Here is a 239,926-nt window from a genome sequence, read left to right as displayed (position 1 = left end):
CTTGAAAATGGCGGTGTACCTAATGGAGTGTCCGTGTGACGTCACAGATCAAACAGCCAATCAGAAAGTGGGGGTGAGGGCGGGTGTGGCACTTTTCACTTTCAGTTAAGCTTTGGCCATGATTTTTCCCTAATGAAGTGGCCTGTTATTAGGTACACCTAAAAATGGCGGTGTACCTAATGGAGTGTCCGAGTGATGTCACAGATCAACCAGCCAATCAGAAAGTGGGGGTGAGGGCGGGTGTGGCACTTTTCACTTAAACCAGGGGTGTCGACCTCCAGTCCTCAAGGGGCCGCGTTCCAATATGTTTTCCAAGTTACCCTCGTTAAACACACCTGCGTGAAAAGTTGAGGGCATTTTCACGTGCTGCAGGAGCCCAACTTTTCACGCAGGTGCACTTAACGAGGGAATCTTGGAAAACATGTTGGAATGCAGCCCCGAGGACTAGAGCTTGACACCTGTGACCTTTGACCATGATATTTCCCTAATGAAGCGGCCTGTTATTAGGTACACTTGAAAATGGCGGTGTACCTAATGGAGTGTCCGTGTGACGTCACAGATCAAACAGCCAATCAGAAAGTGGGGGTGAGGGCGGGTGTGGCACTTTTCACTTTCAGTTAAGCTTTGGCCATGATTTTTCCCTAATGAAGTGGCCTGTTATTAGGTACACCTAAAAATGGCGGTGTACCTAATGGAGTGTCCGAGTGATGTCACAGATCAACCAGCCAATCAGAAAGTGGGGGTGAGGGCGGGTGTGGCACTTTTCACTTAAACCAGGGGTGTCGACCTCCAGTCCTCAAGGGGCCGCGTTCCAATATGTTTTCCAAGTTACCCTCGTTAAACACACCTGCGTGAAAAGTTGAGGGCATTTTCACGTGCTGCAGGAGCCCAACTTTTCACGCAGGTGCACTTAACGAGGGAATCTTGGAAAACATGTTGGAATGCAGCCCCCAGTACTAGAGCTTGACACCTGTGACCTTTGACCATGATATTTCCCTAATGAAGCGGCCTGTTATTAGGTACACTTGAAAATGGCGGTGTACCTAATGGAGTGTCCGTGTGACGTCACAGATCAAACAGCCAATCAGAAAGTGGGGGTGAGGGCGGGTGTGGCACTTTTCACTTTCAGTTAAGCTTTGGCCATGATTTTTCCCTAATGAAGTGGTCTGTTATTAGGTACACCTAAAAATGGCGGTGTACCTAATGGAATGTCCGAGTGATGTCACAGATCAACCAGCCAATCAGAAAGTGGGGGTGAGGGCGGGTGTGGCACTTTTCACTTAACCCAGGGGTGTCGACCTCCAGTCCTCGAGGGGCCGCGTTCCAATATGTTTCCAAGTTACCCTCGTTAAACACACCTGCGTGAAAAGTTGAGGGCATTTTCACGTGCTGCAGGAGCCCAACTTTTCACGCAGGTGCACTTAACGAGGGAATCTTGGAAAACATGTTGGAATGCGGCCCCGAGGACTAGAGCTTGACACCTGTGACCTTTGACCATGATATTTCCCTAATAAAGTGGCCTGTCATTAGGTACACTTGACAATGGCGGTGTACCTAATGGAGTGTCCAAGTGACATCACAGATCAAATACCCAATCATAAAGTGGGGGTGAGGGCGGGTGTGGTACATTTCACTTTCAGTTGAGCTTGGCCCATGATTTTTCCCTAATGAAGTGGCCTGTTATGTAGAGTAAGGCATTTTGAAATAGAATGTTTTTTTTGTTTTTTTTATAAAATTATGACCATTTATAGTAAGCCTTTTTTGTAAAAACAAACAAGAAAACCCATAAAATATATGTAAAAATATAGTCAGGCCATTTTTGTAAAAAAAAAATATTTGTAGAAAAAAATGACCTAGTAAGGCTTTTTTTTATTGATTTATTAATTAGTACAAAAAATGACCATGTATAGTAAGGCTTATTTTAAATGAATGAATGAAAGACTGAATGAATGAATGAATAAATCTTTATTTCAAACATGATTTAAAGAATAAAAACAATAAAAAACAAACAACAAATTGCATTTTTTTAAAATGATCATTTATTATTAAGGCTTTGAATAAAACTTAAAGTAAGGCTTTTTTTGAGTAAAAAAAAAAAAAAGAAAAATCAATCATGTATAGTAAATTGTTTTAAAAAATAACCATGAACAGTAAGGCTTCTTAAGACATTGCTCATGTTAAGGCGTACGACATACTATATAAGGCGTTTTGAAAACATCTTGGCTTATTTTTCTTGACCTCTCCTCAATTTTCTTCTTTGTTTTTCCTCTGGAATGAATGCCTGTTTGCGTGTGTCATGCTTTCATAGAACAGCATTTGAAATGAAGGTACGCGTCTGATACAGAAACTAAAAATAGGTCGTGGCAACTTGCGGTCAGGTTAAATTCTGGCTGGTGGCTGGCTGCGTGTTGCTGCAGCTAATAAGATGATTGATGACTAAGGTTGAGTCATCCTGACATGACCCCTCATTGTTGTTGTCCTTTCCATCTTACGGCACACAAAGTCTCGCTGAAGAACAGAACTTTAAGAAAAATTACATTTAGCAGAGAAAAATCGAGAAACACTTGGAGACTGTTGTTTTTTTTTGCACGCCGTGTGACGGCCACAACCTGAGCAGCTGAGAGGACAGAAACGTGGCGGCGCCGCGGGGAGGCGGGATGCGAGATGAGCAGCGGGGCCTGTCAAACTATTAACATCACGGCGTGACGCCTGAGGCGACACGGAATGTAATGTTTATGCTTTTCAAAGAATCACTAAGGCGTGTTGTGTTATGTTTTTGTTGATTCGTTTCTTATAGGTTACTGTATAATGGCGTTTGGAAAAAAATATTTTCACGGTTATATTATAATCCATATAGTGGACACAATTCACTGGAATAGGAAGTTTCGAAGTAATTAGCATTCACATCCAGAGCTTGGTAACCTTTCTCAGTCTTACCATATCTTCACGGCTAATGACATTTCTGACACGTCGTATGTGGACACGGTCCCATTTATATCGGAAATTGCATCCAAGCTGCTCCGCAGGGGAGGGGTCATAGCGCTCGGGTTGAAGCGGAGGTCAATTATTACAAAAAACAAAAATATTACCCATAGTGTGCTAAAAATATGTACACAACTGTGGTTACACATCTTTAGTTAGCTAGTTTTATTAGCCAATGAATCAGAGAGCATATCGGTGACAAAATACGACATTTGGCTCGGAACTTTTGAGCTGGAGTAGACAATAGCAAAATGTGGCCAAACAAAACAAGCTGGCTGCCCGCAGATACACATGCACACATACAATTTAGGGGATATTATGTCGCGTTCCCCCCAGTTTTATCTCCGATTCATTTTAATTAAGTGGGACACTGCTTTCATTTACTCTTTGTAATGTTTTGTTTGTGTTTTTCCTCCCCATTAGTTTGGCCTAATCTCAGAATTGCGCAGGCCGACACTAAATTTGCCTTCTCATGACAACAGCTAGAATACATTATTGCTTTTTCTTTTTTTTTTTACTAGGATCAAGTTGGCGATTTGTTCCCAGGCAACTCGGACATAGGCGTTTTTGAATTTGTGGAGCATTAATAGCGAAAGGTGAAAGCAGAGCAATCCAGGTATTTGCAAAAACATTCCTTTATTATAAATAAATCTCCTTTTGGTATCAAAAGCGGCATGCGTCACCCATGTTGTGTTACAGGTTCACAACCCGGTTAGCCAAGACAGTGGGAGGGAACACTCATCTCAGTATGCAAGGACGATTCATCGACAACGGTGAGACAAGAATGGAAAAACTTCTCACGACCACAAAAATACTAACAATTAGAGAAGAACAACAAACATGTTTAGTCTCATAGATTTCTCTTTTTAAATAACTATTTCTGGCCCTTATGCATACAATTTTTCTGTATTTTTTTTTTTTTTGTAGTCCAGTCAAGGCTTATGTCACATTGTCCTTTATTTTTTTTTAAAACATAAACTTTTAAACTTACGGTTGGACCAGCGAATGGCAAGAACACCCCCCCTCCCCATTTAAGTGAAATGTTACAAAATGTCTCATGCTTGGATTCTGCCTGTTGGTCCATTGGTCCGCTAAGCTCGTCATCTCGTCTGGTTTCAGGTGGCGTGATTGCTGTAGCTGACATATGTCGTCTTCGTAGATGAAGCTGCGGGACAAACCAAGTAACTTTTTAAAGGCCGCGTCTCACTGAACAACTGGAGAAATTGTTTGCAACTGTTTGCAACCTTTTGGGAATCCTGCCGAAATAGCAACATTTGCTACGGGAATTAGCAGCAGTAAAAAGAAGCCTTACTGTTGGTCTCCATGCTCTCACACAGCTCAGTCTTCACTTCTCCATTGGGCCGATCTCCCTTCTGCGACAGCTTCCCCGACATGGCGGCGGCGGTCACAATGGCCTGCGCCGTTAGGATTTGGCAAAAAATTCAAGTGAGGCTCTGAAAAAGCGCCGGGCGCAGATTTTTTTTTTTTTTTTTACCTTGAAACTGCGCTTCCGTTTGGGCACGTTCTGCTCGGGGTGGAAGAGGATGATGTAGACTTTGGGCATGTAGAGCATCCCCAGAGAAACAGAAGCCGACAGACTGAGCGAAACGGTCAGGGTGGTAGTTTGGATGTACATCTGCAAAGAAAAAGCCACAATGGCCGCTTACCACAGTGATCTTGATTGGACTACTAAAATCTAAATAAATGATTAAAAAAATTAATTTGAAATTTTAAGAGCCCCCTGAGCCTGCAGATACGATTGTATCTTAAAATCTTGGCCATTATTCCCATTTCCAAGAACAGTTTTTTTAACGACGTATCACATGTTACCACAAGGTGGCGCAAATCTCCTGCAAACTTGTCAATGGAACAGCTGCTTTGTTTAGAGTTTACAGAGGAATTTGCGCCACCTTGTGGCCACTTGGCCATGTGATACACTGTTAAAAAAAGTTCGTGAAGATTTGATGATTGTCCAATGTTTTAAGGGACAATCATATCTGGAAGAACATCAATCAGACAGGCGCAAGAACAAAAAACAGGAGTAGTAAGGGGTTAACGACAAATACACTTCACTTTCTCATTCATAGGCACATAAAAGTATGCAACGGGCGCAAACACATTCCTCGCTGTGTTTATTTTGCTTGGGCTAAACAAGCACACACTTTTAAGGTTTATTAGCTTCCCATTTTCAGGTGACAGCAAGTGGTTCCACAAGGCAAAATGGCCGCCTCCTGAGATGCATTTAAAAAAACTGGTGGAGTCATAACCGGCAAACTCGCAATTACTCAAAACATCGTGTTTAGACGAGTGGGGAAGCATAAATTCTCAGCAAGCCCAAATTCTATTCATATTGCCACCACCGACTTGATTACACGGGAGCGTTTTAATTGCCATCTCGAGAGGAGTCGCCGTCTTTTGTGTCAATGATAAAAAAGTGCTCGGGATGATTTAACCTTGTTATTTTTTAATTAGCGCTCCGAGTGAAGCCTCCAAGCAGACTTTATTACAATGCTCCGCACAATCATGACAGAACATGATAGTTGCGCTGCTCGTTCAGAGGCCCTTAAACGGTAAACGCGTGTCCTAAAAGAGAAAAAAGGAAGCGTTGTGATGTTTTGTCCTCGTACTGGATTGGATTTCAGACAATCTAATGTGCCCGCGACTATGAACAGGATAAGAGCTATAAAAAAAAAGTCGAAAAGTCGTTTTGCTTAATCCTTACTCTCGCTTTACAGCAATTACGTTACCGTGGCGACATATCTGCGCTGCCTTCCGAAGCGTATTAAAGTCAGGGCGCGTGATTGGGATAAAATCTAATTCCCGTGAAAACGTGCAGAGTCGTCGAGATGACGTCGGATGATGTCAGGATACCAAAACGGCGGCATCATCTGCAAAAGTGGTGCCTTGAGATAAGCGGGAGCACACTTTCATTTGCATAATTTAAAAAATAAAATACTTTGGCAGATAGTGAACAATTCTCCGGAACAAGACTTCAAGCTTTTTTTTTTTGCCACTCCCTGTTAAACTTTGTTGTCAAACTAAATGTAAAGTGGTGAGAATTATTTTTTTACCAAGTCACTTCGCTTAATGCTAACACGCGATTAATAACGCTTGCTGCACTGTGGTAGCTTTAGCTTTGAGCGACATATATAACAAATGGCAGCAACACATGTAGACAGACAATATAACAATGCTAGCAGGGTTCTATTCTTTATCCTCTGCAAAGAGCAACCAATATGACTGCAACTGACTAAGCATTTGAGACTCGCCTTCGTTTCCAATTTGATACAAATATTTCACAAACTCATTTTTACACATGCTTCATTTGATGAGTTTTAGGGCGTTGAGGATTCTGTAACATTAGCCATACATCATACTACCCCCTGGTGGCCAAGGCTGAAAAAGCAGCACAGTTTCCATATGAAATGAAGCAGAAAAAATGTGGCTATCAAATGCACGCCAGCTTGCTTGAATATGCGAGATCCTTTTAAAACTGTCATCACGCCTCTCCTCCCCCCCGTGAATTACCTTCTGTCGGAGGCTGCTAAAATTCACTGCCTGAGCAAATACCGGGAGGGGAAGACAAAGCCGTGATGCAACAGCTGCCTGCACGTGAGCCAAAGTCAACCGAGACAGGTCGGGAACACCTGAAACAAACTCCCACGATTCGCTTGCGTCAACCTTCTTTCGCTCCCATTTCACTCTTTGCATCATTTAGCATGGCGCTAATTCGTTTAGGTGTCCTTGGCAGGTGCCTGTCCCTGCGACAGTATAGGACGCCTCCGGGCCCTGCGAGGGAACTGTACGGCCATTTTTATTCGCGGAGCGGGACCGAGCCGCTTTGTGGATTTAATTGACAGCCAGTATCCGTCTCCCACCGCCCGCAATGGGACCACTCATCATTTTAATGGGGGGCTCGGGAGATTTGACTTGGAATTCATTTTGTAGAACGAGGCAAGTCATGATGGGAGCCATTTTGATTTGATTTATCTTCTAGAAGCTGCCATTTGAATTCCGTGTTGTCTATTTGTCCACTTCGTTAACCTTTACCGTCATTAATAGCAGGCGCTTTACTGAGCTCATTGCTTTTTAGGGTAAAGCACAACAGGCTGATTGGGAAAGCGGTTTGGTAAAGGTCAGACAATTATGAAGAAATAGAAGAGACCACTTCATTCTTTTCCTTTCCTGTTTGGTTGAAACGTCTGCTACTGTATGTTAGTTAGCATGTAAACTAACAGTTGCTACTGTATGTTAGCATCTAAGCTAAGCAACTGATGTTGGTTAAAATTGTTTAGCAATAACCAAAACAATAAAAAAAACATTCATTCTATGTATTACTATTTTCTATATAGTTTGAGGGTGACAAAGTTTCATCCCTCCTTTTGTTTCGGACTCAGCGATGATTACATTGACAAACTAAAAGACTCCCATCACCCAGTTGACATTTTTTCCCCTTCAATATGACACGGTGATATTAAAAAGAAAAAACACAGGCCTAATAACTCTACGTTATGTCAGGGCATCGCTTAATTGGGCCCCGGCGTGGCTGCTTCTGTCCACGACGGCTTCATTATCTTCTACAAAAGACTACTTAGAGATTTCCGGCTACTTTGTGTGGATGTAAAGGCTTCTTTATGTTAATAAAAAAAAAAAAAAAGGACATCTTTGTGCTCTTACTGGACACAAGATGTGAGGAGGCCCAGCGCCCCCGCTTTGCACGCCACTGCTTAAACGACTGCTACAAATAAATAATTCAATGGCACATTTTTTTTCCTGCCTCTTGTACACTTAGTTTAGTTTCCCCGAGTTGATTTCACCACCCTGTCTGCTTCTCCTTTAGCACTTCACACGACTTTTGGATTGATTACTTTGGCGAGCCATGCTTAGGGGATCGGATTGGTCATTCGCTCTCCAGAAGGACCGCAGCCGCCGCCATAAATCTATCTGATGGATTTGTGTGGAGCCTCAGAGAGATTGGACGGCATCCGTTTGCTGTTCCCTGCTCAAAAAAGGGGAAGATCCTGATTACGTGCGTGTCCGTACTAATCGCGCTGCCTATAGCTGGGGGAAAAAATAAAAAAAGAGTGAAATGTGCGCTTGACTCACGCTACACACTTCACCTCTTCTCCCCTGTGTAATTTGTCGAGTCCCTTCAACCTCGCCTCATTCCTCCCATCCCACCTTGCTATTACGACACTACGGCTCTTCTCGCCGCTCTCATCCCTCCCCGCGGCACTCGTCCGGACCCACTCGGAATGCTCGACGCGGCTCTGAGTCACTGGCTACGAGAGCGATGAAAAACAAAGCGAGATGGGAGAGGGAAAGGTGTCAAGGCAAGTATTGTTTGGAAATGGGTCAAAGGGAAAGATTTAGAAACTTTCGTATTTTCTCCAATTCTTTTTGTGTATTCCTCATCACGCTTGTGCTTGCCTTCCTCATTTCCAGACATTACTTCCAGCAGTCGGGGAAATAACATGCAAATGACTTGGCATTAATCACCAGCCAGCCTTCTATGCACAAAAGCTACGCGCCCAAATTCTTAATCATTCTTCAAGCGTAAATTATCCAAAATTAAAGTGGAAACAAGTACTTGGGCATGGATCAAGATTCAAGTAGAACTAAGGCAACATTATTAAAAAAAAAAAATTGAAATCATGGTCACAGTTGCGCAATAAAGCGCAGGAAACGTAGTCATTTTTTGCAGAGGATAAAGAATACATGCCTCAAATAAATAAAAAACTATCATTGCAAATTGTGTTAGCATGGCTATGTGATAGCAATAAGCTAACCCTATAAGGCATTTGTGTAATTGGGATTAAACATGTAATCCTCTTTTGTTTAATATTTAGTTTGACAGCAAACTTGTGGCATTAAAAAGCTTACAGTGGCATCGTTTGTCTTCGTTTCCGGTGAGCTCGGCATGACGTGTCAAATCGCTCCACGGGCGTCTAATTCCGCAGTAAATATGAGTAATCGAGCACAGATTACTTCTGTCATTGCCGTTACGACAAGCTCGGGCGGGAAACGGTAGGTGATGACGACAGTGCCATTTGAACGTTGATCATAATGTGAGCCCACCTGAGCGTAACTCGACTCATTAAAAGCCCCCCCCCCCCATCAGCAAATCACATCATTACCTGTTTATTCCCTTCCTCTTCCCCTCTCAAGCAGCCAAACGCCTCGCATTGGACACCGTATTCCAATTAGAAGGGACACATAAAAGCGTCCACTTGGTGGATATCCCAATTACACACAGCACGCCGGCGCACAAAAACACACAAAGTCGCGCAATCTAATTAGGTGAGTAAACGTCAAGAGAGCCGATGTGAGAATACGCTGGGAGATATTAGGTGTGTTGCCTAAATGACACCCAGGTGGCAAAATGTATGCGAGGTCGTGACCTCATTAGGTGTGGATCAGCAGGAAGAGAAGATTTGAATATTCATGAGGAGGCGTGTCCGGGCGGATTCATCGAGTATCAAAACTCCCTTAGCTAAAGTTAGCGACAGCGTGAAAGATGCGGGCTTCTAAGTTGCCACGGTTACAGAGCGCTCGCTATCCCGTATAAGCGCTTAGACATTGTTTCTCTGTCAGCGCCAGCCTCCGGAGAAAAATGGGGCCGGGGTACAGGCAAAAAAAAGGGATGAATAATAAAAAAATATATCTATGTAATAAAGGCTTGAGTGACACTCCGAAGTAGGGAAACATTTTACCCGCCGGCTCTTCCTCGGTAGGAGTGGGAGGCAAGTCGTGAAGCTTCAGCGGACTCGACGGGAGCGGGCTAGTTTTCAAGAGGAAGATGACAAAATGGGGCGGACTGGTGACATTTTCGAGTGCACGGCTCCAACCAAAAGAACCCTTTGGCTTTTTTGAAGTTTTATTTTAAAACACACCATTGTTAGATGCCTTGATTCACGTGCAAATCTAAAAACTACACGCGCTTAAGCTCAGCCGGCTAGACTTGACATATTAGCAGAGCGACAACGGCCACAACAGAATCGCCTAAAGCGGCATATTTGATTTCCAAAACCGGTTTCGGCGAGGGAGAGAGAACGCATTCGTTCCGCACCGGTGACGGGCGAAAATCCATAACTGTAAAATGAAATGTAATAACGTTGTAAAATACGCAGAGGAGACTTTAGCCGTACCCACGGGAAGCCCATAAACATATCGTGACCACTAACCTGTCGCTGACTTGTTGATAAGATAGGCACAAAAGTATTGGGACACCCAGGTGCTTACCCTCTCCGCAGACTGCGACGTTCCAAAGAAGATGGGGATGAAGGCAAGCCAGATGATACAGGTGGTGTACATGGTGAAGCCGATGGGCTTGGCCTCATTGAAGGTCTCGGGCACGCCGCGTGTCTTGATGGCGTACACCGTGCAGGTGACCATCAGCAGGATGGAGTAGCCCAAGGAGCAGATGAGCGACAGATCCGAGATGTCGCACTTGAGGACCCCGCGCGCCGACCTGGGGTCCTGGGTCCGCTGCTCGCCGTAGTCCACCACAGTGTGCGGCGGGTCCACGGCGAACCATAAGAACACACCCAGCAGCTGGACCGAGATGAGGGAGAAGGTGATGACCAGTTGCGAGGCCGGGGAGATGAACCTGGGACGGGAGAGAGAAATACAGATGTTGCTTTCTATGGGTGTAAAAAGCAGGGCGGACAGGAATGAGCATGTCTCCAGCAAAAATTAGGTAATAAGAAACTAGGAAATAATATGCCGCCCTCTAGTGGTCGATGGTGAAATTACACCCAGAATAAACAGGAAGCGGAATGTAAGATTTATGTATCTTTTGTGACACCATCAGGCTCATGTGTTAATCTGGAACGGAGCATTGTAGCCTAAGACTCGCATGGTTGTGCAACAGTCAGGTCAATTTTAACCCTGGCGAGGAAACTGCTGGTTTCCTGCTGGTACACACTTGAACCTGACGTCCATTAAAGCCGACGTTAACATTTCAGCCGCTGCGTTGACGCCGCCTGCCAGGAGAGTCTCCCACCGAGCGCAAACGGTGATCCCGAGTTCACGCCTGATACATAATGTATGACTAAAACATAATGATGAATAATGACGGCAAGCCCGGACAGACTGAGGTGAAGAGCGAGCGGCGATCTTCACCTGGGCGCCGTGACCGACTTCTTGCCCTGCTCAAAGATGCGGTGGATCCTGTTGGTCTTGGTGAGGAGCGCCGCGTAGCTGAAGCACATGCCCAAGCCCAGGAAGATCCTCCGCAAGGAGCACACGCCAACGTCCGGAGCGGCTATCATCAGGAAGGTGATGGCGTAGCACAGGAAGATACCCGTGAGCAGCACGTAGCTCATCTCCCGGCCCGAGGCCCGCACGATGGGCGTGTCGTTGTAGCGCACGAAGGTGACGATGACGAACGACGTGGCGATGATGCCCAGCATGGAGAGGAAGACGGGGACTACGGCCCATGCCGAGTGCCACTCCAGCTTGATGATGGGGATGGGGACGCAGCCCGTGCGGTTGGCGTCGGGTCGCATTTCGTACGGACAAAGCTCGCACATGAACTCGGAGGCCTGCGGAAGTCCAGATACGTACGTCAAACAACAATCTAGGATTCAAATAATTCATTCAACTGTCAAAGTATGAAACCAAGACTCTGCCTCATAAAATATAGTTTCAATCTCATCGCTCGGTGTGTGGCGCAACAAGCTAGCTAGCGTTGGTGTGTGATGCTATTGTTTAGCTAACACTGGGAAGAGACTAACAAATGCTAAATTAGCTAACAACAACTATAAAAATAAACACACCTTGCTTATTTGTATTTTCATTCAGATTGGACAGAATTTTTGTTAGAATTTGTGTTATTAGTCATTAGTGTAACTGACAATCCAGTCTTGATGTGTACAGCGCACAAGATAGCTAGCTAGCATTAGCGTGACCTTTCTCAAAACAACACCTTAGCTAAGGATGGAAACAGACAAAAAAAAAAGCTAAATTAGCTAACGACAACAGCAGAAATAAAAAACCCTGGCTTGTACGTGTCTCTTTTTTTTTCAGGTTAGCCAGAACTTTTCTTGTCAGTGTAATTATCAAGCAATATGTAATGGCAGCCATTTCTTTTGGGGTCTGCCATGTATGCAGTGCAACAACGCACCAAAGGTCATTATCTGCGTCCGTCAAGTGACTTCTATGGGGCGGCGCATGTGGCACATTATTTTTCTCTGCCTGCTTTATTGTGGCGCGCTTGTGTTTTGTCATGGCGCCATACCTAATTCCACTCAAGTCCCAAATCTACAGTAAATGTGTCAGCGCATTATTGATCTGCTTGCTGCTGCTCGTGTCAGCAAAATGAGTATCGATCTTCCCCCCCATGCTGACAATCGTCAAGTTGCTGTTATGCTTGGAATTTTCCTTTGACACGTCGACGCGCTCGCTTATGGCGTGTTTGTTGACTGGTTATTTCGTCATCCACGTACCTGGTAGTGGTACCCCTCGCATCGTTCGCAGTGCCAGCAACAGGGTACCCCCTTCACCACCTTCTTCCTTTCCCCGGCACGGCACGGGAGGCTGCACACGGAAGCCGGCAGCGATGGGTCACCCCTTTTCCAGCGCATGGCCTCAACCTGCGAGGGGGGTGATAGAAGAGCTGTTAGAAATGCTATCAACCAGTTTAAAAAAAAAAACATGACTGGAGAGAATGGAGAAAAGAAAATAAATCTGCGTCCAAATGACATCTTTGAACTGAATTTACAAGTGGCGACGCTAAAATGAGAATTCAAGAGTGTTTCTCATCCGCCGCTTGGCAGTTTGCTCTGGGGATGCAAATATAACTGTCAAGGAAAATAATTACTTCACGTCCTCATGTGTCGGCGCGTGTGCAGGAGTGCAAATGAGAGTGCTTTGGAAACTTTTTTGAAACATCTCGCGCCGCATGATCGCTTCTGACAGACTACATTCCCCTTATCTGATTCATCCCTTATTCATTGACTTCCCAATTTTTGGGCAGATAAGAGTAACTAAAAGGATTTTTATAGTGTTTAGTTTTGCTTTTGTTTTGCTTTAAAATGTACAGATTGGATGTGTTGTTTATACCCAGCTAAATGGTCACGTCATTTGCTACATCATTGGATATAAAAATGAAACATGAAACACCTAGCAAGTGTATTTCGAGGGAGGGGGGGTCAGTGCCCTCGCAGCCCCCCCCCCCCCTAGCTCTGCCAGTGTTTTTTATTAATTCCCTTCTGGAAAAAACATTTCAATGATTTATCTTGGTTTCATTTTCTTAACACCACAAAAACCTGGTGTTTCACCAGGGGTGTGCAGACTTTTTATATCCAACGAGCTATCCTGTTAATGACTTGATATCACACCTGCCAGATTTATGCACAATAACAAACCATATGTTCTATCACACTCAGCTAGGCACCCATCATGCAGAAAGTATTTATTGCCCATTAGTCTTCTCATCTGTCTATTTTTTATTTTTTTTTAATTAATTCCTGTGTGGATTTTAGTGAGTTTTACACTTGCAAAAGTAGTGCAAAACTCTCACCTTGAGGTGCAGTTTATTGGTCCAGGAGCCGATGACTCTGTACTCGGCCGTGGACCTGTTGGTGATCTGGTACTGGAAGATATCGTATCTCCCCGGCGCGTCTCCGTTCTCGTTGAAAACCACAGGCGTGCCGGCACTTCCTGAAAGGGAGGGGCGGGGTTTAGTATACGGTCATAATTAGCCCGCCGCAGTCACTTAAGAAGGCCGCACTCCAAAACTTTTAAACAGTGTTTTAATGGCTAGCATGCTATATTGCACATTTGAGGGACGCCGGGAGCCTCGTGATAATATTTTTATGCGATTTTCACTAAAGTGCTTTTTCCATATGCAGGTAAGCACCAACTCTTGGCTTCGCTCGGCTTACAACGGAAACGGCATACGTGCTCATGTGTGAATAAATACACGCATGAGTCCATTTATGGCTTTGCTTAGCTCGGCGCCAATAACCTTTATTTCTCTTTTTGTTCCGTTTGGGCTGTCCCTTTTTCTTTTTATGGCGGCGCGGGCCAATCGGATGGCGGACACGGACGGAGCGCAAGAGGAAATCCAATTACGGCGTACATGCGGAGGAAGCGCCGCATTATGGAAATAAAAGCCGGCGACTATAAGTCATTGATATGGTGGGATGCGGCTGAGGATACTTAAATCGGAAAACAATTGGAGAGGCGTTGAAAGAAGTTGAAGCTTGGTCGCGCTCGCTTTGGAGGTTCTTTGGTTCTGCGCTGGCCGTTGACGTCAGTGGAAAAAAATGTCAGATGAGAAATGATTCACCACAGCAACCTTGCAAAGTACATTTAAAAGATATTATATTCTTTTCTTGCCTGATATTTGACATCTTTTTTTATAAGCGAGAATTATTCGAGCCCCGCCTGCTGTTTACCTTGAGCCGAAGACAATAATTCAATCTTGAGCGTTCATTTTTGGCAAGGTAAATAACGGTGTGCTTTTAAAAGCTGCGGCAATTTGTGCAAATTGACACGGCGGCCGGCGGCCATTATGTCGGGAAAGCATGCCTGTTGACAAGCTCGCATCATTTCTCGTTTCGATTTTGCTCTCCGGCTGTCATTTGCTTTATTCAACAGGACGGGAAAGGAAACCAATGAGACGACTTTCAGCTCTTTTGTCTCCAGCCGAGGTGGAAAGCCAAACATCGAGACAACTGCAGCTTTTCGGAATTTTGCCATTTACAAATGGGCATTTTTAGCAAGTCTGTTTGGCGGTTTCAAAGCCACTACTGCCTGGCACAGCAGCTGCTTCTGCCTTCTCATATTCTCGCCTTTCTATTCCTCCAGTCTGTCTCGCCTTAACTTTTTTGTCTTGCTTCATCGCGTCGTTCCCCTTCTGAGAAAAAAAAAAACAAAAAAAAAAAAAAACGACAGAATGGGAAAAAAACATGCTCATTGTCTCGCTTGCTTTGCTCTGTTCCTCCCCACAGCCAACATTCTCAAACCCCTTTTCAAGCCTTCAGCCTCAGTGGTATTATAAAGCTTGTGTGGGCTTAAATAAAGGCCAGTTTGGAGGACAACCAGAGTTCATTATAGGACAACAAGAAAACAGTTTTTACCGTCCCATGTCCAACAATGTACACACAAAATAGAATAACTTTGTCCACTGAGCCTAATAATAATAATAATAATAATAATAATAATAAACAATGCAAGATGTCGTATGCGCAACAAACGGTGCAGCAACACATGTAGCTTAATGCTAACTCATAATGAGAAACACCATAGGCGAGCTAACAATGCTAGCGTCAACACCGTGGTAAAAGCTTTGATATTTTTTTTTAAATCAAACAGCAGCAACAAATGCACAGCTAATTGAAAAATACTGCTGGGCATATATTCTTTATCCTCACTTAAAACAACTTCTTTTAATTACTGCCACCTGGTGAGGAATTGTAACCAACGTGTTTTTCTAATTGTCAGTCTTATCTTTGCGAGCTTTTGACCGTTGAAGCAGTTTCCCCGCTGTTGTCGTTATTTGTCTTGGCTGCTAATCTGGCCCAAAGAACATGAGAGGCGAATTAAGCTCCTCTCAAAAGTTTTTACTGTAGTGGGATCGATTTGGCGTCGTGACGACAACGCCGCCAGATGCTGAGCAAGTTTTTCGCTGGCCTCCCTCCAATCGCTCTCAAGGCGCAAACTGGCAACAGCTCCGCATCGGCAATTTCTCAAGGCCTTCCAAACACTATTTGCCTTCACCTCTGGAAGCGGCGGAGAAAAAAAAGAAAAAAAAAAGGTAAAAACCTTGAAAATGCGGCCCAGTGATGTAGTCATCGTTTCAGTGATAGGTGAGGCAGAGTGTGCAAACATGATGTCAATAATCCCGACTTAGTTATTACCTGCTGCTTGTACAAGAGCAGCAGGCAATAAGAAGTGGATTAAATGTCAGTCTGAGGAGTTATTCATAAAAAATGACATGCACTCAGTGGCAACTCAATCAGGTGCACAATCTAATGACGCCATACTAGTTTATAATATTTCTAAAAACGTTAAAAGTAATTCCGACAAACGTGGTTGCAACCGAACGGGGGTATGTGAAATTGGCGGTTTCGATCCTTTGAACGACAGAAACAAAGATTTGCGTACTGTGTCGCAACATTTCAGACAGTTTTGGACAGAAATAACTTGACATGCCATGAAGAAGGATATTTACGCAGAGCTCCAGGCAAGGATATGCTAGCTGAATGCAAGTTCCATAAGAAGAGAGACACGCGAGAAGGCAATATTCTCACTAGCACTGCATTTATTTATTTATTTAAAAATGTCTTTAATGATTGATTTGTCTGATTATTTATTTAATTTTTTGGCGCAATTTCAATATCAGGTACAGGATAAGATTTATTTGACGGTATCGGGTACTCGTGGAGGCTGTCGATATCAACTACTTGATGAAATTTCATACGTCTCTCTCTTATTATGTCTTAAACTTTGCTTCGCAAAAGTCAAGGTGCCCCGGCAAAGTGCTCATTAAGTCCTCAAGTCATATGTCACACCAAGTCGTCTCTATGCCAATGGCGCTAAATGGGTCGAACATTTTCCGTGATCTTTCCCCATCAAGTTGTTACGGACGCCATTTGTCGAACAAGCTGTCCGTCACCTCATTACGTCCATCGGCTTTATTTCTTCGCGAGGTCAGGTCACTACGATCACTTTGGCTTGTTCTTCCTCTTCGAGATCATTAAGTTCCCGTCCGGTTCAAGCAAGTAAATTCCACTATTACGGACTACCGCACGACCTCCCTCAGGTCATTGTGAGGAGGCAAGTTTCGTCTCCAACGCACAATTTGGCCTGCATGGAATTCTTTCATATCCGCGCAGAAGTTGATTTTCGGTGTCCCGCCAGCCGATTGAATTATCACGCCGGCCTTTTCAAGGAGAATCACATTATGCGCTTCTGTTTCATTTGGCTTCACTCCTGTATTCTCTTTGTTGTCACACTTTTACGGAGGCTAACTAACACTGGCAACGTCGGCATCAGACGATGGCACGGACGAGCCGTCGTCATGGTAACAAGGAGGGGAGGGGGCACGTGTGCCGTGTTATGACAGGCAGGAGAGTAACCAAGGTCTTTGTGCACTGCGGTTAACTGAAGCCGCCACATCAGGGAATAGATTTTTTAAATTATTATTGCGATTTAAAACGCGATTATTTTTTTAAAGCTGACTCAGCATTTTTTTCTCTGTTAACTTATTTAGACGCTACACCAACAAATACATGAAATATATCTAAAATTCCAAAATGAACTAATTTTTTTAAAGGAGCGATTTGAACATTACACTGGAATTCGATTAATTGTCGTACGAAATAAATGCTCCAATGACGTTTCGCTGTTGACAGATATCTATCAAGTGAAAATTCATCTCGACAGGCATCCTTTCACTTCTAAGCCGCAGGAAACGGCGTCGGGAAGTGCGCAATGACTTATTTACACTTTGACGACATTAGTGTGAATTATACATCTTACGGCGCCATCAAAACATGGCGGCCTCTGTGATTGTAGCAGCGTGACACGGCGGCTCACTCACCAGACGGCGGCTGCGATACACCATTGATTTTCATTCTACTGCCTCAACACGCTGCCGGGAACGGGCGGGCGCGGTGTGCTGTGCTAACCGAAGTCACTCAAAGGGGTTAAGGGAGGATCTGGCGCTCGCTAAGCCGCCAATAACTGAAAAACGCCCATCAAGTCCCTGTCGGCAGACAGCGGCAGAATCCAAATCCACTCTTTTGTTTCTAGGAAACGCTTTTTTTTTTTTTGGGAGAGTTCTCATCATATGAATTCCTCCCTGCGTGTCTTGTTAACTAAACGGAGGCCATCTACGCCGCACAATGCTTCGGGGACCCCCGGAAATGAAAAGTTGGCAACGACATCGGGGTGGGAATAGCAAGCCGAAGAAAACATTGCTAAAAATAATACTATAAGGCGTCTGATATTATTTAGGAGGAAATGAGGGAGCCCAATTAAAATTGTCTGGAGGGGGAGGGGCAAATCACAAAGGGGGAATGAAGGATTTAATTCAGCACCTGCGTTGGGGCCAAATCTGCTGTTTATTTTTGAAAAAACTTTTCAAGTGACAACTTGGGACGAGTGCACTTGTGACAACTCATTTACTCCTCATTACATGCCCAGACATTGGACGTATAATTATATATTACTATTAATTATATCCCCGCATTCTGCTAACTATAATACACGAGATTGTGTCGGCCGTCTGAAATGACACTCTTGGCGCAATTATGAAGAGGCTGCAGTCAAACAAATGAACTGCCGGCAATCCTGTTATATTTCTAATTGCATTACGGCGCTTTCATTTATTTCAATCAACCAGCCGGCGAGGAAGAGGGCCGGAGAAATGTTTTAGAATATTGTACCGCGATGAATGGATTCTAATTATTTCGTAATAGATTCACGTGCCACATCGGCCGATATAAATGTTGGATTAGAATTCAGCCTTTAATTGTTTCGGTTAAAAAATGATGGCCGTCATGGAACCGGCACAACCAAAACATTAGCGTCGCCTCGAACTCAATTTGGGCGCTGTGATGACTTTCTGCACGGCTGACAGAACGCTATTTCGTGTCAATGACATTATATTTATATATCCCAACTCACCGTTGAAGTTGACGGCGCGGATATGGCCAAGCAGCTCCTTCCCGTCGATGCTGTTAGCCATGCGCGGGCACAAACCCGGGTAGCCGTAGCATAGCTTGCGGTGCATGTGGTGTAGCGCGTGGGCCATGGCGTACACGGCATCCATCACAAACTGCACCTTGCCCTCTTGCTCGTAGCTGGAGTCGCGGCCCACTTTCTCCAAACCTGTCGGAAACATTTTGCATTCCGCATAAACATGGCGGAACGTACTACAAAACAAAGGGCAAATAATCTGTGTTGAATTATGAATATGGCAAGTCCTTGGATGGAAAAAGCACTCCCTGTAGTCCTTTCACGCCCCGGTTGCACGTGGAGATGCCCTCATAATGGTGTTTTCGTGTATGACGACAAATTCAGGACACGATAAATGTGTGGCCGCGTTTTGAACCCGACCATTTGTGTCACGTTGTTATCTGACCGCGGTGCATAATGTACACGATATAAGGCGCTAAAACATTTACATGGTTTCTTCAGCCATATGGAGGAATGCGTCTTAAACTGCATCACTATTTTAGGACTGCGGTGAATAATTAAGCACAACAAGAAGCAATTAAAAACATACATTCACGACAGTTGGCCTTTAAGTGTCATCCTTGGCCAATGCGACCCATTTTAACTTTTAACACACAACTGCTCGCCTCACAGCCGTGGCCCTTTTTTGCGTCCCGGGAAGCAGACGGCAGAACTGTAATTGGGTCTGAAAAGAAAACATTCCAGAACACCGATCGACAAATCAACAAAAGGCCCTCGAGCCGGCTGCCGGGTGACGTGGCGCAAATCGCAAAGCTAATTACCCTAACGGGTTATAAATAACGCCAAACAAGGTATTCATACGGTGACTTAGCTGCTCAAAACAGGAGGCCGGCATTATCGGGATAGACCGGCTCTCCATCTCCTGAGCAACGCTTGTTCGCCCACCTGCTAGAATAATGTTTGCTTTTCCAAAATCATCACAGAATACTGAAAATGGTCAGCAGCAATTTAGAGAATATTATAGAAAATAGACATCTTCTAACGTAGCGGTTGCAAGGTTAGCATGGCCAAAAGCTTTTTAGCTATTCATACATAATATTAGTCATTCTTCGACGAGGATAAAGAATATACGCCAGTGAGTATTTCTACATTTGATGCAAAAAAATCCATTGCTACACTCTGATGTTATTCGTTAGCTCGCCTATGGAGTTTCCCATTATGTGTTAGCATGAAGCTAGCAAACGTATAAGCAATGTTGCTTTAAATGCAGGTGTAAAATGCAAAAAGTTTGAGAAGTGTGACTCTTGACCCCGTTCTATGTGTAAAGGGCCTTGGGATATTTTCTGTAGCGAATTGGCTCCATACAAATAAAATTGCCTTGACAAGTCTAATTAATCCGACCTCCAGAGACAGATATTCAGATGCAGTTTTGCTCCCATGAAATATTGTCAAAATTATCTTTCCTGACCTTTCGCCCCTGAACTGCTAAAGTAACAAATTGTAGCCATTCATTAGCACAACAGTTCCGGCGTGGCGTGCGCGCTGCCGACGTCGGGCTCCAAGCGCCGCAATGTCACCCAATAACGAGAATTTCTGTGCCGCGAGGACAGAGTGCGTCATTTATCAGTATTTTGCAAGAAAACGCAACCGTGCCTCAAGACGGCTAAATGGTCGTCCTTATGAGCGCCGCCGCCGTTTCTATGGATTGCATCAGGTGTGCGTGCTTTAGCGCAGTGCTCGCCCCACGGTGGACAGTAAAATTAAACTACACATCCGTCCAAAAATGAACTTCGCAACTGTACAAAGTGCCTCGTGCTAGTTCTGACCTTGAGTGTCAGATTAAAATCAAATCCAAGTTGATATTTATGAGAGTCCAGCTACTATCGACTTCATCGCATTGTGACCTCCGCAGATGAAATCTTGTGTCATATTCAAACAATATCCATTTCAAGGTGCTTCTCGAGATAGAGAGCCAGGGCAAGGCTGGATTTTGCCGATTTGTAGAATAACACATTATACGGACTATTAGCACATTTTTTGTCGGGAACGGCAGGGCTGTGATAAAAGATGATGGCAGCTTACATAATATTTATCTTCTTTGTCTGTTCAATTACGCCACAAGTTTCTTTTCACTCTCAATGAAGATGCCCAATAAGCACCGGAGAACTGGAGCCAGCATGAAGGGACAAAGAAATAATCTCATCCATTTCTCTTTTTTTTTTTTTGTGACTACATATTTGTCTTATTTTAAGACATGCTCGTTATCCAGTAGATTATATGGCTACACACCTCGTTTGATTCTGGAAAGTGTTGGGTAGCTTCATACTAACAAAGAATGAGAAATATCATTAGACGGGTTAGCGGAGAGCATTTAACATATTTGAACACAAACGGTGAAGCAACACATGTCGACAATATATTACAAGCATGTATTCTTTATCCTCTGCAAAGAATGACTAGCCAAAACGTTCCATTGAAACGAGCCAAAGCTTTGATATTCTAAACACTACCCTGAAAAATCAATTTAATTTTTTTTTAATACTGTTGTGCCGTTGTTAAATGACGTTTGGTTAGGTAAGCTCGCTCAAAAACCCTGAGTCGCGGCGGCGCCTTGATGGATGCCTTCACGGCCCAGCGTGCAAAGCGGTATTTACGTTTGCCGCGCATGATTGATGGCTTCGCGCTTGACGGCCCGACTAATGATTTCAACCAGCTCCTTAATTAAACATCAATTAGCAGCGCAAATTCAATCCGCACCTTCTCCATTTTGGCCCATTAAAGAAGTCTCTCCCCCCCTCCCTCAACAGAAAATATATATGCCAGTGTTTTGTTTATCGGACCCATTAGGAATAAATACAGAGGGGAGCTAAAGTGAGCAATCTTCCGAATAAAGCACACAATCATTTGGAATGGTCATGAATACATTTACATTGATTAACTTTTCCGCAGAGACGTGTGCCCGCCCCGCCGCGCACAATCCGAGACAGAAACTTTGAGCATTTTTTTCATTCATTATTATGATGAAGAAAATTAAAGTAGAAATGTAGTCCTAAAAAACGAGTAAGGCTTTAATTCCTCCAAGAATAACACAAAATTGTCAAAATAAACAGGAAGTGTCCGCTAAAAGACAATCCACTGCACCACTTTCTCTGACTAATGCCACGCTGCTGACATAAGCATTTAATATATATTACATGACTTTGTTATTATGCGTATATATTACGGCGGATACAAAGAGCTTCAATAAAATATTCATGAGTCATTATTCCTATTATGCTGCATCACCGTGCCGAGCTCGACTGTGTTGCTTTTCTCAGCGTGCCTTCCGTTTCACTTGATTCCCCGTTAGATCTCGCTAGCTGCGACGCGACTAGCTAACAGGAACGTCACGCTGAGGGATCGCCTGTTTGATGCCAAACATGAGAGCAAATAAAAAAATAAAAAAATAGGGAGTGGCGCAACACCAACTCGGTAGCGGATATCGCAACGAGAAAGGTGGAGGCAGACGAGGAGGTCGAGGCAAATAAACAAAACAAGAGTGAAAACATATTCAAGTGAAATCGCATTAGCTGAATAGCAGCTTGCCGCACTACGGAGTGCGTGCTAGTGTGTCAAGGGGCTTTTTAGGGAAAGAAACACAGTGGCGCAGTGACAGAAGCGTAGCCTGGGGACACGAGGAGGAGAAGGGAAAATTACAATAAATACATTCTAATGATCACTTAAGCAGAAAGTTCACTTCGAGTCAACGTTGAGCGTTTTAGCGGGATTAAAGCCATTCATTGTGTCTCGACTGCGGGACTGAAGAAGCACCACAATAAAAGCAAAGCAACACTCTCAACAGGTGTATCTACAGTGGTATTAAAAGTCTACACACCCCTGCTCAGGTTTTGTCTTTCATTTTTTTTCCGACATGGGGAGATTGTTGTCGCGTGTACTTAACAGCCAGCAATTCCTGCAGCGCCTTCGATATTGCCCTCGGCCTCCTTCCTTTTCATCAATTTTGAAGCGAGGTTCAGCCAGGCCTTTTTTTTTTCTCCCTCCACTTGTGCTCCAAAAGTATGTTGAATCCCTTGGAAATTATTTTGTGCTCTTCTCCTGGGCACACAGAGTACTCCCCAATGAGATCCCTCTACGGGGGACTCTCTCTATAGACTCATAGTGACGACAAAAATAGCCTCCTAGAACATCTGAAGTTTAATCAGACGCGCTTTGAATGGTGGCGCAAGTGTGCTGACTCAACTCAGTTACGTCCCCCAGTTACATGAGGGTGTGCGCACTTTTGCAACCTAATTATTTTTCCAAAAATCACAAAATTCTGCCATTTGAACAAGGGTGTGTAGACTTTTTATATCTATAAATCTATAAACCCAGTGTACATCCTTTCCTTGTCTCCCGAAAGCACTCCTAAGACATCGCGGTGCGTCCGCGTGTTTACGACCGTCGTGATCGATGGATGTTTCAACGGGGATGCGTTGGACTACAAAGCATAAAGCAAACGGTGTGCGCACACGCTTGCCCCATCCGGGCGGGGCGCCCATTAGTCACGCGTGAAGGCGAGCATACCGTGCACGTCCTCGACGGGACTGAGACAAAAGATAATTTGGCGGTGTCTAAACGGCGCTTGAGCTAGTGGGGGGTGACGACAAATGCAACGTCTTTGCGTGCGTGGCCACCGTTGTGTATCGAGACGACCATCTGTCTCCGTGCTTCACTTTCAGGCTTTCACAGCCCGATAAGCCTGCAACGGCTCTCCCCCACCCCCCAATCCACCTTGTTAGCATACGCTTGATTTGCAACTACTTCAGAGTGTGCCGCACGCACACCGCAGAGGCACTGGTAGCAACGGGGGGCTTTGTATCTTCAAAAGCACAGCGCTTCTTAACAAAAAAAGAAGTTGGACGCATCAAAAAAGTTGGAAGAATTGGGTTGATATTATAGGACCAATCCAATCAAAAAAAGCACGTTTGATGTTATATAATTCTCACCCCCCCCCCCTCCTTCTCACCTCCATTAACTGCTGCTAGATGACCTAAGTGAGGAGTTATTGGTTCCACTGACCCAGCAGGCAACACTTAAACACATTTTCCTCTATACATTACGGAGACACGCAACATTGTAAGTGTCACAGCAAGCGGCTCAACAAATTGCCTTTTAAAAACACTCACTCACGGTAAACGTGCTAACAAGCGAGCTAACACCGGACTGACACTGAATCGACACTAATTCACTATAGCGCCCTCTGTCTTCCAGAGTTTTGGCGTATTCAAATGTATCGTGACAAAAAATAAATCTCACAGCCTGCTCAGCAACACTCATTTAGGTTCAATGCTAGTGCCGTTAGCCAGCCTATGGTATTTTGCATTGTTATTAGCATTAAGCTAGCTGACTTACACCAGTTATATCATTCAACGTGCAATTCTTTTTATGTTATGCAGTAACCTTCATCTGGGACTGCTGATAAATTACTTGTAGGACGAGGTGTTCAATTTAATCTTTCTTTTTTGGGGGGTTTTCGCACATTTCACTTTGATTGAAATTAACAGCACCTCTTCACTTCCCCCAAAATGACACTCTTGATTTTCTATTTGCTTCCTCCCGCAGGCCATAATAACCACGCTCATTTCCATATGCTCGCCATCAGGTGTGTCGCCGCGTTGACCTTGACCAGAAGGCGCTCGCCGACCGGCGTCCGTGCGTCGATGATTCGGAGGTCGCAAACTGCGCCACTTGGAATTAATGGAATCCGCTGTCCGACATCGGGGCCCTCGACACGTGCACGCCCGCTTGCACAAATGCCACGGCGAGTAATAGATGGTCAATGGGAGTCGCAGCCCTGGCAAACCTAATTATGGGAACTAATGGCGGCCGTCAGGCAGGGGGATACCCGCTGTGACACACACAAACACACACCGAGACAACCACTGAAAAGGATTTACGCTTCATATTACACTGAACCATAAAGACATATTGAATGGCACTGCTGACTCGGCTTTAAGTCACTTGAAGCTACACTCATATAATGACACACGTGGACAAACACACACACACCTACGGCTTGTAAACACACATCACATGGGTTAACATCTCAGTTCCGCTGCTTGGCTTTGTCTTAAATAACAAGCTGCGAGCGTTTTGACACGACAGCGGAAAATATGGACGAACGCAGGTGCGAGCCAACACAAGCAAGTGACCGTAAGCATATTTTAAAAGCAGAAACTGCCGACAGCTGAACATTTTGAATGGCTAAATGGTCGGCCAATATGATGAATAACACGCGTCGTATTATTTGACATTTCTGTTTTCTCACCTGTGCACTTCTTCAGGATGCCCAGTCGTTTGCCGTGCATGCCCAGCTTACAGTTGAAGTTCTCCTCCCAAAACTCGGCAAACCAAACGTTCCTCCTGTTATTGGACAGCGAGCGGCTCCGGAAGTAGCGGTCGAAGGCTGTGAAGGGCATCAAAGATGATGAGTCATTGAGGTTATCGGGTTTTTAGGTTCCAGATTTTTGGTGAGCTCTGTAGTACGTCCCCGCACGGTGTGAGCAGACTCCATTGCGTGCCGCCAGACATTTTTGCAAAAACAGCAAAAATCCATTGACAGCTCACTCCGCTGGGACGCCATCGGCGTGTGAGTGAAACCAACTGTAGCGGGCGCGGGGATCCCTGGAGTGTACCAAACTGACGTCAGACATGCTGTGCTTGACTTGTGGTAACCGCTGACAGGAGCTGCTTTCATTAATCTCCTCGGCTGTCAGGGTAACGCACCTCCGGAGCTTCTCGGGAACTTGGCCCGGAAGGATCGACGGGCCTTACTGGGGATCAGTAAGGAACTAAAATACCCAAGCTGTGCATTTACAATGCTTTGGAACGTCGGAGAAGTTGAAGACACTGCTTGACTTATCTAGCTCAGAACCTGGCCGAGGGATCGGAAGAGAGCCAGAGGTGACCCGAGTTTGGGCCACGGTCCTGGAAAAAGCGCTTTTAAATCCTCAAAGTGCTCTGGGCCATGGCACCTTGATTGGATTTCTCCTCTAAGAGCCCAATAAACAGATTTCTTCATCTGTCTTCCTTGTTTTCATTTTCTACCTTGTTGCTTTTGTGTCCCTCCGAGCATCAGCGCTCTAATAGAAAAATCTCTGGGAGCTGCAGATGACTTTTTAACAACTCTTAAGAAATGTTCAGCCTGCTACTTTCCAACACTTACCGTCAACAGATGCTCGCTTGGGAAGAATAGTGATGGCTCCCTCCGCCACTCTTTCCTGCCCAATCACGGGGGAGATCTTGGACCCCCAACTATCGGAGCCCACCCATAAAAAGTGGCCCGTTTGGTTGTTCCGCTTTGCTGCATCCAAAACGCGCCTGCCGACAAAACGGTGCGTCAACAAAATTGCTCAAAAGATTTGAGTGGGTGCGGAGGCAGCGGGACACTTGTTGGAAGTCGGCGTTTTACCGTATGTCGTCCTCATTAGCGAACATAATGATGGCCCTGGCGTTGGAGGTCTCCAACAGACGTCTAATGATCTTGTCAAACTCCCCCGGCTTTGGCTCCCTTGGGATCTTCAAGGATTGCGCGATACAAACACCACCTGGAAACCAAAAGGTTGCAATGCTTCAACAGCTAACATTAACGGCAGCGGCGGCCATTTTGTTATTCCCCATTGTCCGCGATTACAACAATAAGACACGAAGACATTAGCAGACGCGTCACATTTAAGCTGTTTTATTAGTTTCCCTTTATTGTATCATTAGTCGAGCTCAAGGTGTGAAGGTGTGTGTTTGTGTAGGATTACGTCTTTGTGGCACATTAAGCCTGCCAGATCCTCAACCGGCAGCACAATATGGAAGTCTCCCCGCGTCTTATTTGTTTGCGCTAGCGAATGAGACCATTTGTTGTTGCGTGTGTACAGTCTGTCGTCGTCGCCGCGCCGCTCCTCTTAATCACAAGCCTCGTACTCGAGCGGGCTCGCGTGCACGCAAATATTCATTAGCCTCCAACTGAAAGCCTCCCGGGATCATTCCAAATGACGATTTTGTGTGCGGGCGCCAATGACGGAATACCGAGAGCAATACTTCCTCTAAATACTTCCCCAAGGATAATCGGCTACTTGACGTGCACTTTGGTATTCATGGGCTTGTGTAGCCAAAAAAATAAAATGTTACAGAGACAGACACACACACACAGGAGCATTGGTGCGTTCTCACCGCGTTGTCCTTGGAGCGGTTTAGAAGTGATTAAGCCACAGTTTGTTTGACTCGTATCATCAGTAACTGTCTGCATGCAAAGTAGACTTATCAAATTAAGTCGCAAGCAAAACCCCAGCGCCAAATCCGACAACATCCATCCTTGAGCGTTTGTCATCGTTGTCGTGAAGTTATTGGAGAGAAATCGACTGTATTTCGAATATGTCAGATGGGAAATAAAAAAGGGGCATTGGACAATAAGCAACCCGACCTTCAAATGAAAATGTCGTCATGGTTGTTATTCAACGGTACAGACAAAAACTGTTTATTTCCGATTGCTTCCAAAAAGTTTTGAAATCAGGAACTGAACAATCTGCCTCGAGCTAACACGATTTGAAAGTATTAGCCAACCAACCAAATCAAAAACGGAAAGAGCTGATTTCCCCGCACAGCTGACGTTGATGATAACTGTTTTGTTTTCTGAGCAAATTGCGTTGATGTTAATGTCTTTGCGGTGAGGCGTGCCAATCACAATCATTTGCAGGAACGCGACAACAAATTGTTTGGACGTGCCGAGTTGAAAATTTATGCTTTCTCAAACTTTGCTGCTATTGTTCCAACAAACAGGCCTTGATAACAGAATTTACAAATGGCGGATGGTTTCAGGAGCAGCCATTTTGTTAGCACGTACGGTAACGGTCACGTTTAGCATTGTATAATTTGAGCTCGGCTTCCGCTGAGAACCACAAGCTCTTCGTTTATCTCTAATAACCTGATTACTGAGGGAATGGATTGTGACTAAATTGTAATTTAGACGCATTGTGTCTGTTAACATGCTGATTCTTTGGCACGTGTCACCATCAAGCTGTTTGCTCAAATTTATACATCGACCCCTCCGGACTAAAACAAGTAAGCTCTCCGACTGTAATTAACTCCATTGTGTTTGGAACGCCATTGTTTTGCAATTTGAAAGGCTGCTAATTATCAATCCGCCCACATTCCACCCATTTGAAACAATTCACAAACTAAAACGAGTGCTAATTAATACACGAGTGGCGTGCGAGCTTTGTCCAACTTCCGATGGATGATAATCGTCAGGTACGCGATGTGTAAATTCGCAAAACGTTGAGGCCACTGAATATAATCCATCATTTGTGGGAGTGAGTAAAAGCAGTCGTTGGAATCAATGGGCCTTTATTAAAAAGACTTTGTAGAAAGTATGTGACTTAGCCCACGACGCCGAGACAATGAGCGGCATTCGGGAGTTTAGCTAGTCGCCTTTTGATGAACCCGCCCACAAGTCAATAGAAACTCGGCTATTATGAAAGTCTCTCCTCGCTGCCGCTGCTTTACAATTCAAAAACGCGCAGCTTCTTGAGGCTTTGTCCGTTGCTAGGGGCGCTGCTGCGTGGGCATAAGCAACAAAGACTCATGTGACTGGGAATCCGCGTGTTAGCCAGCTAGCGTACATTCCGCTTGTCGCGGTTCTTTGAGTGAGTCTAATACTCAATGTGTGTGTGCAGGCCGGGCTGCCTTCACCACAGGAGTCAAACAGTCTAGCGCACAAGTCAGCACTTCTCGAGGTCTGAGGCGAGACGGGTGGGCACCGACTTTTAATGCCCACAGTGTGATATGGAAGCGGTTTTAGCCTCTTCCCCTCGGGACTCTCGAGAGCCATCATGCAAACAAGACGAAACCCGAATTGAGTCGACAAATTCAGTCATGCGATGGTGACAGACTGAGTCGTCTGACCGGCTAGCACCTTTCCGCACGACACCGATACCATTCTTGCAATCCAATCAACAGCCAGAATCCCACCGGCTTTCCTTTAGTCGGACGACGGGCTCGGTCGGGCTCGTCCGTACCAGACGTAAGACGATATTGAGGCGCGATTGGTTGGGGTGGGGGGGGCTTGGAATGAAGGGAGAAGAGGCAACAGGAGAAGATGAAAACTATAAGGTGGGAGGTGAGGGAGGAGGAGATAAGCAAGGGATGATTGGATGTCAGAGCACAGATAAGAAGCACAAGGTCAACGTTAAGCTGGGAGATCACAAAGAGAGAACATGTCCTCTCACCGCCGACACCGCGCATGCCTCTCTTCCCCTCCGTGAAGATTTCTCTCTCCTTTCCGGGCAATTCGTCTCCTCACACTCGCGCCGACTATCTGGCAGTAATCAGACGTCCAATTACTGCCGAGGCCATGTGGCGGGATGAGTATGTACAGCTATATACGTGTTGAAGCACTTTGGGGGAAACAGCAGTCGGCCGGCAGTGCGTCAGAATGGCTTTCTTGGGTCCTCGCAGGCAGGGACCCCCTGCTAAAACCCAGCTGGTCTTATCTGCTGGATGGAAGCACTCAAGTGGAACTCTTCAAAAAAAGACGAAACTCAAAAGACATGAAAGATCTGTGTAGCTTTGGTTGGCAAACACAGCGGTGTCCAAACTAAAGCCTACGGGCCAATTGAGGCCCGCCATCCATCTTTAATTGGTCCGTGATAAATTTGATAAATATTTGGCTCGCCCTTCAACTTTTGCCTGACTGTATTGCATTTTTTTTTTATTTTAACACCATCTGAGGCTGCTGTTCTGAGAATGAACTACCAAAGCTTTTTCATGAATAAATCAATAAAGATCCCGAAATTTTAATCAATGTTGCTTTTAATTATATTCAACAATAAAACTTATTTGTCCACTTTTAATTGATTTTTGTAACTTTAATACACCTAAGGCTATAGACCGTATATGGCCCTCATTGAAAAAAGCTTGGACACCCTTAGGCTAACACGTAGGGATTTATTCAAGCTAACATTCTTATCAAGTTGACCGAATCTTGTGCTGAATCCAATTTTTATGACAAGTATGCAGAGCGGCAATCACACACAGCTGTTGCGCCTCCGTCAAAATTGATACGTCTGGCAAACACAGTTAACCGTTTATCATCGTTTATCTGCCTCAAATCAGTAACCCGGGGAAACACACAAAAAGCCAACGGCGGCCTGACAATTGCACAAGTTGATGTCGCCGCCCGTACGTGACAATTACGCCATTTTACAAATAAGACACTCGGCGCATTGGGATTAAATATTCACAAGACCCCTCGCCGGTAAGTCGACGCGGTGCGCTCGCAGCTGGCCAATCAGCCGCCATACAATATTCAGTCGGTAATTTGAATTTTCTCATGAACAGAATATCTGTATGACATTATGTCTCGTGAATAGCAATGACCAAACAGGATTTATTGTTGCTGATAGCATCTGTGTGGGCAAACAGCATGCTTGAATGGATGACAATATATTATGTGATACAAATGGAGGATATTATGGGCTATGCTAATATAGAGCCTTTTTCTTCATAATACATTTTGGGGAGTGGGCGTTTTGAAATACTCATACGAGAAATGTGGAACTTCTTATGACCTATTTCCATTTCGGTAACTGCTCTGTATCGCAGAATACACAGATAAGGCTGCTCGAGTTAGCTGCTTTGAAAAAGTGGATTTCGAAAGCGCCAAATTTAATCATTCAAATTTACCGCTGTTGTGATTCTCGCCTCTGCGGTGTGTCAAATTTACAAGTCATTTATTTTCACTTTGCGAGGGACTTTGGTGACATCTGTGTTGACACATACCCGTTGAAAAGGGGTCTCATACAATAAGCAGTTTTCTTCAGCGTCAATATGAAGAGGGCCTTGGCAAAGGTAGCGCATAGATTTAGCCGATCGATACGCTTTGCGCATGAAGTATTCTTCAGGTATTGACTTGGTTAGCCCGAGGCTTCGGTTCTTGCCGTCACCCCGTATTTCTTCAGCCGAGAGCTACGAGGCGTTTCTACAGACCGACGGCGCTCGCCAAATGACACACAAAGGTTGCCGTCTCCGCCGCAGCCGTTTGCGTTTCGCTGCTGCCCTGACCGCACTCAGAGCTGGAGGAGCACTCAAGTCGGGTTATGTCACGGGGAAATGATACCGCTACAGTAAGTGGATGTGGCATGATGGTGATATGGAGCTGGCCGACGTCGGGCACACTGCACGGAAGAGGCGCTTCATTTTTTTAGAACCCGTTTCATATTGTGTGCGACACAATTTGTTTAATATTTTTCTGTCCTTACTGGGTGTGTTTTTCCCAAATTGTAGCTTCAAACTCTTGTGGCAGCGCACCTCAAGCACTTTAAAGTTGTGTGAAGTATCCTCTTCCCTGTCTGCTCCATTAAAGAACCTCAGGTGTGATTTGTCTCTCTCCCCGATGCTCTTTGACCCGGTAATCCGGGAAGTATGGCGCTAATCTGCTCCTCGGCGACCCCCCCGTGTGGCTCGGGGCCAATCAAGTGGCCACAAAACGCCATTATTTGAAAGGGTGTCTGTCGGCAGCCATCGATTTTGCCCCGGCTTTTTTAATCCTGCTCTCCGTTACTTGTCTTTTCTCTCGGTATCGGCACCTTGTCGCGCGCTCTTCCCTCCCTCCGAGCGCTGTCCATCCATCAGGTTCGGGAAGGCCCTCGCAGCCAATGAAACGGCAGCCAGCCATTTCGTGTTGATTAAAAGTGTCAGACAGGGAGCTACGCGGGGAGAAATACAAGCAGTAACGGGGGGGAAAAAAAAGTTTGCGAGGCTTAAGTGTTTCCCGCTAACATGCTAGCATTAAGCTAGCTGACAATTTTAAGATGAAGTTAATAATTCTTATAGTAAACCTCAACTACTGATATCAAAATGAAAAAGGTTTGAAGGTACTTTGCAAGGCTAAAGTGTTTCTCGCTAACATGCTAGCATTAAGCTAGCTGACATTTTCAAGATGGAGTTAATTAATCTTATAGTAAACCTCAACTGTTTATTATCAAAATGAAGCATATAGACACACATAAGACACGAGAAAGGGACTTGAGTCACTTTCCATCAGCGGGGCAACCCTCGAGGGCGTTTCCTCTGGAGGCTAATGTTCTATTAACATTACATTAAGAGCGAGGCCGGCGTATGACAGCTCGACACGGCTGGCGCCATCAAGTGTTTCCCTTTCAATTACGATGATGACAGAACGTCCGCGGGCGAAGCCGTCTGGCCCATTCAAGAAAAGGAAGAAATGTTTGACAGCGTGTCCGCAACTGATCGGTTTGAATCCATCAGAAAAGAAAAAAAAAAAAAAGACAGTAGGGCAGAAACAATCGATGATTTTGAGTCCTTATTACCAAAACGCAACACGAGCTCTACGAAGCCCTTTTGTGAATTTACTAACAAAGCATCAGCGTAGTAGACAGACAACAATTTTGCATTTGTCATTATATGGAGGTAAGAATCCAATTTAGATGCAAAAACAAACCCGAGCAATTTTCCCAGACAATTTACGAGCGAGCGCTCGTTTCCAGATCCTTTCCTAACGACTTAAATTCCCGCTAAAGTAATCAGCTCAGACTATTCTGACACAAGAGATATATATGGAAGTGCAGCCTGATGTCAGATAACTGTCGAAAATCACCAAAGCAAGTTCGAAAGATAATAGCTGAAGTGAAACCATTAAAAGTCCTCTCTGGTCTAAACCTATAAAGAAAAAAAGGGTCTGGTTCATCTCTGTGGGATTTTGAGGTTGCAAATGAGGGCAACATCAAACTGCTTTTGTAACCTTGAATTTGATGTTCAAGTGAATATCCATCCAAGGGAAAATAAATAAATAGATAAATAAATCAGCCCAAGAAGAAATGGTGCAGTTGAATATTGCAAATTAGCTGACTTTTCAGCTCCCTAGCAACACATTGCGAGCTCCATAGCAACGGCATACATATCATTTTATGGCTTTAAAGTCCATTTAACAGTGAAAATATTTTTTTTTTAAACACATCACAAACAAGAATTGTCAACAGACCACAAGTGTTGAAGACGCGAGAATAGAAATGCTTCACCGTGACAACGAGGCGCTCTAGCACTTCACCCGCCAACTGTCAAGTTCGACTTGAACTTTTTTTTTTAAATCTTGCCAACATCACTAGTATTTTGAGACAATAAATAAATATTTTTTCCTTAAAATTGCATAATCTCTTCTTCTAATTTCTAGTTCGATTGTAAAATGGCTGCCGCAAGTACCGATACCTTGAAACAAGGCCGATACAAAGTATCGATACTAGCCCAACTTTAATTTATGTATAATAAATATAAAAGTAAATCTCCAAATTGACTTTACAAATCAATTATAGTCCAACACAAAAAATATTCGGCACCCAGAGCAGCAGAGTGGCAACATTGGCTCCCTCCATAGCTCATTAGGCGAGGGGCCAGCATTTCAGTGGGCTGATTCTGCACCCAACGGAATCAATAAGCTGATCAGAAAGTCATTCCGAGTCTTATTGGCAGCCTGAGTCCCTCCACAGTGGATCAATGTCTGTCTTCCCAGAAGAACCGACGCCACTGCTGCTGCTGCAGGTACCCGACTGTTCCCATATTTCTGTTGACATATTTTCAATACATTTACCATTTACCCAATCAAGCGGCGAGATTTCTGCACTTTCCACTCGCTCCCGAGTTATTCCCCCATAAAAAAAGGGAAATTGTTTCCCCCTCTTTTTTTTTTTGTCTTCAGGTGTCCCTCTGGCGGCTCTTATTGCTTGTAACCAGCTGGGTAGCTGTAGGGCAATAAATAAAGTCAGGGGTGAGGAGAGGAGTGGAGGGGGGGGGGGCTGTGAAATGGAGGAGGACAGGTGGAAGAGTGAGGTAGATTTGACAGATATTGTAAAAGACACGAGGATTCATTAAACATTCACATTGTGCACTGGAGAGCCCTGCAGGCTGGTGGTAAAAGAGTGCGCGGGGATTAAAGATGGAAAGAGAGGCGGAGAAATGGCGGGCAGGGTTTTTAGGAGGCGTGTTGGGGGGAAGCAAATAATGTGGGGGAGGAATAGAAACAGGTATGGATTTAAATGGGGGGAGTAAGGATGATGGCATCGGCGAGGAGATGAATACGGTGATTTTGCGCGGGGTTGCAAAATGCAGGAGGGGGCGAGAGACGCCCGTGAGGGGAGGGGCGGGGCGAGTGACAGTGAAGAGGAGAGCAAAAGACGCCACGAAACAACTGAAGGGACAAAGTGGCAGCGCTGCTGGAGGGAAAGACCGACTCTTGGCGTGCCATTAAAAGCCAGCTGGATGACACTGGATCCCCCAACAGCCGCCCCCCCAGACACACACAAACACACACACACACACAATGTACCTCTTCATAACATCCTCACGTACTGTGTGGCTATTTCCTTTCTAGCACTTGGAGCAGAGGACATGAACATTTACAAGGCTCTTGTGTGTCTATGCTAGTGTGTGTGTGTGTGTGTGTGTGTGTTGGGTGGTTTCAAATATATTTCATAGGATTTCACACAAAAATAATGCTGACAAATTCAAACTCCTTAAATTTCATCTGGAATTACTGAAACGAATGGAAATGGATTGAGTAAGCCAGATGAGTTGCTCTTTGCAGAGGATAAAGAATAGATGCCCTGTGTATATGGTGATTATTGTCTGTCAACATGTATTGATGCACCGTTTGTGTTCAAATATCCGCTATAAAAACATGGCTCCTATTCATTAACGTGTACTTTTGCATTGATTGTTAGCACTCAGCTAAGCCACTTTTTTTCCCACGACTCGATTCTTTTAAATCTGTAACCCAGCTGAGTTGTCTCTCTCCCCCACCCACATCCCACTTGAACGTGTCAACGTCTTAATCAAGACTCGCGGGTTGCTTCTCGAGCCTCTTTAAATCTTCTCCAAGACATCCAACGCGCAATGACAAAAGAAACTCCGGCAAAGGCAGAACTCATCCTTTACTCATTTATTTTAATGACTTATTGATTCATCACTAAGGGAGATAGGACAATGGGAGATAACTGCGCTTCTTAAGCGTTATGAATGGCGGTGTAAGAATCCCAGGCAGAGGATTGCTATCTTGGAGGATAATTTGCTTTAATGAGATAGAGATACGATTAGAAATGTCCTTGTATTTGTCTCCATTGCAGCCTGCGGGGGAGATGTGATGAAATTCGGCGTGCCCCTTCAAATCGTTTTACAGGCTTCATCTCTTTTTTTTTTCCCAATCGCTGCATCTATATTTGCGGCACTTTAACTCCACCTGTCACTCGCGTGTAATCCGCGCTTCTTTGGCTTTTTTTTTTTTTATCTCCCCCACCGCATTGCCTTTATTACGACGCGCCGCTCAATCCCCACACGAGAGGCCGGCGCGTCTCGCCGCCCCGGCCTCCCCGCGGCTGCTGCTACTACTCCTCCATATTTCCTCCGCCCCACCTCCCCAGGGCGTCGGGAATAGCAATCGGTTCCTCCCGATCGCTTGGCGGGCCGACTCGCCGATGAGGCCGGCTCCAGTAAAAGATTATGAGGCAGATCCATAACAGCTATCAAAGCTAACAAGGGGAAGACAGGCGCACGTGCTAGCGAGCTGATTAGCCCGGCGCAACACGCCCACCGGGGCAGGCGAGGGAGATTTATGAACACATCGCCTCGACTATGCATTTAGGGACCGGGGCTTGCAATCTTTTTCATTGCGGCGTTCTTCCCCCCAATGGCGGCAATTTCATTTATGTGATTGCAAATAAACCTGAGCCGCAAAGTCTGGGAAGGTTTAGTTCAGGATTTGGAAGCGCTATTTAGTAGTTAAGCCCGCCGCCGCTTAATGGCGACGAAACGGCAGTCTGGAGTCAAAGCTCAAAGACGTTAGCCAATGAAAATGGAGCTGCGGAGTAATTGGCTTAGCTTTTTCATGTTTTCTTGTGAACGGGGCAGCGGGAGCAAGTTAGTGTCTTGGCTGATTCACCAAACGACAAGCTAAAGTGGTTCCTCGCCACCTGAGAGCAGTAGAAATGACAAAGCATCTTACTTTGACACTTAGTTTCCTTCCCGGACTCCTTGCTTGTTTTAAATGCAGGCACGTAAATGTTAATGGCTGCCTATGTTAGCGTTAGCCTTAAGCTAGGTAATTTTAACACTCATGTCATCGTTATGAGCCATTTTTTTATAAGCTAAAGATTGTTCAAATAATCATACAAAAAACAAAAATAATTGGTTCATAAATAGTAATCGGGGGAAAATATTTTTAAATAAATTATTTGAATAATAATAATAATAATAATAATAATATAATAATTGAATAATCGATTCTACAAACAACTGATTTGGTAAAAATATTTTTAACAAATAAAATTGTATCTGATTCTTCGATTGATTGATAGAATAATCGATTCTACAAACGTTTGATAGTAGACGCCATACAATTCGCTGAGTGGGAGCGGGTCGAAAAGTGCGTATCAGGATTGTTGCGAACCCAATGCCTCGCAAAAAAAAAAAAAAAGGGGGGGCTCGGCTTTGCACAGCCTGACTCACCAGCTGCTGAAGCGAGCAGGCACAAAGAACCCATAAAGGAGACGCAAATGGGCTAAACAATATTTACAGCACTTTAACCGAAACGTTTGCTCGGAAAGGGACACGCCCCCCATCTTCTCCACACTTCGCCCGCCGTGTCTTTTTTTTTTTCCCCCTCTTTGCCTTTCAAGTGTCAAGGATAGAATAACAGCCAGGTGCTTAACTCGGCCCCAAAAGGAAAGGAACAGAATGGGAACTGGACGTGTGGGACGAATACAAAGGGGGGGGCTTCTATGAAAAACGGGTTTTAGTGGTGATGGGAGGGGGCGGGGTTACTCCGCTATAACAACCGCTTCTCTCCAACCCTTTGCATTAAAGTGCCTCTTTCCTTTGCGAGCCTCCCGTGTCATCCCTCCCCTCGGCCATGACAGAAATGCAGAGAGGTCTCGGCTTTGACACCGGCGGGATTTTTGCTCCCTCTGGAGTGTGTGATCTGCCGCTTCTTCTCTCGCAATTTCAATTTCAATGGCGGCGCCGCAGCCGAGCGTTATTGGCAGAGCATCAAAAAGCCTCTCGCCCGCTTTGCTAGCCCTCCTTTTCGCAACCCCTGCGCCCTTCTGTCTTTCAGTCTCTCCATCTACCTTTGCAATTCAGTCAAGTGGGACCGAAGCACAAAATGCAACGCAAGCTTGTTGAAAAGCTCTAGAGGAGATGCAAAGCCGTGCAACAGGTGGAGCCCAAACGAACCCTTCGTCGGATGAAATCGACAAATCTGGACGTTGTGATTGCGAGGCGGCTCCGGGTATTGACCGGCTCTCCATTGACCGAGCTCTCGTGAGTCTGATTGAGATTAGCTTTTGTCCCTAGTCGCTGAATCAAAAGTATCCACACCAACCCAAGAACACGTCTTAATCAATCCGTTACTGTAAATAAGATCTCAGCTAGCTGGAGCTAGCATCCGAAGAAAAGATAGAATAGCAAATGTTCAAATGGTCTCGACCGTGAGGTGAGGCTTTAAATACCAAGGCCTGCGCTCATTTGTAAAAATCATAGCAAGTTTCTACGAAATCCTGACAGGAACGTGACCTTTATAACAGAGACGGCTTGCCCAGACATCAAGTAAAGGTTGCAGCTTATCTTTTGATACTTCGATAAATTAATTCCATCAGTCATGTGTCAGACACCTTTTCACTTTTCACTTAAAGGCTCAGTTTGTTTTTCCGAAGGACGGCATCAAAACCCTCGTTGGGTATTTCGAGTCCGGTCCGCCAAGATCGGCTTAATATCCCTTAAAGTCATCCAACCTTCTCTTCACAGACCATCAACTTCACTCTTTATGTCATCCCTCCAAATCTGTCTCTGTTAAACATTTCCGTACGTTTGAGTAAACACACTTTGTCCTTGCGTCGCTAGGAGAACAATATTCGGTAATGGTTTCGAGAAATTCCAGGGAGGAAGCGATAATGGCGCCGAAGACGGACTCAGCTCGGAGGAATGCGGGTTCTTGGGCCTTTTCCATAGTCGCTGTCATTTTAAGTTGAAGTGTTATTTATCTCTCCGATGTACCTTGCTTCCCCTCGCTGCATCACTCTGACATTTACATCAATATTATTAACCGCTCGGCATTGTATGGCGCGAGGCAGAGAACACAGAGGGGAGGGGGCGAGGATTATTACGGATGAAGGAAATCAAATAATTAACCGAGCACCTGCTGCTCATGTGCGAAACATCTGCATGGAACAATGCGCTAAAGCTCGCTCAAATTCCGTGCCAGCTTGTCGTGTTTTTTTTTTTTTTCTTCTTCTCTCGAACAAAAGCTGAAAAGAGCTGGGAACATTAACTGTACACGCATTTAATAACACACACACACACACACACACGTTTGTTGGCTGGTAATTAAGGCCATGAAAGGACAACATAAGCTGCTATTGGCTGAAAACGAATCAGGCTGGCCAGACGCACGTCGCAGTGGGCTTCCAACTAACAACACGCGCACATGCTTATTAATGAGTACACACGCCCGAACAAAACATTTCACGCCGATAAAAGGCACGCACGCGCGGAAACACGCCACGCTAGTTAAAACTGTAGCGTCAACGGATTAGCCGCCATTCAGACCAACGCAATTCTTTTTTGTGGAATTTCCGACGCGGGGCTCGGATCATTCAGTGGATCTTCACACGCACACACGCGCAAGCCAATTAAGAAGCTGATGGGCGGTTGCTGGCAATTAAATGATTATTAACAGGCGAGGTCTGACAAGATGAAGCATGAAAAGGCGTCTGTGTGCACAGCGCTAACATGTAGCTAGCGAGCGAGCGAGGGAGGGGTCCAATTAAACCGACTCGCTTGCTTTTAGACTGTCAGGGCGCATGATAACCTTTAAAAAGTCTGCAGTAAGGTGAATTTCTGATTACATTTTTATTTTAACCAAGAACGCTTACAACTCCTAGCAAAAAAGAAGCACGACGACCCAAGGCCTATTTTTAAAAAAACAAAAAAAATCACAGTTGTTTTTCATGCCTTGATGATATATTGAAACCAATTAGGAGCCTAATCTGATTTTGTAATCATCAAAAGATCCAATCCCCAAGCTCGTGCTGTATGAATGATTTAACGCACGGCGCCTTCATCGCCAAACATTAATAATGCCGCCATGAATACGGCCAATTGGATTTTATCTCCGTTGGCGCAAAGCGCTCCCAGTTTGCACTCAGAACAATCGGCGCATGTGTAAGAATAAAAAGCATTCCGTCGAGTTAATAAAACATGTTTACATAGCCCTTCCTGCTGCCAAATTGTCGGGCGATGAAGACCTTTGTGTCGACCCCACGTTCGGCGCCACGGTGAGGGGAGTCGCCTTCTCCATTTTCTCCTGGTAAGCACTTCTCCCGCACCATATGATTTATTTATCACCCTTTATTTATGGCCATAGGGGATGTGTATGTATTTATTTATTTCATTTTTAACCAGGCTCTCCGTACCTGAGAGCAGAAAAAATCATAACGACCGCCATTCCTATTTCCTCCCAATCCAATGAAATCATCTTCAGGATGTCACATGGAGGAACGTATCCCAAAAGGTTTTATCGCCGAGACGTTGAGAAGACGTTTGTTGACCCCATCAAAGCGAATGCTCCGGGTCCCGTGTGATGAGTACACGCCGTGTGGCGTATGTGCTGACCTCATGAGACACGCTGGCATTTCAATAAAGGAAAGGACACGGGACACTTGACTCGAGCGCTCCCGGCGGGAGGTGTTTTGGAGAAGGGGCGGGGCGGGCGGGGTCGCCACGCGACGAACCGGAGAATTAACAACAGTCGGCTGTGAGGTAAAAAAAAGAAAAAAAGGGAGCGTTCGTGATGAGGATGGCAAAGCGAGGTGCTGAGGCGAGAAAAAAATAAAAAAGGAGCAGGTGTTGCTTTCACTTTCCGATGTCTCTTTCAATCATTACGGCTGGGAACCAGTGGCGGTGCCATTTATAGGCTGGGTCACACCTGGTGTTAGCGGCGGGAGAGCGCCAAGCGTGAGTCATTCCGCTCTTCTCGGGAAGAATATGATGAGATTCCGGGCCAACGCCGCTCTTAAATCGCTCGACATCTGCTTTGGACTGATTGAACAGGATTGAATTGATCAAGGTTTTTTGTCGGGGAACTCGGTGAATTAGCGGCATATACATAAAAATGGCTCGTAATGTGAATTGAGAACGCCGGACCGAAGCGATCAAAAGAAGTTTTGGCGTGACTTCATTTTCAGCCGTTCGCAAGGTCAGACAGTGGGAAACGGTTTTGGCTGTCAGTCAAGGAGAACACGAAAGCTCGTTTGGGCTTCAGTCCAGACTGAAAGTGTAATTTAAACAAAAAAGTCAAGTCGATAGCTCGGCTCGCTTTGATGGCGCCTAAGTGAGGCAAAGGTAATGCCGTTTGATTCCGATCTGACTCGCGAGCCGGAGATGTAAAGGCGGTGCAGTTGAATGGATGCTCTGCACTTAACTCATAAAAAGGCATTGCGACATATCCCGCGGGGAATCTTTTGAATTGCATCAAATCTCCGAGGAATTATGAATGTCATAAACGGATCAAAAGGGATGTCGGGCTTTTTATCTGGTCTGCTCTGAAGCAAATGTTCAAGTAGTTCAATGCGTTCCGGGTTCTTTTTTTGGTCTAGGCTTGTAAAAAAAAAAAAAAAAAATCAGAATGCTAATGTCTAACGAACGGTAGATGTCAACTTTGACTCAACTTTACCCAAACAAACATGAATTGAAGCACTCGAAAGCTAGGCTACTTGAGCCGAGAGTCAAGTGCGTTGTCGTTTGCGACGTGTTCCGACAAATTACATTTGTATTCTCCCGGAAGGGCAACATGACTTCTTTGCTCCATTTATAGTCTAACAAGCACCTGTAATTGACTGCGGGGCTCGTCTGTCTCCGCTGATGGTAAACAGCGAGAGGAAGTGAGCGAGCGGAGAAGCTTATGAGGTTTCTCTTTACCGCGTGCATCGCTCATCTTTCCACCCCGCTGTCCTCCTTCCCATTCTGCTCCGGGCTCTCCCTCCATTTCTCAATCTCAATTTGTTTGAATGAGGGGGGAAAAAAACACAGCGGGAGAGCAAAACACACAGCATCAGACACCAAACGCCGGAAAGCGTGCCGATAATAGAGCAGACAGGCGCCATTTTGTATGCCGGGGCTGCGTCGGTGATTAATTGGGCTGGCGGTGCGAGCCGCACGACTGCTGCAGTGCGCGTTTGACTCGCTTTTGTTGTCGGGGAATGGCAAGTTTGGAGATACCGTGGTCATTTGCAGCTTGCTGCTTGAATGGAGACTTACAAACTAGCCTGTCTATGGGGTTCTCCATTATATGTTAGCATTAAGCTAGCAAGGGCGTTCCCAAGGGAATGTTATGTTTGTTTTAAATAGGCAACATGTTATGTTTTATGTTTACTTGGATGGAAAACAAATTCACTGCCCCCTGTTGATTCGGAGTATGCACTACAAAAATAGTTATGAAATCGATAAGTTGAAAAAACAAAATATCTCGCTTGAGTGAATATCATCAAAATGTGAATAAATTCAGACCGAAATGAGGCGACCAAATCGTTAAGTTGAAAAAACAAAGTATCTTGCTCGAGTGAATATTATTAAAATGTGAATAAAATTAGACCCAAGTGAGGGCCTCTTCATATTTTTCCTATCCTACAATTGCCTGGAGGGTAACCAAATTTCAGACCTCTCGATTGCAGAAATGACTCTCAAATGAAGGGCAAACTTGACAGTAATGCCAAAAAATCCTTGCCTTCATGCTAATGCATTTGCCATCTAGACAACAAATCTTTTTTTTTTTTAAAGTCAACCACAACAGAGGCACGTAGCACCAAGTATCAAATGTAGCTTCCGTCATAATAAATGAATGAATGAATAAATAAATATATAAATAAATAGTGCCAGTCACAGTGATGCTTCTTGGAGAGGAATAATGATCTTGCACTTCTGGAGAGATTATCTCATTGTCTGCGCCACACATTTGGACAAACAGCTACGCTACCAATTAAACACATTCAAAAGGCGCCAATTTTAATTACTTATGACTACATTGCACTCGATATTTTTCTGCTCAATCATTTATTGACTGCATGTATACGAGCATGCTTCGATTTAAATTAGGAAAAAAATAAAGGTTTAACTGTGTAATTCGACAGGGAACAAGGGGCTTCATCATCACGCTGTTGGGATTTGTCGCCAGCGTATGCACCTTGGCACATGCGAGTGTTGACTTTTGAATTTGCAAATACCTGAACAAGCATGCTGGAGCCAGAGGAAACAAACAAGCAAACAAGCACTCAGAGAATTGCACGTGTTTGTTCTGGACTTGACTACACTGTCAGGAATTCGAGTACATTCGGAGTCCGTTTCAAGCCCATGAGGTCAAATCTAATAACATAAGTGGATTTGTCTCCCTAAATATATAGTTTTAACACTCAAACAGTTTTGACCGTTGGAATTTCATACAAACATACAGTGATGCTATTAGTTAGCCTGGCTATGGCGTTTTACATTGCTCCTTAGCATTAAGCTAAGCAAACTTTTCAGAAGCAAAGTTATGTAGTAGTTGTTTTTAAAACAGATGTCTTCAAGTCTAGCATTTAATTTGACCAAACTGGAGATTTTTTTTTTTTACCCTCAAACTTAATGCGCTCATTTACGATTATAAAACATATGGCCATAATTATTAAACACAAAGATGCTTTGCTGAAAGTTCTACAATCAACGGTGAGAGGGATTTTGTGTAATGATGACAGTTCCAAAAATTTCAAAGTCAGCACTCAAACTCCGCTAAAGCGTACATTCATAGAGATTCATAACTGGCCCTCCTCCAAATCTTCATCCTCTTCTTTGCTGAGTCTCCAAGTCGACGGCTAGGACACGAGACGATTTGCATACAAGTGTGCCTGACAGCATCTCGGGGACTTTAAACAGTTTAAAATGATCTAATTATAAACAGTGCTAATCAGGACGCTCGCACAACCACACGGAGCCGTAAATCGCGTCGACTTTGTATTTTTATCTTTGGTGCAGCCAAGCTTTAAAAAAGTAAAGGATCCGCGGTTGCCGTGACGGGCGGGCATGTCATTTCGCAAAGGTTCGTAACGCGATTACCGGCTCAGAAGTTGATTTGACATCAAAACACGGCCGGAAGGAAAACTTGCAAACATTTTGTCGTGATTTTTAAGACGAAAATCTGCTTGCAGAAAATAACACAACAAAAATAACGAAAGCTAATACTATAGCATCGGCGGGTATATTTCCAGAAAGAAGAAATGTTAAAGTTTCAGCCGCAGCTGAACTTTAAAATCTTGCCTGTGCAGAAAAAGGCCTTCCAGTGCATTCATCTCACTAGCGGGAGGCTTCTTGTGAGCAAAGACGAGTCAAACCGATCCTGACGTTCCCAGCGCAATATATAAATATATATATAAGCCCAGAGAAATCAGATCAATGGGAGATTTTAAGACAACTTCCAAAAGTTTCTATGTAAAGAAATAAAAATCACAGTTGACTTCTTCAATTTAACAGGCTGCCTTGGCGCCATCCCGCCAAGAATCAATGAGTAGCCGCAGAATAGGATCTCGTTCTTCTTTGTTGGTATCGCTCGGCGGGAAATAACCGACTGACAACTTGTCAAAACCAAGTATGGATCAGTTCGTTTATTTTTTTTCATTCCTCACAGCTGGAATTCGGTCTATAAAAATCCAGTGGGGCGGCCATTTTGTATACCCGCCTCGAGGTTGAAACGGGACATATTCCAGATGTAATCTACGAAATAATGAGCCTCGCATTGATTTTCTGCTAAAGAAAGAACTGACTACTATAAAAAAAAAAAAGAATTATATCTGCGACTTCATCATTCGCTTCATAATTCCGGCAGTTAAATGTTTTCTTTTTTTTTTTCTACCAGGCGTTGTGAGTCAGAAAAGAGCCTGATCTCCAACTCCGGCTGTTCCCAGGTATTAAATTCCTTCTGCTTCGATGATCAGCTGCCTGTTACTCATTCCCGCATTCCGCTGCGGGGGTTTTGCATTTTCCACGACGCACACGCTCGCTAAAAAAATATATCATTAAAACTCCACTAAATGCATCTCCCGGTTGTGGTAATGAGCAATATTCAATAAATGCCGTTCAAATTTACGGCTGCATCCTAAACCGCAAGGATTAAAAATAAGAAATAAAAAAAAAAGTATTGCTCTTGGCGGTAAAAACTTCCAGAAGCCAGCGAGGGTGAGACAAACAAGAAAAGTGCAGAGTGAGACAAAAGCCATCTATTTTTCTCTTTCATTAAAGGTTCTCTGCATGCTGCAATGCTGGAAGAACAGCCGCGGGCGTGCGCACGCACGAGAGCGCTCGAGACCGCCGCGCCACGGCCAATAGACACTCGGCGCACACGCCAACTCGGACGCATAAGCGGCGGAACACGGCTTGTCGAGCGAGAATCGCATTTTGCCGGTTGCTGCTGGTGCTGCGTTTCCTTGGATTTTCTACCTCATGAATTTGGAATAGGGTCGAGCCTCTAGCGGATCCCTTCCTCTTATTTTCTACCCTTATCTTGTTTTTCTCTAATTACTTTAAACTCGAGAAATGACCCAAATGAGTCGAGGCCCCCCCTCGAGGCCCTGCTGTGAGCGATAAAGCTCCGTGTTACAAATTAATCTCCGACGCTTGACGGCATATAAAGTGTTGTGGTTTTTTTTGTTTTTTTTTTTGTTTTTTAGGGGGGGTCCGGCGTCTCTGGTGGCATCTGACCGCAGCGTGGGTGGGAAGAGGAGAAGAAAGTCGCTCAGACGCAACAAAGAATACACAGAACAAGTCCAACTACTGGTGGAAACTTTCTTCTTCCCCTCCCCGCTCTGCCTGGGCTGCCACGGCAACACGGTTAAAGTAATGACTAAATACATTATGTGTGATGGGGTGAGGTATTAAAAAAAAAAAAAATCAATGCATGTGTAATGTCAACGTTTTATTGAGCGTCCATCTAAATTTACTCACTTTGGTCGGCCATCTGTCAGCTGAATAAAGACAGCCCGGCAGCCCGAGTTTAGTTCCGAAAATTTTCCATTTAAGAAACTTTGACGTGTGTGCTTGAAACGAGTGGCTGGCAGCGGCAGATTAAGACCTTGGATAATACCGTGGAGGTCCTGGCTGAGAACGAGGGGTGGAGGATGACGCATTTGTCAAAAAAATGAGAATCCAGTCGAGACAATGGGAGATTAACGAGGCTGCAAATCTAATAAGAAGCCCTGAAAACAGCGTAAAGAGAAGCCAGGGGAAAATGCAAGCGATGGAGCCACGTACGATGCTGTGTAAATTACAATTTCCCGCTTTGAATAATAACAGACTGGCTGTGGAAAGAAAAGCGAACTTTCAAATTAGTGGGTTCAGCGGCGCCTCTGTCAAAGTTTGGGGGGGGAAGAAGCGGCGACGGAATGTTCCGGCCGTCATTTGTCAGGTTGGATTGCAGAGCGGCGTAATTGGCCCGTACATCCATTTCGATGTAAATATGGCGGCAGCCGATGGAAGGGAAAGAGCAGATCTTGAATTCTTGACATTATTTTCTTAATGACAACAAACAGATTAGTTTGCGAGATTTGATTTGACATCTAGCTCGATTGAGATCGATCCAATTAGTAGTTAAGCCAATGAGTCGATTAATCGGCTTCAGTTCCTCGCGCTGACTCTTAAACCTCCAAGTCAATAACTGACTGCGTTGGATCGAACGTGATGGCCGCAGTTCTGTTCGGATCGAACGGTTCTGTTTAATTTCAGAACTTTTTTCCCCTCCCGGAGAATTGACGGAGAGGAAATGACGATGGAGAGAAACGAGCAGTCAGACGAGATGGATGGAGAGCATCGATCCCCCCGTCGCACATCCCGGCGTTCCGACTTTCCGACACGGCTTGTTGCTAACGTAACAATGCAATCGCCGTGCCGACAGAGTTGTAATTCTGGTCCAGTCACTCGGGCTAATCAGCCTCGTGCCGGCCCGCCATCCATCAGCCGGGTCCTGTCGGAGGACGAGTGTGCGTTTGCAATCTTTGGAGAGAAACGACGAGATGTGTGCACGCCTCGTTTGATTTATTAGCAGCAAGACCGGGAGTAAGGATCTACAAATGGAGTGTCACGCGAGGGTACGGGGATATTTAATCAGATTAAAAATACAAAAAAACGCACAGTGTTGGACAACTATTGGATTTCAATGTAGGAATTGATTTATTCGATGAGTTGAATGCTTAGCCGAAGCGTTTTGTGTCCGGCCAATGAAACCACAGTAACCAAAGCTCACTGAGCTGGGAACAAATCAATTCAGGAAAAGCAGTAAGGGGGGGAAATCCTATTGGTCATCATATCGGAGCCAACTGATAGAAATTGGCAATTTGGGCGAGATGAGATGAAAGTGGCGAGGGTAATAATCAGCGTCTTTTAATGTCCTGTGGAGACGGCAATGCGATTCCACAAAGGGTTGTTAACTCCTAATGGATATTGTCGCTTTCACCCAGCTGGGAGACGGCGACCATAAGGCTGGCATCACCTCTATTTTAATACAATCGTCTGTTAATGACCTCTGGAGCATGATTTAGATTGAAAGGAATTGCAAAAAAAGGAGGTCGGACAAAAAAAAAAAAAAAATCTTTTGCAAGATGCCAAGGATGAGCTAGCAAAGAGCTCGACGGAGCGCGTGGGCCTTGGTTCACATGAGCGTTCTCCAAAGACAGCTTCACCTTGAGATGAATACCAAGGCCGCTTTAATTAGTTACACATGGATGGCTTGACGCTTGTACGACACCCACTCGCTCAAACCCCCTCCGAGCGTCTTCGGGCGCGCGTGACTCAGCGATGCGGGCCTCGATGAAAAGTCGAACGTTTCTAATGAGTCTAATGAAGGACATGAAGCGGGGAGCTAAATTGACCCGAGGGACAAAGTTGCGCATCCTTGAGAATCAAGGGAACATTTTTTTTTATCAAAAGCATCGTGATCTAAGCGTCAAAATGTGCACAATTGAGTATCGTTAGCATCACTAGCGGAATGGCTGAAAAATGGTTAAAACCGCCGAGACAACAAGATGGGTAAATAGACAAAAGTGCCAAGACTTGAGTTTGGGCAGCTGGTGCGCAGGTGTGTTTCTCCAGCAGCCATTTAAAAAGAAATCTCCAGACACAGGCTGGACAAACTGATTCACAGACCTCGAGGTTAAGGTGACATCTCCGCGCTAGGACCATTAGTCGCATTAGGGGGCGGAAAGCATTCCCTGCAGTACCAAGAACCTTTGTCCTTGGTGACTTTCAATTACAAGAAACGATAGAAGAAAAAGAAAAAATAAATAAATAAAAAACATATATAAAATAATTAAAAAAAAAATTAAATAATGGTTTTCATTTTTTTCTTATTTTTTATCATTTATATTTATTATATATATATTATTTATATACTGTGCATATTTTTTTAAATATTTGTAATTTTTTTCAGTTTTTTTCAATTACAAAAAACGATAAAAAAGAAAGGAAAATTATATATATATATAATTTAAAATTAAAATAATGGTTTTAATTTTTTTATTTTCTATCATTTATATTTATAATATACATTATTTATATACGATACATATTTTTTTAAATAATATTTGTCATTATTTCCTTTTTATTTTTTATTTTTTTATTTTTTTATTTTTTATATATTTAAGTTTATATGTACTATTTTTTTTTTATCGCTCGGAATTGATATAGAGTGAAACTGGCCCGAAACTAAAGACCAGAAGCTCCTGCAAAGCGCGGTGGAAAAAGGCGGCACATCAGTTCAGAGCCTGAGAACTAATTAAACGAATCGGGACATAAATGATTAATTACACTCTCATTTTCTTGCTTTCGTCGTCGAGTGCTGGCCTTTAGTTTGTCTATGTGGGTCATAGAGGCAAGAGTAGGTCATGGCACGTTTGAAAGCATTTCTGTTATTTGAAGCGCGTTTTAGCTTTCCGTGTGGCGTATTTAGCAATTCCCTCAGCAGGAGGGGGAGAGGCTCCCCCTCGGAGCGAGAACACCTGCATCTTTTGCTGAGCAATAAAATCAGACGGCAACACAGCGGAAAAGCTCCGCTCCACTGCGGATTTAAACTCGCTGGCCTTTCCCCCCCCGCCAGAGATAAGCCCTCCTGTTCCGTTCAAGAAATCCGACCGCATATCACAGATGGGGAAGTGAATTATCACCGCTTTGAAGTGCAAAGCGACACCGCTGACGGAAACGGGACGCGAAAGCGCCGCCTTGGATATATACGAGCGCCTCGGAAAGAAACAAAGTCCGTTTTTCATGGTTTGGCGTGGAGTTTTATTAGGTCTTGAGTGGGGAGGAAAGGGAGGCAAAAGCATCTAATCTACGCAGGTGACAGAAGTTTGGCTGCAATGTTGTAAAGCTTTCCCAAGACCTTAAATTGAAAAAGCGGCGGGAGAGTTCAGACCTCTGCCAAGGCTTGCGCGTTTGTCAACTGCCGACTCCGTTGACGGCCGTGATACATCTCCATAGCTAAAAAGCGGGTCAAGTTACATCCTGTTCCAGAATCTATTCCTCTTCTAGAACCTCGAATGTGTGTAATCTGGATCCGATCCAGATTAAATTCACAAATTCAGCTTCAACATGAGGATCCGGGATGCTCCAACGTCAAGAAAAAAAAAAAAAGCTATTTTTAGTTTGCGCCTACAGCAGTCATTTTTAAACGCAAATTTTTTTTTTGCTGACTGTCATGTGGACTGAAAAATTAGCTGCGGCAAACTTTTTCTCTCCTCCGGGGAGCCGAGCTCGGCAGCGGCGGCGGCACACGGAAGTAGGACATATCCCGCTCGGGACGCAGCGGCATCCTTCCGATCGTCATGACGACGATAAACCACCGCCTCGGCCACCTTTAGGCCCCGCTCGTTTATGGCCTGCTAACGACATTAGCATGCAAAAAACGCTCACGGAGGAGAGTAAACAATGGTGCGCCAATTAAAATGAACCCTCGCCATTAGCATGCGGAGAGCCTCGTATGGGCTGTAATCATCGCGCCGCAATCACAAAATAATCACAGACAAATTCCCGGCGGTTCACAGAAAAATGGCAAACGGTCCACGAAACTCCGCCTCTACTTAGCGCCTCAATTTTGTTTCAATCACCACCTGGCCATTGTTGGCTGTTCGGGCCCTGACATCGTCTTACGTGCTCACATGTGTACACAAGCGACTGCTGTCACAGCATGTCGCGCACACACACACACACACACACACACACACACACACACACACACACACTCGGAGGGCAAGAGAGCGAGCGCACTATCTGCTGACTCGTCTCCAACACACACACACACGGTGATGTGACACCGCGGTAAACATCGATGTGCTGACTGCCGCAGCTCGCAGCCCCGAGGCGAGCCGGCTCCAAACATGCACACAGAAGAGTCGGAAATGGACGCTCGAAAAAAAGAGAGGGGGGGTTGGGGGAGCGAGATGGTTTTTCAGACCCGTCAGTCAGTAAATATTTGCCCAAAGTGATGTTTCGCAATAAGACAAGGAAGCCGGGGCCCATTTCGCATCCGTCAATATCACTCGGCGCGTTTCGCGAGTTGATGCGAGGCGGCGTCTCGACAGATTCCGGTCTCGTTTACTCTCATGCAATTAGCTTGCTCTCTCGCCTCACCACTTGCTCTCTCGCTTAATCCGGCCGTGATTGTGAATTGACTCTTAACGCCATTCATTGCTAAGATGCTTTTAAATAAACGCGTGAGCAAATATGAAAGAGCCGAACGCACCGACACCGCTTGGGGGGAGGGGGGGGGGGGAGCACTTCGATACAAATGCAAGTGGCCTAGATTGTATTTGTTTACTTCCGCGTCTATTTCAGGTTGGGAGGCTTGGAGATGAAAAGAGACGGAGAATAAAACCACATGTTGGCATTTCCCTTCCTTTTTACTCACCTTTGAGATGCAACATCACAGATAAATACGCATTTGATATCAACATTTTTTTTTTCAAGTGCTACCGGTTCGACATCAAAGGAGGCTTTGGTTAAGACTTGAAATGTAGAAAAGCACCCGACGCATCTGAGGTGATCTTAGAAGCTAAACTTTCCAACAATTCTGGTTTAAATCACCTGGGCGCAAAAAAAAAAATTGCGCCTTACCACAGCCCAAAATCTATTCACAAAAATGCAATAAAAAATAATCTGGTTCCTTACCGGTTTCCCGTGAGATCTGGACGAAGGCCTCCACGCCGCTTTCGCCGTAGTTTCCCTCAGAGGCCAACGTGGACACATAGTTCCACTCCATGGCTGTCACAATGTCCATCATGGCCTGTGCCTGGTAGGAGTCCGGCGGGACCACGCGGGAGAAGAAGTCGTAGCGGGTGTTGTCGCTCAGCTCGGGGGCCGTGGAGGCGTAGCTAATCTGTGGGATCTAAAGACGGCGGCGAGAGAGAGAGAGCGGGAGAAAAAATGAGTAAGGGATGAGAACCAGAGCACGTCTTTAGAGCTGATGGACTCTCACACATAGGTATGTGTGAGAGGCTGACAGGTAGATTGATTTTTCCCACCATCAAGGGCTGTGCTGGCCGCCACGCACGCTAAATAGACGTCTCATTAGCATTCGTTACAAAGTTTCGGCAAACATACATTAAAGTGTCAGCTGTCTGTCACGCGCACATCAGAAGTGCTGAGCGCAGCCGAATCGGGATCAGGATGACGGTAAGCAATTAAACATGGACGTGTGTGTGTGTGTGTGTGTGTGTGTGTGTGTGCGTGTTTGATTTTCAAATGCCTTTATTCCCTTTTATGTGAAGCCGCTGCCACTTTGCATCTGCACGTTGGCATTTTCTAAAGGTCGCCAATACCTCGTGTGACTTTTTTTTTTTTTTATGACATGTCCAGCTTCTTCCTGTTCCAACACAAATGATGATCATTTTTGTGGTTATTTTCTCTGTATGAATTTTTTTAATTTTTATTTTAAGCGCGATATCGTCGCAGTGACAGCGTATACATAATTCATGGAGGCCACAGATGGCAAATAACCCAAAACTCAAAACAATTGGCGAAACAACGCGTGCGCGCTCATGTAAGTTAATGAGCATTTTCGCTTGTCCTCTCGCTCTCGTTGCAAATAGACACATCTCCATTTCAAAGGGGAAATAAAAGGCACGGCGGCGTGGAAATGCGATATTTATCTGTTTACGAGAGCGGCGCAAACGCGACCGGGTGACCTGTGCAAACTCTCCACTTTGATCTTTTGTTTATTTTAGATTCTACAAATGTGCAGAGAATGGAGAAGTATGCAAATCGGCCGTGCTTTATTTTCATGCACCTGTTAGACATTTCATAATACTGCAAAAAACGCACTCACTGGTGGAGCGAGGAAATTCTTAAAAAAAAATAATAATATTTGATGTATTTTCCCTACAGATGGAAATGTAGAAAAGGGAAAAATATATAAAAAACATTAAAAAGTCGACTGAAGCTGTCCAAGTATATTTTGAGGAGGCCTATGCCCCTGTGGCCCCCCCTCTAGCGCCGCTTCTGGCCGCACTGAAAACATCAAATTTGTCATGAATACACTCCAAGTCACTTTACAGCGCAATTATAGCACAGCTGAATTTCGAATCCTGGGTCGCCAATGTGGCGCGAGATGTAAGTTTCGCCTCCAAAATGAGCGACGTTGGGAATTAGCGGCGAGGAAATTAATGGCTTGGTTCACCCACATCGCCGGGGAAGGAGATTACACTTCCAATCCTCCTATAATTCCATTTGCTCTAATGAATGTGTGTGTGTGTGTGTGTGTATGATACAGCGCGAAAAAGGATGCACTGCTTAAAAGGGAGTTTCAATTAGCGCTGGAAACACTCCTTTGCATTTATATACCTTGAAGAAAAAAAAAAAAAAGCTCAGTGCTGGCTGAAAGGGCAAGTTTTGTACAACATGGTCACACTAGTCTGACTTCCTTGAGTTCAATTCATCCCAAAAAAAAAAAAAAAAGTTTGTCTCTAGTGGTGTTGCGGTACCATAGTGAGAAATGTCAGCACACTCCTTTCTTCAGCGACCTTTTTCAAATCCCTCTTTGCCAGGGCCCGGTGATACCGAGAAAATTTGAGGTCCGAATTTGCTCTTTGGAAAGAAAGAAGTCCAGCGATTTATATGATAATAATTACGTATGATCACGGTGCGCACGTGTGTCCAATACATGTACTGTGTGTGTCTTGCGGTAATGGAGCTGTCGTGCCCATCGCGCGAGCGAGAGCCTGATTGATCACCCGGGTCGGGAACTAATTAACCCGACCGAATCGCAGACTCGCTTTACATTAAAACACACACAGTGTCATGTGAAAGTGCCAGCTGGCTCATCACGATGATTTACATTCTGAATTTATTATTTGACGACGGTAAATTTGATGTATTTGGCAGCCGGGTCAGGACTTTCAGCTACAGCTTAGAAATCAATGTTGTAGCAAAAAAAAAAAAGGGAAACGTTGGCTGAATTTACAAATTTGACAGCCAGGAGTCAAGCATCTTAAACTTTAATTGGCACGCCGAGTTCCAAGATGGCGGACGGGCTCACCTGCTGTTGATTTTAATTGCCGCGAATGTGACGCGGGCATTGGACAGGCCAAGTCGGGGTTCAGGGTCTAATTGGGAAGAGGGGGACCTCCACACACTGCGGGGGCACAAAAGTCCCCACGTGTCGCACGAGACAAGAATTGTATCTCCACTTTTGGATCTTATTTGAGGAATCCCCAACCGTTGAATTCTTTTTTTCTGTATCGACAGAAAAATCTACTGACTGATGAAAGCAAAAAAAAAAAATCAGATGGTCGTTTTAAACCGCGGTAAATTTGCAAGCTAAATCAAGCTAATAGACGGCCAATATTGATCAATACCACACACAAGTCGTTCCCATTACTCCTTATTTATGACCGCAACCTTACAGTATTTCAAAAGCTTGTTAAGCGTTGTTTACAGCGGCAGGCTTTTATCCAAAGACAGGTCAAATTAAATAATGCGACTATATAACATATTGATTGCGAGCTGAGAACGCACGGCATTGACTTTGCACTCGCTCATTTTCTTCGCTGCTTTTATTTGCCGCAAAACAACATTGGCGTGCCCCGCCGTTGCACCGAACATCACAGAGAGCGTTGAGTTTAAAAAAAATAAAAAAAATGTTGACAAGCAAATACGCAAGGATGAAGGATGAAAATTGGGTAAGGTGGGGGGGCGGTAAAAAGGAAGCTACCTGGAGAGGAAAGACAAACAACAGAAGACAATAACAAAAGGACAGCTTTTTAATAAGAGCCAAAAAGGAAACAAGAAAAGAAGAGAGAGTGACGGACGGATTTACAGGTGTAATTATTGCCAATGCCAAAATGCAATCAAAGATCGGGACGGGAGGATGCAACCAGCGTGAAAATCAACACAAGTGACATTGATGAGAGGGAAAAAGCATGAAGGAATGCAGAGACAAAGTCGCTTTTGAAATGCACACGAGTGCTCGGGTTCACCTCCAATGTTAGTGTAGGCGCCCTTCATATGAACCGGATTACAAATTCTTTTTCAAATCTCCGTATTAAAAGCGCCAAGCTGACTATTAATTAACCATCATGACGACTACTAATACTCACTTTGGGGTTGGCTATTAGCGCTGCTAGCTTAGCAGCACTCAACTTCTCACTATATCAAATAAAATGGCTTCTTGGTTGATGCAATTCTTGATATTTTCTTTAAAACTAATTAATTTATTTATTTAATATCTTTTAATATATTCTTGATATTAGTGTTGTGTTAGATGTTATGCTACTAGCTTAAATGGTATCTAGCCATTGCTACTTTTGCAACACTGGTCTTCCCACAATGGCTTTTACACTGGTCAACAGGTTTTTATTATTCCTCATTTTTTAAACTCTGAAAATGTATGAAATTTACTTTTTATACCATGGACATGACATTTTGGAACGCTTCTGTGGTTAGTTTTATTCTTGGCACTGCTAGCAGAGTGGCAATCTATTAAAACAATAAAAGTAAGTTTATGCACATACGGAATTTGACATTGAAACTTTAAACAGTACAGAGTTTGACAAAATAAAGTTTGAAATATTAAATCCTGCTATCGTAATGTTAACATTTGCTCCGAAATGCCACAGATGGCCTACTCGAAATTAGCATACTTGTACATGCCGCGGTAATTATAAACCGCTTTTCTCGGCTTATAATCACGCTGCATTTCTTACTACGCTCTGTATGTTATGGCACACAACTCTAAATTCAAATTTGCCTGGATACTCTAATTTAATTTAAGTTTCGTAATCTTAATCACATTTTTACTGGATAGCATTCCCCTCAATTAACTGCCAATTAGCCGAGGGTATCGGCCACCGCGCCGCGTGTATAAATAAATAGCACAAATCGTGTGACATTCTCCTCGGTGTCAGCACACGGGTGGCGAGGCACCGGCTAAAACTGAAGGCGTCACGCAGCCGCGGGGGCGAGGGGGGGGGCTACATGCTAGGCGTTGCGCGGAGCTGTGATAGCAACTCATCGCTTGGGTCAATTTGAATTTCAAGAGGAACCTTATTAAAAACTGCACTTATCTGCAAGCAATTTATGACCGAGGTGATGAATCTGCACCTGCTGCTGATCAAAAAAAAAAAGGTCACGAGAGGGAAATGAAGTGAATCATATGTAGAGCAAACAATCGCACATCATTCCGATTGTGACCACGCTCGATTCTCGATCCAAGGCGCCCACCTGCGGCTTCACATCTTACTTTTGTTTTTCCCCGCCGTGAAACAAAAGTGCTTTCTGACACCACTCCATTGTCACTTTATGCATCTCTCTAAAAGTGTGTGCGCGCCAAGACATGCGTGCGTTCACGTGTGTGGAGGCGGGGCATGGACGTGAGCACTCGACACCTGCCGCCATCCATGCGCGACGTCGGCGGCGCATCTGTCTGGTGCCCTGGTGTGCGACCGGCGCCTCAAATGTCATGAATTCATAAAAGAATCTAAAGACTTGCAGTGCCGCTTTGCTGATGGAAAATAGATTACACACACAAGTAAGTGTCAGGAGAATTACTCATCGGCGCTCAGAGTCAGATTGTTATGGAGCCTCATTTATCACAAAACGGGACCGATACAAGATAGATTTGGACATATTTTAGTTGAAGAAGCCCAGTTTGTAAACGGAATAAGACTCCATTGTGAAGGGAGCATCCAACTAAAAGCCTCGATTTTTAAAAAGTGCTCTAAAAATAACGATAAGACAAAGAGTGAAAGAATCGTCATTGAAATTTGAAAGCGAGGGGGGGCACTGCCCCAGGTGCCAGGCCAGATTTTGGGGTATTTTTTGAAATCTTTACAAGATTTTTTCACCACATTTCCACCATAGGAATGTATAATGAGGGGATTAAAAATAAATTGACGATTTTATGTTTAAAAACATTTTTTTTTAACCCCCCCGAGATATCCTTGTCCACCCCCGTCAGGAAAAAAATAATCCTAGCACCGCCACTGCGTTTACTAGCCAACAACAGCGGCTATTTATTTACTTCATCAGATGTTTTCACTTGTTAAGATGTTGCGCAAATCTGCATCAACAGCAAGCGCCCCCCCCCCCCCCCCCCAAAAAAAAAGTCCACTTTGATTCAACACTTTACAGGTTTCCTCGGCCGCAGTTGAGGGCTGCCCTTCATCCCCGAAAGGACACGTACACAGCTGGAGCTTTAAACCCACCAATTTGAGCGTTAGCACGGAGCGCGATTGCTCGCTCGCTGTTTGCCCTCCCCGGTTTCCAAAAAGGCCTTGATAAGACCAAGCCTTGAAAGTAAATCGTGCTACTGAGCTGAAATGTAGAAAGCGGGAATCTATGAAGGTCATGATTAAAATTAGGACGTCGGCGGCCGCTCCATCGATTGCCGTTGCGTACCGAACTTTTCTCGCCGTGCCTTTAAAGAGGGCAAAAGTGATGCGAGCGTGTGGCGTTTCGCAACAGCAGCTGGGCTTCATTAAAGCGAGCGACGGTGGCAATATGGACGCTTTGCCCGAGCCGCTGGGGAGAACGCCGTCAAGGCTGTGGGAGGACGGGCCTCGTTATGTGCTCCGGGTTCTCTCGAGGCTATCATTTTATTTTTAGGCAGGCGTGCGCCGGGGAAGCCATTTTTTTGTCCAATGCAACAATTGACGCAGCCCCTTGCACACTATTTGAGTCACATGATGACAAGCTACATTTTTTTTTTTTTTAAATCATCACAGTTCATCGAAGGATTATTTCATGTTCATCCCGTGGCACACAAAGGCGTCAATTCCATTTTAGTCGGCAGATAAAACCGCTCAGGTGGCTTACAAATTTTATTGTGCGTGAAGCTTTATAGACTGCTGAAAAATAACAAAGTAATTACATTTATGTACGTTGAGGCCATTTTTGAGTCATTAGCGAGAAGCAAGCCAGACCTCTGCCAAGGCCGAATATTAAACAAGCGAGTGGAACGGAATACAAAGCAACACAATTCACTTAACAGTCGCAACCCGTCCAAGAGCAAATAAAACGACCACTAGAGGGCGACGGAAATGAAAGCAAAGTAGGGAGAGCTTGAGATCGTGAATGGATAAATGGATTGTTTCATGGGTGGAAGTGGTGGTAGGTAGTCAGGAGGGGGCGGGGCTTTTTTTCTCAGGGTTCAGTGAAGGGGAGATGATGAAAGATTTGACAAAAGAAAAGGTGGGATGTGGAAGCTAAGCAGTAATTGAGAGAGCTTGACAGTGGATAAATGTCAGCGAGGATACTTGAATGAAATATGCAGAAGTCCAAAAAAAAAAAATGAAGACAGATGAGGTGAGAAAAAGACGTGCAAATGGCGTTGGGCGATGTGACAAATGGGATGACACTCAGTTGAGCAAAACAAAAAACAAAAAAAAACTATATATGAGCTTGTTTTTGAGGGGGAATATTATTGCTGAATTTATTCCGGGGCAAATAACCAGCTCATTTGTGCGCCTCCGTACGAGTGTTTAATTAATAACCGCTGACATTTTCCCTCACAACACATGAATGCCACTTTTGCCAATTATTATTTCGGTGTCATTCAGGGAAAGATGGAGAGTCAACCTGTAGCCAGCTGGCTTTTCGGAACCAGACGACCTTTTCCCATTGTGCTCAGTTTATCCGCCGTTGTAGCTATAAAGCCGCCGCGCACATGAATGGCTTCATATTGCTAATTAAAAAGTCATCTGATGTAGTATGGCGGGAATATATTTGCTCGCCGCTAATCTAAAAACATCCCGTGCATCAAACGTGACCTCATCGCCACCGACCCCTCCCTCCCGGCTTTTTCATCTTCACTCCCTTGTTCCCCCGCCATCACGTCCTGCTTTTATTCGTCGCCCGGCTTATTTACACCTCTGTCCCCCGCGGGTGTCCTGTGTCGTTCTGTCCTCAGAGCCCTCGCCAGCCGCCGTGCATTTCGGAGAGAGAACTAACGTGATAAATTGGTTGCAAGTATTCGTGTGGGAGGTGTTGATTGGCTTTGCAAATGGAGTAGCGACACGCCGATTCTGATTAATAACCGATTAATCGATTGTATAATGAATACAATGAATCTCTTAAAAATATGTCGCAATATGTCCAAAATATCCCAAAGTATATGGTGTAACTTCCACTAAATTAGGAACAGACAGGATTTTTTCAAAGTCAAATTTAAAAATCGGAGCTGTCTTCTGCCCTCTGATTGGTTGCTTTGAGCAAAACTTTTGAAAGACAAGTTGACAAGTGAATCCGATTCCACAGTAATAAAAGTCATGTCGACAATATTTCGAACGAGGCCTCCGCTCAACATGCTAACAGTGTTGTTTCCTCTCTCGCTATATGTCATTCTCACCAATTCTCACCTCCTCTCTTCCATTCGCATCTTCCTAACAATCTTCTTTCCCCGTCACACATTTAGAGCGTGGCGCCGCTTTCTTAACGCTCATGTTTCATGTGGCGCTTGGAAAAAAAAAAAGAGATCACAGAACCAGCAAAATGTTTTAACTTAAGAAGGGTAAAAACATGCATTTGTGTATTCCCCACCCGCGGCGTCGCTAACAATTCTCTCAACTACTTGTTAGCGGTCGACCTTCGAGTGACACCTTATCAAACGGGCGGGTGATCGCCTGAAGGAACATTTGATGGAAGTCAGCGTGGAAAAGCAGAATTATTTTTATTTATTTCCTTTGTTTTACGTTAAAGTAGAACTATGCTAGGACGCTAAGTTTAGAGTTCGCCTTATTAGCATCAATGCTAATTTTGGTAGCCGATCTACGGCGTTTGAAAATTGCATTTAAAATAGTTTAAGCACAGCCGTTAAGACTGTGAAGGTGTACCTAATGTTGTGGCCTTCAACAGCAAGAGCGTTCGCTCCTATGTCATCTTGTCAGTCGGATGAGTTCACTTTAGGGCTTTCAAATCTTTGTTAAAAAAGACTCATGAGTCAGCTTTTAATGAGTGCTGTTAAGTGGCTCGAGTCTGGCACGTCAGCAAATTTGGAAGTCAATCGGTCAGATAGGGTTGCGCATGAAGTTATAGCTAACGAGCTAATCGTCTGGCGAGTGCCAATCTGATGCTCAATGAGGGAGCATAAAACTGAGGAGGGCATTTTTTTCAGACTGAAACGGTTTTGTTTGAGGAGTCTGTCGAGTAAAATTAGAAGAATAAAAAAATCATGTTGAACGAAGAGTCATTTTCCAGCAATTTCCGAAAGCACGTCACTCTGACAAACGCCTGCGGAAGAAGCGAAGCTTGGGGCGCAACTTTTTAAACAACACAGAGAGCCTTTAAAATTCAAGGAAGACAAACAACGAAAAAAAAACAAACCAAAATCTCCCGAAGCATCCCGTAAGCCTCCGCCGCTGTGTCATCATCCCTCCCCATCTCGCCTCGTCTGGCCTTAAGACAGATGACTTTCTGACTTTTCGGTGATTTCTGTCAGTCACTCTCAGTCCATCTGTCAGTCTTGCGATGGGGATAATCAGATGATGTCTGTCATGCGAGCGGTCTGTCGGTCAATCTCGCTTTTGTTGGCGAAGACGACTCAAATGTGCTCGTACGACTTTGCCCGTCAGTGAGAATACATTAGTGTCGCTTTGGCGGGTAGTGTATATCAATATGAAGCGTAGAAGCTAACTTATTTGGAGGACGTCCAACATTGACACTGTACACATATAAATTGAGTAAAAATCTTTAATTTATTATGTATATTTTAAAGCTAATCATTTCAAAAAATATATAAAATATACTAATTATGTTAAGTTGCTTGCCAGCCCACCTTTAACATCGTATGTTAGCATTAAGCTAGCACCATGTTTCGTTTAAACACGCTTTCATGTCGAAATTGACATTTATGTTGCTTTCACATGCATGCAACCACTTTTCGCCCTTTTACGATGATGCGCTGAGTCTCCAAGTGACACGATCTTTTGCTATGATCCACAACCTCAAGCTCTCCCAAAGAGACAGGGAAGGAACGAGAGGAGATGTTTAATTCATGGCCTTATGTCATTAAAAATATATCTGGGCATTGAGGCACGGATCCGTTCGACATGGGATGAGCTGAAATATGAAGGAGGCAAAAGATGCACGAGCGCACGTACACACCCCTCACTGTACGTGTTGGGCCAATACATCTTATTTGGCCGGCGTGATGGATGTAACAGTTTGCAGCGTGGCGGAACGTGTTGCGGAAATGTGTTTAGAATTGCTTTGCGGCCGCGCCGAGCGATTTTTTCCCAAAGAGGTTCCGAGTCAGGGATACGATGCCATTGTGGTGTGAGTGACTGATGCACAAATGCAACGCTTTAGGTTGCATGTTGATGCGATGTGACGGCTGCATATGTCGCGCCGCGCGGCAGATTGACGAGCGTGCTCGTTTTTGCATTTGTGCGCATCCGCAAATTTACGGCGCGCTCGGCGGCGTTGACACCTCGCGATATCGTGCTAAGTGGGGAGTTTTATACGGTTTGTCACCTGTAATATGCGGCGTGCTGGGAAAGCTCGCATCCCAAATTGGATTTCACAACTAGATTTGATTAAGGTTTGGATTTTTTTTTCCCTCTCCCGCTATCAAAAGGAAAATGAAAGATTACTGGAGCACCTCGTGGTCATTTCAGCTGGAACTGTGACTTATGATAGGAGGCTTTTGCCAATTTCAACTCTCCACTTTTCAAGCAGTGAGAAGAAAAAAAAAGTGCACAGCAGTAGCTGAATTCTTTCGATGGTGCGGAACTGATTAATCAAAATTGGAGTGGAAGACTCGGCTGGAAACAACATAGGCGCGAATGATTCGGTCAAAGGTCTGGTCTCACACAAGAAAACATTCAAGTGATACATTTCCAGGAATTAGCCGGGCTCTCTATCATTCACAGAACATTAAAGGGCTACTTTATTGAACCTGTTCCGGCAACAAAAGTTTAATTAATTGACCTTTTAAAAAAAACCATTTCGCTACCTGCCGTCTACTAAAAATAGTAACAGCCAATCACGGCTCATGTGACGTTTACAAGCTGAGCCGTGATTGGTCGTCACCTGAGCCATTAGCGCATCATTAAATTCAACATGGGGGACTGCAGTATAGATATTAGATTAAGCCGCATTATGTTAAGAGTACAATATATATTTATATGTCGCACGCATGAACGCGAATCACTCCACGCATGCGGGGTTTGTTGTTAAAATAATAATTTTTTACCGAAACACACACAACAGCGGCATTTACAGTCACGACCCGGCGAAACTCCCGCTCACTGTCAACTACTTCCGGGTACTGAGAATACGTTACAAACATCACACACTGTCCATGTTCTACGCAAAATTATACATTGTACAACCGTAACCGTATGTATCATATTCTCAATCAATAATTAGCTCAGACTACCAGCAGTATTGCAAGTTCTGATCATCATCTTTTCAACACATTTACTCACCTGAAACACACCCAACAGCGGAAGTTACAGTCACGACCCGGCGAAACTCCCGCTCACTGTCAACTACTTCCGGGTACTGAGGACCCATGTAGTTGTCCCAGGTGCCTTATTGAAATCCCCAAATATTCACCACTAATACCATACAGTACTATTTGCAAATAACGGCATATAACGTGTTCAGAAACATCACAAAGTAATTAAAAAAAAATAACAAATTGTGTTTGTATGAATGTTCATTCAAGTGTCCCAAAAACCACTATGGGCCCCACATATATTTATATATCTTAAACTTGGTTAAGAAAATATACAATAAAATGCTGCATAGCTATAATATCCACTCCGAACTATCGTTATGAGTGGACAGCTGAGGCTTTATCATCCGTGTTGCTGCTGCCTAAAACGCACAACGAGTCAGGCAGGATATAAAGCCGCAGGTATCCTTGGTCTAACCTCACTCGGCCCGGGGCCATGCAGGGCCAATCGATGAACCTCATCGAATTGTGTCATGCAGATGAATCCTCAGCCTTGCTTTGCCCTAAAGCAAATACACCCAAAAAAAAAAAAAACTACAACTAAAAAACGACAGTTTTTCCACATCGGTATTCTAATGATGACCTCCTCAAACTTTTCCCGACAACACGGATGACGCCGACCCCGAAGGGAACGGCGGTGTGGTTTGAACATCTGCCGCCATTGTCGTTACACGAGGCCGCCACGAATAATTCAAGGCCCGCTGATAGCCGAGCCAGCGGGAACATGTTGGGTGTGATCGCGAGAGAGTCCCGTGTGGGATACCATCGCATACGCAACTGGTGCTCCAAAATACCACTTGAAATGAATATTGAATCGCACATGTTTAATTCAGGTTGAGTATTACACAGCGATGACGGAAGGGAAAGGGAATTCACGCTGGGAATGCGATGAGGATCCCTTCAAGTCAGATGTGGATCGACGGTAAAAGACGTCAATCAAAATCCAATCCTGGGGCTAGTTTGAAAATAACGTTGGGTTGCTCTCCAAACACGCAATCATACATAAGATTTGTAGCTATCTGCTGGAAATCTATTTGCTGTTTATATGCTCAGGTTTAAAGCAAGAAAAGAATAGGGGCTTGTGCGAGCAATCAAAATTCAATTACAATTAGTACACTCCACCATCGAAAAATTGGCACAATCGGCAAAAAAAATTTGATACAAGAAAACCATAAATTTGCCTTTTTTTATTACATCAAAATGATATTTTTTAAAAATGTTGCTAGGTTTACATAATAAAAATAAATTATTTTTTTATATTTATTGGTATTTATTTTATATTTATATTGATTTGGAAATGATTGTTTCAATAAATCAATTACTACCAAAAATAATCGTGATTAATATATTTCTTCCAATAATCGAGCAGCATCAGTTCTCCGCGAGAATTCCGTTATTCACCTCAAATAATGCGAGTTGGCAAATTCACTGGAGGTGCAATTCGATATCACCGTGTCGGGGGCCTGTAATCACATCAGCGAGTTGGCAGCGCAAGCGCCCGTTATAAAGCATTCTTTGATGCCGATGCTCTTTGGATGGACCGTCGCGACCACTGTGCCAGACCACACTGGCTCGAGTTAATCCCTCGCAGCTGTCGGGACGAAAGTCGGAAAATCGGAATTTAAAAAAAAAACAAAAAAACTCCATCGGTTACAATTACCGTTCCGCGAAAACTCCATTTACGTCTGTGTTCATTGTTCGGGTCATTGTTGCAAATGAGGCCCTTCAGGAAGACGGAGAGCTCCGAGCGCCATCTCAAGATGAATCACTCGGCGCCGTTTGACGGCAAATCATCATTATAAACAGATGACAAGAAAATGATTCCTCATTTCAGTCCAATAAAGCGAACTAAGCCCGCAATAATAATGATTGAATATTTTCACAGCCGTTTGTTACCGCCAACCCGACTTCCAATGTCATTAGATGGGAGCGACCTTCCATTGATTTCCCGACAACAAATAGTCGAGTAAAAGAGACTTTCTGAGCGTTGATTTGTGTTTTAATCGGACCTCGCCGTTGTGCCGTGATATGATTTATACGTCTCTGCCTGGATGAGGGCGGACGTTTGGGGATTGCTTGTCGAGGCGGCGTGCGGAATGGTAATAAGCGGAGATGAGTCACTTTTGCGACAGACCTTTAACACACACATGGCCGCTGACACACACACAGTTGTTGCTTCTCCACAATTGTCGCACTGCACATGTGCATCTCATTGTGGACAGGCGAGTGAAGGTCAAGGGCGGGTATGAAAAGAGAAAAAAAAAAAAAAAACACTCCAACAATTTCTATCCGCCTGTGCATGAATGATGAATGATCGCACACCCTTTGAGTGCGTATCACAACGTAATATCGCCGGGCAGGTCGGAACCAGCGGGGACTGACAAAACTTCTGATGTCTCTTCCCGAGCACCTGGTCCGACTTGAGAATGAATATTTATGATAAGCAAAATCAAAGATACTAATTAGAATATTGGGCCGACTCAGCAAAGTCGGCTTCCGGCACGCAGCGGCTTCATCGTGGGGATCTTTAGCCTCCCCGCTGAGGAGTCGGGAATTGTCCCTCCTGCTTTCTTTTACTAATCAATATTCATGAGGGAGTCAACAGAGCGAGGAAACTTTCATTGTTGAACGTACTCGCTTGCAGGTGTGTTGCTGTTGCGCCCGTTTTACAAGTAATCAAAACTCGACATTCCTTCAATTTGCCACTGTTGTTATTGCACCTTCTGCTCGGCGCCACCTGTTGCTGACGCATTAACATTCCCGCAAATAGATTTCCCAGTCGAAAGTGCGAAAAGCAACATTGAAAAATATCGCTTTAGCCAAGGAAGAATCGTTTCCTTGACAACGTCCTCGAGATAGCACGAGCGCCGCCTTCGAGGACCTACTGTAAATATCGCGTGCGTTGAATGTCATGGCGAGCAGATGGCGAGATGGCCGAAGGGAGGCAAAAGAATGTTTACAAGGTGACATGAAAACCGCAACGGTGTCTCGAGCATCCGCCTCGTTCAAACACACCTGCACGTAGAAGACACACACATGTAAGCATATGTCCACCGAATGGACAATTTACGCTGTTGTTCAAGTATTAAGTCCTTCACAAAAGAAGAACAACCAAGAGGGATTTGAGGCGATGTTGGTCAAGCGACAGATGGTCAGAATAAAAGGAGGAAGACGGATTCAGAAAAAGAAGAGCTTTGGACCGAGTCCAGATAAGCAGACATTTTGAACGGCACCTATGAAAGAGCTTTCTGATTGGACTCGCTCAAAGAACTGTGCCATGACTTACGACAAACCCAAAAAAAAAAAAAAAAATCTGGTGAAGTCGAGTGAAAAGCACAGACTGGTTCTTGTCGGTGGTTTGGTTTCCGGCACAAAAATGCAAAGTCACTCTGGGAATTTCAATAACATTCTCTCGGCAGCCGTGTTAGCGCACACAAAGCAAAAACACTTGTGCGACTAAACGAGCCCGCTTTTCTTTCCGCCGGCCTGATCTGGCTTCTCCCGAGGGGGGGGTGGGCATCCGCTGCCCCTGACTCAAGCGCTCTCAGCCTCTTTCCACCCTGTCAGGGGCCATTTCTTCAGCTTGGCTGGTCATTTCCAGACCTGCAGGAACCCCCCTTCAAGCCTCAGCTTCCCCACCAGGCAGGGGGAGAGAGCTGGAGCACCTCGTCGCGTCGGACGTAAGCTAGCTTGTTTCACGCTCATTAGCATGCAAACACCGTTGCGGCTAGCTAGCGCTATTTTCTTTCATTCCGCATCTGGAGGGTTGGGGAAAAACAGTGAGTTTCAAATTGAGGAGGCGTCAAATGACCTCCGACGAGGTGGAGGATGTCTCTCTGGAAAGATCTCAGCGGGGGGGGGGGGGGTTGATCAATACATGAGTTGCCTCAGCTAATTGAATGTGACGTTCATAATTGCAGGAGCTACAGCGAACATGTCACGGAGCCAAATGCCAACAGCCGCGTCTCGTCCTGGCTTTTTATAAGACAACGGGCGCTTTTATTGGAGGTCACGTCGGGTGGAAGCCATTACTCCGCATTGATTCCGACGCTTAAACACAACGGCGTGATCATTGGGAGACATGCGGGTTTATCTAGCGTACAATAAACAAGTATCAATACTTGATTTATAGATGGAGGTGAAAAAGATGGATGGCGTTGCAAGCGGGGGAAGGAAGAAAAGTGAGTTAAGACGGATTCCGGCGAGCCGGGAGTGACGGGAACAAGGGCTGAAGGGACACGGGCGGAAGACAAACAGATGAGTCGGCGGCCAGGCCGGCAGCGAGGACGCACAGTGTGATGATGGACGAGAAAATAACATCTCCGGTCCCCTCGAGTGCGACCACTGTTTTCCATCCGCTTTCTTTTTTTGCATCTGCGATTGCCTTAAGGGCGCCATTGATCACAGAAGACACGGCGACTACCATCGGCTAAAGTTATGGGACACTTAATCAATCGGGGTAATCAATCCAATCCTGATGCGTTTGTCCGACTCGCGAAGAAATCCAGAACATCACTCTTAGAGGTTGGTGACATCTTATCTTGCTCACCCGGGCATACCACCAACTACAATCTCATTCATTCACAAAGTCTGCAGTACTTAGCTGGATAACGAACCACGAAATAAAATTAAACCTCTTGCCCTTTTCTACGTGTGGGGAAATACATAACAATAATATGACACCGGGAACCTCAGCGGGTATATTTATTCCGAGGTTTTATCTCAACTCTGGAGTCTGCGGGGAGGTCCAATTCACACCCGCGCTCCCCAAAAAATGCTGTCTCAGCATTTTATAAAGCTGTTCCTAACGTACTCTGGCAGTGGAGTCGAAACACAATGTAGGCCACGAGGGGGACGTATAAAACTCGGGAGCGGTTATTGGTGCGGCGTGGCACGTAGCGAGCGGCTAACGTCGGAGAGGAAAAAATATTATTTTTATCACGAATAGTCGGCTGCGGAGGCACACGTATGTTACCATCTGTTATCTCGCACATCTTTCATTACTCTTCTACCGAGGTAAAGGAGTCCCCATTTTCTTCTTGACCTCCAAGGTGTCCTCGAGGACCCCCCCCCCCGCATCTGTTATCTGTTAGCGTCTTCAACACCGCTTCTATTAGCATCTTCTCCTGCCTAACAACAATTTCCGTTGCTCCATCACTCAAGCGTACCTCCGCGTGAGGAAGAAGGGGGGCTTTAAAAAAAAAACATGTTTTTTTTTTGTCACTTGTCAAATGAAATTTAGGAGGTGTTGTCTTCAAGGGTATTTTCATCATCAAATTTCATTTCCTTTGCAGACTTTTAGCCCTGACAGACTGAATGAGTGACTGAGCGCCTGCGTTTTGCATTTATCTTTATAGCGTCGGAGACAATATCCATACTCGGGAAAATTGCCGGAGGCGGGGTCACATTAGAGCGCCGGGTTGGACTCGCGCCACACGGAGGTAACGTGGTTACGTGGAAGTAATTCCGTCACGATATGCAGTGTGGAGAACAACACAGCCAGGCAGAGGAATAACAATGGGAAAATAATGTCTTTATGTGCGCCATCCCAGCTCATTTTAGAGTATTAGTAGTAGCCGCTAATCCATTCCAGTCTTAGATTGTGCTCGTGCTATTTAGCCGACAGTGGGCAGTATATAAATTGACACACTAAGACGAGTTTCACAACCGACTCGGTCGTTTTTCCGCAATGGGAAAAATTATTTTGTCTGTCTACATGTGTTGCAGCACCGTTTGTGTTCAAGCATCTATTATTTAAAGCGCTGCGATTACAACAACGCCGATGCTAAATTCGTTAGCCTGTCTATGGTGTTTTGCATTTTATGTTTGCATTAAGCTAAGGTGGGTATTATATAAAAACCTCTAAACCGTAAATGACAAATGTGTGTGGTCAAACATGAGAGGGAAAAAGTGTGTTCTAAATATCCGTGTTCATGTGGCAATGGACTAAGTGTGTGTTGAACACCCTCTGACTTTTCACAGCATGGTGTGCGTGTGTGTGTTTGCCCAACAAGTCGAGGGACAACCCTGTGGTGAATGACCAATAACTGACTTGGTCAGTGAGCCGGATATCCCTTTGGCACACTGCCCTCAGCGTGAAACAAACACACATGGCTGAAACTGGGAGCACTGAGGAAAGCAGACAGTTGGTGCGCCATGATACTCCCAAAAAAAAAAAAATACAGCGGGGGCAGCACTGCTGAATTTTTTGCTTCGACTTAAAAAGAATCAAATGTGAAGGTCTACTAGCCTAATGCTAACACATAATGCAAAACACCATAAAATGGCTAACAAAACTAGCATGTTATAACGACGGCTAGACCAATAAGGATTTTTTTTCGGCCGATTCTGATATTTGGCAAAATAAAATTTCGATTATTTTAAAATGCATATATCGACTAAAATGGTTCCTTAACGCTTGCAACAATTTGACTGTTTTATAAAACACTTTGTCCTTCACACACATTACAAAATGTTTTCTCGAATCAAACATTTTGCAGTCCTGTTTAATTGCAGCGCATTCCACTCCGACAGGCTCATATTGTTTTCAGTAAAATCATAACAACAATTTCTTTTACGTCTCCGCCGAGACCCAAAGAGCTGGCACGACTCATCTGGCACGCAACAGACACCCAGGTGCCAGCGATCGACGTGGAAGACTGTAAAGCCGCGTCGCTAATTGTTTACTTCATAACACCAAGTTATGTTCCGCGCAAGGAGCTAATCATGCTGTTAGCGAAGCGGGGAGGGAGTTAGATTTTCTCGCATGTCTTTGGAGAGCTTTCAAATGTGTTTTAGCTAAATGTAGCTGGGTTGGATTTTTTTTTTTCCTTGCAAGATAAGGCTGATGGTAGATTGTTGTCACGTACAAAGCAGCCAGTACTTGCCACAAATTCCTGCAGCTCCTTCAGTGTTTAAACAAGAAGCTAATGAAACTGTTAGCAAAAAAAAAAAACAAACGACTCTCAACTTTCTTGTGCTAACTCCATTTCATTAGCGTGAAAGCTAAATAACCTTTAACACCGATAACTCGCGCAGAGGTTACGCCGGTGCGGCCACATTCATATTTGATGCGGGCTGGTGAAATATGAATGAAAAGAAGCTAGAGGACTACATCTCGGCAAGCTGCAACAGGGGAAGAAAACAACGCCAAAAAAGGTCCTGAGAGTTATTTAAGTGGACAGCTTCAGAAATAGTGAAGGCGAGCAAATTGAAGACTTCATTTGGTGCTTTGCTTACTGGAGTTTTCCCGTTTGTTGGCGGAGGCTCAAAGGTTAGCCTCCTGGCATTCAAAGCCAACTTAAAATGTGAGCAAATCAAGTCATTTATTAATCGGAACATTTATTGCTTTAGGTTGTTAAAATATTACACGGGAATTGCAGTATTGAAGGCCAAATAAAATATTTTTGGATGGAAACGTTCCAACGGTAAACTTTCCGTTCTCTTCACCTTTCAAAGAAACGCATTTCCAAAGAGCTCAAGGGCTTCTATTGGCAAAACATCTCCGTGTTATCTAGATAAAAGCAACACGAGCGCACAAAGAAGAATATTGAAGATTTCACTTTACAACTTGTGACGGACAAATCTCCCGAGAACAAAGTGAGCTGCGGCTCGCGTTAGCGAGTATTAAGCACCCGGGGTGCGCTAAGCAGCTAGATGTTGACTTGGATGCTAATTCCTATCATCCATCTGACGATTCCTTCCGCGCCTATGGAGGCTTTTGACGTGTTACGATTGACAGGAACTGTGAGGGTCGAAAAAAAAACACACACACACTGATTCGCGCCCTGCTAAGAGGCTAAACCATGTATCATGGGCGTGCAGATAAGGACCACATAAGAGAAAATAATCAAAGCCATTGAGACCACCGTGAAAGCATCCGTATGCAGCTAATGAACTCCCGTGTTTGTATGTAATTGAGAAAATAATCACAAATCTACACAGGCAGGTCCTCGCATGGATTTGTGGGAAGAAGCACTTCCTGCATGCTAAACCTAGTGGGGGGGCTTCTCGTGTGAAGCCGAGCTGTAATAGAGATAAGCGGGTTCACGGTCCCACTTGACAGATTTGGATTACGCCGCCGTTTCCCCAATCGTTAGCGAGCCAACATACAACACCGTACTGTCTAAAAACGTACAATAAATTAATCTACGCAGAGGATAAAGAATATATACTTGCGAGTAACTGAATATCTGACCACAGCTATTGTGGCGCCGATGCTATCCGTCAATATAGTGTTTCCCACCATTAAGCTAGCTCGTGTGTTACGTTGGAGTCATTTGAATATTCTATTTTGGCAACACACACATGGATGCAGGCGACCTACAAAAAGTCTGTTACTGGTCTTCCTTTTGTTTTTGAAGTCAGGGAAACAATCTGCTCTCTGCAAGCCCTCGACTCATTTGTTCACATCCCCCGTTCGCATCAGCGGGGCTCGCCACCCACTCCCTCGCGCACACACACGCACACTTCCGGCTACTTAGACAGAGATGCTCTTTTATCTGTCTCTCCGAGCTCCTGGGGGGCAATGGTAGCTGAGTGACTGTGTGTGTGTGTGTGTGTGCCTGCCCCGCTGTGAATGTTTTCACTGTGTCACCCAACAGGAAGACGGAAGTTCCCTCCAGCGGCTCCCATCTTGGAAAACAAAACTATAGATGGGTGGCTTTCACTTAAAAAGTGCATTAAAGCAAGAGACCCAAAAAAAAATAGTCCTTATAAAATCCGACGGGAAGGAACCCAGCATTAAAGATGCGATTAAATGTAACCCCGCTATATTATGTGGCCTTCGTGAATCGGAGGGGCAAGTTAACTATATTTTACCCCGAGGAGGGAGCCTGCTACTTTTGCCGCACGTTAATGCAATTCCGTAATGTCACACCAGAGGACTATATTGCACATAATCCATCTTTTCATTATTGGCCACTGGAGCTGATAGCGGTGAGCAGGTCTTTGAGCCTCTAATAATTTCATCATGAATTAGGGATTGCCCAGATGGAGACGTTGCTCCGACGAGTGGGAAATGATTGATTGAAGTTAGTATGGATACATTTTGCATAGTTGGTATAATATATTGTGTAGTAGAGTTGAATCGATTTTTTTTTTAGAAATCGATTCGCGTATATTGAATTTTTCTCCACTTGGGGTCACCGTACACTCATTGTGGCTGGTGAGTGACGTGGGCGCCGTCCAATTGAATAGTTTTGTAGTTGAGTTATTCGAATAATCGTCTTAGCTCTGCATGGGAGCAAAAGGCCAAAGGTCCATTAATTCAGGCTCATTTGCTCCCTAAATGGGTCGCCGCAGGAATCCAAACAAGCACAATTAATACGGAAAAGTCTCTGCACCCCCACATGCTAATATCCTCAATTATATTCGGGAGGGTCGACTCATTTGAACGTTTTTATTTTTTTGACAGCGGATTTCAACATTTAAATTAAAGGAGGGTCCCGATTTCCATTTTTTCAGCCAGTAGGCTTAACATTTTTTTTTTTTTTTTTTTTTTACACACACTTTCCATTGCCTTGTGCATGAAATCAGCATTTTTCATACACAGTTTCACCAGACAGTCAAAAAGCCCAAAAGTCGCTTTTAGTTGCATGATACTGCTGAAACGAATCTGCAGTAATGGAGACACACCAGCCTCTCGCTCTCTGTCAGTGTGTACAATCGGTGAAATCTGTCTGCCTGTCTCTCAACCACACACACACACGGACACACACTCCTGGGGACCACAGGCTGTATGGATTTCCAAGCACTTGCAATCTCAAATAACCTGCCAATCAATGAGTGCTCTTCAATTAGCCGGTCCCACGTGAATGGGCTTTTCGGGGGGGGGGGGGGGGGGGGTGCTGAGGTGCTACTTGATAGGTGCTCTCGAGGAGACATCAGACCCCGAGCTTTTATAAGCTTGCTTCGATACTTCTTGTGTAACCAAAAACGTCTTTGAGGACAGTTTTTCTCGATAAGCATATATTTTTCCTTTTGAGCAACACAGCCCTGTGTTGCAAATATGAACAGCAGGGGGCTTAAAGTTGAACCCTGAGGAACACCGGAGCAAACAAAGCTAACACAAGAAGTTCTGCCAGGGATCCAAGCCACTCTAGAGTGCTACCGCTAATTGCCACCTAGTGCAGCAAAAGCGAACAGAATAATTGTGAATCATAAAAATGGGAAATTACAGCTACTTAAAATAGCCAATAGTTATTATCGTTAAAATGTACGTCAGCAAACCAGTCTAATGGTGAAAATTGGCCCTCAGCGATTTTTTCTTAACACGTTAAGAAAAGAAGAAGAGGAGGTGATGGACAGCAAGTTCAACCCAGAGCAGAAAGGTTTTGTCAGAAATGCCAATTAACGTCCAGGTAGACATCAGAAGCTGACAGCTAACAGATCCCTGTTTTTACAACACACTGTCACAATCCATCACAAACACACACACACACACAAGGACCTTGATCTCCTCTGAGGAATTTAATGCAACACGACAGCCCGACTTAAACCGCTCACTTCGCCCCCTAAATTGTGGAAAAAAAATAGCATTTCTCTAAAATAAGAAATATGCATGAATATGCAGGCTGCATCCAGGCCAATTAGTTTTTTTTTTTTTTTTCTCTCTATACGGCGTAACACACACTGGGAGGCTGGGGCATAACAATGAAAGAGATAGCGCAGGCGACAGCCAGAATGTTAAAGGGCCAAAGATGAAAGCGGAGAAGAAAAGAGGACGACGCATTGACGTACAATGCCGGCGAGTATGAGCGAGTGGCCGAGGCTCAATTCAACACAAGTCTATTGTTGGAGGGAAAATCAGAGTCTTACACACATACTGACCTAGATGCATTGGGTCAGATATCGGTCATAAAAAAAACCAAGGTTCTCCTTCTGGCGTCCATCAATACGTTTGGAATTACGCGCCATCATTTAAAAAATGAGTAGGGTGTTCAATTGTCGCCCCGGCAAACACAAATCAACTGGAGACGGCCGATAAGCCGGCAGATCCCTTAAAACGTGCGGGTAGATAACCATCGCTGTCAAGTGCGTGTGCCTGTGATTAATCCCGTGTTATTAGCGGGAGCGGTTGACGCCCGTTGGGCTTTACTTTGCGATCTTGACAGCTCAGGTATCGCTTTTCTATTCCCTCGCTTTTTATTGCTTCTCCCTTTTCTTCTCCTCCACTTTTAATTACTCTAAAGTTCCACCTCAGCGTCTCGCACTCTCCATTTCAATGTAAATCCCGTTTTTTTTCCGTTACAACCGAGCGTCTCCGATATCGACGATCGTTGCGTTTACCGGCGTGGCATTAAAGTGTGTAAAAGCCTGAAAAATACAGGTGTGAAAAAGATACACAAATCCAATATGTCTCGCAGCGCGACATTTAAAAAAAGGTCGCCTTTTAGGTGTTGATACATTGGTGCAGAACGACCCCGCCGATGGAGTCGGAGGAAGGCTCAAGCGTGACCGAATCATTTCGCTGCTGTAATGTGAGCAGAAAAGCCAAATATTGGACGGCATCGGGCGAGGGGACTCGAAATGATTTTATCGATCGAGAACAGCGAGCGGTAGAAACCTTATTAAGGGATGAAACATTCCAATGTGCCTTTGAGTATGTGAATTCAAACAAAGTTTGAATTCAGCGTTGCATATTGACGTTTAAACTTGGAAGGCTAATCAACACTTGGTTAATCAACACATGCATGGCTGGCGCGTCAACGTGTTAGCGCTGCCGCGCGGTTCCATGTGTGTTTTTGCACGTTTGTCGTCAGCGCCCCGTGGAGAAGGAAGCTGCAAATTTCCGAAACCAACTCGCAGCTTCCCTGCCAAGTGCGACACGATGTCGACTTAGCAAGTTGTGCGCATAATATGGTAATTAGGGTTAAAAAACAAAATGGAGTCCCTTAAAGCAAAACCCATGTGAGGGTTAAGAGTGCCCTTCAATTCCCCGCTGCCATCCTCCCCTTCAGTTCCCATCATTCCCTCATGTCCTCCCGCATCACATTCTCACGTCTTCCTCCATTTGGAATTTATTAGCTATGACAAACGGAGGGAACACAAAACAAAGCGGCTGTCATTCACGAGGGCGCTCAATGGGAAAAAAATAGATGCTGCTGGGAGCTGGCGATCTCATTTGCCAAAAACAAGAAATATATATGATGGCTGAGCGGAGGGGGGGGGAGGGGGGGTTGAAGATTCTAAAGCGGGAGCTGTGCTAGCTAGACAACGAGGCGCAAATGAGCTGGATGGAGGGATGAGGGAGGGGAAAATCAAACTTTTCTTTTCGATTTCTTATTCTTCCAAGAATGGATTTCAAGGCTCATCTGCTTTGGGTGATGTTGTGATGTTCACGGGCGAACGGTCCCTCGATTAAAAAACAGCCTTAGCGAAGAGAGGGAGGGGGGCCGCGGCCCGCCTGCCTTCCTGCCTGCCAACGGGGAAAATAATGGATTAGAAGATAATGAGAGAGAGAATGGAGGCGACACATATTGGAGCGGAAAAGTCGACAAGTTATAGACGGAGAGGGTGATTAAAAAGATGGAGGGAAGGGGCGTTTGGACCTCCTTAAAATCCGCAAAACATCATTGCGACCTCATCTCCGGGCATCGCCTCATAAAAGCACTTAGCCGACTTTGAATGCATTCGAACAAAGAGAATTGAAGTTTACAACTCAATCTCGGCGCCTCTCTAAAAATTTACTTCGACGTCCGGGGCGACAATAAAAATAGAATGAAAACACAGGAGTGCTGATAGGAGCCGTTAGCCGGGAGCTAACGCGCGAGAATGACCGCCGACTGATTTGCGTGGAGCGCACGCAGGTGTCGTAAAGCGACATGCCGGTTTATCTGCACGAGACACACAAAAAACAATAATTCGGTGTTTGTGTTCCGGCCTCGGAGGTTCCAGTCGGCCATGACGGGAGAAGAGAATTAAAAAGCCGCAGGCCAGCGGGGACCTTCTCGTGCTTGCGTACGACCTTCTCGGCAAACAAGTGTCACAGACGGACGGTTTTGGTGCGACGCTGATACGAGGGTAAAAATTTGCTCATCGAAATCTAAGCTATCTTGAAGCACTGTTTACAAAATGATTAGTTAGTCTGTATAAAAACATACAGAAATATTTCTCCTATAAGGGAGGGGCACAGTATAGGAGTGGGAAAAAAAATCTCCGCAACCGCCACATGAATTTGGGGGTTTGGTGCAAAACCAAAACCCCACAAGTCACTTTTTTTGACCTCAAGAAAACAAGTTACCAAAAAAATTCACGGTGGTCAGACCACAAAAATTTTGCCGGAGTTAACATCCCAACCTAAACCCGACGTGCGCAGAGGGCGGAGCAAATTGAGCGTCTCCATTTTCCCACAAGTCCTCACCCTCCCCTAGGCCACCTGTACTCAGGGACCACTGATGAATTTTTCAACTGTACGCGCTTCGCATCTTTCCGCTCGCTATAAATAGCGCCAGGCGGTGCACAGCCGGTTCAATAATACCTACCGGGTGTAAAAATCTGTATATTCAAATCACAGCGAGAGTAAAGCACATTGGGACACCTTCAAAAATACTCGAGACTTCTATCACGAACAAGATCTCCCCGTTTATGTCGACGTTTGATTCGGCGCTCACCTTTACTGCGATGCGGCCTTTACTTTGTATTCACGTGAAGCACTGAGGAAGCTCTCATGCATACATATTTAAATTCAGACACGCATGAATTTCTCTCTGGTCCCAATTACACATCCATAATCACTGCCAGGAAAACACTTTAAAAAAAACTAATAATAATTGGACTACATATTTCATGGTATTAATGTGGCGGGGTCTTTTGTGCCCTGGCCAGGACATGTCAATACAAGTAATTGAGCCCCTCTCATCATAAATCCCTGACAAAAAGCTCAATTTAAGCTCAACTTGAAATCAACACATTGGAACAGTCCCTTGTTTGATGGTAACATTTGCGTTTAGTGGCCATTACGCGGCTTAAAAAAAAATGCAAACAGAGCCGCAGCCAAATGGAGAGACTTCCAAAATGGAAGAAGCCCAATAATTCCTCTTGGAAGGGTGACAGGCGAGAGGGAGGGACTGGAAAAAAAACCCAAAACATAATCCACATCATCCTGTTTGCTTGGATGGGGAGCGACATTTCTACTGTCACATGACCACCACCCCCGACACCCTAGGCCGTTACAAGTTCAGGAATGGCTTTTCATTTCTAAGAATAAAATAACAAGTATTGCATGTGCAGTTCCTTTAATAAATCATATGATTATTTTTTGACAATTAAATTACCCGTTTTGTATTTCGCACAGTAGCAGCTCGAGGCTAGCAACCAATGCTAGCAACTCATGCTAGCAAACCAATACTCAAAACATGTAAACAGTACTCAGAAGGATATATTCTTTCTCCTCTGCAAAGATCGACAACAATGATTGCGGCTTACAGAGAAGCTGTACGTCCGTGTTATACTGCCCCCATGTGGTAATGGTAAGGTTTTACTTTATGAGCGTGGTCATGGAACAAATTAAGTTCAATATCTCAAGGCGCCACTGTACTTAGTTTACAATGGCGGCAAAATAATCTCAGGTATAATACAGATGAGGCTTGGATGACAGCAAATACAATGCACTGTCCACAGACACACACACACACACACACACACACACACACACACACACACACACACACACACACACACACACACACACACACACACACACACACACACACACACACACACACACACACACACACACACACACACACACACACACACACACACACACACACCACACATATACACAAGTGTCAAAAAGATGCTACGGCAGCAGGAATGTGACAAGGGCTCAACTTGACGCTGCTCTTTGATTGCGTTTTCCTTTTCCCTTCTTGACATCCGCTGAATCTCAAAATGTGTGCCAACGATGTGCGTTTGTTTAGTATCCAAGTCTTCAGGAAAAAAAAAAAAAAAGGCATGTGCCGAGAAATACTCCTGGGTGCGTTTCATACCTCAAGGCGGGCCTGTTTATGGCCAATTGAGGGATAAATTAATCAGGATCCCTTCAGGCTTCTTGACCGGGGCTCTCGGGCACTCACACACACACACACACACATGCACACGCATGCATAAATATTCCAGAAGCTTGGCTTCGAAATAACCCACATAACACCTTGCAGGGAAAAACAGGGAGAAGGTGATAGATATTCTGTAAATCACAAACAACAGCCAATGCGCATCACATTTGTGAGTGTGAGGTTAATGGGATGGAAATGACAAAACTGTGGCGAGCGAAAAGTGCAGTGGCAACAAGTTTAATTTGTTCCATGACCACGCTCAGAACTTTATATCTTCCCATTAAAATAAATTGTTGCAGTGCAATTCATTTTTTGTAGAGGATAAAGAATACATGCCTGTTGGGCCGGTGGTATTGGGTCGATACTGGCCTTATTTTAAGGCTGCCGATACCAGCCAAGGATACTTAATGCAAAAAAAAACAAAAAACTTTGAGAGTCCTTGTGTCTGGCCTTGAGTGACGCCCAGCTGGCAGATACAACGCAAACTTATCAGACTTCTAAACATCCTCTTGGGCTCGTGTACTCTAACCTACACAAAGACGATCCTGCTGACACGGACATTTTTATTCGCCGGCTTCCGCCGCTCGCCCTAATGGCAGACATTATTCACCGCTGACTTCCCGATAGCGGCGTGATGTTGTTGGCGCGGTTGCGCGCGGTTTCAAGCTATTAAAAGCGACCCTTGTCTTGGGCAAGTACTCTTAATGGGCTTTTGGAGTTGAAGATGTATACAAAAAGATGCCGTTCGGCACATTTACCAAGCCTTTTGACTAACAAATTGGACTGATAGTAGCAAGAACTGTTTTGATGCTAACGCAGACGCTAATGGAGATGCTAACAAGTGCCTATTCAGAACCAAAGCGAGAGAATCGGGTTTGTTGTTATTGTTGAGTGTCGTGTAAAGCGTGTTCCCGTCTGCGCTGTCATTTTTTCTTCCTCTTCTCAGCCTTAAGCTGACATTAAGTAGCACCTTTAAATACCCCAGAGCAGCGTTTATTTCCGTCACATCTTAAGTTGAATGCATGTCAAAGCTTGTTTTAATGCATTTAGCTAAGCCGCTAAGAATATACTGGGGGGGAAAAAAAAGAAAAATGAAGTTTGGAAATTGTCACACAAGAGTTGGCTGAGAGGGAGGTGAACATGAAACACTTGGCTGACGGAGACGATTCTCAATTTGCCAGGGGAACAAAAAAAAAAAAAAAAATTAAGATGTTTTTCCAAACGGAATGCCAACAGTTCTAAAGCACAAGATGATTTCATTTGTCGGGGCAATGAAGAAAACGATGCCAATAATCGAAACCATTGCATCCAATTCCGTCGTTAAAACAAAAATGGAGAAGCGTCTCATCTTTAGAATGACGCTCAACTGGCTTGGACAAGTGCAAAGATTAACTGACACATACGATTAATTGATTAATCGACAAAATAATCAACAGCTCTACTGGCTTATAATGCTGGAACAAAATATTTTTTTTTATATTTTCCAACGATGGAGGTCATGTGGAGTCCACCAAAATTTCAAAAACTATATTTGGTAAACAGAAGTGAGTGTGCAAATGTCTTTTTTCGTCAGCCGATATTTCAAACTCAATCAGCAAAGACGACATGATCTCGATCTTGATACAAACCAAAGCGGTTTTCAGTGGGCGCAAACGTCTGGCTCGGGTCCAGCTTCCACTTGGACGGCGCTCAGTGAAAGGAGGGAAGGACTTGTCTCGTCTTAGCTGTTAAATCCCCGCTGAGACGGCGAGCGAAACGCGAGATTTACACACGACTTGTTACCAAGCTTCCTTTTTAATTTTTTTTTTTTTTGACAGTCTCTTTGCCAACAGGTACTATCGCGCCCGGGCTCTGACAATCTGCCGACTGCTCCTCAACAGTCTTGATATCAAAGTTGATATCTCACATTGCTACAAATGCAAATGAAGCGTCGCCTCGAAATGATGTACGCTTGTAATGCAATTATGCAAATGCTCAGAATTGGCTCAACGGGAGCACCTCAAGTGTTGCGGCGATTAATAGAACAATTTTAATAGCAGCCGATGGCTCTATTTTCGTAACGTTCTACAGAATGGTTTGGCATAGTTTTTCTATGTCTAATTTTTTTTTAATTATTATTAAATTGTCTGAAAGCAGAAATAGCTGAGGGCGGGTGGAGGGACTACCGGCGATAATTTTACACAGAATTGAACAAATGTGAGTTTCTTCAAAGCGCACTACTTTACTCCCGCCAGCAGAGGCGCTACTGATTCACTCACGCCTATAAAAGTTAACCGAGAGCTGCGACAAGATGGCGCCAAAGTGCTTCTTCTATACATGACAAGGTTTTGACCTTTGTGCAAAAAAAAAAGGAGGACCGAACAACGGGTTACCGTGGCAACCTGTCAAAAAGACAAGGGGACAATTTAGCCAAATCAAAGCGCAAATCCCATCAAGCGTAAACTTTCATCGGCGCTACATCAAAGCTGCCCTAAATGTCAGCATCATTATCAATCAAAGACACAAATACCAAAACGCTAAAAATCTGCACGCCTCGAGGTTTCTTTCGTCACTTAAGCGCTCGAGTGAGTCATCTCTCCGAGCCAAACTTCTAAACTGGAGTGGCGCTAACAGGAAATGAGGCAACCGACGTGAGTCAGCGCGACTGACTTGACGACTGGCAGGCGGCGGTAATGCGCCAACGTCAACTTTGCTGACATTGACATTTAAGTGCCATTGCTTCCTTGGCGCCTCGTTGCGATAAATAATTACTTGGACTCGGGAGTCGCTGAAAGCTTCCATTTGTCTTGTTTTTAATTTCACGCAATTGATAAAGCGCCGTCAAAACCAATTCCGTGCTCGGCTGTGCAACAATCTACCGGTATATATGTATTGGACACATAAAACGCAGTAGAGTCAAGTATGGCAATAACACAACTCTCAGCCGTATAACACAATGTAGTATTAATAAAACCCTGCACTGTGGCCGAAGCGCATTACACGGGCCAGCTCCCCCTGGAACCGTCCGGCATAAGGACGAATAAATAACAATAAAAGAAAAATAGAATCCTAGCTAGTAGAGCGCAACCTCCGCCGAGGCTGACCAATCAAGAATATGGCTGTTGGATTTGAAAATGATTGCGCAAACTTCACCATTGGTGAAAAATTGCCCATTCGTTCGTGTCGTAATTCTGAAGAATGTTAAATGCTAAAATTAGGGAAACAATTGATTGTATAGATGGCATTTTATGATTCTCTCATTTTGGAGTGTTTTACCGCCATCTTGTGGCAGCCAAAGGCAATTACCAATCCCAGGGGGGATTTTTGATGTTCATTCGAGCGCGAGCAGTTCGACTAAGAGCACGCAACTCTAGGGACGAGAGCGGCCTGCAAAAGGTGTTGTTACATCTCGCCTCCATGTTGCATTAGATCAGACAGGCGAGGTGGGAGGGAAAAAAACAAAAAAAAAGGAAACAAGGTTAAGTGTTTGGCGTCTCCGCGCCACCGCTCGGCTGCTCTTGGCATCTCTGCGTCTATCCGTCTTCTTCTGTTGCTGTCCTGCGGCATGTGAAACGCTAGGCGCCAAATTACGTGAATAAATAAATAAATAACCTCAGCAGAAGGTTTTGAAAATCTATAAAAATGTCCCGGGCGTTGACAGGAATCATGTCTGAAAATAGAAGAGAACTGGATATGGTCCTTCCGGTCCTGAGCAGCCGTTATAGACAACATCGATTAATCGATCGAGTCGTGCTAAAATGGGATGATTTGATTTCTTTTTTTTTTTTTTTACATTTTAAAAACGTCTTGAATTAAATTTTAGTAGTTTTCAAAACACATCATTGAATTTAATGTGATATCAAATCGGCCGTCTTCTGTGTCACCCTTGGCGTCCCAATGAACATGTCAAAATAAAAATTAAATAAAAAAGCAGGCTCATACTCTCCTCAACTCGTGACTTTTTGCCTCTGCTCCCGCCATGTATATTTAATGGCCACGCCCGCCACGCCTTGAATAATGCAGCGACCGTGAGTGAGACAAAAGCGAGGGAACGGCCGTGATGGCGGGATGAGAGAAGAGGAGTGTGTAATCACAGCCAAACCTCTCACCTCGGTTCCCGGCCTCCTCCTCTCCTTCCCTCCCTGATATTTTATCACCTTTCCCCTCCGCTTCTCTTCATTCCCATTCGAAGCGCCACCGCGCCGGTTCCCCAAGAATTGCTAGCAAGGAGCGCGAGTGCAGATGTGTGCCTTTTTACGGATGGCGGCAGATGCTCGTTAGCAAACGCTGAGGCATATTCATAGCTCGGGGTCACGGGTCGGACAAAATAGCGGTATGGCGCAGTATTAGCACTCCCGTGGTACAGCGTGGGATACCTTGTGGGCAAATGGTATTTTTGGTCACGATGTACAGATGTAGGGAAATCAACCGATTAATAAGCGCAAGGCCATAAGCAAAAAAAAAAAAGTTTTTGTATGTATATTTTTGCGTTGGCGGCAATATGCTTTGAAGACTTTTTCCGTGTCACTGGAGAAAAGTTTGAGCTGAACTTCATCGTCAAAGTGTTAATTCGATGTTAGCATATTAGCGATGCACTTGCTATTTTTTTTCATTGACTGCCAATGACACTCTTTGTAGTCAAGGTCACATTTTCGGATTAATCTTAAAATTTAATTCTCGTTAATAAATAAACGTGGGGAAATAATGTATAATATTCCTCACTTGATATTTATTTTATTGTTGGTCTTATTTTGGAAAGATGCCTACCCTCTACTGAGACACCATCTCAAAGCTCCATCCTCTCTTCTTATCTGGCCTACTTTTTTTTTTTTTTTAAAGAAAGCGATACAAAACAAAAGCCTCAAAGTACATTTTTGATTCTTTGAACTATTTGGGGTGTTCCCGTTTCAAGTTCCCCGAGTATATGCATCCTTGTCATCGCAAATGTTGCTTGAAAGAGAAGGCACGCTTTAGCGAGCGCTCTTCACCATCCCGGATATTAAAAATGCATTTAAATACTCTTTTTTCCTTTTTTTTTGACCTCCATCCCTCTCTATCTCACACACATTTTCTGCCAGCATCCCAGTCAGAAATAATCCATGAGCTGGCGTACCTTTGATCTATTTTAGATCTGTGCTTTTAAAAAGGTATCAAACCCGATTGAGTGACGAGTTGGACGTGGGGGGGGTGTCCCACGGCGCCGTGTTAAACTTCTCACCGACGCGTTCATTCTGTCACCTGCGGTCCCAAACAATCTGCCGCAACCATAATTCGGTAAGACTGAAAGATCAGACCGCTGCGAGCAGGTAAAATACTCGATTGGGTTTGAATCTGGAGATTGGCTCTAAATTTTCAGCAAAAATGAGAACGACGTTAAATAACGTCATACATCACTATTATTTTGTCAACATTACTTTGTGTTAAGAGTGATAGCTACCGCAATATTGATACTAGCTTTGCTAGCCCATCGTATGTTAGCGATACTGTTAGCATGCAGCTAGCTAACTTCAGACATAAACAAGTTAGCGTGTTGCCGCTGCCTTACGAGTAGAAACGTCCCGAGACTTCACGGCCATTCCGCCCAACCCTCGTCTAGGCTGCGAGTGTCACATTCAACAGCGGCGCCGTTTTCTTATTGCAAAGCTTTCTATAGCAAGTGTCAGTCTCGCGCCACATGTCACACCCGTTAGCGGCGCTTTAGCGGTCGGGAAAATGACTCCAGTACTTTTGCGTTTCAAAAAGGTCAAAGGCTGCGCTCTGAATGCAGTTTATGTTGGTCGTTTGCGCTTTGCGCTAACGCGATTAAAAGCGCTTCTTGTCCTATCTGTATCGTAAACACAACAATTCAATTAAATCCGCCGGGGACAGCCCCGTCTCGCTCTCATTTGGGCGCGGCACGATCAGGTAATTGTACACATTAACGCTCGCACAGTCAGCAGTTTGCTTGCACGTAAATGTAATGATCTCCTGGTTCTCATCAGAGAACTTGATTAAACTTTCATTTAGTGTGTGTGCAAGAGCGTAATGGACTGCTAACAGGTCTGCTGAGTTCACTGCTGCCCTGCTTGTTTTTTTGGGACGCTTTTACAACCAAATAGAGGACCGAGTTTCACCCACTACGAACATTCTTATCTCCTGCAGCAAGCGCTTAGTCAGTATTAGTATTATTGAGCGGAAAAAAAGATTTTTACGTGAATGAATTACAGTCAGGGCCCCCCCAAAAAAAAAAAAAAAAAAGCATGAATACATTCTTCTAGGACAATTAGGTGTGGCGTCAAAGCACACCGTCTCATTAGGTCGCCATTGTTAAAGGAGGTTTGATCGCCATGGGAGTGCGCCCGGAAACAAACGGCGAGTCCACACAAAGCAGGAGGCCCTAATGAGTTTTCCAACTCGCTGCTGCATCTTCATCACCATCATCATCATCATTATCAGCTTAATGCACAGCGTCTTGACAAACAAATCAACCACGCTCGCTAGACTCATCCTTTTGCTTCCATGTGACCCATAATTTAGAAAAATCATTGTTGGGGAGGTTACGGTTATTGTGATTGCAAAAGTGTGCGCACCCTAATAAATAGGGACATGGGTAATTGCTTTAGAACAAATATCAATCTCTTAAAGTTCCAAGAGAGAATATAGCCGGGAAAAAGTTTCGAGGGAAGCTAAAGGCGCATATAGCGGTCACGTGGGAAAGAGTACAGACGCAGATTGAAATCCTCGGAGAGCGGCGGCGCTCAACTCCCTCGACAGACGGCGAGGTGAGCAGAAGGCTGACTCAAGGAAGCGATCAGCAAGACAGCCGCTCGTGTGTTCGTCGCGCTGAGATGAGAAGCAAAGGAACGGCGGCGCGGGGGGGCCGCGAGCGGGTTTGCGGGGAAGACCGTGGGAAAGACTTTTCACTTGTGACTGACCTCCGCCTCGGAATGCTTGATAAACAAACAGCAACGCACATTAAGAAGCCGACGCAACACGAAAGGGATTGCTGAAAGGGCGGATGGCGTCCATTTTGTTAAGTCATCATGGCTGTCTGCTCGCAGGATGACAAGTAAACAATTTAAGGCTTTCTTCTCTGTCTCCCGCCGAAAAGAAGCATTGCCCATTACGATAAATAGAAAAGTCGTTAATCCGTTCCAGCCTCCCCCAAAAAAATAGCACAAAAATGATTGCTAGCATTCAGCTATCAAGACATACCTAAACTTTTTGCTAGCATGACAAAGCGAAAAAAAGTATTTTATAAGTCGGTCGATTGTTATCGCAATGCACCACTGTACACAAAAATGCATAAGAAATGCTTCGATATCAAAACATCTTTCGCTATTTAAATATATCACAGAGAATCCCATTAAATATGATCACGCTCAGATTTATATGCAACCTAATCCTCGGATTTCTGCGCTCTCGTTACATCACCATCTGACACGTTCCAATGCGTTACGTGAACGACTTCCAAAAGTCAAGACACTCGCTGCTCTCTTTGTGAGGATTATTAAATTTCATCCCAGTACGTCTTGTGTCATCGCCACTGACTTAACACCGCATGCTTACCGCCCAACACCAGCTGATAAGGATAATCTCCAGAAGAGAAAACCAAAAAAAACATCCTAGATAGCGTTCTCAGGGGACCCAGATAGTTGCAAGCTAATCCAACTTCGAACCTCGACGACATTGGAAGTTCTTGACGAATAAATCTCACCAGGAGATAAATAAGACGCATGCAGATGCTGATAGCAAACACAGATGCTATCAAACGAGCTTCTCGCGGTGCCAAAAGACATTTTGGTGGTGTTTTCAAGCTGTGATCACTCGCGCTTTCGAGACGACGTTCGTTTCCCCGCACGGCGACATCAAGCTATTGCAAGTGTGTTATTTACTTAAGGATTTGGAAGACAATCTGTTGTTCGAATCACTTTTTTTTTTTTTGTCTTCCCTTCTCAAAAGCGCACTCGCGCACTGCTGGGTTTTTGTGAGCCAGCCCCTCGGGTTGAGTGGGCGTCAAGCTGTGACTGCCGCTGTCGGATTGGAAAATAAAACCACATATGTTAGACTGCATCGTTGCCATGTCCTATATATGTTTTCAGTCCTTTTGATACAATCGCCGAAGGACTCGGGGTGCCCACGCGAACACGCTCGCGGAGGTTTTCTCATCAAACATACACGCATGTACATATGCTCGCAAAAAAAAAACAAAAAAAAAACAAGGCTGTAAATCGCATTAGGCAAATGAGCGCCGGGCGGAGAGTCGGCTCCGTTCGTTTATTGTGACAGATGCGGGCTTAAAAACGGGGCTGCGTTTTAATATGCAAATCTTGGCGCCCGCAAAAGCGCGAGATTGGGCGGAAGGATGGCAGGCGCGTCAAATGCCGGATGGGATGAACTCACCAAAAAAACAAAATTATCTCAACCACATCACACTCACCCAACCAACTCTCGCTTGACCTCCATAGTCCTCATCATGGCCTTGCAAAAAAGCTCTCCGGCAAATGCCCGACAAACAAACAAAAGCGACGCTCCCAAGGGGAAACTCAATTAGGCCCACTCGTCACACACACAAATAGACGCCCACGTTCTCGCAAAGCGTCAAGAGGCTGTTGACACGTTTCAGACGTAATTGAGTAGCTGACATTTCGATTTGGGGGGGGGGGGGGGGGGGGGGGGATTATTTAGCGCACGGCAACACATGAACATCTCACTTAAGGCGTCCAAGGCTACCTGAGATGATTCTAGACAAAAACAATCCAAAAACAAGTATTCACATTTCATATCTATGGACTATATAATGCAGCAGAGGTTGCAAGTTTCAGTCAGGTGTGTCAGAAAAGTTCCAGGACAGCGAGATTTATTTCTCCCCCCCCTCCTCAGTGAGCACCAGAAAATCAACCGGCACATCTCCTAAGACCTCCTGCTGCGTTCGCTTCTTTTCAATGAGGAAAATTGCAGCAGAACAACCAGGAGAATATCTTGAGCATCTGACAGTTCCTGGCCGAGAACATCCGGACACACTTGTTTGACATGATCACTTCCAGTCTTTGACGGGACAAATACAGATTTAGAAAAATACTGACCATCTTGCTTCCATAACCAACAGCCTAACATTGCCAAGAAGTAATTTCTGCAATGTCAGTGTGGAAAAGTAAATTGCAGAGTAGACTGGACTTGCTTGTCACAATAACAGAGTTCCCACAAACCACAACTACATTTTAACTTGTCAACGACTCATGGGTAGACGAAATGTTGCTGACGGCTGACTGAGAGCTTTCAATCAATCTCTAAACTGTCAGACAGATATAAAAATCGAGAAATGAAATTTTGGTCTTACCTTGAAGAGGCGCAGTATGTTGGCCACCATGATGGACACGGAGCTCGCCGCCGCTCCGATCACGCCGACAATTTTATCCGGCTTGGTGAAGATGGGCGGGTCGCCGTTGGCGCAGCGCACGTCCGAGCCGTCCCTCTCGATCAGGGCCTGCACGAAGGTCAGCGACTGCTCCAGAGCGTACGTGTCCCTGGAGCAGGTATCCAAGATCCGCGCCCCCAGCGTGATGTTGGGCAACAACTCGGGGTCCTTGTTGATCAAGTCGATGGCGAACATCATGGCCTCCAGGCGGTGGATGCCCTTCTCCTTCTTGAGGTCCCCGCAAGGTGTGCCGCGGTCTCCCCGCGAGTGCACCGGGAACAATCCGCCCAGGATGATGTCGCCGTCCAACCGGATGGAGTGGGCATACTCCGGCGCGGCCTGGGGGTCGATGGGGAGTCGCTGTGGCCGGGCGACGGGAAGGAGACAAACGCACAAGAGGGCCAGCGGGACAAAGACGACGGGGTTGGACTGCGGCTGACGGTTCGATTGAGGCTCCATGATTGGAGGCGATCGCGGAAGGGTTAAGGATTCCAAAAGTAAGGGCGGGGGGGGGGGGTTCTACTGGTTGACAAGGGTGTGGGGGAGGAGCCAAGGGGTGAAGCTAGCTGAGCCCCAAGAGTGAGTCATATTCCAAACGAGACGCATCTAGAGGATAATAATCTTTTTCGGCCGTTTGTCCACTGGTCACATGTTCAGTCGAGCCTGGTGGGGGAAACAGAAGAAGAGAGTCTTAATTCTGCTGAGAAATATGAACCTGAAACTTTTGGCACAAAATTGCAGTGGGATTGAGACGGACCCCTTAGGCGAATAGGAAAATTCCATGAGAAATTGACGCCCCCCCTAAAAAGGTTACTTCGAGATTGCATAATATTGCGGCGTATATCTCTCTTCGCCACAAGATGGCGCCAAAGTAAGGCCGATCGTATTTGCCAGTCGACATTGGCAGCTCCGCGGTTCCGTGAAAAATACCTACTGAAATATTTTCCCTCCCCTCACTTTGGCTCCAATGAGCCGCGTATGCTTGCATCATTAAGAACCCGCCAAAAAGCCCGATGAGCGTTTGTGACGTTGAGGATTCCAACAGACGGCGTTGCACCTGTTCAATCAAACACATCGATTTAACGTGTCGGCGTGTTTCCGTTGGCAGCTGGGGTTCACGAAAAGGAGCTCGCACCTCCGTCCCTGCGAGGAAGTCATAATATCTGGCATCACCCCGCCGTGGCTGGCGCTGAAAATTGCTTGTGACAAAGCGACTGGCTCCTACATGACACGAGTGCTAATATGCTTTCATGAGCCCGGGCCCTCGGGAGTTATTCTTTTTTTTTTTGGGTGGGCCCAATCCACAGTCACTTGTTTTATTTATTGCACTGATGCAGTTTTAAGTTTTGAATTCACTATATTACAGGAAGATATGCTATATTAGGGTTCATGGGTCAAATGGCGGATTTTTAAAGGATTGTCTTTTTTCGTTGGGTGATGGCCACTGGACGTCTTTTATTTATGGGCGTCCTAAAAAGTGCTGATTTGCCAATTAATTATTTTTGTAGCTGCGGTACAAATGGCCCGGTTGCAAAAGAGTCTTGCAAGTCAAAGAAATAACTGTGCTTGTTTTGCCTTTACTGCCCGCAGAGAGTGAATGAATGATAAATGGCTTTTGGATCGCCCCTCCAAGCCCCGCAGGCTGCCAATGCTAAGCTAATTAGCCGCTTTCTGTGGTTTAATTAGGAGCGCAGCGCTACCCTTGGAGCCAAAGAAATGAAGGAACGGGTCTGCCATTTTCTCACAGTGAAGTAGCGTTAATGGGCAATGGACAGGGAAAAAGGCAAACAAATCAAAAATTAAACATGTCTTTGCTTGAGCCAAAAGTTCCATCTTGAGTATTTGAAAATAGCAACTGCACACGTCCTAAAAAAAAAAGCACTAGTGAAAATGAATGTTTATTTTTGGGTCTTTCCCATTAGCGTTTCAAGCTAGTTAACATTGAAAATTAATTCTCCAATGTTTTCAAAAATTAACGTTATTTTTTGGGGAAATTTTAAGAGTACAAATGGTATCGGTGCTGGGTATCAGTATCAAAGTGGTATCGAAAAAAGACAAAGCTCTTTTTTGCTTTGGTGCCACCTTGTGGCAGGTTGACGTCACGGAAACAAATTGGATTTGAGGAGCTTCATTCAGCCCAAAAAAAAAAAAAAAAACTGCCACCATTTTCTGGCAGTTTTACTAAATTACAGATCGTTTTAGCGTGAACGTTAATTACTCGGTGATTTTCTGCGATACACTATTTGCAGCAAATAAAAACTTTTCAAACCAATTAAATGGAACTGGATAATTTCCCAGGGCGTACCTGATTTTTCACAGCTCACCGATTGGAAATCCTTGAAATAAATGACGATAACTGAGAATTTTTGCTTTGGGTCAGATCACCGATGAGGGACTTGAAACTTTTCGGGACTTCTTCATCACATCTTCGGGCTAATCCAGCATGGGAGTTCAACCACTTGGCATCTCAAGAAAAAGTACCCGTGCCCAATTTCATCTTGAGGGCTCCTAATAGGTTTAAGACTCCAGTCGCAGCCTGAATATCTTCCACTCTGGCTCTCGTTTTGCGGATCCAGCTCTAATTCAATTGTGTCCCAATTAATTCATCACTTCCTCGCCTGTGAATGGAATGAGGTCAAAACCACGACAGGACATACGAGGGAAACGGACTGCGATGATGAAGAAGCCGCTTTTATGTAGGTTAGCCAGATCTGCTAGCACGGTACAATTTTAGACCCTGAGCACGATTTTGTTTATTCAACACTTTTTTTTCCAGGGCGGATCAAATGTCACGATATGATAATCCTATTGTGTTAGAATACACAAACATGTGGAACTGCCAACAACCAAATTACTGCAAAACAACAAAAATATAAAGATTTAACATGAATATTCATTGAAAAAAATGGGATTAAATTTGATTTTTGTATTAAACAACAAAAGAATCTGGAAATTCCAATGGATACAATTTGATTGGCTAAACTTTCATCAGAGGATTCTTCTACTGATCCAAATTTCATTTTCATGTTGAAATCCAACAAAAACCAAACAGACAAGTGCGTGACTGACTCATCGTCCCTCTTCATCGGACTGGCAGCGGTGAGTTTGGCTCACTTGTCGCTTCACTCTACCTTGTCCTCTTTTATTCCCGCCACCGTCTCCCTCCGCGAGACTCCGGCATCCCCCCCCCCCCCGCCCCTCGTCCCTTGTCTTATTTACACCCCCCGCGTCCCTGCCTCCGCCTCCTCTTCTCCATCATCGCTCCATCACTCTTGCGCAGGCCTCCACTCGTCTCCGGGGAGCTCGCTGCTCTTTTCAGCAAGTGACAGTCCTCCAAACCCCAACGGTGCAACCCCCCCCCCCCTCCCCCCCCCCCCAGAAACAACCCCACCCTCGCTCCAAATCACAGCAGGTGTTACTGCTGCGGATCGGATTCTCATCTTTTCGCCACCATTCATTGCTGTTTTATCTGCGCTGCTTTTTCTAGCATCTGTGACGTATGATCTGGTGGGAGAGCAAGATACGACCAGACCCAAAGCAATAACTCAATGCGTAAAAAAAAAATTTACAGAGTTGCTTCCTGTCCCACATGTACAAACATGACACAAGTAACAATTAACAAAACTTGTTGACACAAAATGAAGAAAGTAAGAGGAAACCATTTTAAATCAAATTATCCCAAGGAAAATGTCTTACATCATATTTACGGAGACGATGTGCCAAATTGAAAACAGCCAGATCCAGACGCTACTAGTAGCACTGCTGTCAGTGTCAGCTGAAGAGGATGCAGTTGAGATGAAGCACAATATGTTGATTAATGTAATCTAACACTAAAAGCGTTGGTGTGATTCACTTATTCCATAAAATGATTTAATCCAGTTGAGCAAATTCAATTGGAACCAATTCACTAATTTATTTTGATTGATAAAAAATACGGGTCCCACTGCTTGAATAATGACCAACACTCCACCCTCATATATTACACAAGGAAGCTTCGACAGTTACAACAATATAAGTTCTCAGCAATAGAAACAATGACAGGTAATATGATAAAAAAAATGGAAAATACTCGCCCATAATCTGATTATGCAGCTCATATAGGGTCCCATAAGATCTGCATGCAGTCTCATTAAATGAGACAGTGCCATCCTCTGTGAAAGATGAGGAAACACCACTGCAATATTCCCTTTGAGGGGGAAAGCTCTAAGGTGGGCTTCTGTTACCCACGCACGACGCAAAGAATGGTAATGTTGGAGTCACTGGTGGAATGTGAATGGAGGAAAGAAAATACCTTAAAGTCTTCAGAGTGTGGAAGATGAGGAGTATCCTCCCCGAGTGGACTTCCAGTCTTCTCTCGTGCGGGGGTCCCTCCAAGAGAAAAAAAATAAAAATAAAGCAGTCCTCCTTGAGTGTGATATCCTTATCCACGACAGTTTAAAAAAAAAAAAAACGTAATTGAAGACGCCCAAATGTTGCTAGAAGTGCTCCTTGCTTGTGTTTACAGGTAAATATCGAACGAAATACCGTCCGTGGGACGAGCGCAGCTGCCTCAATCAAGCGCTCCCCCAAAACGTGCGCGCGGCCACGAGAAGGTAGAGGGAGTGCGTGCGCGCGACACGGAGAGAGAGAGTCAGACTACGTCACGACACGTCAATAATCAGAAAACACCTGCATTCGTTTCACGCGTTACGTCAACAGCTGGGAACTCAATTGAGCCGCACGAACGTCAATCAAGTTTATCGATGCGTGTTGATAGGTTAGATAGTTAACGGGGAGAATATGTTACAATTTTACACGAGCGCGTCAATATGTCAAATCCGCCCTATTGATTGCCTCAACTTGAGTCAATATTTTTCGATTACGCCCATTGATTGTCATAAGCACCGCCCACCGCGAGAAACAGGAGCGTCATGGATCTTGGTGTGGGAGTGGAATTAAAATAAATGAAGCGCATCCCATCTGCGTTGTAATAACAATTTGATCAGCCGCGAGGAACGCGATTGGAGGAGCCCCACGGGGGTTCGCTTGTGTGTTGATTGGAGGGTGAGGGGGGGAGGTGAGGGGGGGCGGAGTGCAACATGTTCAATTTGATGGTTGGGACTCCGCTGCGCCTATAGGAAAGAAATATGTAACACTAGCGTTATCTTGAGGCCAAAAGATGCCATTGCAACAAGTCTCGTCGCCTTAATTTAGCGTTTTTTTTTAAATTAGGCTTAAAAATTTCGTTTTAATCAATATATCTCATTACGTATTGAAATTAAAAAAATATTTATACCATTTTGCCTTACGAGTTAAATTCAAAATCAAAATATTTACATTTTCACCTCTAACATAGTGTCCTTGTCCATCCATTTATTTTTTTAAATTCCATTCAAATCCACACTTTGCCCTGCAATGTATACACGATGGAGGAATATTCAAATTTGATCCAAAACAAATTCCTCGCATCACGCTTGACAACGTCAGAAGAATGACTTCACGACACACAAAAATAAATCAAAGCTATATCGTCGAATAGGAAATGACAGGCAAACGAGAAAATGGAAATATGGGCAAAAGCAATCGCAGTCACGGTAAATGAAGTCTGTCTGTGAAAGAGATAAACAAATATGATGGATGTGGCTTTATTATTCATACCTGAGAGCGACAAAAGAAAGTCAGACGAAAGTCCCACTTAAAAGTTTGAACGTTTATTTGTGTGTGGTTTGTACATTCTAGGAACATTTGAAAGATACCTTAAAATGACAACATGTAAAAGAAACTATTCCCTGGCTAAACTTTTTAATTCTCATAACACGCTCGCAAAAAAAAAAAAAAAAAAGCTCCACCTGTCAGACATAGAATATGAACTATTGTACCTATTTCAATTAATATTAACATATCCAACGAGGAAGAATAATTCCTATATTTCCACCCTTCTCATATCAAACTTGTTGACTCGCACATCTATTGTGTAAAAATAGTTTCCAACCTTTGTTCCATTCCTGGCTTCTTTCTTTTCGAACATTATTTACATTTGGTCTTCATCTCGCCAGTGTTTTGCAGACTACCTGACCACCTAAATTGATTTAACTAAATAATTAATACGGGGGGGCAAAAGTAGAAATGTAAGGAGTGTGGCAAGAACTCAATACATTGGTCGCATTTTGTAATCCAACCTTCAGATCTTTAGACTTCTTCTAACTGAAATGCTACAGATTATCTCAGTATTTAAATGTAAGGAAATAACCTATATATTTATATGTATATATACACATATGCTCTTTATATAATTTACGAACTGACGTTTTGAATGGGTGCGTTTTCACCCCAAAAAAAAGAGAGGTGGGGGGGGGCTGTTCATCTTCATCCATCAATGGTTCTTTCAGAATATAAAGTTTTCATAGGTAGCAGCACCATCTTCTGGCCACTTTTTGCACTACACGCTGCTTTCTTCTGGAGTTCCTCTTTTAGAGAAAAAAAATATTAAAAATGTATTTCTCCTGGGGGAAAAAAAAAAAATAGGTGGAAGTTTGTCCCTGTTCTTCTTGTTTGTTTCTTTCGTGGTCCGCATTTTCAATCGACTTCCCGAGGCGAGCATTGTGCCAGCCGAGCAGACAGGAGACGGAAGGTGGGAGGAAACACGGCCGGAGGAAAAAGGAGGCACGAGACAAAGAACTCCATTTCACAAAAAGGAAACAGCTGGGAAACGTTTTGACTCAGCTCTTCACGGGACCTGTATTCTACATACTGAGGGGAATAAATAAAGGGGTACAAACGCACCTCTTAAGCCACTAGCTCAAGTACGCACTCACATTTTTTGTGTGGTGAATGTTTTGGCCCGGGGGGGACAGGCGAAGGGGGCGCGATGGGAAAGAAAGGAAACATTTGGGAGGAGCAGAGAACTGGTTTCTTACGGTGCATTTCTTCTTTACCACACTAGCGATTTGGAACGTGTGCTAACTCCTTTCCTCCTGCTGCCCGCTGCCGTTGCTGCGTTGCGGTGACTTCGCTTGTGAGACTCCAGGTACAACTGGAAACAGACAAAATAATAAATGTTGTCAAAATAGGACTCATTGTTTAGTGGCTTAAACATAGAAAATGTGATTTTGGTTCACAGGCTCCCTCTTGTGGTAAGTAAAAGAAATCGCCAAATTAAATATTCAAACAGTGGCTTAAACTTTGTTTTGTAATCCAGCCCAGTACATTTGTTGAGCACAATTTGATTTATTTAACCCAGAAATACATTTGCATTTCATCTAAGATGGTATGTGGAGAGTGAATAATTTTTAAAGTATTTCTTTTAAAGATCTGAACTTTGTGACATAATAAAAAAAAGAAATGTGACGGATGAAAGGTGCTCCTGAGGCGCTGCAGTGTGATGGCATTTGTGATGTCAATTCATCAAATTGTTTTGCTTCTGATTCAAGTCAGGACAAAAAGAAAAGTGAAAAATGTGAGCGTACCTTCTTTGCAAAGGCACGTCCACATTGGTCGCAGGCGTGCAAGGAGAAGTTCTTGGTCACTCGGACTTCGGTGGAGGTTGATCCGGAAGTGCCGCCGCTCTCGGACGGCGCGTCGTGGCGGCGGGTGTTCGTCGGCAAGGCGGAAGATGGATTGCGGTGATGCGAGTGCTTGTCGCTGCGGCGGGTCATTGGGGGGCTGATAGGCCGAGGTTGGGCTTGTTGACGCTCTTGTTTCCGCGTAACGGGCGGCGAGGGGGCGGGAGATGGGGACGGCACCTCCGGGGTTTTCCGGGCGGAGGTGGAAGGCGGCGCCGCGTCTTGCTTGCGGGTGACGGGAGGTGACGGGCAAGGGGAGGACGTAGTGGAGGTGTGGCGTCCGTTGACTTCCCCCTTGCTGCTGCTGCCAGCCTTCTTGGGGTTGGTGTTGCTGAGGACGGCCTCGGCGAGCCTCTTCACCGCCCGGCTCTCCAGTTTGGGCATGATCTTGGCCAGATAAGGCGACGACTTCTTGTGCACCACTGTCACGTGACGCAGGACGTCCCGCTTGCGGCGCGACTCGTAACGGCAAAGTGGGCAGCGGTAGAACTTGATGAAGATTTCGTTGCCGTCCATGTGCAGCTCGATGTGCTTGGACAGGTTCTGACGGGAGCTGAACTGGCGTTTGCACAGCTTGCAGAAGAGCTGCTTGAAGTCGAAGCCCACCGACAGTTTGTTTTTGGCCGCCGGACTACCGGACGACGTGCCGGCTGCCGCCTTGGGGCTCCACGCCGTCTCCTCCTCCTTGACTTTCAGGGTGGCCGAGAGCCCGGCGGCACTTTTTGACGATCCGGTGCTATGAGTGGGAGACGCAGGTGGACTTTGGTCCATTTCCTCATCTTGCTCGTCTTCTTCTAAGGGTTCAACCGCTTCTTGTTTGACTTGGATACTGTTGCTAGGCAGCACTTTGCTGCTGCTGCTGCTGCTGCTGCTGCTGGTGTTGGTCACAGGTGGAGTTGGCGTTGTAGCAGTTGACGTGGTCACTGATCGGTTACTTTTGACGCTGTATATCTTGTGGACGATGCGCATGTGTCTTTTCAACATCAGCTAAGAGACAAACACTTCGCATTAGATCGACAACAGATTTACAGGGTTCCAAAAGTAGCCTTAAGGATTTTTAAAAATGGATACAGTGAAAACAGCAGGGGCCCCAAAATTGAACCCTGTGGAACACCGTACGATAGGGCAACCAAGACTAACCTGCGAGCTGTAGTTCCTCTTGCACAGCGTGCAGCGGCTCGGCAGTTGGCTCTGAGATGTCGTCTGAGGTTGACTCTGAGGCTTTGCGCGGTTCTGGTTCAGAGGTGCCGCTTTGGCGGTGACAGGGCCTGACTTGGAGCTGCTGCTTCGCGGCGGCGAGGCACTGTTGCCCTTCTTGGGTGGGGTGGCCTCCAGAGAGAGTGGCTGGCCGGGCCGCGAGGCGATGGCGGGGGTGATAGTGTCCCGTCGCAGACCGCGATGCACCTCGTCAAAATGGCGCCGCACGTTGGTTTTGGTGGCGAACACTTTGAGGCACACGGGGCACGACTTTCCCGGCGGTGTGCTCAGTGACTGTGGCCGACCTTCACAATAAGACCACATTTTAGTTATCTCAAAAAACACAAACGGAAGACAAGTGGGACTAACCTTTCACCATCGAGAGCAGGCTCGTCGGGACCGTCCGCGTCTCGGTGAACTTGCGGAGCTCCTCCAGTTTGGTCTTGTGCATTTTGCGGCAGTGGCGTCGGATGCTGCGGCGCGAGTTGAAGTCTTGACCGCACAGACAGCACGAGATCGTAACGTCCTCCACCTGGACGGACAACTGGCATTAGGTCTGACTTGATGATGTCATTATTATAACCTCACCTTGACGTGTGATTTGCAACACCTACCCCACTAGTGGATCCCTCGTCCTCAGGCTGTGGTGCCGCTTCTTTCGCCTCCTCCTCTTCCGCCTCCCACCTCTTCCTACCCTGGCTGTGCGCTGGGCTCTCTGGACCACGGGGCTGGCTGGTCTGGTTGTTGTCAGCCTCCCCAGTTTCTCCTTCCCATGCGACTGGACTCTCCCTGGCACTGGAGAATGCCACATGTCAGTGATGAAGAAACGACAAGTCAGTTCTGGCGCCACTAACAGTACCTGGGCGCTCGCGACGGATACCGAGCCAGTTCCTCTTCGGTGGTGAGGTACTGGTACACGGCCTTGCTGGTGCTCTGGATGGGCTCCAGTCGTACGACATAGTCCGGTCGGTCTGCTCTGTGATAGATGATGTCTGTCAAATCCTGAAGGGCCGCGCTTTGTCGGTCATCGCCTAAAGGCACACAAGTCGAAAGTTGAGAGACAAAACATTAGGTACGCTACATCTAAATAACGTTGACACTGTCAGGCTCACCGTCGTGTTCCGGCAGCCGTGACAAACAATAGTAGTCTTTGTGTGTGATGAGGTTGGGCAGGCCTCGGAAGAGACTTCGACACACCTTACACTCAAAGATGGTGTCCACCTCCCTCAGCAGCATGTGCCTCAGTTGGCTGGTGCCTGCACGCACAAAAAACGATGTCGGAAATTAGAGCACCGATACAGCGTGTCGGCCATTTTGTAATTGATGAGCGTTACTATATCGTGCACCGTGTAAAAATTGGTGCCTTGAGATTAGAGCTGAACAATTAATCAAATTCAAAGCGACAGCCCAGTGTAGCAGAATGCAATTTAAAAATTGCAAGGAAGCAATTAGGCTGGAAAAACTAAGGAAAAAAAAAAATCAAACCGTGCCCCTCGATAAGTTCTGTGCTGAAGTAGTGAAAAAGAAAAGATGAAAGTGATATTATTCAAATAGAGACAAAATCATTCAGCCTTACAAATGACATAAGACTTGCGATATTAGCATTCATATCATATATTCTTTATCCTCTGTAAAGAGCAACCAACACTATCACGGCTTAGCGAAGACTTGTGACGGGCTTTACATTTTATTTCATTTGATTTTATGAATTACGATTCCACTCATTCCATATTCAGTATATGACTATTTGGTCAAGTGTGAATGTGTGTTCCAAACCTGAACGAAAGCATTCAATAATCTGATGGATTCCAGATTTGGAGGTGTGCAGGGGCTGCTGGAGCACAGGAGGATCTCCGGGCTCCACGCAGTGACCTTGAAAGAGACAAAACAATGAGACCCTTTGTTACTTCTAAGTGGGGCCATTCATCATTTCAGAAAGTTGGGCGATTGTTACCTGCGCTGTGAGTGCCAGGGGTGGTCTGCTTCAGCCAGTCCTCGGTCTGACAGCTCTGGTCCCGGGTGTCGGGGGCGGGTCCCTTGTCGGGCTCTGGGAGCAGAGGGGGGATGGGCTTCCACAGCGGCTTGGCCAGGGCAGAGCAATCACCCTTTGCCAGGATGTCCGCTGGGGTTTCTGGAGGACTTTTAGCCGCTGCCTCGGTAGGAGGGGGAGTGCCGAGGTTGTCAGAGACGCACTCCGGCGGCGGAGTTGGTTCCGTGTTCGAACTGTGTGGAATTTCCTCCGCATCTGGTTGGGGGGACTAAACCAACGAGGAAAATAAACAAAACCAAGTGAGGAGGGTTATAATCACAAAATGCTTATGCTAATCTTGGTAGCCTGTTTATGGTGTTTTGGATTACATGTTAGCATTAAGCTAGCAGTTGGTTTTTAGTGCACTTTTTTTTTATGCAACAGTTTAACGGCTAACTTTAACTAGGAGTGACAAACACATTTCATCGGCTGCATTCCGCTCCACTGAACTAAATTGACTAGTCTGACCTAGAATGAATTCCGTGCATGTAATGTCATCAATCCTTCGTATCCAGGGGGTGAAAGTTAACCTCATGACATCCACACACACCTCAGTAGATTAGTGACATGAGCGTGCGTTGGTGTGTACCAAATCGGCTGCACCCGCCTGATCTTTTCTCCACCTCCACCCACCAATTTATCCTCATCATCTTACTCTCACTGCCCCTCTCGTCTGTCTCTCTCACGCAGCACGTCCCCGCTGCCCTTGAAAGGGGATAAACAACTCCCACACTGTGGCGCCTTGCTGAACATCAGTACGGCGCAAAGTGGCCCAACTGGACTCGGAACTGGCGTGGATTCAGCAAATGACTTATGTTGTGGCAAATAAATGTATGGAGGAACGAAGGTTTCTGGTGCAGTTTTAGACTTTTTTTTTTTCCCCTGTACCTGTTGGCGGACAGTGTGAGCGCTCTTCCTCCCGGCTGACTTGGTCTTCACCATGGTGCCGACGCGCTGACTTCACCTGTAACATATGACAACAGAATTGGAAAATTTAGTGGATCTGTTTTTTTTTTTTTAAATATACTTCGTCATCAGAAAATTAAATAAAAGTGTCCCAGGTTAAGATTTTCATATTGAGCTTTTTCATCAACAACCCTGAATGTGAATTTGGACTGATGTCTCCCTCTAGTGGACGTACAATGCACTATATAAGTGTAAAATAAATAATTTATACTAAATACAGATGCTCACATTGTTTTACCAATTAAACAGCATTCATTGTGTCTCTACTACCATCAAAACTAGTAAACCAGTCCAGCTACCCCCCCCCCTTCCCGTTTCATCCACCATCTGTGTCTGCGCGTCACTTTTAATTATAACAATAAAAGTGATGAATTGGCAAAACAAAGATAGCTAACACCTGTGTGATTACGCTATAGTTTTATGATTATTTACCGGCTGACGCTAAAAGATCAGCAAACTGTTTATGTAAATAGTAGAAATCAAACAGAAAAAAAGAATCAGCTTAAATAAACAGTAGTCAGCCATGTTTATCGTTGTAGTTCACAGAAAAGTCCATTAGAGGGAGACAAAGCTGCTACTAAAATGTTGTTGTTCCCCCATAAAATGTAAAAAGTTGAGTTGTTTCGTTCCGACTCCAACAGGGAAGACACCTGTTACCCGGAAGGACAGAAAAGAGGATACTGAGAAACCATGCAACAGTTTTTTCTCTTTTTTCTTTCTTTCAAGAATAGCTCAAACAAAGGATGACATCAATGAAGTAAGTCAGCAGTATTTTAATGTGTAACTCAAACTGACACTAAGTGGGTTCATTTGAGTGCTTGAGGCACTCTCGCACTGAACACAAAGGAACCCATTTATCTCCAAATTTCAGCGGAAATCTTGAATATTTTTTTATCCCGCTAACCGACCAACACACGACCCTACAAACCTAACCTCAACAAACCCTTCCGAGCCAGTCGACCGTCCGTCTCCAGTCTTAGCAAATGGATGGTTTGATTGCGAGATCATGCTGAAATGTGTCTCCCAAATCCATCTCTAAGTCTTGCCAGTTACATAATTTATGAGCAAATACGTGATGCTGCATCCTCAGTGATAATCCACGGCGCGGTTTAAGCCGGCGAGGCGAGACACAAACCCCGAGAGACGACGTGCAAACGGTCAGGGACTCGAGAAGGAAGCAGTCGGTGCGTCCCGGTGGCCATGGAGAAGAAATCCAGACAGGACTTCTTCCCGATGGAGCGATGCCACACTCTAGAACCGATGTCAATTTTTTTTGACCAATTAATCACCCGATTAATTTTAAAAATGCTGTAATGCATGAAATAATCAAAAAAACGTCCTTAAGTCATATTTAAGGACAGAAAGATTTTTATATAGATTTACATGGAATAATTATTTTACCCAATGTTTGAAGGGCCATAATTGCTCGATTTAATATTAAAAATAACCTCCAAATGTGCTCCAAAAGCCAATATTGAATTTATCTTCAGTTTACAAAGGGGGAAAAAAACAGTTTACTGACACAGCTTAAAATCTCCAAACAAAAGATGCAATCAGACGTCTACTGCTCGTACGTACTCGGTCTATCTTCCATCTGTTTACGTTTGCTCCGGCGACAACACTTGATATATATACAACCTGTCAACAGTGTCTGATAACCGACAGACAAGCAGCTCATTTTCATTAAAAGCAATGACGATTGAGATAAAAACAAGAGAGGGAGGAGATAAAATAGTAAATACCCGTATTTGCATCACGTTCAAGTCTTCCTGCGGTGTTCACAAAATCTACAAAGTCTACACACCCCTGTTCAAAATCTCTTCTCCGCCATTATTGGCATATAAAAGAAATTATTGGGAGGGGAAGCAAAAATAAACAAGACAATGTGGTTGCACAAGTGTGCACACCCTCTAATAACTGGGATGAAGCTGTGTGTTAAGTGCCTCTGATTAGCCCCAAACAAATCGCTGCTCTTCTAGTCGTCTTTTCCTGACATGCCATATTTTCTCCACTTTCTCCATCCCATGTTTCAGTATTACAAAAACAGGCATTTTAACAGGGGTGTGTAGACTTTTACATTGATGCAAAGCATCCAGAAAAAAAATGCACTTCTCGCTTGAGGTGGTTACGAAGTTCAGGGCGCTTTACTTCGAGTGTAAGTCAAGCAATGCAAACGCTGGTGGCGTTTAAAAACACAAGCGGTAACGCGCGGCGCGTCACGGTGGTGGAAGCAAACAAACCCACGCGTGACTTCCCCTTACCCAGCGCGTTTACGGGGACTAACGATCCACGCGTGATCTACCCACGACGCGAATGGTCGAGGGGAGGAGGAGGAAGAAAAAGAAAGGGTGGACCGTTCAGCTCTGGCCGGCCTGCTCACTTGAGATAACTGGAACTCGCTTTCGATACAGGGCGAGGAGGTATAGAGCCGTGGCCGGCTTTCGAGCTCTCTTTTCCGGCTTGATGATACTTCCGATACCGGAGTACTGGAGGGTGTTGCCGGTCGGGCGCATTGTGCAAAGCCGCTCCAGCCCGGCTGCATAAACGGGAGGGCCGTGACGCAAATACAACCGGGCGATTTAGAAATGACACATCCCGTGTTGTGGTCGCGCGTAGAACCGGATGATCAGATCACGCACGCTTTGGATGCATTACTTCTTTTTTTTTTTTTAATTAAACTCAAGGCGTATATCAAGTGATGCTAAAATGTCGCGATAGATCGTGTGCTTGTCTAGTGGAAACATGCAAAGTGAGTCGAGTGGCCTCGCCGTGGTGGCCGCTAGGACGCATGCACTGCCTGATCCGGCAGGGGTGGGGGGGCGGTGGGGGGACAGCCCGAGTGGGACTTAGGAGCGCATTGACGGGCCATAAAGGGGGCTGGCGCGGTGACTATTGTGCTCCCTTTTTTTTGTGACCAAGAGTCCCAACTATTTACAAAAGGTTGGCCGGTGCACGGTTGGCGGTTGGGCCAGCTGCGCAAAAAGCAGCAGCGCCACCGAGGTGCTTGCGCAGCGGTCGGACTTCCCCACTTTTTGTGCAAACTCTCCCCACTCGTATTTTTGCGTAAAGCGAGTCAGCGCGCGGGGTTGTTTCCTCTCCCGCAACGGCCCGCATTTCCCCCCGTCACCAAACGTGCTCAAAATCCCCTTTTAGTCGCTAAAATGGCGTTTAGAAGCGACAAAAAGCGTGTTAGCTTGGCTCGAAACGCACCTTCCGCGCCATCGTGGTGGAGGCCCCCCTTCGTAGCGACTGCAGCATGGCTGGGAAGTGCGGCGTAAAGACGAGTTGAGCCGGATAAAAGCACGCACAGACACCGAATAAACACGACATCCACCTCGGTGTTAACGCCACGGAAGCGCCCCAGGCCGCCCGGGCTGGCTTAGCCCCACGACGGCGGTGCTAATATGCGCCAAAAGCTCCAGCACCTTTTCCAAGAGGCAGCAGCCTGGCGCACAGAACCGGTGACCCTTCCATCTTTGCGCGTCCTTCCACCGCACGAAAGCGTCGGCTAGCCTCTGCTTCGGTCGCCGATCTCGCTTAAAACACGCCATCGAGGCTGTGTGCACATCCCGCGGGGCTTAGCGCGGAGTGTTTGGGCTGCCCGAAGCCCATGGAAGCGTGCTCGCCGCGGCCGGGCAGAAACGAGGGCGATGACGCCATTTTCTGCAAAAACAAGCAGGCTCGGGAAGCCCGAAGCGGAGGCGCCGAGAGCCTTCCGTGCATCGCCAAACCGCATCAAAACGACTGCTTACCGTGTATCTCCTGCCGGGTGTTGTGTCGAGGAGGCTACGCGAGCCGATTCGGCCGATCCGGAGCGTATTCGGCGTGGCTGGTTCGCTCGTGCCGTGCGAAGTTGCACTGCGTGCCGCTGCCTTTGTGCACCCAGAGGAGCCTCTCGGGCGCCGAGGCTGCCTCTGCGCAAAGGTGCACCCTCTTCCCCCCGTCCCACACGGGCTACCAGACGATCAAGGGTGACAACAGATGAGAATTGATCAAGAGAAAAAGCAAACACATGAAAGAACAACGACGCGTCGTCGTTACGATCCCATTTGATTTCTTTGCAGCTTTAATCCAAAGGCCACACACGTCTAGCGCCAAATTTGTGTCGCCCCCAAAACGCGCAAGCGAACCTTTGACAACACGAACTCTCCAACGGGGCGCTTTAAGCTGTACGTCAAAATCAAACTAAACGTACTTATATGCGCAAAGTTGTGGCACGACAAAAAAGATTAGTCAAGAATAATATTTATAAAAAATAAAAAACGTTCCACTTGTGTATTATTGATTTTACTGACAATAAGTCAGAGGTGACTGAAAAACATTGGTAAGATCAGAAGTTATGATTCAACTAAAATAAAGTATAGCATAACAAGTGTTATTCTTTAATATATCAACTGAATTTAGACCTCAAGCAACCCCCCAAAAACAATTCTCTAATAGAATTTCCACACTTTTAAGTAGGTTAAATGTAACAGATTGAGCTGATTAATCATCTAGTCAACTTTACTCCTGTGCATCGATGTTACTTGAAGTCGGTTAATCGTGCTTGTGGCATCTCCCCTTTTAACTGATTTGTCAGAGCTAACAAAAGTACTTACTCTAAGTACTGATTCCAGCCTGGATTTAAATGATAAAAACAAAAAAAAAAAATCAAATAGAATTTCAAACAGGTTGAACGACTAATCCACTAGTCGACGTCATTGCTCTGATTTGAAGTTTAATTGAGAATCCTATGAACTAAATAAGGTTTTTGGCATCTCATTTACCAATCTATTTACAAAAAATAATAATAATCTGTGGTTTTGATTCATGTCTATATGCTGGTCCGTCAAACTGACCATTTTCCATGGAACTATCATTTATTTCATTTTTTTTTACCGGCCTTATTTTAATTTCATTCCAGGAGGAAGACCAAAATTAATACATCATGCGAATTTATCTACTTAAAGTATTTTCATTGTGATGGACAAGGTTGAAATAGAAGAGGTTAAAAATACAATTCACATTTTGAGAACTTGGCACAATAGAAACAAACAGGGCACACAAAAGTTGTAAACTGAAAATACACAATTAGAAAACTTTTTATGATATCCAATTTCAGTGCTACTGTCTTAAACGGACTCATTTTAGCAAGTTACCATGACCGCAATGCTAACGTTTGTTAGCTTAGCTCAAGCTAGTATCACTGAGCTGTAGCTTGTTATGCTAACTTCCAAAACTTTGACCGAGTAACACAACTCGACTTGAGTTACTGTAATGCTGCTAATAATACTAAAATACGAACTTACCTTATATGCTTCCGGAAATTAGACTAGTTTTAGTCAAAGGTTGATATAAAGTAGACATGTTTAACAAGAGTAGCACTTGTAAAATCAGGTGATGCTAATAAAACTGGCTTCATCCAGGTGCGCCAAACAACTTGCATATACTTTTTTAGGGACTACAGAAAATAAATGACTAAAAAATAATTTACGAGCTTGTTACTATTAAAACGTTCAATTAAAAAAATCTTTTAGAAACCATGTGTATTATACTTACAAGTTCAACAACTGAACTCTCCGAAGGCAGCGATTCTTTCACGTACCACTAGAGGGAATCTGCAAACAATACTGAGAAAGACTTTTACAAATGGGGTGGTAACTAACAACAACAACAAAAAACATGTTCTACGAGTGTTCCAACTATCTTTTGGGTCTTTCCTAGAGGAGGATGAAAGCAAAGCTACAAAAGGGGTGACACAATATTCTTAAGCACCGGCATTAATCCATTATCATAAGAATGCTGTTTGCATTGAGGATGAGTGGGCTGAAGGTTTTGTGTTGGGGGTGCCGGGGCGGGCGTCGGTGCTGCTTGGAGAATTTTAAAATGTTAAAAATAAGCCAAAATATTATTATTGAGCTTTTAGAATTAAACCTAAAAAAAAAAAAAAATCAATGTCAAGTGTGCATCCATTACGAGCAGACTTACCTTCCAGAGGTCAACCGCGACTTCAGTATAAAACTGTACGGACATAAAAAACTTCCACATTTATAATTCCAGATCCAAGGTGAAAAGATTCTCCAACGAGTTCACACTTTAGTTATTTAATTAAAAAAAAGCTTTTCCTTTTCAAACAAGTGTTTCGAAACAACTTCCGGTCGAACGGCAGTGAAACAAAATACCAAGGCGAATTTGCAGACATTCAACTTTCAGCACAGTTTGCAATCCTGAAAGAAAAGAACAGTGCGCTGGTATCAGGAGGAGGTTTCGCTTTTCAAACGCGGCCTTCTTATTTACTGCCAGAGACGTACAAATATAAACTTTGAACGTGTCAAATATATATATATAAATACAACTTGGTTAAAGATTTTGTTACAAAGTGCAAACACTGAGGAAGGGGAAGCATTAACAACAAGCGGAGAAAATGACGTACAAAAATCGGTGAACTTTGTCATTGTTTTCTAGATGCGTTGTCGCAATGTCGCCCTCACGTCGGGCTTCCTATGAAGTAGTTGAGAAGCTCCCAGATTATTAACATAGTCGCCACCTCTCCAGCTCAGTAGCTTTTCCTCTTTCCCCAAAAAAATAAGAATTGTAATCCCGTCTTTTTGTGGGGTAAAAATGGGAAAGACCAGTGACAAAATCAGGAATGTGAATTTTTTTTTTTTGGAATAGAACGCCTGGTTTTCCCCATGAGCTATTTAAAGTCTACACACCCCACATGGTTCAAATGCTAACATTTATGTGACAACCTGTAAAACAGGGGAAAAAATTAGGCTGAGTAACAACAAAAAAGTGGTTGCAAAATTGTGCACACCCTCTTACTAAAGTGGATTCATCTTTGTTTTTTCCCACAAAAACCAGGCATTAAACCGAGAGGGGTGTGTAGACTTTTTCTATCCACTAAACTTTAATAGGGTTGAAAGGGGAGCACAGAGGTAATGGAAACAAGAAAAGAAATACTGATAAGACACTTGTCCAAGGTGTCAAGAGATATTCAGACTCTCCAAAGTGTTGCTTGAAAAGCACCTGTTGTATGACAGGCGGGTCACGTGATGACAAACCACGCATCACGCGTTCCCCACAAAAGCATTCATAGTGTATTCTCACTTACTCCTCTTACGATGAGCAATGCGGTGAGCGAGTGAAAAGGAAGCGCTGCAGGGAATGGCGATGAAACATTTCCCCCCCGTTTTTTATCTTTCAGTAAATTGAGTTGAAATAGTGCATGTATGAAGACGCGTGTTGCTAAAAGGGTCAATAGACGCACTTGAACTTGACCTGTTATTTAGAGTGGAGCACAGATTAGGAAATAAAATTATAAAATTCAGGAGAGGGGAGGCAATACCAGGCTATTGGTATTCAAATTATAGTTTCAATCCTGCAGCTCAATACAAAAGGGGAACGTAATAAATACCAAAGAGTAAAATAATAAACAGATATGGACACATTTTCAACATTTTTTCAAAAATGTCAATTATTCCTTTCGCTCCAACCTTAAATGTACGTGGCACCCCAAAAAAAAAAAAAAAATTATTAACAACTCCAGTTCACACTTCCTCCTATATTGAAATACGATGCATTGAACGGCATGGTTAATTTTTTTTTTTCATGTAAATATAGATGTTTTTTTTAATGTGAAGGGGGCCCTAGGGTGGCACTGCTGGAAGAAGCTGCTGCGAGGGAGGACGAGGGCAGTAAGAGCACTTTAAACACAGCCATGCTGGGTGTACACAATGCACACGGGACAAAAGACCGCGAGGAGAGTCCGCGTAAAAAGCGGCTTGATATAAAATGGGGAGTAAAAAAAAAAAGGAGGGAGGGAGGGCCAAGAAAGCTGGTTAGAACCCAACCGAAAAAGTTTGCAGTCAAGCAAACATCACAGCAAGAAAAAAAAATATTGTCGAAGCTGACGTGCCAGTCCTATAGGAGTTCCTTGTTAGCTGACCAGACTAGAAAAATGGAAGAAAATAAAATAATTCCTCATGAACATTTGGACTCCGCCGTCTCCGTTTTTCCTGTCTACGTCCTCCAAAGTCGGGACCGGAGAATGAAAAGCAGACCAGAACGTGGGGCCTGGAACGGAACTAAATGGGGAGACGTCGCTCCCATTGGGTCTGTCAGTGAGGGGAGGGGGTGAGAGGGCGAGGGGGTATGAGTGGTGAGGGTCATTACCCGACATTCTACCAAACAGGTGTCAGTGATGCAACTTGGCCTGTGGGGAGAAAGAAGACTTTTCATCCACAGCAAGTTTTTTTTTTTTTTTTTTTTTAACACTGAAACAAGTGGCAATTTTCTCATCAATCTCCATTTGTTAAGCTTTTGATATAAAATATATGCAACTAGTTGTAAAATCTGACATAAGAGCAAGGATATAAAATCAAAGCTCCTGTTGTTCATGTTGCTAACCATTGATGCTAATTTCAGTCAGCCCGTCTAAGGTGTTTCACATTATACATTAGCATTAAGCTAATGTGCTTGTGGTTGGTTTCGCTTAACCTTTTGTCGTTTTAAATATACATTTGATTTTCTTCTGTTTTGCGTTTAACAATAACCTTTATTGCTATTTTTTTGTTTTAAACTGTGGGTTTGCTGCATTTTATTTTTTAAATGAAAAGATAGCCTACCTGTCTTTGGGACTCGCTGTCGTTCCGGTTCCCAAAGAAGCCGTCGGCAGCTCCCAGCCGGTTCACCTTGTTGCCGGTCTTCCCTTCGTAAGCGCCGGCACTCTTCCTCTTCCTCCCCTCGGCTTTTTGCCCGTAATTCAAGGCTCCGGGGGAGGGAGCGGCTGCCAGCTCCCTGCTGGATGAGTAGGATATATTGGTGCTGCCAAGATCACTGGGGAGCAGACGAGGGGAATTTGCACTTGATGACATTTAGTGAGCTCTAACTGGATCCTGACGTAAAAAACGCTGCAGACCTCCACCTACCTGTTATTTGAGTTCTGGCCTTGAGTGCCGTCAGCTTTCGTTAGCCAGTGGCCGCTGTAGCCCCAAAGTCCGTTCCCCGCCCGACTGTGTCCCTTTTTAGCACCCGGCCCCGCCGATACTCCGTGAGCGCTGGTCCCGTTCCGAAAGGAGCAGGCGTAGGAAGAGTTTTTCCTCCTTGCTTCCGCTATAGAGTCCTCTCTCTCTTTGGTGGGGCGGCTGGCCCTGTGCGCGCTGTGGCGGGGTGCGCCCAGAGTGGCATGAGGCTGAGGGGCATCTCTGAAAGTCAAAGCTCCGGGTGATGACGCGGCATGAGGGAAAGAGGGACCGGACGGAGCGGTAAAAAGGGAGGAAGTGTCCGACGTGGGAGAGGGAGGGGGCGCTTGTTGGGATGTGCCAGAGGGTGAAAGGGTGGGCAGGCTCTCAGCAGCTGGAGGAACCTTTCTGGAACAAGATGCACAAGGTTTCTTTAAAGGGAGGGCTTTCAACATTTTTAGAAGACCAAAGATACTTTTTCCAAGAACCACCTTGTGATTCTGAATATAACCACATGTAATAAAAACAGTCCTAAAATGTCATCAAAAAATAAATAGTTGCCTGTTTAAAAAGGCTGGCATATTTACATGGATACAAAATTGGAATGATAAAGATTAGAATTAATTAAGGATTAGAATAAAAAAAAAAATTCTGCTCCTTTCTACAAGTATTTTTGACATTTCAGAATAAAATTACCCTTTCAAGCATCTCTAGTCAATTCATTTGACCATATTGTTTGAATTCTCTTTTAACCTTTGTCTTCCTGGTCACCATCTTAATTAACTATTTCATACTTTTAATTGAATGAGCTTTGTATAATTAAAGATTTAAGAAATTATCTACTGTACAAAGAGATAGGAGAATACACACCAACCTCCACATTTGTGCATTGAGGTGCTTCTCCACCATGTTCTGGAGCGCCACCCTCATCCTGTCCCACCGCCGGTCAAACACGTAGTGGCCTCGTCCCATCAGCCTGCTGCTGAAAATGCAAACCTGCGTCCAGAAAAGGCGGGAAAGAAAATATGAGAAATTACAGACTGATATTAAATGTCATTGACTGCTAAAATGTCAGCAGCTTCAAAATAAATTTGTATTCACCCCGGAAGGTTGAGGATGGTGGTTCGAAACGTGAATGGCGGGTCCGTGCGCATCCTCGGGAGTCGGTGCGTCGCCTTCGTCGCTGGAGAGTCGATCACCATCCCCGCTGGATGTGGTCGTCCAAGGCTGAGGTGAAAGCTCCGGGTGGGAGGGTGGGACGGGTGCTGGGGCAGGAAAGGTTGCTGGCGGTGGAGGCTGAGGCATGGAAGTGGCGGTGCCTGGAACCCTGGAGTAGTTACAAAACATAATTATTATATTAATGATGATTTCAGCTATAACTGGTTTGAGTTTGGTCACGTAATTTTTTTTATTTTATCTGCAAGTGTAAAAAAATAAATAAAAATCACATACATTTTCGTTTACAGCACCCCCTGGTGGGGAGACCGTGAACAGCAAGACTCCCCCTCTTCTTACCTGGGGATGTGTGCGTTTGCCAGTTTTAATTTCAGCGTGGACAGAGGGCGTCCGTTTGGGCAGTGCAGCTTGCTGGGAGAAGCGACGTCTTGCGAGGTGACACTTGGACTGCAGCCGTTCTTGTCCTTCTCCTTCTCCTTCGTTCTGCCTCTGTGTTCGGCCAGGAGGACATCGAAATGTTTCCTCCTGCCGGGAACGGCTCGGCGGTGGGTTAGGGAGTGAGTCTGAAAGAAGAAGGAACATTTGATGCCTAAATTTAAAAGTGATTCATTTAGACACATTGACATCTGTTATTTACAATACCTTGCAGGTGAGGGAACGCGTGCACGGCTGTTTGGTCTCAGGGTCCTGGACGCCACAGTGCTTATTCGGGTCAAATACTCTTCCTGGGAAAAAATAAACAAACGACTGTCACAATGAGCGCATTTACGATTTCTCCATCTGCATCTGGTTTACTTGCTGCAACTCATATGAGAAAAGAACAAGCTAGTTTGACAATAAACCACTTGGACTTAAACTCCAAATTCGTTCGTGACTTTCATGACATCCCGTGTGTCAACAAGTGAGAACTGAAAGCACCCCCCCTAAAAAAAAAAAGATTTAAAAAAAACACACTAGCGAAGCCTCTGTGCTTTTCCTGTGCCAACAGCAACAGCAAAGAGAAAATAAATTATTAAAAATATCAAATCATGACTCAAGAACTGAGGAAAGGCTGAAAGATGAGCACAATATGGACCTGAGAAGAGAAAGATAGCTGAAGAGGGGGGGGGACAGATTTTTTTAAAAGTCAGACATTTTGAGTATAGTTCTAAGAAAAGTAGTTAACAGATTGGAAATCTGGCAGAGGGGGGCAGGGGAGAGTGAGAATGTGTGAAAAGAGGAGGGAAAGTCTCCCTCTGGCCATCTTGTCTGCAGCCAAATATTCAAGCTTGGACGCTCTCCAAACGTTGCTGAGATAAGAATGAGTGAGTGTGTGAACTGATGACGCGCATGCGTACACAAGCGCAGGAATTCCTCTGCAAAGTTGCTCATGGAGACAAATTCACTGCAGCGTGAAGGCACAAACACGGCACAACTGCTGACCTGAGAGTCTGGAAGAAAAAGCCTTGGTGCCATTTTGATTCTTCTTCTCTGAAGGTGACGGCGATGACAGCTGAGCCGGCGGCCTGTGAGCGGGAGAGGGGGAGGGGCACGACGAGGAGGCCGGCCGGCGGTCGAGAGGGGAGCGCGCTGGGCCGGAGCGCCCGTCTAGAGGCGACGGCGAGGAGCGCGGCGTGGACGGCCCGCCGTTGCGCATCTTCTCATTGGGGAATGCGGTGGGAGAGGGCAGCGGGTGTTTGAGGGGGGACGAAGAAGGCGAGGACGAGGGGGTGGCGAGGCGGACTTGGGAGGTGGAGTTTGCTCGGCTGAGGCACGGCATCTTCTCCAAGCTCACGACCGGAAGAGAGACGCTGGAGGGAAGAAGAGGCCGGGCGTCATTTCATTTGGACAAGCCAGCATTTGTGCGGAAAAAGAAAGCTAACGGCTATGATTGCATCATCTTCCGAAACTTTATTTCAAAGGCCAGAGGTGATGCAATAAAAGCAAACGAGCCGACTTGGCAAATTATCCGAAATGTATCCGATCGTCAACTGACCTTCCGAGCTTCCTTCTGCAACAAAGCAGACTTCAAACTAAAAATAATAAAATTTAAAAACCAAAAAATGGGCCTCCTTAAATGTACCTTTCAAATATTTTTGGTAAAAATAAAATATCGAGGCGACGACGCTGAAAGACTCCCGCACGGAGAATTGATAAAGTTGCTCTTTTCATTTCAACAAAATAATAATAGGTGCTAACCATGGTTTGTTCCGAATTCCCTTTGGAGGATAGACGGCGAGTGGTGCTTTCCTGAAGCGCGAGTGAGGGTAGTCTTTGGGGATCCGGAAGGGGAGGCCGTCCCCGGGACCGCCAGCCATGGCGGGGGCTTTGGCCTTCATGAGAACCAGCGGGTTCCTCGAAGGGACGGGAGAGCTGTGGCGCTTATCTGAAACCAGACAAAAGAAGCGTTTACACAACGACGTCAAAAGGTGTCCTTGCAAAACCCCCGGTCGAGCTGCGACTGCAAACTCACCACGGCCATCAATTATAAATACATTTTGGAGCCTGAGCTGATCAGCGCGCACGAGCGGATGCGGACGAGCCAGAAGCGGGCAGGGGAATAAATCAAGAGAAGAGGAGCTCACACTTACGGTTCTTGCTATGCATGTCTTTGTGGGAGCAGAGTGGGGAGGGGATGGAAGGGGAGGGGTGCGGTCCAGGATTCTTGCTCTCACTGGGAAACTAAACCCCAACTACCTGAATGAAGGGACACAGAGGAAACGGAGAGGAAGAGGTGGGGGGGAAGAAAAAAAATAAACACAAGCGTATACACACGAGTCATGATGAGATGCGTGCTTATCTGTCGGCATGATTAATTTCACGCGTGTGCGGATGGGCAGGTGAGTAAACAAAACTGGAAGCCGAGGTTTAGAGGCAGCTGTGTTCAGAGAGAACAAAGTCCACAGTCGCCTTCGCAGGTATGCAAGCTAGCGTCGTGTCAGATTATTTCACACTCGGCGAGCGTAGGAACATCAGAAGCTCATCCGGCGCTGCTCGGGAACTCGGTGTACCGATTTACAATAAATGGACGGCTGCCCGGGCAAGGTCGCTAAGCCACTCGACTGCAAGGGCACGCCGGCGACCGTCGTTATGGCGATGCCGTCGACCTCTCCAGCTGCCGATTGGCTTGGACCGGGTGCGTGGTGAGGACGCCCAGCTGGGTCGTTTACACAGCGAAAAGGCCCGGGAGAGAAGGGGGGGCGGGGGTTCTAAACGCTGATCAATACTTTTAAAAAGGTAATCAAGCAATGTCTCCAACCCAAACTAAACTTGTTATGACATAGTGTTGTGTGCATGTATAACGAGTGTGTTTTAAACCTGTTGTTCCCCCACCCTACCCGATTGTGTGCGTGTCAGCAAGCGGAACCGCTGCAAACAAGGCATGGAAGGGGGCTGGGCTGTCGAAGCGGGGACAAAACAACAGTGGCTGCCAGGACCGTGCGTCTGTGTGTGTGCGTGTGCACCCTCACAATACCACTGACCTCTTTCCGCTGAGAAACTCAAAGTAAGAATGCGTGCGCATGCAATTATGCCGGTGTCGCTCGTCTCTCTCAGGAATCAGTTTGTGTGCGAGTGTGTGTGTGTGTGTGTGTGTGTGCGAGTGTGTGCGTGTGTGTGTGTGTGTGTGTGTGTGTGAGCCCTCGACCTCAAACAGACGTTGAGGTTGAAGCACGTGCCGGGAGCAGCAGCAGCTCGCAAGCTGATGAGAGCGAGCCGAGTCGCAATCGGCAAGCGCCGATGAGAGTGTACGTACGATTTAATTGGAGTGCTCGGCTTTTCGTGAGAGCAAACAAAATGCGGCAGTGGTCAACAGCTCATTGAATCCAATATTTTTAGAATCAATTAGTCTACCGATTACGCCATCGATTAATCGAATAAAAATGTTGCATTATTAAGGCGCTGAGATCATTCTGCGGCTTGGATTGAGCCGGTGAAAAAACGTTAGCAAAAATACTCAAGAGAGTTAATCTTACCGTAGTGTGTGAGGAAGCCCCGAGGAGTGACCACCTGATTGCAGACATGGCAGACAACGAGATGAAAGTCCTCCAGCACTGGAAACAGACGGCGGTGGAGCATCCCTGAGGACGGCAGCGAGAAGCACACAAAGCGGCCAATCAATGATTTCCTCACGACTCTACACGGAAACACACCATATAAATTTAAGACATACTTTTGACCACTAGAAAAAAAAATCATTTAGATATCAAGTCTTCATTTATTAGCTTCAAGAGAAGACTCAGCAAGGAAAAAAAGCTCCACTCTGGCTCTGACTGGAGATTAAGCATGTGTGGTCGTGGAGGGGGGAAGCGGGGGTGGTATTTGACCAGCCTGTGTGAAGACTTTCCCTAGCCGCGTGTTTATTTGTGTGTACACGAGGGCTGCGGCTCTGCGGTGATTCAACAGAGTGACGTTCTGCGCCTGGAAGTATTTATACCAACAAGGTGTGAAGGAACTCCTCCGAAACTCCCAAAGTGCAGCATTCGGACCATACGAGATATGTTATGAAATAATCAAGTAAGAGTGATTGATTTAACGAAATATTTGTTGGGTAATCACAAAAAAGGTTCTCCATTAGCTTGTCCTACTTCTACGCTGTCGTAAAGCGAAGTTAGCTGCCGAAAAAGTGCGGCGATGATGTGAAAGTAATAAAAGGACAATTTTTCTCATCGTGCGAGTGCTTGTTTTGTTTCCCGTATTTGTAACAACTTCATATTTTCTGTGATAAAAAGAGAATCAAGTAAAATAAAAGCCCAAGCTTTTTTTTTTTTTCTCGACAACGGTGTCATTCCTTGTTGTATGTCAAAGGTAAAGTAAACTGCCGGTACATTATGAACATATCATTTGAATAAAGTCATAAAAATAGACGACTAATCTATTGTTTTGAGTTTGAAAGACATTTTGCCCGATTTTTGTACTCTTTAAAAATGTCATTTAACATATTGATAAAATGTAAACAATTTTTTTTCTTTCTACCTACATGTAAACACAATTTTATTTTTTACCTGCATTGTTCTTGTTCACATTAACTTAAAAGTACAAAGTGGATTTTATATTTTTGAAAAACCACGACTGTTCTATGAACTGCAATCGATTTTGGTCGACTTGTTGACAATCCAGTAAGCCGAGTGTGCTCCAACACGCGGCTTACTCGACAGCTCCAAGTTCTCCCGCTCACCTTCTTCATTGACAGCACAAAGCTCTTCGTGGCACTTCTCCAAAAGCGAGTCTGCGTGGAAACAAAATGTTACCATCAACTCCAAAATAAAGACGCATACAAAACTTTGTGGCCTGGGGAGGTGGGAGGGTGGGGGGCACGTATACACAGTAGTTAGCATTAGCTTGTTAGCTCGCTCCCCCGCCCCCCTTGTTGTCGCTGTCAAAAAAAGCAGCTACCAAAGTTCCGAGTAGTGGATAGTTCCAACATAGTTTCGGTACACTGAAGGAGTCAAGTGGGCCGAAAACACGCAGCGTCAATGTTCGCCTCGCTGCCTCGGTAGTGCGTGGCCCACACGTCGGGCTCTCCATTGGCCATTTGGTGCTCGTCTTTTTTTTTTTTTTTTTTTTTTGACAGTTACTTGGCTGCTTTTGACAGACAGTGGAGGAGGCGAGTCAATCACAGAACACTTGGCGGGTGGAGGTGAGGGGGGGGGGGGCACTTCCTGACACTTTGCCCGTAAAAAAAAAAAAAGAAAAAGACAAGCGTCAACGACCGCGCACCTTCGGAACTTACCGTCAATGAGACGCAGTTGAGCCGCACCGACGAATGAAGACCAAGGCTCGCTGAGGAAGCTATCCGGACTCGGTATGAGGCGAGCCAGTGTCGCCATTGCTCTTCCTCCTTGTTGCTTTGCCGCGAGCCGTCCTTCCTCTCTCGCTCCTTCGCACGCAGCAGGCGAGGGGAACGAGCTGGTGACGTCATCTCCGGCACCGTTCGGAAGAAGTCGGTTCTTGTCGGGAAGGATGGAGTGACAAGCGAGGGTCACAACTCTGTGAGGTCAGAAGTTCAGCGTGGAGAAGAAATGATGGAATGAATGGCTTGTGTTGGGTTTTTGTTTTGTTGTTTATGAATAATAAATGATTTAATATGACCTGGATATTCTCACTTAGTCACCTTCCTCACATCTCAACAAGGTTGTTTTCCTGGATCAAGAAAAAAAATAATTGAAAAAATGAATCATACTCACCAGAGATGCTGAGGCGATTTTTGCTGATTGAATTTGCCTGAAACATTTTTTCTCAGGCAAAACAATCGGAGCACATAAAATGCTGACGTCATCAAGGGCGAACGCTCTTTCCTTGTAAGGATGGGTTAGAAAGCAGATTAACAAACCCATCAAATTGCTTATATCGTTTTAGTTACATCTGCCAGAATTGATTCTGGATGTCCTGGGCAGATTAGATTAATACAGCAAAATGCAGGGGCTGGAATCTGATTGGATTTTAAAAAAATCATACAATTTCATAAAACAAATAGTAAAATTCAGGTCACCTACCTCTTACATTAACCAGGAGCCAGTTCTATTAAAAGGGTTCCATGTGCTGTACTCTACTGCGCTGACCTCTTGTGGCCAAATTAAGTAACTGCACTTCATTAGAGAAGTGAGCTCATTGTTCTCACTATATATAGTACGCTAGATATTAACACAAAATATATTATTAAAACATAGATACATAACGACATTTTTAATCTTTTAAATAAATATAATTGAAATGGTAAAATAATTGAAACACAATCTTAGCTATTTGGGACACAGCATGTGGCGGGGGCATCACCGGTATACCCTCCCCATTTTTATTCCACATCCATATTTACTTACATTCTAAGCAAATTGCAACAGATATCAAAATACATTGAACAGCCATCAATGCAAACAAATCAGGCATGCAACAGTACAAAAAGAGAAAAAAAAACTGTGACATGGAAATGTTTAATGAGGTGAAAACGGGGATGCTAATTACCCAACATTTCTTTTTCGACAGTCTGCCGCTGTCACCTCATCCATAACTAATGGGATGGAAATAACATCAGAGATATTTCCTTGACAACCGAGGCGACGATGTATTAAAAAAAATCCTAATGCATAAAAAAAATTCAGCATGCACGTAAAAAATAAGGAATTGAGTTTTTAAGCGTCATAACGAGTACCTGCCAAGTACCCTAATGAGGACCCAGAACTTCTTTGGTCAAGCTACTAAATGAACATAAAAAGCTGTAAGAAAGTAGGAATTTGATATTCTAAAAATGCTGCTGCACCAGAAAATAATTTGTCAATTGAAGTGTTGGTTTCCGGCGTGTGTATTAGATTGCTGCCGGAACCTGCTGCCTCCCCGGTCCCGGTTGGGTTGAAATTTTTTGCGAGTGCCAGCGAGTCTCCTTGTACACAAACCAGGCGTTGCCAGCCCACACGAACATGTTGAGGTAGCCAAACACCTGAAAGCAGGGAGGATTTAAAAAAAAAAAAAAAAAAAAGAATTACTAAAGATAGTTCAATAATATGTGAGGATTTCCTGGCTTGAATGTGTTGCATAAGTCGTGAGGAGGGAAGGGCGGGGTGATGAAAGTCTCATGATTGTCTGAGTCAGGATGCATGTGCTTGAAAAAAGCGGCCAGTAACACTGAAGCATAAAAAACAATAGATGGCGCTGTTACAAAAAATTATATTATGACCACACTCACCACAGAGATGTTGAGCGTCCGCAGGTTGGCGTACTCGGTGACCTCGCAGGTGATGTTGTTCCCCTTGCAGACCGCCACGGTGGCGTCGATGCCTTCCGTGTTCGTAGCGTCCTTGACGTTCTGAAGACCCTTAGCCCACGCCGACGAGCACACCAACCACAGGAAAACGATGATCGCCGTGATCACAAAGTCCTAAAAGTGGTCGACACGTTCCTTAATCACTCTCAATGTGACCAGTTTGCTACTTTTAACATAACAAAATTCTCACCAAAATGGGTCCGAAATCAGAGTTTTTATAAACGTGCATGTAGCCCAAATAAACCAAAAGGGCGGCCATGCTGTAGAGGAAGCAGAAGACGGCGACGCCCACGAAGAACTCAGCGGCCGAGGACGAGTCTCCCATCAGGTAGGTGGTGCTGACGGAGTGGTTACATATCGTGGAGTTGCCCTCGATGAGCGGCACCTGGCTTATCCTGACACAAAACACAGTTTCGCCGATTAAATGCCAATATATTCTCCTGAAACTGGCACCTAAAGGATTCTCACCTGAAGGGGTAGTGGAAGTTGACATTGAGAGTTTCATTCCTGCCATCGCCGCAGAAGATGGACACAATGTTCTTGGCCGCGAAGCCGCCGCAGCTTCCGAAAGCAAATATGGCCGTGAGCTGTTTGGAACAAGATGCGTCAAAAGCTAATTTGAAATAATGTTCACGAAAACAGATGATGTCACAATCTCGTGTTATCTTTGATGCCCTAGAACGCATGTCGGGGACTAAAGCGTCAACAAGAAAATTATTCCACAGTGGAATTCCAAGAAAGAATGGGGGCAGGATTTGATTTAGCGTGGAGGAGACCATGTGATGCTAACGCTCACGCGCACATGGCATTCTTAAGACGACATGAAAAAACATTTATGTAAGGGATGTGTGTGGGGGAAAAAAACTGACTTTTATTACTTCCTGTACATATACAAAAATGGGTCAAATTGATTCCGAGCGGTAAGTAAGGGTTAAGGGTGTGTTCGTTTTAAAAAGTGCTGACTCCAGGCGCAAGCGTTAGCATTTTAGCTTGAGCCCTCAAGAACCACATGTGCACTTTAACGACACACGCCTCGAGGCCTCGAAACAGATGTTTCTCCGTATGTCACCGGCCCCCAGCGCTTCCTGCTAAACCGCTAAATTACCCCCCCCCCCGTACATTATTAAAACGTGAAAGCCATATGGAGCACATATGAGACGACAACATGGCGGCAAGGAAGCTCGCAGGTCATTTCCCCCCCCCCCCCAACATCTGGGTCAACATCCTCCTCGCTTCCATGCATTCCAGACTTCCTGTTTACATTTGAACGGAACGGAAGCACAAGCGTTTAAGTCTATTTATTCTCGCTGAGAAATGACATCATCGACTTCCTGGGTGTTTTTCCCGTAGGTCATCATATGACATCATTTCACAACTACCGTGTGACCCATTCGGGGAAAATAAGGCGACTCACTTTCTTCACTATATGTCGAAATACGCGGTACATGTAAATACTATTCCCGCCAGACTGTTATTCCACGAGGTGAATTATTATCGAGCCTAGCTTTAATCTGTAACCATGTCATTTGGAAGCCGGTGAAATTGGACACCGTTTCGCTTTTGCCTTCTGCTAGCTTAATGCTAACACACAATGCAAACCGATAAATCAACATGTACAGCCAATACAAACAACACTGAAATGCATATATTCTTTATCCTCAGAAAAAAACACACCAGTTAAATTAGTTTGCTGAGTCACTACTTTGGCACTGTACTACATCGCCCTCTTATGGCCATGTTGTATTTTATCATAATGCACAGATTATTTAACAAAGCTTGATTACAGAGTGTATTTTTATATACTGAATATGGACTTTTTTTTTAAAGGAAAGATGATTAGAATCAAATTGCACTAACAAAAATGTTACTTAATGAGTTTACATGAGGAAGGAAAGAAAAAACCGCACCTCCCTGTCCTCTGGTTCTGACCCAGTTACTTGACCACACACGCACACAAAGTTTTTTTTTTTTTTTTTTTTTTTAGACTCACCCATTCCACTATTTTGACGAAGCCAAGCGGTTCCTTCAGAGGCGAGAAGTTGAGCCGAAATCCGGTCATCATGACTTGGATCCAAAACTTTTTGACGATGCCGAACCTCGAACTGTGTAAGAATCGGTGACGTTGGTCCCGCAACACGGAGGCAAAAAAAAAAAAAAAAAGAAAAAGTGGGAGTGATTTGACAGCGTGACGTGTTCTGCTGGCTAACGCTGCAAAAAAAAAAGAAAAAAAAAAGTGACGAGAGAAGAAAAAGGTAGTCGATAGTTTTTGTTGATTCGTTACCGTAACTACAGGAAACGTTTTACATGACAAATAACAACAAAAAAAGTTTTAATTTCGTACCGTCTGCATTTTTGTTACGGCTCAAGTTTACGCGTGCGCGTCCTCGACACAGCGGGTCATATGACAGCTAGAACAAAAGGCGAGTATTCTTCAAAATTAGTCATAAAAAAATGGAAACACGTAATCTTTAAAACCTGAAAGTGTTATGATGCACAAAACACATTCAACGTCAACATGCACGAGCATCAAATTAAGTTGCTATGACGTTTCAACGGCCGCACCCTTTAAATTTAAAACTATACCAACAACTAAATTATTTTCAAAATGTATCGCTCTGATTTGCTTCAAAATTAGGTTTGGTTATTTTCTTTCGAGGTTAAACATGTTGTGAAACTGTAGAAGCGAGAAAATATAATTAGGACCGCAATGCATTATGGGAAGTGTAGTATCCACGTCAATACAGCAAACGCACTAGTACGAAAAAGAACAATTGGACTATAATATTTAATTGAACCTAGATAAAAAAGTTTAACGTAACAACCTGTCCTCTAAAATGAAATTTAATTTATCCTTATGGTGGACAGTGACTAATTCAATAATTTAAATCCCAGGAAAAAAAGAATCAAAGATGGTCAAACTGACAGGTGGATTGTTTAATTGTTGTGTCGTCAACAAAGATAGCGATGTGGGTTTGTCTTAAAGTGTCGGTGAGGTTCCGGGACAACCGACGTGAACACACACACACGCACCCACACACACACACAATGGAAGTCAACAACATTAGGAAAGAGATAATTCACAACAACTTGATCATCCGTAATACAACACACACACACAAACGCTTGGACAGTATGAATATTTGTGTTGGTACAAAAAAAGTGTTCTGAACAAAAATATCTCGTGTGGTGGTCTCTCGGACTCGCCTCTACTCCCCCACACGGTCTAACCCTCAGTCAAACTAGATGCCGTATGTACAGTTGAGAAAGGCAGTCAATGGCCGTGCTGTCCGTAAATAAGAATATTTACCGAAAGATACAAAATAATAATCGTCTGCGGTAAGAACAGAGTTGAAAAAAAAAAATCAACATTAAGTATTCAAAACGCGCTGCGAAGTTATACAAAGAAACAAACTTGATTTTGTTAAACAGCAGTTGTAAAATCAAACAAAATGGAGAGAGAGAAATCAAGTTTTTTGCAGCGTGATGGCGTGAGGGGATCCGAGTGAGTGACATCACAGGTCTACAGCCACGCTAATGCTAATGCTAGGCCATTGTTTTGAAAATAATATGGGTTTTGCCACACTAGTAACACTGTTATCCTGTTAATATCCCAAATATACAGAAATGCCATACAGGAGTGGAAAGCAGCAATGGAAAATGGATCGAAAAACAGCTTTCGATATGAATCGTGGCAGTTCTAGCTACTCAGTTTGATACCTGTGAGGTCACCATCTCGTCGTTCCCTCAACTTGGCTGATCCGAGGAGACGCACCACGTTAAGGCAGTGAAACTGACACTGTTGTGGGGGAAATTTTCAACTGGAGCTTCCCCTTCACAATAAATACCTTGCTAGTGAGGAAAGAAAAAAGGAGGGAAAAAAAAATCCCAAAATTAGAATTTGCATAAAGGAAGATGGACAACGCATGGGAAGCGACACTTAACACACACACACAGATAGACAGGAAGTCATTCATGTACTCCGATCCTCTTCATTCCGGTGAAGACGTTTTGTGCGATGTATCGACTTGGTCGTTTGGAGAACGTTGTCCCCCGCTTCGAAGACCTCAGAGCCAAACAACAGGAACGCTGGAGCTGCTGTGTTTCAGGGAAATGCCTCTTTTTTTTTTTTAACAACTTCACAAACGAAGAGGGGAGATAAGATGGCCGCGTGATGATGGGAATGCTTGTTGAGGGAGACGATAGCAATTTTTGGCTTTTTTGTTGTTGTTGTTGTTTACATTTTGGCTGGAAGTGAACTGAATCTCACGATATTTAAAAACCCTTCGCAGCAAAGACAAAGCCAAGGTAAGATCAGAGAGGGCGGGTGAGTGGTTGTCATGGAAACAAAGCATCACATGGGTTTGCTAGGTGGGCGGGGCAGCAGCTTGGAGATCGCTCATCCTTCCACCGGCTTGCTGCACTTCTACATTTTTTCTTTTAAATAACGTTTGTCATCAGAATGAGCGAGCTCGGTGGAATTCCAGTGATTTTTTTTTTTTTTTACGGAAGTCACAGTTTATCGAGGAATTCAGGGCAGGGTGTATAATCAGTGCGCAAGGCCTCGTTTTATTTTCAGTGGGGGGGGGGTGATGTCAGAGGCCGAGGAAAAAGGGGAGGGGCTTGGAGGGGGGGTTAATGACTGGCTGACTGATGGACGGGGGGGGGAGCTAGTCAAGCTCACTCTCCTTGAGCTTGGCATTGTCTCTGACTTGGTCAAACGTGTACGTCTGCACAATCTTGCCGTTCTGGAAGACAGTGTGCAACAGGTCCTGGAAGGAAAGAAGAAGAAAAACGTGATGAGGAGCAACAATTATTGATAGTGACTCATTTTCTAATCAACTCACCACTCCGTACTCCTCCAGGTCACCTTTACCCTCCTCGAGAGTGACAAACTCCCCACTTTGAGTCCGGTGCAGAGACAGGCGACCTTTCTTTGACCTCTTGTTGGGGTCTGCCACGGGGTCCTTGAACACGTTCACCTGGCAAGAGGCGGGCAAAACGCTTACTCCAGCTTGACCTCATACCCAAAATGGAAGAAAAGTATTTCCAATCATACCCCGAGTCCATTTGTGACCACGTAGCTACATTTGAAGGAGCAGTTGAGCAGATCTCTGGTCAATTTCTGCAGCAGCGCGCCGCCGGAGCCGAAGGAAACGTTCTCAATGGACCAACGGTGCTGCTTCATCCCCTCCACTATCTGCGAGGAAGAAAAAAAAAATGCATCAAGGAGGATTCACACATCCACAGTGAACTTGTTTGTACCTCCTGTAGTGTATTAATGTCCACGCCATCTCCTTGAATGACTCGGATGTACGGAGGCAGAACCTTGAATCCTTTGGAATTCTCATTTGGGGGGAACTTCTTACCCAGGATTTCCAAAACCTGACACGTGATCATCCGTGAAGTTTTTTTTAGTAAGTCAGAAATATTATTTTCAAAGAAACTAGAAATAAAATCACCGCACCTTCAACACCGTATCGAGGGGGTTCCCCGAGTCGGGCCGCACGACGAGCGGCGCGTCGGCGCTGCGCGACTCGATGAGCCCGCGCAGGTCTTCGCCCCAAATCTTCTCGCAGGCGTTGTAGATGTCGTAGCTGTCGCTGACGATAGAGACGGGCACGTTGGGGAACTGCTTGATGATGTGCTCAAAAGCGTCCTTCTCATGGTCCTTGCCCCACGCTGTGATGGTGCTGAGAGACAAAAACATTTTTACTTGAGTTTATAATAAAAACTATTTGAAAACAAGCCCAGCCACTATTCAAACACTGCATTCCCCAAAACATATCAACCATGATGATTCTTTACGGTGCAATGGGTCCCTTTGCTAAGGTAAACAGATGAATGTGTCATTCTATAGCGGTTGCTATGGCAACAATGCAACCGTCCTACATTGCAGGATGAATCGAAGCGGGAATAACTAGTGAGAAGGAAGCCCCTGTGTGCGCACGCCATAAATGGCCCAGTGCCGTGAAACAAAAGCATGTGTACACAGTGCCACGACTAATCACAATCTTTCCAGCCAATCACAGCACGGGGAGCCAAACACACAACAGATGTCTTCAGGTGGATTCTGTACTAAGGCTGAGAAATTCTGCCAAACAGCAAGCGGCTTTGCTATCGTGAAAATTGGTAGTCGTGACAATATTTGATCTCCTTCATCATTTTTGTTTTTTTAATCCCTACAGAGTCGAACAGTCCAATAGCTTCATGCTAGCATATAATGCAAAACATCATAGACGGGCTAATGGAAATTAGCATAGCTGTGATGGGTGTAAACTAAAATCACGCAAGGGAGCACTGCAGACTGAAATATTTTTTTTTTTTGGACCACAGTGTGTGTGTGTACCTGTGTTCTGCAGCAGGTACAGAGAACCCCGGGACTGGGTCCTTGGTGCCATAGTACTTCTTAATCACACCGATGCCGGCGACTGTGTCCGTGCCCTTAAAGTTGACCAAGTGAGCAGAAGCTCCAATGCCGGCAGTCTGAAGAAAAGAGCAGAAGATTATGTATTATAAAAAATGACCCCATGTGACTCCACCATCTACAAAAATGTCCTCAGTACCTCTTGCGAGGAAACGCCCCGGTAGCCAAAGTCGTGTAGTTTGTACTCGAGTCCTTCCAAGTTCCCGCATGTGTCCAGGAGATACCTGGCCAGAATCTTCTTCTGCTCCCTGGAGTTGGTCGCTACGGTGATGGGGTACCAGATCTGCACTAGGATGGTCTAACAAAAAGAAGGAGGGAGTCACGTGAACCTTAAAGCGACATTCCAAATAATGGCTAACGCATTCCTTGATCTTGCCAAACGCATTCCAGGCCGACAGCAAAAAAAAAAAACAAAAGCGTGCCCACGTGTATTTTTGAATAGTCGGCCATTGTTTGTCTGTTGGCGGGATAGCGGAATATAAATAGCGGTTACGGCGGTATCGCTAAACGAGGTGTGCTGTTAAATGACTGCTAAGTAGGTAACAAAGAAGAATGTTGCGTCTAATTATAGCATCGATGGGGATTGGAGTGGGCCTGCGAGTGGGTCCGACGAACAGCTCTACTCCCCCCCCCCCCATTTGTTCTTAAAATACATATTTTGTTACAGAATAAAAATGATTTTTAAATCTCTTCCTTCATGGACTTACCTCCACCCAGTTGGTGAGCCAGTAGCATTCTGGATCGGTGCTCTCCACCGTGAACAAGACGTTGCCCCGGGGGATGACGCTCCCTTCCGGGACCGCCTTAATTTCAATGGGCAGGTGGCCGTTGTATTTCTAGAAACGGACAAACAAAGGCGTCAAAGCTCTCTTTGAGATGCTGAAACTCGAAACTGGCTCACCTCCAGGATGTACGTCCAGCCTTTCTCGTTAAAAACGTCATCCTGGAAGTGTTCCCGGTAAACCTCCTTGGCTTCCTGGATCTTCTCGGGAGTGACTACTTTTCCTGGACACAAGAGGGAGTATGAAGTAAGAAAAAAAAAAAAAGAAACCCAAGGAAGAGGAATGCCATTTTACTGTCCATGCTTGTAATCCAATTAGAAGGATCCTACAGGGCTTCTTTGTCCTCACACTCACTTCTTGATATTTTCTAATTTCTCGCTTCCGCTAAAGAGCAAAAAGATACATTGACTGCTATTCTACATTTGGGAGAAGCCACTATTATAAAAAACAAAATTCTGGGAATGTTGTGGCTGGTAGACTCGAAAATTATCACAATATCAAAAAAAATATACATCAACATGCTAACTAATTGTTTTTTCATGTCTGTGTGGATTTTCAGTCATCCCGGTGATTATCCCAAAAATTGATTTCTGCAACTATGCTAATAGGCTAACGCTACAAGTGGATTTCAGAATCCTTAGGCGTACTTAGGGTCGAAATATTTGTGGGATCAACGATGCAAATGGAAAGGTTAATCATTGAGGAGGGGGAGGAGGCGGCGGCGGTCGTCCACTCTCATTGGCTGAAAGGACAGCTGCGCTTTTGTGTCCCACCTCTGCCGCGCCACACCATGAAATCCTCTTAGGAGGCCGTGGAATTTTTTTTTTTTTTTCTTAAATGGTGAAACACTTAAATCCTTTTTCACGTGTATGGGCTAAATTGTGATTATTTCCCAAGAAGTTGAAGAAACTCAAAAAATACAACCGGACTTACCTTGGAGGTATTTGTGAAGGATGTACTGAAGACCATAGAAGACCGTTTTGTCATATTTGACCTTTCTGCTTTTGGTGGCATCCGTCCTCTTCTCGCGGCACTCAAAATAGGAATAAACTTTGCTGGTGTTGGGGGGGTATTGTTTGTAATGCGTTACCTGCACGTACAGAAATCAAACTTATCACAAGGCCACAATGGATAGTCAATAAACATTGGAACAAAACTTTATCTGACCTTCAACCTTGACGCACAGTTCAATGTCTGACTAATCTAGTGAAGTGTGTTTTATCAAGTGAGAGTCGATGGCAAAACTATTCAAGTGTTAAGAAATATGACTACAATGTAACCGGGTCAGACTTTGTCCAGCAGAGACATGTCTGGGCATATTCCCAAAGAGGAAAAAAAAAAACAAAAAAACAATCCCGCATTGGTCCTCCATTTACCGTTACAGGATTTTATCTATTCATTGTGATTAAGCCAAACTTGTTTTCTGTTGGTTTTGCGTGGCCTACGATTGAGATAAGCGGCCAGGAAGGGTGTGTGTGTGTGTGTGTGTGTGTGTGTGTGTGTGTGTGTGTGTGTGTGTGTGTGTGTGTGTGTCGGGCAAGAGGTAAAGACAAATGTCAACGACCAACTCAGTTTATTTGACCCATGCCGGTGCCCTTCCAAGAACTCAAAATAGACTCAAGACGTGCACTAGGACACACACACATTCTCTATTACTACGATCCAGCTTTATTCTGGGCTATTCTAAAAACCAAAGCGCACCGACTTAAAATGCAGCTCTCGGAAGGTAATGTGATCGAGCCAAACTAAATAAAAATAATAAGATTAAGGTTACTTCAGGGCTCGTTCGGACTGTACGTGCTTGCAAAATGAGTTGCAGCAAACAACACCCCCTCCCTGTGTCTACACTTTTAATGGCGCATGTTTCCAAACAATAGGTGTGTGTGGTGAGGCACCAGATTTTTTTCAACCATAAATGTTGATTCATAATTGACTAAAATGAGTCAGGAACTGTCAGATGCTCAGGATATTGTGTAATTTACAACCTCTTCTCACCCACAAATAAACTTTATGGAGAATGTTTAGCTCGAAGTGAAACGGAAAACTTAAGTTTGGGTTTGAAATGAACCTTTTGCAACATCAGGATTGGAACTTCTCTGATGCTGCTTTGATTTAGAATTTTATTTGCATTGGATAATAATACACGTAATGACATAATGATGACGAGAGCTATAAAATCACGTGACCACATGGCAACTAGCCTAACAACTAACTGTCCAAGCGCTCAGCATTGAGTCGAATTATTATTATTTTTTTTATGAATAGTCCGCGATTTTGTTTAATACAATGTATGTTTTACAAAGATAAAAAAACTATTCAAACGCTATTTGGTACGCAGACAAAGTAGCTACGGGGCGAAGGTCATTTCCATTTCAACATTGTTTTTCCCCCTCAAGTTTAAATGTCCACTTGTCTATTTGGTCTAATAACATTGTAATAACACGCCCTCCCGATTTAAATATTTCCCACGGAGGAGCACAGCGGACTACTCACGGAGCACTTGCTAGCTCGATGCTAACTAATGTTAGCTTGATAATAGCTAGTTTCCCCATTGCTTTACACGTAACTTAGCACGTTAGCTCATTTCGATTATGAGAGCAAAGCTAGCCGAGCACCGACCGGTGCGGCAGGGGGAGGAATTGAAAGCCGACAAGGCGATGCTTTGTTTCAGTTGCTCCCACCCCCCACCCGCATCCTCAGCGCTACTCGGCCTGGTGTCGACCACCTCTGTACGGTGGCCTTGGGACTGATGGTGGAGCCACCTTGACTGAATGCGTTTCCATTCATCCATGTATTCATCCATCCGTGAACCCCACACGCCCCCCCACCGTCTTCCCTCTCCATCCCGTCTAAGAGCGACATCATCCCAGGGACGGTACCTTGTAGGAATCGGTGGCGAGCAGGATGTTGAAATCGACGTCCCGGTGCTCCATCTTTGCCACCCTCTTCGCTTGTGAGTCAGACACAGCTGTCAGTGGGTTGCTGCCGTGCCGCTGCTGGGGACTCCAGGCTAATAACGTAGCTGGGTAAAAAGGGGGAGGAGACGCAGGACCGGAGAACAGGGGCGGGGGGTGTCGCTCTGAAAATTTCGAACCGGTTCGGCTCCACTCGGTTCTGCCCGGCAACGTCACGACGCGAGCCAACCAGGAAGCGTGTAGTCGCCCAAGATCGTAAAGTTACGGACAGACGGTTCGTTCTGCAAGAGAAGCAGGGCAATATCAGATCATAAACATCGGACGCCCGCATACTCGAGGTTCGGTGGATCCCAGCTATTTGCGGATTTCAAACGCCGCGGAAAAATCAATGAACAATATTCATTATTATTCATGATCAGCACTTGATGAGTGGCAACACAAGATGGCTGCCAGTCAGAACACAACAGCCAATCAGCAGCAGACAATAGCGATCTTTGGTTGGTTGAATCAGAACATACCGATATTTTGAATTTTTAAAACCCAAAACCACGCCACAAAATACAGGCAAATGGCGACGTTACGAAATGTATTTAATAACACTTCCAAAAAAATAAAAATAAAACCCGCGATAGATTCTTCTTCGATAAAGACACCATGCAAGTACTTAAAGTCTGCGCAAGAGGGCAGTGTTGTCTACATTTAAAACAATCTGCCGTATAAATAAATCCAGAAAATGCTAACAAAACAGAAATGTTATTTAAAAACTCAGTTGAATAACGGGCTGTGTGTCATTTCAATTAATTTTAGCACAAAACAGACTTTAAAAAGCCTATTTCAAATGCATTCCATTGTGTGGCTCTCAGTAGCGAAGTGCACCATATTATTGTGCCCAGTATGCGTAACAAATGAATGTGACACACTATTGTGAGCTGCCTGCGTGGTTGATCGTGGGGTGGTGGTGAGAGATTCCAGCCAGATTCCAGGAGTTGCTTCTTTGTGGAAGATTTCTGTAACGTTAACGCTCTGTTGTCCTAACTTTTACAAGAAAGAAAAAAAATAACAAGACTTTCGGTCATGTGATGCCCCGCCCGGAAAAACTGCATAGTCTGCACGGAAGCGCGACGCACTGTGAAGTTCTTGGATCCGATATTCTTTTACACCAAGTTTGGGCTGTGTTCTTATGTTAAAACTGCAGCCGAAGTTTGACCTGCGCAGAGATGTGGAGGCTGATATTCGGAGGAAGGAGGCGGCGGTGTGCAGGGTGAAAGGTGAGGCGTTCACGTGGTATCGGTTAAATGGAAATTCACAATATGTAGCATAAAGTTTTGATTTGCTGCCCTTTCTCAAAAATATAATATCTTTCTATACTCACAAAAGAGCCACTTCCCCATGATATCACATTTATGATTTATTTCCTAAAACGATGGGTGAAATCTGCATTTACACTTAGTGTTATTGATCCCCAGGTGTCCCTGAAGCACACAACACTTCAAATGAGAGTACGTACTGTGCTAAAATGATGTTGCAGCACTGGGGCAAATGGAAATGATTGACGATGTCAGGAACCTTTAATGGTGCAATATTTAAAGCTTGGAAAGAAATAGCTCATGTGTGTATGTCAGTTGTTTTTCAGAAGTGTAGTGCTCTTTTTGACAAGTAGACGTTTGCAATGTATACTGTTGGAATATAATAAGAATAATTCATATGTATGTCAGGGCACACTGGTGTTATTTACCTAATGATGCTGTGTCTGCAGACTACTCAGGAGCGGTGGAAATTTTGATCCTCAACACTGAGAGAGATGGGAGCATCCTTTACTCCTGGAAGGTTATTATCGTTGTCGTTGTGCAAAATTTTTGATTTCATTGTCCCTGAAGAAAGTAAATGTGTTATGGTCTGATGAAACCAAGGTTAAAATTCTAGGCGAGAAAGCCTTGAACGTGATTGGTTGACTCCAAACACAGACAGGGGTGTGCACACTTCTGCAACATCATCTCAGTTTGATTCCTTGTTTTTCTTTTTTTGAATTTTATAGATTATAGGTCATCATTAATAGTGGAACGAGTTTAAAAAGCATTTAACTTGCTCTATTTTTTTAAAAATAAACACCTGGCATTTGAACAGGGGTGTGTAGACTTTTCATACCCGTTGTGTTTGCTGTTTTCATACTCCAAAGCAATTTAAATATTACTTTGGCGTATCTTGATGCCTGAGGAACTAGCTTGAAGTGAGTTGAGTTTCATTTGAACAAAAGTAGTCTTTTGCCGCCATCTTGTAGCATCAATGCTAAATTAACCTTCGACTAGTCGCAGATTTGCGCTAATTGTGACAGGGCTTAATCCAAATAATATTTTTTTTGTGTAGCATATCCTCCATGGAGTTATATATTATATTTATAATAAGATGGAGGAAAAAGCTAGCCGAGTTGGTTATCATTGTGTGCGCGTGCCACGCATCAAATGGACTCAAAAATCAAACCGCATAAAGCGCACGTTCCCTCCTGATGATCCCGCTTCATATAAACTATATGTGGAGATTTAGGAAACTTTTAAACCCTCCGTGAATAAAGTTATCTTCTGAAACCGCTCGTCGCGGCATACATTTTTAATAACACACCCGCTAAACAGATTTTGGAGGTCAAAGAATGCCCTGCAAAATTATTATTTTTTTTTCTAAGTTGCTGCTTTTTAGTATTGGATCTACAGCACTTGAATTAATGAGGTGCTGCAAAAATAATTTCCTATCTACTCGTAGGGATCAACAGGGACCACCAGAGTCGGGAAATATGATTCGAGCACGAAGCAGAATAAGGTCAGAGTTCATGTCACTGTTATATATATATATATATACATATTTGTATATATATATAAAACTACACATTTTCCCGCCAACAGCTCCTTTACACTTTCGACAAGCAGGTTTATGTCAGCAGCTGCTCCCTAAACAAGGAGGAGACATTATTAGGTGAGCTCATTAGCAAATTTCGCTTTACTGTGCCGTATAAAATTTAAGATGATGACAAATTAAAGGGATGCATAATAATTTTTCCTAATTTCTTAGCTGTTAGCTTGGCGCAAAACACCCATGGAGAGGAGCACCTGAAACCAAGTAAGACCTATTTCTTCGTTTTCCGTGCATCATTTTTTTATGTCTTTTATTTTTTCTTTACAAAGTGTCTAAGTGCTTGACGCTCCTGATTGAGATCCATCCAATCAACAACACCAAGGTCTTAAAGGCGGTCGACTGCAGGGTCAAAGTTCAGGTAGAAGTGAAGAGATGTGGATCATAAAACAAGCATCTTTAAATATTTTTTTTTGGGGGGGGTTTCAGTTCCTCTATCCCGAAAGCGAGCGTGGGTCAGTGCACGAGAGCCACCTGTTGCTTTTAACTGAGGACGGATGTGAGTATCACAAAAATAAAAAGGTCCCGGGTGGAGAAGATCCTGACTTGGGTTTTTGTGTGTGCGCTTCAGATGTGGATCAGTATCACGTCCTGCTTACCAGACACGACGGTTACAAAGTGGTAAGATGAACTCGGCACGCCTTCGCGGTGATAACAGGCTCCCCCATGAGTGCTTAACATTCCAAGCGTGAATCGGAATGTTTAATTCTGAAACACGCTCGACTTTTGTTGTAATTAATTCTCCCGGCGCCGTTACAAATCAAAAATGTGTCTTTTTAATTGCTTCAATTTCACCTCAGACAAACCGGTAATACGGTTCGTTGTTGCAATTACGCAGAGTGACTGAAATTATAAACTGCAATTTGCTACGTGTTTTTCGGGGGATCCCAGGTGCTGGCCAATCCCGAGCGTTTATCCAAGATGGCCGAGCGGGTGGTGGAGGATTTTTGCTGGGTCCAATGGGACGTGCACACGCAGAGGCTATACTATCTCACCCAGGCGGTAATGTGACGCTCATGTAAGTTGTAAAAACATGATTAGAATTTTTTAAACCTGTTTTCCGTAGGACAAGTTCCTGCTGCGATGTGTGCAGTTTTACGACAACCGCAATTGCGAAACTGTGGTAACTACAAACGCACCACTCACTCACCGGAAAATGTAGATATTAATTAAAAATATCTATATTATTATTTTATTATTTATTATTATTATTTTACTCTATTTATTTAGATATTTATTTAGTGATAAAATATTAACAAATTATTGTAAATAAATGATAAATAAATAAAATAAATATTAATTCATTAATTTAGACAAACGGTCGTTTATGCACCGTGGGTTCACGATTTCGTGCATGCTAGGTGTACGGTGTTGATGCTTGATGAGCCTCTCGGTTTGAATTGCTTTGGCGCCCTCTTGTGGTATCAATGAGCAACTCACAAATTTTTGCTTTCCTTTGTGTTGCTATCCCACAGTTGGAGCTCCCATTAGAGATGCCGGCTAATGCTTTCTGCGCCATCAAGTAAGGCAAAAAATGATCTTTTGCAACATTAGCTTAATCTTAGCAAATAGTGAACATAAAAGTGTGTGTGTGTGTGTGTGTGTGTGTGTGTGTGTAACAGGTTTGTGAACCTCGGTTTCGACCACCATCACGCGGAGAGACCCGAGCGAGTCAAGATGGAAGTATTCACAAACCGATTAGGTAACACTTATTTCTCAGGTAACGAAACACGAAAACGCCACTAACTGACATCTTGTTTTGTTTTTTCCTCATTTGGAAAACAAGAACGTAAGTCACCCCCCCCCCCCCCCCCACCTGACAAAATGAAACAATGATTGGATTTTCACCATTTGATTAAAAGCCGCTTGAATCTACTTTCACGTGGCCCGGCTGATTGATGCGTTTTTAATTGCGAAATCCTGATTTGAATATTTGAATCAATTCACTCCTACACAAACCGAATAACAATCGTAACATTTATCTATTTCATCCCAGGAAGCATGTGCGTGTGCTACAGCCGACCCTCTCGCGACAAAGCCGAGCTCATCTATTCCGTGGTTCTTATTCACAAAGGTGCGTGTTACCTGCAGTCTCCCGCATATCAACTCATTTTCCTTTTCATCCTCTTTTTTTTTTTTTTTTTCAGACTGCAGCAAGACTTTCCGGGTCACTTTGGGTCAGCCCGCTCGAGACGCCCTGCAGCTCCAGCCGCTTTTCATCCCTATAGGTCAAAGACACACACATATAGAAAAACACACAAAAGAATTTCTAAATATGTATGATTTGGATTAATTAATGTCTAAACAGCGGGGGTTGTTGTTTCCATATGTAGGTTACTACGTGGTGGTGTATCTGCATAAGCGCTTCCTGCATTGCATCAACAGCAGGCAGCAGGAGATGCTGTGCCACTCGCTCTTCCTGTCTGGTAAGATAAAGTGTTGCGCACTCTTTTTCTCATTAAGTCTTATCCCGCTGTGCTACATTGGTTTTGCGTGCTAGGTAGCGGGTGACTTGTATTTCCTTCTTAAATGAAAACAAATTGTTTGCTCTAAAGCATGAGTGCCCAGATTAGTTTGAATTTATTGTCGCACAAATCAATAAAAAATACTCTACTAAATATTTCTTGCAATATTTTTAAGTATTTGGTGAGTGACGTGGGTGTCGAATTTGATAAATCATTTTCCCAATTTTTTTTAATACACTCGAATGGGAATAAAATTGTATCCGATTAATCGATGGGGAAAAAAAATCGATAGGATAATCGATTCTAAAAATATTCAGTAATGATGTTTGCATTGGACGTTTAGGAGACGATGCCGACTTGGGCCTACCGTCAAAGTCCGGAAGGTTCACCGTACTGCACAAAGAGGAGTCGTCAAGCACGGCCATGTTGGACCCGGTAGGCGGGACTATCCACGATGTCCAACTCAGCTCCGCCCGCCTTCTGCAGATCCTCCATTCACCATCTGGGTGAGCGCCACCTACTGGAAGGACACGGAAGTAGACGGTCAAACCTAGATTTTCTTCTTGTGTCCTCCATCTATTATTCAAGGAGAGCCAACAACATGGCCGACGCTCAACGCCTGGCCGCCCTTCACTGCCTGCTTCTTCACAGCGGAGATGACCCAAATGTGGAGCTGGAGGTTAGCGCTGAAGCGGAGAGGCTGGCATTTAAGCACCCTGGCGTGTCCTCTACACATTACACTAAACAAGCTTTTATGTTAATTTTTTTTTTTTTTTTTTTTTTTATGCCTGCAGATAATTGAGTGGCTGTGTGACAATTTAAACGTTGTAGACTCTTTCAACCAGATTCAGGAGTTCATTCTAGGTGAGTGTTAAAAAAAATAAATAAATAAAAAATAAAATGAGTAAGGGTGCTATGATTCTTTTTTTTTTTTAACAGCATCTTTATACAAAATAAGCTACCAGAGGTCACTCAGCCTGGATAAACTTCTGCCTTGCTCCTCGGTGTTTGACATGAAGGTCGCCTCCACACCCGCCGTCCCGACAAAACACCTGGTTCACACTTTCGGTTTTGCAGGAGGTACCGGCGTGTCTGGTGACGATCCCCGGCGTGCTGTGCACTACTCGATTGCATATCGAGTCGGTTTTTAAAGGCCAGGTAATGACACGCGTGAAATTTCTTTCACAAGTCACTCTCTTGGAATGCATGACAAAAGATACACCTTGGTTGTATTTGACCGTGAATTTCCAGTTTAGCAGTGATTCTCTCAATGTGATTTTATTTATTTATTTATAATTTTTTATGTATTTATTTATTTTTTAATTAATGAATTAATTTATTCATCTATTTTCTTACCTGGGTTACAGTAGACACAGTTCTGTGCTGTTTTTAAAATTTATTTATTTATTTATATATTTATATATTTATTTATATATCATTTTTTATGTATTTATTTCTTTTTTAATTAATTAATTAATTTATGTATCTATTTTCTTACCTGGGTTACAGGACACACAGTTCTGTGCTGTTTTTTTGTTTTTTTTTTGCTGCAGGCCAAGAGTCTCCAGGGCTTCTGGTCCGAGCTGCAGTGGAACACAGAAAGGACAACATATTTCGAAGTGGATCCCAACCCCAGATACAAAACGTCTTATATTGAAGCATACTGGAGCAAACTTGTAAATGAAAACAGTTAAACACCGTGAAAATATTTTAGGGGGCGGAGCCACGCTCATTTTTGTGTTGTTTTCTTGTAGATGGCTGAGGAAGCATCTAGTCACATGACTCATGTGTTGGAGAACACTAAGAAGTAGGTAGAATAAATACAGTTATATTTATTATTTTATTAGTCCTTACAATTTTATTTTTTTAGGGTCTTTGCCATGGTGGACACTTGGGATCTTGGTAAGTCAGTACCAAGAATGTGTTTGGTCACATTCTTTGTTCTAACCACACCACGCTCTTGTGGTTTAATAAAAAAAATAAAAAAAAGAGTGATGAAAAATGAAGTAACGGAGAACAGGGAGTGGTGAAGAATGCCCAGATGTTATAACATCGCTCCTGTTATTGGGCCTCCTGCGCAGCTGTTGAGCATCAAGCCAAAAGCTTGACTTTCTTTATGTTATTTGATTTATTGAGACTTTATCTGTGATCTCATGGTGCATACCGACTGGCGTAAAGTCATAACATGCGGCCCAGAAGTGATGATGGAACACAGATTTCTAACATGTTCCATGTTGTTTGGGCATTTGGGAGGAAAAAAATGGAGCTACTGAGAACTTCAGTGGGCTTGCGTCATTTTAAGTAAAGTTTTTTTGTCATACATTTTGATGTAAAATAAAAATGTACTGGATTAATCGATAGAATGATCGATGGAATAATCGATTCTAAAGAATTTGATAGTAACAGCATGAGTTTTAATTTTGACATACTGCACTCATATTTGACATATTGTAATACATTTTCACGCAAAATAAAAATGTATCTGATTAATCGATGGAATAATCAACAGAATAATCGATTCTAAAAATTGTGACGGTGACAGCATGAGATTTAATTTTGACATATTGCACTCATATTTGACATATTGTAATACATTTTCACGTAAAATAAAAGTGTATCTGATTAATCGATGGAATAATCGACAGAATAATCGATTCTAAAAATTGTGATAGTGACAGCGTGAGTTTTAATTTTGACATATTGCACTCATATTTGACATATTGTAATACATTTTCATGTAAAATATAAATGTGTCCGATTAATCGATGGAATAATCGATAAAAATCGATTCTAAAAATTTCGACAGTGACCGCGTGAGTTTTAATTTTGACATATTGCACTCATATTTGACATATTGTAATACATTTTCATGTAAAATATAAATGAATAATCGACGGAATAATCGTTTCTAAAAGTTGTGACATATTGCGGTCCTGCAAATGCATCTCAGGAAGTGAGGTTCAGAGATTGCTCATAAATAAATAGCGCTTAGGCGCCAAGGCAGATATCTAATTGAATGATTTTAAATACCGTTTTTTTAATCGCAACTAAAAACACATTTACAAAAACGCCACCATTTCTGCAAAAATAAGCACAGAGAGGAACAATTCTTGCCCAATAAATCACCAAGATACTGCATAACCTCCCCAGAGTTTACTGCTGCCATAAAATATTAAATCACTCTCGTGTAAAAAAAAGACAAAAATTGATTCAGCCCACTCTAGTTATCCGTGGCTAACGCTCTTAAACTCATGTTATTCATCCACGTGTCTTCCGAACTAATGTGGAAAATTTGATTATCATCTGATAGACTCCATCATTCATTCTTTCATTATTCATTAAACCGGAGGCTTTTTAGCAAAAAAAAAAAAAAAGTCAAAGGAAGAAAGGAACGCCAAAGTCGCCGTACATAAATGAAAGCGATGCTATTAAAACATTTACATAGCTCAGTGTGGAAGCTGGCAAATATTTGCCATTTTTGCCCCAAGGCGAATTACGGGGGAGTCGATATGTAAATATGCGGCTAATGCTAATGCTTCTGCTAATGAGAACGATTACCTGTGTGTTTGGAAATAATCTATGCGCATATAAATCTACTCGCACGCTGCAAGTTGTTACATATGACACATCAAAAAAAAATCAGCCTCTTGCGTGTACGTGATTAAATAAAGATTATATATGAAAGTCTGCAATTATTCATCTGCTCACAGCAGGGGAAGGCAGTCTCACAACTCCCCCTCAAGCTTTGTGATGTTTTTTTTTTCAAAGTCAAAACACACCCCAAAAAGAATCCATTAATGTCTTAGATTACCCACAATCCTCCTCTTCCCCTTAAGGCTTCTTTTTTTTTAAATTTTCACAGCTAATAGCAACCAGGTTAGCAAGGTGAATTGCACAGGCCCACCTGAGATTCGGTTAATTTTTTTTTTTTTTCTCCAGGCAGGAAGCTGGTGCCACTTTTCCAGGAGGAGGACCACCACCAGAGGTTGCTCATAGGCCTGGTGAGAAGAAGAAATTTTTTTTTAATAGCAAGCAACCAATGATGCGTGAGGAATATCATTGTGGCTAAAAAGCGAAGCGTGGAGAGTCTCTGTCAGGTTTTCCTCACTTTGTATTTTGACAATAGAAAAACTAATATTTTGACAAATGTAAAAATCATACCACTGTCGATTGAGTTTGGGGAAAATTCCGAAAAGTTTGAAAAATAGTTTTTACTTGAATTGAAGCTGACAAATGTAAAAAAGGCAATTATTTCTCTCCTGTTATCTGGTGAACTTTTCTCACATATTCAGATAAGCCACAATCCCCCCCCCCTCTTTATTTCTCTTTTGAAACAATTTGATGAGCAATTCCTCACCCTGCGTTTTTTTGCCTGCGCTCAGCTCGATTCCAAAATTGCAGATCGCTTCAGTTTAAGAGTTCAGACGAGATGTTAGCGCGCCGCTCAAACTATTCTTAGAATGACCCGGTCGTCCGGTCGCCCGCCTCCATCTTTTCCTGCCGCTCCGCTTTCATCTACATGTTTTTTTTTTTGGGGTGTTGTAGACGGTGGAGAAGCTGCGAGGGCATCTGAACACGCACCTGCCTCGCCTTGGCAAGAAGAAGATCGATTCCCTGGTTATTAACTATGTAGCCAAATTGGTCAGTATTTTTCATCCCAAACTTTTTTTTTTTTTTCAAAACACTCCTGGGGATTGCTAACATTCCATTTGAGGAGATTATTTCCATATTGTGATTTCTGGCTGAAAGAAAAATTCGGAGACGTGTTTAGTATTCCTGGGAGGTAAAACTCAGCTACAAAACCTTCCCCGGGTAGACAATGTGACATTTATCAAAACGAGAGAAGTTTGAATTGCAGCGAGCTTGTTGTCGACCTCTCGGGTCAAGGTGGAAAAATCTGATTGGCTACCTATTTGTCATTAAGATTGATGCCTTGGCTCCGCCCCCCCCAAAAACTTTTATGGAAATGTATTTTTTTTCTTATCTCGCTGACAAACAAAAAAAATGGCGATGAAAACTTAACCTTGGCGCAATTGAAAGCGACAAGGAGGAAAAATGAGCTGTTACACACAACTCCGGCCAAATGTCCACTCTCCGAACAAAAGCCCCCCCCTCCCCCTTGGTACTTATTGAGACTAATGGCTACATTGACACAACTTGGTGGTACTCCGTGTGTGTGTGTTGAAATAGATTACAGCTTTTAAAGAGCCAGGAAGTTCTGCCGTGATAGATTGCGATTCGCCACTACATTATTGTCATAGTTATTTATTCCCCGTGGCCCGGTTGCTACGGGCAACGGCGATACATTGCTTTTTATTATGCGGTGTAAAGAGCAAGTGAGGAGTCAACTGAATACATATTGAAAATTGTGTTTTGAAATAAACTAGGGGGAGGTTTTAATTATGCAAGAGAGAAACACCCTTCTGGATGATGAAGGTTGTTACTTTTCTCTTCATTAGAAAAGAGGCTTGTTGTGAAGACCGGCTGCTTTTAGAGATTCCGACAAAGGTTTTTTTTTTTTTGTAGTTTCACTTAGCACCTGATTGAACACCTGCGAAAAAATTCAATCTTGATTTGTATAACCGTAGAAGCAGCCAGAAAGACCAATATTATCGGAACAAAGGAGCCGTAACTTTGTTTTTTGAATAATCAAAACTAACCTCCAAAAATATCAATCTGGAGTTTTAGCTAACATTAGCAATGACAATATTGACGCTCATGTTGCATTCCGAAGATTATTAGTCTGACGGATTGGAAATAGTGTGGAAACTAGCAGTGGATTGTCTTCCTGTTATGTTCCAGTAAGATATCACGTGTCATTTTTTATTTTTTTTAATCGCAGTCGAACAATCCCGCATGCTGACATACGTTTAGCGACCGGATGTGTCGTTCCGCGCGTTCACACGCCAGTCGAGCTGTGTGGAAATGAAAATGGGAAGCGTGGCTTCCAAAAAAGGGAAGTGAGGATACAAGTTGAGATGCCCAAAAAGTCACAGATGTAAAAAAGATGCGCTAAGCTGCTTTTGTTTTCTGGCTTCATGATGCTAGCTCAAATTCCCGCCTTTGCCTCAAGCTTTCATTCGAATCTAATTGAACATCTTTTCTCAACAACTAAATGTGTGTGTGTGTGTGTAGCTGGAGTTGATCAGACACATGCTGGAGTCAGTCTGGCAGAAGCTCAAGCTGGGCCCTCATGTTCTGTGCTTGTGAGTATCCACTCCCTTTGCGGCGGAGCAGCACTTATTTCACATGACTTTTTACTGACTCTTACTTCAATGCGTCCAAATTTTACATGGTTCCAGAACACAGAAGGGTGGTCCAGGCGATTGGGCCATCTTTCACTTCATGCTTCGGATCCTGGAAGCCACTCGGGGTCTCTGCATGCCCCTCCCACCTGGTATGGCCAACACACACAAAAACAATTCATCGGAAAAAGAAAATCACAGCAGGTTCAACATTAGCATCTTTAGAGTCGTGCAATCGTGTGACTCAGTTGTTAGTCAGTCGAGTTGTGTAATTCTGTTGCTTTCTTTTTGTCAGGCTATCACACTCTGCTAGCGACGTTGGCTTTGCGTTGCCTCCCTCGTCACACTTTCCTACAGTACGTCGACCACCGCTTCCTGCAGCTGACGGAAACCTTCGTGTCTCGACTCGTGACAGGTGCATATGCGTAAAAAGTACATTAAAAAAAACTAATAATAATAATCATTATTATTATTATTAATCTAATAATAATTCAAATTACATAAATACAATAAAAAGAAATACAAAAATAATAATCATTATTATTATTAATTTAATAATAATTAAAAAATTTATGCATTGTTGTAACATAGTCAGATTTTCTTATTGCCATTTTTTCATTCTCTAATTTAATAACAAATAAAGTTGAATTCTATATTTCCAATTTTTTTCATTTCCCCCTAAAAACACGCCAAGCAAAACTTAAAACCATGCAAACGATTGGATTAAAAATGTGGAGATAATTTTTCATTATGAGAACAGCTGCAACGGCGGCCATTTTGGGGAGGTAAATTCACTATTGGCGCTCCGCTTAAAAACAACTATTGAGTATTTACAGTACGTGCCCCAATCAGTATCAATATTGGAACTCAATCAATTCCATTTTTATTTCTCCTCTGCATAGATTTGGACAACAGCGCGGCCAATGAGAAACTCAAGTCCAGTGTATTAAAACGACTTCCCGAGGTATGTTGTTTATTTCCACCTGTCATATTTTAAAACAATGCACAATCCCGTTTTCTAGTAGCCAGGAAGTTTTATTGTCCTAAAATGAGCTATTTTAAGTCTCAATCACACTTGAGTAACCGATGTGTGTGTGCATGTGTGTGTTATGTAACAGTATGTAAATAAATGTGTGATTGTATCTCATTTGATCTATCACAGAAAATTCCTCTTGCAATGGTCAATTTATTAGGAACCCCTACTGTAGTGAAAACCAAGCGCAACAAATCTTGGCAGCGGCCACCGAGGTTTTTTATCGCGTTCCGTTCGATTTATTTTGCATGCCATTCCGGAAGGGTTGTAATTTGCAGCCGCGTCAAACCGAGCCGGTCACACCGAGATACCGTCGTAAATAATTTAGTGGCAAAGTTTCACAATTCTGGGCTTAAAATATTCATCTTGGGAGGGGGGGAGGGGGGGAGGGAGAATAATAATTAAACATTGATTAATGGGCTCTCGCGTGAGCTTGTGGCTGCGGTTAAATAGAAGCGGAAAGCAGTTCTGTATCAACGTGACTGATGGAGCATAGTTGTTGCTTTTCTTATTAAATATTAAGCAATGTGTATTATTTCATAAATTTAAATACATTTTCGATAGACCTCAAAACTGTCACCTTTACGCGTGTGTAGGAAAACAGATTCTACCATATGTGGGATCATCCTGTCACTTCGGCTTCCATCTCCAGAGATTACGTCAAGAATGTGTTTGGGAGACACAAAAAAAACAAGGTCGGGGACACACACACACACACACACACACACACGCACACACACGCACACACACACACACACACACACACACACACACACACACACACACACACACACAAACACACACACACACACACACATTTGCTTTGCCAAAACAAAACACTTGACAGACACACCTTTGTCCTTTTTTTAAATTATTTCTCGATTGTTGTTTTTTTTTTAAGCTAAATCAGTCAGTAGCATTTTTGTTTTTGTGCAGGGATTTGCTTTCACGGGCAGAGACAACGCGAGCTTCGGAGCAGAGTTCCTGCCTCTGGCATACCTGGCCAAAGTGCTTTCTAATATCGAGGAGCAAGGTAATGTGTGTGCGTGGATGCTTCTCACGTTGAAATCCTCTAAGAGAAGCTTTTCTGCTCTCCAGCTCTGAATCCCTTCGAGGAGCAGGGGAACGTGGACGCCACGTTTGTGGAGGAGACGGCTCTGAAACAGACACTCGTTCTGCTGGGCTTTGAGGGAAAATAAAAAAATTATAAAAAGGACAGATGGGAGAATAACGAGAGCGATGAAGGAGATAAATGGGAAGATGCTGAGATGTTGGCAGGATTAGAGAGGAAAGGGAGGAAACTTTGAACATTTGTTTACACTTGAATTCAAGTCAGGAAGCCTTTTGCGTTAAATCGATACATCAGCAAGAAAGTAAAATCTTTGCACATTCTATTACAATATATCATCGTGAGGAATGACTTGATACAAAAAAATTTGACCAATGTATTTTTAAAATCGAAAAATGTGGTAGTTGGCCACCTGGGGGCAGTATAATTCAGTCACTCTTGGCAGAGGATAAAGAATATACGCATGTTTAACCTTTGTTAGCATTAAGCTAATCAGACTTAAAGGGATTTTTTTTTAATACGCAAAATGTCCGTTGTGTGTTCAGTTTGACATACCTAAAATTTTTGCTCACATGTCAAAGCATGGGAAAGACTTGTATGTCAAGGCTCCATCCACGAGCAGCTGGTTCAGCGTTAGCCGTCAACGTAGGACAAATGGACGTTTTCAAACGCGATGCGATTATTACTTCAGAGCAAATCTAAATGAGAAGATAATGCGAAGCGCGGCGGGACACACTTGAGGGAACTTCACAGATGGAAGATTAAGCTATTATTTTTTGAAAATTTAGTGACTAGTATAAGGTCAATGATGAGGGAAATCAGTCGGGGTCTGTTTTTTTCTTTATTGTTATTATCACAGGACAGTAAAAATGTCCTCTGACAAAGTTGGATGTGTTTTTTAAAAAAAAAAAAAAACATTCAGTCATAGGATATAAAAACATCCTTTATCCTTATTTGGTTTGAAAACTTCGGAGTGACCTATTTCTCCATCATGAATAGTCGACACCATGTTGGATGATTTCCTGTAATCGTTTGTCACACATTGTTTCAATATTTGCATACAAAGCGATTTATTTGCACAACATGTTGCAGAAATATGTCGAGCACAGCGTCAAACATTTGGAACCAAAAGGAGATAAAAAGATGGTCTGTTTTGAATCATGTGCCCGCGCGTGATCAATCATGGTTGATTTTTTTTTTTGTACAGTCTCATGAAAATGTATGTGTGGTATGTTTTGATTTTTTTGAGGGCGAAATACCAAACATTCTATAGGTTAGGAATAAAAGGGATAATATGTTTTTTTCTCCATTGAGGTTTTTTTTCATGTGAATATGATTCCAATTAAATCTTATTGTATCATAAAACGCCTCCGGATACAATTGGAACATTACACGTCTTAAAATAATTTCAATCAGCAGTCGGGAAATGATCTCACAAGCTGAGTCAAGTTCAGCAAACACCTCGCAGTCTGCTTCCACAAAAATAGATTTTTCCGGAATTTCTGTTCTTTGTGCGGGAATTTACGCTTCCGCTGTCGTTTGCCCTCGCCCGCTCGGTGTTATGTAATGGCCTAATGAAGCCTAAACTGCTTGGCGCTAAATTAATCCGACAGCTCTCAGCAGCTGCCAGCAATGGATGATCACACACACCATTACTCCTGAACACAATATCTTACAAAATTAACTATTGACCTGTCTTTTCTTTTACATATGAGATGCTAACACGTTAGCTAGTAGCACAAGATTGTTCTTATCTTTAGAAATGAGTATTTATATCGTAACAAACTACAGTCATACATGTTCACCATTTTCATACATTGAGATAAAAATCATGTTAGCAGAAAATTCCAATCACTACATCAATTCAAGTTTTCGATTACAAGTAACTTTACCCCAAGAATTATTAGCTACTAGCTGTTTTAATCGAGCCAGTATTTTTCAGAAACTTATGAGTTTGGTAGTCACTTAAATTTCTCTGAAATGGAATTTTGTTATGGAGATAAGCAGAAGTTGGTGTCAATATGATCTGTTTTACACTCAAAAACCTCCAAACAAATTTAACAGTTAGCATCTATCTTTTAGCACTCGGCTAAACATGCTAACTCGCCTTTATGGCTAATGTAACGTATTAGGCCAATATCTTGTCACAGCTCTCTTCAAGCTTTCATAAACTGGAATGAATACTAGTTTGAAAGAAAAGATAATTATAAAAAACCTTTAGGTTGCTTAGCTAATCGTTAGCTACATTTTTAATTTCCATTATTATTATTCCCGAAAATTTTCCATCAGCTTGATATGTCAGTTTCCAGCAACACATGCCTTTAGCGTTTTACTTTATTAACCAAACGTCATCTATTATTCGATCCAAATACTTTTTCTCAATAAATCGTAGAGCTACTCCGCCCCTGGCAACTGTCATAAGAACAAAACTAAAGTTTGATGCACAACAACTCTGCCATTTTTTCCTCTTCACATGTTACGAAGTGAATATTTGCAGTCTTCTTATTCCTTTTGGCACCACCTTGAATTCCTCCTATTTTTTCCACTGTGTGATCATCCTCTTTGTATTTACATTTCTCCTTTCAGGCTTTAAGCTCACAGCTTAAAACCGCCGCAATGCATTCATAGAACATTACAAGTCCAAAAAAAAAAAAAATGTTAAAATACCCCCAAATTCACACTTCCGGGTCTGTAAAGCTATTGTCTGTAAATGCAGCAAAAAATATGACAACCAGATGCGGCCATGAAGTAATTAGAGGAGGTATGCTAAAAGGGAAGAGCATTACTTAGACAGAATTTAGATGACTCGAGGTTTATTTTGTATTTTCTTCTTCTAAGGGTTTGGGTTTGCGTATGTGTCTCATGTTGGCACCTGGTTGGGAGGGCTTGAATGGGGCTTGAGCGCCGTAAGGTTTGGGTAGAGGTAGAGCATCGGCGTGGGGGATGTAGGCATCGGGTCGGCTCTCCGCCGTGGTGTACTGTCCGTTGGGCAAACGCTTCCACTCGTCGTCGTCTGCCAGCTACACATGTGCAAGCAAGCCAGTTTTCATATCGACGCGTATGACCTTGGAGTGTCGAGGCGAAATTCAATTTTGCCCAAGTATAATCACGAAAATGGAATAATAAATTCAATATTTGTGATATGTCAAAACAAACGCAAGTGCCCGGAATGATAAAAATATATCACTCCGAGGGGTAACAAGACGTTGTTATTCTCTCAAGAGCACATTTTCAGTCAAGAGTGAACAAACAACACAGCGGCGCTGCGATTAAGGTGCCGTGCTTTCCATCTTCTGGCTCATTAAAGCCATTTGGCCAAGCTCTGACCCAGATGCACTTTTCACCACAAGAATTTGGAGGCACTTTCTGCAAATGGGTCTGAAGAGTTTGTGAGTGTCGCGACTCATTTTTATGGATTTTTCAAAGCAGGCAAAAATCAATTATCGTATTTTCCAGACTATAAAGTGCACCTAAAAACCTAAAATGTTCTCAAAAGCCGTCAGTGCGCCTTATAGTCCGGTGCGCCTTATATATGGACCAAATTCCTAAATTTAAACTGGCCTGAAGCATTGTGTCATGAAATCAATCATAAGTGGCCCGCTGAAGACTATGAATCATGAATCAAAAAGACTATGGATCATTATTTTGTGATTATAAAGTAATTTGTTGCATCTGAAGTTGAAATAAAAAAGATAAAATGGAGAATGATTTGATTTGGATTAAAAATCTGACACGATGCATTAATGGTGCGCCTTATAGTCCGGTGCGCCTTATATAAGGACAACATTTTAAAATGGGCCATTCATTGAAGGTGCGCCTCATAGACCTGTGCGCTTTATAGTCCGGAAAATACGGTATCTTACATTTTTTGCTGGCTGGAATAAATCCTGCACAACCGAGAGGCGCTAGCTAGCTAGCTTGCATGCTAACAGGCTCGGGAATTTACTTAATATGGAATAATGTCGCGCAAGCTAGGTAGTGCTAACAGGCTCGGGAATTTACTTAACATAGAATAATGTCGCGCATTCCATACATCTAGTATGGCGTATTATAAATGGGTCAAAGTTCTACTCAAGGAAAAAAAAAACAACCCTGCCCCCTTTGACCTTACAGTCATGCAGCCTGAAAATGAGGTGAGCTGAAATCCCCGAACAGACTTCAAAGCATATGAATGGATTATTGCCCGGCACAAGAAACATTAGCTTTAAACCAGGAAGGGAGGGGGGGGGAGGAGGATGCACGGATGGCTAACAGACAGGAAACACAATGAACTGGGAAGTTCACGAGGAAGATCTCATTTGCATTTGGTGTCTTTTGGAGGCTGGAATAAAGCCGATGAGGGGAAAAAAAAACGTGTTTGTGTGTTAAACCTCTCGGTATCATCACGCACACACACAAACGCAGGTATAAAGCAACACTTCCCGAGCCTTACAGCTTTAATCAATTCCTGCCTCGATTCTCGTCTTCATTCTTCTCTTCTCCCTCCCCCCTTCCTCCTCTGCCTCAGGCGCATTAATCAAGTCTTGACCAATGATCTTTGCGAGTGTATTTCTTTACCCGATCTCGCTCCTCTTTGTCTCTCTGTCTCCTCTTTTTGTCCCGGAGCATCTTCCTCCATTCTTCTTCCATCTCGGGGCAAGGCGGCAGGCCTTGCTCCAAGCGCCTCTGGCATCTGTCCATCTAGAAGCCAATAAAACAACATGTAGTAAATTGACTCCGGCCGACCTCGAAATAATTAGGACACTGTGGGGTGATGATTCTGTCCTGACCTGAAGCTCTTTCTCTTTGACTTCTTGCTGGAGGCATAAAATGGCGGCCTGCTTCATGGAGACTTCTGCAGACGCCGCCATCAAGCGGCGGCTGGTTTCGATGATGTGGCTTCGTAGTTCGTTCAGCTAGATCACGACAAGATTAGCCGGCATGTGTTAGCGTAATTTCGGTTTTTTGAGTTTTACCTTCTTGGATAGCGATAGTTTGTCATGTTTGCAGTTGGCAGTCTGTTCTCGGAGATCGTCCGAGAGACGCGTCACTTGCTCCACCAGGAGCTCTTTCTCCAAAAGTTGCCTGTCCCTTTCGGCAAGGCTGACCTCTAACTGCAACGGGAGGCACATAATAGTTTTAAAAATTCCACTTGAGCAAAAAAAAAAAAAAAAAAAAGTTGCGGCGTACCTTCTCGATCTTCTTGACCAGTTCAGGAGACGAAGCATCGGTGCCTTTAAGCGTTTTGTAATCGGCTGTTTTTGTCAGATTATCCAGCGTCTTGTCCCGGACTTCTAACATCTGAATAATTGTAGAGAGAAAGGGGAAAAATCCAAAAATTATTGGATTATAAAAAAATATTTTATTATCTCCCCTTTAAAGCTGCACACTGGTCTTTAAAATAAAGTTGGAATTATATCTGTGTCACAGCACCAATCAAAAAGTTCTGGTTCCAACTTCTACCAATCATTATAACATTAATGCTCGTAATAATGTGCAGACAGTAACTACCAGATAAAATAAAATTTGAATTATAGCCGGGACACGGCACCAATTAACTCCACTGATTTCAACTGTTAAGTGTTGCAAGGTTGCAGAAATCTAGGAAAAAGGTCACAGCGAGGAGACGGCCACATAGCTCAAGTCACTTTCTATCTAACACGGCTATGGAGTCATAAAAATATGTATGTACAAAATAGAACGAGAAAAAAAAAAACCAGACATCCATCCAAAACAGCAAGAAGCAACATCAGAAAATATTTATAGACGCCGTAGGGGATCAAGTTGAAAACCTCGAGGAAGCAACTGGAAAGACCGAGGTGGGGAGGGGAGGGGGGGGGGGGAACAACAGGGTGTGAAAACAAAAAGCGCGACACGGGGGGTCGTGACCCGGCGTGACCCGTCTTATGAAACCCGCGCGGATTAGGCCTGTTTGCACGCCTGTATGGTCACGTGTGTGAAGCCAGCGTGAAACCAAGATGATGATTCCCATTTCCTCTGACTACCACGAGATTAATGAAGCCTTCCGAGTGTGAACGGGCGGGTTTGATTCAAAGCGACGTCTCGGAACCTTTAAATACGGATCGTACGGGCGTCACGTGAAACCGGCGATAGAAGAAGCGAGATAAAGTCGTATCAAACGGCGGCAGATAAGGGATGTGAAATCAAAACAGCTGAGAATGAAAGACGAAGTGAGGAAAATAAAAATTGGGTTTGACAGAGTGATGCGCGTTATCTCGTTTCCCATAATAAGACACAGATGATATCACGTTCGACAAGGAAAATTATCGTACTATCATCGGTGCGACACTTAATGCATGAGAGAATAAAAAAAAAAAACTTACTCTACGGTATACAATCCACTAAAAAAAGTCATCTAGGGTTTCCATGGCAACAACAGCCGAGCTATGCCGCTAATTACTAGATTTTGAAAGCGAAATGTCGCTTTTTTCAAACAATACCCGATAAGAGAAATTGGATTAAAAATATAGAATAAATGGGAGGAGCTTCCACGCTAAAGTTTGATTATCTCCGGCAAATTACTTGATAATGATTAAGCCCCCCCTCTCCCTCACCCCCCGCCCCTCCCACCCCCTAAACCACCCGCCTCTTTTATGATTGTCGGGAAAAGATAGAAAAAGAGAGAGAGTACAAGACCTCAGGCTTGGGCAAGTCTCAGAACACATTAAAAGAATGATAAGTAGGGTCCAGGCCATGCATGAAATTAAAAGTCTTTATATTGTAGGAGGTAGAAAAATAAAGTTATGCTTGGAATAAAAAAGTGGAATATTTGTAGACTGAGCATATGTCGTGGACACGTGTTTCGACTGTGGATTTCCCCACGCTGCCTTTCCAGACAGGTTGGATGAAAATTTAGGGACGGACACAAAATGACTCACCACCATTGGGAGTGTGCGGCATGTCATCCGCCCCACCCTGGAAGAATAAAGTGAGGGAGGGGGGGGGGCTGTTTTGAAGTGTTACAAGGGGAGTTATGGCGCAGAGAAATGCCAGCAGCTCATCAACAACATCCGACAGCAGTCTGTGTTTATTTTGCTACGATTAAAATTCCAAGCAAACGACAGCCGCCGCCGCCGTATTGAACTACAATAGTCTCGCAGATGGCCTAATCCATCTTTGTCTAAATTTGCCATCAAAAGTGGCGGGCAAGGGAGGGGGGAGGGGGGGGGGGGGAGGCGTGCGGATAAAACGGTCACAGATGAATACAAATGTAGGAAAAATGGTTGACTAAACAACCTGCATGGGGATTGAATTCGCTCGGTGAATGAATTGAACTGGCAAGACTCCGAGGGTAGATTACATTTGTGCGGAATGGAAGATGATCCGTTTTACACAGGAAGGGGAGGGGGGGGGGATTGGCCAGATGAACCGACAGAAGGTATCACACTGGAAGTCAGGCTCGTGATATTAAACACTGACAATCAACCCCGAGAAACGAGTCCAAATGCTATTTTCTCGGTGTCAAGGCAATCCATCTAGTCGTCTTGAGTCATTGTACTGATTACGCGAGAACAATCGTCCACCAGAAAATGTCGCGACAAATTTTAGGTTTTCAAGTAAAAGCTGGTGGGAGACACTGTGGCTATTAGACGGATAACAACAGACTGCATGAAAATAGACAAAATAGCAGATGGGAGGGGGGAAAGGCCCGGGGGGATTGTCTGGTTTTTGGCAACACGGGGTAAAGTCACATCCAACGATGGGCTGCATCAATAAATCAAGCAGGTCAGCATGATTTTGAGTGACAACGCCCGATCTGCTAATGAAAAGAGGCACTGTGTTCATAAACCAAGGTAAGATTTCCCATTGAAATGAATGGAAATGTAATTAATCCGTTCAGGGCCCCAAGTTATTTTTAACCAATAAGTGGTACATTTAAAAAATAACTATTATTGCTAATTAATTTTAAGGAGGTCCAGTTTTGGATGTTCATCTGGTTGAGTTTCAAGCTGAGCTGGTTGTTACACATCAAGTTGAGCAATCCTGTAGCCATAATAACTCACGCCCAACCTGGAATCGAAAGACGTCGACACTATTACGCTCGAAGCTACAGGTTGACGCATTGCATGGTAACGCATTTACTGGCAGGAAGGTCCAACCTCATGTAATGCATTCCCATTATGATTACCTCGAGCTGCAGCATAATGAGCTCCTCCTCCATCTTCTTCTGAACCAGCATTTCCTTCTTCTTAAAGCCAATCTGTCTCTTCGCCTCGCCGATGGCCACCTTCAATTCTCTCGCTTCCTTCTCCAAGATTTCCATTGCCTCGTTGCCCTCGGCGATGGCCGCCTCCTGCGAGTTGACCTTCTCTTGGTAGTCGAACAACACCTCCTCGTGCTCCAGCAGCTGAATACCGCTGCGAGGTGGAAGGGACAAGATATGTGGCACGCTATTCGAATCACAAATGCGTCGGTAGATTCAAATGCTGAACGCACAGAAAATTGCGACGCTGAACGGCTCCTTCCTGGTTCTTGCCGAGGTCGATTAGAGCTTGCTCCTGGAGACTGATCACTTCCCTGAGTCTGTGTAACTCTGCTTCGTTGTCCTCGAACTCCTGGTTGACCTGACGTCTTTGCCAAGCAACCTAAGGGATGTTCGATAAATAAGGAAAATAAACATATTAAATATCCAACGTTGAAAAATTTTTTAACAGGATACCTTGTTGATATTGTTGCGTAGCTTCTCCCGCATTTTGCAGCAATTGGAGACCTTCTTTTGAACTTTGGAAAGCAAACTGTGAAAAAAAAAAGAATAATAATAATAAATAAATAAATAAATAAATAAATAAATAAATAAATAAATAAATAATAATAATAATAATAAATAAATAAATAAAATGAAAAATAAATAAAAATAAAAATAAATAAATAAAATAATTTCCTGTAATGCTTATGAATCAAACAAGATACCATCAAGTGTCATGTCTCAACCTGTCCTTCTGCGTGACGATATTCTTCTGGATCTCCAGCTCATTTTCCAGTACCATGGCCTGTTCCGTCAACTCGGCGATAGTCTGCGAGGCGATCTCCTTCAGCTTGACATACTTATTTTTCTCCTCTGTGATCACGTCGTAAAGTTCGCCATACTGTAGCACTCTGAGGAATAAGGAAACAATTCATTAGCAGCTCAGTCGGGCTTGAAATGAGTGCGCGCCGACAACAGATGCCTTTTAAAAGAGAGTTTCCCGTTGCTGTCAAATGAGCTTTTTTTTTTTTTTAAAGTGGTCACAATGTGCTGCATGTAGATCATGCCCCACTCTCGCAAACATTAAATGCAATGCAATAATCGGGGGGGGGGGGGGGGTGAAAAGCGGAATGACAACAACTACAAAAAAAGCAACACCTGCGTTGCAGCATGGCGCTCAGCTTGCTGTACTGCATCACGATGAGCTCCTTCTCTCGTAGTTCCTCTTGGATGTGCTGCTTCATTTGCTGCGAGTGGATTCAATCACACAGGTGGAGCATTTTACGGTGTTACTAGCGGCGGGGAAAAGACACGAGTAGGGCTGCGGCGATTGAATAGTTCTAGAATCGATCATTCGACCGATTAATCGGGAAAATTGGTTGAGCGTTGATTAACGAGGTTTGATGAGTTTGGGCTGGTGAGTGACATGGGTGTCAGGAAATGAGAATGTGGAACGAGGTTTTTATCCTCTCAAGTGAAAAAAAAAAATTCAATTTCAGTAGAGCTGATACGATTGAATATTTCTAGAATCAATCATTCTACTGATTAATCGGGAAAATATTGGTTGTGTGTTGATTAACGAGATTTGATGAGTTTGGGCTGGTGAGTGACATGGGTGTCAGGAAATGAGAATGTGGAACGAGGTTTTTATAGTTAACCAAATCCTCTCAAATAAAAAAAAAAGTCAATTTCAGTAGGGCTGCGACGATTGAATATTTCTAGAATCGATCATTCTACTGATTAATCGGGAAAACATTGGTTGTGCGTTGATTAACGAGATTTGATGAGTTTGAGCTGGTGAGTGACATGGGTGTCAGGAAATGAGTCCCCAAAAAATTTCAAGGACAAAATACATGAAAAACAAAAAAAAAAGAAAATTAATTGAACCTATACATCTTACGTTTATAAAAAAACTACAATTAATTACTGCAAAAATGTACTTCCACTCGAAAAAATACTCCATATATTAAAAAATAAAATAAATGGGAAAACAAATATAATTTATAGGAAAATGAAGTACTTTGCTTTAAAAACAAATTAAAACTAAATCAAAATGAATAAACCGAATAATAATGATCACTGTGAAGCTTCAAGACAGAATCTGCTTCACCATTTTTGTTAATCAAATCACACAAGTTTTCCGATTAATCGTTTCAGTCCGAGACACAAAACATCTCAGTCAATAAAATATTTGTGTCTGTTTCAACCACATGGTATTGCAAGTGATTACGTGTGCGCGAGTAGCACCTGAGCTCGGAGCATCTCACGGTGCTTCTGGCCCCTCTCTTCAGCTTTGATGTATGTCAAACATCGGAGGTGATGCAGTTCTTCTCTCAGGCTGTCCGATTCTCTCAGCAGCGCTTGAATGATCCCAGACTGCTGCTGCTTCTGGCTCGTCTTGTCGGCTCTTGATAACTAGCAAGGGAGCAGGTGGGGTAGAATACTTTGCATTGTTCTCAGCTGAAAAACAAGACTTGCTTTTTGGATAGCGTTGCTATTTGTTAAATATGGGGGCGTTTAAGAAAAAAACGACAAAACAACGCTACCTTTGTCCGCGTCTGAGACTAATGAGGTGGCAGTCGCTAACAGCATGGCGCCCGCCCACATGTAGCGCATGCATCCTCACCTGTTTTGCAACGCTCACTTTGAGAACATCCACTTCTTTCTGAAGCGTTGTCCTCTGCGCGACATTGGGCCCTCTTTTCCGAAGAGCCTCCAACTGGAACCGCAAATCAACGTGAAGACTTAGTGGAGAAGTTCAATAGGCGTATTCCAAATTGCTAGCATTTTATTATTATATTTTTCATTTTATTATATATTATCATAGCATTTCAATTGCTGGAATTTTAGCAATGTCAAAATTAAATGATTAATCGACAACAAATCGGGATATATTTATATATCATATTTTTTTTTCTCATTTTTTTCTTATATATTATTATTATAGCATTTCGATTGCTAGAATTTTAGCGATGTCAAATTAATTGATTAATCGACAACTAATCGGGATATATTTATATATCTTTTTTTTCTTCTTTTTTTCTTATATATTATTATTATTATAGCATTTCAATCGCTAGAATTTTAGCGACGTCAAAATTAATTGATTAATCGACAACTAATCAGGATATATTTATATATCATATATTTTTTTAATTTTTCTTATTTTTTCTTATATATTATTATTATAGCATTTTAATTGCTAGAATTTTAGCGATGTCAAAATTAATCGATTAATCGACAACTAATCGGGATATATTTATATATTATTATATTTTTATTTTTTTTTCAAATGTTCTTATTTTGTTATTATATATTATTATTATTATAGCATTTCAACTGCTTGAATTTTAGCTATGTCAAAATTAATCGATTAATCGACAACTAATCGGGATATATTTACATATTATATTTTGTAATTTTTAAATTGTTCTATTTTGTTATTATATATTATTAGAGCATTTTAATTGCTATAATTTTAGCATGTCAAAATTAATTGATTAATCAACAACTAATCGGGATATAAAAATATTCAATGGTGACAACCCTAGTAAACATTACAATTTGAACACAAAAAAAGGATGTAAGATAAAACACACCCTACCTAAGTTGGCCGTAAAAAACATTGATTTGCAGAAACACTGTTTGCGACATTTCCTAAATATGTGAAATCCCGTGTGTGTCATCCATCTTTCCTTTTATGTATGCATGAGATATGCTGACACCAATTCCCTTGATTCCCCTTCTCGTCTTTCTTTCGCTTCACAAACTGTTCACAGCGGCTAAATTACAGGAAGCTGGCAGATTTGGAAAAAAAATAAAAAATACGCTCCTAATGGATATGAATGTTCCTGATAACAGGAACAGCGAGTCAAAAAAAACGTTCCCAAACACCTGCAGTGTTAACTGTGGTCGTAAAAGTGATAGCAGAATTATCGCAAAGGACCTTTTTACTAATTTAAATACGTTACGCAATAACTCACCTGTGCTTGCATGTCAACGCAGGTAGATTGCGTGTGTTTGAGCTGCTCAGTGGCCGTGGCCAGCGCTCGCTCCATTCTCTTGAGGTCTTGCATCTGCCTGAGGAGACACAGCTTTGAAATATTCATCACCACCATCATCAAATCAATTGTTAGCGTATATTAGCCTGTAAAAGCTCAAATTTCATCTCTAGTTGCTCATGTTTTTAAATTTTTTACTGAATGCTATTGTTTTAATTTGTTTTAACTTATTTTAACTCTTTGTAAAGTGACCTTGAGTGACTTGAAAGGCGCTTCTAAATAAAATGTATTATTATTATTATTATTATTATTATTATTATTATTATTATTATTATTATTATTATTATTATAATAATCGGGAAATCGGCAAATTTTCCATACAGTGTGTTGTTAAATTTTATTGCATACAAGCATTTTTTTTTTTTTTTTTGTGGTATGTTCACCTTTTTTTCTCTTTGAGCTGCACAGACCGAGTCTCGCAAAGCAGCTTGTGCTCACACGTGAGACTTTGCAACTTCATTTCCAGGATCCCTCTGGTAATAAAAAACAAAACAAAAAACAAGCGCACAAAAAAAAAATTCTGTATAATTTTACAAATTACATTCACTCCCAAAGACTGATTTAGACGTCGTTTCAGATTCCATCCATTCAAACCCAGATTTATATTTTAGAATAAATTAAAGGATGTACCTGCGTCCTATCAGCTCAGCTTCCTCCTCCCTGATGACCTCATGTTCCTTCTGCATGTCACTACATTTCCTCTGTGTAGCCTCCACTCGTGCCTGAAGACCTTCCATCTCCTTAGCCAGCTCCTTCTTTTGTACCTTGAGGAGGTCATTTTGTTCCTCCACTTCTTTCATTTGCTGTTTAATTTGGGCCAACCGGGCGTCCATCGCTCCCAACGTCTTTACTGCAGCTCTAAAGGGCCAATTTGGTTTCACACTCATTACATCTTGACAACTTCAGGTTCCAAAAGTGGCAACAAACAGCTTTTAGCTCTTGATTTAAAAGCGCAATGAAGATTTATTAGGCAAACTTGCAACATTATGTTTTTGTTTTTTTTAAACCCAATTCAATCTAATGCAGATTATAATTTGAGTGCACTGACAGAAGGAGAGGAAAAACATCAGGTGGCGAATTGAGCCATTTCTGTTTTCTCATGCTGACTCAACCGAAGGCGTCTAAGCAGCTCATTTGGAGTTTATACCCCGAGCATTTGGAACATTTCCTCCACTTATTGGACACAGATTGTTAAACGTGTCTAAGGGACTCACTCCCTCTTGGTACGTTTCTCTCCAGTCTCCTTTAAAATCTGCTCAGGTGCGGCGAGGAGTCGACTTTTCTCGGCCTTGCAGCACACAAACACACAAGGGAGGCAGAAAGTAGATTTGTTATTTTATTGACGGCGAGATGGAATCCGACACACACACCTCTTTGATTTGTATGAGTTTTTTCACTTCTTCCAGATCCTTCTCTTCTTTCAGTGTTTGGGTTTGGTAGGTCTCCATGTCTTCCTTGAGATTTCTGTTTGAGTAGAAATTTTATGCACAAGTCATGTCAAACAAATGATTTTTTTTTTTACCTGATCTCCATCTGTCTCTGGGCCACTTCCTTTTTTAGTTTTTCATATTTGTCTTGCAGGGTCACCGTGGTGCTTTCGAGTTCCTGCGGAATCTGTAACAGCGACTGATTATTTATCAACTCCGGAATCTTCAACAGTTCGTTTGTAAACTTACGTCGAGTTTCGACGCGATGTTGCTCTCCTTCAGCAGACATCGCTTCTCTTCCCGGAGCCTGCACCAAAGGGAAAGTAAGGTGAACGGAATATTAAAAAAAAAAAAAAAAAAAAATGTGACAAGGGATGCATAAAGTAGATTTGAGTTATTGTTTTTTTTTTTAAACCGAGAGGTCGTTGGACTGAATGTTCGGGAATCGCCGGCGCATGTTATCACGTTGCCTAGTAATGTTCCAGTGACCTCCCGCTGACCTCCAGGAGGGGGAGGGGGGGGAGCACTGAAGTGTTCTTTTCCATTTCTCTGGGTGCATCCGACCCCTTTGGACGCACCGATAGCGGCGTTGAGGGATTTAGAGGAAGGAAAAAAGCGAAGCCTGTGGCACAAGTGAGGAAAAATGGCTCGCCAGAGATGGGGCAAAACAGAAATAACTCCGGCACTGACGTCAAGACTCTAACCTGCGTAGAGCACTCGGACATGTAAACACATCCCAGGGAGGAAACATTAAATTCCGCTGGTGACTGACTCAACAGTTGTTGAGATAAAACTTAAAAACACTTTGTTGTTTTACTACCCCCCTCCCCCTCCCTGTTCTAAAACGAAAAAGTTGCTTATCGGGTTCTCACCACTTTAACTTCTGCTGCGTCACGTAGTCTCGATCCTCGGCCGCTTTCAGCTCGGCGAATGCCCGTAGGAGCTCCTGCCTTAGCTTGCCCGTCTCACTCGTGGGCTCCTCGGAGAAGCTCGACTCGCTTTTCTCCGCGTCAACTTGAAGCCGCCTCAGCTCGGCGCGAAGCCTTTTGGCCTCTTCCAAAAGTCGGCCCTCGGAATCCTGGGCACTGTTGGAGGGAAATATTCAGTGAGCTGCAAAATATTATGGCGCCAAACTCGAGGCCCGGGGGCCAGATACGGCCCACCACATCATTTTATGTTAATTTCGCAATGACTTTGTGTCGTTACTAAAATTCCAAATTGTCTTTTTTAAACATAGAAATATTGCTAGCAATTTTTATTATCTTTTGAAACTATTTGAACAGTTTTTACGACAAAAATGACATTTTATCGGCAATCAATAGGTTAAAAGTTCTGATCAGTCAGTTTTCTACTTTGCTCTTTATTTTGGAATTCAACTACATTCAGATCCAAAATGGCCGCATTAGTTTTGGCATACAGTTCTAGCGTCTCCACCCTTTCGTCTCAACTTGAGCTTTACTTTGGCTCCCGTATATCAACAACAAAAAAATCGTTTGTTTCCACTAAAAACTACCCAGCGTACCTCTTGATTTCTTCACTGAGTTCCCTGTAGATCGATTTCAACTTGTCCACTTTGCTTTGACTCATTTTGCCTTGTGATAGCATCTGAAAGACAATAAAAAAAGTCAATAAAATGGACACATATAAAAAAACAAATGCGTAGTAATTCTTCCCGTTAATCGGAAAATCGGAAATAAAACCTTTATCGACACTGATCGAAGCATCGCAATTTCCTGACCTCACTGAAAAGCGAATCTCTAATTCCAAAGATAAAAAAAAAAACAAATAGCGGAAATTTTCCATCTTAAAAAGGTATGCAGGGAAAAAAACATGGTGGTCTGATTATCTGCTCGTTGAAAGAGTTGCTGTGGGTAAATTTCCCCCCGTGGCGTGGTACTTTAGCGTGTCACAATGATGGAAAAGGCGGACAGGTGCTCGGCTCTTATCTTCGGAACCAGGCCGGTCGGGATGAGGGCATAATGAGGTGGGTAACCTTGAATGTTCTCCAAGTCATCTAAAAACAACCGTATCGACTTTTAAATATAGTTAACGATGTTGTTTACGATTCATTTAAAAAAAAATGTGTCACAATCTTTCATCTTGTAAGTGGGTCATACATGCCTACATGTTTATTGTTTAGTCATGAAATTAATCACAGACTCCGGGATCAAATTTTATTATGGTGCAGCTCACCCGAAAGGAATGAGAACAATCGAACGGATTTAGAAGCATCCGATGAGTCACCCGGTGTTGTGATTTCGACCGTCACAGATGACGAGGCCGCCATTTCGGGTGGTTTATCCGAAACAGCCCCCGAGCATAGTTTAGGTCAGGCCTCGCCCCTTTTCCGGTGATGAGACCGTTAAAGAGAATTGGAAGATTTTTACAGGGGTGAGCGCGTAAGGTGTAACATGTGGCCGGCCATCTTTGAAGTGAGACGATTGCTCAATTCGATTTATGCCCGAAGACAGCAGGCGGTCTGGATTTGGACATGCACGTGGAAATAATTGAATAAAGCAGGCAGGAGCGCACTAAAAAAGAAAAATATAAATTTTAAAGCTAAATCTGTACGATGTTGTGATAAATGTTTGTGTGACAGTCTGAATCAAAACAGAGCATGACTAAAATTTTCTGTGTTGATCTCATTAGATTGTGCAAGTAAAAAAAATAAAATAAAATAATAAAAAATAAAAAATAAAACAAAAAAATGAAACAATAAAACAATAAGACAATAGAACAATGAACAAATAAAAATAAATAAATATATAAATAAAGAAATCAATAAATAAATAAATAAACAAATAGTCGGTGAAAAAATTGTGCAGGTAAAAATAAAAAAAAAATAAAAAAAATAATAGTCTGGTCGGTAAGAACATTTTGTATTGGAACCACAGGAAGAAAAAAAATAATAATAATAATGCCCATCACTGTGGAGGGAATCATCATCTCTCTCGCAATCCTTCCTGTCATCATGCGATATTGACTTTTTGATTTGAAATTGAGCTCCGAGGCCGACTGAATCGCGCCGAAAAGGTTAGGGACCTTCAGTTGTAATATTTCCCGTCGACTTCTTCTGTCTACGTTATAGAACGAAAAATATTCTGTTAGCATCCTGGTAAACAATAACTGCAGGCAAGAAATGAACGTAAGATGAAGCTTTAATGTAAGTAAAAAAAACTAAAAATTAATTAACATCTGATGCAATGTTAAAAAAAAAAAAAATGGAAGTTACTCCAAGCACACAGAGAATCCTTAAGCAGTGCAAAGGAATCGAGGACATACACAGAAGTCTTAATGACATCCACAAAAGCAAGTCCGCGGGATCCACTTAACTTTGCGTTTTAATTTCCACCCAGCAACTGCGGGCAGCCGCTGGTCGAGACTGACATCACCTTCTTGTACAAAACACCAAAGAACATTAGTACAAATTTCTTTTTATGCTTTCCCTCGTTCCCTTGTGATAAGGGAGGGGGAAATAACATTAAAAATTAATACAGGACAGAAAAGCAATAACACTCATTTGTAAGTCTCTAATGAATGCTACACCCAAATTAATTTGCTGAATCTCAAGTAGCCAGCCTGTCCCAGAGGTTTGAAAAAGCTTGTTAGTACTGAAGTACAGCTGCCGGAATTAATCGATTAATCGGCAAGGAATGGATTATCGGAATAATCAGTAATTGATTTTTATAATCACATTAATTTTTTTAGAGCTATTTCTTTGCCTTAGGATTTTTCTAATGTCAGTAATTCACTTTGAAACCGATTATTCGATTAATCGATTCAAAAAATGTTCGATAATGCTCTTTTATGCTGCCTCACAAAAAGGTCAAGTCAAAAAAAAAAAAAAAAATGCATTGCCCTTAAGTAAGTCAAGTTGTTTTCATCCTCGGGGAGACGGGCTGACTTCCGAGTGTCACCAAACGATGGCGGCAGCCCAAGGACATACAATTTGCTTTTTTTAAAAAAACCCATAAGATGTTGCGGCACGGCTCAAGTTTTCGCAATGCTACCAATATGTCAAACGCCATTACGTAATAGCGCTGCCCCTCCCATCCTCTTCAAGTCGGAACCCTCCCTTCCTCTCTCCTCCCTCCCTCGCTCGCTCGCTCGTCCTCATATTAATGACACAGCATCGCAAGCAGCGCCAGTTCCCCTGCACTCTCTCATCCTTGCAGGTTGCACTCACACACACTCAAACCGATCTTGACTTTTTTTCCAGATCACTTTTTTTTAGCGACTCAACAAAAATGAGGACTCTCCTAGTTTGGACCGTTCTCCTGCTCACAGCCACCTGCCATGCGGTGGTGGACTTCCCCGGTAGTTTGCACCAGAAGTGGGACTCGAGAGGAGACTCTGCCCCCTCCTGTGCCATCAAGCTAAGACCTTCAGGCCAATGCGGGGGTTCCGGGGCGGAAGAAGGTGAGGAGTGCCCCTACCAGGTGACCCTACCTCCTCTCACCATCCAGCTCCCCAAGCAGTTCAGATTACTTGAGAAGACCATGAAGGAGCTGCAGAACCTCAAGGAGGTGGTGAACAAGCTGAAGAGCAGCTGCCAGGAGTGCAGTGGTTCTCGAGGGAGCAGGGTCTATGGGCACCAACAGGCAGACCAGGGACAGACAAAAGATGTGGACCCAAGTAGACAGGACGTTCAAAGCGGGTCCAGTCAAGAAGAAAGGGACAATGGGATGGTGTCCGGAGGTAACGTGGAAGGTGCTGGACTGGGACATCATTTTGGGAAAATCACACCTGGTCCGAGTAATATGCAGGAGATGCAGGTAAGAGGCATATTTTACTTTAATTTTAATTATTGATGGAGATATCCTCAAATGAAATAACCCTTGCTAAATATAATCAGCCAATTGGAATGAGCGGAATGTTGATTAGGTAAGAAGTTCTCATCTGGCATTATGACAGCATGAGGGAACATTCCATGTTCTATAAACAGTGTTGGAAATATGCATCTGAATTAGAGAGGTCAAAATCATTCGTTTAATCGACAAAAATGATCAAATTAATCATCATTTTTTCATAGTAATCGTTAAGAGCTGTTTGTACCAAATGATTGTTCATATTTTCGAATTGTAGGTGCTGCAAATGAATCATTCTCAGATTTCTTTCATCATTCATGAAAGGAAACTGATTTATCCTTTGTGTTGAATCCAAATAAGATTTGCAAACATCTGCTTTTACTTTGGAAAACAATGGCCATCAATTCCTCTTGTGTGATGCTGCTTAACTTTACTATCATTTGTTTTATTAATCACTAAATCATACCAAATAAAAACAATTGGTGAATAACGAGCAATCTGGAAAAAAAACACTTGGTACACCAACGCAAATCAAATTGTTCGATCGATTAATCGATTAAATAATCGATTCTAAAATATCCAATAGTGACATCTTAAATCTGAATGACGGTAAATTTTTGCTTTGCGCAAATCAAATTATATCCGGTTATTCGATTAATCGATTAAATAATCGATTCTAAAAAATATTCAATAATGACATCTTAAATCTGAATGACGGTAAATTTTTGTTTTGCCTTCTAAGCTTTTCACTTCCACACATCCATTTTTGGCCACCATCCAACAACCACACAATCTCTATTCTCGAAAATTCCAATCGGCCGCTCGACCGAGCGCACAAGCTGAGTCACTAAAGCTTTCGAATCACCGCGTTCATCCAGGTGAAGCTGAACAGGATGTCAGTGAGCCTTCGCAACGCCAGGAACCAAATCTCCGCCCTGCAAGGTCGCATGGAAGGCCTCAACCTCCTCAACATGGACAACGTAAAATCCATGGTGGACAGACAAGTGGAAAACATCACCGGGGTGGTCAACAAACTGAGCACCACCTGCACGGCGCAGTGTGCCGTACAAAACACGCCACAATGTAAGCATTTTTTTTCCCCCTGATTTGTAGTGTGACATCACCAATCCTCAAAGCGTCCATTTTGAAAATGGGTTCAATAGTTCGTACAGTTCTCCCGGGCCGAATTCCTGCCAAATGACGTTAAATAAGTAGCTAATAATAATCTCTAGAAAAACAACAAAGTCTTGGTGGTCACCTTGAAAAAGGGGAATGAATAGTTTCAGGATGTGCTCATGAGAAATACGTACGATTGACTTCTTATGTAAGACGGCGGCGCTTAAGTGCCCTGAAATTCCATCACTTTTTTTTATGTACTCCAAAAATGGGGAGAGGGAGAAACAAGGACTTGAAAAACAAACATAAAGAGCAAAAAAGCACTCCATTTTCTTTTTTTTGTACACGGGTGAAAGAGAATGTGAAGCTATATTCAGATTTTTTTTTTTTTTTTTTGTGTGGGAGAATGTTTGAGCTTATTTCTAAGAAGATTATGTTGTGAAGGGAATCACAGCATTCAACTTGCTTTTTTTTTCCTCCTTTGAAACTCCACTTTGACGCCAAATGTTTACCCGGGACGTGTCCTCCATCATTTATTCAATTTCTGCTCTTTAAGATATTTTTTCCTCTTGATTTAAGATTTCTTTTTTTTCTCATTCGCCATCTAATCCTTCTTTCCTGTTTGCCTCGCCCGTTTTGGAGGTCATGCTCTTGTGTGCTCAGTCCTGCGTGAAACAACTCCTTCTCATTATCTCTCGCCAACAACACAAGGAGCAATGTAGGCGGCTTTTCTGACATTAGACACGGGTGGTTGGTGAGTTGGGAGGGGGGGAACGTTCATCTTTGCCTTCTTGCAATATTTGCCTCAAGAAGAGACTAATGGTTCTGACACGAGTCGTGCTCTGACTATCTGAAGCGAATCCAAATGCAGAAAAAAGAAACATCTGTTGCCTTAGAGACGAGCGACAATCTAATGACGGAATCTTTTTTCGACGTGTCACACCATTCCACTTGTTTTTCACGATTCGTCCCAGATGTTAAATGAATGCGCGGAGATAAACAAAAGTCAAAAGTGCTTAGACGGGGGGGGGTGAAAAAAAAAAAATCTGCAAGGCTCGATTTACTTAAGAAGCGGCTGCAGCGTGAAAATGTTTGGATGTGCTATTTAAAATGTGCAGAAGCAGTAAAGCTCAGAGGAGAATTGCACCAACAAATTTTTAAATGGATCACGTGCGGGAGGACTTAGCGAGCGAGCGCACTGCCGCAGCACTTTGAATGGGCTTTAAAAAGTCATCTCAGAGCATCAGTCATGCAGTACGAGGCAAAAAGCAACTTCTGGGAATGTATTTATCCCCAACTTATTTAGCCAGTCCCTGCCGCTAGAGGTAATCTTCCTTTTTCCACTCCCGCCGGGATGAATTAAGGGCCTTGAGGTGAAGTGACAGGAATTAATGTTCATGTTCAGCAACATTAACTCACTCAAACAGTGAGAACTGGCACGGTGAATTCAATGCATGTTCCAGCAAGGTACTTGAATTTAACTTGGGTTATAAAAAAAAAAAAAAAAGGTCCATCGGAAAGTCAAGACTATCACTGAGGAAACACATTTGTATTCCGGACGAAAGACTGATCGTACACGACGGCCGGCTGTCATGTTGCATTTTGTTGCTAGTCACTTATCTCACCGCAGTCAAAACGGGATGCGACGATAATTCAAGGAGTAACTGTCAGTCACGTGACTTGTCAAGTGAGCCGGAAAGCCATTAAGGAATCTAAACGGCGTGCTGAGAATCTTGTAAAACAAAAAGGCTGGCGAGAGGGTCATTCAGCGAATGTCACTTTAACTTGCTCACTGCCGTCTATAGTCGTCAATGGTAGTGAACGAGTTAAATCCTGTACTTGATCCAAAAGAACTCAAGCTTGGGGTCTGGAAAACTTGACCAGCGCATTGCGCAATGTGTCTTCCTCACTCAGGCAAGATAAGTGTCTGTTTGGAGTAATGGTACCGGGCTGTACCATAGTAGGGGGGTGCATATTTTTCCTTCCACTTTGCGAAAACACTACTGGATACCCCATTACGTCTCAGCTCCGCCTCCCTAATCTACAGAAAATGTATCAAAAAGAGTCCACATGCAGTCTGCTCCAGTCAGCAAGATGGAGGCCCCATGGGAAGAACCACTTTAATCCAGTGACACACTTTCCCACATTTTTTGACAAGTCTGAGCAGTCTTTTAGCCTAGCATGCAGAGCAACCACAGGGGAACAAGTGTTCAAAGATGGAATGAGGCAGGTTTATGTGTTTTGAAAAGATTTGGATTTCCTGGGGTGCAGGTCAATGGTTTTTATCTCCCTAAATGTCGCCTTGGTCCGTGACATTCTTTTTGGTCGGGGTTCTGCTTCTGGGTCAGGTTGAGATGCTAGGCGCCACAATGGGACATTTTTTATAAAGTACAAGGCGGGGGGGAGTTGGCGAACCGTTTTGCGTTGAAATACAGTGCCCTAGGATTTAATTCAGCGCTGAAAACTTTCATTATGATTAAAAATTGAATTACTTTCTTCAGCCTCCGGGGCCATTTCTATTACGGTACTCTTGGCAGGGCTGGGAAAAAAAAAAACTGAGAGGAAAGATTGAATATCATCCAGTCACATTCCCCTCGCAAATAACCTCGCTTCGATTCACTTTCACAGTCATTTTAGCTCCTCGAGACTGTTCCGACTACAATGTGCTGGAGACACGGAAGAACGGGGTCTATCGTATCACCCCCGACCCCCGCAATGGAACCTTCGAGGCCTATTGTGACATGGAGTCTTTCGGCGGCGGCTGGACGGTTATCCAACAGCGACTCGACGGTTCTGTCAGCTTCAACCGGACCTGGAATGAATACAAGAAGGGCTTCGGGAACCTCAGGTAGAATTATGTTCCGTCTTGTCCTTCGTTTACCGTCACCGGACTCTCTCCTTGCAACTTGTCCTCTTTGCGGTCGTAAAGTAAATTCAGTATGACTAACAGTGTCCTCTCGTGAACAACTTGACATAATTTATCGTTATCTCTTTTGCCCTTTATCGTAGAGGCGAGTTCTGGCTAGGCAATGACCACATCCATCTTCTGACAAAAGCTAAAGACATGACGCTACGGATCGAGCTGGAGGATTTCGAGGGTGTACGGGAGTACGCCAAGTATGACCAGTTCTACGTAGCCAACGATTTCCTACGATACCGACTGTCCATCAGTGGATACAGGTAGCGCAAAATCAAGACGATAATAATAAAAGCGCAAGGTGATAAAACGCCGACGTGTCGTTACAGCGGGACGGCCGGGAACGCCATCACCTTCAACAAGCACTTCAACCACGATCAAAAGTTCTTCTCCACCCCGGATCGAGATAACGACATGTACCCGTCGGGAAATTGCGGCGCCTACTATAGCTCCGGCTGGTGGTTTGACGCCTGCATGTCGGCCAACCTCAACGGCAAGTACTACCACAAGAGGTACAAGGGGGTCAGGAACGGGATCTTCTGGGGGACTTGGCATAACATGTCGACGGAGTACTACCCGACCAACTACAGGCAGGCCTTCAAGACGGTCAAGATGATGATACGGCCTAAGCATTACGCTCCGTAAGAGGAGCCGGTGAAGGAATATGAGTAAATATGGACAGACAGAAGTTGGACAGACTGTAGACTCACGTTATACATTACCGTATTTTTCGGACTATAAGGCACAGTCTCAATGAACAGGTCCACTTTTTGGATATTTTTACATCGCAAGAAATCGAAAGAAATTTTATTCAAATTGAATTTCACTCCATACTATCGATTTTAAGAGTAAATTAAAGTGCGACTTATAGTCCAGAAAATACGATACACAACAATCACGATCGTAGAACAGTTGGCCACGGTCCAAAAACAAGATGCACCGATATTAATACCGTAAGTACACAAGTGTAATTTAGCATTTGTACTACGTTTGAAAAAAAAAAAAAAAAATTGCCACCAGTGCATCCCTAGTCCAAACAAAAACATCAGTCCTTTTAGTTCTCCACTGTGGCGTATATAGCCTTCTAAATGTTGAATTAAAATGACAATAAAGGAAAATGGACTGTGAACAATGACCGACTAATAGAAATATCGCACGAGCTGTGTAAAAGCTAGCCTCCTGCAGGGGCCATCATATTAAACGGGGTGTTACCATTTTTTTCCACCGGTTCTCTGTCAATAATCCACTTCCTGTCCTGCTGCATCTTTCTATTAAACCAGCTTAGACTCGGCTCAATGCACAGAGGTAGTAAAACTAATGAGCTATCATTTTCTCCACTCCAAACGCTTTCATAATTAACAACAGCCATTCAAGTGAGTTATACCAGAACTGGAAAAAGTCTCGTTTTTTTTTTGAGAGGGTCGAAGCGGTGACGGGCAGCAGTATACAAGTAATAGCCTCCCTATTGTTGATTTTTTAATTAAACTCACTCTGCCCATGTTCCATCATCTGATACAATATAAAGCATATTTGTTTAATTAATGATTCCTTGCATTGTACCTGACATGGTTGAAATAAGCAGGACTCAGCAGGAAGAAACATAACCATATTGTTTTTCAGATCATAATTACTGGAGTGCAGAAAAAAAAAAGAAAAAGAAAAGTCTCACTACTTGTACAATACTGCCATCTAACGCCAGATCACTGTATTGCATCATTTTATTCCTTCTAACACACTGTGAATGAGCAGAATGCAGAATTAAGGACGTGTACAGTATTTATTTTTATTTTGTGAAATTTGATAGACTTTATATGTCCGGGAGTCATACAAAAAGTAAGGTCTGATAATAATGATGATGTTAATATTTCAGGAATGAAGAAGACATTGTTGTGGCCATTCGTACTATAATGAGTGTGTGAAGCTTTGCGTATGTGTACAATATCTTTTCTATCATTCATAGTCATTGTCATCCCAAAGGATATGCACTTTTGATATTTGAAAAAAATAATAAACTTCCATTTCAATGGCTATACTGTGTGTTGTGACTTTTTGAAATAAAAAAATGAACGGCACTGAAACACGTGAATAAAGGCTGATAATATATATCATGTTTTAAATTCATACCTGATCCAGAAGTTGAAAAGTAGACCGAGCAGAAGGCGTCTCTAAAAGTGAAGCATCAGTTGCTATGGCGACAAGAGGGGCGTCCTCTTCCTCAATTTTATTCTGCATTTCTGTAAACCTGGACAAAAATGGACATTAGATCATAGCGTTTATGAATAAAAATCAATTTATAGATATTTGAATCTCAAATATCCACTTCCTGGAGTAATATTCATCCACAGATAATTATAAACATGTTAACATATACATATTAAAAATTATATATTAAATATAATTTTTTATGGTCCTGCTGTTGTGTCCAGTGGATTTGTTTATATTTTCAGTTTTCAACCTTTTGCTTCAATTAATTAAGAAAAAAGTTTACAATTGATTATTCATGCAAAACGACAAACCAAACTTTTCCGTTCTGACGTCACTTAAAACGACTTGCATTATTAGCTCAAGCTAAGCTTGCAGCGTCGTTGTAAAGTGTTTTAAACGAAGTTGACCTACCTTGTTAACAACCTTCAACAAGCCGTCTGCAAACACACAAAACAAAAACAACCCTTAAACGCAACTGTCAAAACACTGGAAATGTTTGGTAAACCGAATCAAATCAGTTTTCACTCAGTGCGTGCCGGGAACTTTCGTTGTCATAGCAACGAGTCGGTACGCCCTTAACAACGCCTTAAAAAGTATCAAATTTACAATTTCAATTATAAAGAAACCGTTTCCCAAGCAATTGCTCGCTTTATCATCCTCTCGGCTGTACAAATATTTATATAACTTACTAAATAATAAATAGATAAATACATTTGTTTCCTGAATTGTCCAGCAGGGGCCAGAATATAGTAATTTATTTACAATCTAGTGTAGCACTAAGCGGGTCTTTTAAATGACTATTTAGTCCCGTTTATGACTAAAAAAAAACATTTTTTCCTTGTATGTACTTTTCTATTTTTCACATTTTAATTATGGGCTACACATTGGACCACCCAAAATCAGAAGGGGTCGGCATCAACTTGCCTGTGACACTAATGAGGACATTTTACAACGCAACTTTATATTTATTTGTACCGACACTCATTAAATCGACAGATATTTAAATTAATCAACAATCCTGCCCAACAATACAGACAAGTCGAGTTCTGGGGTTCATCATATATTTTTTAATTACCCCCCCCCCCCCCCCCCATGTTTTGTTACATAAACCCATTTTATGATTATAAACAGACTTCCCCATCATCCGTGCCAGAGGACGCTCGGCCGGCAATTTCCCTTAGCCACGCCCCTTCATTACCGTAATGACTGTCACCTGCTCCCTCATGTATTTAAACCCTGCCCGTGTGTTTCTTCCTGTTAGTGTCTACTGTTACTTTCCGCGTCTGGTGTTCGTGACCTGCTCGTCCCTTTCCCCCCACCGGTCTGAATCTGTCCCGGGTGGACTTCTGTTTCCTGTCTGCTGTCCGTGAGTCTGTCCCTCTTGTGTCTTTATTCATCCACCTCCCTTCCCTTCAATAAACCAATCCAAACTTCATTTGGTCGCCCTGTTCCACTCACAAAACCCGGATAAAAGTCACAGGATTTTTTTCCAACACCAGTTTATCACTGATGCTCCATAATGGACAACAGATGAAAATGACGCAAGAGGAGCTTTTGCTAAGCATGACTGAAGAGTGGGATTACTGAGTATGTTCAGTAGTAATGTTGGCAGCTTTTATTTTCCCTCTATAGGGATTTTGCATGGCTTCTTCCTAACACAGCTGCAAAAAAGTCTATGTTTGAATTGGAGGCTGATAGTGCAGCGTCAGCGTTTTCCAGCACCTTTGAAAAATGTGAAAACGCCATCAGTGTGACGGTGGCATTGATACCGATGATGTAGTGTGTGTGTCAGGATTTGGCCAGAAGTGTTTTAAGGGGGCGCCATGACATGGTTTTTATGAGCACATGAGGGGCGGAGTCACAATTACAACTAAGATTCCCTTTTTTTAATGCATGTTCTGCTATTTTTAAGCATTAATCATATTTATTGGTGTTTTTCCATACTACATATACTGTGAACGCTTTCTCTCGTCAACAATTTTGTCCTTGAGTGTCTGGAGACACTTCATAAACAGATGTTTGAAGTGCTTTAAAAAAGGCAGACAGACGCTTTTATGGTGGCTTTCAACAGAATCATTTGCACACTTTTAAAAAGTAATTGCTCTGTCCTTGACACATCTGACTTTATTCACAAGGAAGAGTAAAAGCTAAAGAGGGGTTGAAATGAAGAGTACACACTTCATTACCTATTGAGGGTTGAGAAAGTTTGATACAGCTCTATTGCCAAAAAGATGTGCTGTTAAAAAGTCTGATTTAGTCATCAAAGTGTTTTGATGATGACTAAAACTCGGAGAATACAATGGATTGCGGTTGAAGCCGTAAATTACCGTAACGGTTTCGCAACTTAAAAATCGGAATTTCCTGTCGCTCGCTGATAAACAAGTAAATCTTGAGGTAAGGGTTCCATTCATCTAATGACCACGCCCTTAAAAAAAACAAAAAACACACCTCAAATCATCCTTTCCCATTGAAATGAATGGGAACACCATTAATCTGTTCTTTTGTTAGTTTAATTCTGTCTGTCCGTCCATCTTTCCATCTGGGTGGTTGGTTCTTACCCCGCTAAATGTGTTAAGCGCCTCGAAATAACTTCTGTCGTGAACCGGCGTGATGCAAATAAAATTGACTTCATGTTTTTAGCGTTGCCATGACGACGTGCAATCCTCCTCTGACCTGTTTTGTTGTTCGGCAACGAGAAAAGTTTAAAAAAAAAAAAAAAAAACAGACATTGGTCAAAAGGGTTGGCCAACAGCTGTCATTGTTTCATTACGCTTAGATTTAAAACTGCAATAACACAACTAAATTAAATCACGTCAGAGTTTGTTTTGGACTGTTTTTTTTTTTTAGGGGGGTGTTGCAACAGTGGCAACACCTGGAAACAAAACAGGCTTAGTTTTAAATGTCTGTACCAAAGACTACACACTTAGGATCACTTAATGACCCTCACGGTAAATGCCCCCCCCTACCCAGTTTACTGGCACCCGCTGACTCACCATCTTTCTTAGACAGATCCTGAACTTGTAAACCTTCACTGCAGCTAAGTAAATACTTGCCACAAAGCGATGCATTTAAGTTTTTAAAAAAAACAAAAACGTTTTGCTGAAGGTTCAAATAAGTGGGCAAGTGGCGGAATTTGTGGCAAGTAAATTGAATCCAGACGTGACCTTTTCGGCGGGTACCCATCTGAGGACACCAAACAACTGTCAAGGGAGAATAGCAGCACTTTCTCGTTTTCACTGAAGCTACAGTAAAGAAAAAAAAAAAAAAAAAGCGAGCTGGATGGGAACAATTAATTTCAGCTGTTCACTTCATTTCCATAGATTTTTGCTTCGTGTGTGTATAGGTATTTTTATTATGGAGTGCTCCAGTGCTCCCTTTTCATCCCAACTACTGCCAAATTCATCCACCCATTTGGGGTTATGATTATTAAAAAACATCAACAACATATTTGAAAAATCAAATCAACTGCCAAAATATATCCCAATCCCAAAAAACCTGTGTCCACCAAGCTGGTTTCTTTCCTTTCATTTTCTATTTCACTCAAACCACAGAGAGAGAGACAGACATGTAATTTTCCGTGATGGCGGTGGCATCTCGAAGAACACAGTTTTCCATTTCCTTGCATGATATTCCCATTTTTCATTTTTCAGTCTGTGGTGAGAATAAAAAAGAACGCTGGAAACCTTTCTGAGGAGTATATGGAAGGAGCAGCCTTCGGATCCAACGGCATAATGACAGAGAGGGTGATGGATGTCTATAATAGCAAATTAAAGTCGAAAAAGTGAACCGTAACGGCATAAAAAAAATATTGACTCCTATTTGTGCACCAAAAACAACAAATTGGTATTGAACGGTACCAAAAGGGGCGGAGCTAGAATTCTGTGATGTCCACCTAAGCTTACCAAATCCGTATTCGCTAGCTGCTAGCATAACCGCTACCATACTGAACCATAAACCATATAACTTCACTTTTTTTTTTTTTTATGACCATCTAATAAGCACTTTCCCCGTGCACCAAAAACAACAAATTGGTATTGAACGGTACCAAAAGGGGTGGAGCTAGAATTCTGTAATGTCCACCTAAGCTTACCAAATCCGTATTTCTTAGCTGCTAGCATAACCGCTACCTTACTGAATCATAAACCATATAACTTTTTTATTTTATGACCATCTAATAAGCACTTTCCCCGTACAGCGTGTCGAAGTAATGACGGTACTGTAGAACACGGGCACAACCGCAACTTGACCACACGGATGGAAGCAGCGGGTAGCTTAGCGGTTCCAAAAAACAGACAGCTAATGAGTATGCCGACAAGCCCGGACATATGTTTTTAATTTTGTAGGAGCAAGGGATGAGTGATCGGTCAATGACGATATGTAGCTTCGGGGGGGTATTATCTTGAATGACCTATGACCCCCCTCATAGTCAGCAGTATTAGGTAATGTCTTTAAGTCATACAAAAATGCATACCGAGTAACCGATTTGACTCAATCACAGACACGATTGTCAATTCATACCCTTATATCAAACACAATCTAATAAATAACTTGAATCCCATCCAAGTTGCGTTCAATGCTGCTATGCGAAAACATTGTCTGGAAAAAAACCGCAGATTCTTGTGTAACTTTGATAAAAGACAGCTACATATGTAAATAATTACTCGTCCAGCTGGGAGTGTTTTTGTGTCCAGTCTATATGCGCTACCCAACAACATAGGCTGAAAAATTTGCCTCCCCCCCTCCCGGCAGAATTCCGTGAACTAGTTACCACCAAGAAGGAATGTCATCATCATGCTAGAGCATGCGAGAATATGATCCGATAGTATGGCTACATGGTATTGCTAAATCGATTCTTACGGTCTGTCACGACCTGACAAAAGACGCCGCGGGAAGAAAAAGCCGTAATTTAAGACTTTAAAATGACTTAATCCTGTCTGTGTTTGAAAATGAAACTGTTTTTAAACCCTAAAAGTTATTTTCGCCTGGGGGTTAAAAAAAAAGATCGAAAACATCTCAATCATATAAAATAGACACCAGAGTTTGTTTGGGAAGGCGGAAATATCCGGTCTTGGTGACCTCTAGCTGCCCTCCCGCCGTGCTCATCCAAAATCTGCAAAGCAGGAGGTTATTTGCGTCAGTCCATTTGGCATGCTAGCAAGGTTAGCAAGACGCTAACACCCAAAGTGATGTAATTAACTGATGATAATTCAAGGATAACTTGAGAGGTGTTGTCTACATATTTTAAAAACTTCACTCACCTTTCCGTTGGCTGTCCTTAGATGCCTTCTAGACTATTTTAAATCACAACACCATGATAATCTTGTGAGGAAGATTGAAACGTCTGCGAAAAACACACCATCCTTGATCTCAACGGTGATTCATGCTGACTTGTCTTTTTACGGGCGGATAGGACGATATAAAAAAAGGGAAGTCGTAGAATACCGATATGGGATCGTTTAGTCGACCTAAATTGTAGCATCTGCACGGTTTTTTTCCATTATGGGATGGACGGCGGCCAGGTACAGTAGAGGAACAAAAGAAGTGAGAGACAACAAAAGACAGACAAAAAAGATCCCGGAAGGGAAAAGGCAGCAGCATGACAGCTTGTGAAAATGATTAAATGTGTTTTTGTTTAATTAGGACTTCTCTTTTTTGCTTCTATACGAGATAAAGGAAAGTATTGCTAACATCAATGACAACATACAGATGAGTAAGGAGGCAAGGAAGCTTGAAGCTAATTAGAGGCCGGCTGTGTTTTGTGTTTACATCGCTGCCAAACTTGCTACAAATAGCATGATTGCAATGAATCATTGCGACATTTTCTTGGATAAGTCCATGACCTCCCTTTTGCAGCTTTCTCTAATATTTTAATAAATTCCACAAATATCGGGGCTACAAAGTTCACTTCTCGTTGCCTCTTTGATCCACTTTTGTTTGCTAATCTTGTAAGAATTTTTTTTTTGAGGATTTATTTTTTTAACTCATTCACTACCATTGACGCCTATAGACGTCAAAGTTCTATTTGAACTCGACTGGCAGTGAATGAAAGTAAAATCCATAAAATTTAGCCTTTAATTATTCTATTGCGTAATGTGATGCGACCACGCACAAGCTACTGTTTATCCCGCCACTGCTCCAAATTTCCACACACACTTTAACGGTTGGTAGCGTAGGTCCTCCCCAATGCTCCTATTTACTTCAACCTGTGCCGTTCTAAGTGCCCTGGAGCCAATGGAAGAGTTTGGCAATAAACAATCCATTTCAGAGCGAGCATAATAGCCGTCCTAATATGGTGCCGTTTCACCAACTGTTGATCCACTGGAGAGAAGAAGAATAACAAGTGACACAGGTCCATTATTATCAAATAGCCCGCCCGATTAAACCACGTGGGAGCTGTTTTGTATCACCCGACAAGTGAGCGATGGGGTAAAGAGAAACTGGAAGCTGTTTGATTTGACGGAGAGCAGTACGCTCTTCCTCTCCGTCGATCTGGAACGCAAAAAAAATATTTACATTGTTGTCGACTTGGATTACATCATAGACTTAAATCCACAAAGGACGGGTGTTTGGGTTAGGGTTAGGGTTAGGTTTAGGAATAAAATCATTTGTATCCAGGTCCATTTTTAAATAGACTACTTAAAATGTATCTAGTAAATTCAACAACAAAACTGTTGAAACCAGTGCAGACCCTTTTCTGCGAGTGTGACATGTAACATTAAACCACACACACGGTCCCCACAATTAGCTTGCATCTTCCCTCCCGAGAGAGAGAGAGAGCGAGAGAGCGAGAGAGCAAGAGAGAGAGAGAGAGAGTGGAGGAGCAGCCAGTTGTTCTTCACTCCCTGCTTTAAGTTGAGAGGCAGACGTTCTTGGCTTGGACGCCGCGCTCATGTCAGGATTAGGAGCCGGGGACGCGGGACACACCGGTGATCTGCAGGTCCTAATTGGGCGACCCCAGCCAGATTCGCTCCCTGGTCAGGTAGGATTGTCATGACACCGTTGTATTCCGTTTCCGTCTGATATACATCCTGCCACATGTTTGTGATTACAATCCCTCAAGGATTGACTCGAGTGTGTGTGTGTGTGTGTGTGTGTGGGGCTGGCTACAACACTCATTCATACTTTTTGCATACAATTCTATAAGACAATGGATTCAAATGTGAACAGTCCCAAAATGACTTTTTTGATGACTGACCCAATTTGCCAAAATACAGTTTTGCTGATGCAAGTCCTGTTCCGACAAGGCCAAGATCTCTTCTGCGGGGGGAAGAAGAAAACATTTCATGGTGGCCCCAAGGAACTTCCATGATTTACTAGTCTGTCCCTTGTGACGAGCCACCGGTCCAGATAAGGATGGCTTATTCCTGAGCAGGCGGGGTTAATGTTTTTAAAGTAGTCTGGGTAATTATGGCTGTTTAATGACTGTATCTTGTATATACATTTTAAAGAGGAATTTGGGCTCAGCTGTTCTTGACATGCAGCTTAATGCAAATCGACAGACGGAGGGGGGGCAAGAGGGGACATGCCCCCCGTGTGAGTAAAATTCCAGCCACATGTGGTTTCAGCTTGGAATTTTAGAGAAGGGAAGGGGAGGGAAAAGGCTTAACTTGCATGTGCTGATTAGTTAGGCTCATAGACTTCCAGGTTTCTCACAGCTACATTACAGAGGACCCCAATGGAGACAGTCTTAGGTTTCCTTAAAACGCAGACTATGAAGAGTATCAAGGTCGGTCCAGGTGTCGGCTTTTCATCACTTTCCGAGTGCCCATGACGACGAGCTGAGTCATTGATGAATGACTTGAATGAACGCAGACCGTACCGATTTCCCACCAAAGACAAAATCCAGATGTCAGAAGGGTTTTTAGTGGATCTGCGTCGTGGCCAAGACGCGGGAGGGGGTTTTGTGGGAGGTGTTGAGGGGGTGACGCTGAAACCAGCAATGTACTATACATTGAAAATCCCAACACAAAGGAAAAACATGGAACAGTTTGTTCTCTTGGGGAGTCGGAAGAAAAAAATTGGAAGTTTCAGAAACTCAATTTCAAAAACAGGTTTTCTGTCGCTCCTTGTAGAAACAAACAAATCTGTTTTCAATTAAGCACTTAGGGATCTTTTCTAACGCTCGCCGAGTCGACATACAGACTCTACTGTAAGGTCTTGAATCCCTCATATTGGATTTTGAGCTTCAGGCAGATATCAAAAACCCATTTGGTTATTTGTCGTGATTAACCCAAGCATACCGTCCCTTGCGTTGAGAAAAAAAATGGGGTCCTTGTTCTCTCTGTCCTTCTGGTTCTACTTTCTTTCTTTGTGCAACAAAGTGGCCCTTGTGTCAGAAAAGGGTTTCCCTGCAGAGATCCATGTTTGAAGTTTTTTCGGAAGTGGCGATGCATTCAAAAGCTTTTCAGTCGGTGCCAATTTTTAGTTCATATGAATGCCAAGATCCTCATAGATGTTCTGTCGAAGGACTCATGTTCTTGAGGATAGATGGAAGATCCATCCATCTGTGTTTCCCTGATCCAGTTTTTCCTCCTCTAGGTGGTCTGTTCTTTGGTCGGTTGACGTCAAATGACCTATCCAAAGTGTATGGACCCCTTTTCCTTAAACAACCGGTTGTATATGAATTCAAGTGCCCAAAGCTACACATCTATAAATGGCCACACATCTGTTCTGTAACTTTTATTTTCAAGACACATCTGTAAATTGTATTGCTTTGGGAAAATCCATGAATACAATTTATGACCAATTGAATTCTTCCATTTTCAGAAACAATGGTTTAGCAATCATCATGACTATCCTCCCCGTCGTTAAAGAGTTGTCTGTCTTCCCCGAGCTGGCATGCTTTTTCCCCAGACTGGAAATGATTGCCACAAAAAAAAAAAAAACTAAAAATAAATGTCAGTTCAATTTGCACCTAATATAAGCAGTTAACACAAACACCCTGAAACATGCCGACATGTTATATTGACAGCCTAATATGGAATTAGGAAAGAAAGGGAGAAGAAGGATTAAGTCTCCTGGCGGGAATCCAGTTTGGTACTTGGCAGAAAAGATTAGCATGGAATAGTAAACATGTTACATAACTGGTGAGTGGTACCCATAGAGAAGCCAGATTTTGGACAAAAATCACCTTGTGTCGTGTAAAAATGTCATTTTAAGGTCTTTTTTTTACTGGCAGACAATAAGTCTGGAGATTTTAAGCCACATCCCTGGAAATGGACCCGACCACAGCTCTGTGCAAAAATATTGACGCACAGAAGTTTTATAAGCGACATGGTTGGGACAATAATGGTAGCTTGCGATGACTAATTCGGGCTGCTGTGGGTATGAGGCGAACCACTGGGGAATGTATTGCATCGCAGATGAGTTGCTGCTTAACAGCTGTGAATGGCAAAATGACCTGAGCCGCTTCCGACGGCTTGGAAAAAAATAAGCTTGACCGGGCTATAAACGGAAGTATAGTTTTAAAGAGCGATAATGTTTCAACTGCTGGGAAAGATGATACGCTGGGTGACATGGAGAGAGTGACTAACAAACATCGGGGGATTAATAGGATTATCGTTTAGTGCAGATAAAAGGTGTAAATTTAACCTGGACAACATGCAGTCAGTTCTAAGGCAGGATAAGGTTGTTGTGGTTGGATACGAGGACTCGGCGGGATGAAGAAAATGAATCCGCGTATACGTTTGCAGCTGTTTCTGTCCGTTGCCGGTTGATTATTCACACAAAAGTATCATTCTGCAGTGACGGGCTTGTTCCAATGTGCAAGACACAGCGAGACCATCAAGGGGAGGGTTGCGGTTTGGTACAGTTGGAACTGACTCATTGGGGAGACTTGTGTCTGTGTGATGATTGGAAGAGGTTTCGACTCTTACTTATGTGAAATCCAATTTTGGAATTGAATACATGCAAGAACTAAATCCACTTCCTGTTTGTTTTTCTAGCTGTGAAAAATCCATCACGCCGTTTTTCGACCTGACTACCGTCCTTCGGCATCATGCATCTTCTGGCTGTACTGTGCCTCTTGCTGCTCCTCCGGTCCGCCGAGCCCCGCAGAGGCCCAAGGTCCAGCGCCAAGGAAACAGGAACCGACGAGTGGATTCGGGGTAGAGGAAGGGCTGGCGTCGTGAGGCGCCAAACTCAGGAATGCAAGGAGTACATAGAAGCGGGAGAGAAGTACCTGGATTGCCAAGATAGACAGTTGACCACCGTGATGCAAGACTGGCCCAAAGATATCCACCACCTGCTACTGGCCAGGAATAAAATCCAGGCAAGTACAAACAGCTCTCGGGATATAAGACACGTAACACCTGCTGCAGTCCAAGCCACAGCTTGTCCAGACTGTCTTTTATGTCTCCAATTAAGCTCTCTGGATTCATTTCCATCCAGTCGGTGGATCTGACCTCTCACCATGACCCAAATAAATTACAGCCAGTTTGTTGACGCCATGAACATCTGTGCACCATCACAGGGGGGTGGGGGGTGACTGGGATCAAACGGAAATCTGGTTCATTCAATCAGCAACCTCGTTTTTCTGTTTCGACAGTATAGAGAATATTATCAATTTATTTTAGCTTAACGGTTGCTTTTAAAATGTCAGAAGAGTAAACCCAGACTTGTTTACGTTTTTGCTAATTACAAAACAAACCTCTAACTCTGCATTAATGAAACTCTGGGATTGTTATCATTCCTAGGATTGATTGTCAGTACTTTTTTAAATGACAACAACTCCCACATCTCGTTGTTTAGGTTCTGAGGGACAACATGTTCTCCCAGTTCAGTCAACTCAAGAGCCTGGACCTTCAACAAAATGACATTTCCATGGTGGAAGACCGAGCGTTTAATGGACTTTCCAAACTCAGGACGCTGCTACTGCAACATAACAGCTTGAAAACAGCCTCCGAGGAGGTCCTCCTCCCCATGCCCCGCCTTACCTACCTCCGTCTCTACGACAACCCCTGGAGCTGTCACTGCCCGTTGGATAGTCTACTTAGGACGCTGCAGGTGCCTAGTAACCGCAACCTGGGCAATTACGCCAAGTGCGCGGAACCTCTTTCGCTGAGGGGCCAGAAGCTGAGGAAGCTGAACGTGGACTCGTTGTGTGCAGGTGACAACCAGGTGGATGAGACTCAACTAAAGCCACCTATGAAAAAACCAATGGCTACATCCATGTGCCATACCTACATGTTTCCCAAACCTCTGCTGGACTGCAGCTATAAAGGTGAGCATGGTCAAAGAGCGACCCAAAATAATCACGGTGGTGATTCGAATCGAGTTGCCAATTGGCCATGGGAATGATCAACCAATCAGAGGACAGAAAATAGCTGACATCATCAAGTGTTGTTTTTAAATGTCGCTTGGCTATTGGAATCAGCGACCAAAGACTGAAGAGACTCAAAGATCGAAGGAGGTCCAGTTGTCATCTGGTTCTGTTTCCAATTTTCAATCTTGTTTATCCCCAAAGAAGATGATCACACCTGAATTAGAATCAACGACCCCGATTATCCCGCAATATTGCTTTCTTATCTCATCTTCATGCTTCTAAACAATGAACAGGCCTTTTAGCTCCCACGACCTCAACAAAGATTCTTTCAGTCTTTGAGCCTGATTCAGATACAAAAAAAAAAAAATCTTTCGAATCATCTTTCACTGAGTCAGAATCCCACAAAGCCCATCTGTGTCGGGCAAATGGTCGAGGGAGAACGTTTAGCATATTTTCCGAGTAGTTCTACACTAGGACTGTTGAATGGGGTCTCTATCTGACTCCTGACATTGATTCCCAGCCGTTCCACTTCATCCGGTTTACGATGCAACCCGAGTTTTGCTATTTAAAATGTTGCGCAATAGTGTGCTTGAGTAGAATAAACACATGGATTGGTTTCAACTGTTAAGCTCTCGTAAAACTGGATCATGCTAACTAGCTAACCTTGACTTTTTCGTACGACCCGAAGCAATACATGCATGATGACTGTAGCTAATTGATCCAAAACAACGAATATAAACTATTTATAAAAATGAAACCTTGACGTCTATATCCGTCAATGGCAGTGAACGGGTTAAACAACAAGACTGTTAATCTCTTAGAGGAATATTGACACGTTCAAGTTAAATTTGGTTTTTGTGATAAGTAGTACTGGTCCAAAGAAAATAGCAGGCATGAGAACCAAGCCTACATTAAATTTAGACAGGACCAATTTGGAAACAAGACTGGAGAAATCAAACTGAAGACTTTTTTTTTTTTTATTTCTCTCCGTCCACATTTTCCTTCTTTTTGTCTAAATGGCGCCGCCCCTGTGGTCTGAGAGCTGCTTTTCTGAGGTGAACCACAGCGAATTTCAGGCGCCACGTCATTCTCCGAACTGAGACAGATGAGTGCAGAGACAACAAATGCTTAAAAGCAACTTTTTAATTCACGCTATGACTCAAAACAGCAAAATACACGACTCTGCTGAGTCGGCACTTTCTGACAGGTAATGAGACATTTCCTGCAGGAGGTCCTGTTCAGCACCGGACCGTGTGCCAAAGTTATGAAACAAATGTTTGACTGCAGGCGCTTCGGGTTTCCCCGTTGAAACAAACTGCTGACTTTAACGCTAAATTGCGTGCGGCTACATAAAGCAAAATACCTCGGCTGAAAAAACTATAATTTGCCAAAAGTTAGGCCTGAATCCAACATGCCCCAAAAAACCATCGCGTAGTCTAAACAATATAAACCATGTGCAATAATAACTTATGGAAGTCATGCTATGTAGATTAATGTCAGCCAGTTGAAATAAATCAACGATTATTTGGCTTCCCTTCAAATGCCGGGCTTGCACATTTTGGCTCTGTGAAAATTGCTATCCTGACTTGAACTAGAAAATTCAAAGACAGATAAATTTGCTGACTTGAAATTTCGAGTTGACTCAACGTACATATTGTCGTGATCAATTTTAAAAGCAAAACTTTTATGACGGGTGCCTTTCGTCAATCTATTTTCATCAAAGTATCCAACGTAGGAAATTATATCTTTCCTCGACCACGGCTTTTTGGACAGAGAGAATTTTTGTGTTTGGTCCGAATGACACACAGCCAGTCCCAGAGTCATTTTGCAATGAGATGTGCCAAACACTTTCCAGCTGTCTTCTGCAAATAAACTCCAAAAAAGCTACAAACTTGGGGAGGAAAAAAGTGGGATTCCCTTTTCGATTGCAAGTCCGTAGAGGAGCATGAAAATGTTACCTTAAAAGTCTTCTCCGAATCTTGGAGATGTTTTTCCGTATCCACGTTTAACTTTTACGGCAAACATGATAACGGCTTAGAACATCTGGGTCGGCTAAATGCGCCTATAAAGTCCGCAACATCTGCACTGTAAAAACCGTCGGCGACTAAATTACAACGTCCGTGCAGGAAACGACGCAACGGCAAAGATGAAACGTAGAATGCATATGAATATGATTACATCCGCTCACCTGCAACTGGTTTACGACTAAGACAATCAGCCATGTTTAATTTGATGCTGCAAAACACTGAAGAGGCCAGCTTATGAAAATATTTTTTTGGATCTGACAACTGAATCCGGGCCAGACTTCTGGTTCCGTTTGAAAAAAAAAAGTCTTGACAACAAACATTACAACAGGGGTAGAATATTCCCGCCATGATGGCCGGCGTGTGGGATTCACCTGGTTCGTGCATTAAAAGCCAATCAGAACGGGAAATGTGCAAATGTGCACCTTGGAAACGCATTCAGACACTTATGTTTGTTGTTGAAAGAAATAAAAAAATAAAAAAATAAAAAAGGGAAAATGTTGCTCACAACCTACGCAACATCTTGAAAATAGCTAGACTTGGACAAATCAGAGCTTTGGGGGCTCCCGCTGACTCCGAAGTGACCTGTGGGAACTTGCGAATTTCTAAGACAAGATGAACAAAACAGATGCAAAGAAGTCGATGTGAAACACGCTCAAGTGTTCATAACAACAAACTAGCAAATGCTTTTTGAACAAAAATGGTGCCGCAACACATGTAGACAGACAATCTATCCATTTTCAACGGCATATATTCTTTATCCTCTTTGGAAAGCCTTATATTGCTGCCATATGTGTTGTATAACGCCCCCTTGTGGTCGCACATCAGAAGTATGTTTTTTATGATATTTTTTTGGGTGGCTAGAGGTGATTAATAGCATTTTTATTAGATTTAAATAGAAAGGATTTAAATTGTTTTGAGTTCCAAGCGTTTTGAAGAAATGAAATTTTAAAATTGAATGTACCACTGTATGTTGACAAATACAGCTCAGCTTAAATTATTTTGTGTGCCCGGTTTAGTTTAGCCTGGATTGTTAGTGGTAAGGTCCGGAGAATTTTTGACATATGTGCATGAGGATTTCTGCTGCATTTTTTTTGGTCAAAATAATATCACCTGTCGATCTCGCCATAACACCAAAACACAAAAAATCATCCACGATTTACGGCCAAATTACTACGATAAGTGATGTGATGACGACTCCATTTTTTTCCTGACAGGTATGAGCAACGTCCCAACCGACCTGCCTTCCGACATCGTGAAAATGGATCTATCCGGCAACAACATCAAACATCTCAGGCCCAAGCAGTTCCTGCATTCCAAAGACCTCAAGATGCTCAACCTCAGCAGCACCAGCCTGAATCAAATAGACACAGGTACGAGTTACATTTTCATTCAAGCATAATTGGATCCTTTGAGAAATTTGTTTGAATTTAAAAAAAAAATTAAAAAGTCATATCATATATCCCTTTAAGGAGTCATTTTGAAAGTTCATAGATACTTTCGACATGAGGTGAAACAAGATATTTCCTTTAAATAATCCAACGACCTCTTGAGATTCTATTTAAGTATTCAGGGAAATGCCCGAGACGGTTTTGGAAGGTCACGGTCAAGCAAGCCAGAGATAAAACAGGATGTCTCCCTCATCCTCTTCCATTCTTTCTTTATATGTCCAATTATTTTTAAAACTATGGTTACCCCCTTCTTCCTGCATGCCTCCCCTTCGTCGTTGCGATCAAAGCGAAGCTCGAGGGCAAAGGAAACGCTCGGAAATGTCTTATACCGTTAGCTCGTCATTTCTCGTCAGCGTACGAGACACTCGCGTTCATTTCCTGTGAGGGTTGGCAGCGGACATGGTGCCCAACTGTTTAAAAAAAATTAAATTTGTTTTGGTCTCTTTCTAAACTTACCCAAGATACCACAAGATGGCGCCAAAGCTCTATTTGATATTTGATAACAGCGTAAAAAAAATACATATTTACTCTTTCTAAACTTTCCTAAGATACCACAAGATGGCGCCAAAGCTCTATTTGACATTTGATAACGGTGCAAAAAATTTTTACATTTTTATCTCTTTTTAAACTTTCCTAAAATACCACAAGATGGCGCCAAAGCTCTATTTGATAAAAACAAGTCCAGTAAACGCCACTGCATCTCCATTAGAAAAAAAATCAGAAAAAAATTGGCACGTTCCCTAAAAAGAAGAGCATCAAGTATCAACTTCATGCCTCTAGCTGCGAACCCTTACATCGAGTTGTTAAAGTGACAAGCCTGGGGGCGGAGCTAAGTTCATCCAGGGTTGTTAGCGGAAGAAGTCTGTATGGGGCAAACTGTTTTACCAAGTCATTTGTTCTCCTGCCAGGGGCGTTCGCAGGGCTGCTTTACCTTCGTGAGCTGGATCTTTCCAACAACAGCCTTCACTACTTCCAGTATGGCGTCCTGGAGGACCTCTACTTCTTGCGTAAGATGTCTCTGGGCAACAACCCGTGGATCTGCGACTACAACATCCACTACTTGATCTACTGGCTCAAGCTTCACCCCGGCGTCGCCCACACGGGACTCATCTGCGCCGAGCCGGAGGAGTTCCGGGGCTGGCGGGTGGCCGACTACGTCAAGACCTACAACGGGGAGTGTCCCAAGGATGTACAGACAGGGGGGGTCAATGGGGGACAAGGGGGGACGGAGAATGAGGCGCAAGAGTTGGTGGCCGAGGTCGAGGAAGGGTTCCAGCTGAGGCCTCTGAAAGATCGGAGGGTGAAAAAGTTTGAGATCATCCGGTTGAGTTAATCCGGATTCGGGGTTTATGGTTTGTGTGCAGGAGAATTTAGTCTGGGATCAGGCTGAAGAATTATGACTCAGTGATTTTATGTTCGGAAAGGAGACAAGGGTATGTTTTTGTTTTTGCAATTCATGTAAATAAGTAGGCGAAGTCTTTTAAGGGACATCTGAATTCTTAGTTGTCACATTGCTGTGCTTAGTCATTTTTAGTTTATGCGGAATTTTTCCCCCAACCGGGTTGTATTTCCAAACACCGCCCCCAGCTGCTCAAAACTACGAACTAAAGGTGCTTTATTTCAAAATTACTTTTCTTTTTGTACTGCTGGTGAATGAATGAATGGTACTTTGGATATGACCATTGAAAATAAAAATGTCTTTTTTTCTGGGATTTTTTTTGTCAATAGACAAAACTGCTCTTTTTTTTTTCCAAGGTAAACTTTGTCAACACGATCATTTAGCGCCACCTCGCGGAAAGGCGGTTAACCAAATTACAACGCCAATGAGATTGTGGTGACGTTCATAGACTCTCCGCTTGGTGTCACTGTTTCACATTTTAGAACAGCGCGGTACCTAAGCTTAATATATTTTTTTGTTAAACGTCGTTATTTAATTTAGGCTAATATTAACTTTCATTACAATGAGTTTCACGGCAAACATTTTGTTTCACATTTAATACAATTCAAAGTATCATTATGATCACAACAGAAAAATTAACTTTCACTTTGTGAGCCATTTTATGTCCACTGTCACCTGTTCTCAAACAGGGAAAAGCGTCCAACACTGAGAACGACATCAATCCATGAAAACTTCTGATCTTAAGAAAATGCAAAATTAGGTAATGTCTCTTGATTGGTTCCTCATTCATTGTCACGCGTGTCATCCTCAACAACACGACTTTTTGTCTGCAGATGTGAAAGCGCCCACTGTGCCGTTCACTGGACGGGAATTAGTTCTGAGGAGAAGTCGGGGTCTGCTGAAGCTTTCCAGCTCGTCCTGGTGGACCTGCATGCCGTTACGAGAGAGGAGCTCCTTCGCCATCATTACGAAGCTCTCCTCCACATTCTGACCCTCCTGATTTGGAAAGCCACACTTATGTCAGTACCAGCAGATTGACTTTATTTATTCATTTTACCTTAGCAGACGTTTCCAAAGCAGCAAGTGCACCCCTTTCATTTGCCAGGGAGCAGGCCTCCTCGAACAGAACCTCACGTTCCTCCTCCAAGTCACTTTTGTTACCTGAGTTAACAAAGACAGACATTCAAACAACAACCATTCATATACCGATGTGCCAAAGCGTACACTCACCGATAAGTACCAACACCACGTTAGCCGCCCCGTAAAGCTCCACTTCCCGTATCCAGTCGCTCACCGACTCAAAGGTGCCACGTCGTGTGATGTCATAGGTGATCATGGCGCCGTGAGCGCTACGGTAGTAGCTCTGAGTGATGGTCCGGAAACGTTCCTGTCCTGCCGTGTCCCACACTTGCATCTATTAAACAAGGTATTAATTGGTAAAATATTCACGTTCAATACCTACATAAGTAGTAAAACTGATTCCTGTACTGAAGTATTCTATTTTAAAAGATTACAAGGTTAATTAATATAGCTTGGTAGCATGTGACTAGCTATGTTAGTATGGCAACAGGTGTCATAGCAACGCTCATCCGCACTTGTTTACTGTAGCAAGTACAAAAGAGAAAGGGGAACAAGTTTTTGTCAAGTCACCTGAGGGCCCTGTGACATGTACACAAAGATTCATAGTTAACTAGCTAGCTAGCTGGATACTATATAAATAGATGCTATTTGTTAGCTTGTTTATGGTCCTAAATATGTGCTAGCATAAAGCTAGCAGATGTTATGTAGCGTTAAACGTCTTTTTTTGTTTGTTTACTATGCCAAACTGATGCTTGTTGTGTAAGTGAGTTGAGTAGAATGCCAACGCTACAAAATGTTTGCTAGCAAGCCAAAGCAAACAAACAGCCAAATGACATAATTGCCTAAGTCATTTTAAACTTTGTCGTAATTCTGGCTTACTGCCATAATTTTAACACGATATCGACTTTAGCAGAACCAATCATTATGCAGCTTATCTACTTGTCAATGGTTCTTTTACCGAGACGTCACGCAGAGGAACCTGATGAACCGGTTCTCGTTTCCAGAGGCCGGACGGACTTGTTTTGGATACTAAAAGCTCCCTTTGTAATTAAAACCCAGAAAACTTACGCTTGATGACATTAATAGTCTTTTTAAAGACCAGTTTGAGTTTAGGCATGTTAGCGTTGTAATCAACTGATTCCACAAAAAACTTAAAGGCAAAAACAAGGAACTAATTTGAGTGCTTCCTTATCTTTTGTATCAACAGTCACATGCTTGGACTTTTTTGTCAGACTTTGTCTTCAATGGATTAGATATCAAACCTCCCTGAAAGCTGGTAACAGCAAATCAATATGTTACTGACCTTAACTTTCTTGCCTTCAATATCCAAAGTGCGTACAGTAAAATCCACTCCAATGGTGTTCTGCTGCTTCTCTGAAAAAACTCCAGACTTGAAGTTCTGGACCACGCAGGTTTTCCCCACATTGGAGTCCCCGATTAGGATGATCTTGAATAAATAGTCGAAGGAGTCGTCATGTTCCAGCCCTGGAGTTTGCATCCTGGAGGATGTTTGGAAGGGTCGGTGGGGGTGTCTGGCCCGATTTTTAGGCCGCCGGGATGCCGGGTGATATTTTGGGCAAAATCAATTTGCACAAGCAAATATGTCTCACCGCGGGGTAAATTGGAACGAATGTGTCCGCATTAATCCCGTCCGACCAGTTCCTGAAGACTCTTTGTTAGATAGTTTTGTTTAAAGGTTAAAAAGTTCTTGACATTTTCCTTGCAATTTCCAAGCTAGCAATCTTTTGTTTTGGAGTATCTCTGCCCTCAGGCGGTGACCCTCTTCAAGGGTAACTGCAGCGCAAAACACATCCCTCAATTCCACGATCTTCGAAAGTTGATCCACTTGACTGAATTCTCTTTACATTCAGAGACAACACCAAAAAAAAAAGTCCTTTTTCCGTCTTATCAACCTGTTCTTCCTTTTGTGTTGTCCTTTCTGGCCGCTTTAGTACCATCAGTCCTCTTGTAGCGACTTCAGTTCCTCCCCCTTCTCTCTCGCTCTCTACCTCACACCTGTAGAAACAATAGAATCCCACCCTACCTGTTCTAGATAAAACGGTGTCCTGTCCCTTTAAGAATGTTGAATTGTGGGAAATGAAGTTATACTTATTTGAATTTCTCCAGGTTTTAAACACTATGAGCAATAAATTATTGCATTATTGCCAATAGTACTAAGAGAAAAAGAACAATCCTGAAATAATTATTACTATTCCAGTAATAGGAAAAAAAAAAGCCTAAATTATTATAATACCTTAGCATTCATTTTTTTAATGCAATACAAAATGTGCTTTTGTAAAATCTGTTTGGTTCCTAATGATGACCGTTGCCGTTTTTCTTCTTTTAATTCAAATTCAAGTTATGACTGGCACTGCACGTCTCGGTTACGTCACATGTAACGTAATCCCAACGATTCTAAGAATTACTAGTGTCCCTGAACGCAGCAACATCCAGCGCATCGCCCCAGTGACGTCCCCGCACGCTTTCGGATGCCGTTACGTTCTAAACATCACCAGCACGCCTCTTTGCCCGTTCTCCTTCTCCCGTGTGCTTTCAGGGCGTTGTCAAAGCTGGGGGTCTGCGGCGGTGACATGCAGCGGAACGCGGTGGTCGTGGTGGCGGATAAAACGAGCCTGAAGAGGCCGTTCATATTCGCCTGCGCTGTCAACATGGTAGGTGCATCGCCGACCGGTTGAGGGATGAATTGAGACAACTTGTGCTCAAAATAAATAAATAAATAAATAAATAAATAAACAGAGGCCTTGTGCACAGTCCTGCTATAATTTTGAGGGGATTTTTGACATTTGCGGGTTCGACTTGAATAAATGGCAGATGACGTCACGTGGAAGCCATCCATCAGAATGCACGTTTTTTAAGGTGAATGTTGTGGAGGCCAAAACAACATCCAAGCGTGTCTGATATTTCAAAGTTTTATTGTTTTGGCCCATGCAGGGTTGGCCAAAATTAGGCATTTGAAATTGTAGATTAAAACAATACAGCTTTGAAAACATTTATTTGAAACCTGAACATGTTGTATATTAAAACGTGGAAATGTATTGTGAACTAATAAATAAAATTTAACTTAATAACACAAGTTAAAAATAAAATATTTTCCAAATCTTAAATACAAATGCATGGAGAAAAAGTTTAATGCTGCTGAAGTTACCAGAGGCAGTGATCTACCACTTACCACTAGAGGGAGCCCTCACTTTGAGAATCACTGAAAAATGAAAATAATTTTGTGATATAATAAAAAAAACACATATGTTAGGTTCATTAAAGTCTCTAAATTTATTTAAAGAACTAATAAATAGAATGTTGTTGGCTGGATGAATTATTGAAGCCTTTAAAAAAAATAACCCTGAACCAAGCAGACCATGTCGTTTACCTCCTCCAAGGCTCTGTGCTTCTTCATGCTGATCATGACGGCAGTTGGCCACCGGGACCTCCTGCAAGCGGGTCAGGTGGGACTCCTAAAGTGTTACCGTTGTGGCGAGCATCTCTTTTCCGCTGGCATGTCCTTGAGCGAGACAATAAATTATCATCAGACCCTGTACATGTGACCCTGACCTTTCACCCCACCCTCCCCATTTTTACAGCATTGATTAACCACCACTCAACTCACGTTTTTATATCATTTTTAATTTGTTGATGTCGCTAGTATTCGTGATACCCGAGTACGTATATAAATCTCGACATTTTTTGTCTTCTAAGCTGGTGTCCAACGTGTCCGTGGTGATTTTATACATCCTGGAGATTGCCTGCCTGCTGCTGTCCGTGCTCGGGGTATTCGGAGCCTGCACAGGGAGGAGGTGGTGTTTGATTCTGGTAATTCAAATATTCTGTATAACATCATCAAACAGGGGTGTGTAGACTTTTTATTCCAATTGTGTGACATTTCCAGTTTGCAGCCGGGATGGCAGCAGCCAGTCAAACGATCATCGTCAAAACAGCGTTAAGCTACCAGGACATTTACGAGGTAGACTATGCACGCACTGTTTTGTTTTCAATCGACCTTAAGAGGCTCTTTTTAGAAAGGGGTAGCGAGAGAGGAGTCCAAGTTGCTGTCCATGATGCCTCTGAGTACCACCAGCAAAGTTAACAGGACCTTACTTCATAGTATTCAAGCACATGTAAGCTCATTCATCAATAATGCAGTAGATTTCCATTTCTATAAATAGACTGATCGTATTGTGTGTGTATATGTGTGTTCTCACTAGTTTAAATGCTGTGGGGTCATTGAAGGCTACAAAGACTGGGGCACAGCCATCCCTGCTTCCTGTCATTGTCAGTCGCCAGGAAAATGCGTGAGTATCACTTTAAGATACAGTACACTACATATTGAATAGTTTGCAGGAGTGCAAAATAAAATAAAATTGAAATTATGTCATCAAAGGATGAGGTGATTATTTTATAGATTTAAAAAAATATTTTTTTCCAAGGATAAATGATCAAGGTATTTTTAAAAATTGAATCAAATACAGCCGACAACAATAAAATAATCTGATCATCTAATCTCACTCAAGAAAATGACATACTTTTTAATGTATTCAACAAGGTAAATATTTTACAACTTCTTTAAAATATATATATATTTAGCAAATGTTAAGGTGGCCTTATGAAGAATACACAGTAAGTCAGTCCGTTGATAGTCATCTGAATATTTTACAATTCTATTATATTTTAGAATTGAAAACACTACGTAATCAAGGATTAGACAATTGAAGAAAAAAAACTTGTTCAGTTCCTGTTTTTCTTTGGTTGCGTAACAGCGTCCTCTGTCGGTTTTTGAGAGGATTGTTATACTTTTTTTTTTTTGCTTAACAGATACGACTGCGAGGCAGCGCAACTCTAGGGGCTCCAAAGAACCAATATGTCTATCAAGAGGTAAAAAAAAAAAAAAGTATACATATATTTATGTATTGTGTTGTGTGTCCATGAGTGACGTCACAAATCAAACAGCCTGGTGTGGCATTTATCAGTTAACTGTTGACCGTGATTTTTCCCTAATGAAGTGGCCTGTTATTAGATACACCTAATAAGTGGTAGTGTACCTAATGAGGTGTCCGAGTGACGTCACAGATCAACTAGCCAATCAGGAAGTGGGGGTGAGGGTGGGTGGGGCACATTTCAGTTTCAGTTAAGCTTTGACCATGATTTTTCCCTAATGAAGTGGCCTGATATTAGGTACACCTGAAAGTGGTGGTGTACCTAATGGAGTGTCCGAGTGACGTCACAGATCAACCAGCCAATCAGGAAGTGCAGGAGAACCCTAACTCTAATATAAAATTCTGCCTTGAAACCCTAACCCTAGCTTTAAACCCTACTTTAATGCCAAAATGATTCTATTGGGTAGCACCAAGCAACTATGTTGCAATTTTTTCCAGGATAAAATGTTTGAGATCCCATTAAGATTTGAACTCAGATCACTGGGTGCACAGTCCAGTGCAGTTACCACTCCACTATGTAAGGCTGGTGGAATTGATGGTGTATGCTGTAGCAGTGATGTGTGGTGAGGTCCATGACTGGGGAGGCTCTGACGTCATCATCTAGTATGAAACCCTACTTTGAAACCCTAACCCTAGCTTTAAACCTTACTTTGAAACCCTAACACTAGTATGAAACCCTACTTTGAAACCCTAAGCCTAGCTTTAAACCCTAGTTTGAAACCCTAGCACTAGTATTAAACCCTACTTTGAAACCCTAACCCTAGCTTTAAACCCTAGTTTGGAACCCTAACTCTAGTATGAAACCCTACTTTGAAGCCCTAACCCTATCTTTAAACCGTACTTTGAAACCCTAACTCTAGTATGAAACCATACTTTGAAACCCTAACCCTATCTTTAAACCCTTCTTTGAAACCCGAACTCTAGTATAAAACCCTAATTTGAAGCCCTGACCCTAGTTTTAAACCCTACTATGAAACCTTAACTCTTGTATGAAACCCTACTTTGAAACCCTAACCCTAGTTTGAAACCCTAGTTTGCAACCCTAACCCTAGCTTTAAACCCAAGTTTGAAAGCCTAACCCCAGCTTTAAACCCTACTTTGAAACCCTAACTCTGGTATGAAACCCTACTTTGAAACCCTAACCCTAGCTTTAAACCCTAGTTTGGAACCCTAACTCCAGTGTGAAACCCTACTTTGAAGCCCTAACCCTATCTTTAAACCGTACTTTGAAACCCTAACTCTAGTATGAAACCCTACTTTGAAACCCTAACCCTAGCTTTAAACCCTAGTTTGGAACCCTAACTCTAGTATGAAACCCTACTTTGAAGCCCTAACCCTATCTTTAAACCGTACTTTGAAACCCTAACTCTAGTATGAAACCATACTTTGAAACCCTAACCCTATCTTTAAACCCTCCTTTGAAACCCTAACTCTAGTATGAAACCCTAATTTAAAGCCCTGACCCTAGTTTTAAACCCTACTTTGAAACCTTAACTCTTGTATGAAACCCTACTTTGAAACCCTAACCCTAGTTTAAAACCCTAGTTTGAAACCCTAACCCTAGCTTTAAACCCAAGTTTGAAAGCCTAACCCCAGCTTTAAACCCTACTTTGAAACCCTAACTCTGGTATAAAACCCTACTTTGAAACCCTAACCCTAGGTTTAAACCCTAGTTTGGAACCCTAACTCTAGTATGAAACCCTACTTTGAAGCCCTAACCCTATCTTTAAACTGTACTTTGAAACCCTAACTCTAGTATGAAACCCTACTTTGAAACCCTAACCCTAGCTTTAAACCTTAGTTTGGAACCCTAACTCTAGTATGAAACCCTACTTTGAAGTCCTAACCCTATCTTTAAACCGTACTTTGAAACCCTAACTCTAGTATGAAACCATACTTTGAAACCCTAACCCTATCTTTAAACCCTACTTTGAAACCCTAACTCTAGTATGAAACCCTAATTTGAGGCCCTGACCCTAGTTTTAAACCCTACTTTGAAACCTTAACTCTTGTATGAAACCCTACTTTGAAACCCTAACCCTAGCTTTAAACCCAAGTTTGAAAGCCTAACCCCAGCTTTAAACCCTACTTTGAAACCCTAACTCTGGTATGAAACCCTAATCCTAGCTTTAAACACTAGTTTGGAACCCTAACTCTAGTATGAAACCCTACTTTGAAGCCCTAACCCTATCTTTAAACCGTACTTTGAAACCCTAACTCTAGTATGAAACCATACTTTGAAACCCTAACCCTATCTTTAAACCCTACTTTGAAACCCTAACTCTAGTATGAAACCCTAATTTGAAGCCCTGACCCTAGTTTTAAACCCTACTTTGAAACCTTAACTCTTGTATGAAACCCTACTTTGAAACCCTAACCCTAGTTTGAAACCCTAGTTTGAAACCCTAACCCTAGCTTTAAACCCAAGTTTGAAAGCCTAACCCTAGCTTTAAACCCTACTTTGAAACCCTAACTCTGGTATGAAACCCTACTTTGAAACCCTAACCCTTGCTTTAAACCCTAGTTTGGAACCCTAACTCTAGTATGAAACCCTACTTTGAAGCCCTAACCCTATCTTTAAACCGTACTTTGAAACCCTAACTCTAGTATGAAACCATACATTGAAACCCTAACCCTATCTTTAAACCCTACTTTGAAACCCTAACTCTAGTATGAAACCCTAATTTGAAGCCCTGACCCTAGTTTTAAACCCTACTTTGAAACCTTAACTCTTGTATGAAACCCTACTTTGAAACCCTAACCCTAGTTTGAAATCCTAGTTTGAAACCCTAACCCTAGCTTTAAACCCAAGTTTGAAAGCCTAACCCCAGCTTTAAATCCTACTTTGAAACCCTAACTCTGGTATGAAACCCTACTTTGAAACCCTAACCCTAGCTTTAAACCCTAGTTTGGAACCCTAACTCTAGTATGAAACCCTACTTTGAAGCCCTAACCCTATCTTTAAACCGTACTTTGAAACCCTAACTCTAGTATGAAACCATACTTTGAAACCCTAACCCTATCTTTAAACCCTACTTTGAAACCCTAACTCTAGTTTGAAACCCTAATTTGAAGCCCTGACCGTAGTTTTAAACCCTACTTTGAAACCTTAACGCTTGTATGAAACCCTACTTTGAAACCCTAACCCTAGTTTGAAACCCTAGTTTGAAACCCTAGCCCTAGCTTTAAACCCAAGTTTGAAAGCCTAACCCCAGCTTTAAACCCTACTTTGAAACCCTAACTCTTGTATGAAACCATACTTTGAAACCCTAACCCTATCTTTAAACCCTACTTTGAAACCCTAACTCGAGTATGAAACCCTAATTTTAAGCCCTGACCCTAGTTTTAAACCCTACTTTGAAACCTTAACTCTTGTATGAAACCCTACTTTGAAACCCTAACCCTAGCTTTAAACCCAAGTTTGAAAGCCTAACCCCAGCTTTAAACCCTACTTTGAAACCCTAACTCTGGTATGAAACCCTACTTTGAAACCCTAACCCTAGCTTTAAACCCTAGTTTGGAAGCCTAACTCTAGTATGAAACCCTACTTTGAAGCCCTGACCCTATCTTTAAACCCTACTTTGAAACCCTAACTCTTGTATGAAACCATACTTTGAAACCCTAACCCTATCTTTAAACCCTACTTTGAAACCCTAACTCTAGTGTGAAACCCTAATTTGAAGCCCTGACCCTAGTTTTGAACCCTACTTTGAAACCTTAACTCTTGAATGAAACCCTACGTTGAAACCCTAACCCTAGTTTGAAACCTTAGTTTGAAACCCTAACCCTAGCTTTAAACCCAAGTTTGAAAGCCTAACCCCAGCTTTAAACCCTACTTTGAAACCCTGACTCTGGTATGAAACCCTACTTTGAAACCCTAACCCTAGTTTGAAACCATACTTTGAAACCCTAACCATTGCTTTAAACCCATGTTTGAAGCCCCAACTATGGCTTTAAACCCTACTTTGAAACCGTGAAAGAATGAAAGAATTGAAAATGAAAGAATGCCTTTCCCCAGATATTAATTATTCAGTCACAGATCGCCATGTGTGTGATATCTGTGATATATATATCTAGGGCACTGGTCCTCGGGGCTGCATTCCAACATGTTTTCCCTCGTTAGGTGCACCTGTGTGTAAAGTTTGGCTCCTGCAGCACGTGAAAATGCCCTCAACTTTTCACGCAGGTGTGTTTAACGAGGGTAACTTGGAAACTATATTGGAACGTGGCCCCCGAGGACTGGAGTTCGACACCCCTGGCAAATTTACTCAAATATGTTCATGAAAACACTTTCCTCCATGCCTTATCATCAATCAGGACAGCATGTATTTATTTATTTATGGTTTCCAGCTGCACTTATATTATACTGTATGTTCATCTTGAACAAGAACAAAACACAGTCACCATAAAAAAAAAACATTCCCTCGTTAAGCGCACCTGCGTGAAAACTTTTAGCTCCTGGAGAACATGAAATGAGCTAAAAGTTTTCACGCAGGTGCGCTTAACGAGGGTCACTTGGAAAACATATTGGAACGCGGCCCACCGAGGACTGGCGTCCGACACCCCTGGCAAATTTGTTAAAATATGTTCATGAAAACACTTTCCTCCATGCCCTATCATCAATCAGGACAGCATGTATTTATTTATTTATGGTTTCCAGCTGCACTTATTATACTGTATGTTCATCTTGAACAAGAACAAAACACAGTCACCATAAAAAAAAAAACCATTCCCTCGTTAAGCGCACCTGCGGGAAAACTTTTAGCTCCTGGAGAACATGAAATGAGCTAAAAGTTTTCACGCAGGTGCGCTTAACGAGGGTCACTTGGAAAACATATTGGAACGCGGCCCACCGAGGACTGGCGTCCGACACCCCTGGCAAATTTGTTAAAATATGTTCATGAAAACACTTTCCTCCATGCCCTATCATCAATCAGGACAGCATGTATTTATTTATTTATGGTTTCCAGCTGCACTTATTATACTGTATGTTCATCTTGAACAAGAACAAAACACAGTCACCATAAAAAAAAAAACCATTCCCTCGTTAAGCGCACCTGCGGGAAAACTTTTAGCTCCTGGAGAACATGAAATGAGCTAAAAGTTTTCACGCAGGTGCGCTTAACGAGGGTCACTTGGAAAACATATTGGAACGCGGCCCACCGAGGACTGGAGTCCGACACCCCTGGCAAATTTGTTAAAATATGTTCATGAAAACACTTTCGTCCAAGTCTTATCATCAATCAGGACAGCATGTATTTATTTGTGGTTTCCAGCTGCACTTATTTTATACTGTATGTTCATCTTGTACAAGAACAAAACACAGTCACCATAAAAAAAAAAAAAACATTCCCTCGTTAAGTACACCTGCGTGAAAAGTTGGGCTCCTGGAGCGCATGAAAATGCCCTCAACTTTTCACGCAGGTGTGTTTAACGAGGGTGACTTGGAAAACATATTGGAACGCGGCCCCTCGAGGACTGGAGGTCGACACCCCTGGTTTAAGTGAAAAGAGCCCCACCCGCCCTCACCCCCACCTCCTGATTGGCTGGTTGATTGATCTGTGACGGCACTCGGACTCTTCATTAGGTACACCACCACTTTCAAGTGTACCTAATAACAGGCCAGTTCATTAGGGAAAAATCATGGCCAAAGCTTAACTGAAAGTGAAAAGTGCCCCACCCGCCCTCACCCCCACCTCCTGATTGGCTGCTTGATCTATGATGTCACTCGGACACTTCATTAGGTACACAAAAAAAAAAAAAAGAATAAATAAATAAGGAATGTCCATGCGTTTTTAGATATATGTTTTAATTTATATTCATTACTGTGTCAAATCTACAGGCTTGCCTTCCAATCTATGTCTCGGCATTGAAGCGAGCATTTTCATTGGCCATGGGGATTAAATTTGGAAGTGGGGTTTTCTGGGTAGGTCTCTTTTTTTTTCTCAATCACTTTGCCCCCTTTATCCAAGCAATAATATGCACATTTTAATTTCACAAGGCGGTTCTGCTGGTGATGAGCTTAAAGCTGATGGTGCAGATGAAGCGCAAACAGGAGTTCATGGCCCTGCTCCATTCCAATCGATACGTCCCCGGTGCCTTCTAGTCATCGCGCGGCGAACCTTTGTTGAATTTGCACATGTACAACACAATATGCTGTATACCATTAATAATCAGGCCATCATTTGAATATTACTTCAAATGCATGTAAACAAGACATGTAACCCACATGCATTTTGCCTATAAACATTTAGCCAATACAATTATGATCTGTATGATTATCTTAGTGGGTGTTAACCAGCATACTATCCCAGCATGCACTGGGGGGGAATAACATTTCCACACAAACCTGGAAAGACAGATATTAATATATCATAGAAATGTATTTAACCGACTTCTTTATGTATGGAGCACAGTGTTTGTTATTTAATCAGACAGGTTTGAATGGCATTAAAACAGAAATGACAGAGAATGTACATACATTGTATACACTGGAAACCTCAGTTTGTATCAAAGCACATTTATGGAGTCGTAAAGCTTTTTTTTATTATTATTATTTATTTCATCCATTTTATTTGAAGGGCAAAATGTGTGTACTTCATGCATTTTTTTTTTCCAAACTGTGTCCAATGAATATGTAATGGCATCAGTTATGTAATATACTTGATTGTAAATAGAGGAAATAAAATGTAAGAATTGTTGCTTTAGGTTGTTGGTTATTAATAAAGCTATAAACAGATAAAACCTTTAAGAACTCCTTTTACCAACAGGGGCAAAAAAAAATGCAATCAGTTTATTGCACAATTCAATTTTAAAACAAACAATAATAGGAACATCACAGCAAAAACGTCCTCACGGAATTCCTTCGAGGAATCCCATGCTTGCATTCAATTGCACACGATACAACATTCACTATTTCACAAATTTTGGTTAGGTTAAGCACTGATTTCACACACGTGACTTTTGAGGTGCGTCCAGACCATTAGGTGAGCTCCGCCGGCTCGGCGAGGACGGCGTAGTTACCCGTTTTGGCCTCTCGACTATACGCCACCACCAGCGTGTCCTTTTTTTCTCTTAGCTGACACAAGATGGCGATACTCAGCACGCACGACAACGTCTGGGGAGAAACAAGACCATTTAAAGTCCTTGCTCGGAATTGTCAAACATCCAGAAGGTCCATACCCAAAGTGAAGCCAGGCCCATTGAAAGGCCCACCCCGACGCTTATGGCCAAGTTTGTATGTGAAATCAGAATTGGTAGACATGGCTGCAACACACACACACATTATAATATTATATAAACATTAGTGAGTGTTCAATAAAAGTTTCCTGTACCTCTTTATAAATCATGACTGGCGTGTCCTCTGCGAGCTGGAACAGGCTGCTGTTCGTGGGGGCCTCAACCTGAACACAAAAAAAACTTGAATTTACATAACTAAAAAAGCTATGCTACCTCCTACTCCTTTTCGAGCATTCTTTATTGAGTTATTTATGTATATATTTTTTTCTCAGTTTGTTGGTTTATTGTTTGTTTGTTGTACGGACTTATATATGGAATTTTAAAGTGATTTTTTATCTCTTTTTTGTTTTGGATGTGTTCGAAATAAAGCTATCAATCAATCAAAAAAAAAACTAAAAAAGAAACGAATTTTACAGTTGGAACGTATTCTGCTGTGCAGTCCTTGGCCACAAGAGGGCAGTATTATTCAGTAAATACATTGAGCTCAGTGCTATCAATGCCGGTGTTCTTAGTTTTGTATAATATGTTAGCATTAAGATAGCTAGCTAAATTGCGATTTAATAGAAAGTGTAACTGCTTGTTTGATCTTTAATTTAACAATAAACTCCAACTGGGAATGTCAATAAACTTCTTGAAGCATCTTTTTGGAATAATTGTTGCTTTTTAGAAGCAAAATGAGGGTACAAGTGAGTAAACTGCGGTAACAGATTAGCAAAGCGAGGTGAAATATTAGTAAATGGAGAGCAGAAATTAAATGGGGTTTCGCAACACGGTGTTATTTTTTTGTATACTCACGCAATTGGACCAGGTGCTATTGCACAGGCAGGATTCGGAGATGTTATAGCCCCACTCCGTGTAGCCCTGCTCCACTCCACAGCATTCCATCTAGAAAGTAAACATAAGAACAAGAAGTCCTCCATTTTGTATTTACGCCAGCTGTTGTCACCCACTTCTATTTGGGTCTTCTGCAGGATTTTCATATTGATCTCAGTGGCGTTGCTAATCGGTTGCATGCCTAGGTATAATTCAGACACGGTCTTGATGAGCTGCAAATGAGAGCACACACATGGATTGGTTGTGGTGTCATTCATCAGAGTTGACAAGAACGTAAAGAAAACATGTCTGGGAATTACCATGGGGTGCACGATCAGCACATTGATGGTTACCCAAAGCAGAAACAGGCTGCCCAGGATCTTTAAAACTGTGAACTGAGATGCACAACACAAAAGTCGGAAGGAAAACACAGGAGATATAAAAAGTCTACACTCCCCTGTTCAAATGCCATTTATGTATTTTTTTTCCATTTTCATAATTCCTTCCACCTTGTCCGAGTTCCGAAAAGAAAATACAACTGAACTCTACAATGGATTAAATTCAGTGGTACCACCAGAGCAGGGGTGTCAAACTCATTTTTTTCGCGGGCCGCATTGTAGTCATAGCTTCTTCCGGAGGGCCATTATGACGGTCAACCCAAATAAATGTATGAGCACCTCATATTGTATACAGTAAAAGCTACAAAACAAACTGACAAATAACTCGTTTTCAAATTAGACGAATAAAAACTGGTCAAATATTTAAAAGTGAAGACAATTTGCAATTCTAGTAACGACACACGAATTTGATGTACAATTTATCTTCGCGGGCCACATCAAATGATGTGGCGGGCCGTATCTGGCCACTGGGCCTTGAGTTTGACACCTGTCCACTAGAGGGAGCCGCTGACACCACTAGTGGTTTTCGTACCCCACTTTTAGAATCATTCTACTTTTTAAATACGAGTTTTTTTGCCAACTCTGTCCTCATGTGTGTAAGTGTGCGTTTGTGTGTGTGTGTGTTCACCCACCACAATGAGCCCCCATCTCTTCTTTTTGCATGCACCATATATGCCGATGATGGGCAGTATCAGAGTAGTGATGGACAAAGCGTACATGGTGTTGATGCCCATGACCATATCCTCAAACTGTGGATTTGTTAAAGTCGTCATTATTATGATCATAAGTATCCGCCAAACTGTATCCTTTATATTTATATTGTCTGTCTACATGTTTTGCTGCACCATTCTGTTCCACCTCACAAATGACGCACATAACAAATGATGAAGGGCTGAACATTGACCCTTGCGGGACACCAAACAATTTAAATAAGAGAAATCACCGAAGCTAGCAAACCGCTGTCCGTTCCATAGATAGCTTTTGATCCACGTGACCTCCAATGAAGCTTTTAAAGTAATAAATTTAAGTAGCTTGTCTGCTTTTCGTCTTTATGTGACGCACGACATTCCCGGAGAGAGAAAGCAGATTTGGCAGTTAGGGGGCGTTACCTCCTCATTCTGATGGTAGTACCCGTGGCTGAAAAGGGTCCCGGCCAACATGAGCGCGCCGGCCGTCTGCGATGAAAAAAAATAATTAAAAAAATGATCAGTGACAGCACACAACGTGACACGTTACAAGTTTCGACATGACTTTGTTACAGATAGATTGTCTTTTTCTGAAAATCTGTCAGGCGAGCCTCAATAACATGCTACATAATGAAACTGGAAATGAAGTGGAAACATATGCATTGGGGAAAAACAAACACTCACCGCCATCAGAATTGTGACAATAATGAAACTCCTTTTCAACCAGATGTTCACTTTCCCCATTTTGTCTCCTGCAATCCTCCTGTAGTCTTAAAACAAACAAAAAAGAAGAGTAACGACGTCTTCTCAACAGTGACGCTTACAAATGTGCAAAACAAAAAGGCAAAAAAAAAAAAAAAAAAAAATCCTACACGCCCCCCCGCCCCCCCTCCTTCTGAACTGTTCTGCTAGTGAGGAGAGGAAACTGGGGGGGGCGGGATTAGGACTGCATTGGGGACCGAACTTGGAGGTGGGGACGGTGGGGGCGAAACCAAGGATTTTCGGGAAGAAAGCTCAACAGATGTGCACATTGTTCATCCATCGCACTTTTTTTTTTCTCAATGTAAGGAGGGGGAACTCCTTCCCCAGCGCCTTCATCCAGATGTGTCCCGTGCTATGGAATGCTTAGAAGCAATTCTTCAATTCTTTTGGCAGGGTGCCTTTAAGACTAAAAGGAGGAATAAAAACTTGCTGATGAACGGACAAAAAAGCCATGGTGCAACTTGGTTTCCTCTCAGCCATAATAAAGCACACATTGTCTTCTTGTGTGACAAGAATCCCCCCCGCCCACCCCCGCAGACACCACACACACTAGCCATTTGATTAGCACTGCAAAAAACATCCCAATCTAAAACTAAGCATTTTATTCCTGCTTACACTTTCATCCCTCAAAAAGGAAGCAGGCTGTCAAGATAAGCTTCCGATAATCACCGAGAATAATATTTAGGAAATTCCATGAATCCATCCCAGAAACCCCTCCTCCCCAAAACACATAATAGCTGGACACTGGTGGAGCTAAGGAGGAGGGGACACACCAGTTTCTGACCAAAAAGCAGAGAAAAAGAGTAAATGAGCATTTTAACAGATCATTGACCCCGCTTGCTAATATTTTGTTGCTTTTGTGACTCTTCAAACAAGACTAAAATCCATCTGTGTGAGTGTCAAAGTGTGAGCTGTGACCTACAGCAGCTCCTTGTGCGAATTTTTTGCAGTTCATTTTCACACAACTCTTGTCCACTCCTGAATTACGTGAAAATAAATTAGCAATTCCTGAGGGCTATTCCTCAAACATTGTGAATTGTTTCTGAGAAAGAAAAAAAAAAAAAGGCACAGCATGTTTCCAAGCTTCAACTGGGCCGACCTCTGGGGGTCACGCTGAGAGCAGAAAACCATCTGTGCAACACGTCACCTTGCGTTTACTCCTTCACACGTCACGTTTACATAAACAACCGGGGCCAGATTTCCACATGCTTGGCTAGCTTGCCCCCCCTTCCTTTTCCTCTCCCCAAACCATCACAAAGGGGGCTCTTGCTATTTTCTGTCGCGTATTAAAGCTACAAACGTTTACATTATCCTCCAGGTCAGCGTGGATAGAAAGACGACGTAGAGGAAGTGGATGGGGTAAACATGACAGGTTATGATTGTTGCGGGTGCCTGCCGAGGCTCTTAAAGTGTCAAAACATTTGCCACAGCATTCGTGGCGCAGATGAAAAACCAGCCCGATGACAGTAAACCTGTCAGAAGGCCAAGTTGCACAACACGGAAGCTGTCCGCCACCAACCACGAGAGAGAGACAACAAAGAAAGGAAAAAAGAAAAAGAGTGTATGAAAGAGAAAGAGAGCGAGAAAGAAAGATATGAAGGAAAGAATAAACTTTCCTATCGATTCCATACAGACATGTTTAAGAAAAATAGTTTGACAGTTGAGATGTTTCGCTGCAGTAAGTGCTATGCGGGCTCCCTCTGGCGGAATGACAAAGAATCACAGACGTTATGTTACAAAAGTAATGTCTGCACGTACTTAAAATCAACTAAACGATTTTATGCGCTATACATTTTAATTGAATCATTATTTGATTCGTTTTTTAAATTCTATTAATATATTACAATAAAATAAAAAAAGGAACTCACCATCATCAAGCTTGTCATCATGATGAAACTCCTTTTCAACCAGATGTTCATCTTCGTCATTTTGTTCCCGCTGTTAAAATGAAAATAAATCAGAAATTAGGATCATATTTCCAAGGATTAGTCCGTTGTTAGTTAGTTTTCCAGAATGTTTGGTGGTTTGTTTGATCGCTGCTGATGAAAATAAATCATCTTTTATTGCAGTGTGCTGTTATTACCGCTAGATGTCAGTAGAATCACTCCGGAAATAATAGCTTACGTCTCCTGTCCTGATTACATTAAGTTACTCATTTAGATTACAAGTTAAATTCAGCAGTTGACAACCCCGCTTAACACAAAATTGATAACCATTTTAGTCGATATTTAGTTTTAAAGTGCATTTTTAAAACTGATGTTTGAGATTTTTTTTTTTTAAATTTACAATAACAAAAACAAAATATTTTTTTACTTTAAAAAAGTCTTTTTTAAGAGTATTTATGGGTTTCTAACTGTAGATTCAGTCTAAGCTGGGTTTGTGTTTTTGAATTTGAGATGTGGCAGGCAACTCAAATTTCACTTTGATTGGCATTTTTACTCACCAGTTTACAATTACAATTTAATTTATCAAATGAGTTGCGCTTTATATAAATTTAGAGTCAATTTTGATCTGTATGACGTATACAAAAATGATAAAGTGACCTGATTGAACTGATACGTTTGAATCAAAAACCCTTCAAATTTCCTTCAATTCTATCTCACAAAACCTTTTTCATATCGGTAGCTGCTTTGTCGTGAGTGTTCCTTGTTGCCATGGCGCCGCAAGGATGAATGGTGTTTGAAGGGCAAATGGAGGGAAAGGCCCAACAAACCATTTGAATGAAAGCAAACGACTGGAAAGAATGAGTCCTCATTACACAGTAATACAAAAAAGATAGCGGAGGGGGGGGAAAAAAATATTATTTTATGGAGTGGGCGACTGGGACTGATACAGTGCGTGGAAATCGGAGAACAACATAATGTGTCGCATTTATAAAATAAAGATTTGAATATCAAAAACTTTTGATTCTGATGTGCCAAGCAGAATGGAATTTGTGAAAATGACAAATGAGGTCATCAATCTTGCGAATGCTTTTTCGACGACAACTAATGAGAATTGATGTGTTTCTTTCGCTGACTGATGGGGTCAGGTTAAAAATTTGCCGCCGATTTGACGATGCTCGTTTGTTTGATGTCATCTCATCTCTGACTGCAAATTGTCAGACTTGATAAAAGCTTGCCTTGGCAAAGGGAGGGACTTAAATTACTTGCTTTCATTGGCTCGCTAATATTGAAAAGAATACGTTTTCTGCAGCTCAAATCTTTTCAATCGAACCCACCAAGGCCGCCCTTTCGTGGTTGAACAAAATATCGAGCACCTTCAACTAAAGGTTGACGACTTGAATGCGCCACAGTCGCCATGGCAGCCAGATAAAGAATAGAGCCCCTTTTTAACATCAAGCGTTAGCATTAACGTTCGCGTTATAATTCCTCACAGTAAATTTGAATCAGAAATGGCTTACTGTGTTCCTAAATGGATTCAAAGTTAAATATAACTGAACTGTACTTAAAAAAAAAATCATTAGTTGATAAGAATTGTTCATAATTATCTGGCAAAGTTTTCTGGTTTTGTAATGTTTTTGCTCTGCACTTCACCTCTGCGCCTGTTGCCAAGCAACTCCTGACACTTTTGTCGGATGCTTGATTCTGTGTTTGTTTGCCTTGTACTTTAAAAAAAAAATAAAAAAATGTTTACATCATCCGGACTTAATCACACCAGGCAGCCTGGTTTGCAAAGATATAAAATGTGACGTAATCCTTCCCGGAGTTGTGAATAGACCGCTTTTTTAATATTGTCAAAAACTGAGTTCATTAAGACTAGCATGGTAGCTAAAAGCGTTGACGAGCCTCTTTGCTCATATTGACTAATTTAACGACTGATTTGTTATTTACGTACCATGACTTCACAATTGTGTACATGCTAGGTGCGTAGTGTTGATGTTTGATGATCCTTTTGTTTTAACCGTTTTGGAATTAGCTAAACTAATAAGTTGCCCCTCCCCCATTCCGATATAGGCGTGAGGATGAGCCGTACGCCCGAGTCTCTGGCTCTGAGTCACATTCCTTCCACTATCATCCCACTCAAACACAGACGGCGCCTTCAGCTGCGAATGTGATGCCAGTGATACATTCAGACGCTGGTAATCAAATGATGCTAATGAAACAAAGAGGCCCGCAGCGCCTCCAGGCACCAGTCCGTCTGAGCAGATAAACACCGGCAATCTCGCGGAGAGGCATTCTTAACATCCAAGGGGCTGCTGACATACTTTCGCCGCTCGGAAATAACACTTTGAAGAAAAATTCCACTTTCCAGCTCGACCCGTGTTGCTATTAAAATAAACATTTGGCGCCTTCTGTAGATTTCTAAATGCTTTTCAAATTGGAATATTAGAGGGAGCATATGAATCCTATTATGGCGTCACTCCATTTTAAGATTCTGTGATTAGTTTTCACATTTTTAATAGTAAATGTTAAGACATTGGTTAATACACGTTTGCTAGCGGCACAGGTAATAAATATTTCACCAAGCAGAATGACGGAAATCCTGTTTAATTACATGTGGATTAATAGAGCGATGAGATTTATGAATCCTAACTGGGCGGTTGAAAGGAGTTTAATGAGAAAAATTACTTTGCGAGATCAGTCTTACTGAAGGGCATGAGAGTTTCTATTCACACATTAAAATGGGAAAAATAGGATGAATGAGAGCAAAATGAATAATTTCTTGTAATTTGAGTGGATATCAAGAACACAATTTAGGTGTCAAGGTAGAATGTTGACAGGAAATTAATCGTGACCATCTTGAGGGTGAATCCAAAATTGACATTGGTTATGTAACTCAATACGGGGGAAAAAATTCAATGTATGTCCCTGTTCAAATAAACAGTCAATTCTTTTCATTTTATAGATTATGTCCTTCACGTCCCTGCAGCCTTTCTGCAATAATAATAATAAAAGAGAACGCACAGCACATAAGAGGCACGATGCGTTTTGCTTCACCGCCAGACGGATATTGTTAAGACGTGCGAATGATGGCTGAACAAAAGCAATTCGCGTTTGCGCTAAAATGGCTGGAAATTGTCTCAAATATATTGAAAATATATGTTATGATTAGGCAATGAATCATCAGATGCTGCCTGACATTCAAGGACACACAGTTTGCTAATACTAAGCTAATTAGCGTGTTGCCTAAGTGGTTTAATTTGGGGCGAAATATGGATTCTTACAAATTAAATTTTGGGATTATCTTTGAGGATAAACCATAGCATCTTTTTTTATTATTCTGCCGTCCCTCATCCAGGTTAATTTGCTTTAGATAAGTCTGTTTAGCTCAATGCTAACAAACAATGCAAACCGCCATAGACAGGTAATAAATAATTCCTCCTACATGAAATTAACAATTATTTGAGTTTATTTGTTCCGGAAAAGAGCATCTACTTTCTACTGTTCACTTCCGACATTCTTTTCAATTTGTTCATACAATGACAAAAGACAGCTAATATCGCTAACATCAAGTAGCTAGGCTGGCTAGCATAACATGCTAATGCTAACGTCCTGTGGCTACTGTTTCTTCTGCCGTGAAATAGAACATTGCTATTCTTCTCTGCAGGAACAGTGGACCAGCAATTGATAAATTGCAGTCGTTCACTGAAAATTAGGTTGTGAATAAGTTGTTCCACTGATACGGTGCACTTGTAGGGCATCTGGGTTTTGCGATTGGCAATATTTCCGCTTTGTAAAATGGTTGCACTTGAGAATTTCAACATGTTGATTGAAGTGGAGGTACTGAACAGACTGACAATCAGCAGAACTCTTGATCAAATCCAACCCAGTGCCCTTTTTTTTTTTTTTTTATTCAATCAGTAATTCACGACCCAGTTTAATTTTTAACAGTTGTCACCGACTGCCCTGTGATTGACTGGAGCAATCTTGCCTGGTTGTTGAAAGCAGTAATTCACTTTTCCTTCAATTGGAGCCCTCTCTTGAATCAACAGTGAGCTAGAATTAATTATTGGGTGGAACACCAAAACCAGCGATTTTCAAAATGTTCTGTGTGGAAAAAATAAATCACTGTCCATGTTTACATGCATGTTTTGAGTTTAAAAATAACCAATTGATTTACCTTTGATTGGAGACATTGAAGATTATTTCCATAGTTGGTATGTTGGAGGTTGAGCCACAAAAAAAAATCAAGCATTGGTGAGCCAGGGTGATTGCAAATCCAAAATGGAGAAAGTGCAAAAACAAGGAGCACTGGACAAAGACAGAACAGAAACAAACAGAAGACAAGCACACCTGGACAGAATAAGGAGGCAGCTGATTGGTGGAGACACAAGGAAGGGGCGGGGCAAATACAGATGGAATGAAACTGGAAAGTAATCCAGATTAGAATTTGAAATGCTGTTAAATAAATAAAATAAAACATCAACTGCTTTATGATTACTCCAAGTCATAATTCAAAATGAACTCAAAGGTCAAGCAAACATTTTATCATCACTGGATTTGAGAAGTGAATTTTATGTTGCGTAGCAACTGCCGAGCTCTAAAACTCAACACAGTCTGAATTAAATTGGGCATAAAAATGAACTTGGGGGATTTTTTTTTTTTACAAAACAAGAAAACAGATATTGTCATTTCGACAATTATCTCCTTCCATAAACAAGAAGGACTCATCTCAAGTGACAAATTCATCCCCCATGCAACCAGGAGACAATTTTAGATTCCAAATGAATCATCAATCAAAGTGGCAATGTTATGACTTTTAATTGGACTATTATAACCCTAAAAAAAACATTATTGCTTTCTTTAACAGTGAACAGAGTTTTTCATCCACCTCTTGCTGTGCAAACGCTTCTCGGTGCCAACTGATGAAAAGCTTTCATACCTCTGCAACACGGCAAATCCGCCAAGCTAAATTTAGCACGCTAACACGAGTGTCGCTTGCTCGCGACGCCTGATGCAACGTTACGCACAGGCTTACCTTTGCTTGACTGGCTCATTAAGACGCTGTTGGGTGCAACCAGTCTATGATCTCTCACCACTCGGTGACATGGAGGCAGATGAGCCGGAAAAGAGACTTCTGCTGATCAATTGGAGCGTCTGAACTAAATATTTAATCGTGTTTTTCCTGCCCGTCAACTCAGTGTGCGCTCTTTATATCGTCATGTTAGCATGCGGCGTTGTTAGAATGTGGCCTTGTTAGAATGCGGCCTTGTTAGCATGCAGCCTAGTTAGCATGCGGCCTTGTTAGTAGTGTTGCCAAAGTGAGCTTAGTTACTGTACCGATTACATGCTTTAAAAAGTCATTTAGTTACTAATTACTCAATATTAAAAGTAGCTACCGTATTTTCCGGACTGTAAGGCGCACCTAAAAACCTAGAATTTTCTCAAAAGCCAACAGCACGCCTTATAGGTCTTATATATGGACCAAATTCCTAAATTTAAACTGGCCCGAAGCATTGTGTCATGAAATCAATCATAAGTGGCCCGCTGAAGACTATGAATCATGAATCAAAAAGACTATGGATCATTATTTTGTGATTATAAACTAATTTGTTGCGACTGAAGTTGAAATAAAAAGATAAAATGGAGAATGATTTGGATTAAAAATCTGACATGATGCATTAATGGTGCGCTTTATAGTCTGGTGTGCCTTATATAAGGACAAAGTTTGAAAATGGGCCATTCATTGAAGGTGCGCCTTATAGTCCAGTGCGCCTTATAGTCCGGAAAATACGGTAAATTAGATTACAAGTTACTTTAATAATTACAACCCTGTTTAAGATATAAACAACACCTTTTTTTGTGCATTTTTAACTGTGAAACGATTTGGCCTGTGACAAAAATTAGTTTGACACCCCGCTTCCTGTGACTAAAGAAATTCTAAATATAAACGGAGTACACATAAGTATCCCACGTGCTCAGAGGGCGTAAAGTGTTGTAATGGGCAGCTGAAGAGCGGGCAAGCTTTCTGTTCAGGCACACACATAACATCCCGCTGCGTCTTTACAGCTCATACCGTTTTGTTTTCTACTTCCTGAAGATAATTTTAGTTAACCCCGCTGAATTAATGCCGTCATTTCCAGAGTCCCTAGCTTATCCCACCAAATAATACCCTCACGGTTGACAGTGAGGTGCTCCATGTGAGTAATTTAGAGTGTTGCCGTGGCTTTTTAAGTACACGTGCGGAATAAAGGCAATAAATGGAGCCTCCACTTTACCGGTACCTGAGTCACTCTGCGCTCTACGGCGGCCTCATTACACGGCACTTAACGGGATTTAAATGTCACGTCGTGCTATGACACATTTTGTTTTGCTCCGGGAAAGACAAAGGTTTGGCATCACTGCTGTGTTTTTATCAAAGCAGTTTAAAGATGTAATGAGGTGTCACTATACACACGGAATTAATTCTGAATGATGATTTAATAGTGTTTTTTTTTTTTTTTTTTTTAAAGGTCGTCTTCCAAATAAACATATTCGAGAAAATTAAAATGACTTTTTCTTACTTGCTAATGTGAAATTCAAATTATGAGTTTTCTGCTCTTTTGTTTCATTTTAAGAAACTCCTCCTGCCCCCTTACCGGGCATGGGAGTTAGTTGTGGGTGGACGTAGGATGCAGAGGGTTCTTTTTCCTTGAATAAAACACACTCCCAGCTCCGACTGTTTACATCTCCGTGGCACGTCTGTGGCTGTTTCCATGGTAACCCGAGTAAAGAATGCCTCAGAGATCCAGTGCCCCAAACGGTGCTTAATGTGAGACGTGAGTTGAAAAGTGAAGAGGTGAGAACGAATGGGCAAGGAGCAAAATGGCCAAGTGTGCAAATCTGTTGATGAAACGTACCCAAATAAATAAATAAATAAATAAATAAATAAATAAATAAATAAATAAATAAATAAATAAATAAATAAATAAATTCAATGTCTGGGTTTCCACATCTAAAAAGACAAGGCAGTGATTGTCTTTGTGGGCAGATTAGATTGACATAGCAACACAGAGATTTTTACCTGATTGGACAAAAAATATATATGTTGACATACGAAGGAAAATAATGGACTGTGGGGAATATATTAAATAAATAAAATTAAATAATTAATCATATAATATAATAATAAAAATAAATGAAAATCACTCCACTTAAATGATTGAACACTCACCTGTGCCATGTTGACAAATAAAAAAAAAAAAACATTATTCGTGTCAGAGAATGTCCACATTTTCATAATTCACAATTCCACAAACATCACACATCGAATTGAGAATTAAAACGAGAAACCGAAGCCACTCATTAAAAGATAAATAGTTTATGTGAATCTTTCACATAGTTTTCACTTTTCAACATGATATACAATGTCAATTTTTTTAAACCTTTGACACAACGGTTCTTTTTTTTTTTTCTTTTTCTTTTCAGCATGCACTTCAGAATGCCAACGAAGGCTCCACGAATACAGACTCGAAACTAGAATTTGTCCTCACGATAAAACATACAAAACGTGAACTCGGATCAAAAAGCTCGACACGTTTGAAGACACAGTGGAGAATGAAGCACAGCGTTGGACTACCATGACTTTCACAGGATAGGTCCATGAACAAACAGTAAGACACAAAAATACAGATTCTGGATTCAGAAAAATAAACCGTTTTTTTTTTTTTTCTTCAAGTTACAACATCCTAAAAATACGCAAAGAACGATACTCCTTTGTCAAATTCAAGAGTAAAGCAGCACAAGGAGGATTGTGGGCCACCTGACAGTCCTCTTCATCATTCGTCTCGATTTTCTACTATAATCACAGTGTGGATTGGCGCTTTCGAGTTCTCAGATTATTGCAAATCTAACAAGGAGCATTAGGGCCACTCTTGGACTCCGCCAGGGATGTCAAACTCATTTTTGTGCCGTAGTTTTCTTCCATTTATTCAAACAAAGGGGGATAGGTAATAAAAAGTGCTTCTAATATCTTAAAAAAGATAATTTGCAATTTTTGGTATTTTAGCAGGAAACTTGTACATAACTTACTTTTGCGGGGCACATAAAATGATACGGTGGGCCCGATCTGAGCCCCCGGTCCTCGAGTTTGACACCCTCGATCTAGTCTGGCACATTTATAAGGAAATTAAAGGCGATTCCAAGCAAGTCCAATGGAGTAATTTCTTTGGATTGGATTTTTTTTCTGAATTAAAAAAAATATTGAAAATATTGCAATATTAATTTTATTCTCATAATTTTCCTTTTCAGTGTGGCCCTAATACACCTTTTTATTACAAAACTCTGATTGTTTAGGTTCAAGGAGTTGCTACTGTGCAACCATTCTAGAAGTCCCACTTATTTTTTTTTTTAAGATTGGTAAATTTCTGCTACACATTTACTCCAGATCCAGAACCCCCCCCCCCCCCACCCCCTCCCCATTGGATACATTTGGAAGAATCAACTGATTTTAGCCACCACTGAGTCATGAGGAGTCATCTGGTCAAAATCATTTGGTTCATTTGCAGCACTAACGCAGGGTCATTGCATGTTCAATGCACAGCGGGAGACTTCTACAATGGCGCTTGCATCACGGTGGGGGCGGGTTTTCCAACTCATCCGTTTCTGTGCTAATCCCAAAAGTGACGACATCAAAAGTCCACCGAAATGACCTTTCAAAAATGTTCTCAATAGGATACGCACGTACATAAACACACAGCAGAGCGTTTTAACCGACTTGAAATTGACCAAAAAAGCAGAGATGACTTAGCACAGTTGTCTCTCGATACTGAATATACTGGATGTTGGTAATATGAAAACACTCCATTTTAGAACACAAAGTGCCTCAACTAATACACTTATTGCAAGGGAAGAGGGAGGGGGAGGGGGGGGGGGGGGGTACCATAGCGAGATTTGAGTGTCTTGACGGTGCAACTTAGCAACCAAATGCCATGGGTGACTTATTTACACAAGTCTATGGGAGCAGGTGTCCTGTTGGCTTTGGCTCAGGATTAAATGCTTTGTCACAGTCCTCCTGAATTCTCGACGGAAGCTCTTCCTCCGTGTGCCGAGCGGGAAGCCGTCTCCTAGTGGTTTTTACGTCGACTTCCTCCTTTATTGTTCTGTAGGAGTGGCTGGAATGCCTCCAAATGGGGTCGTCCCACTGCAATAGGTCCTCAGATTGTTATACAGTCTCACCCCAGGGAGGGGGGGGGGTTCATAAAACCAAAATTTTCAACCTGTCTTCATCAGAAATCTTGCCATGCAGGTTGTATTTTTTTTTAAATGCATGCACAAGAATGAAACATGGTGTATTACTATCATTGTGTTTAAGATGGAAGTGATCAATAATTTACTTAAAAAACAAGAAGGATTTTTTTTTTTAAGAGTGCTCATTTTAGTTGATTTTATGTTGGCCAATCTATGTGCAAAAAAGCATCATCTGCAAGCCAGTTGCTAGGCAACCATTTGCTACTGGTAGTAATGGAGGAATGGGTGAGGTCCAAGTTTGTAAGCCTACACCTGTTGGAGCACACTGAGAATTGATTATAAAGTTGAAATTCAAATAAAGGTTATTGAACGACCTCCATCTTTAAGTGCATACAACCAAAAAAACATCGGGATAGAAATGTTGAGGGGGTTTTCGCATCGAACCCGCAGACCCATGCAGAGGGTTACCTTTCTGCCAAGGCGCTGCTTTTCCCAAAGCCATTAAGATAGAACGCCACTCTCTGCTTGTGTGAAACCAGTAAACACCATCTCTTTGCAGTTATCTACGAGTGAACAACCAGAAACATATGTCCATATATGTGCAGTCATGTGGAAAAGGAAGGACAAACCGTCTTTCTTGATTCATCAGGACTGGAAATTCTAAAAAGTTACAAAAATTGTCTCGGGAATATTTTAACAATTGTATTTAATGCCAATGTGAGCAGAATCATAAAATTTCTGATGTCAAGTTGTTCTGGAATCTATTGAGGCTGACTCAACAGCGCCTCTGCAGGTTGAAGCTAAGTACTGCACTCCGGTCCCGATACTTAAAACCAAATCAAAAGCCGGTGTCCGGTACTTCCTTTTCCACATGGCGGCATATATATGATATTTTCACAGTGTGCTTGATGAGGTCTCCTCTGGTAACATGGCTTGCAGACGACCATGATTTACAGAGTGGAGTCCATGCAAAAACATGAGCAAGTGAAGAAGTCGACAAATGTGTGTGACAAACGCTAAGAGAAAAAAAACTAAATTAAATGAAAATAAAATGAAGCAACAGCTGTCATTTTTTTTTTTTTTTTCAATGGAAGCACATCTTTTCCCTCTGGGTATGGAAATAGAGCGACATCTAATATCCCTGATTATAAACATGTCTTTTATTAAATGTTATGGCTGCTACTACGAAAGCCATCAGTCAGTTTTTATTGCAATATGACAATATGAAATAAAAAAAAAAAAGGGAAACTTCAAGTGACACAGGAGGATGATAGCCAAGCACACTCAGGCTGATCAATCTTTGCTACAGGTCTAGCCGCAATATCTAATATAGTTCATTTTGTGATTGGATATGGAGCGGGTAATGCAAAAAAAAGTGCTGTGACGCCGGACGTCTCACAGGATGGAGGGAATAGGGGATCGGGAACGCCGAAGCGGGCAGGGTGATCCGTAGGGTGAGGTGACAGGAGACAACCTCAGGGCGCTACCAGCCATGCCCGCTATGTTGTTTAAGCTTCGAGATTTCTCGTAGCCTTCGGATGGGGCGTGACAAAGAAGTGGGGGTGGAAGTGGTGGTGGTGCGGGACATGAACACACACAGGCAGGCAGGCAGGCAGGGAGGCAGGCATCCAAGTCCAGGCCGAGTGAACCATGGCAAGACAGGAGACAGGAGTGAAACAGAGCAGCTATAACATTGTGTATGGTGAGAGCATGCACAGATTATTACCCGAACAATCACAATAAACCACAATAAAGTTAATCAATACTTTCTTGGGGTCACAGATTTTTTTTTTTAGGGTGGATACGGTACGGTCTTGAATGACTGACTGTGGCAGCTAACTAATGTTAGCAAACATAATCTTACCAAATTAACGTTAGCCTAAAAACAAGTGTCGGCTAGCTAGTGTTAGCAAACATAATCTTACTAATGTTACCAAACTCACATTAGCCTAAAAAACAGTGTAAGCTAGCAAAGGTTAGCAAAAATAATCTTATTAATGTTACCAAAGCCTAAAAAACTTTGTAAGCTAGCTGGTGTTAGCAAAAATAATGTTACCAAACTCACATTAGCAAAATAATAATAATACAAATAAAATACTGAATTAATTTTCTTGCTTTTTGATTTTCAATTGCCCACTGAAAATAAATACTGTAGTACCCAAACAACCTAACAGTTTAGTTTTTATCTCCATCGCTAAACTACGATAAAATTATTGCTCGACTACACTGATTTTCTTCAAGAGTATGAAACTAACCCCTCTCTGAGCAAGTGGTCTTTTAACTGCTGGCCCATGGACCCAAGCCATCAATTTTCATCAGTGAATTTGTAACAAGTTTAATAACTACCCTTACAGCAACGTCTCCTCATATCACCCTAATGGTGGGCTTTAAATATTTATATAGGTAATTCCAACAGATGGCTTTTAAAGCTATCTTGGATTGCATTGGCATAGCAAACCTCTATAGATACTTGCCGAGTAGTAATTATTGGTATTCCTTGTAACTAATTACTCGTTACTTGGTAAAAAAAATAAAGGATACCAGACACGATTGTAGTCAGGTAAAAATAAAAACGCAGTAATGCATACCTGTTTTTCTTAGGCTCCCATCTGCAGGACAGTTGTAATCGCTAGCAGCAAGTAGAAAACATGTCCCCCCACTTCGGCGGTCCTGTTCCCGGGTACTCGACCTTCGCATGGGGACCCTCTCCTCTGGAGACATGGTCAGGTCGCTGCCACCGCTACAGTCCGCCGATAAAACTGCGAGCGGTAATGACCATGTCATACACACTCCAACGTTAACGCTGGAATTGTTGTACTGGTTTATGAGTTGGTTATAATTTCCGTTCATTTCAACGAGAGAAGTTGGGCTTACCTGAGCGGTTGCGTTCAAGTACCCGGCCGCCTTTGACGTGGCACAGGTCGCCTTGAGTGCTGTTGCAGGTGGTGGTGAGATCGGTTTTGCAGTAAGTCGGGGATCCTCCCTGTACTGCCTGAGGAATATGTTTCTTCCTCTTCTTTGGGAGCTTCTGCTTGGCCATGGCCAGGGAGTAGTACATCCCAAAGTTATTGACGATAACAGGCACGGGCATGGCTATCGTAAGCACTCCCGCCAAAGCGCACAATGCGCCCACGACCATGCCGGACCAGGTCTTTGGATACATGTCGCCATATCCCAGAGTGGTCATGGTCACCACGGCCCACCAGAAGCCGATGGGAATGTTCTTGAACTTGGTGTGGAGGCTCGCCGTCGGATCATTGGGCTTAGCGCCAATGCGTTCGGCGTAATAAATCATCGTGGCAAATATTAACACTCCCAATGCCAGGAAGATGATAAGCAGCAGGAATTCATTGGTGCTAGCTCGTAGCGTATGACCCAGCACTCGAAGTCCTACAAAGTGACGGGTGAGCTTGAAGATACGCAGGATACGAACAAAACGCACCACCCTGAGGAACCCCAACACATCCTTGGCAGCTTTTGAGGAAAGGCCGCTCAGGCCTACTTCCAAGTAAAAAGGCAATATAGCCACAAAGTCGATGATATTGAGCAGACTCTTAACAAATTCCAACTTGACCGGGCAGAAGGTCACCCGTACCAGGAATTCGATGGTGAACCAGATGACGCAAACTCCTTCCACATATATGAGCGCGGGGTCAGTCTCTATCTCGTACTGAGGTCCCAGATCGGGCAGACTGCTGTTCCGCATCGCCTCCGTCTTGTTGATGACGGTATGGAACGCCTCATGGGTCTCCAAGCAAAAGGTAGTGATGGAAACCAGGATGAAGAACAAAGATGCAAAGGCAATAAACTGCAGGAGAGAAGAGAAACACACAAGGCTCAGTTTATTTGACCCGATAGAGTGGCTAAGCCTCCTTAGAAAAATCAAGATAAATCATTAACTCTTGAGCTAGAGAGTAAACCCAGACAAGTTTAATTAACTTGCTTCAATTTAAATTGCCTCTAGAGAGGGATACAATCTATTAGCAAGTGAAACAAACAGGCACTTTTCTCCGCGCTACGTGTTGACATGAGGTACGGGAATACGTATGATTCTGTTTTGAAGCACCATCGTTGGCAATTTCCAACACCATCAAGTGAGATTATAAATAGCAACGACGCTGGGAGTCATTATGCGCTTGAGAAGTAACAAGAAAGCTCTCAGGGTAAACACAATTTAACTTTTAGCTAACGAAATACTCTTATAGACAAAGAGAGACTCGTCGGCGGAAAAAACATTTCCAGCCCATGTGAGCGAAAATACAAGTTTGCGTGGCTTTTAGAGAGAATTATTATATTCATACAACCAACCACAAAAAGCCTATGACTAATTCAGAGACTGCAGACAATACAGCTTGGCTTTTTATACAGATGAAACGTTGTTATACTTTTTCAAGTAAAGTGCATGTAAACATTTCATCGGAATTAAAATCAGGATTTTCCTCATTTTTGGAAATGTCCAATTCTCCAGTTGGCAGCAAGGGGCACCTGATCGGTTGCTACTTTTAGCACACGATTGTGAGTCATCGTTGTTATTATCCAGGAGGGTCTTCAAATGGGTGATTCTCAGAAAGTATGGTAAGACACGAGAGCCCAAAAATTAACTCGTTTAAACTCATCTAAGAATATATTCCAGAAATAGTGTATGGAACTAACGTGAAAAATATATTTATAAAATATTTATATTATAAAAAATATTTAACATTTATATTAAATGAATAAATGAATAAATATATTTATAAATTTATATTTATGAATATGTAAATATATTTAATATTTATTTATAAAAAATAAAACTCTTCACCATGATTGTCACGTAGCTTATTTGGGTATAAAAATATTTTTTCGCTCTAGGATCAGAATAGAAATTAATTTTTTATACAAATGGCAAGAATATGATTGATGGTGTAAATACCATAATGAAAATGTTTTATCAGAAGTTATCTTACCGCCGTAAACAAAGTCAATGTCATATTCAAATGCACTGCTAAGTTTTTCTTAGCCACTAAATCAACGTCAAAGACACAACAAAGCACTTAATTATATTACGTATTGTCTACCCCAAAAGTGACAGTCAAATCAACATCGCTTTCATTTATTTGACCCTTTTAGATGCAGTTGACGGGGGGGGGGGGGGGGGGTGACTGATATGTCCTTTTGTTTATTCATGGTGCTCTTAACCGTCACACTCGCCGGGAGTCACATTGAGGACGGACTGCTAAACGTGTGTACTCTGCAGATTAAAGTTGAAGAAAGATAAAAATAACGCAACATAAATAGAGATATTGAGGTCACTCTTGACTTGATAGAGAGGAGACTTTTTTTGATAAATGAATTCAGTCAATCAGCTGTACACGAGTGGAAGGATTCGCTTCTTAATCAAGGAATTATATTTTAATTTAAATCAAAACAATATTTTGGCTGACACCTACCACCCTCATATTTGTTTCTGACTTTAAAAGGCCTGACCTGGTGAGTGACGTGGGAGCCAGCAAATGAGTGTCAAACAAGCTGCTTCTGAATTTTTTTTTAATTTTTTCTCATATTTTCTGGAATTAATGAATGGAAAAATGATTGCGTTAAATTACATCTATTAATCTATTAAATCCGCTTTGGCGTGCTGTGTAATCGCGGCAGGTCTGGAGGAGGGAACGACTCACGCTGAGAAACAGGCATGATGTCTAATTTTTTTTTTTTTTTAAATCTGGTTCTAAAATTAAACACCAGTTAAACCAATATTATGTTGTGCATTTCACTGAATGGCTCATTAAAGCTCATTGTTGCATAATTTAACTACCACGTAATTGACTTCCATCTCTTCTCATTCTATAGAGACCAGCCTGGATAATATAAGGTTGTATTGAAACAAAAGCAAGCTGAAAATAAAGCCCGGGAGAAAAAGGTCCCAGAATATCCAACAGAGGAAATTTTCCTTTCATCAAACACCATGCGGCACACGTCTTCCCTTGATCATCTGCCGCCATGGTAACACCACCTTCATCTTTTTTTTTTTGTACAGCACAAGATGGTGAATTGGACGATGCAGTATGGGAAGATGAACCGTTTTGTGCTATTTCTAGTATGCTGTTTATATCAATGGGTGCTGCTGTTTTTGTTAGCAAAAGAGTTCCTCCTATACTATAAGACTTAGAAGAGTCAATTTTGAGGAGCAGCTTTGCTCACCCCACCCCAACTTCCTGCTGCATCAATGCCAAGTCTGGCTTCCGTTACCATGACGACCGAGGGCAAGGGCTACAACCAGAACAAAAAAGCCTTGACTGTATTTCCATCTCCGAGCTGCCATATTCTCCCCCTCAATTGTAACGTGAATCCATCGCAGTGTAATGTTTGCCCATTAACGAGAATGACAATGAAGTGACATCAATAGGCGAGCGGCAGCAAAAAAAAAAAAAAAAAACAGAAGCAAAGAAAACATTTCGAAGCCACTGCACATGACAAAAGGATTTGCTGATCCCCTTGTTGTCTCCCATCATTGTCTCCTGCTGTCGCTCCCACAAACACACAAACACACACAAACACACACAACTCATTATACAGCCGTGCCGTGACATGACAGCCAGCTCGCTAGGGGAACGCTGCTAAACCCATATTGCTTTTGGCAGCCAATTGTTTTCCGCGGCTTAAAAAAAATAGCCTTTCAAAAACGTCTCTGCTCATTTGACTAATTCATTTTCGTTTTAATCTGATGTTTTAAGTGGGGGTAAAAGCTTCTGTCGACTTGTCACTGTCACACAGGGTCAATAGAAAGGCCAATTTTAAAGACTGGAGGTAATAATACAGTGGTGCTTTGACTTATGAGTGTAAATTGCTATGTGACCATACTCAAAAAACTCGTATCTCAAAACATCTACGAATTGCGACGCCGTATGTGTTAAAATGTATGTCGCTTACGCCACAGTATCGATGCTAATTCTTTAGCTCATCTATGAGACACTTCATAGTGTGTTAGCATTAAGCTAGCAAACTTTTGCAATACAAAACTTGTGTGCTTTGTTGACATAAATAATGCAGAATTCCCACAATTTTCCGTTGAATTAAATAAGAATATAAGGAATAGATATGACAAAGCGTCAACGAACGTACAGTATTCATCCATTGAGACTAAATAAATGCTACGTTACAGCCTCCAAGTCAGATAAAAATAATGTCTTGACAGTCCCGGGGAGACTGCGATACTAAATATAACTCACTCGCGCTCTTTTATGTGTTCACGTCTCTTGTTAATATTTCAGCAGCTTGCCTATAGCTGACACGTGCCGTTGATTCATGACAGCGTGGGTTGATGTTTATACGAGAGTTCAGCGACATGTACAACAAACGTCTCGATGCCATGAAGGCGGCTGGTTTAGGGTTAGCGCTGCGGTGGCTAACGCTAACCCCAAAATTTTCAGTGAAGCTAACACAATTAAATGCTCTGTGTCAGATGTTTTAAGAATTATTTAGATTATCTTTTAGATGGCTAATTAAGATATTGTACTATGCCAGTGGAAGGAATGAAAGAATTTTTAACTGCCTTGATCTCGACATTAAAACATCTTTCCTCTCTTCTAAATGCCACATTTGGGATTTGAAAGTAATACTTCCCCATTCCAGCCCAAGTCTTCACTAAAAAGTTGTGATGGAGTTTCCCACTGACGGGGCCCAATTTTCAATAAAAGACACAACCATTTAATTTGATGTGTTTAAATCCCAGCTCCCAAATCCCGGGAGACTAAAGTTGACATTAATCACATTTCAAGGCGAGGACACATCTGAAAGTCTGACGGGATAATCTGAAACAGGGGAGGGATCAGAAAGACGTGGCCTGGATGGTAGACGTGCGGCCTCATTAGACCTCGTCTTGATATTTTAATAGCCGGCAGCATGTCTGAGTCGGTATGTCGTGAAGCGGTTGCCGCTTTTGACAACAGGATCAGAAGAAATGAGTAAAATATACTATGACGGATAAAAAACAGTCCATGTAGATTAATTTGTCACTTATTAAAAAGCTGCCATCCAATTGAATCTAAATAAAGTCATATAACAACTGTTGAGTTCATTTTGTTAGCTTAATGCTAGCAAACAACGCAAAACGATTAGCATCTATGTTATAATCCTTGACGTGACAGATACTTGATGATGGAACAATAAAACTAACATGTATTCTTTTCCATCTTTAATCTATTTTTTAAGTTACAACTGAGGTTTGACGTTTTAAAGCTAATTTTAGTTTCTACTCAGAATTTTTTTCTCTTCGGCGTAGCAAACGATGTGTGCTATTTACCTTTGTGTGTCGAAATGAGATGTCTGTGGACGTCTTTCTCTGTCATGATTAAAAGCCTAGTTGGCAGGCATTTGCTCAGCCCTCCCATGATTTCCTGAATACATGAATATATTATTGTCATTAAAAAGGAAAACGTGCAATTACACGCAGAGTGGAAATGAAAGTACTAAGTGAAACAAGGCGAGCACAAGCGTGATACATCTCCCTTATTGTGTGACCACGTTCAAGGACGCACGCACACACACTTTCCTCAAGTCTCTTGAGTGCCTGCCCAGCCATCATATGTGAAATTCGGAATTAGATGCCACAAGATGGCGGCAAAGAGCGACAGGTCTAAATGAAACTCCTCAACTCATTTTAACGTAGTTCTTAGATATGAGTTTTGGGGTGACAAAGGAGCATAGAAAGAAAAATATAAACCTGCAAAACTCAATGCTATGTGGAAATATTGCATAAAAAATAAATAAATAAATAGCAGATCTTTTACTTTGGTCTGATCCATTCATTGACATAGTGCATGGCAGCAGCTCAGCGTTATTCAACATCTTTGCCGAGAGATGAGGTAGGGACATCTTCTGTTGCTATGACGATGAGGAATGGGAAAGCGGCGGTTGCGGAGCGTTGTGACAAAAGACAGAAGATGATCCGACAAAGCCCGTACCGATCGAGCTCGAGCTGAGCTGAATTTTGATGTGTCTTGACAAAGCAACATGTAAGCAAAAACTTGGACCTGTGGTTTTTGCCACCGTGATGTCAAAATGGAGAAAATTCATTCAGATGTTTTGTATGTGTTCATATACCAACCAAAACAAAACAAAAAAATGGCTAAAAAAATATTATTAACGGCAATTGACGTAGCTGGCACTCCTCGTTAAAATTCCCATTATAGTATTTCACGTCAACAGCACTCAAAGAGTTAAAAAACAACTTTCAATTTTGTGTTTTAAAGGTTTCCAACCCCAAAAAAATTCGGGAACTTTTTTCAACCTTACTCATTACTGCCACCTGCAGAATTGGAGTGAAACGACAGCCGCGACTGCTTTTCACATTTGTAAATTTACAGTCGGTGCGGAATAACTGGCTAACATCAATTATTCACATTCTGGGGTGTTTTAAGGCCACAAAACATTGGGGGATCAAAAAATACATTTAATAAAAAATTTTAAAAAATTATTTTGGTACCCAATTAAACCGATCTTTTGTTTATTGTCCTAATCAATAAACCAGAACTGTTGACAGACAACAGTAGTTTTAGCATGATGCTTCTACTTTTGGATCAAAACCCCAGAGAAAAGTCACATTTATTCAAATATGCAACGACAAAGTGCCAAAACGCTCTCTGGAATCAAACTTACCATTAGTGCAATAATTGCATTTCTGTCTGAAAGCTGATTAGATAAAAAGCCTCGGAAACAAGGAGACAGCAGTAGAGAGGCAACCGAGCGCAAGGAAGGGAGCTGGCCATGCTCAAAAAAAAAGAAAAAGAAAAAAAAAGAGAGGCATGAAAAATGGAAGACAAAAGCAGATTACAGACATGGTGAAAGAAAAGAGCGAGACAATCGAGTGACGATAATGAATGTTGCCGCTCATTGTGGCTCGCTCGGATTCTGACCGTCCATTGTCCGACTATTGCTCTTTAAATAATACAGATAAAATGGAAAAGCTCTCATCGCCCGCGTCCATTAATCCAAATTGCACTCTGTTCTGGAAGAAAAATGTCTTTAATGATTCATGAAGCGGCTCCCATTACTATCAAACAGACTGGCAGAGTAGCAGCGCTATGCAACCAGTGAAAAGTTACGCATTTTTAATGTTTAAGTATTTAAAAAGACGAGTCATACGAGGGCAGTTATTCCATTTTTTTTTCTTTACCTGTAATCAAACACAACGTAAAATATATATATATATATATATATATATATTTAGAAATTTTGCTTCAACTCAATCGACATTGTGCTGCTCCTTTGCTTGTGTATGTCTTGGCCACAAGGGGGCAGTATATTGGCGCCCATCTCATTATTGTTTTATCTTACAGCTTGAAACACTTTTAATGTACACAGTGGGCCTAACATTTTGAATTTTAAAAATTCCTTCCATCATCCACATACCAGTTTTTAGCACACATGCTAACATTTGAACCTCACGAGTACACTGGAGCAGCCCACCAGCGGATATTTATCAACACCGGGCATTATGGCTGAACTTATCTGGCGTTTCGCATCGAGTTAAGGCCAATTACCCTGGAGGAAGCGAGCGGAGCCCTGGCAAAATAGAACCGACTTAGAAGAGGAGCACACAAACAGAGAACGCAGCCCCGTAGCAATGATTATTACACAAAACACTTTCCTACATGAACTCGAGACGTATAATAAAACTAAAAATAACTCTCTGCGAACCCTGTGGCGAAATAAACAAGGTATTATTTTACTCTGAGTTAATACAGATTTTTTTTTTAAACATTTATTCTGTACTGGAATTCTCAACAATACAGATTCTGAACACTGTACAGATTTTTAGTCTATGGGGAAAAAAAATATTCGCTGGTAAGATTCCCCAGATGGAGAGGTGAAGAAATGAAGACAGCTATGATAAAAACATCGCATTGTTTCCCCTGAAGGTGACAAAGATATAAGCAAGGCGACAATAGATAGAGTGACGAGATTGATGTTCGCATGAAATGAATTGCCAAAGGCGAGAACTGTAACACGTTCAAAAATATGAGAAGACATTTGTGGACAAGCACAAATGAGTTCAATAAGGGGGGGGAAACGGTTCTCAGAGCGTACGTTTTTTTTTTTTTTTTAGATTTTGGCTCACCATTGTGTCTGGGTGTCACCTTCTGCCATGAAAGCATGCCAAGGAAAACAAACACTAATCCCTCCCTAGACTCTCCACTGGGTTTGTGATTTCCAAATTCTCCCAACTCAAGGTCACTGCCATCCATGGTCAGACAGTTAGAGCAAGTGGGAGGCGGCTTGTAAACTCAACAAGGATATAAATTGTTTGCAAGTCATCATTTACCATATTGTGGTTATAAATTGTAAGAATTGCACATTGTGGATTTTAAAAGCAACAAAATGGGTGTAAACTGGATTAAACTGAAAAGTTTTTGAATAAAAAGGAGGACGTACGTTGCCAGAGGCTTCCCATACTCCAGGGGGGGACAAAAAAAACACTTTATATGCACTATACTAGAATAGATTATTTATTATTTTATTTTAATGTTCGGATGACGTGATATCTCAAGGCTGTTTGCGCCTTGAGGTTCAGTTAGTTCCTCCTGTTGACAAATGATCAGAGTCTGACCTCCCGCTGCAGCCATTTTACACTTTAACTCGATTCATAAACGTTCTAAAAATAAACCTTTTTTGTATCAAACGTATCACCTCTCTGGAAGAAGATGGGGAAAAAAATTAAAAGAGTAAAGTAGTGCAATTAACACAAGTAGGTTGGTTTCTGGAAAAATATACAAAATTATATACAAATACGTCTCTTGATGTAATTTGCCAATATGTTGCAAGTACGTATTTCCTTCAAAGGAAACCAAAAATTAGGGAACGCTCGACCTTCCTATAATTGTGATTGTTTGATTCCCCCCGCCCCCTTTAAAGAATAACCCTGAAAGAGCCGTCTAAGAATATCCTTCTGATGGGAACAAAAAAACCTGAATGTAGGCCAAGTCAGTGAGGCACAGTCGAGGGGAAGCCAAGAGACTTGGCCAGATTTGAGTTTATTATCCCTAGTGAGTCTGTTTTTTTTTTTGACCCAGCCCATTTCTGATTGATCGTCTTGTCTGGCTCAACAGGTGCCGCCTCATTGGCTCCCACGGAACCCGTACTTAGAATAGTACCAGTTTTAAAAAATAAAGATCTGGTGGTTATGTCCTTTTTTGGTGGTCTCCGAGATGATGGAAAAATTTTGCTTCCCAGGATAACACAGAAACTTTAGAAACCAAGGATACCGAGGTAAATAAAGTTTGGGATTAATGTCTACGTATTAAGAGATGAAAGCTGCTCCGCCTAAATGTCTGGATCCAAACACTCTCTCCACCAAAACGTAATCCATTAGCATCCTCACTGAGTAATTATTAACACAGAGACGGGAGATATCCCTGGCGACTCGGGCTCAGACAAATGTATCTGCCTTGGCCCAGCTGCATACATTATTGGAACATTACGAAGCGCTGGGTGTCCCATCCGCATAAAAATTGATGTGTAATCATCTTTGCGCTGTGACTTTGTCCGTCTTTGCGACAGCTCCAAACTTCTCCCGATAGATCGTCCCTAGACGTAAATCAATAATAGATCAGTGATCAGATTGAATGACCTTTTTTTTGGTTTACCCTAAATCCCGAAGAAGACATGATCTGCAACTGAGACCAAGACTCAACTAAACTTGAAAATTGTAATTGGTACGTCTGGATGACTCAGAAAATAATTACCTCTATTCTATCTAACTCGTAAAAGTCGACCTTTTCTCAGGGTCTAATCACTCTTGCCTTGTTCGGGCGTCTTCCATTCCTAACATGACAGTTTTACAAGTCCTTCTTGTCATTGCCGCCAGTATTCTCCGTCATTAAACATGAATGGTTACAGACTAGTTGGAAAGAATTATCACGATCAAGCCACTTGAGGAAACTTGAAGCCAATAAGATTTAATTTGTCCAGAGAACTTCCACTAGTAGTGTAAAAAAAAAAAAATAGAGCAAAGTTTTTTTTGTTTTTTTTTTATCAGATTGATGATGACCAGAAGCGCAGCTGCAAAAGTCGGTCTTCTTTCCGTATTGAGTAATGTGACTCATCCTACCCTTTCCCGTTGCGCTACTTTACACTAAAGATGAAAAATAGACCTCTCGAAAATATCCAGTCATTTCATCAAACACCTCCCCTCGAAAAAAAAACGACAACAGTTATTGTTTGGGTGAATTGAGGTCCCTCACACACAGACAAACCAATCATTTTGACTGAGTAAAGCCAAAAATAGTAAGACAGTTCCGACTTGGAAAAACGGACAATTAAAATGTCCCAGATTAAGATGACTTGATTTAATATCCGAATAAAATTTGGTCACGGAAATAATCTTGTGACTCAAGGTATTGTAAAAATCACAACTGCGACCACACGTCATTTCCACATTAAGTAGAAAGGTTTTCGATGCTTTAGCGCTGGTCTCTTACAGTCACTTGCGTAACCTAATTCATCACAACCGATAAAGAACTTCATGAATCAGAGAGGTTGAAGGAACATTAGCGGTAGCGAATTAGCCCCCGCGGCTAGTATACAGTGGCTCGTAATAACATTTCCACAGGCCCTGAGCAGGACAGAGACACCTTTTTGTGGTAGCTAAGCATGTACGGTATATTTTTGTCAACGTCATCCCGCGATCAATACGTACACAGGAAGTGCATTAGCATTGCGGTGTGACGGCGGGAGTGGGAGAGCAAAAGCTTGCCCAGATGGCGTCAAGGCAGGGCAGCGCCACTATTGCTAACCTCCCACCGTCTGACGGACGAAGATCAAAACGGGCTGAAACGATTCTTGCGATAACTATAGCGACGGAAAAGGTTAGCTTAATTTCCAAATGCATAGGGTTAGGTATGTTTTTTTTTTTTAAATCCTTATATGTTGTTCATTTACCATACACGAAAAGCTCTTCCTTGCCACAAATTAGGTTGCTCACCACTGACCACTTACGATGATCCCGATTCCCCATTTCCGTCTTTGGAAGACGGTTCTAATGGAACAAGAGTTGCGGTTCGAGGCGGATCAAAAACATAATTGCCAGCGTCTGATGAGAGGGTTATATAGTGTTGGTGTTTCGAGTGTGATCAGAGATGGTACGGTATTTAAATGTGATATTGTTAAATTGAATCAACTACCAAGTAACACGTTCTGCTAAATAGTGGAGTGATGCAGAATGGTGATATGATGGGCTAGCATAAACGTAGATACTTGTTCGAAAAAAAAAATGGGATTCAACTCCGAAAGATCAAGAAATGTAGTACAAAATATAGAAGAAAAATGCTGTTGTTTTTTTCTAAACCGAGAAAAAGCTAGCTTTAGCTCAATTATGCTATCCTAGCAGTGTTAGCTAAAATGGCTACATTTAGTATTGCTAACACCTGTCAAAACAAAAAAAATGCATTCTCAGCATACTAGCAAGACCCGAATATATCCGAAAACATATTCGGATCAAAGGTGACGATGACAAATCGCAGGAAGCGAAGGAAACCCCAAAACTGCCGAGTCATTGCGTGTCCTACGATATCACTTTCACCCAGATACTGAACCGGGACCGATTTGGAAGCAAGTAATTTGACTTTGGAAGGATTACACATTTATGCTCGCTGTAGCTAAAAATCTATCCTTGATCCTGGAGTTTCAGCCACAGGCCTTCTCGGATGTCACTGTGACTAGAGCTCAATGACATGAAGCTATTTCGATGCCAGCCGATTAAAATGGACTCGTAAGAGTGAAATTTCATTCGACATTCTGCTCTCGGTAGTAATACTTTGACACTCCTTGTTAGAGAGCGAGCGGAGTAAGGCATGAACATCATCCTCTGCCTGGGAGTCTGATGAGCAGGTCTCGAGGGTCATTAGGGTCACCGCAAGTCTGAATTCAGTAGAGAATTACTAATAGGGTTGCTTCTGCCTGGTTGCTATCACTGAATCGAAAAAAAAAAAACCTTTAGAGGGACTTAAAGTCTGCTGCGAGAATTTCCATTATTATTATCAAATTGAGTTGTGTGGAGGGAGAAGCAGTACTTGACTTTCAAATGTAAATATTTTTCACTACTACATAAAGAAAAAACAGTTTCAGGCAATTTTCCATTTCTACGATATGTTTGCGGTATGCGAGTCTCAAGAAACGCATATGAGCCTGACAGTGAGAATTTCCATTATCCCTTGAAAAGAGCGAGCCTCCGGGTTGTGCAAAACGGTGCGGAAAAAATGAAAACTTTCAGGCCATCTGAATGTCCTTGAGAAACATTCCGTCTTTCGGAAAAAAATCCAATACGTATGAATTATTCACCTCAACATATGGCTGATAGCTCTTATGAATTTCAACACAGAGGTGTCGCTTCACCGCCTCTGCTGGTGGTCCGAGCGTTCATAAATGCATGTGAGAACTAAAAGCACATCGACTGTATATCTGAAAATGCCAACGGAAATTACCATAGACAAATTATAATTATAGTAAAAATATTTTTTTGTCATTCATAATGCAATACAGTGATCCCTCGCAACTTCGCGTTTCGTTTATCGCGGCTTCACTACATCGTGGATTTTTTTTCCAAATTAAAAAACAACTTAAAAGTCAAAATAAAACTTCTAAATTGAGGAAACGTGTCTAACGTTTAGGACAATGTAGTATTGCTCGAAATATTCGTTTACATTCCTTTCGAAGTCCGTTTTCGCGTGTTAGCACGATCACGAATTAGCATCTTTCCGCTAACATGTTAGCCTGCCCAGTACTTCTTGTTGGTGACCATACTTCCCGGATTCCACTTATCGCGGGTTGTTTTTGGAACCAATAAAAAGATGTGTTGAGTGCCCCCTATATATCAAAATTGGAATTACATCTTGACTGATTCCAAAAATATTTCTCGTGATTTTAAAACGACCACAATGGAGTCAGCACCAAACATTGTTACTTTGAGACAAACGATCCACGTAAATGAATAAATAAATCTTTCTTGCTGCCAAATCTGGCGCATGACTTGTGATGCCAAATAATTTAAAAGTTCCTTTGCAAGTGAGTGAGCAAGTTTTGCATTTGAGGAGCATGAGGAGAGACGACAGACGAAAGCCTCGACGGGACGCCGTATATAGCCGGCAACTGCAAAGGAACGATTCCATTCATGCGTAGTGAATCGGTCGCTTTGATTAACTATCCAACAAGCCTCTCTCTAATATTTTCTGGGTGTAAACAGATGCCTGGAATTCTGCGTCCATTTTTTTTGTCCATATAAATAGAATCACAGATATCAAAATGCGAGGAAGCAAACATTACAGTATCATCAACAATGACTCATAGCACAACGCTAGCGTCAGTGTGCCGAGTCCTTATCCAGCCGTGCTCGCTGCTCCATTACGCCAAGCTGTTACAGTTAACAGCATGGGCGTGCCACCATGATTGGCGGAGCGGATTAACGTGACTGACAGCGGCTGGCGACGTTCCCAGCTGCGTGCAATAACCGCCTACGCTAGGACAGCTAGCTTGGCCTAGCTGGCCGTCAGGGCCCGCCGCTGTAACGAGGTCTCGGCGTCTGTTCCCGCCTCGAAGGATGTGTGACGGGATTGGATAAGGTTTTCAAAATGGCCGAAAGCTTCCAAACAACAGTGTAGCTATTTAAGCTAAGCTTAAGATCAGGGGATGCTTTGAGAATAATTGTCAATTTGTTTTGTATATGTGAAGCCTTTTGAGACAGCTTGTGATTTAGGGCTATATAAATTAACTTGACTTGACTTGACTTAAATAGTGCTGGCAATTTGTTAGCATCGCTAACTTATATAGCGCAAGTGAGTATGCATCTATCACATGTTTTAAAAAATGTGCTACTTAATACTATTGATGAGCCTCCGGTGAGGATCGTTATTTGTTTTGAATAATTAAACAACTGAATACAATCGTCTATGTACATTAGTTTCAGGATTATGAACATGCTAGCTGCATGGTGTTGATGCTTTATGAGCCTCTTTGTTTTGCTAGTCTCTAAATAGCTCAGGTTCACTGGACGGAAAAAAAAATGGACTTGTATCCTCATTCTTAAAATTTCGAACGAGTTCAAGACATGCTTCATCCTGATCGTTTTCACACATCAACACTTCCAGTTTCAGCTGTGAGTAAGAGTGTATCACTCAGATAAAATCGGTGAAATGCTCATCTGTCAGTCTAGTTCAGAACTCCGATTAAAAGATATTCATGTCAGAAAAAGCTGACTCACACGGATATGTCAACCGGTCCTAATTTTATGGCGCCAGAAGAATGATTCCCAGCTGTGTATTGACCCTGCTATCGCTTTTTGTGCTTGGTCAGGATGTGCGCTACTTTAACTGATGCGTCTGTTGATGTGTTTGGCCTTTCTTGTCGGGTTAATAAACAGAGACTGTTGTTTTCGACTTCTTCGCGGAAGGACCTTACTTCAGTTTACTTGAGTTTTGTTTAGTTTAGATAAGGTTTGCGTCACGCGTCAACGCGCATCATTTCCAAAGCATCAACTAACAAGTCGGCACGTCAGGGGTAACCGAGCAATAAGGGCGTTCATGGTCGAGCAGGTTTCTGAAATCAATCCGTTTCACAGAGCAGACGGATCTGAATGAAAACAGGCCGCGGTGATGACGTTGCCATGACAACTCGGAGGCTGAGCGTGCAGCCCGGCTTTGGTTTCTTCAGGCGTGCGGCAGGCGGCACCCAGACGGGTTGGATTTTCTTTAACCTCTTAAGTGGAAGAAAGCAAGCGTCGGTCTCGGATGAGATCATAAACGGACGGGGATGGGAAGCGGACATAGGGGGGGGTGCGTGGGTGAGGGTGAGGCATGTGAGGCTAAAGAGACAGAGGGGGGGGGACTACGGGACAGGCAGTAAAATCCCCACCTCCGAGCAGATATGGAAAATGATATCGGTGCCGTTTGTTATTTGTCTTAGGTTGTTATCGTCGCAAGTTTGTTCCCGTCACAGCAAAAGAAATATGAGGGACAAACACATTAACACACCTTACTGATGTGTGTGTGTGTGTGTGTCTGTATATATATATATATATATATATATATATATATATATATACTATAATTTGTACAATATTACAAATTTATTCTTGAAATCCTCCTCCTAAAATAACTTTATTTTCATAATATTACAACTCTATTTTCAACTTTATTGATTTCAGAAGTCTGTAGTCAGTTTGAAGGCGATTGCATGAAGATCGGAGAGGCTGTGTGTGAGAGGGAAGCGCGAGCAGGACGGCTACAACAATAGAAACAGCGTGGGGAGCCCACGGAAACACGATTGCTGGCACCGGCGCTTGCGAGCAAGTTCATTAAAGGGACAGTCGTGTACTTTTGGGTTTCGGCCTCGCCTGGAGACACAAACGTATCTGTCATCGCTACTTATATGTCTGTATACGCAAAATCAGAATTAGAAATGTTAGTTAATTAGTTAACCGAAAGAGGAAGTTGAGTTTAAATGTACGCAGCTCTGATTACAGCCAACTGGAGAGGTATCTTAGCAACACTCAATATCTAGAGGAGGCTGGTCACCTTTTGTCCGGGTTGTAATTTTTGTGTAAATATTAGCGGCATATGGCTAACACAATTCATCGTTTGCTTTACCAACAATCGGGCACATCGTCAAAATCGTAAAATGACCTCAATGGCAGTCTCGGGTGGAAAAGTAGAATTTGTTTGCTTGTGATCAGTAGTGCATTTATGTGAGGTCTGATTAATAGTGTGCTTGTAGAATAAGAATTTAATTTAATCATTCGTCAATTTTCATTGATCTCATAGAGCCGTCACGTTGATAAATATCACCCTCCGCTGTCGACTAAAATGAACGTCACAACTTCACACTCAGGCGTTTTAATGACACATGACCATAGCTGGAAAACAGGTTAGGGGAGGCGATGAGAGCTTGAAGTTCTACAGATCTAATCGGTTGGATTGGAATCGATAGATAATTTGCATTTTATGCAAAATTGGCGATTGATCAGATTCACAAAATAGATTAGAGCAAACACAATCTTGTTCACTCCAGGTAGGTTCTCTGCTGCCAACGTTAATCACGTTTTTTTGTCCCTGATTTTTCCAATTTTTTTTTTATTCAAAAATAAAATTATATATTTAATTTTTTACTCACACACATTTTCCGCATATTGAATGTTTATCAGCATTTTGGGGAAATCTTTAGGATTTAATTGCCATTATTTTTTCACAATGCATTTTCATATATACATGAATTTTAATTAGCTAAACATTAACTAGCATAAGCATGGGTTGATGTTTGAACAAAATTTCTAATTTAAAAATTATTCTGTTGCACGAAGCATAATATTACAGTGGCTTAATGTAATATAAACTTTTTTGGACTTCAACCATCACGTGATTTATGAACACTTAGTCCTACTATTCTACTAGACTTTGACGGTGGTTATTATAAACACAAATATTTTTTGGGAGGTGTCAAAAAGTTTAAGAAGCACTGTTCTCCGCGCGTCCATACCCTGGCAGCCCTGGAGGAGTAAGGGTCCTCGAAGAGGTTCCAAACCACCGGCTGCCACTTTCTCCACAGGCTTCCGCCACTCCCGTCGGCCGCCACGTCCTCGATGCCGAGCCTCTTGCCCACGTCGTCGTCCTCCTGCTCCCCGGTGTCCACGTTGAGCTCAAACACGTCCAGCGCCTCCTCGGCGTCGCGGTGCTGCCGGTACGTCATCCAGCAGCACGGCTCCACGTCCGTCTCGTCGATGCCCCAAAAGGAGAGCTCCTCCTCGAACAGCGGTCCGCAAACATCCGCCGGGCAGTGGAGCTTCCCGGTGCGGTAGTAGTTGAGCACGTAGGCGAAGACGCCCGGGTGGCGGTCGAAGAAGTACTCGTTGGTCCGCGCGTTGTACTCGATGAAGCCGGGGACTTGTTGCAGCTGATCCAACACCGAGCCGATGTCCGAGTCGGAGGCGAGCAGGGCCAGGCGCGTCCCCGGTAGGGTTTTCAGGGTGCTTTTGTACGTTTCGTGCCTGGTGCCCCCGACGTTGAGGATTATCCTCTCGTTGTCGTCAAACTTGCCCATCGCTCGGGATCAGACATGACTCGATGGAGAAGCGGGTGGAAGTTGAGCGAGTCGGTGCGCACGCACCCGCGGGTCCACGGTCCTGATGCTGGGCGGTCAAAAAGGTCCGTTTGGGTTGCCGGGCTCATCCGCTTGACGCCCTTGAGAGTGTTGAGTTAGGAAAAACGCAAAGGTGCCCATTGTTGTGGCATGGACTGAGTCAGGACGACGGTAGCGTTTACGCGCGTCTCCTCCTCCTCCTCTTCATTCTCATCCGCCCCTGCCCTCCTCCAAGACGCAAAGACGCGCGTCACGCTCGCTCCCCCCTTCCAAAAAATTTGAACGCACATCTAAATATGTAATCCTGGCATTTTTAGTTCTCTATCCGTTCTTAAAGATGAGTCATGCGTTAGCGCTTCTCCTGTTGATTTTTTTGGATCGACAGTAAAGGAGAGGAAAAAAAATCGATTTTATTTTTTGGGGGGGGGGCATTTTGCAATTGGAGGACGATTTAAGCATTAAAAACTTATATTTCAAACAAAAAAAATGTGATAAACCAGCATCTAATTAGATTGTATGCTTTGTATACATTTATCTCAATTTTAAAATCAAATGTAATCCAGACCGAATAACATTTCTATTGTAATTCAATATTAACTCAAATCATAGTAAATTACAGCCATGAAATTCAAATGACACTGTATAAAAAGTCTACACACCCCTGTAAACACGACTTTCCAACACCAATCAACATCTTCAACGATGTCATACTTTCTCAACATTCGTCTTATGTATCCACAAGGGGGCGCAAATTTCTCCTACCAACGCCAATGATTTATGTGTCACCATGGGCGTGTCTAGCCCATTTTTTTTGGGGGGGGGGGGGGGGGGGGCGGCACTGAAGCGCCCCAAGAGTAAATCCAAAACTTGAGAGGTCAATACTATGTATTTTAATCAATATTTACTAAATAATAAAATCCTGTTGCAATGAACCTAAAAATATTTCTAGTACAATTTCTACTGCACAAGGACGAGCTAGTGAAATCTTAACTAAGTTTGAGCACAACTCAATCAACGAAGACAAAGCAGGAGGCTCGCCTTTAATTACACGCATCATTATTCCCTAATGTACAATGCAGCCGCTTGGTGAAACGGCAACCTCCGAGTAACCTAATTACTCATTACTTGTGATTACATCTGGACGGAATGGAATAAATGAAGATTTTGGTTTGAGATTGGCGGGGACACTGTATTCAAAACAGTTACATAATATCATTTAAAAAAAAAAAATTCGGGGTAAGGTTTTTGGGTCTACGGGAAACCCCAATAGGGCAAAACAATGAGTGGTCCAATGGATTGTTGTCACAACCAAGTGCGTCGGCGCTATCAAACAATCCAGACTGAAAATTGCTTTGAAAGGTCAAGCTATAAAAGAAAGGTCTATGGAAAAATACCTCAAGTCCACAAAATGGAGAGATATATTCCACAACTATGTTTAACCAGAAAATTTGACCTGGGATGACTTTCAGATAGTTTTGGAATTGCTGCATTTTAGGCCAACAGATCTTTGAAGGGGTGGGGGGCTGGGGAAGGGGGGACACGTACATTCCAGTTATATTACTCATTTTCCGTGACGGGTTACCACCCACTTCCATTTCAAGCAGACCTTTTTGGTGACGGTGGAAAATTGGACTGTTCGGTGATTTACTAATGAGATCATTTATCACGGAGGATGAAATTTGCAGGCCAAGATACGTATACTCCCTTCCTGCTCTCATGCTTACGGGAAGCGGTAAATAGCATGTATTCAAGGTGACCTCTCCGTGAAAAAAAAAAAAAAAAAGATTAGAGTCAATTACAGTACTTGGAATCATAATTCCCCTTGGGTGCAAATGTAATGTTGTTTAAAATAGAATCCAGACTTGAGTCTTTTTCCCACACCCGTTGCGATAGCTTGGCTCTAAAAATAGAGCGGCCGAGTAGCTGATCGTTATCAAAGATTGCAGGGTAACAACATTCGGTCGGAAAGACAAGGTTCTCGGCCGATACGGTTTTTCCACTAAGTGAGCTATAGACACGATCGGTGCCAGAGGCAGGCAAGTCTCAAGTCTGAGTTTCAAGTTACACAAGCAAAAATTAAATAAGTAGAGTCATTACAAATTAAATATATATATAATTTGTAATGACTCAACTTATTTCATATATATATATATATATATATATATATATATATATATATATATATATATATATATATATATATATATATATATATATATATATATACATATATATATATATATAAAATACAAATGAAATAAGTTGAAAATTTAAAATTAATTTGCCCTCTGCATCCCTTAAAAGTTCTTTAGGATATTTTTGAATACGATTCTCTGCTCAGCCATATAAAAAAAACATTCCACTCCATCTCAAGCACATGCTTATTCATCCTGTTAAAACATATTTACGTCAGGGAACTAGAGAGCAAGAAGGCCTGTCAGACAGAGATGGGGGAATGCTTCACCCTGTGAACTTAACCTATCCAGACTGTCTCCAAGATTTAGATTTGAGTAAGAGTGATCCTTCTGCCTCACTTTCAAAGTTCCGACAACACAACCCTGCTGACTTTTAAAACATCTCAGGGCCGAACAGACAAAAAAAAAAAAATCATTCAGGTGGAAGAATAATTTCATGATCTAGTGCAATGAACTGTAAATGCTTTTTACCTCCATTCCAAAATCACCTTGCACAATAAACCAAGTGTAGACCCTCGGAAGGAATTAGGCCCGAATCCCACTGGATGAAGACTGAGCTGATTAAATGTTGCCTTCCTTAATTGAGAAGCTAATTTGTGACCAATCCCACAACTTTGTTTTCATGCCGCAATGAGAGGAAGTCATTAATAAACGCCGTATATCTAATTAGGAGTCATGATTAAGGCGTTTGGTTTAGTTCACCCGGCAGAACTTCTCTAATTAGGTCACATTTCAGAAGTATGCTAGGATATGACGCGTGCTCGCTCAGATAAATATTTCACAATTCCCTTGGCATCCTGAATAAAGTTATCAAGTTAAACTGAGAGGGGAATTAAATAAAAAAAATAAAACATAGGACAGGGTGAGGGTTAAACGTGTCTTTCGCCGACTGGCCTCGATGGGTTGTTATTGTGATACTGCAGCGCCCTCTACAGGACATAATGAGAACTGTCATCCTGACTGTACAAAGTGATTGAAAAGGTGTTCCGGGTAATATTGGTAATATTTTACGCAATATTTCCAGGCATTCAAAATAAGTTATCAAATTACATAAGAATACATCTGCATTTCTTTCAAATGTAAATTTTAAATCTATAGGAACTCTTATTTTGGTACAACTTTTTATGTAAAATATATTTTGACACACTGGGGATTAATAATAAATCAATAATGCTGTATTAGCAACAATGTCAGCAAGGTCAAATAATATCCTGTGGAATCTAAAAATACACTATTTTTTGTCAATGCAGCACGACAAGAAATTTATTTTTTCCACGACACACAATATATGGATATTGGGGAGGGTAAGTCAAAAATAAATAATGGGTCCAAACATGACATACTAGGAACATTTGTGTTTTCATTAAAATGCAGCTAAGGGCAAACTAAAAATTGTCATAGTTATTAAAATAGTTTTTCGAAGTCGATTTGGGAAAATATAGCTAGTGGATGTATAAAAACATTGATAGCATGCTGTCACATTTTGCAGGCAAGGAAATCACAAAAACATGCAGTGATATAAATCTACTTTCGAAATGAGTCACATGTTTTTATGTTTTCCGTCCAGCTCTTGGGCGCCCCCTTCCGTTCAAAAGTCCCTCTTAAGACACTGTGGTAAAACAAATTGTCTATAATAAAAAAAGGATGAGCAGCTGGACCAATATGATTAGGATTTCTTTTTTTGTGAGTCCATATAATTCTTTAAAAAGGCACATCGAATTTTTTTTTTTTTTTCTTTCTTTGAACAATTTTCACATTTAATAACAGCTGCTGACTGCACTTACATGATATCAGCAACAACTACTCAAGCCCTGTTCTTAGTGATTGAAAGTTTTTTTTTTTGGACGAATTTTTGTGAATAATATTCATATAATAAATACGATAATTACATAGAGGACGTTATTTCCTGCAAGAAGTTCATTCGGGAAGATTGCGGCGCCTGAGGCCGCACGGCTGTTGCACTTTACCGCTTTCCTTGCACTTTGTGTTGTCATGCGAAGGCATGAAATCAAACTCCTCGTATCCTTCCTCCTCCTCCTCCTCCTCCTCCTCCTCCTCGTCTTTTTCAGCCTCCTCCGTTTCCTCCATGTCATCATCATCTTTCCTTTCAACCTCTTCCTCTTCCAAGTTTGGTTTCTTCACGCCGCCGCCTTCAGCTACGTCTTGTGGCTTTTCGGAGGTTTTATCGGCGTTGGTGTCGCTGGCCGGAGGAGTCTCGCCAGCGCCCAATGTTTCGATGAGGTTGTCCAGGCTCTGCTCGAAGCAGGCCTCTGAAAGGGAGAAATATTTCGGGGGGGAAATAAGAAACTGCATTTCATTCACTCAAGTTCATTCTAAGAATTATATCGAAATGAAACAAACACTTCTGAAAGATTATCGGTAAATGTTTTGTAGTTGAAAGTTAAATATAATAAAACTGTATCGCATTAAAAACACACAAATGGTAAAACTGAAATGTAGTGATTTTTACTGCCGCTAGGGGGCGCATGCACACCACTTTAAAAATAATTGATTTGTTTTGTGTAGTATGAATTCTATCATGCGTTGTAATTTATTTTAAACTAACTAAACTTAACCTTTAGTTCTATCATTGTAATATGACAACCTGAGGTGAAATAATTATTTTTTAAAAAATCTGTTAATATTAACAAACGCTAGATAAAAATATACATTTTTAAAATTAACTTTGAAGCACTGTACAATTAATATTTTTTCTTTTTAAAACTGTTTGCTTTCAGACATTTAGTTATCAGAAAATAAAAACAACCGGTTGAATTTTTTTTTTTCTTTCCTCCACGCAGCAATTGAACGTACCATTCAAAGGCGGGCAGTCCATTCCTCTCTTTTTCATCAGGTAGCGAATGGTTTGGAGTTGGGTCATGATCTCGTTCTTCTGTTCCTGGGCCACAGATTTTGTACTGATGGCGGGAGAGAGGAAACAAATGGAGTTGGTTTGTGTTGAACGATTTCACGATGTAACATGGGGTCATGATTGTGTACATGTTAGATTTTTAATTACCGTTCTAAGCGGGTCAAACCTATGAATAGCCAAATTTAAAGCACTCACCAGTTTGTGAGCGGGTCAAGTTGGGTGAGAATAGAATTGAGCATCCTTTCGGTTTGGGCCAGCCTTTGTTCCAGTTCGTTCAACTGGTTCTCTGTGGGCGGAAAAACAAACACGTTTCGATGACTTGTAGGAAACAAATATTGTGGTATTCAAATAGAAATCCAAGTGTATGGAAAAAAACACACCTGCCTCCGCCGATTTTTTGGCCCCTTTTGCGAATGTATCCTTTTGTGCTTGATCATCTGAAGCCTTAATCTGCAAATTGAAAAATAAAAAGAAAAATTCATATTGTATTTCCACAAGAGTGGTTGTATACTCAAATGCAAAATGAGAGGAAGCTTGGAGTATTAAACAATAGGAGCCGACCAATTTTCTAAATTCCGATATTTAGCATAAAAAAATTCCAATAAGCGATTAATTAGAAAATTAATTAAAAATAATCATGAATGGAATTACTTCAAATGACTGTCAGAACATTTGACAGTTTTACGCTACTTTGTTGTATTAGTTTAATTATAAAACAGAAAATTATTTTTCTCAAAACATAAAAACGGAGACTCTCACCCAAAATCTTTTGATCACTTGGGAAATACTGTCCTCCATCTCCACTTCTTGCTGACAGCAAAATATCATGCTCAGGAAAATTTGGAAAGGCGGCAATCCACCAGCGTCGCGGAAAATGCTGTGGCCGTGCACGGCCGCACGAAAACATGTCACCAGGAAAATTGTATTTTGGATTAAGAGGAGTCAGAACTCCCTTAAATGGACAACCGGCAAAATCAAGAACATATACGAATAATTGATTGTGATTATTATAAGAAAAAGTTTGAATCAGCCGATTTTAATCGATTAATCGGTCAGGCCCTATTAAACAATTTTAGTGGTTTATTCTTCCGAATTCGGTCCTACCTTCAAAAACTTGTATGCCGCAAATACTCCGACTCCGATGGCATACAAGGGCATGAGCGTGAAGACGTAGCCTTTGCTGTTGTTGTTGGATTTCAATTTGTCGCCCTTCAGCTCCTGCTCCATCAGCTTCTTCATCTGCAGCATGCTCTCGGCCGACTGATGCGAGTTGGGGGGGACCTTGTCGGAGACTGGAACTCGAAGTGTACCCGGGCCAGGACCTCCTGTCATGAATATTGGACGACCAGCACAGGGACAATGGAAAGTTTAGTTTGTATCATGTTTGTATGAAAACCCAACAGTATGTAATGACTGAACTAACGTGGGCAGTTTTTATTGGTGAAAATATGCAATATGTTGGGAAAAATGTGGGATGCTATTCATTGATATTGAATGACATTGAAAGATATTGGAATGATGCTGGGTGATATGGAATTAAAATGATAACAGAAGGAATACATTTATAAACTATAATAGATGAAGAATACAAGAAAAATAGGAAATATTTATACATTTATAATAGCTTACGTCACCTTTTCTGGAGTAACGAGGGTCGAGCCTCGACTCCTTCGCCCCGGTGCCGACGCCGAACATCTTTGGCAGGACGACAAATGTGAACAGCACCGCCGTGAACGCCAGGGCGACTTGCTGGGACGTTGACAAGACCATTTTCGAACTTCTTGTCACACCAAGGTTCAGTTAAAGATAAAGTCGTGCAAAAAATGCAAAAATGACTAAATACAACCTACGCCCAGCTGGTAGTGCAAGACAACGAGGCCACAACTGTGTTGACCACAAACTAGCTTTACTACCAAATCAACAACTCTTTTTCCGCAAGGCAACCTTTCAGAATAAAAGATTTCCCTGAAGGTCTTTCATAAAACCACGTGAGGACCAAGAGGAAACGATGGGTTCGTCGTTGTGAAAGCACGCTTTCCACAAACAAATGATCCCATTTGTAATATTTTGATTTATATTGCATGTATATTGTGTATATAAGCTCCTACTCTTCACTGCGGGATTTACTGAATTTATTTTGAAAAGCAGCACATTATGGTTCCTGTGACAACGGATGGCGCGTTAAGGTTCAGTGTAAAAATCGGAATTTATGCGATGCAATTTAACTGTTCGGTTGTTAATTAGCTTTTTGGGAAGTGGGGACTCCATAGCAATTAGTTTTATCAACCTGGATAGACAACTGACAAAAAATATTATTTTATTATTATCACAATATTTCTATAAAATATTCCAATATCATCATGACATAATGTAGTCATACTATATCAGCTTTTGTTTTATACATAGTGTTAATGAGTATTACAGTCAGAAACATACATTTTGCATATCCAAAATATAACACATTTCCAAGAAATTTTATAAAAGGGGGCTGGCCACCATATCTCCTCAAATATTGACTGGTAATGTTTACTTGTTCAGTATAAGGCAAAGGGGCGAGACATTTATTTGTTCAAGCATCAGTGAATAACCAAGGCCCCTATTTGAAGATACGAGGAATATAAAATTAAATACTACAACAAAAAATAGCTTATATAAATCTAAAATGTGTATATGTGTATGACAGAAAGGTTAAGGACTCAACATAAATCATAAAAAAATAAATGTCCAATTACTCAGCCAAGTCCTGGCTAGTGTTGCTAAAACCATTAGCCCTGCAGTCCTCACAGGAAAGACCTCCAGTCTCAGCTTGGCAGCTGCATTGTACTGGCCAGCTTTTGTACGACGGGTTTCCTTCTCCTTTGGTTTCCACAGTCTCAGTCACATTTAGATATGTCACCTCTGATTGGCTGCATTCGCAGGGTTGTGCCTGCGCCGGAGAACCAGGGAGGCTGCGCTGTTCGTCGTGTTCCACGGGGATGCTGGGTGACGGGCTGTGCTGGATGTGAATAGCGGCGCTATCATCCAGGCTGTGAGGGTGGTCCAAAGAGGAGAAGCTGGGAGGTGGCAGCAGCTGACTCAAGACCTAAAGTGTTAATCAAAACAATCCGAAAAGTCAATTTCATACTATTGTAAAACAAATTTTATGGCCCCTGATGAGAAATTCTTACTAATTGAATATTCAGAGCTTACGTTCTCCATGCTGGGTCTGCAGTGATGTTGACTCGAGACACATCGCAAAGAAAGATCCAGAAGACTACGCGCCAAAGACGTTGGCCATTGACCGGCTGACGTATCCAAAAACTGCAGACAAGAGTCTATGCTGCCGCTGTCCTCCACTTCGGTGAGCAAATCCCGCTGTAGAAAATAGACGTCAATATCACTTACGTAACTGTACTTCTAGTAAATATTGATTTTTTAATGGAATTTAAATGTATTAATTCAATATTATTTTGATTTTTAATTTAATTTAAATTCATTAATTCAATTCAATTAAAAAATTGAAATTGGACTTAAAAAACTGCTTGAAAAAAATATCACTTACATAACTGTACTTATAGTAAATATTGATTTTTTAATGGAATTTAAATGTATTAATTCGATATTATTTTGATTTTTAATTTAATTAAATTCATTAATTCAATTAAATTAAAAATTTGAAATTGGACTTAAAAAACTGCTTGAAAAAAAAATAATAATAAACCCACTGTAACATTCTGCAGAATTTTAATATTTAATGCTTTAAGTAGCACTAGAGGGAGCCTGAAAATATTTCTATGATTTTTAGTGCGACAAAAATTAAAGGGCCCCTCTTTGAGCAAAAAAAAAAAGTTATCTAGATTCTAGAGCATTGGGCTGTCCAGGCGATAGGAAGTGTAAAACCACACTGTTCCTCTTTCTGCCATAGACGTCACTCACCAGCTGCGTACGTTTTGGCAGCTCCTCTACGACTTTACGTCCTGTCATCGTTTCCATGACGACCTAAGGGTATACATTGCTGAAATGTGAGGTACTATTGATGAACGTTTTGACAATAGAAAAATAATATCGATAGGGATGTACCAATATTCTGCATCTTTACTGGTACTTTTAAAAATGTGCCAATTGTATAACAACTATATCGTTTCATTTCCTCTCGTTTCAGACTGTTCCTTTTTACACTTCACACTTAAAATTAAACTAAAAGAGGAAGTCTGAATCTGGCAATTTAGTAGACCATGTTAACGTGTCATTGTGTTGTGTTGATACGGGAAAAAAAAGGAAGTGATACATTAACTGGGTAAAACTGGAAAAGAGTTCACCATTTTGATTCCTATAAAAGTCAAAAATCTATTTTAACTTGGCCGAGTTATTATTCAACGAGAAAGTTAATTAGTTACATCACCATTCCGAAGCTGAAAATATCCAAACTGGTTGAGAGTTTGCCATTTCGGAGGTACTCCTCGGGGAGGTACTCCGGGTTGCCGTGGGAACCTGCATCCAGGGTGATGGTATGATTACGATTCACCGAATGAGGACGAAGTTGGGCCAGGTAGAAATCGGACAGCTTGGGTTGCGTGTCGTCATCCAGGAGTATATTAGAGCTGCATAAATCATGGAAATTTGTTTATATCAAGTATGATATTAAGTAATTCAAAACTAATCATTACCTGGAAAGATTCCCACAGATGACTCCGCATGGTTGGGACTCATGGAGATAATGTAAAGCCTTGGCGATTTTATTCATGATGGTGAAACGTTCTTGCCAGGACAAAGGCAATCCACCGTTCTGTTGAGCATCAGAAAATTCGTACAAACTCCTTTTCGGGAAAAGTAGAAATAATCTTAATCTACCCGACGATGGAGTCTGTGGAAGAGCGATCCCTTCGGCATGTAAGGGGAAACCAGACAGTAGCGCGTTTCGTCAGAAAAGCAGCCCGACAACTCGAGAATGTTTGGATGTCTGCGCCTGCGACACAACAAGTGTTGGTAATCTCCGCAACGTCGATTAAATTGGTTTGATCGATAACACGTACAGCTGATGGAGTTCCATATCTTTTTGGAAATTGTCCCACAGATTCTTCCAGGATATGTTATTGACCTGCAGAGGATGATGAAGATAGTCAAGTAATGTAATGCACGTTTGTTGCTAACATTGTGACTCACATGTGACTCATGCAATGTGGTTTCAAAAAGTCAATATATAATTCCGTTCAAAAAGAGGTCACTGGTATGTTGAAAAAAAAATTACTTCAAATGAGACAATCATAACAACAAGATGTCGTTACCTTTTTGAAAAGTTTCACGGCGAATGTTCTGCCTCCCATCCGTGCCAAGTAAATATCGGCGAAGCAGCCTTCCGAAATTCTCATTTCGTGGTTAAAATCTCTAGTTGCCTCTAAGATTTTCCTCAAACTGATTTGTGGCTGAGGTTCTTCTGGAGAAAACACTGATTCAGATATTCCAATTTCAAGTCAATCATTCTCAAACTTGATAGTCATGAAAAAAAACACATAAATATTTTAACGTGCTTACCATGTGCGCATATTATTTGATTGAAGTGTAATCTAGGTGGAGGCGGCTGGGATGCAACATCATTGACTTCATAAAAGTGGTCCTGAAAGTGTTTTATGGCCCTAGAGTGGCCCATGTCCTGCAGGACTTTCAGCAAGTCCTGCACTTGCGCGTTACGCTGAGCCCAGGACCACAGAAGCTCCTTGGTGGGACTGCGACCACCTTCCTCCACGCGCTCGTACTTGCGGACCTCTGTGAAGCTCGGGAGGATACGAGCGGCTGGCGCGAAATTAAATAGATTAATTACGTTGAAATTTCAAAAAAAAATCTAAAAAACATCGACTATGTCAATAAAATAACAATTAAAACCCGCAGACAATCTCATCATGGTGTCCCACACGGGTCTATCCTTGAGCCAGTATAATTCACCTGCTTCTCAAAGTGCAACAATTATAATAAATCAACAACTAATTAATTACAACATCTACCATCAAATTTGAAGTACGACCACCAAATTTCAATTTGAACGCTAAAATGATAAATCAATTAAGACTCACCAAGTTCGCGCCATCCGTAGCGATTACATCCGGTGTCCATAATCTCACAAAACCTTTCAATGAGGACCGGAGGGACATTGTAGAGAAAGGTGTTTGGGTCCATATTAAACCGTCTGCGCTGATAACAGCCACAAGTGTCAAAGAGTGAATTTTCGCGTATGGTTAAAGTGTGGAAACTCCCCTTAGTGGTGGAGTCATTCTCTGAGTACGTTTTGTAATATTTCCGGTAAAGCCGTCCTCCCGGGTTCCGTGGTAAACAATGAGTGACGTCACATCCCCTATTTGGAGAGGAAAAGTTTACCACAAAAATAAACTGGGCTTAAAATTATAATCACAAAATGGCGACAACTCACAATTTCTTTTCGGCAAGGTCGACTCTCATTCCAACATTTTTTGTATTATAATTTTAATAAAATTCCACTGCACAATGAGTAAAAACAGCAGCAATTAGTAAAATAAAATTAATAGAATAGAAAGAATTACCTTTATAAACTGTAAATCATAAGCAAAAATTTACTTTTGGTACAGCAGCATATCATCAGGAAAGACACGTATTAAGAAAAACATTGAATTTATTACAATGCTGGAAAAAAAAGTATGTAAAATTCCACTGCTGTAAGAATTTTGACACCATTAAACAAGACGAGAAACCAAGCCAAGTCCCAGCAATTCAAAAGCAGTCCATATTCTTCTACTATTGTCGTTTTGTTGTTATAAAATATCGCAAATGGTGGTAGTTCAGTAAACATTCACTTGTCCAAGCTTATTTTCTGGGTTTTAATAGTGTCTTCTGCCCTCTACTGGCCAAGTTAATGAATTACTTTCACGTAATCACTTCCGTATTCCATCGTTTCAAACCGGTCGATGAACCCGTCTTTTTTTTTTTTTTTTTTTTTTTTTTTTTTTGAGAGAGAGCTTAATTCACCGCTGCCAGAAGTCATTGTTCCCCTTAAAAATGAAGACTCGTATTTACAACTTTCCAGCTCAAGACACTCCTATGGCAGACCTGTGGCAAACAAGGAGTTAAAAACTTAATGAGAACAGATTTTAAAAAAAAGTATTTGTGCTTATAATTATTTTTAAATAATGTTGAGAGGATAGGCGCTACATACCTAAACCACAGGACCAGTAGAATGTTACATATCCAGTTCTAAAAGAAAGATAACCAGACTGTAAACAGAGACTTTGAGCTTCTAATCTGTTTAGCCTGTGATTTATAGTCACAGTTTTTATTCCACCACGAATCATAAAATCAAGTCACAGGATTTTGGCTGAATCTGATCTGATATCTCACCATAGCTAAAATGTTTAATAATTCAACTCCATACTAATAAATAAATACCTCATGGTGCATTATATTCATGAAAATGCAAACATACCCCAAAAATATCTCCTGGTTAACCCCATGTGGGTCACCTGGCAGGTGTACTTGTCTCCCTTTTGGGGGATGAAGGACACATATTTGGTCATGTAGTAGTCCCAGTCCAAGTCAAAGATCATCTCGGTCTGATTGGCATTTTTGATCACAACGTCATTTTTCAGCAGGTCCACTGTGATCATAGGTGGATGGAAGTTGCTAACGTAGCAGACGAGGGTGTTGGGTTTGTTTACCACCCCTGTCGTCCGGCTGTACACTTGAACAATTGGTGGTGCTGTAAAAAATTTATAAACACAAAAATGGGTTCATCTATCTGTGACTCTTCCAGTCTCTATATTTCTGTACTCAGCCTTTAGAAGGGTGACACAGACACACCCAGAAAAGTATTTAGGCATTCAGCTACTTGTGCAAAAAAGGACTGAAATATTGAACACTTATACATTTTATAAATGTTTGGAGGTCAAAGTGCACGCCAAGTTCATTATGAGTATTCCGTACACAAAATCTGCTAAATAAAATTAATTACAAGATGAGACAATGTAAATTTTTAATAAGCTTACAATGATGCATTCAAAACTATTAACAGGAAAAACTAATGAAACTATTAAATTTGTAGTTCAGTAATAATTTAAACGCTTGTTCCGTCCTCCAAACTAAAATCTCTTATGGATATTTAGAAATAATACCAAACTATACTTACATTGTTTGGTCGCCGTAGACTTCAAGAGGCACAAAACACCGAATACGATTGCGAAACCGTGTGTATTCATAATTTTAAAATCACTTCGTTGGTTATTTTAAATAAACCAGCAAACGAAAGTAAAGTGCGGATTTGGACTCCGCGATCAACTGTCGACATACCACTGATTATTCGGCACGGTGCAAAGAGCGCTTGATATGAAA

The 239,926-nt window shown here is 42.6% G+C and overlaps 15 protein-coding genes across 32 annotated transcripts; 4 read left to right on the top strand and 11 right to left on the bottom strand.

The window, feature by feature from the left end:
* Positions 1-3,601: 3,601 nt before the first annotated feature.
* On the bottom strand, positions 3,602-90,036 carry grm8a (glutamate receptor, metabotropic 8a). Of its 4 annotated transcripts, none has more exons than XM_049761236.2 (14): positions 89,409-90,036; positions 85,040-85,780; positions 49,900-50,116; positions 26,087-26,222; positions 25,841-25,995; positions 24,944-25,081; positions 18,625-18,828; positions 13,508-13,647; positions 12,432-12,578; positions 11,107-11,528; positions 10,225-10,591; positions 4,478-4,618; positions 4,295-4,397; positions 3,602-4,147 (listed from the first exon to the last, which is right to left on the bottom strand). In XM_049761236.2, the coding sequence occupies exons 2-14, from the start codon at positions 85,574-85,576 to the stop codon at positions 4,098-4,100; spliced, it is 2,757 nt and encodes a 918-aa protein (XP_049617193.1). In that variant the 5' UTR covers positions 85,577-85,780; positions 89,409-90,036; the 3' UTR covers positions 3,602-4,097. The 4 variants fall into 4 exon arrangements, with proteins under 4 accessions (XP_049617193.1, XP_049617196.1, XP_049617195.1 ...); XM_049761239.2 differs by lacking the exons at positions 85,040-85,780; positions 89,409-90,036 and adding exons at positions 57,582-57,678; positions 60,651-60,667; XM_049761237.2 differs by having other exon boundaries at positions 4,002-4,147; positions 4,227-4,397; positions 89,409-90,035.
* A 755-nt stretch (positions 90,037-90,791) lies between these two features.
* On the bottom strand, positions 90,792-102,892 carry znf800b (zinc finger protein 800b). Of its 4 annotated transcripts, XM_049761241.1 has the most exons (12): positions 102,389-102,892; positions 100,603-100,804; positions 96,773-96,848; positions 95,810-96,113; positions 95,632-95,727; positions 94,968-95,111; positions 94,715-94,886; positions 94,470-94,650; positions 94,225-94,387; positions 93,799-94,160; positions 92,563-93,645; positions 90,792-92,129 (listed from the first exon to the last, which is right to left on the bottom strand). In XM_049761241.1, exons 3-12 carry the CDS (start codon positions 96,824-96,826, stop codon positions 92,028-92,030), a joined length of 2,661 nt encoding a protein of 886 aa, XP_049617198.1. In that variant the 5' UTR covers positions 96,827-96,848; positions 100,603-100,804; positions 102,389-102,892; the 3' UTR covers positions 90,792-92,027. The 4 variants fall into 4 exon arrangements, with proteins under 4 accessions (XP_049617198.1, XP_049617199.1, XP_049617197.1 ...); XM_049761242.1 differs by lacking the exon at positions 100,603-100,804; XM_049761240.2 differs by lacking the exon at positions 102,389-102,892 and having other exon boundaries at positions 100,603-101,099.
* Positions 102,893-102,917: 25 nt separating this feature from the next.
* Positions 102,918-111,026, bottom strand: atxn7l1 (ataxin 7-like 1). 2 transcript variants are annotated; one of them, XM_049761257.2, is made up of 11 exons: positions 110,922-111,026; positions 109,539-109,644; positions 109,147-109,333; positions 108,391-108,758; positions 107,611-107,693; positions 107,308-107,531; positions 106,894-107,119; positions 106,667-106,788; positions 105,760-106,200; positions 105,457-105,667; positions 102,918-105,044 (listed from the first exon to the last, which is right to left on the bottom strand). In XM_049761257.2, the coding sequence occupies exons 2-11, from the start codon at positions 109,552-109,554 to the stop codon at positions 105,027-105,029; spliced, it is 1,896 nt and encodes a 631-aa protein (XP_049617214.1). In that variant the 5' UTR covers positions 109,555-109,644; positions 110,922-111,026; the 3' UTR covers positions 102,918-105,026. The 2 variants fall into 2 exon arrangements, with proteins under 2 accessions (XP_049617214.1, XP_049617217.1); XM_049761260.2 differs by having other exon boundaries at positions 109,539-109,640.
* A 2,662-nt stretch (positions 111,027-113,688) lies between these two features.
* On the bottom strand, positions 113,689-116,869 carry sypl1 (synaptophysin-like 1). The gene is made up of 5 exons (XM_049761300.2): positions 116,694-116,869; positions 115,172-115,290; positions 114,894-115,098; positions 114,626-114,817; positions 113,689-114,379 (listed from the first exon to the last, which is right to left on the bottom strand). The coding sequence occupies exons 1-5, from the start codon at positions 116,763-116,765 to the stop codon at positions 114,248-114,250; spliced, it is 720 nt and encodes a 239-aa protein (XP_049617257.1). The 5' UTR covers positions 116,766-116,869; the 3' UTR covers positions 113,689-114,247.
* A 753-nt stretch (positions 116,870-117,622) lies between these two features.
* On the bottom strand, positions 117,623-125,039 carry nampt1 (nicotinamide phosphoribosyltransferase 1). The gene is made up of 11 exons (XM_049761278.2): positions 124,789-125,039; positions 122,843-122,999; positions 122,029-122,132; positions 121,835-121,963; positions 121,267-121,425; positions 121,050-121,186; positions 120,168-120,393; positions 119,966-120,085; positions 119,760-119,900; positions 119,548-119,682; positions 117,623-119,472 (listed from the first exon to the last, which is right to left on the bottom strand). The coding sequence occupies exons 1-11, from the start codon at positions 124,840-124,842 to the stop codon at positions 119,371-119,373; spliced, it is 1,464 nt and encodes a 487-aa protein (XP_049617235.1). The 5' UTR covers positions 124,843-125,039; the 3' UTR covers positions 117,623-119,370.
* A 643-nt stretch (positions 125,040-125,682) lies between these two features.
* On the top strand, positions 125,683-138,715 carry gsap (gamma-secretase activating protein). 2 transcript variants are annotated; one of them, XM_049761244.2, is made up of 33 exons: positions 125,683-126,092; positions 126,291-126,323; positions 126,581-126,651; positions 127,579-127,635; positions 127,719-127,788; positions 127,885-127,932; positions 127,998-128,086; positions 128,155-128,224; positions 128,297-128,346; positions 128,617-128,727; positions 128,792-128,848; positions 129,201-129,247; positions 129,348-129,427; positions 129,722-129,799; positions 129,873-129,953; positions 130,059-130,151; positions 130,534-130,696; positions 130,779-130,869; positions 130,985-131,054; positions 131,130-131,209; positions 131,268-131,348; positions 131,744-131,866; positions 131,945-131,997; positions 132,061-132,092; positions 134,130-134,191; positions 134,736-134,831; positions 136,326-136,396; positions 136,493-136,587; positions 136,731-136,850; positions 137,338-137,399; positions 138,065-138,163; positions 138,405-138,501; positions 138,567-138,715. In XM_049761244.2, the coding sequence occupies exons 1-33, from the start codon at positions 126,005-126,007 to the stop codon at positions 138,665-138,667; spliced, it is 2,619 nt and encodes an 872-aa protein (XP_049617201.1). In that variant the 5' UTR covers positions 125,683-126,004; the 3' UTR covers positions 138,668-138,715. The 2 variants fall into 2 exon arrangements, with proteins under 2 accessions (XP_049617201.1, XP_049617202.1); XM_049761245.2 differs by lacking the exon at positions 126,291-126,323 and having other exon boundaries at positions 125,686-126,092.
* A 650-nt stretch (positions 138,716-139,365) lies between these two features.
* ccdc146 (coiled-coil domain containing 146) lies at positions 139,366-163,830 on the bottom strand. Its single transcript, XM_049761234.2, has 22 exons — positions 163,176-163,830; positions 153,733-153,815; positions 153,083-153,295; positions 152,460-152,517; positions 152,306-152,397; positions 152,154-152,247; positions 151,998-152,071; positions 151,414-151,641; positions 151,167-151,256; positions 150,706-150,802; positions 149,349-149,441; positions 148,970-149,137; positions 147,881-147,969; positions 147,469-147,633; positions 147,197-147,272; positions 146,974-147,122; positions 146,666-146,894; positions 143,707-143,817; positions 143,493-143,630; positions 143,307-143,432; positions 143,095-143,217; positions 139,366-141,557 (listed from the first exon to the last, which is right to left on the bottom strand). The coding sequence occupies exons 1-22, from the start codon at positions 163,281-163,283 to the stop codon at positions 141,351-141,353; spliced, it is 2,811 nt and encodes a 936-aa protein (XP_049617191.1). The 5' UTR covers positions 163,284-163,830; the 3' UTR covers positions 139,366-141,350.
* On the top strand, positions 156,343-163,079 carry fgl2a (fibrinogen-like 2a). The gene is made up of 5 exons (XM_049761271.2): positions 156,343-156,985; positions 157,897-158,101; positions 160,763-160,982; positions 161,144-161,314; positions 161,381-163,079. Exons 1-5 carry the CDS (start codon positions 156,458-156,460, stop codon positions 161,694-161,696), a joined length of 1,440 nt encoding a protein of 479 aa, XP_049617228.1. The 5' UTR covers positions 156,343-156,457; the 3' UTR covers positions 161,697-163,079.
* A 685-nt stretch (positions 163,831-164,515) lies between the features above and the next one.
* On the top strand, positions 164,516-179,706 carry lrrc17 (leucine rich repeat containing 17). 2 transcript variants are annotated; one of them, XM_049761286.2, is made up of 5 exons: positions 164,516-164,622; positions 173,201-173,526; positions 174,006-174,477; positions 177,761-177,916; positions 178,903-179,706. In XM_049761286.2, the coding sequence occupies exons 2-5, from the start codon at positions 173,254-173,256 to the stop codon at positions 179,325-179,327; spliced, it is 1,326 nt and encodes a 441-aa protein (XP_049617243.1). In that variant the 5' UTR covers positions 164,516-164,622; positions 173,201-173,253; the 3' UTR covers positions 179,328-179,706. The 2 variants fall into 2 exon arrangements, with proteins under 2 accessions (XP_049617243.1, XP_049617242.1); XM_049761285.2 differs by lacking the exon at positions 164,516-164,622 and adding an exon at positions 169,809-170,235.
* A 268-nt stretch (positions 179,707-179,974) lies between these two features.
* rab19 (RAB19, member RAS oncogene family) lies at positions 179,975-182,491 on the bottom strand. The gene is made up of 4 exons (XM_049761302.2): positions 181,777-182,491; positions 180,624-180,807; positions 180,451-180,554; positions 179,975-180,389 (listed from the first exon to the last, which is right to left on the bottom strand). The coding sequence occupies exons 1-4, from the start codon at positions 181,969-181,971 to the stop codon at positions 180,201-180,203; spliced, it is 672 nt and encodes a 223-aa protein (XP_049617259.1). The 5' UTR covers positions 181,972-182,491; the 3' UTR covers positions 179,975-180,200.
* A 394-nt stretch (positions 182,492-182,885) lies between these two features.
* On the top strand, positions 182,886-192,129 carry LOC125992349 (tetraspanin-8). 2 transcript variants are annotated; one of them, XM_049761298.2, is made up of 9 exons: positions 182,887-183,145; positions 183,872-183,937; positions 184,188-184,301; positions 184,378-184,452; positions 184,508-184,606; positions 184,694-184,780; positions 185,301-185,360; positions 191,265-191,348; positions 191,424-192,129. In XM_049761298.2, the coding sequence occupies exons 1-9, from the start codon at positions 182,963-182,965 to the stop codon at positions 191,526-191,528; spliced, it is 873 nt and encodes a 290-aa protein (XP_049617255.1). In that variant the 5' UTR covers positions 182,887-182,962; the 3' UTR covers positions 191,529-192,129. The 2 variants fall into 2 exon arrangements, with proteins under 2 accessions (XP_049617256.1, XP_049617255.1); XM_049761299.2 differs by lacking the exon at positions 191,265-191,348 and having other exon boundaries at positions 182,886-183,145.
* Positions 192,130-192,200: 71 nt separating this feature from the next.
* LOC125992341 (tetraspanin-8) lies at positions 192,201-201,539 on the bottom strand. 2 transcript variants are annotated; one of them, XM_049761288.2, is made up of 11 exons: positions 201,384-201,535; positions 197,189-197,258; positions 195,243-195,328; positions 194,982-195,047; positions 194,505-194,621; positions 193,795-193,869; positions 193,612-193,707; positions 193,457-193,546; positions 192,757-192,825; positions 192,605-192,688; positions 192,201-192,539 (listed from the first exon to the last, which is right to left on the bottom strand). In XM_049761288.2, the coding sequence occupies exons 1-11, from the start codon at positions 201,456-201,458 to the stop codon at positions 192,405-192,407; spliced, it is 963 nt and encodes a 320-aa protein (XP_049617245.1). In that variant the 5' UTR covers positions 201,459-201,535; the 3' UTR covers positions 192,201-192,404. The 2 variants fall into 2 exon arrangements, with proteins under 2 accessions (XP_049617245.1, XP_049617246.1); XM_049761289.2 differs by lacking the exon at positions 194,505-194,621 and having other exon boundaries at positions 201,384-201,539.
* Positions 201,540-204,547: 3,008 nt separating this feature from the next.
* Positions 204,548-227,352, bottom strand: kcnc2 (potassium voltage-gated channel, Shaw-related subfamily, member 2). Of its 4 annotated transcripts, XM_049761265.2 has the most exons (5): positions 225,932-227,352; positions 209,306-210,239; positions 209,020-209,190; positions 206,900-206,994; positions 204,548-206,384 (listed from the first exon to the last, which is right to left on the bottom strand). In XM_049761265.2, exons 1-4 carry the CDS (start codon positions 226,490-226,492, stop codon positions 206,933-206,935), a joined length of 1,728 nt encoding a protein of 575 aa, XP_049617222.1. In that variant the 5' UTR covers positions 226,493-227,352; the 3' UTR covers positions 204,548-206,384; positions 206,900-206,932. The 4 variants fall into 4 exon arrangements, with proteins under 4 accessions (XP_049617222.1, XP_049617219.1, XP_049617221.1 ...); XM_049761262.2 differs by having other exon boundaries at positions 204,548-207,963; XM_049761264.2 differs by having other exon boundaries at positions 204,548-206,994.
* A 2,527-nt stretch (positions 227,353-229,879) lies between these two features.
* si:ch73-278m9.1 (resistance to inhibitors of cholinesterase protein 3) lies at positions 229,880-233,533 on the bottom strand. 2 transcript variants are annotated; one of them, XM_049761293.2, is made up of 7 exons: positions 233,233-233,533; positions 232,703-232,923; positions 232,358-232,408; positions 231,979-232,048; positions 231,794-231,884; positions 231,541-231,644; positions 229,880-230,996 (listed from the first exon to the last, which is right to left on the bottom strand). In XM_049761293.2, the coding sequence occupies exons 1-7, from the start codon at positions 233,366-233,368 to the stop codon at positions 230,644-230,646; spliced, it is 1,026 nt and encodes a 341-aa protein (XP_049617250.1). In that variant the 5' UTR covers positions 233,369-233,533; the 3' UTR covers positions 229,880-230,643. The 2 variants fall into 2 exon arrangements, with proteins under 2 accessions (XP_049617250.1, XP_049617252.1); XM_049761295.2 differs by lacking the exon at positions 232,358-232,408 and having other exon boundaries at positions 233,233-233,532.
* Positions 233,534-233,898: 365 nt separating this feature from the next.
* Positions 233,899-238,651, bottom strand: irak3 (interleukin-1 receptor-associated kinase 3). 3 transcript variants are annotated; one of them, XM_049761267.2, is made up of 10 exons: positions 237,646-238,651; positions 237,110-237,367; positions 236,863-237,023; positions 236,611-236,675; positions 236,429-236,543; positions 236,245-236,363; positions 235,980-236,178; positions 235,514-235,576; positions 234,788-234,952; positions 233,899-234,680 (listed from the first exon to the last, which is right to left on the bottom strand). In XM_049761267.2, exons 1-10 carry the CDS (start codon positions 237,746-237,748, stop codon positions 234,327-234,329), a joined length of 1,602 nt encoding a protein of 533 aa, XP_049617224.1. In that variant the 5' UTR covers positions 237,749-238,651; the 3' UTR covers positions 233,899-234,326. The 3 variants fall into 3 exon arrangements, with proteins under 3 accessions (XP_049617224.1, XP_049617225.1, XP_049617227.1); XM_049761268.2 differs by having other exon boundaries at positions 236,863-237,011; XM_049761270.2 differs by having other exon boundaries at positions 236,863-237,008.
* Between the last annotated feature and the right edge of the window lie 1,275 nt (positions 238,652-239,926).

This window comes from Syngnathus scovelli, chromosome 22 (assembly GCF_024217435.2).
Source record: "Syngnathus scovelli strain Florida chromosome 22, RoL_Ssco_1.2, whole genome shotgun sequence".
Lineage (NCBI taxonomy): Eukaryota > Metazoa > Chordata > Actinopteri > Syngnathiformes > Syngnathidae > Syngnathus > Syngnathus scovelli.
Note: the sequence above shows the minus strand (reverse complement) of the source record. Positions and strands in the feature narration are given on the sequence as shown.

Bases quoted from the DNA above. Each gene is read 5' to 3' on its own strand.
- grm8a (XM_049761236.2), bottom strand. From the start codon at position 85,576: ATGGAGCCTCAATCGAACCGTCAGCCGCAGTCCAACCCCGTCGTCTTT. The intron at 12,579-13,507 runs GTGAGAGTTTTG...CCCCCCTCGCAG, and splicing joins CCAATAAACTGCACCTCAAG to GTTGAGGCCATGCGCTGGAA. The intron at 4,148-4,294 runs GTAAGGCTTCTT...TTTGTCCCGCAG, and splicing joins TGAGAGCATGGAGACCAACA to CTTCATCTACGAAGACGACA.
- si:ch73-278m9.1 (XM_049761293.2), bottom strand. From the start codon at position 233,368: ATGGTCTTGTCAACGTCCCAGCAAGTCGCCCTGGCGTTCACGGCGGTG. The intron at 232,409-232,702 runs GTAGGACCGAAT...TTTTGCTGTCAG, and splicing joins CGGCATACAAGTTTTTGAAG to CAAGAAGTGGAGATGGAGGA. The intron at 231,645-231,793 runs GTGAGTGCTTTA...TCCCGCCATCAG, and splicing joins CTTGACCCGCTCACAAACTG to TACAAAATCTGTGGCCCAGG.
- kcnc2 (XM_049761262.2), bottom strand. From the start codon at position 226,492: ATGGGCAAGTTTGACGACAACGAGAGGATAATCCTCAACGTCGGGGGC. The intron at 210,240-225,931 runs GTATGGACGCGC...TCTCTCCTGCAG, and splicing joins ACTCCTCCAGGGCTGCCAGG to TTTATTGCCTTTGCATCTTT. The intron at 209,191-209,305 runs GTAAGCCCAACT...TACCGCTCGCAG, and splicing joins ACTTGAACGCAACCGCTCAG to TTTTATCGGCGGACTGTAGC.
- gsap (XM_049761244.2), top strand. From the start codon at position 126,005: ATGTTAAAACTGCAGCCGAAGTTTGACCTGCGCAGAGATGTGGAGGCT. The intron at 126,324-126,580 runs GTACGTACTGTG...CTGTGTCTGCAG, and splicing joins ACACAACACTTCAAATGAGA to ACTACTCAGGAGCGGTGGAA. The intron at 128,728-128,791 runs GTAATGTGACGC...TGTTTTCCGTAG, and splicing joins TATACTATCTCACCCAGGCG to GACAAGTTCCTGCTGCGATG.
- sypl1 (XM_049761300.2), bottom strand. From the start codon at position 116,765: ATGATGACCGGATTTCGGCTCAACTTCTCGCCTCTGAAGGAACCGCTT. The intron at 115,099-115,171 runs GTGAGAATCCTT...GTTTTGTGTCAG, and splicing joins AACTTCCACTACCCCTTCAG to GATAAGCCAGGTGCCGCTCA. The intron at 114,380-114,625 runs GTGAGTGTGGTC...CCCTGCTTTCAG, and splicing joins GGACGCTCAACATCTCTGTG to GTGTTTGGCTACCTCAACAT.
- LOC125992349 (XM_049761298.2), top strand. From the start codon at position 182,963: ATGCCGTTACGTTCTAAACATCACCAGCACGCCTCTTTGCCCGTTCTC. The intron at 185,361-191,264 runs GTAAAAAAAAAA...TCAAATCTACAG, and splicing joins ACCAATATGTCTATCAAGAG to GCTTGCCTTCCAATCTATGT. The intron at 191,349-191,423 runs GTAGGTCTCTTT...TAATTTCACAAG, and splicing joins TTGGAAGTGGGGTTTTCTGG to GCGGTTCTGCTGGTGATGAG.
- LOC125992341 (XM_049761288.2), bottom strand. From the start codon at position 201,458: ATGCTTGATTTTTTTTTGTGGCTCAACCTCCAACATACCAACTATGGA. The intron at 194,622-194,981 runs GTAACGCCCCCT...ACAAATCCACAG, and splicing joins ACTACCATCAGAATGAGGAG to TTTGAGGATATGGTCATGGG. The intron at 193,547-193,611 runs GTGGGTGACAAC...TTTACTTTCTAG, and splicing joins TGCAGAAGACCCAAATAGAA to ATGGAATGCTGTGGAGTGGA.
- atxn7l1 (XM_049761257.2), bottom strand. The intron at 107,694-108,390 runs GTCAGCAGTTGT...ATTTTTTCCCAG, and splicing joins TTTTTCTTCCAGACTCTCAG to GAAGAGTATTTGACCCGAAT. The intron at 105,668-105,759 runs GTAGGTGGAGGT...TCTGCTCCCCAG, and splicing joins GGCCAGAACTCAAATAACAG to TGATCTTGGCAGCACCAATA.
- lrrc17 (XM_049761286.2), top strand. From the start codon at position 173,254: ATGCATCTTCTGGCTGTACTGTGCCTCTTGCTGCTCCTCCGGTCCGCC. The intron at 173,527-174,005 runs GCAAGTACAAAC...CTCGTTGTTTAG, and splicing joins TGGCCAGGAATAAAATCCAG to GTTCTGAGGGACAACATGTT. The intron at 174,478-177,760 runs GTGAGCATGGTC...TTTTCCTGACAG, and splicing joins GCTGGACTGCAGCTATAAAG to GTATGAGCAACGTCCCAACC.
- ccdc146 (XM_049761234.2), bottom strand. From the start codon at position 163,283: ATGCAGAATAAAATTGAGGAAGAGGACGCCCCTCTTGTCGCCATAGCA. The intron at 153,296-153,732 runs GTACGCTGGGTA...TCCCTCCAACAG, and splicing joins CTCAGTGAAGAAATCAAGAG to TGCCCAGGATTCCGAGGGCC. The intron at 143,218-143,306 runs GTCAGGACAGAA...ATTGGCTTCTAG, and splicing joins TCAAAGAGAAAGAGCTTCAG to ATGGACAGATGCCAGAGGCG.
- irak3 (XM_049761267.2), bottom strand. From the start codon at position 237,748: ATGGACCCAAACACCTTTCTCTACAATGTCCCTCCGGTCCTCATTGAA. The intron at 237,368-237,645 runs GTGAGTCTTAAT...ATTTCGCGCCAG, and splicing joins CTACGGATGGCGCGAACTTG to CCGCTCGTATCCTCCCGAGC. The intron at 234,681-234,787 runs GTAAGCTCTGAA...TTAACACTTTAG, and splicing joins GCAGACCCAGCATGGAGAAC to GTCTTGAGTCAGCTGCTGCC.
- rab19 (XM_049761302.2), bottom strand. From the start codon at position 181,971: ATGCAAACTCCAGGGCTGGAACATGACGACTCCTTCGACTATTTATTC. The intron at 180,555-180,623 runs GTGAGTGTACGC...TTGTTAACTCAG, and splicing joins CGTGGTGTTGGTACTTATCG to GTAACAAAAGTGACTTGGAG. The intron at 180,390-180,450 runs GTAAAATGAATA...TTTCCAAATCAG, and splicing joins CTTTGGAAACGTCTGCTAAG to GAGGGTCAGAATGTGGAGGA.
- fgl2a (XM_049761271.2), top strand. From the start codon at position 156,458: ATGAGGACTCTCCTAGTTTGGACCGTTCTCCTGCTCACAGCCACCTGC. The intron at 156,986-157,896 runs GTAAGAGGCATA...GCGTTCATCCAG, and splicing joins GTAATATGCAGGAGATGCAG to GTGAAGCTGAACAGGATGTC. The intron at 161,315-161,380 runs GTAGCGCAAAAT...GTGTCGTTACAG, and splicing joins CTGTCCATCAGTGGATACAG to CGGGACGGCCGGGAACGCCA.
- znf800b (XM_049761241.1), bottom strand. From the start codon at position 96,826: ATGGTGAAGACCAAGTCAGCCGGGAGGAAGAGCGCTCACACTGTCCGC. The intron at 96,114-96,772 runs GTACAGGGGAAA...TCGTTGGTTTAG, and splicing joins CTCACACTGTCCGCCAACAG to TCCCCCCAACCAGATGCGGA. The intron at 95,112-95,631 runs GTTTGGAACACA...TTGTGCGTGCAG, and splicing joins TATTGAATGCTTTCGTTCAG to GCACCAGCCAACTGAGGCAC.
- nampt1 (XM_049761278.2), bottom strand. From the start codon at position 124,842: ATGGAGCACCGGGACGTCGATTTCAACATCCTGCTCGCCACCGATTCC. The intron at 121,426-121,834 runs GTAAGTCCATGA...TCTTTTTGTTAG, and splicing joins GGCTCACCAACTGGGTGGAG to ACCATCCTAGTGCAGATCTG. The intron at 121,187-121,266 runs GTACTGAGGACA...TCTTTTCTTCAG, and splicing joins GGGGCGTTTCCTCGCAAGAG to ACTGCCGGCATTGGAGCTTC.